Source organism: Phoenix dactylifera, chromosome 13, assembly GCF_009389715.1.
Source record: "Phoenix dactylifera cultivar Barhee BC4 chromosome 13, palm_55x_up_171113_PBpolish2nd_filt_p, whole genome shotgun sequence".
Classification (NCBI taxonomy): domain Eukaryota; kingdom Viridiplantae; phylum Streptophyta; class Magnoliopsida; order Arecales; family Arecaceae; genus Phoenix; species Phoenix dactylifera.
Window position 1 is genome coordinate 10,547,767 of NC_052404.1, and position 281,875 is coordinate 10,829,641.

Here is a 281,875-nt window from a genome sequence, read left to right on the forward strand (position 1 = left end):
CGCGTGGGCCCGGAGAGCGATCTGGAGAAAACGACGCCCTCGATCATGGTAGGGCCGGGGCCTGGGAGAATCCCGACCAACCGCATGGTGCCGGCCCTTTATTTATCCGTTAACAGGTAGTGACGGCGGGCGCTGCGAATGGCGCCACGTGGTCACTAGCCAATCTGGACTCTGGAGGATCCTCCGCGATGCGGAACGGGAACGTTAGCTTCTGGCTTTTGATTTTGCCCAGCGGGGATGGCCACGTCGGACGAGTCCCGTCCCACCTCCGCACCACCGGGCGCTGTCCACCGCCATCTGATCCACGTCACCACCCCCGGCTCGGACCGAGCCTAATTTCTCCCCCCAACCAATCCCCTCCCCCAAAGCCTGGGATATCTTCCTCAAAACTCCCAAGCCATGGCGCTCCTCTCTGTTCAGTAGGATTTGGGACTCCTACCCCCCCAAGACTCGAGGCAGTTCTTGCTCTTTTCTCCCAATCGTTTTCTTCTTCTTCTTCTCCTCTCTTCTTCTTGATCTCGGGCGGAGGTCGCAGCACCTTGGATCTCCGCCGGGTTCTTGCTCTCCTCCCCTCGCAGAAGCCTGGACTTTGATCGGGCAAGAAGGTATACGAATCTTGTTTTTCCTCTCTAGATTTGTTTCAGGAACTGGAGATTTTTTCGTTCTTGAACCGATTTCGAATTCTTTGGGTCTTTTCGTGTCTTTTTTTTTTTGGCTTAAACCCTTGTTTGTTGGGATCTCTTGTCTCCGTGATTCTTGGTTTCTGACTATTTTGTGCTTTCATTTTTCTTTTTAATCGATGGATGCATGTGGTTTGGAGGCGAACTAGGGTTGTAATCTTACATAAGTGCCCTGTTTCTTGAACAATGGGGAAGAGTGATTTCTTGGGCATCATGTGCGTCTGAAACGTTTTTTTCTTTTAACAACTTGCCTCTGTTGGTGGAATCTTTAGGTTTTGAATGTGAGTTAGAGATCTAGCTGGGTAACGGCTGCTGTGTGTCGGTTAAATCTAAGAGAGAGTGATTTCTAGGGCATTGGGTTCATCAGAGAAGGTTCTTTCTCCAATATTGTCGTGACATTAGACTCAGTTCTTTGCTTATGTGATCTAGTTCGTAGGTCGGAGTTGTTAGTCAAGAGGTGGTGTTCTTGAAGGCAACGGAATGTGTGCGTTCTCTTCTTGGACAAGGAAGCGTTTTCCACTGCTCATTCCAGCACCATTATTGGTCATTTTGAGTCTGGTTGATGGGAAGTGTTGATGAAGCAAGCCCTCATGGGGCTGAGAACCAAGGGCCGGCGGAACTAAACTATCACATCCGTGATGAGCACAAGGAAGTTAGGGATGGCCTTGTGGGGGAGGGCCAGGGGCTTTCAGAAGAAGATGAGTCAAGGATTAACGAGGTCACACAAGATTTGAACTACAACCAAGAACGTGATGTGGCTGCCCCCCTGGCACATCAGCCTGGTCCACAGAAACTGCAGCAGCAGCAGCAGCCACCAGGACCAATGATTCAATGGGAGAGGTTTCTTTCTGTTAGAACACTGAAGGTCCTGCTCGTAGAGAATGATGATTCCACCCGGCAAGTGGTCGGTGCATTGCTCCGTAACTGTAGCTACGAAGGTAAGCAGCTTAACTTTTATTTTTATTGTCCCTATATGGAAAATCTGCACAGAATTTTATATTCCTTTCAACTGATACATTTACTTGCATGCTGAACTGTTGACTTTGTTGTGAAGCATTAACTACTGTTCTGTTTTTGCTATATACATGGGACTGTAATCGAGCCGAGCTTGATCAAGATTGGTTTGAAATTAATTTTGTGCTTGAGTTCCAAGATCAAGCTTGATTTATTTACCTTTATTTCAAGCTCAATACAAGCTTAACTTCAAATCAAGCTGAACATGAGCCTGCTTGATCAGGTTGATTATCCTTAATCAAGCTGAAATCAACTTGTGTTTAGATCATGCCTGGCTTCAGCTTAAATGAAATCTTGATTCTTGATTTCAAGCTTTGGTTCAAAGTTTGGTTCGGGTCTAAATTAATATTTAATTGATCCAAAGAATAAAAGAATACATCAATTAAAACTTTAATCTAATGATGCATTATATATGAAATATACAATATAAATAATTTAAGTATATTCGAGCCTCATCAAGCTGAGTTTGATCAAGTTGTCGATTTTTTTGGCTTGGCCCGAAATTAATTTTGAGCCTGGCTTGTTAGTTCAAGCTTGGTTTGTTTAGCTTCAAACCGAGCTTGATTTGAGCTTTTCTTGCCGGAGCATAGCTCAAGCTGATCTGCTTATTTGACACCCCTATATATACATTGGGTTCTCTGTTTTAAAAGGGCTAACTGTGTTACCAAAAAAAAAGGACTAACTGCTGTTGGATGCTTTATATAATTTGCTTTCCTAGTGTAGTTGGGCATAAGACGTCATCTTTTTAATTTCATTCTGTTTCTTGGTGTTTAATTGTTAATTTCTGTTGTTTTTGCTTACACATTTACAGATTGTAAGTAGTAAGTTTTGGTGAAGGAAGATTAACTATAGTTGCATGTGACTATTGAGATATTTGGTTGTCTTATTGCTCGCCATGGTACTATTGATGATAAAATATATTATTGTTACTTGAATACATTACTATATCTGAAAAAACAAACAGGATTTTCGATATTTGAAACATCTTATTTTTATATAGAATTCGGCTTTTGTAGATGTTGAAAATACTATATCATATACATGTGTAGTTTTTACATCCTTTTTTTTTTTATTATCCTCATTTATACTACTGTATATAGGGCGTGTCAGAGGAAAGTTCACCAATCCTGTAATTAATGGGTGATAAGGAATCAAATGATACTTGATTATATATTGCACTGCCAGCAAATATCACTCCTGTAGTTATTATTCATTAATAAAAGGCTTATGTAGTAATGCCAAACCAAGAGCTGGAAATAAATGCATGGAATGAGGTCGATATAAGCTGGCTTGTTGAGTGTACTAGGGAACATTATTCTTAAGCTTCCTTGAATTCTTATATAAACTTGTTATAAGATTTGGTTCTTCTACGGAATACAGAGTCCTTATCTGAGTGCCTTCTTCCTTGTGATCTAAAGTATTCAGCCTGACATTTTCAAGGCTTTCAGTTTGTCGCCTTCCTTGGCTTTCAGTCTTATCCGAGAATTCATGAAAGTGCTGTCTTCTCTCTTATTTATTAAGAGTTATCATGTTTGTAGCAAACTTTGATTTTTCAGATGAATTTTTCTGTTTTTTTGTTGGTCCTTTTGTTGTTATAACTTCATCTCTATTTTTATCCAGCTAAGTAGTTGTCTTTTTACTAGTTGAATAGAGGCTAATATGAATTTTGTAAATTTTGTCTTCAAAGATAATTGCTGTTCCTTTTATGCAGCCTCTTTTTTATGATCAAGGGCTAGAGCTTTTCAATCGGGGCTGGAGATCGTCGATCGGGTTGTAGAGCTTGCCCGGAGTGGTTGTTGATTAGAAGTTGGAGGTTGTTGATCAGTGCTGGAGCTGTCGACGAGGTCCCCTATGGCATCATCGCTAGAAGACAAGAAGGGGATTAGGAAGGTGAGGTCGAGGACTCGAGGGGGGAGAGGGCACGAGAGAGGATGACGGCTAGGGTTTCAAAGAGGAGAGAAGAGAGAGAGATATAGAGATCAAACACAAGGGGTTGGGGTTTTGTAAAAGGGCTTGGATCAGCCTGGGTGAAGCAGATTAGAACCATCCGAAACCATGCTGAACGAGGTTAGAATGATTTGAAACAGGACAATACTAATTAATTTAGTCTGGTTTAGGCTAGTTCTAATGCTGTTTCATTTTGTGTGGCCATACCATCCTGACTAGCCGGTTCAGTTCAATATGACTTGAAATGCCTGGTTCATGAAACCTTATTAGGTGGGATGCTTAGTCGAAGTGTCAAAAGGCAAAAATAGTTGCCATATTTAATCTCTTGTTTAGCCACGGTCTAAATTAATGATGTTAGTGCTGATGTATAGCTACCATTCGTAGTATATACTTCAAGTGCTCTTGAAAATGGTTTTCTAGGGTGCATGACTACAATAATCTCTAGGTATTCCATGAGTTTTATGAATAAATGTTTCAATGTCAAGATGGTGGTGCCTAATAATTCCATGGTGGTTTTTTCTAGCATAAGATCAGACCTTTGGCTTTGAGCTCCATAAAGTGGACATCTGCATGGATCTGTTGTCAGCATACCCATGCACTTTTAGCTGCTTATGCTGTTTCAAGTCCTTTGCCTATATCTTGCCAAGGTAAGGAGCACGGTCCTAGATATTGGCAAATGGGAGTTCTTCCCATATCACAGAACTTTGGTGGATGTCCATCATCAAAATCCTATCACGAAATAATTTACCATTTGGCCTTGATGAACTTTACGTCAGTCTCATGCTTACGAAAGAAATTAACATGAAACAGTATTTGGAGATACTAGATGTTTTCTACATAGGATAATTTGTTTTTAGTCCATGGGCAGAGCTTTGTTTTAGTTGCGATATCTGCTCAAGATAAGATTCGTACTCAAAATAAGGCTTTTTTGGTGATTTGGCTTGTTTGTTTTGTTGTTCTATACATACTAATTTTAATGCTTATTCTTTTAATATGTTTTTGAGTTAATTTTTTGAGTTAATTAAAACGAGTTCTTTTCTTCTTGCAATCAAATGTTATTGCTGAATTTAATGGGAATTGCTGGCCTTTTCTCATCGAGGAGAAGAATATTATGGATCCTATTGGATTCCTCCAAATTCCCTACCTCACCACAAAAAATAAAAATAAAAACTACTCAAGCTTTGAGGCCGATTATCAAGTGATGGCCTTTGTTATTGCCATATTCAATTGGCTTCATTACCTTCTCTTGGTCATGGGGGTGTCACAAGCACTGTGCTAACAATTTCTTACATTCAACCAACCAAGCATTTCATAGACAAGATTCATGCTACCACGTGCAGTGTGTACAAGCAAACTCTTGCTGACAGATTTTTTTGCTAGTTTGAGATGGCTTTATTATTTGCACGCTATCCTTATCTATTATAGTGGAGGTTCGTATCTCAATATTATTGCTCCAGAAGTTTCAAGATTTATTTTGGGAACTCTTGTTCCTTTTCCCTTTTTAATGCAGAGACCATTGCCTGGCCAACTTCCTTGATGTAAAGGTCTTATGTCAACTCCTGTTATCATCATCACTAACCAACTCCTTTAGGTATAAACAAATGAACTGCTGAAAGGCACGATGCTGTGCTCCTGAATAGGAATCTGATATGTAGCATCTCAGATATGTAGAAGCAGTGATTTCTTCTATCAGCTCCCAGTTATTCTGCAGATGGAATCTTCATTAAGGTTTATCCCTCATATAGCAGAATCTCAAGTCATGCTACATGTGTCATCAATACACGTTCAAGTATCCTAGTATCTCACTTAAGATGTTGCACTCCCAGCATCAGAATCCATCATATATAAATTTTGTGCCCCTTTCTATCTGATTTAAACAGTAGAGGAGCCTAATAAGGATTTCTTTTAAACATTTTTCCAGTACCATGATTGTTTTTTAAGACTATTATTGTTTGTATATATGCCTGTTAGGACTACTATTGTTATTCATTTATATAGAAAGGAACCTCCCCATGGTGAGAAACAATTGCGAGATGTGACATGGCATAGTATAAGGAGATTCAATTGAATTATTATTTCTATATACTTCATATCAAGGAAAAATAATATGCATTATACCAGTAGAATGATTCAAATGTACAATATTAAAGATTCAGATGGTCCCTCAAAAACAGCCTAATATATTTTGGCTGAACTTTTTGGTATTGTTTCAAAGCTATGAAGGTACAAGATGACCCTCTTTCGTGCTAGCAAATAAAATAGTAGCATTATATAATAACAGTGTAATCAAACCAATTTAGTGCCCGATTTTGAGATCCAGTTGATGGTCACTATCGATGGCAACTTCATAAATGAATCTCCAAGTATCTAGGAAGGTTGGGAATCATACTCTTCCGCTTAAAAAAGGTAAGGTCTTCGTTTTGAGTTCTAAAAAGTGTTTCCTCTTGATCTCACCCCATGTATAGTGGGCGGTGCACCCCTGTTAATTATATAACAGGTGGTATTCCCTCGGTGGGGCTCCGGCGTATTCTCAAAAAAAAAAAAAAGTTCTAAGACATAATCATTGCATGAATGTTTCAAGAAATACATTCAAACAACTAAATAATTATCATATGTTGTATCAGTTCAATTATTACATGATCTTGAATAATATGAATTTCAAGAATTTTGGCTTGTAGAATATTTGAACTTCAATAATTACTAAAATAGAAACTATCCGATGTAGGTTTCTTGCATCATGTCTTCCATATAATTACATTCACTCCCGACTGTTCTTCATCCTTTGGCAGTAACTGCTGTTGCAAATGGCCTACAAGCGTGGAAAATCTTACAAGATCTTACAAATCATATTGACCTTGTCTTGACTGAGGTAGTCATGCCTTGTTTATCTGGCATTGGTCTTCTAAGCAAGATCATGAGCCATAGAACTTGCAAGAATATTCCTGTTATTAGTGAGTACTCGTTCTCCATCACTTGACTACATTAAATTATGTTTCTTTCAACTGAGATTATGATATCACAAACTATGCTTCTTTCACATTACTTAACTTTGGTACATTTAGCTGCTACACCTGATGAGCTTTGTGTGCAGTGATGTCATCAAATGATTCTATGGGTACAGTCTTTCAATGTTTGTCAAAAGGTGCAGTTGACTTTTTAGTGAAGCCTATTCGCAAGAATGAGCTAAAAAACCTTTGGCAACACATCTGGAGGAGATATCACAGTGTAAGTTTCTATCATGTACTGTTTAGATTCTTTTTTTATTGTCTTCTGTTCTATTGCATAGACTAAGGGGATTCATGTTTCTTAGTAGTGTCTTCAGGAAATGCCATTGGTTAAGTCATGATATGGTCATATTTTTCATCCATCAAATCTCTTTGTTATTGGTTTTCTTCTTTTTCTAATTCTCTTTTATCTTTTTGTTTTGATTATTTGTTTTTACTTTCCTCTTCTAACTGCATTACTTTATTGCTATATCTCAGTCTAGCGGTAGTGGTAGTGAAAGTGGCAACCAAACCCAAAAATCTGTTAAGTCAAAGAGTGCTGCTGACTCTGACAATTATAGTGGAAGCAATGGCGATGATGACAATGGGAGCATTGGCTTGAATGTTAGGGATGGAAGTGATAATGGCAGTGGAACTCAGGTACACTGCTTACAATTCCTTCATTTATCGGTCATGTTTCCATTTTTTTTTTTAAAGTATGACTATTATTTATGAATCGTCCAATCTAATCAAGGTGAACTTTGTTGGACTTGTCCCTTATCTCTAGCTTGAGTATATCAACAAAAGATTATTTACTAACGTTATGTTTCATAGCTTTCTCTTGATTTCTAAAATTTACCTATAGTTTTAAATCTGATCTCAATATTGTCTACTGCACATCATCTCTGAAACTACTACTTTCCTGTTGTGTTGTTTTCATACGATATATGAAGTTTCTCTCAAAGTCTACATTTTCAGCGACGCTGCTCCCTTCAAATGCTCCTTTTACATTTCTCATACATCAAATGAAGTAGGGCACCTGATAGGATCCTAACTTTTAGTATTACAACTGTAATGTAAATTAAGATGAGTTATAGACTATTTGGCTCTTGAGATGTTCACAAATTAATGGAGCAAGTCCCTTGACCATTGACTTATATATGCATGCCTATACATCTATCTCTAGTGTACTAATTTGACCTACAGTTTACTTCCAAATCACTAGAACCAAGTTTATGAGAATTGAGAATGTGATGTTTATTATTATGATAATCGACCAGGCTGCTTACATGTAAATGACAGACAGCACTAAATGACGATCATTTTGACCTAATGTAATGCAGATAGTACTATATTGACCTATATACTGCCCCAGGTCAGTTCACACATAAGAAACAGATTATGGATGTATGCTCTGTGCCTCTTTAAGGAGTAACTATGAATTTTACCTCCAAACTTTTTTGTCCATATAGTAATTGGTAATGTGATACTAGTAGATTTTTTTCCAGTTATGTTTGGTGTATATTTGTTGTTATATGTTGGAGAAACGACTTGCCCATATGATTTATCATGGCTGCGCAACATTGATGGATTCATTTCCAATATCAAGACTTGCCCATTCATTTTCATCAAATGTCGGACAGACATGGTGTAACGTTAACAAAAAGATTTGCACAAATAGAAAAGATTAGAATGTCCTATTTCAGCATGTCATACATCAAAGTATCATATGATAGGGTGTCAAAATGATAAACACCTTGCATCTCTTGAGGGACATGCATATCAACCTACATCAAGCGTCGTCAATTTGTATCAGTGTATAAAGATGATATGCTATGAATAGTAGCAATACAGTATTCAGAATTGAACTTAAAGAATAGAACCAAAAGTTCATATCATGTGTTAGAAGAGATTTCATGATCACCCTTTGGATAGGGGTGACTACCTACAAAAGGGATTCTTAAGAAGAATTGAAGACTCTATAGGAGTTAAATAGGTTTCACTATTTATGCAATAGATTGTAATTTGATTTATTAAGATAATAATATATTATCTAAAAAGAAGCAATAATAATTTTGACTTGACTAGGCATTGAGATCTTCTGAAGTTGAAAGTACAGAGCCTAGTAAGAAAAAGAGAAATTTGAGTTCCACTGGAAATATAATTCTATTTTTCATTGTATATTTTTTGTTTAAAGCTAAGTAGTGACTTTCATATAGTGCCGGGTTAAGTAGTTAAGAAAATTGTTAATTGCCAAGAGTTTATGTATTGTGTCTTAAGAGTGCTCTCCACCAAATGAATATCAGTGTGTTTGGTTCCACTTAAAAGTACTCAGATCCACATGTAGGCACCTTGGCTTGTGACATCCCATAGAAAGACCAAATGTCCATTATGATGATGCCCCAGGATCCAGCACTTCAGGATAAAGGGCCCAATCTCACTACATTCCACATTGCATTCATGCTACATTTGATTCTATAGGGGAAGCTAGAAGAAGCCCCACTCAAGGATATCTGAAAGTAAAATTCACGCTATTAGAAGTCAACCAGTGATGCAAGTTGCACCATCAAATGCTTCAAGCTTTTATAAACAGGGAACCTACTGATGGCGCATCTCCACTGTCCGATCTCTTTCAGACGACATAATAACTGCTATCAAATACCTTCTAACAACATAATAATTGTAGTTGGATACCTTCTAACAACATGATCCTTATCATCGTGAGGGCTGGAACTAGACCAGGTTGGGTTTCTTTAAGCCTGAGCTTGGTATGAAAATTTGTGGGCTCCAGGCTGGGCCCAAGCCTAAAAACTTGCTTTTCAGTGGCGATCAACCGCTTCTCGTGATTGGAAGAGGGAATCAAGCCAATCAGAGGGGTTTTTGGGATAAGGCTCGAGCCCCAACCCAAGCTTAGCATGAAGACCCACATGGCTTGACTTGAATAAGCTCGATCACCTCAAAGGATCACAATGAGGGTAGCAAAGGCGCAGCAACGAAGGTGGGGCAGTCATGGTGAGTGCCAAGGTCAAGGGAAGGGAATCAACGAGGGCCTTGGTGGGCAACCATTAAGGGCTTCAATGGCAAAGGCGATCGAGGGTAGTGCATAGGGAGAGGGGGCCGGGGGGCGAAGGGAGATGGGCCATCGGCGTGGAGGGTCTAGGCTGAGGGAGATGTAGCTAGCAGAATGGACAACCTGGCAGTGGTCGAGGGCGCTGAGGAGGGAGAGGCGGCTAGCAGAGCAGCGAATCTTCAAGGATATACGATCTTGGAGGAGGCAAGTGGCGAGCAGAAAAGGAGGACGAGGAACTTATCAGTAAGGAGTGGATGTGGTGGAGCGAGATGTTGAAGATGTCGAAGAAATGAAAAGAGAGAGAAGAGAGGCTCTGACTACCCCATCCACCTTCATTGTACTAGAGGCCAAGAGGAGAGGTTTCAGGAAAATTAGGGCATGCATCATGGATTAGAAGGATAAGGTAGGTGAGAGGTTAGTGGTTCAAGAAATTGGTCTCAAACCTAGGTCTGACTCATGGATTAAGATAAGTGGGTTTAGGCATAGCCATGTCGAGCTTATTAATTCGGGCTAGGCTTCGAGCCCAAGCCAAGTTAACCCTAGACATGAACCTGGCCAAAAATTGAGTTAGGCTTTGGATCTGTGACCAAGTCTGACCTAGAATGTTCTCAAGCAAGCTTAGAGCTCAACCCAAAGTCAGCCCAACCCAATGGGCCATGGGCCGACCTAGCCCCTCTCTAGCCCTAATCACCAAAAAGTGCTCTAGCTTAACTCTAACCTGAATTTCTTTATATTATTTTTTTTTGAATTTTTCATGATTTTTGATTATTTTTGTTAGTTTCACATTGGATACTAATGTCTGTCTGATGATCTGAATCACCTGGTTCGGGGCATACTAACCCAAAATGGTGCGGAACCGAGTTGGTTCAATATTTAGGTTCAGGAAACAATACAAACTGGCCCGGACCACTCCGAACCAAGCAAAACCGTCAAGTTCCACTCAATTTCAAGCAGTTCAACTTGGTTTGAGGGCACAATTGGCTCAAGTATCTTCTAATTCTCCACCTTAATTCTCACTTCATCTTGCTAGCTTCATGTGAGCTTCTTGCTTGCGGTCCTTCACGAGGTCAAAACTCTTGTCACTAAGGTATTTGGCTTTTCTCTATCGCCGACAACATTGTTGATGCCGAGTCGATGATAGGTACCCCTCTCCCACTCTTGTCGCTCTCCCTTCCTCTCTCACCCTCTCCTCGCTCTCTCTCCTTCCTTCTCTTTCTCTACCTCTGTTTGTCTCCCGCCCTTCTTCCTCTCTCCATGGTTCTAGTATGCCTTGAGTTAGTACAATACATATCTATACTGTACCAAACTAGTAGCTGGCCTGTACAACCCCTAGTATCGGTCTAGAGAGCCTTGTTGGATACACAAAGGCTAGGCCTTCCCCGAAGGCACTATATAGACCCCCAAGCTCTTACCGCTGATATTAATACTGGAATCTCCACAAAAACTCTTGCTAAGGAGATTGTAAGAGCATGCTCTGAGAGACTAAGGCTTCTCTACATTGAGGGAAGTCATAATTAAGTTTTTTCAACGATCTTGAAGGGTGTGGAGGACCCAATGGGTGCTCAAAAAAGGGTCTTAGCCTGGGTTTTTGCCTGTCTTAGGGAATTCTTAGGCCCTTTTTCTTTCTACTTTCTTTTTTAGTTCAATCTAGTATAACTTAGATTGATTTTATTGCATTATTCATATGGTTTAGGCACAATATGCATTAGCTTTTTTTGTTCCTGCTCTTTTTGGGCTTTTAAGGGAAGGCGGGGTTTTGCAATACCCCCCCCTTCCCCACAAAATTCCCAAGTTAGCATCATAGCAATTATTTTTTCAGTTTCTAGATTTGAAAATCCGCACCCAAATCTCTCTAATTTGTCGTTCAATTATTCTCCTATCCATGTTCAAGACTCTAGGCTATGTATACCCCTCTCTAGAGGGATAGAAACTATAACAACACATCTCTTGCAAGGCAATCAGGGTGTTTCGGCGGCCGGAAAAAGTGTCAAGTGGTGATCATGCATCTTCATGCAGCAGTTGGATCCTGCAAGATCAACATATCAAATGGCGTAGCAATCCTCCACCATTGACTAGGAAGCGACATAACCAATCCTATAAAACAGGTGACTGAAATAGGACCTCTTTGTCCCATCATGCCTAGAAGAATTTTATGATGCTTTCTTTTAGTTTTCATCATTTTAGCCTAAATTTTGGGTGCATACATCCTTAAATAGGCCTTCAAGTTTTCTACACTTGATTGCTTGGAGTGGACTGTGACTTTGAACTAACAGTATTGGATTTTTATTACGGTATTGGCATGATTTTTAGAAGAGGTACTGACAGTATTGTCCTGACCAGCAGATTTGGTGTTGATGGTATTGGTGTGACTGTTAGATCTGTACTAACAGTTGGGCATCCAAAGCTCCGATTCTATCATTGGAAGTCACCTGATTTCGAGCTTTTCTATGTTTTGTTACATCAATGTTTGACTGACAGTAGGACCATAGTAGATAGGATATACCATCAATTCTTGCAAAAAGTTTCATTTATTTTTTTGCAAACTAATTTGACACTGCAATCAGTAAGGAGCCAGGAAGAAAGAGGCTAAAGTGATCCCCCAGGATTTTGCAAGCAAAGTTGGCTCGCTCAATTCTTCTCACTTATTGCTATGCCTATTAGACATCCATGTAAGCACTTCGGCTTTTGACACCCAACAAGAAGGCAAGTGTCAGTAGCAACAATATTGCAAGCATTACCACCCCAAAATAGGGCCTTAAAAATGTTGCATCCTTGCATCACATCCATTGCTTCATATGCTTTTTAGGACTCAGGCCAGAGCCCACTCAAATTGATAGCAGGATCCGAGCCATCAAATATCGTTCTTATGGTAATTATGTTGCCATCACATCATTAAAACTTCTTGTGAGGATCCGTGCGGGCGAGAGTTTAGTCCCACATCAGTTATTCGCTGGGTAGATCTTGGGTATTTATATAAGATCAAAGAACCCAAATAATACTTTCCGGCTAACCATTTTGGGTGAGGTCCTGGGTTGCTACAAATGGTATCAGAGCGAACCCGGTCTATAACCTATGTAGACTAGGGGACACTGCAATACGGATCCATTGGGGCTGACCATGGGCCAATTGTGGTGTTTGCGATTAGATTTGAACCCTTAGCCTGACGAGGACGTCAGGGCTTGAACGGGGGGAGTATGTGAGGATCCGTGCGGGCGTGTGTTTAATCCTACATCGGTTATTCGCTGGGTAGATCTTGGGTACTTATACAAGATCAAAGAACCCAAATAATACCTTCCGGCTAGCCATTTTGGGTGAGGTCTTGGGTTGTTACACTTCTAGAACCTGGATCGTTCTTATAGTTGGCCTCTTAACCGCATCTCTTTGAATAGCACCGTTAGAATAGCTCTCGCAGTTCCATCTTTGTTGTCAAAAGAAATTCAAGCTCTACTCAAGCTCGAAGTCCTAAAAGTTTATCCTTTTACAACTTTCACACAAATTAAGTTGATTTTTCCATGATTTTAGTCCTCATATTGGATATGCACAAACTTGGCTCCTCTGGGAGGCACTGTAAATACCCCCAACCCCCTACAACCAGAACCATCAAGTATTCTCAGCAAGAAGCTCATAGTTATCTATCACAGAGTACACAAGAAGTTCATAGTTATCTAGCAGAGAGTAACACTTGCAAAGAGACTAGGTCTTGCCTGACCAAGATGGCCATAGTTAAAACTTTTTCAATGATTTTGTAGGGTGTGAAGTGCTTGACGATGCTTACAAAGGCTTGGCCAAGGGGATCAGCATATTAGGGAAGTTCTCTTTTCTTTTTTTATGCTAGCTAGTTTCTTTTTCCTATTCCTTCTACATTAGTTTCATATATCTTAGGCATAGCATAGGTTCCTAGTCTTTTCCCTTGGAGGAGTTTTAGGGGAAGGAGAGGTGATCCCACGCCCTCTTCCTTCCCCAACAAACTCCCGGATAAGTAGACTAACATTTTCTCCTTTTTAGTTCTTGGTTTCAGATTTAGTTATCATACCTGAACAGTTCTATTTATCCTAGGAACTCAAACCCCTAGGGAGGATATACCTTAGACTATGAAGGTTAGTCCACAAGCAAGCAATCTCTTCGAGCACAAGTATTGTGTCCCTGCAGCTAAAGAACATTGGGTGGCAATCACAAGGTCTTCAAGCAGCAGCAGGATTGTGCGATGGAGATTGAGATACTACATCGAGGGGCAACAACACTCCTCTTATGACTAGAGAGCGGTGCAACCCTGATCCTACAAAACAAGCTTTTCACGGTCTCAAGGGCTCTGAAAAGCCTTCATGCGATAAAACTTGGTCTATGTAGCACATGAATTGGACTCATTGATTGAAAGGTGTTAGGCCTAAAGTTGAAGAGATACGATTATGGAATTTTCCAAAGTGAACTGAAAAAATTAGGCATATCAATTGAACTTCACGAGCCATTAGTTCATACATTTGTTCTCATGTTATTTTTGTTAATAACAACCAGAACTGGAAATGCAGAAATTCAGTCATCATAAAACCAATAAGCCATGTCTGGACTGAAGGACTCATTCAATTGTGTCAGAATCAGTTCTTGCTGTCAGAAAAAGTATGATGAGGGCACCTTAAAGGGTGAAAAATGACTAAAATATGAAAATAGAATGAATAAGTTATATGCATGATCATGATGGAAGTATAAAGAAATTAGTAAAAAGATTGAATGAGAGGAAGGCTCAAAGTAAAGAAGTGCGGAGAAAGAAAGGGGAATTACTGGGAGAACAAGTTAAACTGGCCTGGTCACTTGGTCACCTTATGACAACTTTGTGCTTCGACTTAGGCCAGACCTTTTTTGGGGGTTTGGGGTGGGGGTGGTCAGGAAGGAGGAGCAATATGGTGGTAATATGCCAGACCTTATGACAACTTTGTGCTTCGACTTAGGCCAGACCTTTTTTGGGGGTTTGGGGTGGGGGTGGTCAGGAAGGGGGGGCAATATGGTGGTAATATGCCACCACTAGGGTTTCAACTTTGAACCTCTCTAAAGAGCAAGCCCTTAAGAGAGGGATGTTAACCATTGGAAAACACTGGAGCCCCAGTCCTGTTGGCTAGGGCTAGGAATTGTAGACTATTACATGTTCAATTATAAGTCAAGGGCCAGGACAAATGCACACTACAACTACAATTTGAAAATTTTATCTTTGATGTCATGTATGTTTTCTAACACACAATTAAAAGAAGGTCCGCTATACCGATCGTACCGACGTACCGGTGGGCACCGGTACCGGTTGGAACTGGTACCGAACCGGTCAATAGAGCAGCGAAGTCCGCGGATGCGAAAAAATCAAGGCGCGGATGCGTTAAATGCCATTCTTAAATGGCCCACACGGCCTGCCCCGCGTGGGCGCGCTGCCTCATGTGCGGGCGCTCTTCCCCGCGCGCGGAACCCTGCGCGGGCGCGGTTCCCAGCTCGGGGAACCGCTATCGGGGAACCGAGCGTTCCTAGCTTGCGCACGCGTGGGCACGGCGACTGGTGCGAACCGGACCAGTTCACACTGGTACGAAAGTGGAACTGCTCAGTTTCGGCTCCGAAGGGGTCGGAACTGTTTTTTAAGGCTGTACCGGACTGGTCAGGGGCGGTACCGGTTCGGTAGGGGCTGAACCGGCTGGTATGGGCTGGTTCAGCAGACAATGATCAAGACCCTTCTAGGGCCTCCCAAGTCTTTGCCTGAGCTCATACCAACTTAGGATAAATTAGTTTGATGAAAAGGTCTGTTTGGCTGCTTTTCAGATTTGGAGAGATTAACAAGTTATGAGACCTTAAAATGAGTGTCTCCCTTGCAAAACATATTTTGGACAGTATCAGATTTTATGATTATCAGTTGTGAACAAATTCATGGACAAAACCATGTAGCCCCTCAAAGTTCCCTTTCAAAACTAACTGGCTCACAAGCAGAATACCCACTCTCTTCTTTTTCACATATAATATTTCAGAGATAGTCACTTTTCACCGCAACCTCATTTTCATGTGGGTACTTAGAATACAAGCATCTAACATACACTCTATAACCATAAGAGAATAGCTGATAACAACAGAAAAAATGGAAAAAATGGCTGTCGGCAAGTCAGGTTGTTTGGGAATGCAGCCTCAATCAGGCAGTAAATTCTGTAGAAGGAACTTGGGTGAGAGATTGATGGTGAATAAGTAGCTAAGTAGACTGAAATGAAGATTATATGGTCATTATTAGTTAAGGTAATTATGTGATCATTATACTGTCAAATAATACTTTGGTCTAAATTATGTGATATTAATTCCAACTATACACATGGACATTTTTTTTAAGGTAGTTCAAGTATAAACAAGATAAATTATAATATTTATAGAAACCTCACGAGGATATCCATGCCAATGAAAATGAGACATTTGACAATATGCATCTAAAATCTAATTCATAACCGTATTGATGATTCAAATTGATCGAGGAAAAGATACATTTTGGCACCTGTTTTTTGTTATAAGTTTCCTAAAAATGCTCATACATGCCTAAAAAATATTTTGATTACTTGCAGAGTTCCTGGACAAAACGTGCGGTGGAGGTGGACAGCCCCCAACGTATGTCTCCATCAGATCAGTTAGCCAGTCTACCTGATAGTACCTGTGCACAGGTCATTCACCCAAAGCCTGATGTATTCTATCATGATTGGGCGCCCATGAATGCCAATGGAGAGTACGAAGGACAAAAGGAACCTACTGGTACGACAACTATATCTTAATATTCATCTTAACTAAGTATTCAAGATGCTAGCATTTTGGTTAATTTACGATCTGTATTACAGATGATTTCATGGGCAAAGACTTGGAGATAGGAGTACCTGGGAATCCAGATACACAACATGAATCATATCCAACTGAGCAGGTTTCCACCAAGTTAACAGGCTCAAGTATGGACAAATTGCCTGAAAGCGGCCCGAAAAATGAGGGTGCATTGGGACTTGATAGCAATAATGTGTCTGATGAACCAAGCACCCAAGTTGTTGATCTGATTGGTGCCATCGCAAATGGCAACAATGCACAACTGGTAACCGGATTTACGGAGGCACCTAATGGTTTCTCCAAGATCATGGAAGGCAAAGATATAACTGCTGATGGGTCTATGGTGTTACCATCTCTTGAGTTGAGTTTGAAGAGGCCGAGATCAACAGGAGAGGATGGAACTGCCACTCATGATGACCGCAATGTTCTAAGACGTTCAAATCTGTCAGCATTCTCGAGGTGTGAAAAAAAAAATATATGAGAACATTAATTTTTCTACTACTATTTCAGAAAGAATAGCATTCTGACAATTTTTGTTTTTGTCCAAAGGTACCATACTTCTGCTGCTTCAAATCAAGCTCTTACTGGATATGTAGGAAGCTGTTCTCTGCTTGATAACTGCTCAGAGGCAGTGAAGACGGAATCTACATACAACATGATATCACATTCAAATGCTGCTCCTCTGAAGCAGGGTTCTAATGTCAGTAGTAACAACAATGACATGGGCTCCACCACGAAGAATGTCTTTTCTAAACCAGTCAAGGAAAAAGCAGAAACCACATCAGCAGTCAAGTGTATCCAACCTGCCACTGCTTTCCGTCCTGTGCAATATCAATCCTCTGGCACTCAGCAAGTTATGCAAGAGAAAGTTGATAATGTGACAGCAGCTGGATCAATTGGACAGCTAAGAGAGATCCAGTGTCAAGTTCAAGTGCAGCATCACCATCAGCACTATCATCATCATCACGTTACTCGCAGCATACAGGAGCAGCAGCAACTGCAGACACCACCAGATCATGACTTGTCTCTCAAGAACATGGCAGCAGCTGCCCGACAATGTGGGTCATCTAATATGTTTGCTGGGCCAGTGGAAGGTAATGCTGCTAATTATAGCTTAAATGGGAGCAATTCAGGCAGCAATCATGGGAGCAATGGGCAGAATGGAAGTAGTACAGCTGTCAATGCTGTAGGAATGAATATGGAGGTTGCTAATGGTTTTGCAGACAAGAGCAGGGCTGGAGGTGGCAATTGGAGTGGAAGCAGGAGCGGTAGTGGAGTAGATCAGAGCCGTTTTGTGCAGAGAGAGGCTGCCTTGAAGAAATTTAGGCAGAAAAGGAAAGCAAGGAACTTTGGAAAGAAGGTAGACAGCTTTTTGTCGCATGTCTATATTCATTGTTTCATTTCAAGAAGCATGAACATTGCATTGTCATGAAAATAAGCATACACGTCCAATATTGCTAACTTAATTTTCCCAAGATAGACCATGGTGTTGGTCATTAACAGTAAACTAATACCATGGCCTTCCAGGCCATTTACATACAGAAGATATCAAGATCTCCCAAAATTTTACAGAACAGCAGTATAAACATTGTCTTCTAGCAGTCCCGGTTTGTACACGGTGCATCTGCCACTACATGACCAACTATTTTTAGTTCTGTAAAATTTAGGGAGACAACCTTCTGCTCGTGAAGATTATGTTTGATGTTCTAGTGTTCAATCATATTGTCTTCATTGTTCGCTTTTGTTTTCCTTTTGTTGGAAGATTTGGATGGAATTGGGCTATTTGTTTGTTTTGGTTTTTCAGGTCCGTTACCAAAGCAGGAAGAGACTTGCAGAGCAGCGGCCCCGTGTGCGTGGACAGTTTGTGCGACAGTCTGTGCAAGAACAAAGAGGCCAGGAAGCAGAGAGATGACATAGCAAGGTGGCAAGTGAAATTTCTTGGTTGAGAGCAGCTCATTGATGGGTAGCACATGGGATCCAGGTTTGTGAGAATATACTAAATAAAAGGGCTAGATGTGTGTGGTATGACTTTGATCACTGCCGTTTGGACGTTGGTCACCCTTGAAAGAAGAGTATCTATCAGCCCGTATCAATAAGGCCACATTGGCAGTACTGTGTTTATGGTCTGTGCTGTTAAAAGACTGCATGTTATTGTTATCCTGATTCAGTCCTGGTATGTGCTGTTAAAGTCTCTGCATGTTATTGTTATCCTGTTTCATCCCACCGTGCAGGCCATAACGATGATTTAATGATTCTGTTCATGTCAGACTCCAAGCCTATTTAGGGGCCTCTGCTCTGCTTCTCTACCATAAGAGAGAGAGAGAGAGAGAGAGGGAAAAAAAAAACTCCTAGCCTATAGAGCACACAACTTGTTGAAGTTTAGCATGAGCTCGATAAATGATTGTCACCAATGCTGAGTTAAGTCTGTAATACAAAAATTTGAGAGTTTGTTATCAGTTCACCCTTGTGTGTTAGGAACATATGCAATTTTTGGTAGGCAAGACATCTATCATTCAAGTACAAAGATTATACAATTTCTCCAGGCCTCCGCCTGTCACCCAATGCTTGGTTGCCCCTTAACAGTTGATTTCCGTCAGTCAGAGTTGATGTAGTGTACCGTTATGATTCTAGGACCATCCATTTCCTTTTAAACACGTTGAAGAGTTGGTCCTGTCCAATATCTGATATATTGCCTGGTCTAAGTCGTCCAACAAGCCCTTTGTGATTTGTCCGGTTAGTCCTTCCTTCGGGCGCTACAGAGAAATTATTCAACTTGGTCCCCATATTATGCTATATTCAACTTTTGAGACAAATAACGTCATAAATCTCTTATGTTTTTCAGTTCTTAGATTCTCATAATTATTTAAGCTTGAATAAAATATCAAAAGCACTATTTCTCCACTTTCTTTGACTGGCGATAGATCTGCTATTCATCACCCTCCAGGAAACTGTAGCGGTCACCCCTAAACAGGTCTCCTGTCATGATCTACATGGCTAGACAAATGTTTTTTTCCATGTGGTTCAGCTATTCTCGCTACACTAGTGTCATACATCTCTTGACAAGTAAAGGGATTCGACAAAAGAAAAAGAAAAACTATAGGTTTATAGAATTATTCCTTCTATTTGGAAGCTCAACAAAAAACCCCAAAGTCCACTAAAAATATATACCAACCACATACTGCATGACCTGCATTTCACAAAAGTTCCAAAGCCCAATTACGTCTTTCCAACAGATGAAGAAGTAGAAAACGTCATTGGTACTGAGAACAACCGCCTGAAAAGTGTATCATTATAGGTTCCTCCTGCCAAACATTGCCTAGCTTCATAGTTGCTTCTTTCAGTCAGTTAAAAGTAAAAACTGGAATTAAAATTAAAAATAAAAGAAGATCAACAGAAACACCTGGAATAAACTGTCTACTTGATGGTTCAGTACCTATAACACTATAACACAAGCATATATTCAATTACTTTGCATAATTAAAAAGATAAAACAATGAATGTGATATAGCACAATATTTCGTCAAAAACACAGGCACTTACAAACTCAATAGATCATTAATTATGAGCCACCTCAATGTTGGCTTCCTGGGTAGCAATCTTCACCACCATTTTCATTCACCTAGATGTGGAAGTTATGATATTTGCTCATTAAATGCCCGTGTTTGCTGGAAGTCCCCTTGTTTAAAATAGTCAACTATCAAAAACGTTTGCAATGTAACTAAATTCTGTCTTCCTCTAAAGTGGATTACAGGTCTTTCCAAAGTCAACCTTCCTGCCTCACATTCTGACAATTTTTAAGCTTTTACACTATGGTATCATAAAGTTACTGGTCCACATTATCATAAAAGAAACTTGTATATAAAAAAGAAAATTCAAACAAACTGCACCACAAATATTATTTGATTAAGTTGGTATGAGGATGCACAATAAAGACATGAAGCCATGTCCCAAAGAACCATGAAAAAGGAGGGTGAAACCTTGAGCTAAAATGGAGGAAAGCTGAGAAAATGGATTCTAAAAAGCTTGAAGTTGCTAAAGCCGCCTTCAGTAGGAAAGATTAATGGTAAGAATTTCCAATTATTGCTTACATATCACACTTAGGAGAAGAAAGGAATCTAGAACTTTTCACTATCAGGGGTCAACTTTTTCCGACACATAAAATATTCTAACTCCGTGTCTGGAATTGGTAGAAAGTCCGCTGTTTTCCCTCAATTTATGTTGGGTTGGTTCAGAAATGTAGTTTGTGAGTGCAGTCATTTGAAGTAAACATACTGAAGGTGGGGAAATTAGCACTGAAAATATTTAATTGCACTTGGAGGTTAAAGATGAGATGCATCAATGGGCCAAAAACCAAAATAACCAAGATCAAGTCCAAACAAAACAGCCAGGAAGTACTACAACACGTGAAAGGAAGCTAGAAAAGCAAAAGTGGGGAACATCCTTGCATGTAATATCCAAGAACTAGAAAAGATTGATAAAAGAAAAGCATCGAAATAACTTCAACGATCAGATAAAAATTGAATGTCTGTCACTAGTTGCAGACATGCTGAGGCTTTTAGATAGGCCACATGCACTTAGTAATTGTGATTCACTCAATCTCCCCAATTTTGTAGGGGAAAAATAATCTCGTAGCTCACCAACCCTTCTATATTGTGCAGCAAGATCAGTCACCACTTGCATGACATGCTACTCCCATATGCTATCAGTAACCTCCTCGATCAAGTTAAGGATGTAGTCACTGTCGTGCACACTATCTGAAGTATTAACTTGTGGAAGAATGATTTAGTCACAATATGTAAGGAAGTTAATTGCTTCACCTGGTCGAATGGGGCCATCACACATTAATGTCAATCCGTATGTGGGTCACTCGCTCTTGCAGAATGCTATCTATGCCTCCAATTCATTTCTATTCTCGTCAAGTAACTCACCTTATGTCCCTCAGACCAAGCAGATCAACACCCTGACTGGCCTTTTAGATGGCATCAATCATGTTGCAATAGTAGGCGTCGTATATGGCATTTGCTAAGATGTGGCTAAAGTTGAACCACTTTCAATAGCCCTCCACACATCCTTCTTTTTGTCCTTCAACATGTTATCAGTTCGTTGTTGCTTTCTATTTCTACTCGAGAAGGCATGTGGATCCAAATCTACAATTGTCACCCCAGATGTTGGCACACCCCTACTCTTCTTACCTTTCCTACCATTGAAGGTCCCAATCATGGATGCCATCTAGCTAGCTAGCACATGGTACTCTGACTGACTGGGTCCTCCCTTCAAACTATGGGGGTCCAAATTTAGTTATGTGCTTGTTGATCTCATCCATCCCCTATTGCTCCTCCCCACTGGCCCAGATGGCAGCCCGAATTTGGGCATTCTCCATATCATTTGGGTTGGAGACCTCATAATCTGCTGGATCTATGCAGTGACAGAACGGCGGCCCTGTTGCCCTCCTATCCAACTTGGCCTATTTACTTGTGACCTTTTCCCATTTATGAAGTCTCGAAAAGCATGTCTGAAAAGCTGACTAACCTTTGGGGACATTGCAAGCCATAACATCAGGATATCCACCAACCAAGTGTTCATTCAACATGATGATCCCATCCCTCTCCACTCAAATGAATACCACTTGCACCTCCAATGATGACAGCCACTTACTATCTTATCCATGGTACACTGTACCGGCCCGAACCGGACTGTATAGGATGTACCATACCGTACCAGTATCCGGTGCGGATGGCGTGCCTACACTCGATATGCCAAAAAAATCTCATACCGTACCGTATCGACACTGTGCTAGTGTGGCACTGGTATGGGGCTTGATATCGAGATGGCGAACATTGATCTTACCTATTGCCCCTATATATTATTTCTTACTTTTCTTTATTTTTAGCTTCATTGCAGACCATTTAATACTGAAATTTTTAAAACCATGCATTTTCAACCACAAAATATAGCATCGGTTATCACTAATTCGTATCTATGAATTATCCATGATTTTTCATGGATTAATTTTTTAATTTAACATTTCACAAAAATAGAAAAAAATCAAACATTCCTAAAAATTTGCTAGCTATCCCAAAATTTACTTCTAGATATATTTATATAACATTTTTAAATTAAATCCATAAAAAAATGTATAAATTGCATAAGTATCAAAAAATATGATACATGCTCCAAAGAACATGTATGAAATATCTTTACATGCAAGTAAAATATTATTTGAATAAAAATAATATTTAATTTAAATAAATTATCAAAAATTAAATTTTAATTATAACTAATATAGCCTTTTATAGCAGGTACCACATATATTCTCAACCTATATTAAGTATTAGTAGCCTAACTGATCTAGAAATTACTTTAAAATTGGGATTTAATCAAGAAGCAATTAATATGCAGAAAATTAATCAAATTATTGTGAAAAAGATAGCAGATAACATGCTAGACTCGAGCATGACACTAATATTTGGAATTGAAGATCTCTTTTATTTTTTACAAATTTTTATTTAATTAAAAATATATCAAAATATAAAAATTTATAGTATTGCATAGATCTACTATATATCACAAAATCATGCCAAAATGTAAAATTTTAATATGATTTTTTAGTGAACTGAGGATCTACCCTCCTTACCCCCTCTCTCTCTCTCCCCTTTCTTTTTTCTCTCTTTTTCCTCTCCTACATTGATCAGAGGTGCAACAAAGGAGAAAAAAAGTGAGGCGACCTTTTCTCCCTCAATTATAGAGGGAGAGGGCTCAATTGAGCCCGAATAGGATCTTCTTGGGCTGAACTGCCTAAGCTAGTTCAATTATAAGTGTTTCAACTTGAGGAGGATTAGTTAGCACCAGTTCAGGTTTCATTTTGTACCAAAACCATTAACCATCCTAGTTCATAGGCGGTACAGTACTACTGATCGAACTGGATGGTTTTGCTTGGTATCGTACAACACAGACATAGTAATAGAAATCAAAATGGGCTAGGCCGGGCAACACCCTTACCTGAGCCCGGCCCAAAAAAATTTTCGGGCTTCAAGCTGAGCTTAGGCTCAAAAAAATTTTCCAAACCTCAGACCATGCCCAACTCGAGCCTAAACCCAAGCTTAGTCCAAAGCCTAGATGGGCATGACCCAACCGAGCTCGACCAGGCCAAATGGCTCAACTTGACCCAAATTCCAAATCCTAATCCTCTTTTCCAATTTGACCTAGTAGTCGTTCCAGGTATAGTAGTCGCATACAAACTGGACAGTGATCCCCTAGTCCCTCTTAAGGTCCATGTAGTCCATCATGGCACCAGCCCAATCCCTCCAATAGACCTTGTGGATCTCATGAATCCTCCTAGAGGACCCTCTTGATGAGAATCATCTTCCTAGAGTTGATGTGGGCAAAGATCTCGATATTCCTTACCCTTTACATCGCCTCCTTCCATCATGCCTCCTCCTTGGCCCGTGTTGCACTCAATGTCGCTAGCCCCTGCCAATTGCCAAGAGGGGCACTATTAAGGATGAGGATGGCGAGAGGGCAGAGTAGGGAGAGGGCCTTCCTATCTGCCCAACGGAGCAACTAGGGCACAAACGAGAGAGAAAGAGAGGGACTAAGGCAAGAGAGAGAAGAAAGAGGAGAAAAGGGGAGGAGCAGATAAGGCAAAAGCGAGAGAAAGGGAAAGGCTAAGGGGTTGGGTTGGATTTGAAGATTGGGTTTGGGTTAATCAATTAGCTTAGATTTAGGGGTTTAAGTGCAGGTCGGGTCAAACTTAATAGTCTGAGCCTGGTTTAGGTCGAGTTTTAAGCTTAGCCTCAAGTTGGACCCAAGCTCCAAGCAGGGCCCGAGCAAGCCTTATTTCTAGGCCTACAACCGATCCAAACATTCTTGGGCCAATTCCAAAGCCCAACCTGAAGCCAGCTCGACCCGACAAACCTCATGTTGACCCGGGCCTATTTCCAGTCCTACATAATAAATGCACACTTCCTTGCTTCCCATTAGTAGTATGTCTATTAAAGCCTCAAGTGCGTGTTGACAAAGTGGAGAAAATCTAGAAAGAGATTATTTAGGAAGGAATCAAAAGTGTTAAGAACCGTAATTTGGTAAGTTGGAAACCACTTCAAAGATCTACAAGTGATGACAAGTCTAAGATTTGTCTAAAAGAATGATATTTTTGCCCACATCCTAGTTTCAATCTACCAAACTCTAATAGAAAACTGTATGGGTATATACTGTTTCAACCACTTGTTAGCAAAATCTAAACAAATGCAAAAGAAAGAAATTGATTTTATCCAACTAGTACAAAGCATTGCTGCAACAATGGATAATTAAGTATGACTGAAAGGGCAGTCTTAATTAAGATTCATGATTCTTGATCTTGTATGCCAGACTGCTAAATTAATTTTTTAAAAAATATCAATGCATATCAATATATCCCTGGGAATACTAATTGAAATTACCACTAGGCAAATTTTGGAATTTGGAGGAAGGACCAATGTTAACCAAACATGTATGTTTATGCGCCATTTGCAGGCAGATTTGTCAGATGGAGGACCCTTCTACAACTAAATTTAACTCTTAAAAAGCAATATGATGACCTTGAGCTCAGGGAAAAGCCTGTAAAACCCTAACACCAAATCTTTTGATATTGGCTGCTCACAAAGAGGAACCTCTTGAGGACTCTTATAAAAATATTGCAGAAACTAGGAGTGGCAGTTTCTGGCCTTAACCCACCAAAAGAATCAAAATAAATGGGTACTGGGTGAGAGTTTGCAATAAATGGATCAAGCTTGGATTGCTAAGACCAACCAAGTGATAAATGGTCAGGTTTGGGTTTGACCCCCACGCTCAATAAATCATAATGTGTTGGACAAACCCTTAAAACCTAGCCCCTAGGCCCATAGGACAACGGCCATAGTGTGATGGATCAATGGATAGTTGTAGCTTGGTTCAGGTTATCAGGAACACTGTGCAGTTAATAGATAGAAGAACACAAATATGTTAATATAAAATTGAAGCAAATAGCGCGTTTATGATTTACTATGTTTTCTTCTCCAATTAAATTTCTTCTTTCACTTTATTCTGGCACCCAACCATCAGTCTCTTCTTCTTGGCTCTATTTTGCTTTCATTTTTTTAAAGCACATAACTAATAAGTAAAGCTATAACTAGGTCCGTGAGTTGGGTATGAGTTTCTACAAATAAATGGATCGGCCATGGGTCTTTTTAACATGGCTATTAATTGGTCAGGTATGGGCTGAGGTTATTTACCAACCTAAATTTGATCCAACCTGAAATTGACCTAACCCAACTAATTGCAAGCACTAGAAAAAACAATGTCTGGATATGCATACAAGATCAAGAATCACCAATAGCTAATTTTGCAGATGTGTAATAACTAAATGAAGATGGCAATTGTACTGATCTTCTTATCGATCTCATAGAAGCCCACATTCCTACTAAGAAGAAAATATGCATGTTTGAAGATAACGTTCATTTCATCAGCTTAAACTTCACTCTTTTTTTAAGAGAGTTTATTGTTGACAGAGACCACAGTATGCTATTGCACGTGCTTGTCAGAGCCAGCCCCAGAAAGAGTGGAATTAGTTTGATGGTAAGGGAATTCTAGAATATTTTATCATGTCGCTATCATTGAAGCAGCAGCATAAGCTCCTTGAAACTTATATGTGTCATGTTGTAGAGATGGTGAATCAGTGAATCATCATATTCATTGTGTAATAACTAGGCACTTTGACCTTATTTCTCAAGCTATTGGTGATCCTGATCATCTCTGAATGACAATATGGATGTCCTCGTTTGATCATTTGGAGTTCAGATGGTTTTTACAATTCTGGTCCAAAGAATGATAAGAATTTTAAAAAGACTCCTAACATAGACAAAATAAAGTTATCACATGGTGAAAAAACAGTAGAAATTTTTTCAACAACCTGACTTCCAATGATGCCACAAATTGAAGAGAATATAAACCTATGTTATTGAGTAATCATAAACGTACTTGTCCATGCACATCAGCAACTAAACCAGTACTCAAGGGTTCTGTCTTTAGCACAATATCTGCAAGGTACTCCAGTTATGAAAGGAGCCTTGGGGCCTCCTCACTTGAATAGATATCTTCATGGTTCAGAATCATTAGAAAGCAATCCTGTTTAAAAAATGAGAAGGAACTCCATCAATGGAGTGAGAATTAACAAAAGGAGGGACAGGCTTGAAATTGTCTTTTCTAACCAGTTCGGAGGTGAGGACAATACAGTAGTATAGAAAGTCAACATACAGGCTTGAAATTGTCTTTTCTAACCAGTTCGGAGGTGAGGACAATACAGTAGTATAGAAAGTCAACATACAGTCTACAGAACCATGGGCAGCTAAAAAGGGAGAGGTCATCAATCATGATGGTGATGCAGCCTCTTCTGTATTCCTTTGCCCTGCTAGCTTCTATAACCCTCTGAAACTTACCACACGATTCAACAAAACCACCTTCAATGTCATTTCCCCAAGTCAGACCTATATTTCAAGAATCATTAGCTTAGCCGCATGATGAATTAACTTAGACATCACAGTAAAATGTCATCATTATGATGTTCACAAAGTGAAAAAACACCAGTAGAGATCAAAGGACACAACAATAAAGACTCTGTAATTGATGGTTGGCAGCAATTTTCTTTGCCTTCATACTTGCCTGGAAATTCTAGCTTAAGCATCTCAAGAAAGTGCAATTGATTGTTGTTCCTTTGTACTGATAGATTGCAACCCTGAATCAAACAGAATGTACTATACTATTACTACTGTAATAATGTTCTGAAACAATCTGTGAAGGGAAAGAGCCACCAAAAAAGCAGGCATTAACTGTGAGAGAACAAAAACCAAACATAAGAAAACACCTGAAAAAAATACATATGACAACTCACAAGGTAAAATTAAGTAACAAACTTTGATATCGGCAAATGATATACATGTATACACATGAATAATTTGATTGGCATGGGCATTATCTACTGTGTGAAAGAGAAAACAGGAAGCTATCGATGCTTGTGCAGATGTAAATCGTGTGTAATATTAAAACATGTTTATAGAGTGGAAGGCATAGAAAACAAGACAGTAGCATCATAAAGGTTTTGCAAAGGTTGAAATGACTTGTTTATCATATGAATTTCAAAATCTCCATCATGTTTCTCATTCTCAACATCCATAAGCATAAAATCCTTAACAAATATGAAATATATTCTTTAATTATCAAGTGATGATTAAAAGAGAAACGCATCTTTATGGTAGATCATCCTTTTGAAAGAAAATCAGAAGTCAGAATAATTAGGTAACTTAATCAACCTTTTATTCAGATCATAATTTCGCAAGGTGCAAAATCAATAGCTCTTGAATCATACTGAAGGCACCACATGTTTACAGTTTCTAAGTGAACCTTGTTAGATAGCAATATGTCCTTTCTGAACTTGTAAAAGAACACCAGTCAAATAGTCTTACAAGAATTGATTATCCAAGCCAGACAAGCACGAGAATAAGAAAAGGCAATAGAATGTACCTGGTTTGCTAATTTGACAAACCCTCTATAATTTTTCAATAAATATAGAAAGCTCTGAGTCCATTTTTTCCCTGTTATTCTTCCCTTCTTGATCAATCGATCCCTAGATTCATCACAACAAATATCAGCCACGTTGTTAAAACCAGTCACACGCTCGAATAATAGAATGCTGCCTCTGATACAGTTCCATATTTCAACAAAGATTTCACACCACCCAATCCAGTTCAAGAAATGCTTTCTACGAAAATAATGCCTAGTCACTTGATTTCCATTGGAAAAGAAAAAAAAAAATCCATCCCGTTGATCCTAACAACTGCATTACGTAAATCTATTCATCTTGATATCAACCGGTGGCTGAAGTCATATCTCCGTTGCTTGCATTCTCTGATAAAGAACTATTGATCTTGAGCCAGGTTAAATCTTGAACGGACCTCTCCATCAATGCGCGTGGAAAAGGTCCCCATCCCGTCGATCCCAACGACTTCAATCCTACTATTATCCGGATCATGAGCGAACGCACGAACAGTAATGTAAAGAAGCGATTAAAACAGAAAGGAAAAAGAGCAATCGATGTTTGAGAAAACGAGGAGGAGACGATCGTAGAGATTATGGTTGGGGTTCGGGATCTTTGCTTGCCAACATCCTCGGAACGCGATTGTCGTGGGAGAAGGGCTGGGCAAGGGCGAGAAAGGGCACGGCTCGCCGCCCTCGCCGGCGGAGAGGGCGCGCTTCAGGAGGTGGTGGAGAACGAACACGCCGCTCGTCCTCGACGAGGACGACCCTCACCGCGGCAAGCGGAGCGATGGCTCCTCCGTGGCCGACGCCCAGGGCCTCGTCAAGGGATCGGGGTTGTATCTTTCTCATCAGGGCGTCGTCAAGAAGATTGAAACGAGGGTTCGCCGCTCCTCTCCCTCACGCGTCACGAGCGAAACCCCGCAATACTGGAGAGGGGAGAGGCGCTTAATCGGCTATACTTATAGCTGCGCGAGCTTTGATGGCCTCCGGCTCCTGGAAAATGAAATAGGTGGGCCCACGGCCTGTTTACACCGTGTGTGGGTCCAGCCAGTGAACGGTGGGTGACGAATGGATGATCAACGGTGATTGATCATGGGAGAACATGCACTAGAGTTTAGTGCCTAATTAAGGGACCGTCTGCATGGAAAAGAAGATTGCGTGAATGCTGATTCAGGGCTCAAGTTTGTTCTTATTTCTTGGGATCCCCTATCTTTCGGCTATCTTAAAGTAAATTTTGATGGTAGTGGCACCGGAGATGGTGATAGTGCAGGCGTGAATATTGTGACCAGAAATTATGACTCACATATGATTACTGTAGGCGAACGAAGCACTGATAGGCTGACAGCTATAGAGGCAAAGCTCAGAGCAACATGAAAGAGCATCTGCTATAACGGGACGGAGGCTGGGGGCTAAGCGCTGAGCGCATCATCCTCGAAAAAAAAAGTTACAGTAACCGACTAGATATGAAAGGAGGGGTGAAAGTCCCCTACTCTACGACATTCATCAAAATATTGAGAGACTACAGCGCCATTTAGGCAGTGCATGTGTGTCGGAAGGCGAACAGGACCGCAGACTGAGTCGCTTTTTATGCTGCGCAGCATACCGAAGAGGTCCTTTGGCCACACTAGGGGCTCTTCTTTACAGTTGTGCCGGATTGCAGCCCTTGATTCTACTAACTGCACCTACACTGGAGTAGAGTAAGCAGCTGTTGTACCCACAAAAAAAATATTGTGTAAATAAGTGGAACATTTGGAGTTATTTTCAAGTCTTCTAAAAATCTTTATAAAAAAAGGGAAAGGTTTTCAAAATAAATTATTTTAAATAAATGGGAGGACCGAAGCTATTGTGGTGGATTGTTGTTGATTTATTGTAAACCTCTTCAGTAATGTACAAGTTGTATACGAAATTATCCTATACGCTCTATCTCCCAAAAATTTCAGATTTGATTTCCACGATGGTACTTTTGGAAGGTGTCCCTTAAGACTCTCTTCTCTATTGCATGTTAGCTATGAGACCTTTTGTTTGTTGACTCTAAAATAGAAAGCTCCGTCGTATAACCATTTCACCAGAAAAAGGGTGATAAAAAATCAAAAATATTCAATCAGTATAGGATCTGCTGAATGAATGATGCTTTGCCACCGCTTCAATCTAACTACTAGTCCACCGAAGATTTTCGGCATTAACAATATATTCTCAATATATTTATTGAGTTGGAATTAACCGATAACTAATACTAATATTAATATTTATTAGTGCGGAATAGAAATTTGAAATCAAGCATGACCAGACGGTAAGACAATGGGTTTTGGTTTCTACATAAAACATAAAATTGTTAACGAGAACAATCTTTTATTGCAAATCCTTAGAATGATTCTCATTTTCCATGGCTCCTGTCATAGTCTAAACTGGTTCTCCTTTCCTCAATGAATCACCATTGAATCCATGTTTCTTCTCCTAACTTTTGTTTTGCATTTTAATCTCCATCCCTGCCAAAGATGCGGAGATTTTCCTCAACATCACAATTATTCGTCAACTTACCTCCCGCTCATCATTCTAGACTTACTAATCTCAACGATCATTCTAATCGCAACCACAAGCTAAATGGCCTAAAAGTAATAAGTGCTTTTTATTAAATTATGTGGATTGAGTCATGAATCAAGAAACCTATTCCAGATTGGATTGCGACGGGTCGGACTCCGAAGTCCTCTTGGCACTCGACAGCATGACATCAAGCCCAAATCGATCCTATCACCCTAATACGCCTTCGCCCTGACGCGACTAGCTTTGACGTTACACGTAAGAGACTGGAAAACTTTGATGGAACAAAAGCATGAAGAAAGAGGACGGGATCGCCGGTCCGTCGTCCGGTTTACGACTTTGGGTCATAAAAATCAAACAAGAAATAATTAAAAATGGCCCGGCGTATTTGATATCATTAATAAATAAATAAATTAGCCCTGTTTCTAGGTGAAACCATGCTTTGATGTACGAAGAAAAATTAAATAAACAGAATACTAGAACCGCGTTTCTTTCAAAGATCCGGGCACAGGGTCTGTTGGATTCCTAAATCCAACGGTCGACATCTTTCCATCTTTCCGTTTGGTTCGGATTCCAAGAAACGACTGTTGTCTGATATACAATGTGATTAGGAATTAAGTGAAGTTTTTCTTCCCCTAATTTTATGTTATTTTTCCCGTAATTTTTCTTTTCTAAATTTGGCCTGTTTACTTGAGTCCTTCCTCCTCATTTCCTTCATCGCTCTCCGACTCTCACTTCTTAAGAGAGCTAAAGAGGGAGACCGGAAGAAGGACGCGAGAACGATCGGTGGTTGGGGGAAATGGGGTGCTTTCCGTGCGCCGGAGAGCCGAGCAAGAAGGGCAAGGAGAAGGATCAGATCTCGCCGATCTCAGGTACTTGGATTCCGTAGCAAATTTGTGCGTTTTTTTGGAATGTTTTGCTTCATTTTTTTGGGTTTTAAGTCGATCGAATCGGCTTGGTATGAGATATTCTTCCATTTTTGTCTTCTGGGATATGGATTTTGGTTCGGATGGTTCCGGATTCCGGGTGAAAGTTAGGGTTTGCCGAGGGGAATCATTCGATCTGGAGGTGTTTCTTTTTGGTCAGGATTTCCAGACTCTTTTCTCTAAAAAATTGATTTTGGGTTGGGGTTGGCGTTTGGAAGGAACCCTTTCATCTCCGTGATGGTTTTTCTGGGCTCGATTGGCGTAAAGGTGATGGCTCTGATGAGGGTTGAGTGGAGACGATCTCCCATGTTCTAATATGAGTTTGCTGTTTCTTATAGCCATTCCCTTGAAAATAAATTTCCTGTTGCTTCTATAGGATGAGATTTTCTTTTTCTGTCGGGCGATGACTTGATCGTTTAATTAGCTCTGCCGTGTTCAGTCGATCAATATCCGCATATATGTTAATCTTTGATGCATTTATTGATGCTCTTTCTGCATATATATAGTTTGGATGGATAATCAAAATGGCAACTTTTGATTCAAATTTTGGTTAAATTTCCTATTAGTCTGCATTCGATTTGAGATTTAAATGTCGGGGGTCATACTGCCTCATTACTTCCAACTGAGCTCGCTCTCCTGCTGTCGTGAATTAAGCACGCAATATTCATTTTGATCTTTTTATTCTGTGTCATAGAAATAACTGAGGCACGTAAAACAGAGAATCTTAATGTTTAGCATGTCATGGCCGCTGATATTCATTTAGGGAAGTGTAGGCAATGGAACTAGAGAGTTTTCCTTGTGGACTAAACAAATAAACATATGGGACTGTGATATTTGTCTTTTAGGTCAATAATATGAAGTTTTAGTCTTTCTTTGTTATTTGATCATTTTGTATTTATTTAGTTCTCATGTTCTCAAAGTATTTGTTTAGTCATTCATCGTTGTTTATTCTTCAGCAGATAAAAAATCCAATTCCACGTCAGATGTAAAGAAACAGAGTTCACTGGATGCAAAGGAGGAGGCCTCAAATAATGGATCTGAACATATTGCTGCTCAGACATTTACATTTCGTGAACTGGCTGCGGCAACCAAGAATTTCAGAGTTGATTGCCTTTTAGGAGAGGGAGGGTTTGGCCGAGTCTATAAGGGAAGGTTGGATAGTATTAACCAGGTCAGGCTCTGTTATCTTTGCCGTTAATCTTTGATTTTTTCCCCACTGTATTTCGATTTGCTTGCAAACTAGTTTCTCTCCCATTCTCTCTTCAGTTTTCAAAAGTGGAAGTTAACTTTTGCCTAGTTCCAAGCTTCCAAAAGTGAGTTTTCTCAGATAAGATTGACACATTTGTTGTCAAACCTATTTTATTTCCATCAATAATTCAACTGAATTTAAATATTTGTAATCTGCACTGAAATCTTGCACCCCTGTTTTTCTTTTGCTCCTTGAATTCTCAATCTAGAAACTGGTACAGTGGTTTGACATTGCTGCGCTGCATGAATAAGAGGAGTGTGAAGAATTGTTTCTTTGCTGAAAGAAAACATTATTGGTTGCTCACATGGAATTTCCTTATGTTCTGCGTAGGTTGTGGCTATAAAGCAGCTTGACCGTAATGGCTTGCAAGGTAATCGAGAATTCCTTGTTGAAGTTCTGATGTTGAGTCTACTTCACCACCCTAACCTCGTTAACCTAATCGGATACTGTGCTGATGGAGATCAAAGGCTTTTAGTTTATGAGTACATGCCATTAGGATCCTTGGAAGATCATCTTCATGGTAAGCTAATGTACAGTGCATCTTTTTGTTATAGTGGATTGGATTTGTCATGTACTTGACATGCAGTTTTTTTTTTTTTTACACTGAAGCATACCTGTTTATCTGATTACCTTGGTTGCAACAGACCCTTCTCCAGACAAGAAGCGGCTTGACTGGAACACAAGAATGAAAATAGCTGCTGGTGCAGCTAAAGGATTAGAGTATTTGCATGATAAGGCCAATCCTCCTGTTATATACCGCGATCTGAAATGCTCTAACATTTTGCTTGGAGAGGGATATCATCCCAAGTTATCTGATTTTGGCTTGGCAAAGCTTGGCCCAGTCGGCGATAAAACTCATGTTTCCACTAGGGTAATGGGTACTTATGGATATTGTGCACCTGAATATGCAATGACTGGACAACTGACACTAAAATCAGATGTCTATAGCTTTGGGGTCGTTCTTCTGGAGCTTATTACTGGAAGAAGGGCTATTGACAATTCTAGAGCTGCAGGGGAGCACAATCTCGTTGCATGGGTAAGGGGCTCCGCCTTCCTGTTCGTCTTTGTTTCTACGCACACGTGCATGCATGCATGCACGCACACAGATTTCCTATCCCAGATTTCTTATACATTCAAATACTTCTTTCCAAGAAACAGATTATTATCTCAGCCTAGTTAGCATGAATATTAATTAGTTAACTTGTGTTCTGGAAAATAACTTGATCTCAGATCTCTAGCCCTGAAGTTTAGTGAGGAAACTATGCACATGAATCTTGATGTGCCCACCAACAGAAAACAGTTTGGGAGGTCATTTTTAGTTCCTTCTTTTTCTTTATTATTATTATTATTATTATTATTTAATCTACTATAAACTTCCACGGAGCAACTTTATTGCCTCTCTGATCTCATCCAGATAAATTGAAAATTTCCTACCCTAGAGTACACATTGGATTCTAAGCTGTAAAACCTGATGTAATTGTTGACATTAAGTTTGAAATTTTGAATATGCAACTTGGATTGGTCGGGCCAGAACCTTTTTGAATCTTGACTAGGCAATGCCTGTGGCTAAATTTTCCTGCTTGGAAGTTAGTCCTTCCCTTGTCAGTTGGTTCTTTATTGTGGGGAATCATATCTGTAGACCTTCTCACTAGCTGAGGAAAGATCTTTTTGGTTCAAGGCTCTCAGATTCTTTCCCAAAGGAAAAGAAATTTCATTCTTTGCACTTTGAATGATAATTCCTTCTGTGAAAGCTTGCCCTTGCTTGGATGTTCATGCATATGGATACTTGTGAATGTGCTGTATGTTTGTTTTCAGGCACGACCCCTTTTCAAGGACAGAAGGAAATTTCCACAGATGGCTGACCCAATGCTTCAGGGCCAGTATCCTGTGAGAGGCTTATACCAGGCACTTGCTGTTGCTGCAATGTGTGTTCAGGAGCAGCCCACCATGAGGCCTTTAATAGCTGATGTGGTTACTGCTATCACTTACCTTGCTTCCCAAACTTACAACCCCGAAGCCCAATCAAATCAAAATACTTCTCGTTTGACGGCACCAGGTACCCCACCTCGAACAAGAAGGGACAGCGAAAAGAAACCAAGTGGTGGATCTGAAAGAGACCAGTTGAGAGGACTAAAATGAAATCATCCATTGCTCGTCAGAGCAAAGTGCTTCAATTCTACCTGCTTTGCTACCATCTCCTGGTGCCAGAACAGTGAAAATTTTTGCCACGCGTTTATTCTCTTTTGGCTGTCTATTTGGTGTCTGGTCATCAAATTTTGTATCATCAGAAAACAGGTGCACCCTGTTTGATTCATGCCTAAATTCTTCCAGAAAGTGGCCTTTTTCTCCTCCCCCCTTATTCTTTTTGTTGCTGTACATGTAATTTCAGGCCCCTGTATTTAAATGTATCTCTTTAGACGGCACGTGCTTTTATTGATGTTATTATTTTTTATATCTGGTTTCAGATACAACAGTATATATTCACATAAGACTAAAGGTTTATGTAGTATGCAGGCATTGCCAATTTGCCATTTTTATTAACTGCACTCGGTTCCTCCTTAGCTTTCATCCGTATAGCTACCAATAAACCTGCTCAAGTTTCAGCTATTCGGCGGAAAAAAGATGGATTATTGGCATATCTGATTTAAATTGTGGCAACCATTATATGCTTTGATGAACCCATGTATCATGGCTTTGACTAACTAGGTTTTTTTAAACTGCCATTTATGGGGGGTGGTTGTACTTGTACCATGAACATTTTCCATTTTCTCTCCCAGCTGTTATACTGAAGTTTTCCTTCTATTTCCAGGAATCAAGACATGATATATGTGGAATGTCATTTGAAAGCAAGTATTCTAAGACTGGGACTTCAGTTTGAGGCTATGATTAGAAGTGGAATCCTCACAATATTAGAAGAAAGATGGTAAAAGGCCCGATTCTAGTACTCATTTTTCCGCTGCAGTTCAGATGTTATGCGTCATGATGGTATTGATGCTCTACTTCTCGCAAAAAAGATGGTGTTGGTGCTCTAAACTTTAAACCACGACCCATTGTTCAGCATGGCGTGCCAGCGGAAAAGGGACGAGTTTAGGTTGTAGAGATGAGAATGTCAGTGTAAACGTGACCCAGGTGAACTTGCCCCTGATAAACCTGCCAGGTCTTGGCAGCCCTGCAAGTAGTGGGCTTGATAAATGGTGATATGTTTACTATCATTCGATATTCCTTCTGCGAATGATGATGTTGAGGCATGAACACTCTGTGATCTCTCTTTACTGATGTCATGTGGATTCTATGACGGAATCCCGGCCAATTGATCTGCTGAATCTACTGTCGATATTGTATGCCATGTGGGTATTCTTCATCATATGAATTGTTCAGGACTAGTGAAATATAAGCCTCCATTTTTAATTACTTATAACTTATTGAATACTTGCAGACTGAAAAGATTGGTAGCGTTACCGATAAACCTTAAGATACCAGTGTGTTAGCAGGTGAAGGTTTTCTAAATCAAATTGTGATACCTGTGAGATGACCTAATCAGATGATGAGCATGAGCATGCCATGACCATATCTTTAAACTTGACTGTCTTTTACTTATGGTGTATTATAGCTGTAACTCTGAACCATTTTGCTGGAATCTAGAACAAAATCTATGACATAAAAAAAAAAAAATTGTATCAAGTTAACCATTTCTTCATCTTTAGATATTGGCCTGCAAGCAGGAAATAATATAGAGTGCCGGTTGCCAGATCTCATGGACTCCAGAAACATTTCATCCCTGATGATATTATAACTTGACATAGCTCAACGTCTTTCTCCAGAATGAACCAAAGGATTTCAGATCTGATTGGCCATTCAGCACAACAGATTCTGTTTCAAGGAGAGCAACGTCATGCGAGCACTGGGCAGGCTGCCTTGACTGATCTCTGCACCCCCAATGAGACCTCTATCCATGGAGGGGGTGGCCGTCCAGGCATATGAGACTTGATTTGAAAGGAGAGAATGCTGTTTCGGGACAGCCTGTAAGAAATTGGGCAGATGAAGCTTAGGCCCTGTTTGGAGGAGCTGTTGGCAGTAGAGCTGTTGGAAGTAAAGCTGTTGGAAGTAGAGCTGTCTGAAGTAGAGCTGTTATAAAAAGCTGTTTGGTAACTACATTCGTAAAGTGCTGTGGTACTTTGTTTTGTGTTTGGTAAACAAACTGAGAAAGTACTTTTATATGACAAAATTACCATAAAGGACATTGCATAGTATTATACAACACAACATAATAAAACATAACATAAATTAATACATAAATATACGATATAGTATAATATTATTGTAATATAAAATAATATTATGTTAATATAGCATAATAGTAATATAATTATTAGAGTAAATTAATATTTGATAATATAACATAATATTAAATTATTTAACATAACATATTAATGTATTATGATATAATGTAATATATATTATATTTATAATATAATACAATAATAAAAGTATAAAATATTATAATTATTAGTATAAATTAATTTCTCATAATATAACATAATATTAAATTATTTAAAATAACATATTAATGTATTATAATGTAATGTAATATAATACAATATTTATAGTATAATACAATAATAAAGGTATAAAATATTATAATTAATATTATAAATTAATTTTCCATAATATAACATAATATTAAATTATTTAAAATAACATATTAATGTATTATAATGTAATGTAATATAATACAATATTTATAGTATAATACAATAATAAAGGTATAAAATATTATAATTAATATTATAAATTAATTTTCCATAATATAACATAATTTTAAATTATTTAAAATAACATATTAATGTATTATAATGTAATGTAATATAATACAATATTTATAGTATAATACAATAATAAAGGTATAAAATATTATAATTATTAGTATAAATTAATTTTCCATAATATAACATAATATTAAATTATTTAACATACCATATTAATGTATTATGATATAATATAATATGATATTATATTTATAGTATAATATAAAAATAAAGGTATAAAATATTATAATTATTAGTATAAATTAATTTTTCATAATATAACATAATATTAAATTATTTAACATAACATATTAAAGTATTATAATGTAATGTAATATAATACAATATTTATAGTATAATACAATAATAAAGGTATAAAATATTATAATTATTAGTATAAATTAATTTTTCATAATATAACATAATATTAAATTATTTAACATAACATATTAATGTATTATGATATAATATAATATGATATTATATTTATAGTATAATACAAAAATAAAGGTATAAATATTATAATTATTAGTATAAATTAATTTTTCATAATATAATATAATATTAAATTATTTAACATAACATATTAATGTATTATGATATAATATAATATGATATTATATTTATAGTATAATACAAAAATAAGGATATAAAATATTATAATTATTAGTATAAAATAATTTTCCATAATAATTTTTCATAATTTTTCATAAAATAATTTTCCGCGGTCCAGGGGCTCTTCTTCATGGTCCACGCTCGAGGAGGACCTCAGCGTGGGCCGCGAGGTTGATGATAAAAAAAAATAATTGTACTCCTAGGCCAAGAAGGTGGAGTCTAACGATTCCCGGCTCAACATGATTCCTGGGCGTGACGCCAAAAAGATTGTCGGCAGGCCAAAAGCCAATCGCCACCCTGGCTGGTCAGGTAGTAGCCCTTCTCGAGCCTTGCGACCCTGTGGTCGGGTGGCTCCGGGACACGCGGCCCGTGCCTGGTGGCCAATCTGGGGATGTGTGAAGCGATAATTGGGAGAGTCCGGCGACGCGACGGTACACAATGCTTTTATGCATCTGACCTCCAGGTGTCTAGAAATGGAGGACGAGAGAAGCATTGATTTCAGCAATGAAGAAGAAAGACGATGGTAGTCAAAAACGAATTGATATCATTCATGTTATCTGGGGTCAAGAGTATAATTTCGACGTGTCAGCTCTTGGCATACTGACACGGCAAAGTGCCGGAAAAAGAAGAAAAATCTCAAGACATAATTCAATGTTGAATGGGTGATGCAGTTGTCGGTTGCGATGACGGAAAGTTGCGCTCCCCTCTGCAAGGTGTCGTACTCGTAGAAAGCATTCGAATTTCAAAAACTCTTAAAGAGGGGGGAGTCTCACGGGTTGCAGCTCCGGTGCAGCACCGTCCGTTATCCATGAGCTTCGCATGCATACGTGTATATGGTCCGCCCAGTTGAATTCGTTGAAACGACTTCGCTGGTCAGGCTTGGTCTGTTGAAAATTATGTTCCACCAAGAGAATTGTCCCACTCTCCATCAGGTAGCATCCATGATTTCAATGAAACGTAAAACAAAAATTTCTTATCTCTTCTTGCATCCACGCCTACTAATTTACATTAATGTAACAACGGCCGACCAACTTGTAGCTGGCATTTAGAAGATTACAAGGATATTGCCAAATCTACAGACACTCGCTATGACTTGGATTTTGTACAAACGGGAAATGGAAACCGATCATATCGTATGCTTTTATAATTTAATGGATCTTCTGTAACGGTAATACAAACACAGTACATGACAGCAATACAAAAAGAGGTGCGGTAGCATGCTGATGTGCCGATTGCTTCCATGGACAATATACTTATCCAAATCTTAATCACCATTCAGATCTTTGTTCGGTGCTTTGGGGCTCTGTCCCACGCTAGAAGTTTTGCCTTCAATGGACTCTTCAGCATTGCTTGGCTTACCCTGAAACTAAATGAATTTTTAATCGGAATCAGTAGAATCAAAACGTTATAACACATCTTATGAAGCAATCATATAACCCCAGGTTTTAGGATGGGGTTTATGAGTTCTTTCTGCCCTCAATATTACCTTTTCTGTTACAGTGGGCATTATTTACATTATTAACACGTTATGCGAAGTAAAAGCAAAGGATCAGAATGAATGCATTTCCAATTATACAAATGACGCTAGGAAAGCTATGCGGAGCAATGCTTTACGTTAAATGGCGCACGTTATTTTATTCAAGCAGATCTCTCGGCAAACATGCCCCTAGAAGCATGATACTTCCTTTTGTCACTCATTTCATTTATTTGTTATAACAAACGAAAAGGGAATCAAGTGATTCTCATGAGTCAAACCATGAAACTACGGTCTATCTATCAAAAGAAATCACTTCAATATAATCATTGTAAAATATGTCAAAGAATTAACACATTCAAAATTATTACAACTGCTTAAGACTTTTCCAGAATGAGTCGAGTTTTACAGAACTTGTTTGACCATCATGTTGGTTGAGATCAAGGATCTCATAACAAGCAGTATCGTCATAAGAAGTATAACAGAATAGCTAAAAGTGAGATTGAGGATAATGAGATATTTTTGATATATGTTAATGTGTTGCATGTGCATGTCCGTGTGCATATATAAAAAATTCTATATGTTCAATCATATAAATTGTAAAGCAACGAAAACTCCTATCTAACTAAGATGCTAAGTTAAAATTTAGAAGCTTCATGGTTAAGACGAGTCTATGATGGGTCAGCACAACAGTCTTTCCTTACTTTCTAGCATGCTTTTGACCTTTTCTTAGACCCGAAGAGGTTGTGCCTATTCCACAAAGATACACGTATAAGTAATCCTTCAGAACAAACAATTTGGCACTAACAAGATGTGCAAAACCTATATTAACCACTCGACAAGCAAAACACCACTTGCCGGACAAACACATGACTGGTTTTCATAAGCATATTGCAACCAATGAAATTTTAAAGGCTGACTTTAAGAAAATTACCTTGTTCTTGTCAAGCCAGCCAAATGGTCTGGAGAGCAGTCCCATTTTCCTGGTGGGTGCATCGTGAGACATCTCTTGATTGGTCCGTGGAGTTCTGCAAAACAAATCACTCAATACAGGTTCTGATAATCATTTTGAGTAAACAGCATGCACACTATGCCTATAGAAAGTGAATTGGCCCATGTTATCACAAACTGTGCACCAAAATGCATTTATGTTTATCTACATTTTAGAGTGTTAGTGGGATAAAAGAACCATGCAATTTAATGAAACATATGAAAGCGGACAGTGTACAACTGTACATGGTAAGGAGAAGAAGATGCCCTGATAACAGTGACTCAATCCAAGAATAGAGTTCATCTTATAGCAGTTACTTGTCAATGACCACGTGCAAAATAAATAGTATCTAATAATAAAAAGATGGAGATACCTTGGAGAATGAGGTTGTTGGGCTTTAACCTGGCCAGACTGGTACTGCAATGTGGCCTCCAGCATCGTTTCTGCCATCACAGCCCTTTTCTCCATTTGTGCAAGTGCAGACATCGCTTCTTCATATTTTTCCTGCATGTGTCAGGTAGAAGCAGGTAAAAACATACAGCTCCTGAAGAATAACACAAAATAAATACATATATTTTGTTCCAGTGCATGTGAAGTTAAAAAAATTGATGGTGCAATCACTCATGATCCTCCTAGGAAGAAAAGCGTAAATAGGCCAGGAAAAGGAACCCTGTGATTACACAATTTGGGAGCAGAGATCATTTGAAGCATATTCTTAATTGAAAACAGAAGATTCACAACTCTTCTACAATTTATGTTATAAACTGCAACTTTTTCAGAAAATACTGAGTGTTCTCCATTTGCATTTGAAAAGAACTCAGAATAAAACATTATCAGTACCTTTGCAATATATACAATTCCTACAAACATAGATAAAACAGACACCATGCTCAAATATGATAAACAATGCCCAATCTCTGATCCATGGTCGGCAGAACCATCCCAAACCGCCCGATTTGGGGCGTCCCGAGCTGTGTCGGCATAGGACCGGGACGGTTCCATCATTGAAACTGAGACCCCATCGCCGGAGGGAGAGAAGCAGAGGAAAAAAGAGGAGGAGAGAAAGAGAACGGGGAGGGACAGAAAGGGAGAGGAAGGAAGAGAGAGGCCGGCCCGGCCGGCCTAGGAGATGCAGAGGCTCCCCGGCCTCTGTTGGCCGGCACCTCTCTTCCTTCCTCTCCCTTTCCCTCCCTCCCCCTCTCTCTCTTTTCCTCTCTCCCATTCTCCCTCTCCCCTGCCTCTACTGTGTCAGTACTAGGCCGGTACGACACGGCGCAGGGCCATACCGACCTGTGCCGCCGGGCAACCGGTATGGGGCCCGATATCGGCACAGCAGACGTTGCTCTGACAAATTATTTAATAAAATGACAGATTCTGACAAATTTACTCTCAAAAAAAAAAAGAAAAAAATCAACCGGAGGAGAAAATTCCTTAGATTGATCTGTCAAGAGGAACAACCTTAAAGGTATTTTGTGACAACAAAGAGCTCGACCAGCTAACAACATGGTAAAAATCAAAAGTGCAAAATAGCAAGACAAGGAGCAGATCTAGAGTTTACACATTCTCAGTCCAGTTTGAGGCCCAATGCACATCCTTTTCAATGAAAGTAGGAATTCTGAAGGACACACAAGTCACTGGTCCATACATGTTTATAGAGCCATCTCTTACTACCAGAAGTAAATTAGTAATGTCAAAGGTCAAAAGTTGTAGTGAAAACTGGAACAAATTCTCCTTGTGCGACTTCACTAAAGATGAAACGAAAAAGAAAAAATGAAGTGTGATTGTATAACATTCCTCCATAGCAGCCCCAGCTTTATAACACAATCTTAAAGTCATTATAGTCTCTTGTATATAGAAACTATGATTTTGGAGAACCTTGAAGCAATCATAACACTACAACCCTAATCCGAAGCACGAGTATATTTAATCATACGATTCAATGTGAATGAACTTTCTCCATCCTTTTCAGTGGGGAGAAATAACTTAGTTCCAAAGAAAAATGTCGAAGACCCAAAACCACTAAAATGCACAGCAAATTCAGCAGTGAGAAAGCACCTGAAGCACATGAGCCGCATATTTCTGAGCAGCAGCATCTTGCTCAGCAGAAAAGCGAGCATCTTCTGTCACCTTCTGTTCTTGTTCCATCCTCATCAAGACCTATACTATTTGTGGAAGAGCTTCAATTCATGTATAAAACAATGGTCTCGCACATGAGGGAAAGTGAGAAGGCTAGAGAAATGGATACGATGTAAGAAAAAAGCAGCACCTGAAGCATGGCACGCTCTTGTTCTTGCTTATCTGCAAGAGCCTGCCGCAATTCAGATACCTCCTCCTCCAACTGCTCAACCTGTGAGATCAATTCTTTTTGTTGAAATAGGAATACCAAGCGTGGCAGAGAAAATACAAAAAGATATTTATAAATGTAAATAAAGGTTTAGATACAGTCCAAGTATCAGCTATACCAATCCATAGGTTTCTTGGAAAATTCATGACCAACTGTTGAAAAAGAAGGAAACAAAACTACAAAAAATGGCAACAAATTTGAGGCTTTTCAACGTCAAAAACAAAATTGTGACATTACTCTCACAATTTATGGTTCAGCAATTGGCAAAAGTTGATGTAGCTTGTACTATTCCCTCATTCTTCCTTGTTTCTGAAATGGTTACAACATGGGGCCCTTGTCTTTTGATTTGCAGCTTTGAGGCACTTTTAATATAGATTCTGTGTTAATTACAGAGTGAAGGAAAAACAAGGAGTATGCTAAAGTCATGATTTCATGCTCAATTCTTCCCCTGGTGCCTATTAGAGTATGCCCCTAGAAGCATCTCTGCAGTGGATCCGGTTTTCAAGGGTGGGGGAAGGGGCAATAAGTTGTAGAGCTTTTTCAATGCAAGCAAGTATACCCATTATCAAGCTGATAAATGCAAATCAAATGGAATATTATAATAATATACAGAGGTCCGAAACTAAAAAAAATGAATATATCGAGAGGTGAATCTTTATGATATGTGCTTCTAGCTGTAAATGGAAGAAATTCATCAATGTTCTCTGGTGTGAGGAGCTCCCATCCCTCATCGTAAGATAGAGTTCAAACTTCCTCTTCTTTTTTTGTAGCATCCTGTCACAACCCAGGGCCTTATCCAAAAAGGCTAGCTAAAAGGTGTTATTTGGGTTTTTTCACTCTGTATAAGTACCCAAGATCAACCCAGTGTATAGCCGATTTGGATTAAACACAGGCTTGTACAGGTTCTTAGATACTCCTCCCATTTAAGCCATGGTAACCTCGCCAGGCTAAGTGTCCAAATCCATTCAAATCCATACGTAAATATATCAAATCTAATCACAAACATCATGATCAAAGCCCATTGTCAACCCAAATGAACCCTGTTACAGTGTCCCCTAATCTATATGGGCCATGGCCTGGGTCCGCTTTGATAACACTTGTCACAACCAAGGATCTCATTTAAAAAAACTAGCTGAAACGTGTTATTTGGGTTTCTTGGCCCTATATAAGTATCCAAGATTAATCCAGTGCATAGCAGATGATGTGGATTAAACGTGCTCGCGCGAGTCCTCATCCCTTTCATTAGTGTAGATATAATTGAAACATTGAAAAAGCTTGTGAGATCTCTCCTGGCCCAGTGTTCTTTATGTTCACTCTGTTTTTTCCCTCTCTTACACCCTCTCTTACCCTCTCGCATCCATGCTTTCTACGTACCATCCATTCTCCCACTCCTTCTACCATCCCAACCTTCCTAGATGCTCTTTTGTGTGGAAAAGTACACATGCAAGTGAGAGGAGAAACTCAAATATCTTGTACTCTTTCTCAGGCCACATAATTAGCCATACAGTCAAGTTGGTGGCACCCAAGCTTCACTTAGGTCATCACCCTATATCCACAGAAAGATCTACAAGAATGTGACAGTAATTGGAAAACACACACACAGACACAGACAGAGAGAGAGAGAGAGAGATTTGAAAAGGTTTAAGCAAAAAAATTAAGGTCTGCTGGTCAGTTATAAGTTTAGCAGAAATGACTAATACGTGTCCAAATGATGTATGCAAAGGACATAAATAAATGAAAGAACAAGAACAAAACAACTACTACATGAATTTGGGATGAAGATTAGCAAAATCTTTGCTTATGACTAAATTAGATATTCAAAGATAAAGAGGCCCATAGGCTTCTGTGGTTTCCTGAGAAAATGAAAGAAAGGAAGAATTGTTCATGCAAAGAAACTAAAATCAAAGATAAGAATTTTCTTCTTTGGTTGATACAAGAGAAAGCTGTTGAGCATGCGGTTAGGATATGGGTGTAACTCTGATGCACTTGCCTTCTGTTATTTTCTCTCAATACCCCTACTCAAATTGGAAGAAAATTTTTGAAGAATCTTAGAGAGCCTCATCCCTTAATTTTTTCCTTATATCCCTCCCTAAATTTAATTTTCTCCTTACAGTTCTCTCCCTGAATATATCTTCCATTACCAAACAATGGAAACAAATTATCACCCCCCTCCAAACAAAAGAAAAGGAGGAAAAGGAACTTTTTTGCTCACTCACATCCTCAGCAACCAAGCAGAACCTTCTTGTCATACATAAAAGACATCAAGTCCATTGTCGATTTTAATTAGAAGTTGTTGTTTCTGATACTATTTTAATCTACCAAACTACTAATAGGTTTTTTAGACAATCCATTGTAGACCTGAACTCCAATACAGCTCATGAACCCAGCATAGATGACATACATAAGCACAGAGAAGAAAACTCCTGAACCAAGCAAGAAGCATTTCCATGCAGAAAAAAAGATATATCACATGCCAACCAAAGATTGTCCACATATATGATCATGTAATTTACAAAAAGTGTGGATAGAAAATGATGATAATCACAGTAGTTGCAGAAAAGAATTCTTATTTATAGATGGCTGAAAATATGAGATTATACTGCCATTGGCAACAGAAGCTGTCCTATAAGTATCACTAGAATCTACCTTGGCACTTAAAAGGCGTCTATTATCCTGCTTGACCATCTCCATTAACGCTGTCTCCAACTCCTCGGCTCTGGCATATAATTGCAACAGCAAATAAAATTTGGATTTTACTGAAGTTAGAGATGACTTGAAATATGGCATTTGGGAAGATAGACCATTATAGTGCTGCAAAAGTGTATGTTTTAGAAATGCAAAAATAAGAGATAAGTGACTGCACAATTGGGTATCAGAACAAAACCTCAACTCACAACGTCAAAAAAGAGTAAATCATGCATGCATTGGTCAATGCGTAGCAGTTAAAAAATCAAGATAAAATTCCACATATTGCTTATTCCATGTAAGCCAAACAAGTAGCACAAAGAACCCTTCATCAAATGGAGAACATTTCCTGAAACATGACATTGCCTACATTTTTCAGTGTCATCCTTGCATATTTAAGCTGGCACATAAAACTGAGTGAACTTTGAATTCAACAAGAGCATAAATATCAACTAAGTCCTCGTGAGATTTTTTATAATCTAATATATAGGAACATAAGATATAACTTCTTTTATTCAAATCTTATGTGGTTGGCTTGATGACTTCAACTTGGGTCACTTGAGTCACTTGGAAGAACCTGAACAGAAAGATTTTCAACAATCAGAAAAATACTCCAAAATGATCCACTAAGCTTGTGGTGCCATTCGCAGTCAAGTATTTCAATGGGGTAATCAAGTTTTGAAAGTGATATTCCGGAGTCTCGTGTCCAGGATCCAACAGATTTGGATTCAGTTAAGTCAGAATTAAGTAAAAGAATTAATAAAGCAATGGCTAGGATATTGATTATAATGAAGAAGAGAACATGGCCAAAAATCATAGAAGCAGTGAAGGTGCCAGATGCGATATACCCCAAAACAAATACATGAATATGGGTGAGTTAAAGGCCTATGAGAGGGTCCCATGATCACTCACAGGCTCTGCAACATGAAAAACAGTTGGGTGGTGGCGGCCTCTCTAGCAATCACTTCTTGGATTAAGGGGGGTTGTCAAGAAACAATAACCTAGTGGTTGACACTAGGAATTTTTTGGGTCAAAGTAGTGACAAATACTTAAAAAGAGGGCTGCTAGTCACAGATTGGCTTGCTAAGTGCACCAAGCTCAGTAGGTCATTTGATAGTCAGTGCAGAATTTTCCTAGTGATCTTGTTAAACCACAAAGCTACACGTACTGTGAAGAAGTTGGTGCAATTGCAAGGAACTACAGCATATAAGGTTGGTGTATGAAAAATATAAGTTACTGCAGACTACATGAAAGAATCCACTGACAATGCAGAAGATTCAGTCATGTTAGATAAGTTGGTACATCAAGGTCATGTAAATTTCTTGTTTTCTTTTCATCATCTTTGGAGTGGCAAGTGTGGGAGCCTTCATTCATTGTGGATGCTAGGAGGTGTGAACGGTTGAAAAAGCAGACGTCAAGATTACACTGTTATTTGGCAAATTATCTAATATAATTTCATTTTCCCCTTAAAACCTTTTTCTCACCAATCCAAAAATAAAAAAACATGTAGCAGGCAGGCCCTGCCTTAAAAGCAACTTCTATGCCCCCCTCTTTGACATCTTGCATGAAGATGCCGTATTAGGGATAATACATAAATTCTACTTGACAAGAGGGATCGAAAGAATAATTATGTCAGGATCCAAGGAGCACATGCACTAATTTGGAGAAAAAATAAGGAAAGATCTAAGATTCCCTGCTTTTTAGTGATATAGTTCACAACATTAGACTCACTTGACCGACCTGAATACAGCAAGGACACCAACCTGAGAAGAGCTGATCTTTTCTCCTCCAGCAATTTGCACAACTCAACCTTCAACCATGTCACCTAAATAAAAATTGAACATCCTTCGAATTTCAACATAAGTATGATGAAAATAATGAGAAGGAGAACTGCTCAAGCATTTAGGCCTTTCAAGAATGATTAACCAATAGATGTATTGCATGTTTCCTCATAAGAACACTAATGGTTTCATAATATAAAAGGAAAGCAGATCTATCAATATTATATTTCAGCGTTGAATAAAACGGTAGAACAGTATTTCACATTGATGCTAACAATTAAACTTCCCAATAGGAAAGACATGTCATATTCTTTAGATCTGGAGAATATTGTATTAACTATAAAACAAGTTGTTCATCACTGGCTAATTTCCAAGAGAGAGATCTAAATGTCCATCTGAAAATTCATGGTCCATATTAGCAATGTCAAATAATTGGGAGAAGGTTTGCTGATTAATGTTTATGATGTACACGCTTATTGCACTGTTTGCAAGAACATGGAAGCATGAATGCTTATTTACATAACAGTGATTATCTACATTTAGTTGAAATAATCGGCATGCTCGTAAGCCCAAATATTGGACCTAGTACCTCGACCAAGAAAGTGAAGTATAGAGGCCTCCACTGTCTTCTCCTCCTCAAATATCTACGTCATTGATGCAAAAGATAAAGGAAACTTAAACAATTGTAAATAGGCAGCCTTCCATGTTCAAAAAGATGGGCATAACTCTTCCTTTGTTAGATTTCTTATAAACAATTGCACGCAAGCAGCCGTCGATGTTCCACAATACTGCATAACTCTTTTCTTCTTTGAAATCCAAGGCTGTGTTTTTCAACTACTATATCGTAGTGCTAGCAAACTTATTATCCCTGGTACCACTTCCTACCTGGTAATATCTTTTTGCTTTTTCACTTGTTTTTGGCCCCTACACCTTATTTTGGAGATCAAACACATCCTATAACTCCATCATCTATTTCTCCCCTAGTGTTTTCTTCCATTTTGCCATTAAAGAAGAGTACTTGAGTATCTGATGAGCGTTACACTATGTCAAATCATCGAAGCATTTCTTGTATTTGGAACAGAGAGGCACATGCATATCACCTTGAGGTGGTTTCTTACATAAATAGTAAGAGTAATTTTACTAATATAATGCAATAATCAATTCAAACCAGAAACAGAGTCCAAATCCTAGGTATTGATGAAAAAGAAGATAAGAATTGAAAGTACAATGTTTCTGCATCAAAGTAGGTTGAGTGCAACTAAATAGTGATAGAGTGGTAAATGTGACTAAGAATTTCCAGCTATAACTCCCATTGCTTGATTTCTGTTAGATATTCAGTTGTCTTGCTGGCATCTTCAAACCAACAAATAAGGAATGATGATCATTCCATACATTATTCATCATCAAGACACTTCAGTATACTGAATACTTAAAATTTTAAGCATGATTTCAAAAATCACAGAAGCAGGATGGTGGACAAGTACTGTACCATTCTAGCAAGAAAATCGCACTAGTACATATATCAGGATGCCGAAATAGCCATGCCAGTATGTACCAGCTGGACCCGTCTATACCGGTCCTTACCAGTGCATACCGGTGGTATAGTATCGACTGTACTAGTTGGTACCAATGCTTTTTCAATTTTTTGAAAGCTGTCGGTTTTGGTACATAATGTTGGTACTGGTATTGTACCAAATATCAAACCATCTCAATAGGAAAAAGGTACAGGATTTGGTATCGATATTAACAGCCGTGATTTTAAGTATAAATTTTCTCCTCGATTGTATCTTGCCAATTATAGTTCAGAAAAATTGGATAATTAAATTGATTTTAGCTTTGAAAATTCTCGTTTTTTATGTTTTAAGACGTTTTACCCAATTAAGTTACACCCCACCAGTGACGCATCAGGTGATTGAAGGCAGCATGTTGGGCACTGTCATAAGTAATACATCTATAGCACCAGTCATCTATATTCTTCCTCGAAAAGAACTAAGAAAGAACTCTGGTTTAACCAATAAATAATTACCTGTTCTTGAAAATCAGGTATGGAATCTGTCTCTGAATCAACTGTTAGACCATTCAAATATCCCTCTATATCTGTGGATCCGGACTTCAAGTTATGCAAATCCCCATTGGTTTGTGTGTCACCTAATGCCTCTGACAAGTTGGTTTCTGTAAGTATTGATCCTCTGTCATGTTTGAAACTATATAACTTAGATGCTAGGCCCTTAGAGTCCTTCCATTCATTAAGTCCTCTAGATCTTTCCTCCATGGCAGCTATAACTGCAGGCCTATGCTTTTTCCTCAACTCGTTCAACATTGTTTCATCTATAGCTTGATAACCCATGCAAGCTGTCAAGACAAGCTGGCTACTGTCAAAGGTAGAGCCAGCAAGGGACTGCAATAATGTAACTGCATCTCCAGCATCTTTTGTAGTCACGACCGCAGGACCTAAAATTGACATGTGATTTTTTTTAAAAAAAATATATTATATACTACCGTACTAAAGAATGAACAGAATACAAATATTAAAAGGAATATTATTGAATGAGATCATTAGCTAAAATAGGTTTATGCAGTACCATATAATTCCATCAAAGCAAGTGCTGCTCGGAATAACATTACACGATTTCCATCAAACAGAAGCACATCCCATATACGAAGAACTGAAATTATAAACACCATTGCATATCAGAGATATGGATACTATAGCATGAAATTTTGAATTGTACCAAGGAGCAAGTATTTGATGAGTTTCCAAAAGAACAAGAACATATGGCATCATATTCAGTAATTTGTAATCAATGCATTAATGGAATGGTAGTAAGACATTGATAAAACCTGACCACTTTCCCAGGGAAGCATATTCATGAAAATGGAAAGGAACCAAGGTCCTGTGACCCATGCCACCTGCACGCCCAGATAATCCAAATGATGAACTGCAAGACAGTAGAAAATAAGGAATTATTTAACAGGTTTGCCAATGCATGTGAAGTGCATGCATATGAACATACAGCAATACACATATACACAAAATGAAGTACAGACCCAATTTTGGAAATTTCTCACGCACTAGCTCCTCAAAAACAAGCTGGTCCACCTGATGCAAAACAGCATTTGAGTATAAATTAAGATGTGTAATATTAATCATCAGCAATATTATCCCTTGATTGCACCTCCTCAATTTCAGATAGACATGGAAAGGAAAAACTAAAAGTGGTTGCTAAAAAGATCCTAAAACAGAACAATTACCTGAGATTCAATCATTTCCTCAGAATAGTAGCCATCAAAGTAATCATCGATAATACCCAACAGTGTCCTGATGAATTTTGAAATAACTTAGGACAGTACAAGAAATGCAACTAGGAATAGTTACTAGAATAAATATGTTTGATCAAAAAAGTCGACTTTCATCATCAGAAATCATGTAATTTTTCTTGTGCCAGCTCAGAGTCGGAATTAATCATGCAAACCTACCACTTTCTCAAAAATAGTTATGCAAACCTACCAAAATGCATTTTCCTCGGGCATCAGCAACAGTAACAAGCCAGCAAAGAAATTCATAGCCTGCAGGGACAATATGAAGAACATAAGATGCACCTTAGTATTAGAAGGCACAATTCTATCATATAGAGAATAGGGCATATAACTGGAAATTCAATATAGAAACTAATAGTAAGGAATAAAAATTATTAACTCGAAGATAGATTAAAAAAACAGAATACTAACTGGAAAATCAATATGTGGATTCATACTGAATAAGATATATAAAGATTTACCTCTGCAGGGAATATATAATATATTGTAGGGAAAAATAAATCATCAACAATTAGCTTCTTTGGTAATATAATGTTTGCTTCATCTATTTCCCAGCATAACATTGAGTACAATCATCCCACTACATAATTCACCAGATATCTTGCAAGTAAAGTAGGATTGTCTGCATATTTTGGCAAAAAGAAAAAAAGGGGAAAAAACATACGCGTGCTTCGAATTTTATGGAAACTCATAATGATTTTGACTGGTACACCAAAACCACATAAAAATGCTAATCTAAAATAAGCCAAAGCCTCAAATTTTTAAGTAGACAGGATAAAACATGATATTGTCAAGCGCTTTCTCTAGCTCAAGGTCCTTGATGCAGCCCAGACACCAACTAACACAAAAGTCTAAGGATTCCATAAAATATGTGAAAATAAAGTAAACAGTAGCACAATAATCAAATTCTTAGAATCATCTCCTAGAATAAATCACAATACAAAGGCATGTTAACACAAATTGTCTGATAAAGAGATACTTAAAATATGACTTTATTGGACCACTTCTGCTCAAAATAAGCTTTAGACCAGCCCAAACACAAAGGCTCATATTACAGAACAACCAAGCGATGTAAAACCCAAATAAATTAATAGAGCTGGATCTCATCTTACTAGCCGGTGATCACCACCTAGTGTGCCACATGCATCAGTCCAAGCTCACCCTTGAGCTTCTGCTAAGCTTTTGTAATCAATTTCTCAGATCCACAAAGTTACACAAGTTAAAACTTTTTTAACCATTCCATGGTTATAAATAACAGGCAGTGCCATGTGGTGATTAAACAGCAGAATAAGGAAATTGATTGTCCATCTTCATCATAAAAGGAGGAAAATAAGGAAGCTAGCTTTTGGCTAGTAACATGACCAGGAAAGAAGAAAAAGGATATTCAACCCATTCTAAATGAACTTACTTCCTCAAAAATCTTCAAAATGATGGGATGATTATCTCTTCAGATAAATTGAGGGATCAAATCTCCACTCATATTGTAATTTATTAAGGGCCAGCTGCAAGCAGAGTGTTGAAAAGCGAAGCGAGCCGTGCCAGCACGTTAATGGAAAGCAAAGAAGAGGAAAGAACTTTCATCTCTTCGTGATTTACTACCATGCAGAAAGCAAACAAGGTGAAGGGGAATGATGTAACCAGAATAATATAACCAAGGAAAGAAGTTTCATATGAAAATTGTTTCGAATCTGATAATGAATTATGTGGTTCACAACCCATGGACATGATCAGCATAATGTAATCAAGTAACGAATGACCAAGCCATGCTGGCTTCCTACTCACATTTCTAACACACCTGATGTCCTGTAAATTTGCCATTCCCAAATTTGTTCTTTTAATTAGTCATATCAGCCTTTAATGTTAGTTACGGCATTTTGAACCATGATCAGAACCGGGAATAAGTGCATAAACAAGGTTGAGAGGGAGTGACGGTACCACTCAGATGGATGCCATAATTGCCGATGCGAAGCTTTATAGGTCGTAACAAATCTAGTGAAAGTTCAAGTACGCTAACTACATGCAACTTTTGTGTAGGTGCCAAACACCTGAAGAGACAATCAGAATTTGTTTGATTATGTATAGCTATACCATTAGAAGCAGAATTATAGTATAGCCACACATGGGCATTGATTCAATGTGACTCATGCAAATTGCCAGATTAGAACTATCCCTCCAAATATGCCATGACATATGGGAGTTCAAGCCACACTGAACAACACAATATGAGATGTCCATTACTCCACACCTACATTCAGGTGAGCTCATCACCCTCCTCCCCTACTCTCTCTTTCTCTTTCCTTCACCATCTACATCATCTCCTATTCTTCTTCTTCTTTGTGGGGGGCTGGGGGGCGGGGGGTGGGATGGGGTACATTATTATTCTTCTCTTTCATGTAAGATTGTTCTTCAAACATGGACCTAGCTGAACTACTGACTGTTCTTCAAACATGGACCTAGCTGAACTACTGACTGTTCTTCAAACATGTAAGATTGTTAACCTCAAAATAAGAGTTTGTTTTGTTTGGGGATCTGTAGCTTCCAGAGATCTTCTTGTATTGATCCATCATTTGGCTTATAAAGTACACACATTTGTTTGGCCATAGAATAGAAGGGCTGCTTACAAATGCCAGCTTTTTTCTTTTCCCCTGGTGTATACCTTAATATCCATTTCTATTTATATGCTTCTTCTGTTTAAGCAATTCATTCAGAGTTCCCACTTCAATACCAGGAAGTTTCTTTGCATTACAAGTTACTGATTTCAGAAGTACTGTAGCTTATGTTCATGAATACAAAACAATCGAGATGCCTTACAAACTAGTTCTTGTTTTACTCTTATAATAAAAGTCTGATATCTTTGCATACAAAGTTGTATAATAAATTATAGTTAGAATAACAGATCATATCGTTTTTGAGTACTGCAAAGCCTCAAATTTGGATCACACCTCATTATACACATAATGGTTTGTTCATGAGAATACACGCTAGTGATGAAAATTTCTAACAAATCCACACAAAGAAGTGTGAGAATTGCTTCCTCAATTTTAACATGTCCAGCTGTAGGGTAAAAGTTTTGAGGAGATATCTGCCCTTCATTATTCTCTTCGACATAAATGGAAGTTAACGCCATTAAAAAAAAGCAAGAATATTGAGTATCAGATTCCATCAAATGAAAACCTTCATATCTTTGCCCGAGAAAAAAGTCACCAAAATGCATTAAAAAAACAATAATAAGTACTATAGAGTTCAGTCCTAAGCACCTGGCAGTACCCGACTGATGGATTATGGCGAGCATATGCTGTAAGCAAACGCCTTAGTGCATTTCTCCCATCCTCATCTAACGCGGGATGACCTGGAAATGTTCGAGGCAAATCCTGAAAGAGAGCATACAAGTTATGCTGATGAGAATCATTCATTTCATAGCAGTTTCAACAACCCAAGCTTCTATGAAATAACAAAGGCTGGATATTGGACTTCATAATCCTTTAATCTAATGACCTTCTCGATCTGCGTCTTCCATTTCTCAGGTGCACATCCTCCCTGAGGTTTTTTTGGCATTCTAATGGTGTCATTTGGAAGGGAGGCATCAGATTCCTTAATATTATCAGTGTTAGCATCTAGAACTAGCAAGTCGTCATAGTATCCCTCCACCCTGCGTGCCTTCACACCCACAAAAGCTTGCCATAGCTGCGATCAGAGTGGAAGATAGATTGAGAAAAGACAAGCACCAGATTACCGAAGACTAATCATGAGTGCAATAGTACAGTACTGACTGCACCTCTCCTCTGAGAGCCATTGGCACTCCTCCACGAACCAGGAAATTCAGCTCTTCTTTCCAAGGAAAGAAAGGCTCCTGCTTTGCTGCAGAATCGGCATTCTCACCATCACCTGAAGGCGCCTCCTGCTTGACCGCGTTTGATCTGTCCGCATCATAGAACTCTTCCTCAGACTCTCCTTCTTTAGAAGGTCTTGCGACCTCTTCAATTGGTGCCAAGCAGTTCCCACTTCTCCCAGGCTCTTGCTCATCACTGGATGGGCTCTTCCTCTTCTCCACCCGCTGACTCATCAACTGCTCGATGGCAGCGAGAGATGGTCTTATCTGACTCCATGTATGGATTCTATGGAGTTTTGCTTTTTCTTTCTCAACCGGCTCCTTCTCTGCACCAACTTCCTCCGATCCATCACGTTTGTCAATTCCACTCCGGTCGCTGTCATTTCCTGAGACATTTGGTGCTTCCGCACCAAAATCCTGTGCCGATGAGCCGTTGGATGACACTTGGGCAGACTCGGCCAGCCTTTCGAGGAAGTTCTTCCATTGTTCCGATCTCTCTTCTTCTTCCTCCTGGACCATTATGAGTTCAAAAATCTAAGCAATCAGCAACCCGAACCATGATATATTAAATTAAGGAGCACAAAAGAAGAGGAATTAGATCGATTGCCTTGTATATTTTTGCATACTCCCGGTATCTCTGCAAGTGTTGAGGCCGAACCGCGAACCCATAGGCGTCCCTGTTTAGATTTCATACCATCAACCGGTTACCAGGAACGAGTCCCTTATAACTGAAGTTAAGGCTGTAACTCAAGAATCAAGAATCAAGAATCAAGAACCCTATACCTAGACTCAACGTCCATGGAAATACAAATCAATCAAAACACCATAATAGAATTCCGATTAGATCGTCCATCGCACTGGCTTTAGAAGAACGCATTTGCCATCGCAAGTAAAACCCTAGAATCCGTAAAGATCCCTACATCAGCGACAGTACAACTGAATCCCATCTCCTCAAACGTGCGCTCTACTAAAAGTCCTGAGGGTACCGAGGCTATATATGAGAAAGAAATCCAAGATCACAGGCCGCGTCGCCCGAATTACGATTTACGGAATGCCAGGAAAAAAAGAATAATATAGAGATAAGAACGCGAGGAAGGAATGGAGAGGGGAAGAAAAAAGGATTAAGATGTGAGAAAAGAAAAGAAATCCGCGGACATCTCGGCGGGAGAAGGCGTAGAGCACACGACACGTGGAGAGAAATGGGCGATCACTCACCGCTTGTGCTCCAAAGAGACGACGGGGAGGCTCTTCCTCCGCATGGCTCCGCCCCGCGCGCTCGCCGCGAAGATATCTTGAGATGGCGCTGCTCCTGCCGCTGGCCGCGGCCGCGTCTCGTTCTTAGATTTGCCTGCACTAATTCAAGAACTGTCAGCTTGATGGACAGCGACCTGAAGAGGAAGATCAGAGGGGGAGTTACGTGGAATAAAGGAGGGAGGAATTGGTTACGAGGATAATAAAATTGGGGCGACTCTTGGGAACGGATACTATCTAGACAGTTCACGTTAAAATTAGGTTGTAAGGTCCATCGACGCACACTGCCGGCCGCAAGCGCGGGCAGGCGTGATTTTAGCCCATAAATCCATGACGCTCCAAAGCAAACTGGCTTTGAATCACCGGCTTTCGTTTTTTTTAATCCTGTTCCTGGGGCCTACCAAGCAAAAGGTAATTCTGCTGGCACTAGGACTCTGAATCTGTGACTGAGCAAAGAGAAACTACAAAACTCACCCGTCATCCACGCCGGATGCAATGCTCCTTTGCTGATATAAGACGTTCTGATGGTGAGATTGCTGAGCCTCTGCAACAAAGATCGACCATGACTCATTTAGTGTACCTAGGTTATTGGAATCAATCATTTTAGCTCCTATAATTGATTTGAAAATGATTTGATAAACGTGAAAAAATCAGTAAGTGATGAAGCTTGATTGCTGGTGGCAGTCACTTGTCTTAAATAGCATGTACTTGGCTTTAATAAGTATACAAAGATACATATATAATGTCTATATGGAGAGTAGGTGATAGGATATCTCTCTATTCCGGTATGTTCTTTGCGAGACGGAATAGAGCTATTCCTTCGTTGCGATGCCTGAAAGGATCTCTTCCACTTGTGTCATAAGGAGGGAGAGGGTTGGATAGGATTATTTTGTGTTACTGCACAAAAAAGATGTTCCACCCAATAATGAATTGCCACGAGGCATTTTATTAATTCGGTATGGTTTTTCTTCCCACTCCCCCTTAGCCTACACCTCCTCCTCCTCCTATCTTTCCTTCATCTAGTCCTCTAACTCCTCCCAATCTCTATAAATCGGCTTTGATCATGACCGGCGAGCTAGTCTAGGTTGGTCCAGTGTGTATGTCTTACCTTGTAGTTGATTGCTATTCTTGGGTTGTTCGCTGTCTTGACAGGTCCCCTCATCACTAGTGTCCTTTGCTCAATTTGCCCTGGTAGCCTCCTTGTGGCCAAAAGCATCACTTTCTAGCTCTGAGCCCCACCTTCCCTGTTTCCATGCTTCCTCACAAGGTCCTCGTTGTACCCTAGTTAGGGACCTTCTTTTGTTGCCACTGGAAATTGCTCAACCTGGCTAGGCTGCTGGAGTGCTCGGACTATTGGCTGCTCAAATCATGAAGATCTGCCGAAGATCATAACTCATCTCCACGACGATGGTTAGGTGGCTGCTACACTCGAATGACTATGGTTCTGATATTAGTTACTTTCGAGGCCATATTAAATAATGAAGGCATTGTTCGAACCTTCGTTCTGATTTGGGATCCAACTTGAAATAGCAAAAATAGAAAAGTTCTTTTGCTGAAGAGTGTCCGATAGAGAATTCTCTAATGCCTAAGTCATAATATCTCCCAGAAGACAGTAGAGGTGTTACGAGAATAGTAGAGCAACAGTGTAAAGGAATAAAGGAGTTTAAGAGCATTTACCTAAAAGATCTTTCGGAAGTTGTTTATATAGACAAAGGTCGACGACACTTGTCGCCGAGAGAATTGAGCCCACGAATCAACCGTTTCTAGTAACTGATTGTACGTCTTGAAGATCGTGTGCGAGTGTTTCATTCGCGCATCTAGCTCATTCATCATGCAACTATAGAAACCGTTTGCAATCATGGCCGAGCTCTCACGAGTTAAAGAAAAAGATTGAAATTTGACAGATTCTCCGTGTGTTTCTAGAGTTAGCCGTGTGGTAGACTTTGATTAGTCGATCGAAAGCTTCATGGCAAGCTCTCACTAGTGCGTCTGCCGCATAAGCAGTGGTTGGTTTCGAGGCATATCATCTCTCAATTGTGTTGCCATTACCATCTTGTTGAAGCCAAAAATATACAATTCCTTTTTACCCAAGCTTGATAATATGAGTTTTTTTCTAAAATTAGCTGGTAGATAATCATGATTTCTCTCACAGTTTATTCCTTTTCTCGTGATGTTATGTTCTCCATCTATTGGTTTGATAATCAAATTTTTCATACCCTGCCATTTATTTATTGGCTCAATAATTTTCTCCGTGCAAATATGGACCAAGATAGGCATGCTATTATGTAATATCAAAAATCCTGCTCCAAGATAGGCTTTTTTTTTTTGTTGCCTCCTCCATCCACTTCAATCATTTACCATAGCCTTGTGAAGCGGAGCCAACCTCGATGCAAACAACTTGTAAGGTGAAATATGACTAGCTCAAAAACTCTCTCAGTAGTCTCAGTTTCTGTAACATAGCTGAGGACTGCTCGAAAAATGATTTTTTTTTTTTTTGAATCGGCAGCTCACACTATCCTAGCATAAGCACTGCTAGTTATATCAGCATCAAGCAAACAATGTAAAGTAAAAGGAAAAAAAAACTGTTGAATCCAAAAAAACTCTTTGGAGTGGTGTAAAGCGAAAGAGACGATCTAATCATCCGTCTGGTTCGCCTTCTGAAAGACATGCCCAACCTGAAGAACCCGACACTCTCGTAGCATCCGGCAAATATCACTCAGAAGCGAGTGCTCCATCTTCTAGTGCACCTGGAAAGGGTTCAACGTAGCTTTCATAACCTTCAATTGTACAAAACTTATTTGAGAGCGGGACTTGACCACTGCTATTATTACTTGGATTAATGACCGTATTATCCCACCTTGCACCAATCCTCAGCTCATTGATAAATACCACTCTATTTCCAAATTGGAGGTGTTTAAGGCTGAACATATATATACTGGGAGGCCGATGCTGCGGCTGATTGGGTGGCAAGCAGCAGGGGAATTCATCGGGATTTCCGGAATGGTTCTGAGCTTCCTTCGGATGCGGTAAGGGCTGAGCCAAACTCGTGGTAGTCTGGCATTGGATCAGAACTCACCATCACGCTGCCGCTCCCGCCTTTCTCTCTCTCTCTCTCCAGCGTAGGAGGAAAGAAAGGCCAAGGGGGACAAAGAATCCCCCAACCCCTCAAATCCCCAAATAAAGTCCCCAACCTCAAATAAAATTGCCCCCCTCTCCACTTTTTTTCTTTCCAAATCCATGCCTCCGCCCCTCCCTGCGAGCCTCCTTAAAGCCGTCGCCCCCTTCCCGGCCCCCCGCCACCATCCGCCCTCCTTAACCTATGGAAAGCGGCAGCGGAAGAGGCCCCTGCCCCTTGTCCCCCGCTCCCCAGGATTCGTGCGCCCCAACGCTGGCGCCATAATCAATAGGTCGAGCGCCACGAGGAGGAGGCTCTTCGTCGCCCTATCGGGGAGAGGGGGGATCGGTGCGGCTCCGCGATCCGCGGGGCAGGGCGGCTGGTGGTGGATGAGGTCCGGATCTGGGCGCGCGACGCTCGCCGCCGGGGAGGGCTCGCTCGGTGCGAGGAAGTGGACCGCCGGCGGTACGTACGGAGGAAACGGTGGCGAGGGCAAGGTGACCCAAGGGAACGTGATGAGTTCCCTTCATCAGCACCCAATTGATGGAAGAGAGGTGGGGAGTAATGGGGGTTATAGGCAGGAAGGGCAACAAGGTTCACCAAGATTGTTGACGCTGCCCACCGTTCTTACAATCGGTCGTGTTGCTGCCGTTCCTCTTCTCGTAAGCAGTAGGTCTACTTTGTCTTTCTCTTCTTTCCTTTTAATTTGTCTACATCTATATACGTTTCTTTCATGTTTGCTTGTTTGGTTGCTGATTCACAAGAAAAGATGATATTTTGGTGTTCACCGTGATATTTTTTTTTCCCTTGCGGAATTGATTCATAACCTTTAGCTGGCTGGCGATGCTTGTTTTTCGAATTTTCTTCTGGGATTCAAGCCATGTTTACCCGATCCCCTATTCTTTTGTTGATTCCGCAATATTTGAACATTAAAACCAGGAGATGATACAAATTTGTTAATTTGTTAACATAATATGTGATTTGAATCTGCGTTCTTCCATACAAAGGAAGGATCTGTTCTTAATTTCAAAAGATTGATATCAAAATTTGCATCCTTAGAAACAAGCATGATTGTTGGACAACTCATGCATCTATAGAATCTTGGAATAAATCTGCAATTCTCATAATTTCTCATATATTCTTCCATTATTTTTAACCATAGGTTGCTGAAGCTTTTATTCATTGAGAAGAGGCAAATATATACCACCATTGTTCGCTTGGCTTTGGAATTTAAAAAAAGAATAATTCCCAATTTTTTTTTTTGTTTTGTTTTGTTTTTTTTTTTTTGGGGGGGGGGAGGTTTGCACTACAACTGATCTCTGTAGTCCTGAGGAAAAAGAGAGAAAGTTTTTGGAATTGAGGGTTTGCTAAATGCATGTAGAAATTAGGCAAAAGTGATTTTATTTCTTACAATTTTTTTCATCTCAACCTCAGATAGGTAGGATGACCAACATAAAATTGCGATCATTCTTAGTAAAGCCATTGCCATGACATGCAGGATTGTCATTTCTAAGGGTTTATAGGATGCGTCAGAATAAAAAATTGGACTTGGATGAGGCAGCAAAAAATTGGGTTAATGGGAGCTTATCTATCTCTTTAGAAGAACAAGAGATGCGTAACTAAGATTTCAGATTTGGATATGCTGAAAATCAAGAGTGAAATCCGATTTCAAACCTGACTAACTATAGTGGAATATGAATCCTCGAATCCTAGCACCATGTGGGTTCTTTTGTCCTCGTCCAACTATTGTGATTATACACTTTGTGTAAGTAAAATCTGTTCGGAACGTGACATATTGATCTCTGGGAGTAAGGTTTATTGGTCATGGACCAGATATGGTCGAATATAAGTGTACATTCCAGATTGAAGAATGTATGTTCTGTAATTCTGTTTTCTTAGAACATATAAGTATCAGTTGTATCTATGCATGTCCCTTTTTTCCTACTGCTATGCTGCATGGGGGATTTTTTTTCCGATTTATGTATGTATTGCATTTGATGAGACTAACATCTTCATTTCCTCACTAGCCTTTTACATGAATGGTTGGTGGGCAACAACTGCAACAACATGCATATTTATTGCTGCGGCTGTCACAGACTGGCTAGATGGTTATATTGCTCGCAAGGTTTGTACCCTGTATCACTTAATGTCTCATATATAGGATGTTAACCCAGTTATACTTGTTTATGCTTTGACAGAATGTTTGCTTGCTGTAACATTTTTTCTGTTTATCAGATGCACTTAGGGACACCTTTCGGTGCATTTTTGGATCCTGTAGCCGATAAGGTTTCTCCTTTTCTTCTGTGCCTTCTTTTGCTTGCACTGTCATTATTGAATCTTGGATAGCTTGAATTTTATAGATCAATTAAGAAGATGACATTAAGTACCTTTTTATGTTTTTTCAATGACAGTTTAAGAATCCTATTAATTTATTTTGCTCATTGAGTGCAGCTTATGGTTGCTGCCACACTAGTATTATTGTGTACCAGACCTTTGGAAGTCGCTGCATTTGGAGAAGTACCATGGCTTCTGACAGTACCTTCAATTGCCATTATTGGTAGAGAGGTGATCACCAATTTATAACTTCATTTGTTGTGTTAATAAACTGCTAGCTTTCTCTGTTTTGTGTTCCAGGTCATTGGTGCCTTCATCTCTTCACCTTGGTATTGCACTGTTTGTAAATCATCCATGCTATCCTGTTAAGTTTACCATATTGTTATTTATAGTGCGATTGATATGGATACTTGGTTTTAGAATGACTGTTGTAAATGACTATACTGTATCTTTTCCTGCCAAATTACAGCTGACTTATCTGATGGCTAAAAGACATTTATTATAAAAGAATGCAGTGGTACAGTTGTGAATGTTAAGCAGTAAACTCTGAATGTGACTTCAGTTTAACCAAAACCCTAGGTCTTAAATACCATGTGTTGGGCCTGTCCTAGTTTTTTCGTGGAACGGGACACCCTAACATTGAGGATGGTGAATGTCCCGGCTTGTCCCGGTCTATTTCCCGACTCATTCTATCTTGAAACTTGGGATGACGTGTCATCCCAGCACTCGGGACAGTGGGACGCCCCGCCGTCCCATTGGCATTTAAAATCTTGATCATGATCAATTTGGGATCTGAAAGTTCCATAAAAGAGCATGTTAGATTTTTGCTAAATAGTCATCTTATATTTTATACCAAAATGAATATCTATTATAAAGTTTTTTGTAAGCCTACACTCATCTAAGTTTATTTGTATCATCCCATCCCACGCCTCATCCTAGTAAGCATACAAAATTTTAGAATTGTATTGCAGGTGATTTTGCGGGATATCCTCTAGCAAAATACTGCTTTCTGAAAATGGATCTTTCTAACATCTGGTGAATTTAGCCCTGCCAAGGTAAGTTTTTTTCTTATTGGATCAAACACAGATTATCCAACCCTGTAAAATAGAACTACTTTCTAATCCCCAATGACATTTTGTCACTATGAAGAGGAATAATAGCACCAGATCACGAATTCTATCAATATCTGCTGGAGGAGCAGGAATGAAGAATTAATATCCTTGTTTAAGTTTCATGAAATTGTTGGTTTCAAAAAGCAATAACCTTGTTGTTATTAGAGTTCCCACTGAAACCAGACAAGCAACTTGCTCTTTGAAAACTAAAATAGCATTTTATTGCTATTAGTACCTGCCATTACTCTCCCTCATGCTTATAACATTCTGTATGCACATTCAATGAATGTTCCTCTCCCAATATGCACCATAAAACCACGTGGCACTGTGCCTCCTGCCTATTGTATATTAATAGAAACTATGTCAGGTCTCCTTTGTTTTGCTTTAAATGAATTGAACAACTGCCTGAGTAGGTACAAAACCCTTCGGTGTCAGCTTTAAGCTTTTTGTGACCTTTTAAAATTTCTTTTCAACTAGCATCTTCCTGATCTTCATTGTACATTTTAACTTTAATTCACCTTTGTGGGATAACATGCATTTTAATTCTGCTTACAGACTGTTATTTCTATTACATTCTTCCTTTTATATATCACTGTACTAATATCTAGGATTTCATTGAGGAGATTACTTGACCAAATCAAACCAATACTTTCACAACTCTGCTGGTTACTAAGTTATTTCATTTAAGCTTATGGTCTTACCTTTTATCTTCCTACCTGAATATTCCTCTACCGTCAAAGCTTCCCATACTTACGGCACACGTAATTATTCATGATAATTTCATAAAGTAGACAGATTACCTCCACTTGCCAATGCATTTATGTGCAGTAAATAGCTTCTACTTTCACACAGCGTATGAGCAACAACTGAATTTCTTTCCTCTCTTCCTTCATAAGCCTATAAGGCCTTACATCGGTTTCTTAAGGTCTTTGCTGATTACTAAACCCTCTGTTGGACTGAGGGATAAAGAAATGGAAATCACGTGAATGTGCATATACAGCAACAGTAAATGAAGTTTAATCACTTTGACATCTCGTGCCTTGCTTAACATCCAGTTATTGGTAAAGTTACTGCTGGATCTCATCAGTTATTTGGTAGTGAAGAGAAGTTGATTATTTTATCTCTTACTGATCATAATAAAATTAACATATATGAAATCCAGGGACGGCCCGCTTTATTCTCTTCTCAGAATGTAGAATTTGGATCAATACCATGCCTAGGATTTCAAGGAGCGATTAACTATATTTAGATAACAACTATATTAGAGTTGACCAGTGACAAAAGAAGTTCGAGCTTATATTCTGCAACGCTTAATTAAGATGTTTTCTTTTCCTCTCTTTTGGAATATAAAAACTAAAAGTTGGATTCTTTGGTAGGGTTACCATTTTATATTACAGAATAAAATTATCCAAACTTTAACTTATACAAGGGTTCTATATAAAAAATACAAAGCAATGCTGGATTGTTATGTGCTTAGATTGTGATGTTGAGGGAGAGGATTCGGTATGTAACTGTGGCATTAGCAGAAGTATTATTATGTGCTAACTCAAGCATTTATTATCCTTTTCTGCAGATAACAATGTCAGCTGTCAGAGAGTGGGCTGCATCTCAGAATAGTAAAGTTCTTGAGGTTGTTTTCTCACTTCAACTGCCTGTCTATTTTCACTCATCATTCCAACATATGTAAACTTTTGATATTGACCTGTGTTGCCTAATAGCAGGCTGTAGCAGTAAACAATCTGGGGAAATGGAAAACAGCAACACAAATGACTGCTCTCACCATCCTCCTTGCCACCAGAGATTCCAGGTTGTCCCTCCAAATGATTAATTATGTTTTAGGATCTTTTTACTTTATTGCATTAATTGCAGAATACTTCACTAAACATAATTTCAATGACTCTGCAGTCTAACAGGGCCGGGTGTTCTGGTTGCTTCTGGTATAGTTTTGCTTTACGTATCTGCTGGGCTTGCCGTATGGTCATTAGCTGTCTACATGAGGAAGATATGGAGAGTTTTGCTTAAGTAATTGTGCAATACTTCATGATGGATACAAGCCTCAATGCTATAGGACTACATTCATAAACATTTGGGATGTCCGAGTGTCATCAACTTGTCAGTCGGCAGTAGGCTCCTAATCTAGCAGGTTTCTCCAGGCCTAATGGGACCTTTTTCTTATTGATCAAAGCAAGCTGACTGGTTGGTGGATGTGATGCGATCATTCTACAGCGTGGAGGCTGGTGCACAAACATTTCATTCATTGTATACTGCATCATTTGTTTGGTTAGCAATTTTCTCATAAGAATCAGTGGATGTTTTTACATCTTATCACAATTACTGCTGTTTTGTCAAATTTCCCTGGACAAAAACCTTGGTGGGCCATGAGAGTAGTTGGAAACATTTTATGGTTGTTTGGAAAACAAAAGATTTTGATTATAGGATGTTTGTTACATGAATCAAAGACGTCAGTGATCAGGCACAGGCTCCACATTTTTTGCAGAAAGATCTATTCCATTATAATTGAAAGCGTATCATTGCATATTGATATTTTTATCTGTTAATTAATATCGTTCAGAATGGAGTTGCCTTTTTGTTTAAAAAAAAATACCAAGCAGTCTAAAGTATAGATAGTGGAGCGCAATCTTTATGGTGCATATATCCTAGAGAAGCATGGTAGGTATGATTCCTGCAATTTGGGATTGTTCTGTTTGTTGTAATTGCTTTCAAGCTTACAGCCTGTGATTTATTTTCTGGTGGGACAGATGGTGGATCTCTGTTGAATATGAAGTCCTTTGTGTATTAACTTGGTCATTTATAAGTTTTTACTCCGACTGGTCAGGTAGGATCTGCTGTAGGGCAACTTGTAGCCAAGAGCTCCTCAGAACAATGATATTAGTGAATGGTGATCGTTGCTTTTATGGGACATTATCGCCTATATGAGTTTTTCCAATACTTCCATGTTGGGATTGGTCGCTGGTTTTAATTTGATAGAAATTCGGTGTTGGTGCAGTAGGCTTTGGGGTATGGCTTCTTCATTAAGCTGTATATTCTTGTCCTTATCTTTTGCAGATAGTGGTTTTGGTTCAGGCGAAACTTTGCAGGAGAATTCAGATACAGATCAAGCTTTCGCTTTTTCGCTTTGCATCTTCACTTTTGAGGGTTAGGGTTAAGTGCGTTTCGAACCAGCTTTCGCTTTTTCTCTCCACAATGTCGCTTGAAGGACTCGTCCAGCAGAATATAGATATCATTTTATGCACATGATAATGTTCTTTTATGCACGGTGGTACATACGGTATCTGAACATTAGGTTTCTTGATGCAGTCATCAGGATTGCTTATCAAAAAAAGAAAATTACAGTCATCAGGATTGTGTCCGGCTATGATGTCTTCCCTCTCAAAGCCTCAACTCTCACTGGGGTGCCATGTACACGTTATCTTACGTGTATCTCACGCCGTAGTATGAAACACGAAACGTTCTGCGGAAATCAATCTTTATCACCGGGCATTCCCGCCAACTCCAATCCCAGTTTGGCTTGGATGGATGAGGCTTTCCGCGCCCCTCCAACAAAACCAAGCCCTCCGACGCGCCCTGGCCGCCGTCGCTTCCTCACCCGGCCCGGACTACCGCGCCTACGGGCTCCTCATCCAGCACTGCGCCGACCACGGCCTCTTCCGCCAGGGCCGCCAGCTCCACGCCCGCCTCCTCTTCCTCTCCGTCCTCCCTGACAACTTCCTCGCCTCCAAGCTCCTCTCCCTCTACTCCCGCTCCGCCCGCCTCCCCGAGGCCCGCCGCTTATTCGATGCCGTCCCTCGCAAGAACCTCTTCTCCTGGAACGCCATGCTCCTCGCCTACGCCCTCCACGGCTGCCCCTTCGACGCCATCCGCCTCTTCGCGTCCCTCCCCTCCTCCCTCGCCCCCGACGCCTTCACCCTCTCCGCACTCCTCAAGTCCCTCTCCTCCCTCCCCACCTCCTCGCTCCCCCGCCTGGCCGGAAGGGAGGTCCACGCCTTCTCCCTCCGCGCTGGGCTCGACGCCGACCTCTTCGTCTCCAATGGACTGACAACGCTCTACGCTCGGACGGACGATTTGACCTCCGCAAGGAAGTTGTTCGACGCGATGCCCAAAAGAGATATCATCTCCTGGAACTCCATGATATCTGGGTATTCTCAGGGTGGAAACTACGACGCGTGCCTGCGACTATACCAGGAGATGGAACAGGGGCGGGACGGCGTGGTCCCTAACGGGGTCACGGTGGTTAGCGTGTTGCACGCTTGTGCTGAACTCAAGGACCTTGTTTTTGGTATCAGAGTTCACCGGATGGCAGTGGAGAATGGGATTGAAATGGATACGGCGTTGTGGAATTCGATCATCGGGTTGTATGCCAAGTGTGGGAGCTTAGATTATGCTCGGAGATTGTTCGAAGAGATGGCCGAGAAGGATGGCGTCAGCTACAGCGTGATGATAACTGGGTATATGAGCTATGGGTTTGTGGATCGGGCAATGGAGCTCTTTTGGCGAGTGGTGAATCCTGTTCTGAGTACATGGAATGCTGTGATATCCGGTCTCTTCCAAAACAACCGTCACAACGATGTCTTGGATTTATTGCGCGAGATGCAGGCTTCTGGTTTTAGGCCTAATTCAGTAACTCTTTCAAGTGTTCTTCCCTCTCTTTCCTTCTTTTCGAACCTCCTGGGAGGGAAGGAGGTCCACGGCTACTGCATCAGGAATGAATGTGATCAGAACGTCTATGTGGCAACTGCGCTCATTGACCTGTATGCCAAGGCTGGGTTCCTCGAGGGAGCTCAAAGGCTCTTCGAGGGAACCAAGGTTAGAAGTGTCATTGTTTGGACTGCAATCATATCGGCCCATGCAGCTCATGGAGGCGCTGATGCTGCACTCTCTCTGTTTGTTGGGATGCTCGATGCTGGGATTAAGCCAGACTCTGTGACTTTCACTGCAGTGCTCTCTGCTTGTGCTCATGCCGGGGTGGTAGACAAGGCTCGCCAAATTTTTGATGCTATGTTGCTGGAACATGGAATTTCTCCAGCAGTTGAGCATTATGCTTGCATGGTTGGAGTCCTTAGCCGCAAAGGGATGCTTAAAGAAGCTGTGGAGTTTATTGATAAGATGCCCTTTGAGCCAAATGCGAAGGTATGGGGTCCATTGCTCAATGGAGCAGCGATGTTTGGCGATGTCGAGCTTGGGCGGTTTGTGTTTGACCGGTTATTTGAGATCGAGCCAGAGAACACAGGGAATTACATTGTCATGGCTAATTTGTATTCGAAGGCTGGGAAATGGGAGGAAGCCGACATGGTGAGGGATAAGATGAGGGGAACTGGTCTGGCAAAGATTCCAGGTTGTAGTTGGATTGAAATGAGCGATGGGTTGCAGGTCTTTGTAGCTCGAGGTACATCAAATAGGTGCTCTGAAGAAATCTATGTTGTGCTTGAAGGACTGGTTAGATTAATGACAGAAGAGGGTTACGTTTCAAGTTGTGCATTGGATGAGGAGAGTGATTGTTGAAAGCCATTGGACTGCAGTTGAGCATCAGAGGACTCTCATCTTTTTCTCAAAGCACTGCTTATGGAATTGCTATTATCTTCATCACTTTGAAGCCCTGAACTGGCTGAACTTGTTCTGGACTGCATGCATGCTAGATTTAGCTATTTGACTAGTCTATGTCCTCGGTCTATAGGTCCTGGTAATCTTTGAAGGATCAATCTCATTGCTTCCCTAAACAATGAGAAACCCTTGGAGTCGTAATGGTAATCGAAGGATACTGGTGGCTGGCAAAAGTTAAAAAGATTAGTTTTTATGTTTTACTGGACAGTAAAACCTCTGAAAACAGAGGGTATCATATGGATGAACAAGGTTGAAGCATGAGAAATGAGAAAGTCCTTGAATTGTATATATCGATTATTTTCAGCAGCTTATAAAGGGATTTGGTAAAACTTCTATGCCTGCTCGGTAGGTCCTGTTTTCTGACTCACTGGGAGATTCTGGGGTTTATTGACCTTTCTTTGGGTGTTAGCTGGTAGATGATAGCGTGGATACAAGCATCATTGAAGCACATTAGGGGATTTCTTATATCTAAATTGAAACTAATAATGCCACTGACTGGATGCTATCTTATGTAGCCAATCATACCAGATCTATGTTATGGGATTCTACGACAAATCTTCATGGTCCGTTATTTAATATTTTATTTGCTGATTCTCATGGATGTATCTACGCTCAAATGGTTTAATTTATCTAGTTCAGCATGGATTTGGCAGCAGTGGGTGAAAATGTTGTTGGACAAATACTTGTTGCCCATGCACTAGGCCTGCAATTTTGGCCGTAATTTCTTGGCTGGTAGGGTGCAGGCTCAAGTAACTTTAAAGGAGATAGGGGGAAAAGTTGATGTTTTGATAATAATAGCTTATGCAAATATGCTGCATTTTTTTGTTAAGAAAAATTCAGCAATATGAAACTATATATGTTTTTTTCCTTCTATTTGGGTCATAGGCGGATCTATTTCTAAACATCATTCGTATCCTGAACATCAAAGATAAGCTAGCATTTACCTTGTGTCCTCTTCTATATATAAAATCCAAGTACAATATGGTAACAACTTGAGGGTTCCTTCCTCCAGTCTATTACCATTATGAAGTATGAAAATTGGAGGCCCTGTCAAATTAAAAGCTTCATATTGTCTCTAAATTTATTTATGATCACGACCGCATCATGCAAGAAATAATAAGGAGAAAATATCTCCTACTTCTATGTTTGATCTGAAATAAAGCCAAACGGGCTTCTGAAAACTGTGACGGAATTACGGTCTATGATGTTTTATATGGCTTGATACTTGGTTCCAAGTGCCACAATTTGATGAATGCATAGTATATTTGGCGAGGCTCACATGCTCCTGTCTTCCCTCAGTCCGTGAACAAAAGGGAACAACCCACGAGTTACGTGAACAAAAGGGAACAAAAGTTACGTGTCACTTCCAACCTCCATTGTCCTATCTATCCTCCCAGTCTCTCAGTTCAGGCGACTCGCATGAGCGTTGGATCAACTGATCTTATAATTCCGTGGTGAAGTCCAGAACCCACCATCAGGCTCAAAGGTCTCAGCGAGGCCCTGGGAGTGTAATGAGTGAACATTATTTACATCACTCTCTGGTTAGTGGCCAGCACGCTTAGAGTGCAAGCTAAACCAACTAACACCTCATCCAACAATTTTTTTTCAGTCATCCAGGCTAGCAGGGGAAACAGTGGCATTTAGCATGAATAGAAATTGGAACAGAAGAATGAGAGGATGAGAGTAATCATCTTTGTTCCCTAAGAATCATACTAGGTTATTTTAATTCCGCGGTGCCAATCAAACTACCTAACTTTTGTAGATCTTCCAAGAAGGGATGTCTCGGTGAACATGACACAGATGGACTCTGTGGAATCTCAAGAGAAATTTACATGAATAATTCATGATACAAACTTAGGGCAATCTCACAATCCGGTAATGATCTTAAAGTTATCCGCATTAGCAGAGAAGAGCAACATGCCTGAAATCGAGGCCCTCATTTGAGTAGAATTCTTAGTGGGCGAGGAGATTTCCTAAAGATTTTCTTTCCAAAACTCTATTTTAGTTATACTTGTTGCTTTATCATAGGCCAGATTCGAGCATAGAAAATATCAAATTTTAAATAGACCTAATTCAACATCTGACTAAAAATAAATATAGTTTAGGCCTGAGGTCCTCCAATGCTAAGAGGAGTCATATGGTTTTACCCCTCTTGATTTGATACATCTGTTGCTGGAAATTGGACCCGGGGGCAATCTTCGGTCGAGGAGAGGGGGCGACTGTTAGTCCTCACGGCGGGGCGGCGGTCTGTCGGCGGGCGGCGTCCTCCGTCCGGGACGGTCGGAGAGAAGGAACAGCAGGTCCTCGCAGCGGGGCGGCGATCCGTTGGCTGGCGGCGTCCTCCGTCCGGGTGCCTGCACACGAACCGGTGGCCGGGTTCTCCGGCGCCGGCCCTCCGACGCTCAAGTCAGGGAGGGGGCAAATAGTGGGGAGAAGGAGATAAACAGTGATTTTTGGGTGTATGAATGTTCCAATCCCCTCCTGAGAGGCCAAGGCTCCCTTTTATATGCGGGGGTCGGTTTACCTGTGATGTAACAGGGCGAGGCCGTAGTACGGCTTGGCATGTTGTTCAGGTCGGCGCTCGGTCAGGCGAATCATTGCACTGATGTCGGCGGCATGGCCGAGATCAGAGACTTATCATAGTCGACTAGACCCTGCTGGGTCGATTTGCCGTGGAGAGCTGGGGATCCGTAGATGTCAGGAGCCATGCGCATTTATTGTGGAGTAAGTCGGAGATCCGCATTTATTATGGAGTAAGCCGGAGATCCGCATTAATGGTGGAGTAAGCCGGAGATCCGCATTTATTGTTGAGTGTGCCGGAAGATTACAGCGGCCATGCGCAATAAATGCCGGAGGGGTGTTAGAGTACGGTCCTCGGACATCGGGATTTCTCTTAGGTCGGAGGTTTCGGGGTCGGTCGTCTTGTGGCCGAGCGTTCCGAGGTCGGACGCTGACTTCGACTGTACGGGGTCGGAGGTTGTACGGCTTCTTAGGGGCATTTATGTCATTTGGGGGGAAACTTTATTCCCCCCAACACTACCCCCCGACTTCCGAGTTCGAGCGGCTTGTGGGGCTCGGACGTGGGAAGTAAAGTCTGTCACTAAGGTTGGGGGGAAGGTCTCGCCCGCCCCCTTGTGCTTTCCGGAGCTTTCATGGTGAGATATGCGCCCTTTGGCGTCTCGAGGCTGCTTTATTCGGTGAGCTAATGATGGAGCTCGTATCATCATGCTTCTTGAATCGCCAGGATCATTTTACGGCGGATTAATGATGGGGGACCTCGAGCTCGTCGAGGCGGTGTCTCGATTCCGTAATCGACGTTTCTGGCTCATTAATGAGTGTGCCGTTACGGGGTTTGAAACGGACACGCGGCGCGACCCGAGGTCGGACGCTTTCGATTTCATGTTACTGGATCATAATTCCGAAGAAGTGGAGGCCTCATCGGAGCTCCACGTGTCCCAGATCTTATTAAACGAGGGGAGCGGGGGTTACGTCCGCTCGTTCCTCAAGACGATTTGATTCTGTGGACCCATGATGAGGCCCCGAGATCCGATGGGACAACGCTTCGATTTCGTATCCGATTTATTAAACCGGAGTGAATACGGTGCCTCGGCTTCCGAGGTCGACACGCGGCGCAACCCGGTCGGGGGAATGGGAACCGACCCCGTCGATCTGGGCCGTCAGGGGGGTCTATATAAACCCCACGAGTCTGCCCTAAAGGTCTTGTTTGGCTGCCTCTTATTTTCGTCGTCTTTCCCCCCTGCTTCCTCCCTCAGCTGAATCTTGCTGGTGGTGCCCGGAGCGATTTCCGGCAATGTCCAGTAGGTTTTCTTCCTGTTTTCACTAGGGTTTCCTCTTTTCTCCTCCTCGTCAACTTTCATTTTCTACTCTTAACTTTTGCTCCACTCTTCCGTGAGAATGGGTTCCGGTCCCGAAGAGGTTGGGTCGAGTCTGTCGGAAGAGGAGCTGGAGTTAATCCGCTCCCGTTTCTTCTTCCAGCCCGGGTTTCGCCTTGAAACCGCAGGACCGGAAGACAGGGTGACGCAGCCGCCCCCAGGTCGGATCGCGGTTTACCGTGAGACACTTTGGGCGGGCCTGCGTTTTCCCGCCCATGAGTTCGTGAGCAACTTGCTGGCCGAGTACCAGCTCGTCCCGGCGCAGTTGGCTCCGAACTCATGGAGGACCATAATCGGGTTTTTATCCCTGTGCCTCGGGCACGGGATCCCGATTTCGGTAGGCCTTTTTCGCCGGTGTTTTCTGTTAAAGAAAAACCCGGCGGACGTAGGGTGGTTATATTTCGCCTTTCGGGGCGCCCCTTCCTCGATTCACGAGTGGAAGAGGAAGTTTTTCTTTCTGGCGTCTGCGGCGCCTTGGGGGTTCGAGCCAAGGTGGGGACACCCTCGGCTGAAGGCCCTCAACAAACTCTCCGAGCCCACTGGGAGGGAGCTGAGGACCCTGGACTCTTTGCGAGCCCTCGGGAGGGGCAACGACCTGACCGAGCTCCTGCGGGAGGACGCCCTGGCGAGCGTGGGTCTGAGCTCGGCGCGCCCCGAGGGTAAGGGCGGTTGCATTATTCTATTTATTTATTTCTTGTTCTCCGTCTTTACGGTCACTGGTCTGACTCTTAACAAAATTCTTGATTTCAGATATTCCACGCATGCCGACCAGCAACACATCACTTTTCTCTCGCCTGAGAAGGCGAGAGGCCGAGGCCGGGGGTGCTGCGCCCCAGCCTCGGAAGAGGGCGAGGACGGACGGCGCTTCTTCGTCGGCCGGGACGAGTGGCCCCGAGGCGGGGGCCCCTGCAGCCGACCCGAGGCGGGAGCGGGTTGTTGGTGATGCGGGCCCGTCGGCCCCTCCTTGCCCTACCCCCCTTGCCCAGCGGGGGGAGCCGTCCGTGGTCCGGCCGCAGCAGCCAGGACCCGGGCTTACCCGAGGCACCGAGGCGAGCGGCTCCGGGACCTCGGGTTCGATCGTGCCGAGCTCTTCCCGGGCTTTCCGAGAAGAGTCGGTCGAGCCGAACTCTTCTATTCCCGAGGGGCGCTCGGCCTTTCAAGATGCCGAGGTCGCACGCTCCATGTTGCGGCGTGCGGTACTTCCAGCGGACCGGGCCGTGTTCCGGGGTATTTCGCTGGAGGAGGTCGTCGGCAGTGCTTACTGCAACACCGCCCGGGTAAGCTTCCTTCTTAATTTTCCCGAGTTTTTAGCGTACATATGTGCTTTTCAACTCACAATACCCTCGTTTCTTTCTTTTCAGCATATTCTCGAGCTCGACACCATGGCGTTCATCGCCCATGGGTATCGGAAAGAAGTTCAACAGCTCGGCCAGCAACTGGAGCCGGCCAAGAAAAGAGTCGCCGAGCTGGAGGCGGCGTTGGCCGCGGCCGAGGCTCGGTGGACAGCCACCGAGGCTGAGCGCCTTGCCATGGTGGGGGCGCTCGAGGAGGAGAAGGCGGCTCATGCCCTGACCAGGGCAACCATGCGCGGCACGGAGGCGCGCTTAGGGGAGGTTCAGGCCAGGGTCGCGGCCCTCGAGTATGAGGAGGGGGTCTTCTGCCTCCGACTCGGGCAACTTGAGGCCCGGGAGAGGAGGGCCCTCGAACGAGCCGAGCATGCTGTGGAACTCTTCAAAGAGTCGCAAGAGTTCCGCGACATGTTGGAGGAGGAGACGGTCGACGGTTTCCTTCGAGGCTTCGAGAACTTCCGGGAGCAGGTGCGCCGGTACTGCCCTCAGTACGACTTCTCGACGGTCCGTCCGAGGGAGCACCGGGGCTGGGGGTCCGACGTGCAAGCCCTTCCTGCCATCCTGACGTCCGAGGCGGGAATATACGAGCAGGACCCCGCCGAGCCTTCGACGGGGGTAGCCGAGGCGGACGGTGTCATGGAGGCGGCTCCGGCGGCCGAGATCGATGCTGTCCCGGAGGCGGCGCCCGAAGCTCCTGCTCCCGGCCCCGAGCCTGTTCCGGAGGAAGATCATGAGGTCATCAATGTGCCGAATGACCCCCCGGATGTGGCTCCCGCCGCTTAGGACTTAGCATATTTTTCTTTTCTTTTTCATTGTATCCGGGGTCGGCCCTTGAGTGGCCGACTTCCAATTTTGTAATTGGCCTTCCGGCCCTTTGTTAATGAAGAAATGTTTTTGTCATTCTGTGTTCATCTTTCCCTCTGTTGTCGTGGATGAGGCTAGAACCTTAGCTAACCGCCTCGACGACCTCTAACTTCGTATTTTAATCTTTGGGCTGCTTAACGAATCTGCCCTTTTCCCTGGCTATATCTTAGCCTTCTCGGATTCCAGTCGTCTCGACCAAAGGGAGCTCCGAGCTTAGGTTTCTAGAAAATTTCTCTAAGTCCTATAACTCGGATCTTAGAGTCGTGGGAGTTGCCACGTTTGGCCTTTAGAAAAATCTTAAGGCACCGAGGTCGGGCCTTAGCCCTTCAAGTGGGACCGGAATAGGTCTATTCGTGCCGCTATTCGGGGAGTTTAGTCGGGTTTCCGAACTCAACTCCGAACCTCTCATAGGGAGCGCGGGCTAATAAACAAGTTATTGCCGAAGGTTTTCATAGTTATCATTCTCGGACCCTGCCGAGATTTCGGTGAACAAGGCTGGGATTCCCAAAGATTGCCTTGGTACCTGTGCTTGGCTGGTACATTCGTGGCCGGGACCACTTTCTCAGCTGGACGTCGGAGTTTACTTAGAAGAGCCGAGTTGGGCCCTACTTTATGAAGCCTTAGTACGGATTGCGGAGACTTGACGAACAGAGCAGGCATAATGAAGTTGGGAGGTCGGTCTTAAGCCGACCCAGCGAAGAAGCCCGGCTTTGGGGCAAAATGAGACTCCAACATTGGACGAGATCCCGCTCGGCAATATGTAGATAAAATTTGACAAGGAGGGCGTCTAGTTGGGTGTACCTCTTGCATTCTCGGGGTCATGCTTCGCATGGTGGAGTAGGTCGCTTCCCTTCCTCGTCGACCTCCGGAGTCATTTTTGACTTGTAAAAGGGGCTCGGGCTTCCCATGGACCTGGCGACTCCTGCCGGAGTTGAGAGGATCTGGGGAGGCTCTGTTGATTTGTAGCCCTTTTTGAGATCGAGGGGGCTTAAGACCCTATGGTCGGACCTCGGAGCGCCTCAACCTTGGTCGAGGGATCTCACGTCAGGTCGGCGGGTTCGTGGACGCTTTGCTGACCTGTGATACCTCCCGAGGTCGAGGGAGTCTGGCTCTCTACGGTCGACCCTCGGGGCATCCCGACCTTAGTCGAGGGATCGTTCGTCAGGTCGGCTGGTCTGGGCACGCTCTACCGACCGGCGATGCTTCCCGAGATTGAGGGAGTCTGGTTCTCTACGGTCGACCCTCGGGGCATCCCGACCTTAGTCGAGGGATCGTTCGCTTCGGGGATCGGGGATCGTCGACCGCTCCCGGGGGTCCACTTTGCGGCGCCCCGGGTGGAGCCACCCTTTCCACCCCTCACGGCGCCTTTCCGAGGTCGAGGGAGTCTGGTTCTCTACGGTCGACCCTCGGGGCATCCCGACCTTAGTCGAGGGATCGTTCGTCAGGTCGGCTGGTCTGGACACACTCTACCGACCGGCGACGCTTCCCGAGGTCGAGGGAGTCTGGTTCTCTACGGTCGACCCTCGGGGCATCCCGACCTTAGTCGAGGGATCGCTCGCTTCGGAGATCGGGGATCGTCGACCGCTCCCGGGGGTCCACTTTGTGGCGCCCCGGGTGGAGCCACCCTTTCCACCCCTCACGGCGCCTTCCCGAGGTCGAGGGAGTCTGGTTCTCTATGGTCGACCCTCGGGGCATCCCGACCTTAGTCGAGGGATCGTTCGTCAGGTCGGCTGGTCTGGGCACGCTCTACCGACCGGCGACGCTTCCCGAGGTCGAGGGAGTCTGGTTCTCTACGGTCGACCCTCGGGGCATCCCGACCTTAGTCGAGGGATCGCTCGCTTCGGGGATCGGGGATCGTCGACCGCTCCCGGGGGTCCACTTTGTGGCGCCCCGGGTGGAGCCACCCTTTCCACCCCTCACGGCGCCTTCCCGAGGTCGAGAGAGTCTGGTTCTCTACGGTCGACCCTCGGGGCATCCCGACCTTAGTCGAGGAGGCGCTACGGGGGGCCGCGAAGGTACTACCCCGTTGTTGGTGTTGAGCGCCACGGGGGACTGCGAAGGTACTACCCCGTCTTCCCGAAGTGTCGAGGGGTCTGGGCACGCACTGTCGACACTCGGGGCATCTCGACCTTAGTCGAGGAATCTTGCACCAGTCGACGTTTCACCGTCCTGCGATTCTTCCCGAGGTCGAGGGAGTTTGGGACTCTACGGTCGAGCCTCGAGGCATCCCGATTTTGGCCGGGGAATCTGAGGATCACAGGCGACCCAATATTAGAAGAGGATTACAGTCATCAAAACGAGAGAAATATTTGCAGAAAAAGGAGCTGAGTCCATTATCCTGATTATCTTGAACCCCTTGGGGTTTCACTGGTAGTACATTCGTAAATTCTCGGAGTTCCAGCTTCGTGGGATCAGAGTCCCTTCCAGGGACTTCAATTTGTACGCCCCTGGCCGTTGTACCCGGGCGATTTGATACGGTCCTTCCCAGTTTGGGGCGAGCTTTCCTTGCTCGGTCGGTTGAGAAGCCTCGGCTTTCCTGAGGACGAGGTCTCCTACTTTGAAGAGCTTGGGCTTAACTCTGGAGTTGTAGTATTGGGCCGTTCGCTGTTGATATCTCGCCATGCGCACCCGGGCGACCTCTCTTGTCTCTTCGACGAGGTCCAAATTGCTCCTGAGCTGGGAGGAATTGGTATCGGGGTCGTAATGCTCCACCCTCGGAGAAGGCAAGCCGATCTCCAATGGGATGACGGCCTCAGTGCCGTATGCTAGGTTGAAGGGGGTCTCTCCCGTGGGCAGTCGGAACGTGGTCCGGTACGCCCAAAGGACATTGTACAAGTCCTCGACCCACTGTCCTTTGGACCGATCAAGCCTAGCTTTGAGTCCCTGCAAAATAGTTCGGTTAGTTACCTCAGTTTCCCCGTTTGTCTGGGGATGGGCAACCGAGGTGAAGCGATGATCAATGCCGAGCTCAGAGCAAAACTCCCTGAAATGAACATTGTCAAATTGTCGACCATTGTCAGATATAAGGATACGGGGTAGTCCGAATCGGCAGATTATAGACTTCCACACGAAGTCCCGCATCTTTTGCTCGGTGATCCGGGCAACAGGTTCGGCCTCGACCCATTTGGTGAAGTAGTCGATGGAGACGACCAGGAACTTTCTCTGTCCGGTGGCCAGGGGAAAGGGCCCCAGGATGTCGATCCCCCATTGGGCAAACGGCCAGGGGGCGATGATGGAGGTCAGCAGAGCTGAAGGTCGGCGCTGGATATTGGCGTTTCGTTGGCACCGATCGCACTTGCGGACGAAATCTGTTGCGTCCTTCTGGAGTGTGGGCCAGTAGTATCCCTGCCGCAGGATCTTATGGGCCAAGGCTCGACCCCCCAGGTGATTTCCGCAGATCCCTTCATGGACCTCTCGGAGGGCGTAGTCCGCCTCGGAGGGGCGGAGGCATCTGAGAAGGGGAGAAGTAAATGATCGTCGATAGAGTTTATTCTCGTACAAGACATACCGGGGAGTCTGGCGCTTGATTCGGCGAGCCTCCGTCTCGTCACGAGGTAGAGTTCCGTCCTGAAGATAGCAGACGAGCCCGTCGATCCAGCTTGGCTCGGAGTCGACGCACATAGTGGGCTCGGGTTCCTCCGTGCTGGGGACCCGAAGATACTCGAGCGCTTTTCCCTTGGGAAGCTCGCTCATGCGGGAGGTGGCCAGTTTGGATAGCTGGTCTGCCCTGAGGTTTTCCGCTCTGGGAATATACTGAATATTGAAAGAATTCAGGGCAGATGTGAGTTCCCGCACCTTTTGGAGATACTTTTGCATGGATGGCTCTTTAGCTTCAAAATCTCCTTGGACCTGATTCACCACCAGCTGGGAGTCGCTGAAGGCCGTCAGGTCTCCCACTTTTAGTTCTTTCGCCAGCTTGAGCCCGGCGATGAGAGCCTCATACTCGGCCTCATTGTTCGAGGCCGGAAACTCAAGGCACAGAGCTTGCTCGGCCACCACTCCATCTGGACTGGTGAGGATAAGTCCGGCCCCGCTGCCCCCGGGGTCGAAGACCCATCCGAGTGCAGGACCCATGGCTGCTTCGGAGTCTCCTCCACGGACTCAGATGGCGGCTCGGGGTCGTCCGGAAGGGTGCACTCCACGATGAAGTCGGCGAGTATCTGAGCTTTGATAGCCGGCCTGGGCCGATATTCTAGGTCGAATTCCCCGAGCTCGACCGCCCATTTGGCGATCCTCCCCGCACGATCCGACCTCTGCAATATCTGCTTCATAGGCTGGTCGGTTAATATAGCTATCATGTGGGCTTGGAAGTAAGGCCTGAGTCTCCGAGCCGAGATGATGAGAGCGAAGATGGTCTTCTCAAGTTTAGAATATCGAGTCTCAGCATCCCTGAGAACCCGGCTGGTGTAATAGACCGGCTTTTGGAGCTTGTCTTCTTCCCGAACGAGGACCGAGCTTACTGCAGCTGGGGAGACGGCCAGATATAAGTAAAGAATTTCGCCCTTCTGGGGCTTGGTGAGCAGCGGGGGAGAGGCCAGAAGGCTCCGAAGCTCTTCAAAGGCTTGCTGGCATTCTTCTGTCCACCGGAAGTCTTTCGGCCGTTTGAGGCTCTTGAAGAAGGGGAGGCAACGCTCGGCTGATCGAGAAACAAACCTTCCCAGGGCGGCTACCCGCCCCGCGAGCCGCTGCACCTCCTTAACTGTCTTTGGAGGCGACATCTCTTGCAGTGCCCGGATTTTCTCCGGGTTGGCTTCAATTCCGCGTTGGGTCACTATGAAACCCAGGAACTTGCCCGAGGTGACCCCGAACGCGCACTTCGCCGGATTGAGTTTTATTTGGTATTTTCTGAGCTTGGCGAATGTCTCGTTGAGATCGGCTATGTGGTGTTCCGCCGCTTGGCTCTTTACCAGCATGTCGTCCACATAGACTTCCATGTTCCGGCCGATCTGGTATTTAAAGATTTGGCTGACCAGTCTCTGATAGGTGGCCCCAGCGTTTTTCAGGCCAAAGGGCATCACCTTGTAGCAGTAGGTGCCCTTGTCGGTGATGAAGGCCGTCTTCTCCTCGTCTTCTGGCGCCATTCGGATTTGGTTGTATCCTGAAAAGGCGTCCATAAAAGTTAGCAGTTGGTGTCCTGAAGTGGAGTCGACGAGCTGGTCGATGCTCGGGAGAGGGAAGCTGTCTTTTGGGCAGGCCTTGTTCAGGTCGGTGTAGTCCACGCACATACGCCATTTTCCGTTGGCCTTCTTTACGAGGACTACGTTGGCGAGCCAATCCGGGTAGGAGACCTCTCGGATGAAGCCGGCTCCGAGGAGTTTGTCCACCTCCTCGGCCGCAGCTCGTTGTCGCTCAGGGGCGGAGCCTCTTTTCTTCTGCTTTACAGGCCTGCTGGTTGGCCTCACCTGGAGTCGGTGGACCATGACCTCGGGGTCAATTCCTGGCACGTCCGCGGGCGACCAGGCGAAGACGTCAGCGTTGTCCCGCAGGAAGCTGACGAGGCGATTCCTCTCATGGGCGCCGAGGCCGGAGCCAACCTGCACGGTTAGCTCGGGAAAATTTTCTTGTAGTGGAATTTGAATGAGGAGCTCATCGGGCTCTACTTGCTTCTTCCAGAGAGTGTCCCTCGCATCGAGGGTTTCTATGGGCAGTGAAGGGCCCATCGGGCGGTCTGGTGCCTCGGCTGGTTGCTTTACTGTGTGGGCCGCCATGTAGCATTGCTTAGCGACCAGTTTGTCTCCGCGGACCTCGCCCACTCCTTGGCCGGTGGGGAACCGCATGAGCAAATGGCGAGTTGAAACCACGGCTCGAAGGGCGTTTAACCCTGGGCGCCCAAGGATGGCGTTGTAGACCGAGGGCAGACGGACCACCAGGAAGTCCATCCTCACAGTGCTCTCCCGGGGGGCGAGGCCAACTGTGACAAGGAAGCTAGCCTCACCTTCAACCGGGACCGCATCTCCGGTAAACCCGACCAGCGGGGCATTGATTCTCCGGAGGTGTCCTTCTGTCAACCCCATTTTTTGGTAGGCATGGTAGTACAAAATGTTGGCTGAGCTTCCATTGTCAACTAGGATACGCTTTACATCAAACCTATTTACAATCATTGAGATGACCACAGCATCATCGTGAGGGGTCTCGACCCCTTCTAAGTCCTCGTCCGAGAACGAGATGACTTCATCAGTGCGTGGGCGCTTCGGGGGTGCTCCCTGGGCGGCTGTTCCTGCCGAGGTCCGCCCAATCATGTTGATGGTGCCGGCGATAGGCCTGTTGCCGCCAGGATTTTCGGTTGGTGCGACATTCTCCGCCGGCCTCCTTTCCTCATGTCGGTTCCTCACGAACCGGTTGAGTACTCCCCGTCTGATGAGCGCTTCTATCTCGTCCCGGAGTTGGAAGCAGTCCTCCGTGTCGTGCCCGCGATCTCGGTGGAAGCGGCAGTACTTCCTGGAATTTCGGGAAAATCCCGTGTCTCGCATAGGAGGCGGGGGTCGGAAGAAGTCCCGACCCTCAATTTCCATCAGGATCTCGGCCCGAGGAGCATTGACGGGCGTATAGTTCTCGTACCTCGCCTGGTACGTCCGGGGCCGTGGTGGAGACCTCGGACGAGGAGGTGTCTTCTGCTGAGGTCGCCCCTGCTGACGGGGCGGGCTCCTCAGTCTGGGGAGATTCTTCTCTCGGCGGGGAGACCGGCTCCTTTGTCGACCGCGCTCCTCGCGGCGCTTCTTCCGCTTCTTCGAGGTGGGCTCGATTGCCCCCCGCCTGGAGGCGACTGCCTCCTCGGCCTTGGCGTACTTCCGGGCTCGGGCCAGCATTTCGGTGAAGTCGGCCGGGAAGCTCTTCTCGATGGAGAAGAGGAATCGGTAGGAGCGGACCCCAGTCTTCAGAGCCGACATGGCTATCGACTGGTCTAGCTCGCGAACCTCCCATGTGGCGGCGGTAAAGCGGTCCAGGTACTCTTTGAGGGACTCCCCCTCCTTCTGCTTGATGTCTAGGAGGGAGTCTGATGTCCGTCGCTGGCGCCGGCTGGCAGCAAAGTTGGTGGCGAACTGCCTGCCGAGCTGCTCAAAAGAGGACACCGTGTTCGGCTTCAGACCAGAGAACCAAAGCCGAGCGGTCCCTCGGAGGGTTGCTGGGAAGGCCTTGCAGAGTATGGCCTCCGAGGACCCTTGTAGGGCCATGAGGGCCCGATAACTCTCCAAGTGGTCGAGGGGGTCGGTGATTCCGCTGTAGGGCTCCACCTGAGGCATTTTGAACCTCGCGGGAACTGGCTCGTCCTCGATCCGGCGGGAGAAGGGGGACTTGGTAGTGAACTCAAAGTCCCCTTCCTGTCTTGCCTTCTTGCTGTGGAGTGCCGCAATCTGGCGCTCCAGATGCTCGACTTTTCGGTCGAGCTCCCCCACCCGTGGGATTGTCGCTGTGGTTTGCGCCAGCTCACGGTGATCCGGGGCTGACTCCGCCTCAGAAAGTTGGGGTCTCCGGTCGAAACCTTCTCCCGGTAACTCTCTCCGGGGAGAAGCTCGTTCTCCATTGTTGGCTCTGGAGGAGCCATGCAAATTTTGGCTGGGGAGAACCGGGCCGTTGGGGAGACACTCCGGCGGGGCCTGGGCCTGCGGGGGAAGTGCCGGTAAAGCCTCCACGCGCCGCAGGCCCTGAACGGCGGCGGCCAGGGCCTGGACTTGCTGTACCAGGGCATTGAACTGTTCCGGCTGGACCTGAGGAGCTGGGTCAGCCGGAGTTGGAGAATTCTGGACGGAGTGTCCAGGACTTTGCGGGGGACGCCGGGAGACGTTAGAGGCTCCCTTACTTCTCAACTTCATGACTGCTACTCGGTCCCTTCCTCTAGCGCCAACTGTTGCTGGAAATTGGACCCGGGGGCAATCTTCGGTCGAGGAGAGGGAGCGACTGTTAGTCCTCACGGCGGGGCGGCGGTCTGTCGGCGGGCGGCGTCCTCCGTCCGGGGCGGTCGGAGAGAAGGAACAGCAGGTCCTCGCAGCGGGGCGGCGATCCGTTGGCTGGCGGCGTCCTCCGTCCGGTGCCTGCACACGAACCGGTGGCCGGGTTCTCCGGCGCCGGCCCTCCGACGCTCAAGTCAGGGAGGGGGCAAATAGTGGGGAGAAGGAGATAAACAGTGATTTTTGGGTGTATGAATGTTCCAATCCCCTCTTGAGAGGCCAAGGCTCCCTTTTATATGCGGGGGTCGGTTTACCTGTGATGTAACAGGGCGAGGCCGTAGTACGGCTTGGCATGTTGTTCAGGTCGGCGCTCGGTCAGGCGAATCATTGCACTGATGTCGGCGGCATGGCCGAGATCAGAGACTTATCATAGTCGACTAGACCCTGCTGGGTCAATTTGCCGTGGAGAGCTGGGGATCCGTAGATGTCAGGAGCCATGCGCATTTATTGTGGAGTAAGTCGGAGATCCGCATTTATTATGGAGTAAGCCGGAGATCCGCATTAATGGTGGAGTAAGCCGGAGATCCGTATTTATTGTTGAGTGTGCCGGAAGATTACAGCGGCCATGCGCAATAAATGCCGGAGGGGTGTTAGAGTACGGTCCTCGGACATCGGGGTTTCTCTTAGGTCGGAGGTTTCGGGGTCGGTCGTCTTGTGGCCGAGCGTTCCGAGGTCGGACGCTGACTTCGGCTGTCCGGGGTCGGAGGTTGTACGGCTTCTTAGGGGCATTTATGTCATTTGGGGGGAAACTTTATTCCGCCCCCCCCCCCCCCCCCCCCCCCCCCCCCCCCCACACATCCAATCAAACTAACAGGTCCTTCGATAAGCTTATGGTTCATAGATGGGTGCCCAGGTGATCCGCCAACTTTGTAAACCACGGACGGGCCGCACGTGTAACTTTGGTCCCTGCCATCCATTAATAACGCGTGCTAAAACCCACGAAGGTAAAGACACCGCACACACATTGCATGTTGAGACACCAAACAACTGCACTGTGTTCACGTGATGAGCACGCTCCACCACAAACCCTGACTTCGAATATATCGTTTGAAATTCCCGCATACCAAGATCCAGCCATCCGGTCCCATTAAGTTCCGGTGCTCCTCCGGCACAGCATATAATAACCCTTTCCCCGTCCTTTCTGCTTTTTCTAACCCACGAGCCGGGTCCGTTCATTCCCCGGTGCCGGTCCAAGCACTAGATGAGTCCAAAAGGGAAGAGGAAAAGACGCCAAAGGGCGCTAAAAGCCTCAAGGAAAACTGAAAAGGCCTCGAATTACTCTGAATTCATTGCCTGGTCTTGTTTGCTTCTGGCCTTTAGCTTCCTCTTCCCACGGTTGGAAGCAGAAGCATCGGTAGAGTCCCTGAAGTACACCACTCGAAACGTCTGAAACTGAGATGCAAACCAGGGGGGGTAAAGAAGGGTCTTGGAACTGACAACAGCCAATGCAGGTAAGCAGCTAACACCTCAGAGTTTCAGTGTTTTGTTTTGGTGGCTATTGTCATGACACCAATGAGGGTGGTGTGGTGGTATTAGAGGAGGGGACATGATGGGGAAAGGAGGGGATGATGGGCTGAGGACTGTGGATTGCTTGAGGGGGAGGCTGCTGGCAGAGAGAGTGGCCTCCAAGGCTGCCAAGGAGCGAGCAGACAGCATGGCCAAAAAGGTAGCCATCATCATTCATTCTTAACTGGAATTTTATTCATATTTCTCTTTTTATAGTTTAGGTTCCCTCCTCTTTTTTCAGTGTTTGGATTCTTTCTATTGTTTTTGGACAGTTGGAAGAGCTAGAAAGAATACTTGCTGAGGAGATCAAGCGCAGGAACATGGCTGAAAAGAGGCTCAAGCATGCTTTGAAGAAGTTGGAATCCTTGAAAATTTTGGAACTCGCAGGCCAACTGGATCTCCCCATGAGTTTGCTGAGTTCTTCGTCCTCGCATTGCTTCTCGGATCATGGGAAAACGGAAGGTTGGGGGCCCGGTTCGCCGGCGGTGGATTCGGAGCGATGCGATTCGCAGGAGGAGGTGAAAGGGGCGCCGAGTCCTTTAGGTTCGGAGGATCTTCTCAGAGATGATGTCTCTGGTAGTTCGTTGGTTGATTCGCCTCATCATTATGATGGGAGCTGGAGTTCGGTTAGGACGGCACAATCTCGTAACAAAGGAGAGTCTCATGGGGATGAGAGCAGCAAAGGTGGCAGCCCCCAACACTGGACTGCGGATGCTGCAAGGTATGTTAATGCGCATTGGAGATTCCACCGAATTTTCTGATAGTTTTGATCATTAGAACGCTTTTTTTTTTAATTAAAAAAACATGCTTCTTGGCATTGAACTACTTTACTTCAATCAGTAACACTGGATGGCGACGACGACGACTGTAATTTCAGATATTTTCTCCTAGGAACCTAAAGTACTTTCCTGCTCATTGATTCTTTAGAAGTGTTATGGTCACGGATGACATGATTCTCAAATTGGACATACTTGAGGAGCTTTGAAAAGACCACGTTAACAAATAATTGCATGATACTTGAGGCAAGTTAGCTTGTCCTTACCAAAGTTATAAAGCTTTAAGGACTGTATACTAGCTGATTGTATCGGACATGATGGGGAACAGGTGATTGTTAGATATAGAACTGAAGCAAGAGTATTCAGGGAGGGAAAAAATACGAGAGTATTCAGAATATACCTATGAGTTCAGAAAAGGTAACATAAGGCTGAGAGTCGCTTAGTAGAAGCACCGGATCAGAATTAGAAATTGCCTTAGTGCTGCATTTTTGTTTGGTGGTGGAGTATGAAGGTTAATCTCCACCTCTATTTGACTGGATTGCATTTGATGACCATCTATCTGTTTAGGATTCTGCAGCTATTTTGATTTTATCATCTAAGGTCATGGTCTCTCCATCCTCTTCGCTCGCTAAATTGTATATGTTAAGTCACCTCCTCCTGTGAAAGCAAAATGCCAAATTTCCTTGATTAAAATAACTTCAGCATTTGCTGATCTGAAAAGTGCAAGTTGCAATGATTTATGAACCTAAGAAAGGAAATGCTTTGAATAACTAGATGCTCATCCAAGATTATGATCTGCGGTTGGTGATGCTATACTACAACTTTGAGCAAGAGTTCCAGGGAGACCATTCATTGGAATAGAAGAGTATTTGTGGTTTCCCTTGATTTGTTTGTAAGTTATAGCTATACTACAACTTACTAATAAAACTATAGGTTATGAGCATCTGTTAAGCCACTAGCGCGAGTGCTATGCTATCGTTAGGCCTTTAGGACCTGGCATGTGAGTTGTTACACTGCCTGGTATGCTAACATGTGGTGGATGCAGGGAAATGAGTTTGCCTGGCACACAGGTGGGACTACCTTGACAGTTGACACCTATGTGACTGCCTGTTACAAGTGAAGCTCTGTTTCCAAAATGGATAACAATCAAATAGATGTTGATGGAAAAGAAAAAGTCAGCTAACCACAAGTATCAAAAGGATATAAGGAGGAGCGAAGAAGATCGGGAAAACCACAAGATTAAAGTGGAGCTGCCATCGAATGCAGCATTACTTGTCCAGCAAAGCATTTTTTATCTTGCTTTCTGCATAAAAACTCTTGAACTTTTCCAAAGTGCAGGAGGGCAGCTGACAGTAGCCCAATGTATACTAAGAAATATTCCTTTAGTTGTGCCTTAGTTGTTATCTGATTCCACAACTTACTCCTAGTATTCGGAAATATCCTTGAGTTGTTTCTTCTAATCATCATTTGGTCATTTCTCCTTCCACTTCTCACATATGATGAATGAAAGAATCCCTCTGTCATTACTAACTGATCTATATATAAACCATGAAGAGGCCATCCTGCAGTGGGGTCGCCCGTTTTATTCTGCATTTATAAACTGTGTGCTTTTTGAGAAATCTCGAAGCTACTAGATTGTTGTCCAGCCTTTTTCCACTTGCAACTTGGAGCGATGATATTATAGTTTTGCCATGTATTGAGTATGCAAACAATAGTCTGATGAATGTAAATATGCTAACATATCATGTATCATATGCATTTAATTGATGGTATTTGTCTTTATTCTGTAATGTCGCATTCCATATTTTATCCTTCACAACCTCAAAAAGCCTACAAGTATCATTAAGCTCACAGTTATTGGAGGAGAGAAACAGCAGAACTTTCTTCCTCACTTATTTTCCTGAGAAATATATGATTAGCTGCATGGAAAAGGGAACCAACTGAGGGGGAAAAAATTCACATCTATGTTCGTGAAAATTTTCCAAATATGGGATCGTCAAAAGAGATATGACCAACAATATAGAAAGTTTGAACTAACTGAAAATATTTAACATTCATGGAAATTAACTATTTACAAGGGGCAAATCGAAACTATTGTGTCTTTTGAAGGGTACCTAAGAAAAGTATGCTTCATAACTGAAGAATCTAAGATCAACCTGTTGGATACAGAATTTGAACAAACCATACAGAACCTCAATAGTGCGATTGCAGTTTATAAAATAAGATTGAAACTAATGTGCAATGGCAGTTTATACAGAAAAGCAGTAAAAACACTTTCATCCCAAATGTATTAGGATCTGTCATGCTACGAATACATCCAAGAACAACCTCCAGAAAACCTGTGTTTATTCCTCTCGGAAAATGTTGCTTGTCCTGTACAAGGTCTCTATTTTTTTCAATCTTCTCAGCTACAACATTCAGCATAGGGATAAGTGCTTAGATAATGTATGACTGACTTCAAAATATGATCACCTGTAACTGGCTTTCCAAGTTGCATCATATTGAACTAGACACAATTTATCATCCTTTGCTCTTGTCAAATCGATTCAGATCACATGTTAATACATAATGTAATATTGAGAAAAGCAGATATAACTGAAGACCTACTACAACAACGTCAAACAAGAATCAGATTTCAATGACATTTGTTATGAATCAACTCCAAATTGCTGCCATATGATTTCTTATTATACAGGATACATGCCAGGCCCATAACAATGTGAAGAACTTATACATATCACATATACAACGTCTTCCCATGAAACAAGTCAATTGAATCATAAACATATATGACACCCACGCACGCATGCATCATGCACGGTGCTTGTCTTGTAGGGACCAGGTCAATGAGTTGGCTTTTGAAAAATAAGTATTTATTGTGCAATAGCCAACCCAAGCTGATGACACAATCAAGTTTATCTTTTATGGGTATGTCTATATCTATATTTGATAACAACTAAAACAATATCAATATATTAATTTAAATGAAGAAACCAGTTTTCAGTGAATATAAATTAGTATTATGGGTCTGTTAAGCAAGGTAAATTTACTTTCTTGGAGAGAGTATCAACCTGGAATAAATGAAACTTGTCTAAGCAAGTTAGAATGAGTGTAGAAAACCTTTTTTGAAAAAAAGAAACTATGGCACTTCTTCTTTATACACATACAGGAATTGAGAATAATTCATGAATATTACCAAGATGCTGAATCCATAAACTTCAAACTTAAGGTTTATTACTTTCCCCATCTCTCTCTCTCTCTCTCTCTCTCTCTCTGTGATGTTGCTTATCATAAATTCAACACATTTTCATTTCTTGGACCAGGCAATCTCCTGTAGATGACAACAAGCTGGGCACTGTTGAGCATCAGGTTGAAGAGGTAGACAATGCACTGGCTCTAGTTTCAGGAAGCATGCAGCCCAACCTGGAGGGCTGCAAACCAGTGGACAGCAATAATGTTCAAAGTGTTCTTCTTGCCCTAAGACATGTCAAAGAGCAATTGCAATACTCCATGGGGAGAACTGGTGTCTTCTCTTCCCAAGAGCTGTATGGCCGGTGAGGATATTATAAGGGCCTTTTCAATTCCACCGATCTATTACATTTTCAGTAGGTATTGCGGAAAAGTAAATGGAAGGCCAGCTGAAGCAGTTTCTCGTAGGGTTTTTGTCTTGGATAGTTGATATCATATACTACTAATAATGCATCAATATTCAAGACTCATCCTCTCTGAAAGTGGTGGTTTTCCGATGCATAAAAATGGCAGAAGGTTTGATTAAAAGCATTATAATCTGCAATTGCTCAGCAGATGTCATTCGTTGTTCTCTTTTTTCCGTGTCCTTCACAATGAGCCAGTTTCACATATTGCTGCTCATTTTGGTTGAAAGGAGATGTTCGAAAATAGCTATTGAAAATCACAAAATACTAAGATTTTAACAATTATCACGATAACATATTCTCTATTATTTATATTTTTGCCGCATGTATGCATACTTATATAACACCACATTAGCCTCTTAAACTGCCATAATAGCCATTATTTCAAAGCTTGCCCTAAATAGGTTCAAATATTCTTTTATACTTGTGGAAGAAATGACCGAGTCTACCATTTAAAGAACTCTCCCTCTAGAATCTCGATAGTCTTTTATCTACAGAAGAGAATCATTTCTCCATCGACAAGGTAGATTCCCGTGGATCTAAAAGTCCGACTTTTTCCTTCTGTTGTCTAGAAGTTCCAGACCAATATCTAGAAGGATATGTGCGCCCATAGAAATTATGCTCATGGCGCACCTCTTTTATCAAGTTGATCCTCTTTCGTGGCTGCGCTAGACTTAGTGAGGCCCACATCCTGCTAATTCGAGTCAAGTCTAACTAGGCCCATATATATGTAAGGCCCCTCCAGTGTGTCAGAATAGCTGCCCCTAGCCTTGAGGGAGACAAAAAGAGAACATGGAGAGGAGAACTAGGCCCATATATAAGTAAGGCCCCTCCAGTGTGTCCGAATAGCCGCCTATTGAGGGAGACAAAAAGAGAACATGGAGAGGAGAGCAAAACTAGGACAATGCCATGGTGATCAGCTGGATCCAGAAGGCCGTGCAGTAGTGGAGGAGACATCCCCGAGATATTTGGACGATGGTGAAAGATAAAGTGGTCTTTCAAGCTAAATATATATTTAGAGTGGCTTTTTATATAGCCTGTCACTTTGAAGGATATGAGCTAATTTTATGGCGTATGAAATGCTCGTTTTAATAAAAATAATAATAATAAAACCGCAAAACTAGGCTACAAAAGTGGGCTGTTGGTTGCCCACCTCGCCACCCCCTCGGTCAAACCTCCAGCGTTCTTTTCAGACCATACCCACCACCCCACAAAACCATGACTTTTTTTTTAAAAAAATAATAAAAAAATAAAAATTAAAGGAAAGCAAAAGAAACGTAACGACAAAATGTAGTAGTTATTCCTGCACCTCCTTTTTTTTTTTTTTTTTTTTTTTGCTAAAGATTCCGGCACCTCCCTTTGCACCGAAGTTCAAACCAAAGAAACCATCTCTCAAAAATTGGAAGGGAAGAAAGAGAGGAAAAGAACAAATTAAACACCCTCGTTTCCTTCTCGAACCCATCTCTCCCTCTCATTCATTCTCTCCCGATTCCAGTAGATCTCGTCGCTCCGCTGGAGATTGGGTCGGAGACCAAGAGAAAGCTGGAAGCCAGATACGGCCTGGTGGCGGCCGATGCGATCGCCGGGTGGTTTGGATGAGGGGATGGTCAGATCCTTTACGCTGATGAAGATTGTTAGCCCTTGTTGGAAGCTGTCGCCGGAGAGCCGAGGCGACGACAGCTCCGGCCGCTTCGGCGCCGGCCGCGCCGATGGGCTCCTGTGGTACAAGGACCTCGGGCGCCACGCCGGCGGGGAGTTCTCCATGGCGGTGGTGCAGGCCAATAACTTGCTGGAGGACGGCAGTCAGATCGAGTCGGGGCCGCTGAGCTTGTACGAATCGAGCCCGCCGCACGGGACGTTCGTAGGGGTCTATGACGGGCACGGCGGACCCGAAACCTCGAAATACATCACCAACAATCTATTTTGGAACCTAAAAAGTATGCCCTTTTTGGCTATAATTCGATGAACCTCTTCCATGGCTGTCGTGTATTTTATATCGGATATTGGTTCGACAAGTTTCTTCTACGAGGATATAGAAATTGCAAAGATCTATAGTGGAATTTGCTCTTATTTACCAGAAAAATAACCAATCGGATCTTTTTTTTCATGGTCTGGCTTGTCGGATTGGTGAGAGTTTAGGTATCCGTCACAAATTCGCAGAATTCCTGTGCAAAATGTGATTTTACAGATACGTGAACTGATATTTGAATTTGTTATATTTGCGTGTATCCATGATGGCCAGACCTTTCTGTTATCTCTTATGCAATTAGCTTGTAATTATGATTTCATTCTTGCATGAGATACTGCATCGATTCTCTTAATACTTTAGATGTGGATCGCCGATCATATCCTGTCACATGATTGGTTCAACTTCAATTCTTTTTCGGATTCTTTTAATTATTTGTATTACTATGATCTGAATGCTATTCTTTTTGTAGCCAGTGCTTTTCATAACTATAGAGCGTATATGCTGTGCAGAGTATGCATTGGAACAGAAAGGCATGTCGGTAGATGTAATACGAAAAGCTTTTTCCGCTACAGAAGAAGGCTTTATCTCTCTTGTAAGAAAGCAATGGCTCACTAAGCCCCAGCTTGCGTCCGTTGGTTCCTGCTGTTTGATCGGTGTTATATGTGGTGGGGTGCTTTATGTCGCGAATCTTGGAGATTCTCGAGCAGTGTTAGGGAGATTGGAGAGTGATATTAGAGAGGTGAAAGCTGTGCAGCTGTCAACAGAGCACAATGCGAGCTTTGAATCTATCAGGGAGGAATTGCGTTCAATGCATCCAGATGATTCACAGATTGTGGTTTTAAAGCATAAGGTCTGGCGTGTGAAGGGCCTTATTCAGGTAATTCTTTTTGGCTAATTGTGCAGCTTAACACTGTACTGCAATATATTCATGCCTTTCTGTTGCTCTATCCTTGTTATTCTTATTTCTTTACCCACAAAAAAGATAGGAGGACAGATCTAGTGGACAGTATCTGGTATACTACACAGTCAGTTACACATGCTTATAATATTCTTTTATTATCTAAATAGCAAATGCTATCATGTCTAGTATTAGAAAAAAAACAAACAAAGAAACAAAGAAACAGAGAGCTGTGCAGCACAGAAAAGAGAAGAACTAAGCCTCTTACCTTATTATGTCATAAGCATTTTTCCTGATAAACAAGTGAAAATAAGGTTTTAAACCTAAATATTTACTTAAGAAAGTAGAATTATTTCCACGATGACATAGGGATGTACTTTAATTTAATATAATATCCAATGGACTGGGTGCTATGTGACTATCATTTCAGATGATTCATGAAAAATATATTGAGAATAAGAAATCAGGAATTTGCAAAAGAATGTACGCATGGGGGATGGGCTGCTCATATGGGAGACATACAAATAGAAACCAGATGCTGATATGGCTGGAATACTCTGGCTGAAATTAAATCGTAATAGTTGTTCTTTTTCTCTCTGTTATACTTAAAATACTGTAAAAACAATCTTGTTTCTCCATTATTTCCTTGCTAATATAGCTTTAGGATTTATAAGAGTGCTAGTTGGCCTTGCTCCAATTATTTTTTGTTGAAATTTATGCTATACTAGCTTTGGCATATCCCAGTACCACTCTGATACTGCCATTGGTATGGCCATTGTGGGAAGATTCTAGTTTGAACATTATCTGTGCAAAAATCAAATACAGGCCATCTAAATTGAAGATCCACATGAATAATATTGATGTACAATATTTAGAGTGCCTGAAACAGAAAATATCATATGGCAGTTGTTGTAAGCCCACTCTGACAGGGAAGTACTTGTCTCTTGGCAAGTTCTCCAAACACTTGCTGCTGCCCCACCATACATGTCTTTAGCAATTTCAGCTTAACATATATGAACATCTTCTTCCTAAATGCCTAATATAATTACCTCTCTTGGTATTTTATCATCCTAGTAGATAAAACTTATCTATAGATAGGTTCTTTCCTTTGTATCGAGATCGTTACATCAATTGCTGAATGAAGATGATGGCACCAACCATCTTGGACCTTCCTGCTGTAGAACAGAATAGCTTTCACTGGAATGATTCCCCACACCTTTTAGCGTGCCTAAAAATCTTGTATCATTGCTCTAGATCTTCTTACTACTTTTAATTAATCCTATATATTTTAAATTCAAATGTTATAATTATTGAAAATTTTACATTGGCCATGGTCGATCATCATTGTTTTATTAGGTCTGTGACATAAACTCTGACATGCAAGCACCACTCTCCAAATCTGGCACTTACATTGAGTGACTTTAGGTCCTTTGTTAGAAAATATGTGAGTATCCAGAGGATAACTACTCAGCATAATTTAACAAGTATTGCCATCAGTTGGGTTGATTGACTAATTAGGCTTGGTGGTAATCTGATAAAGGAAAGGTCTTGTAAAAGCATCCACATCTACATAATGTCCGCACAGTATCCATTTGTAAGAAATTTTCATAAATTTGGCTACCAAACATGTCATAAATTGGACTGATGGTTACATTGTTATATCTTTATTTCTTCCTGAGATTGGTGGAGTCTTATGAAATATGTTACAACACGTTCAGTGGGAACCAGGACGCCCCCCTCCCATAGGAATTAAGACCATGCTGAAATGTACATGTTGCTTGAAACTTGCACACATATTTTCAATTTTGTGACCACGTACATCTAGCATTCTAGCATTTTTTATGAATTATATGTTGTATCAACGAACCACCCTGTTCCATGTATCTGTCGCCATTTGGACTCATCATGTCACATGGTGTATGCTGAACATTAACATCTTGTAGGTCTAGCCATTTCTGTACCTTCATCAAAAAAATTTAGCAGTTTGTGGTAGAACTGCAGACCCTGGAACTCACATCCTGAATGTATTCTGTCTCTAACGTGCAACATGGTCTGCTAAAAATATTCTTCGTATAATTATTCATGGTGTCTGCAGTTTCTTCCATCTGTTACTTTATTCAACACCCCAAAAAAGATTGGTGTGTAGATAATATTAGACCGCAAATATGTTTTAATTATTTGTTTTCTTTCTAAATCATTTTCTGCAGGTTTCAAGATCTATTGGGGATGCTTATTTGAAGGATGCAGAGTTCAACCGTGAGCCTCTGCTATCAAGGTTCCGGTTGCCTGAGCCCTTTTGTAAATCAATCCTCAGTGCTGAGCCAACAATAGTGACGCATAAACTCTGTCCAAAAGATCAGTTTTTAATATTTGCATCAGATGGTTTATGGGAACACTTGAGCAATCAAGAAGCGGTTGAAATGGTTCACAACTCACCTCGTAGTGTAAGATGTCTTTTGTGTTCCCGGTTCTCTCATTTGCGTTATACCTTTATGCTTCTTGTACATAAGACGTTTCCATTTATCAAGCCATTGCTTGAAGTACTCATATAGGATGAACGGTTGTTTAAGAAATACCCTAACTACTTACATGCGTCACTGCTAGATCTTAAAACTTAAAAGGCATTATCTGCTTCTATTTTCTTTTTCTTGCCAATATGAAATTTATTTAGTTGATTGGGTAGATTTATAGATGTCGAACAGTGAGATGTGGAGGTGTTTTAATTATAAGACTGATTGTAGTCATAAGATGGATACTAGGTGCAAGGGTTTGGTTGATCCTAGTAGCATTTTTAATTCATTACAACTACAGAATTTACTTGTTAATAGTTGGCAAGCGCTAACATGTTATTCACATTCAACATTTATTGTTCGAAATTTACAAACTCCATGCTTGATATTCTGCTCTGTTCCATTATATTAATTAGTGTCTGACAGGATATCACTGAACTATCCATAACTGTGCAGGGAATCGCAAGGAAACTTATAAAAGCTGCTATGCAAGAGGCTGCAAAAAAAAGAGAATTGAGATACTCAGACCTGAAAAAGATTGATCGTGGGATCAGAAGACATTTTCATGATGATATCACTGTAATAGTTATATTTCTGGACCATACTCAGATAAGTAAGAACTTCTATCATGGCCCTGTACTTTCCCTAAGGGGAGGTGGGAATCCAGTTCCAGTTTAAGCGTATCCTGCAATCATGAGTTCTAGATGCTTCGTCTGAAATCTATCCCCATGCATGAAGCTGAATATTTGCTTATATCTACTAGCTTGGAATCAGATATTCTTTCTTCAGGCTATACCAGAGACAGCTGGTGATTAAGATGAGAATTTAAGCATTATAGGAAGAAAATTTATTACACTTAAAGTCTGCCTGAAAATTCGTATTTTTGAACTGGAAATAGATGCAGTTAGCAGTCGCACCTTATGGTGGAGGCCTGGGTTCAGTTCTTACAAACTGACTGAAAATGGTGGCCTCTTGATGCAGGTATCAAGGATTAACTGGTCAGTAAATGGATTTCCTGCTATTAACAATTGTCCTTGTACTCTAAGAGTGCAGCTGCAGGAAATCATGACTGGCAACCCATCTCTTGTTGCTCTTTGATTTTGCAGCGTGGCTGTGTTCAGCTTGCGATATCTATACTCATGGGGAATGTTAGTTTGGAGGTGAGACCAAGAATCTGGATGCAGTTGTTTTGATGAGTTTCATTTTAAAGCTTGTAACTTCCTTAGTACTCTTAAAGACTATAATGGTATCATTTACAATTTTTTTTATTATTACTCTTATTCTCTTCTGGTGCAATGTAATTTCTGCAAGAACTTTGTAAAGAAATTCCCAATTTTGAGATAAGCCGAAGAAACACCAGCTACCCGCATTTTCTTCTAAATTGTTCTGCTTGTAACCCACTTTCAGGAACAAGTAACCAAAGTAAGCTTGTTTATGTACTTATAAACTTAGCTCTTTACAGCTTAAAATTGTTTGCTTCCTTCTCTTTTCCTTTCTTTTTACTTTTCTGAGAAATATGGTCGAAATGCGGCCTTTGGATTGGAACCTGGGAGTCTTGAACCCGCCCCCGCACACGTGCCGAGCAGTGACAATCCCAATTTGAATACGGTGAAACCACACAGAGAAGTGTTGAGATATAACTAATACAGTTCAAGGCCATCCTTTTTGTGATAAGGAGGCTTTGCTCATCCATATTGGCAGCCCGGCCAAATGTGAAACTTACGAATGTCTCGAGTTTCACCATCAATGATTATCGATGCGAATCTACTTGACGTCGCCTGTCCTCAGTGTATCCAGTTGGGTTAAAATCTGCCATGGCGGGCATTAATGTCAGGGTATCTGTTATGTATCATGATATTGGGTTCAGAACTCAGAACCGGTGTCCCAACTCCATTCTATTAATAGTCACTTAGCGGCATTTCAAAGTTGCTCCAGGGAACGCAGTTTGGCTCAGCTTGGTTTCATTCACGGGCAGTTTGGTTTCGATTAAAGGTTTCAATTCCACCTGAAATATCTCATTAAAGAGAAATTTGAAGAGGATTTTCCCCAGTGGTGGTTCCACATCACTTTCAGCAATGTGGTCTTTTACGAGCTTCATGCTTCCAAGGATCCCTTGTTGATCATCTTTCAACGTAATGAGATACATTAACAGCAAACAACCTGACAAAACCTCTTTAAGACCGAAAAAAAAATAACCAAATCAACAGAATCCGAGTGTTGCTGGATCCCATTTTCAGCGGGGGTATGCAACTAATTATCTATTCCATCATGAAGCATGAGGGCACAAGGGCATCAATTGTTACACAAGCCCATTGGTTCAGAACAGAAATCCGGTAAAAACATGTCCAAAGAGCTATCATCAGAGAACCACCCACCACAAGCCAAAATAAGCTTCTAATTGTCCACCGGAACAAGACATTAATTCAATACTTCAGTGGAATAAGAAAGATGTTAAAACAACCATCTCTGAAATTAGAGTTAATTTAAGAACAACCGTGCAGCCATGTCGACCAGCAGCCCTTTATAATCCTAAGAACAATCAATACACATGCAACGGCACCAGGGGATAAAATCTCCATTTGTCATTACACTTTCTGCAATGGGTATCTCCATATGCTACACCGTGCAAAAACAGCAATTAGGAGAAGAGGAAGGCAACAAAGCGTACAAAAAACATAAAGGCCTTCCAAACATGAGATTCATATGACCAAAAAGGATGGAGTCAGAAAATAAAGGTGATATTGTAACTATGAATCGGTGTAGGTGTGGCGGGGGTGCCACATTGTCTTACCACAAAGAGTCCTTACTCCTCTGGCCTCTCATCTGGTGTTAGCTACAGAAGCCATCTTCTGGTTTAAATCACAACAGGAAAAAGGAGAAAAAGAGGGTCAGAACCCAAACAAGACTATTGTTGTATCTCCTCAATAATCCCCAATGATAAAGACCTACCAGCTCAGAGTTGGCCTTGCCATGGGCTTGAGAGGTGCCGGATGTTTGCGAAAATCTGAAAATAAAATAATGGAAAAGAATCAATGAAGTGTTAGTGCGAGAATGGCAGTTAAATTTGTCACATCATCATACAATGAGAAGATGAATGCAAAAAGACAAAATGGTCACTCACCTGATTGCTCTTGCCTGTCTTTTTTCTTCTTCTGTAGTCCCAGTTTTGGAGTCTGGAGCAAATCTTTCTAACCGAGCCTTCTTCTTTGCTTCCTCATCAACTGGGGCGTGTACTTTAAGCCCAAATCTGAGAAATAACATTAAAAAAAGAAAGCCTCAAAGCAAATCTAGAATGCTATCAAAGATCTGACAATAAGCATAAGTATGCAGTCAAAACATGCTAGATGCTGCAGTAAGAATGTGCAAGATGGTACTTCTCCACTCGGGCTTTTCTTTTCTGCTCTTCCAGTTGTCCGGCATTCTGTATTCCATGCAAGGTAGACCCAGTTCCAAACCTGCCAACAATATGGGCTCACTCAAAACAATAACAATACAAGGTTTTGAAAAAAAGGGGGGATTTAGACTTTGGCATTGAATTGGAAGTTATTTAGAGCTTGATGAACAAGCCAGAAGAACTATGAGCACCACAAAGATATCTAAAGGATGATACACTAACAAGTGCATATTTACAGCATGGTTGAAAACATAAAAAGCGAACAGAAGCACGGAAGTGTCGTCCACTAAGTGAACTTGAAAAAACTTTAAATAACTACATACTAGTTAAAAACCAGGAGTTACCTAGAAATGTTGCAGTTAACAGCGGCCCACTTCTCCCTCTTCCAAACTCATGGTGAATCAATAACGAAATCACTACAGATATTTGGTTTCTCAGTTACTAAGCAGGACAACTGACGAAACACTTGTTTTAACTAAACCTGGAGAAAGGTTTGGCTGCATCTTTAGTCATAAGATGCAGGGGCCAACCAGGGAAGCCAGCTGGCAAACTGGTATCACTATTCGTCCAGTACCTTTCTATTGATCAAACACCTGCATAATCTGCAACGAAAACTCAAGCTGAAACATTTCAAAACTAGCATGAGTCTGAAACAAAAATGTTGGAGCACTTTCTTTTAGCTATAATCTTGTGCATCCTCCAAAGGATGACACAAAGCACTATGCTCAAGAACGAATTATGAAAAATGTTCAGTGGTTACCCTTTTTCACACCTTAGTTCCAAATACTCACATGACAACCCCAATGATTCTTCATGCACATGCTGACCCCCAGTTGATTAAAACCTCGCTCCAGATAGCATAAAGCAAAGTCATTGTGCCATCACATTTGCACCTTTCCCTATAGCACCTTTCCCTTCAAGACGCACTTCCAAATACCACCATTGCTGTCTACATGCTGCTATTGACACTTAGGAGATGATTCTTCTCATGTCATTGAAGTTCATTTATAAACTCCCCTCCTTAGTTTCATATGCCACTCAATTTAGAAAGTAAAGTATTTCTGTATCAAAACTGTTTATGCATCTTTTGACTTTGCATAGAACATCAAAAGTTTGTTTGTGAAAGAGAATAAGAAAATTTGCACGACACCTCTAAATCCCCAAACTCTTCTTGTTATTCAGTTATGACACCAACATCTACAAATTTCCTTGCCATCGGTGCTGGTTAAGCTAACTAGGCATGTGAAGCAAATAATTTCTATACTGAGGCATAGGTAACCTAATAAATCCAAACCAAATCAGTTTCTTCATGTGGATAGAGGTGTAGAGCAGCACTCCTCTTTCTCCTCTCTGCTTTTCCCTCCATTTTCACACTCTCCTCTCCTATTTCAGCCAGTGGTTGATATAATACAATTGTTCTCAAAGCCTAGATGACCAAAGTATAGCTGCATGCAGGTGGTACAGTTCATCCATTATTTTCCCCCACCCATTCACCTTCTCCTTTTGTTCTTTGTCCCTTGCTTATCCCGTACCTCAATTGATCCTTATTAATACTTGAAGTCAAGCATTACAATTCCCAATTGGAGCTCATTGAATCATAGCCACAATTGAGGCAAGTCGAGCACAACCCAGGTAGCAACCTCTCTTTTCATGCATAGCAATCCAATAACTTCTTGTGGCAAGAACAGATTCTAGTGTCTAGCCATACTGTATAACTCCTCTCACTGCCTTGAACCACTGGCTTCTAATTGGCAAACATGATACACATTCCTAGAAGATCTAGCTGCCTTGCTAAACCAATAGAAATATATAAAGGTCTTTGTAGTTAGATTTCCTTGCTAGAGCATGACAGGCCTTCTCTGGACTAGCCTTACCATCATCCATCATCTTCTAGCTAATACAGTCAGCAATATTGATGTTTGATCTACATCTATCCTCTAGAAAGAGCTTTTAAAACGATTCTGTTATAATGCAATGATAGTTTCTGCCTATACTGAACTTAAGTAGCAGGAAACATTTATCTAGGGTGCTGCACCCACTTCTCAATCTCACAGAAAACTACCATGAATCCACCCACACCAGCTCTAGCTTAAGGAAACTACTGTTGAATTTAGATTTTGTCCAAACCCATCGAAGATTAATTTCAACTAAAATATCAATCAACAGAAGCAAATGCACAGATCATATAAAGATTAAGACTGCTTATTACTTACTACAACAATGATTACTGGATGGTGCCTAAACATAAACATTGTAGCACAACAATTATACAAACTAAGCAATAGTCATCAAATAGTACAAAAAATACTTATGATGACTACTGCAGTAGCTAGCCACCGTAAAAAGATATTAAAGGACAAGATAGTTCAATTACCATGAGATTACTCATCATTTATCTTCATCCATATTCAGGTACAAGTCCCTTTTCCAGCCATACAAACACCAAGTTCGCTTATTAGGTAGGAAAATAAGCAACCACATCCCTGGATCTTAATCATTTTATAAAATGCAGTATAATTGGCTTTTAGGCATATTAAAATATTTTTTCTTTTTTAGTAACATTGACTTCGTGCTCATGAAATAAAACTGTCCAAACTCAACTACATATATTAACACCGAAAGCCAAATCATTATGACCTAGCATCAAATAATTTAAAAATAACTGATTTTATGGTCTAGGGTCTTTTATGTCATGAGTGGTGATGGAAAACTTGCTTAAATTCAAAAAAAAGGGCAACCTTTAAAAGGAGAATTCAACAACCAGATTCAAACAAAGACAATCAACAATTAGAGGATGGGAAAACATATTTGACAGTCATAATTCACAGACCGCTCATTCATTTACGTCTCACATGGTCATTTATGATTTCCTTAGAAATAACCATCCCCCAGATGGCAGGTTTGCCCTCAATCTATTACTTTTAAATATTCAACAACATCCAAATATCTACCTGACGATATCACCAATACCGTCAATGATGTCCAAAAATTCTAAGCACAAAGCATAATCACCCAAAAATTTTGCTAACTTTTGCCTAAAGATGTATAGCCATAGAATTACGTATCTATATTCTCACCATTAATCAAATCTATTCTTTGGCTGAATCATCGAACCCTGACAGGTATTTCCATTATAAGATTCATCATCATGGGGCTCTTTCAACACTCCAAAACCTGTTTTCACTTTTCCCTACCAGCCAAACTGCCTGACATGCTGATACAGTTAAGATCACTTCTTAATTCAAGCAATCTCCAGGTTTCAGCTTGACAAGCATGATTATCAGGACCTTTCATCTCTTAGTAGTAAAAATCCCCTTGTTTCCTTGATATGTATCTTTCAGATGAAAAAATAATATTTTTCTTTAAATATGTGTAATCTCCACCAAGCCTACTAAAACACCACTGCTCCCATTCTCTTAGGTAGAAGGCTCACAGAAAACTTACCCCAAGACACCATTATTGATTGCTACAACTTGAGATTTGACAAATCCAATGGTCTGCAAATTGAATTTCCCAGACCAAACACATATGAGAAATGCGCACATCACCTCGAATATTTTCCTTTATGCGTTTGTATCTCCTTTCAATCCAGCTGCATTATAATCTTTAATCGAGACGACTATACCTATGCTTCTAATTCCTAATATGCTCAAGGCTGCAAACTGAGACGAATCATATCAAGCCCAAAGCCTTCTGATCCATACTTCAATTGCCAATGTCCCCCAAACCACTCATACCAGTAAATTTGATGGGTAATCGGTTCATCTTAGACCCATTGTGCTATAAAACCAAACGTTTCCTAATCTTACGGCAATAATACAGCATCAGATTCCCCCCTTTCCTTAACATACAAGACGCAGCATCCAAGCAGGACACGATGTTTCCTAGAATTCTTGATATGCACTCGATGTCCAACTATCCTGATTCCCAGAAAAAGAAGGACCCAAGAGATCAGATAAACGGCACATAACATAATACCGGAAATCATGGAATGCATTTCAAGGGGGTTTCCGTTCCATTAAAGGCGGAGGTTGAGGATGAGATTGAAGAACAGAACAAACCCTAGAATTCTCGCATATCGACGAAATACATATAAAAGATAGGGGAAAAAGAACTAAAAAAAAAATATTACGTCTTGACTTCAATTCTACTGCATCAGGAACCTACCGCTCGGCTCGAGAGTTGCGCTTCTCCTCCTCGGTCAGCAGCACGGGCATCCCGAAACGCTCCGCTCGACGGAGCTTCTTCTGGAGATCGGTGGCGGCGCCGGCCGCCGCAGCAACTGCCGTCGCCGAGGAGGGCCCCACCGAGGTGGTCCCAGAGGCCTGGATCTTGGGCCCCTTTTGCTCTACCCCTTCCCCTCCTCCCTCCTTGCGCTGCTCCCCGGCGTTCCCATGGTCGGCGGGCTGCTCCGCGAGGGAGGTCGAGGTATGGGGAGGAGTAGGGTCTTCGAGGGGCTTGTTGGAGGACGCTACCACCGCCGGAGCAGGAGGAGGCGTATCTAGGGGTTTCTTGCCCGTTTTTTTCTGGGGCTCCTTGCCCTCGGGTATCTGAGGCTCCATGGAGAGAGAGAGAGAGAGAGAGAGTAGTGAAGAGCGGCGGGTTGGTTTTCGGGGTTTCAGAAAGGAGAGCTTTCTTTTTCCCTCTCGTCAGGATCCGGTTATGGATCCAAAATTTTCCGCATGCCCTGAAAAGGCCTGGCCTCTCCCTCCTTCTGAAGTCTGAATAAGAATAATATAGTGACATATATTACACTAAGCCCAACCTCTAATTTGATGATCCTAGCCTCTCTCCCATGTATCTGAAATTGATTATAGATTGGGCCTAGGCATAAAAAATATCAATTTTAAATAGGCTTGATGCGAAGCCCTACTAAAAATTCATATAATTTAGACCCAAGGTCTGGCCCACGATCAACTCAACTTATATCCATTCATATTCATCCTCGCTTCTCTATACCATTTAATTTGTGGAGTTTTCTAGAACCCAATCTTACCCATCCATCCGATCCTTTCCTATATATAATTAGTTCTAGTCTAAACCCAAGCACAAGTTAGGAAGACAAAAGAAAACTAATTTGATGATCCTAGCCTCTCTTTCCTTCAACCAATTATATTCATTGATATTCATCCTCAATTGCTTCACTATATCTCTTGATCAATCGAGTTTTCTAGAACCCCAATCTCATCCATCCATCATAACCTTCTCTGTTTATAAATATTCCTCATCTAAACCCAAAACATAGAGAAAAATTCAAAAGATAAGAAAACCTATTGAGAAAAAAAAAGCTGAACAACCAGCCTTGCTTCTTCTTCTTTCCCTTCTTATTCTTTTCTCCTCTAATTTGGACCCTCTCAAATCTTTTTTAACTGGTTTCTTCTCTCGACTTTTAAGTTGAGAGAAATTTTTCCCACGTTCTCTTATTTTTAGTCTTTTGTCCTCGAATCTAAATTTATTGAACCCTTTGCTAGTTGGCTTTCCTTAATTAAGTTTTAAGAGGAGAAAGCTTTCCAATGGCTTAACCCAGCAATCCCCTCTCTTATTATTTGCCCCCATTTATATACTTGTTGCTGTATATTTCATAACTTTTCTTGTAGTCTTCAAATCTTAGACTAAAATTTGAAACATTTATTAATATTCTATTCAATGAAGCAAACACTAAATCTCATCATGTTTTTTTTTGTGGATAAATGCATCACAAAGACATTAGTCTCATATCTTTTTTTGGGAAAATATATCCTAAAATAGTTCCATGATATCAATTTTGCACTAGGAAAATATTTTTGCCGATTCCGCACTTGAAGACTACTGTTACTTTTTTCCTCGATCTTGACCTTCTCGCTGTTTCTCTCTAGTAACCCTGGTTGTCAGGCGGTTGATCAAGGCCCTCGTCAACTTTAGCCTAGTAATCATAGGAGCATGAGGAGAGCACAATCGCCTGCTCCATGATCTATGGTGATCTACCGGTAACCTTTATATTTGTTACCTAATCAAAATTATTTATACCAAAAATTGGCTTTGCAAGTAATGAGATCTATGATATCATCCTTATTGATGGTTGGATTTGGCTGGCCTTGTCTTGGTTCGAGATTGATCCTACTTCTTCATATGTATACAATTACATTGATTTTGAACTTCTAACTCATTACATTTCAGTACAAAAATTCAGCGTAGAACATCAACGCAAGTAAAATCTTAGCTCAAGTAGATCCAATGTTATAACGAGCCCCATTGAGAATAAGCATGGGAAGAACCAAAACATCCACACTATCTGAAGTTTAATTTAAGAATTGGTCATTGTTCTACTGATTGTACTCATACTAGAGCTATTTGAGCTACCGTTGTATTATAAAATAAATAAATATTGGTCATTAATGGCCTTAGATTTCCCTAGGTACATGCATCATAAAATTTATGCAATATAAGCAATATTTTTAAAATAAAAAAGTCGACAGTGTTGTTGCATTTGCAATCGCCTCAACGTGGGCTTTTATTGTAGTACGAGATTCAGGACTGGGCCTGAGCGACGTGGGCTACCATTTAATGGGTTCCAGATTTGGGAACAGACTTTGGAATACAGAAAAAGGAATACTCTAAATATTCCTTTTTACCCGGGTCTCTCGGGTGAGAGCCGTGTATCCTAACCAAGTAGATTACAATGCAAGCCATCTTTTATTCTATTAAGGATAGACAATTGAGAGAGCGTAGATCCACGGCAATAGAGACGAGGAGTACCTCAGCAGTAGCTCTAAAGATTGACCTCCTTAGGTGCCAGATCTGCTCATGTATGAGACTTATTTTGACTCAGACAAAACCCAATCTACTTGTATCTGTTGTTTCTTTTGAAAATCAAGTTCATAAAATGTGTTTTCCTCTTTGAAAAGGTTTCGAGTTTCCGTTTTTTCTTCCGAGTTCCAAATAAAAAAATTTCAATCATTTCGGTTTCTTTGAGGGGATAAAAAGATGGATAAAATCTATCCCTAAGTATGAATTTGAGTTATCCATGAACCTCAGTAACCAAGAATTGGCAATTGATGCGAACATCATTTAGACAAACCTCAAAAAGAAATATAAGCAAATGTGAAGAAATAGATTAGATATAAAAGAAAAAACGAAATTCTAAAATAAAAGAGAGTTAAATTTTATTTGTACTGGGTTTAAAATGCATTATGTCTATTCCAATCCTTCAATCCCTCTATATTTTTTTAAAAAAATTTCAAACTTTTTTATTTTTTATATTATAATAATTTTTTTTATTTTATAAAGTATAGAGATCGAATATAGGGAAACTGAGAAAAAGCTAAATAATTTAGTTTATATAAGAAAACCCTATGTCTACACCATATAAGATAGAATCAAAATAAAAAAAAATATATGAAACTTGTCTCTTTTATATTTATTTTACGCGATGCTCGACAATAGCTCATATAAGACAATGCAACACATGAGGACCTAGATGGTATGAGATAGGATTGACTTCAACTTTGCTAGGAATCTACATTAAATTCTCTATTAAGGTCCATATTTCTGATCTTATAGAGTAATGCAGCCAATACAGGCAGCCTACCCAACCCACAGACGCAGGAAAAAAATACAGGCAAAACGGAAGACAGGATTTGAGCAGTATCACTCTCTCTTTTATCCTTATCCACGGTGCGCCCAAGGGGACAACCATTTCCAGATGCAGTAGAAGTGAAGCTCAAGCAGCATCTCCACCTTGAGTGCGACCCAAGCCAAACTCCCCACCATATCTTCCCCCTCCAAACCTAAACCTCCACGGGTTTTCCCAGTTTCCATCGTATTCCTCTAGTGTAACAACCTAGGACTTTACCTAAAATGGCTAGTCAGAAGATATTATTTGGGTTCCTTGATCCTGTATAAGTATCCAAAATCTACTCAGCAAATAACCGATGTGAGATTAAACATACGCCCGCACGGATTCTTACATAATCCTTCCGTTCAAGCCCTGATGTCCTCGTCAGGCTAAGGGTTCAAATTTATTCAAATCTAATTACAAATACCACAACTGGCCCGTGGTCAGCCCTAATAGATCCGTACTGCAGTGTTCCCTAGTCCACATAGGTGATGGGCTAGTTTCATTCTAATACCATTTGTAATAGCCCATGACCTCATCCAAAATGGCTAGCTAGAAGATATTATTTGGGTTTCTTAATCCTGTATAAGTATCGAAAATCTATCCAGCAAATAACCGATATGAGATTAAACACATATCCGGACGGATCCTTACATCTAGTCTTCTTTCCTATATTGACGCACCTTGCTGTTTTTATGTCACAAGTGACATCGCGAGCGTGGCAGGAGGCATTCGCCCGTAGGCTCGTCATATGTGGAGACCTTTCTTGGGGGAGATCGATTGGTGATCTGGCTGACTGATTGGGCGCCAACGCAGTTTGGCACCAGTAGTACGTTCTTACATGACATTGGAATGAATGTATATGTAACATATCTAATTCATGCTTGTAGTATCTCTTTGAGTCCATCCTTCAAATTCATTAAATGTCACCTCTAGACCAACCAGTCTATAGCTCTAGTATTGAGGCAAGACACCAGTCCATGATGGAGGTGGATAGAGTTTTCACCTGTTCAAAGGCAAAAACACTTAAAATTTCAAAAAATTCACCATGGAAAGCTTCTCATAGCTGGAAAAAAAAATCTTGGACATGGGCTCCTAGCCTCATTTCACCCGTTATCAAAATGCACATAATTTATTATTTTTTGCATCAAAGCACTCAAGGCAACACTTGCAATAGTATCAAAACAACCTTCCTTGCCCTCATTAATTTAGATTGGAAACTCAGTCTTAATTGGACGGCTATATTAGGTGTTTGTTCCAGGCCTCTCATTTCTTATAATAAAAGCACAGGTCAAAAAATAAAAAAGTGGACAAAAGGAGAGCACTGGGCTCGTGATGTTGGATGGCTGTGGGACCCGGATTCGGGGCCGCTTTGGGCTCGTACAGTGATGTTTCCCCAAGAGCATGTGCTCCGGGCCCAGTCCCTTCCCTTATCCTTCCTTCACGTGAAATCACTTTGAGGCCGCGACAATCTCCCCTCCTACTTGGCCTGCCCACCTCTTGTCTGCTCCCAAAATCTCGGACACGCCACGCTCTCTCTCCTATCCATTGCACGAAAAAGTTTTAGCGGTTTTCGACGCCCCCTGTAATGTTAAAAACGCCGGCATCCCGGAGGAGTCCTGGTTTGAAATAGAAATAGAAATGAATGACTTCGTTGTAGCTGTTTGTTTAGGAAAAGTTTTATTTTCATTCTAATTTTTTTTAAAAAAGAATGCCCTAATTATTTGGAACCTAATTCGACTCTTCCTCGGTATTCAAATTCTATTCTAATTTAGATTTTAATTTCAGTCACCAACCAAATGAGTTGGGCTGTATGGCTATTCCGATTTTTCTTCCAGTCCATTCTGATTCTGATTCCAATCACGCAAATCAATTGCGCTCTTATTGTCCACCAAAAATAGAAAAAAATTGTATCTTGCAAATAATTAATTATAATAAAAAATTATTTGACATATTTATTATACCTTTGAATGTAATAATAAATTTAATTATTTCAAATATTAGGCTAGCTAATACATATATAATGTATGTATGAATGAATGCGATGAAAAGTCGTTTGAATAGATAATTTATTTGCTTTTCCAATTATTAACTAATAATATTTGCCAAATCTGATAAAAGTATATCTCCATGAATGTGTGTTCTCATTAGAAGGCTCGCAAGAAATGATGGAATCTGCAAGGAATATGATAAAAGACCTCTTTAATACCTGCTTCATAATAGGAGTGGCGAGGCAGAGCTCAAGGGTCAAGTCTAGCCACATCAACATTTGCAGGTGGGAGAAAATTTTTATTTTCCAATATATCCATTCTCAGCGAGGCCGGATAAATGAGGACCTTGAGGGAGTCTACTATTTAGAAATGACGTTGTCATTAAAAGCTTGCGTTGAAGTAGGTAAAGGCTCTTTTGTGAGTTCTTGTCTTCCAACTCAAGCGAATAAGCACCAGCCGTCTTGCTGTATTTCTTGCAAACTTTGGTCATCCATAAGCTTCTACCTTCCCATCTGGTGACAAATGCTCGCATAATCACTGGATGGGGGGTGTTATCTTCCCATGTAATGTCATAATTGATGGGGATGGAGGCCAAGGGACTTAAACTCAGGTGTTTGTCTCCCAAGTAACACTGGGCATGTTTGTAGCATAGGGTAATTTGATGCCCAGGCTCGACATGTATTCAAGCAGGCCAACGGGGTCACGGATTGGATGGCTGCTTACGTGGCTAGCCATTCGGACGGTACTCTTTAAACTCATGAAGGGAAACTGTTTAGGACTCTCCGTGATGTTTTGTTTTCAGATTTTATTGGATGTATCCGTACTCGTGTAGTATGATGCGCCTGCTTTATCAAAAAAAAAAAAAATCTAGCTCTCTTCCACATCGGCTCCCTTCCTAGCTAACCAATTTGCTGGTTAGTTATACTAAGGAATTGGGCTCGCATCCTTTTTTATCATCTTTTCATAAGCATGATGCAAAGTTTATGGGGTTTGCATGGTAATGAGTGGAAATATAACGACTTTATCTAGCCCAAACATATTTAAATACAACTTGAATTAAAGATTGTAATTGTTATTGATGAAATGGCCTTCATGCATACACTCATTATGCTTGGTCGATTGTGTGCTGGTCGCTGAATGATTTGTGCAGTGGAACTCTTAAGCAATGTTGGTGAGCTGTAGTTTAAAATTTTATTTGGCTATAAAATTTTAGGACTTGATATGGATGAGGATGGAATACTTTCTATTATACTATAAAGTTAATCATTTCCATATCGAACATTCAAAGGGACTTTAGTTGCCTTGGAACAAATAACTAGGATGGAATTGTGGAAATTTAGATTTGCAAAGTGGAATTTATCAAATCCTATCATTGGGAGAATAAGATTCTTTTGGACTCAATTTTACCCATCAATACTCATTTTGCCTTAAGTGTAATTTTGTTATTCCTTATTGGTGCAAAAATTAATCTACTTTCTATAGAGAGAGGATCTGTGCAGTAGTCCAAGTTTTTCATCTCTTCAAATAAAGTGTCTGGCGGTAGCCGGTAGGCTTCTTTTTAGACGTTTAAATGTGCTCAATTCAAAAAACATAAATTAGAATATACTAATAGCATATGACTTAAACATACCCACAGATTTTTTTTATTATTATTATTTTTATATGAGAACTGACGGCACCTTTAATTTTGCACAAATAAAGTGTCTGGTGGTAGGCTTTTTTCTGATGTTTAAGTACGTTCAATTCAAAAAATATAAATTAGGATCTACTAATAGCATATGACGTAATCATATCTACAAGAATATTTTTTTTTTTTTGGTGAGAACTGATGGCACCTTTGATTGTGCACAAAGGGAGGAGTAGAATGAGAAAACGCTTTCTACTTACTAGGATATATTTTTATTTTTTAATTTTTTGTTACCGCAGCGCCTCATACAAAATATGTATGTCAGAAATAAAAAAAAGAGAAAAAAAAAGCTTAGTTCTCCCAAAAAAACCCTCCAATATATGAGCCATAAAGATGGCAACCCATTCGGCTGTACTGTTCGCCGCCTTCTGATAAACATGGGGTGGCTCGAAACGAACCACACTCCCTTTTTAGTCTTCGTGTGTCGTACGACTACCTGCCTGCATCGCTATGCCGATCTAGAATCCACTTGATTATCGTAGCCGAATTGAATCCTCTTCAAGGTGAATGCAGACCGTACTCAAAGCATGTCTTACATAGAAGATGCCCTCCCACAGCTTTAATGACAAAAGTATCGGAGATATATCTTTATCTTCAAAATTGATATTTGGATGCAATGTAGACAAATTATAATACAAGTACATAAACTAAAAAGTATGCTAATGGATTTACATAAGGAGCGTGGCTACGTGGCGTTGGTTCCGTGCATACAAAATGTTCAGCTAGTCATATGACAAGAAGGGATTGATTTCTTTATGATTTATGAGATTTACTGTGGCATGGCTAAATTTATTATCATAAGGGCAGCATCATAGGTCCAAAAGCATTTTCATATTTAATAAGTGGATGGTTCAAATTGTTTTCTCTTATATTATTATTATTATTATTATTATTTGAAAATATAGAAAGTTTGTTGCTATTATGGAGGCATTATAAAAGTAGATTGATTAACTAGTATCAAGGAGAAAATTGAATGGCTAATGGAGTAAAGGTTGGTCTTAGCAGATCCATGTTTTTATGAATTCCTTATGATTCATTAATATTGTTTGTTCACTTGCAAGATTAAAACAGTTAGCGTTTCTCTGTTGAGATATAACACAAGGATCAAGCAGGTGGTGTTTGATACTCATTCCTCTAAATCAACATGTCTCTTAGAAATTTGAAAAAAAAAAAGAAGAAAAAGATAGAGTGTCACTACTAAGATTCAACAAGACCAATTCCCTTCTTGAAATAATAATGTCACTTTTCAGTATTCAAATCACAACCGACCCCTTTTATCCTAAACTTTTTCCTTTCAACCTCTTTCCTGAAATTAATCCTTAATTAATACAGCGAAGCTGGAAAAGAATTTGGATTTTGGCTCGGCTGTTCCACTGCTACGGTCGGATTTCCAAAAAGCTCCAACGGTCGGATACGGCTCCCTAACGCCGTCATGTTTTGAACGCCATCTCCCTCAATTCTAACGGCACGGTACTTTTTTAAGCAGCGGCGGCTCCCTTCCCTCCCCTCTGTCGTATCTCCAGCCTTTCTCCCTGCGCACACTCTCTCAAAAATATGTTTTATTTTTATTTTTTTTATTGATGAAAATGGAAAGCGCCATTAAACGAACTCTATAAAGTAACCAACAAAAGGACCTCTTGTACTAGAAGTCACCGCCGGCTCCCAAGAAGAACGGGGATTTGGATCTTTCATCGATCGCCGGGCGTCGATTCTTTCGTTACGTTCATCTTCTTGGCTCTCCCGGTCTTCGTCGCTTCCACATTCTCTTCTCCCTTCCTTTTGAGTTTTAACTGCTCTTCACCTTCTTCTATCTCTCTTCTGGGTTCTTGATTTCTTGATTCGATTTTTTTTTTTTTTGTGGGCGCGCGTGTGATCACTGTTTCTTGAAGAAAAATCTCTTTTTTTCGTTCAGATGGTTCTCCCTTTTGCGTGTCTTTTTTTGGTTGGTAGATTCGAGCTGTGATTGGGGATCTTGGTGTTTGAATTGTTCTTCGATTGCTAGATCCAAGTTGGGTTTCTTAATTGAGTGTCTCGAAGTCTAGGGTTCAAGAATTCTGGGGTTTTTTGTTTGGAGATTGGAGTGTGAATTTTGACTGTTTTGGTTTATTGGGTATTGCAGGTAGTTTTGGCTGTTTGATTGCTCTTTGAGTTCTGGGGGAATGGATAGCTCGCAGAGGAAAGTGGGTATGATCCCGATGTCTCCCTCTCAGACGCCAAGGTCGAGCGAGAAGCTTGGAAGGGATTTCCGATACATTGATGGCAATGGGAATTCCAACAGCAAGTATGATAAGGACAAGGGGGTCAATGTTCAAGTCATTCTCCGCTGCAGGTAAACAGATCATATATGAGAAAAAAAAGTGATATTTTTATGTCTTTATCTCTCAATTCTTTTGCTGAGATCTGGGTTGCATCAGACCTTTGTGTGATGAGGAGATGAGGGTTAACACGCCTGTGGTGATATCTTGCATTGAGCATCGGCGAGAAGTGACTGCTGTTCAGAATATTGCCAACAAGCAGATTGACAGAACCTTTGTCTTTGACAAGGTCTAAGATCTTTACCTTTCATTTATTTGTTCAATGCAACTTGTTTTTTTTTTATTCTTCTTGTTTGAAATGGAAATTTAGATTGAAGTGTCAGTAACTTCGATAAGTCTATGTAGGTCTTTGGCCCGACATCCAAGCAAAAGGATTTATTTGATCAAGCTGTCTCTCCCATAGTAAATGAGGTTCTTGAGGGTTATAACTGCACCATTTTTGCCTATGGTCAGACAGGCACTGGTAAAACTTACACAATGGAAGGAGGAGGAAGAAAGACTAGGGTAAGTTTTGAGGATAAATATAGATTAGCGGAAGCCAATGATTTTTCCTCTAGTTTCTGAATTAACTAGAATTTCTTTTGTAGAATGGAGAATTTCCAAGTGATGCTGGAGTTATTCCAAGGGCTGTCCGGCGAATCTTTGACATACTTGAGGCGCAGTGTGCTGAGTACAGTATGAAAGTCACATTTCTTGAATTGTATAATGAGGAAATAACAGATCTTTTGGCTCCAGATGAGTCAAAATTCTCAGATGACAAGTCCAAAAAGCCTATAGCTCTCATGGAAGATGGGAAGGGGGGTGTTTTTGTGAGAGGACTGGAAGAGGAGATAGTGTACACTGCTGGTGAAATTTACAAAATCTTGGATAAAGGGTCTGCAAAGAGGCGTACTGCAGAGACCTTACTTAACAAGCAGAGCAGCCGATCTCATTCCATATTTTCTATCACAATTCACATCAAGGAGTGTACTCCAGAGGGAGAAGAGATGATCAAATGTGGAAAGCTTAATCTAGTGGATCTTGCTGGGTCGGAAAATATTTCACGATCGGGTGCTAGAGAGGTGTGTAAATTTTTTATCCTCTGCAAATAGGAATTTTGTTTTTTAATTCATACATGCAATCAAGTATCATCTTTTGAACTAATTTATTGCATATCCCAGAAAATATAAATAGAGAGCTCAGGCTCGATAGCATAATTCCTTTGATGAAATTTTACCAATATGATAATATGGGGAATGACAATGAAGATATGTGCTATTGCAGGGAAGAGCAAGGGAAGCTGGGGAGATTAATAAAAGTTTGCTTACGCTTGGTCGTGTTATTAATGCCCTTGTTGACCACTCTGGCCATGTTCCATACAGGTAATCCTGATTGCAGTACTATGATTTCCTTTTAATGTCAGCTGAGGTTTTGTTTTTTCCTCTTCTCTTTTTTTCAGAGATAGCAAGTTGACAAGATTGCTTAGGGATTCCTTGGGAGGGAAAACAAAGACTTGCATTATTGCCACCATATCACCTTCCATCCACTGCTTGGAAGAGACACTGAGCACCTTAGACTATGCACACCGTGCGAAAAATATCAAGAATAAGCCTGAGGTCATTTACAATTTTGGCTTTGTGTGTGCTATATGCAACTTATGTCCTCAGACAACAATGATTAGCTCCAACATGCGTTCACTGTTTTCCAGGTCAATCAGAAGATGATGAAGTCTGCAATGATCAAGGATTTATACTCTGAAATTGACCGCCTTAAACAAGGTCTGCTACTAAATTTATTTTTGTATATAACTGTCTGTTAGTTATCTCCATTTCAAACTCTTATGTCCTTAGCTTGGTGAACAACTGATCTCCTTGTCAATGTTTTATTAAGCTAAAGATTTGATTCCAAATTCTGAATATCATTTAGCCAGCTAGGCCAAAATGCTGAGTGTCCCTCAGTAATTCGTAAACTACATTATTCTGGTATTGGTTTTCGCTAAGAAAAACTTGGGAAATGAGGTAGTATGGTAGCTGAGCTGCTTAGTTAGGTACATTAATCTCCAGATCACTCTTGATGCCATATGTTTAATACCAATACAGCTTGCTGATTGCACAGTTTTTTTGATAGAGGTACCAGTGCATTAAGAGCTGGTTGCATTATGTGAGCGGTCTGCAGATACCCCAGTACTTAGGTTGAAAAAATAGCTGCTTAGTAAATAGAAAAATAGAAAAAAATCAGAAGTATAGATATCAAAAGAGGAAGGGATGAATTATGGAAACATTTTCCCATTAATTTTGGGTCATATTTTAGTGCAGAATGTTCACTAGTAAATTAACAAATTTCCTCTTACAAACATGCAATAATTAAGTGAACATAAAAGGAAAAAGCGACCAATTCAAGTGAGTTAAAAGAAAAGGCCAATGATGAGTAATCAACACAAAATCAAAAGTAAATAAATAATCAAGAATCAGCGAAGCTTGTAAGTATTAACTAAGGCATCTGAGCATCAATGAGGACAATAGGGGATATATTCTGACTGTGACACGCATAGAATCCTCAGCCATCCAAAAATATAGTCTAAATACAGCTGATTTGGACTGCCTAGGCCTAGGTAAGCTGCTTTTATGCTTTATTTGTCGATCAGCTCACATAGTCCACCTAGGCAGTTAGCTCTAAGTGGTGCAGTTGAAGGACTGCCTATGGCAATGCAGCCGCATAAGTTCAGCGGCTACTTTTTTCAGAAAAATAATTTTGGGGATCATCCACTTGAGACTCTCAAGTTCCAAACCAACAAAATGTTGCTTTTACAGTTCTTTTTTTAATCATTTTACAATACTGGTCTTACTGATGGATGAAATGCCTGATTTCTTTTCTTGGACCAGAGGTATATGCTGCAAGAGAGAAGAATGGGATATACATTCCACGGGATCGCTACCTGCATGAAGAAGCTGAGAAGAAGGTTGCTCTTTGATTATTCAGTCTCCCTTATATTTCAATATGTTATATTTTAGCTGTGCAATTTCTCTTTTGAATCCTATTGTATGATTATCTTGATAAAATGGACAAGCCATTGTCACGTCTTCATTCAGGACATGACGGAGAAAATGGAGCGTCTGGAACTTGAGTTGGACTCGAAGGATAAGGTGTTTTATCTAACTTGACCTTGTGTTGCCCTAGAACTAAATTTTGGTGGTTGTTTGATTCAGTTATTATATGCTGTGGATGCAGCAATTAATTGGGCTCCAGGAGCTTTACAATTCTCAACAAATACTGAGTGCAGAATTAAGTGATAAACTTGAGAAGACCCAGGCATGGAACCTTCCAACTTACTTTTGTGACAAACACCTCTCTCTCCTGGAAATAGATCAACTGTATATATTTGTGTTTTCACAACAGAAAAAGCTGGAGGACACTGAACAAGCATTACTAGACCTGGAAGAAAGATATAGGCAGGCAAATGCCACGATAAAAGAAAAGGAATATTTGATATCTAATCTTCTCAAATCAGGTGAGGAATGTTCCATGACATTCTCTCCTGCAGCCTAAGCCACGTACATTCTCTATGCACTTTTTAACTAAAGGAGGATCCTGCCACTTTTTTTGGGCAAAAAAAAAAGTAAGAATGTCTATGCATCTTCAATGCCAACTGAGAGCTTATATGACTTAATACTTTTGCTCTCTATTCTAATAACAATCCATACACACTCTCAACTCTCTGTATTGCATGTCACACAGTGTTGTCCCTAGGCTTATCATACTTGCTATTTATAGGCATATTTCTCTTTCTGATGAACCATGTGGTTGTGGGTGTTTATTTGATGAGTCTTATGTGAGTTCCTCAATGAGTTGCATTCTTCTAAATTTAGCCATATTTCCACAACATGTCAATGCATGTCTTACCTAGTTGGAAACCATGTTGCATTGGAAGCATCTCTTATTTTTCCAGTGGAAGCACTTAGTAAGCGATGCATTTGACTGCCTTCTCTTCATACAGAGAAAGCACTTGTTGAGCACGTATATGAGCTTCGATCAGAGCTAGAGAATGCAGCTGCAGATATTTCTGGCTTGTTTTCTAAAATTGGTTGGTGCCTTTCTTCTTCTTAAAAAAAAAAACGACTTTTTCAGGAGTTCTATTTGTCCTGACTGCTTTAATTGCATAATAACAAATAAAAGTTGAAAGTTCTATTGCTAACTTTGACATCTGTACAATTGGCTTACAGAACGTAAAGATAAGATAGAGGATGCAAACAGAATTCTTGTGCAGAAATTCCAGTCTCAATTGACTCGGCAGCTTGATATCTTGCATAAAACCATCTCAACTTCTGTAATGCAACAAGAGAACCAACTAAAAGAAATGGAAGAAGATATGCAATCATTTGTCTCCACAAAGGCTGAGGTAAATACATGCTTGATAAAATCTGTTACAGCTTACCCGTTCTTTAAAATTGGCGTTGTTTACACCTGGGCTCAAAAAAATTTGATGCAAGCATATGAATGAAAGCAATATTCAGACGCGCCTCTTTTTTTTCCATTTTTTAAATCCGTAGGCCACTGAAGAACTTAGAACTCGGGTTGAAAAATTAAAACTCATGTATGGATCTCGAATTGGAGCATTAGATGATTTAGCAGGCGAACTTGACAAGAATTCTCAATCAACCTTTGGAAAATTGAACTCACAAGTACTGATGCACTCTTCTGCTCTTGAGGATGTAAGTTGTATTTTTACTTTCTAAGTGACTTTTTTTATCCCAATATAGCCTCCTGTAAGTTTTTGGTAATTTTTTTTCCTTTTATACAGTGTTTTAAGGGAATTGCTTTAGAGGCAGATCAGCTGCTTAATGAACTTCAAAGTAGTCTTTCCACACAGGAGGATAAATTAGCTGCATTTGCACAGCAGCAGCGTGAGGTTGTTATCTATCTGGGCCTGTAATATTCTACATGTTGCGCTCTGTGCTTGAAATTATATCCTTCTAATTAAATATTTTTATTTTTGACCACCAACAGGGACATCTCAGAGCTGTGGAAACTACACGTTCTATTTCAATTATCTCTTGTAATTTTTTTCACACCCTAGATGTTCATGCATCAAAATTGAGCAGGATTCTGGAAGAAACACAAACTGTACAGGATCAACAGCTTCATGAGCTTGAGAAAAAGTTTGAGGTCATTCTTTGGCTTCATGTTCAATTCTTATGTTGGTTACAACTACTAAAGTGTCTTCATATCATCTTCTCTATCTAATTCATGTTGTACCTCCAGGAATGTTCTGCTAATGAAGAGAAGCAACTACTAGAAAAGGTGGCAGAAATGCTAGCAAGTTCAAGTGCTAGGAAGAAAAGGCTGGTATGCACTCCTTTCATCTGAATACCAAAAACATGATTACTTAGTTTTCTTCTATCGCTTGATTATATATCTTGCAAAGTTGTCAACCCACTTTAAAATGGTCCATCAATCTACAGTTTCCACTAGTTTATTTCTTCCGGAATGATCCCAACCATGAAATGATAAGTCCTATTCAATGTTTTTAAAACTGGACTAGACTGGCTGGTTCAACCGGTTTGATCAGGAACTGGTCGTCTATCTAGTCCAATTCAAAATATATTTTAGGAGTGGTCAAAACTTCAATCAAATTGGGGAGAACTGGACAAACTGGTCAGACCAACTAGTCCGGTCTAGTTTGACATTTTTCTAACTCAATTTTTTTTAAGATTTGAAATTGGTCTAGTCCGGTTGGGTAGGACTTTTTTTTCTCCAGCCGAAGTTGGCTCGAGAACGAGAGGGATGTGATCACTCTCAACTACACGTCCATGAAGGGTGTGGTGTATAGCTACCGTGGTGCCTTCCTTGGCAGCCTCATTATCTTCCTCCAGGGGCAAGTGTCGGTCAAGCTGGTCTACCTATAGACCCTCCCCATGTTCCACCATGATCGGCAAGGGTCACCACATCACAGAACCGCCGTTGGATGTGGAACACCACACCACCAGCATGAGTAATGAGGTGATAAGGTAGGTCACATAGTGCCACCCTTGGGGATGACGGAGTTGACAACATCCTACTCCTTTCGGGAGTCGGAGACGACGTGGCGTATTCGGAGGCATCAGTGCAGTTGCATCTGGAGGAAGATGAGTCGAGACGGTGAGAAGGGCGGTCGGGGGCAGTATCATTGTGGTTGTTGAGGGGGCTGAAGATGACATCGGTGTAAGAGGGGGAATCGAGGAAGGAGGAGGAGGGGGAGAGAGGGGAGGGAGGGGGAGAGAAGAGGGGATTGCTGTCATGAATGGCGGTTGAGAGGGAAGAGAACATGGCGCTGCAATAGTCAAAGGGGAGCGTCGGAGCGGACAAATCTTTCCATCTTCTCCAAGGGCGGTGATCCAAACCCAGGGTGGGTCTCTGGACTTATCATCTGATTCTAAACGATTATTTGGTTGAAAAGATTTGGGGTTCTAGATTTGTCATGAATGGCGGTTGAGAGGGAAGAGAACATGGCGCTGCAATAGTCAAAGGGGAGCGTCGGAGCGGACAAATCTTTCCATCTTCTCCAAGGGCGGTGATCCAAACCCAGGGTGGGTCTCTGGACTTATCATCTGATTCTAAACGATTATTTGGTTGAAAAGATTTGGGGTTCTAGAGGGGATGGCGGTGGAGACTTAACCGATAAGGGAAGGGGTATGGTGCAATGCGCCAGCAGTGAGAATAAGAATTGAGTTGTCTATTCCATGGATCGTCAATGGTTAGACCAGTCCGACTGATCAACTCAGGAACCGGACAGCTTGCTAGTACACTGTCCGGTCTGGTTTTAAAAACATCGGTCCTATTCCCCATAATAGATGTGTATAATAGAAGTGGAGTCAACAAAACATTATGGCATAATACATGTGCACATTCAAAAGGTGAGTGCTTCACTAAAACATAGAAAACACGAAAAGATGACTTTGCATATTGCAGAAAATTAGTAATGTGCTGTTCATTGTTCACATTGAACCTCAAACTTGTTTCATTTGAGAATATTATAACAAAACTTAGTGGGATTCTCATTTTTATTGCGTCAACCTGAAAAAATATGTATACAGGTAATAGCATCTTATCAGCATTTCTTTAAATTGTGGAAATTGCAAAAGTATTGCATGTTATCAGCCCGAAGGAATTAGAACAACATGAATGGCAGTATAGAAGACAAGAAAGTTGATGACATGATCCTAAAAATTCTAGATATATGGACACACAAGCACCTGCATGTTGCCCCATGCAAGTATACTCTTTTTGATATTGGTTGTAGAAGAACCTGACTTTGTAATACTGAAAAAAAGAGGGGAAGCTGAACCAAGTTAAGATTATGTGGATCAACCCTTCTTGGTATTACCAAAAGAACCTGACTTGGTATTCCTTCCCTTGGAACATACATGACAAGGGATAACGGCAACCTACCATTAACTACTTCATTCTCATCATATTTCAACTGTTTAAAGATGTTCTTACACAGCACTGAAATTTGCTTCGTGCGCTCATTTATGATTTTCGTTGAGATTATTTCCTTCACTTGAGGGAGAGTTACGAATATTTTTATGGGATCCTTGGATCCTCATTAAGTGATTTTCCCTTGAAGCCTGCTGGATAATTTTTCCAAACAAACCCAAATAATCTTTATATGAAATTCTCCTGTTTGTTGTTGTCTCCATTTTCTGGTTGATACCTGCTCTCTAATTGGAGTGACCTTTATGTTTACCTGCTTAAGCATCACCTTTAACGGAAGACATGCTTTATTTAAAAACATAATAGCAATTTTTTTGTAGCTTCAACCTTAACCAAAAGTGGTATCCACATTTATTTTGTTTTATCAACTGTTGATGAGATTCTTTTGCATCTTTGAAAATGAGCTGCAATATTGAGGTTTTTATTTGTGGCATTTTTCCTTCATGTTTGTTATAATGCAATAAAATATCTTGGTGTCATTCTTGAGTTGGGTAAAGATTTCAGAGGGTGAATCCATCAAACTTGATCAACCATTAACAAGCAATCCCAATGTAGGAGGGTTTGGTCAGGGAGATGCAGAAATAGTGCTTCAAGATCCATTACGTGTCCAAGGCCTTTTGTTCTTCTTGGCATCTGTTATTTTGGCACTAGTTTTTTTGGTTCTTAAAAAGAAACAGTTTGAAAAGGTTCAATTGTATGAAATGAATTTCTATTCCTGAATGGACTATTTGATTTTGGCTACTCAACTGTGTAGGTGCACATTTTTCCTCCTTTCCTTTGTTTCTGTTTCAAAACAATTGCATTTCTTACGTCGCTTTTAGATGTTGTCACTAATTTCTCATGATTTCCTTTCGAGAGCACCGAATAGTATCTAGAAGCTAGACCGCCAAATTTAATTTCCACAGCAGCAAACTTTTTGCCGAAACTCCAAGAAAGACATCATCATCTAAAGTTTGACAGATGTACTTGTTTAGGTTCAAACAGCAGTTGATAATCTCCGGGCAAGTGCTGCTGATAGAACCAGTAGTCTGCAGAAGGAAATGTCAACTGCTCATGATTTCACCCTTTCAGTTAAAGAACAATGGAAAGTTTACATGGAAGAAACTGAAAAGCACTATCTTGTGGATACTGCTGCAGTTGAAAGTGGTAGAAGTTGCTTGCACGAAGGTTTTCAACAATGGTAAGGCTGACTGTACAACTGCCATCGCTGCTTGATAAACCATTAACCAATATTTTTGCACGACTTTGGAAAGCCTTATCATATTCTTATTTCTGACCATGTACCTATAAAATGTGCAGCATGGAGAAAGCAAAACTGGGTTCCCAACAGTGGAAAAATGCTCAAAATTCCCTGCTGAGCCTTGGAAAAGGAAATGTAGCATCAATAGATTCACTTGTCAGGTAATCCGAGTTGCCGATGATGCGAGCTTATCAGGACAAAACTAGTCATAAATTCAAGTAACAGAATGTTATTCATCAATATCTAAGTAAGTGCATTCCTTGATCTGTCATATAGGAGCGGATTGGAAGCCAATCAGCTTTTACGTGCCAGGTTGTCCTCTGCTGCCTCAACTACTCTTGAAGATGTTGATGTTGCAAATAAGGCTCTACTTTCCTCCATCGGCTGTAAGCTTTAATGTTTTTTTTTAATTTATGGGGGTGTTTTCTTTTATTTGATGAAATATTTATGAACTATTTAATGCAAAGAAGTTACTTATGTTTTGGATGAATAATTCATGAGAATATTCAAATTTCAGGTTCATTAAAACTCGATCACGATGCATGTGCAAACATTGATTCATTGCTCGTTCCTTGCTGTGGGGAGCTTAGGGAATTGAGAAGTAGACACTACCATAGGACGGTAGAGATAACAGAGAATGCAGGGAAGTGCCTGGAAGAAGAATATACGGTGAGCTTACTTCCATCTACCTCTTCTTTCCTTTTTTCTTTTTTTCTTTTGGCTGAGCTAGTCCATTTGCCTTTGTGAAGTGCGATATTTTAGTTCCACCTTGATGTTCATTGCTCACTATTTGTCATATTTGACTAGGTGGATGAAGCATCTTGTTCAACACCGAGGAGACGGTCAATTAACCTGCCTAGCATTGCATCCATTGAGGAGCTAAGAACTCCAGCTTTTGAAGAGCTTCTGAAGTCATTCTGGGAGGCAAGGTCTACTTCCAAGCAGGCAGATGGAGAATTAAAAAACTCATTCCGGGGCATATGAGTCTCAAGCACAGACCTTTAGAGATGCAAGAGTTCCTCTCACCGCAATAAATTTGGGGCATGCTTGTCCCACTCGATGTAATAATACTGCCCGATGCTAAAGCCATGTACAGAATTATAAATTTTCTAGTCGTTAGGTATGTAAGCATTTTTATTTCATTCATATATCCTATTTGTTGAGGGATTTGTTCTCCCGGACTGAATTGGCTTGCAAAGATCGGGAAAGAAGATCTATTGCATGATTTATATACCTGTAACAGTTTGAGTTTTTTTTTTTTTTTTTAATTCATCCGATATGCATAAAGTGTCTTGGAACCGTAAACGAAAGATAAGAGTGCCATCTGCATTTTGATAATCAGATTGGTGAGTCATGTAGGAGCATCGATTTGTCCGTGCAGAAGTAACTACGTTACATTGTCACAGATCACACGTGCGTTCCGATGTAAAATTAGCACCGCTCCAACTGGGCGAAGCTTCGAGGTAGAGTTCTGGGAGTGTTGCAATTTGGCCATCTGCCACTCTTGATTATGATGGTGACTGTATTTGTAGAGAGGGTTGAGCACCAAATATTCCCAGCAGGAGCAGCGTAAACCGGAACAAGCAGCAGAATATGGGGGAGCGCGAGCAGCAACCATCAGCGATCACTGGAGTCCGCCTCGGCTAGGCCAATGGTAACGGGTTGTGGTGGATGTAACTCAAGCTGTAACATTTGCAACAATTGGTGGATGGTCCACTCAAAAAATAAAAAATAAATAAAATAAAATAAAATAAAAGACAATTGGCGGACGGCTGGCTCTCAAACGGTACTCTTAATGATGATTTGATCTTTCCGTCGGGGCTTAAATAAGGCTGAAATGTGGACGGAGGCACTAACATCGGAGTTAACTTGGTGGGCCATAATCCAAAATGTAGAGGGTATTCGATCACTCCTAGGGCTCGTTTGGTTTATGGGAAATATTTTTCCTCCCTCCTAAGAATATGATTCTTGGGAAGCAGATTCTCAGGAAGAGAATGCCTAGAAAAGTACTTTTGGCATGTTTGGTTGACCATGGAAAGTGGCAGATTTCCAAAGTGCTTATATTTGGTTGACCATCCACTTTTCTGGAAAAGTTATGTATAATTTTTATTATACCCTTAATAAAAATTAGACCTTTAATGCTTCTTTAATGCTGAAGGATCTTTTTGTAAAAAAATAAAAATGGAGTGATTCCCGCCTCATGAAAAAGTAACTTTTCCATGTTTCTCGTGGGAAAGACTTTTCCATAAAATGTGGAAACTATATTCCTATAAAAATACAATTTTTCCATCTCTTCTTTGAAAACTTCAACCAAATAAGAGGCATTTCATTACTTTCCCGTTGATCACACTTTTCCCCCTTCTTTTCCGGCGACCCAAATGAGCCCTAGTTTTTGTTGATGACATAGGCCGTTATTTAAGCCCAAAGGAGAAATCAATTCATCATTAAGAAGGTCAGATATGACTACTGCTGCTAATTAGGTCAGACCGATACTCCTCATCCTCAATCTTTATAAGGGGAACTTTTCCAAAATAATAAAATCGCTCCATAGTAATCTGAAAATCACAGGTTAGAAACATGAAAATAGTTATTCATAGGTAAGATTGCGTAAATCTAACCCTCCTAAACCTTACTTAGGAATGCTTGCATATATCTAGCGGTTGGTACAAACAACGGCATATGCCCCTGGTGTGGATTGGCTGATGAAAGAATCGATCACCTCTTCTTCCGTCCCAACTTTCAGGAGGTATGGCAATTAGCCTGGCAATCAGGCAAATTCAATGATATACAATGCTGGACACGTGCTACAGATTTTTGGTAAAGGACGGCTAGCAGCAAACAAATGGTTCACCTCCAATCGGAACTTGAATATTTATCAAGGTGGTCGTGGAGGAACAAGAACGACGAGAATTTTAGGCAAGATGCTAACCCCCTCTTTCACCATGCAATGATCTGGCCTCTTGAATTCCGTGATGCCCACAGCCAAACCCACCCTTCTGAATCCGGCATCTGGGGTGATTGTTACTCCTTTGTATGAGTCCGCCGCTGCAACCTCGACCATTTCTGTTGTTCGGTCATCCCACAACTATGCTGTGTAAAGTATTAATTTCGCCCAGGGGCCGACTAAGATGCCGGTGCTTTATTTGTCAACCGGAATCATTAAGGAAAGTTGATGGCAGCAGATCACCTGCATATATACACCAACTCAGTTCCATTGGCAGAGTTAACAGCTGCTTGCGCGCTGACTGAAAATGGCTGCTCAACAACTAAAGGCTACGAGGATTTGGTTGGAGGGAGATTTGTCCATGATATTTGCATGGATCGATGGGTCTCAGATTCACAGCACCCCAATTTAGGTCAGATCAAGGCCACTGCTAAGGCTTCCTCCTCTTTCACTGCCTCCCACGTTTACGCCAACCTCCTTGCCCTCCGGGGGCCATGCTTCACTGACTCCTGCGCATGGTTCTCCAGCTTCCCATCTCCCTTACAGATACTTGTCAATGCTAATTCCATAGGCACTAGTTTTTGCCCCTTGTGCTCTTTCCTGGGGAAACATATGCGGTGCCCTTCCCTTTTTCTCCAAAAAAAAAAAAAGGCACAGCTCCAACATTCATGTTCCACCTTCCCACCGTTATCCAAGATCCATCTTTCCAGCAGGTGATCGAAAAGAATGTTTCCATACACTGACAGCAGCTATCTTTCGAAGCATGCTCCCATAAACACCATCCTGATGAACCCAGAAACTTGTATAACAGCTGCTATCCTGGAAATAGTAGTCCAACGATCCCCATTTTGGCAGCAACTGTTGTATGACCCTCAGGAACCACAAGTTTTGGAAACAGGAATGGTGATCGACTTTAGGCCCCTTCTCTAATTAAGCTATTGTCAAGACCTTACTCTAACACAGGATCTTTTTTTCCAGATGGAGCAAAGCATTAGCAATCAGCTTAATGTCCCTCTGCATATGATGGTTTTTTCAGTTATATGAAGAAGAGGATGCATAAAAGAAATCCAAAAACCTGCTGATCCTGCAGTACCACAAAAAAAATAGATAATGTTGAAGAGAATCAAAGCTATGGTCTTTCCAGCAGTCTGTCTGACAAGTATGACAAATCCAAGAAACAAATTGCCTCTTTTTAAGTTCACATGCACCCTTTTTCCTTGCAAGAAAAATTAATAAAGAGAAAATAATAAGGAACAATATAACAGAAGCATTTATAATCTTTAATAGCTAACACCAATCAAACGGTCATTGTGAGGCAACTCAGCAGGCAGTAAACGCTCAATTAATTTCAAACATATAAACCATGGAACGTAATACTGCTTCGTCATATACCATTTAAAAGTGGGAACTTTGACAAACATATAAGAAGAGGGGAAAAATCTGAAGATGCTTATCATTTTTCATTGAGCCGTTTTGGGTGTCGCGATGGCTTGACAAAGTTCACAACCTTTCGCAGCATTGAAGTCTATAGCATTCCTCTTCAAGTTGAAAGAATGTAGGTGTTTTCTGATGGGATAAATATTTTTTTTGAAGCATGAAGCATTTGTTGAGACATGTAGAAAACCTCCAAGCCTCAACAATTGCAGTATGTATGTTACAGTGTCGTAAAGGAATATACATGTAGAGAGCCACACCTTGAATCTCCATGTCTTGCAATGGGCCAAATAGCGAAAATTTATATTTTGTGAGCATATTAAACCCACACTTGAAACTTGAAGCAAGCCAGTAGTGCAAAGTACACTTGATGGCATTCTCACCCTGTGAAAAATAACTGATGATCCACACTGTTAAAAGTCGCGTGGAAATATGTAGAGAAGCATAAACAGGATAAACTCTACCTACGAGCAGTGAGGAAAGAAGGAGCTGAGTGCATTATCTCAGTAACATGAGAAAATGAATTAAAAGAATGAGAAAAGCAATCTTTATCATTTCCTGAAGGAGGTCAACGCGATACTAAAGAATGACAATGACACTTTTCTAAATTAAACTAGATTTTTCTTCTTTTTTTTTGTGTGTGTGTGTGTTAGAACCAGTTTTCCATGAGGCAACTTGTGAGACTTGGTAGTGAAAAAGGTGGTGAGAAATTTATTTGACTTTATGACCATGTTATTACTTTCCTATAGACAAAGCTCTCTTGTCAGTTCCTCTTCCGAGCATAATATTTGCTGAAGCGCATAAAGCAACCTGGATCTATCAAAAGTTATTAGAGCCAGCAACTGTACTTGATTATGCAACCATAACCAATGAGCTTTTGTCTCCTTATATGTCAGACTCTGAGCTGTAAAGTTTTAGTAACCATGGGGTACCATAATCATAACATACTATTCAACATAATGCGGCACATGAATATGGACATACATACTGCTCTTAGCTTAGCTACATCCCCTGAACTAACATATGCTGGGCATGTTACAGTAAAATGAGTTACAGTTGCATCGGACAACTAAGCTGAGGAATAATGGCCTGAGATCATGCACAAATTAAAGAACTTTTACCAGGGTATATGATTTCTAAGTAAATCGAATTATTAGAAATTTATCCAACAACCCCTTAGAAAACTTTCCACAACAATCTCCAAATTTCGCAGGTTAAAAATCGTATGGAAATATCTAGCTATCTTAGTCATCCTCCTCTGTACACAACTAATCTCAACTGAAACTACCAATCCCAAGTTCAAAAACCTTTACTGCAGGTCTGTTCTCCATTGTCTGATTCAGAATCCAGCCCTGCATGAGAACAGTCAATAGTGTTGTTACAACCAGGTTTCAACCAATAATTCCACATGACAGCATTTCTGAGCTCTTAGTTTATAACCAAGGTGCATGCACGGATTCATTACATAACTCATTCTGTTAATGAATGCTGGGAAGCTGGCATATGCAATGCATGTCAAAGGAGAGGATTTCAAAGCAAAACACTGAATATAGAAAACCAAAAGCATAAAGATAATTGAATATAAGCATAAAAATAAAATAATATAAAAACAAAAATGATATTAAATACACTGAGAAAAATACATAAAAACAAAAATGAGAAAATAAAAAAAAATAAAACAGAAAGGAGACAAGATGGCTCGATGTTATCCCATCAAGCAATCGTGTATTTGGAATTAATCATTACGCTTTTGTTTTTTTATTGACTTACTTTTCCACATCTTTTTCTTCTAGGGCTGAAATCAGATCGGATAAGAATCGGATACTAGTATATTCATATCCATATTTGTTTTGTTTGACGAATATAGATACGGATATGAATGTTAGTCGGATGAAAAAATTTATGTCCATATTTGTTTTAAACAGATATGGATACAAATTGGATACCGAAAGTATGGATATAAATCAAATAATTAAACTTTATGATCACAGAATCAAAGATATTACTAAGTGGATGATAAATCAAGTTAATAGCATATTAATGTGGTTATTTATTTTTCTTAAAAGTTCATGAGTACTACATAAAATTAAAAAGGGTTACAAATGAAATCGGATATTCGGATACGGACCGGATAGTTGTCTATCCATATCCATATCCATTTTTCTTTGACGAATATGGATACGGACCGGATATTAATCGGATGCTCAAATTTCGATCCATATCCTGATAGTTTCGGATACAAAAATAGATCCCGACGGATATTATCCGATCCACTTTCGCCCCTACTTTCTTAAATTAAAAAAAAAAAGAATGCATATAGAAGGCAAGGTCCGCAATCTCGGTACCGGGTATTGCATCGATACCTTATCGGTTCGTTATAGTATAGTATAGTACACCTCTATACCAAAATAACTTTCTAACCATTTTTCTCAATTTTTATCTCAGTACGCCTAGGTACGGACCGGTACGCACCTCGATACATCTCAGTACAGGTTAGTACACCTCAGTATAGGGTGGTATGCCTCGGTACGGGCAGTATGGAGCTTGTACCGACTTGAAAGTATGTTTTGTACCAATTTTCCTCCGGTACGGTATGATACACCCTGTACAGGACGGTACAGGGCAGTACAACAGACCATAAAAGAAGAAATGTACAATAAGTGGCCAGAATCCTAATTTGAATAGAACAGACACAAGGTGCCCATATTATGGTTTGATGAGATATAATTTTATTAACAGAATCTTGATTAAACATTTATATTTGGGCACCCTATATTCTGTTTTCTTCTAATTTTGAATGTCGATGAAATGAAGAGAAAGAAACTATAAGATTTTTTTTTTTTGCATGTGTGTGAGGGGTGGGGGGCTCAAGTGAATTTTAGGAGAATTGAAAAATAAATCTCGATAAAGGATTTCAAAATTTGAAAGTCTAATTTCCTATTGTAGTATACAGACACAAATATTGTGTCCATTTAACTCTTTAACTAATTATTTTTTGCCTTGGAATTTAGTCCCATATGTCAAACTGTATATACTTCCCTTTTTCTATTAGATACTTTCCAAGTTTGGGACTTTGAAGGTTGCACCATTGCACGAGCTCAAATTTTGGAAGCAGAGGTAGGTCACTTATTCTTGAAACCATGGATTGCGGAACGGTCCCGAACCGGACGGTTCCGCCGATTCCGATCCATACCAATGGCTCACCGGTACGGTTTCGGCTTTAAAACCAGCACGCTGCCAGTGTTAGAGAAGGAGAAGAGAACGGCAGCGGATGCCAGCGGAGGCCGCGGCCAAGTCCTCTATTTCTTTCGAAATAGGAAAACCGACCGCAGCTAAAAGATTTGAAAATTTTTAAGTGAAGTCGGCAAATTGTTTACTGACTTCACTTAAAATCCGAAAATTAAAAAAATTTGAGATTTTTAAAAAAAATGCCTTCACTTAAAAATCTTCAAATTTTTTAGCCGCAGCCAATTCCCCTATTTTGAAACTGCGGCCTCAGCTGCCATGGCCTCCGTTGCCCCCCGCGGCCCTCCACCGACGTCCGCCGTTGCTCCTTTTCCCTCCCTACCTCGCTCGCTCTCTCTTTCTTTTCTCCTCCATCTCCGGCAGGTGCTCTCTCTCGGTACGGGCCTGGGACGGCCCATACCAACTCGTTCTGCTGGAGAACCGGTACAGTGCCCGGTATCGGTTCCTCTGACCCTGCTTGAAACTACCCTCCTTAGTTACATGAGAGGCCTTCTCTCTCCAAACTGTATAATCTTCCCTCTTCCTATTAGATACTTTCCAAGTCTGGGACTTTAAAGGCTGCTTCCTATTTTGGAAGCAGTGGTAGGTCACTCATTCTTGAAACTACCCTCCTCAGTTACATGAGAGGCCTTCTCTCTCCAAAGTTGTCTTAGCCAAAAATTTAACATAGGGTTCACATATGTTAAGAGGTGAATGATAAAGCATTCTTAACTTCCAAGGACCATATACTCATATGTTAAGATGATGATATATGGATGCAAGGAAGCATGTTGGCTATGATTAAATTTTACCAAGAGGCACCTAATGCTAGTTAAAAGAGGGCTATGGACACCATAAAAGATATAGTTAACAGAAACTCATGGAGAGTTCATGCAGTGTTAAAAGGATATTATCCAGGCACCCTTCTGTATATTCTTGTAATATCTGTTCTAATTATGGTCTCCCCTTTCCAGACTTCTTATCTCATATTTATTGAAGATAAATTTAAGGTGACACAAAAGCAAAGGGAATGATGGACTTATAATTAGCAAGCTCTCCATGTCTCCAATGATAGCATCCACCAATCAAAATTACTCCCTGCTGTATTTTCCATCAGCTTGTAAACGGGACCAACTTGAACACCATCTCCTGTATCACTCCAACAGATATGGGAGTATTAACAATGATTTGTAGATAAGTATGAGGGTGAGTCCCCTTAATCACAAGGCAAAACAACAACATGTTCGTGATGGTTTCCTGTTTCATAGAATCATATTCTGCATATAGATGGTCACACATTAACCCAATTTTTCCTTTCTCATCATCAAACAAGAAGTTATGTCACTTGCCAACCACATATCTTGGCTTTGATTGGCTATATCAGCTAGAGACCTACATACTCTCTATAGTTATAAAAATATTGTATGATATTATTTTTCGAAGTCAGTAAGTATCAAACAACATTCCATTCTATGACATTTCCACATTTTTAACCACAATGTCTCAACTATTTCCAACAAAAAGGTAGCACAATAAGAAAGAATTAAATCTCGTGGCAATTTTCCATCCAAAGTTCATATCCACAATTCAGGATTACCTGCTAGATTGCAGAAAATACCATCACTAATGGGAACTTCCATTAACAGATCACTATCTTAATAAAATACATATGCTAGCACATAAGAATACCAGTAGGGAGTTGAAGCTGATCAAGTTAACATTGTCAGCACAATCAGCATGATATAAATTGCTAGTGAAGATAAAGAAAACATTGAAAAGAGGAGAGCAAAGAGGAGAAAATACAAGCAGAAGTAAGGGAAGAAACATACAAGCATAAATTCAAAAGTTATTGGATGCCATATGAAATTGCCAGGCACAAGTGTTGGAAGCTTCGATGAGCACATTACTCAAAAACAAAGGAATATTTGAATATAAAGTGCTTTATGTAATTGAGGTTGAAGAACTACCTGGATTTGCAGTTGCTAATCCAAAATCAACCTCATGGCCAAAGACAAAGATGAAAGAAGCTTCTCACATGAAGATTTATGTAAAAATTAACACCACAAGGTCTATCCACTTCACCATTTATGGTAGATTGAATGTTAATTCTCATACTCCTATCACAAAACTAGATTGGGTACCCCTAGGGGGGAGGGGAAGAAAAATCCTTGAGTTGAATACCACCTCATCCATTTCCAAATCCCCCAGTTCAGATTCTAAAGGTTAATCAGTTGAATGACACCAAGAGAACTACCATTTATTGTAATGGACATTTTTGAGGTCATTATTTCATTTAATATGTGTCAGACAATTGATGAAGATCGGTATACGCGAGTTAATTATGCTACCAGCCCTGGTATATGAAATTACAAAAGGACGGAACGAAAGCATGATCGCTGTTGACAAACCACAATATAATCTCGCTTGCTACATTTGGAGAAAGCAACAATACGAGGAATCCATGTAGGAAGTTCGCTTTGTTCATAGAGATGTGAAGGAAACAAAGTCAGAAGTTCAGACAGGTTAGTACCTACCTTCCTTTCCTAAACAAAAAGGTAAATAGAGAAAATGAAGCACAAAGTCCAATTATATCGGAATTCTCCTTTGTTAGACTTACAAGTCCACAACAATTCTGCAAGGGTAATAGAAGCAGATTTTGAATAGTGCTATTAGCCTAAGCAAACAAACGCATACATTTTATTATCTCGATACCTTATTTTGATTTCACAGGATAACATCCATAAAAAAGAGAAAACTCTAATGTACAAATTGCAAACATTTTGATCACTTAGACCATCTTACACAGGTCCAGATTAGCCTCTACTTGAACATTTTGACAACACTTGTGTAACGTTTTTGTCTAATTTATAACCACTAAAACTAGGACTTTCATAACCCTTGCTGTCCCAGCAGAGCCTCCCAACTCATCAAATGATATCCTCCCTCCCAACCCATCAAATGATATCATCTTTCTATAATGAACTTTATTGGAAAGTAGACTTAAAATCTGGAAGAAATCAGAATTTAAGTAGTTATTGTCATATTCTATGGATTATAAAAAAAAGTCAAAAACAAAATCAAGGAAATCTGCTCTGACATATATTCTTGCTTTTCAATATAGGTTTAAGTAGATTGGAACTTTGTAATAAGCATTAGTTTTGGATGAAATAAACCTTGGATAAATAGGCCTGCTCAAAATGCAAGGTTTCAGAATTAACATGGCATACTCCAAAAATCTAATTCATTTTCAAACCAAAAGAAACTAACACAGAATTTGAAAATGCAAAACACATTAGCAACCGAGAAAAATAAAAATATGATTTAAATAAGTATGATTAGTTATGTTTCATTATTTTTATAGGACCTAAATTTTCATATGATACTTATAATTCTTTCAAATAAGAAACAAAGTTGCTATGAGATTGGATTTAAGGAGGCAAGCGATAAAATTGTTCAATGAATTTAGCAAGGTAAGCTTTTTCCTTGATCTTGCAGGAGACTACGATGGCATGAAAAGTGAACACATACAAATTTTCAATAACAGAAGGTTTGAAACCATCCATAAAAGAGGAATGGAAGGAAAAATCAGCAATATTGCAAAAACGTTTGACAGCATTAAGTTACTAATACCTGCTTGTCCACAAACAAATTATTAATCAGAAATGCTAAAGAAACCACCACAATCATACATTCACTAATACAGAAAAATAGTACATCCTCCAACACTTACAAAAAGCTAAGACCGAAATGATAAGTGAAATGTTAAAGAAACCAACACAATCATGCAATCACTAATACAGCAAAATAGTAATGTCCTCCAACACCTACAAAAATCTAAGACCAAAATGATAAGTAAAATAAAAGTTGAAATAGGTTGAAGAAGACAAAATGTTAGGTCACATACAAGTTGGAATGGGACACAGAAGACAACAACTGTAAAATTAGGTTTTGATCTTCAGAAGCATATATGAAGAGATTGTCATTTGGAAGAAGAAAAGAACAATAATGAGATCACAGTCGTAGCATGTAGAGAAGATCCATTGTGATTGTGAAATTCTAACAGGTCAATAAAATTTGCTCGTGTCGATTGACAACTCTTTAATTTCTGTAATTAAAAAAAGAAAAGAAAAACATGGAACATTAATTTTGATGATCATGAAGTGTTGCCCCAGTTCCATTATTCTACAAGCATTTGCCATCTTAATTTACCATTAAGGCTCGCTCTTTGGGGGCATGAAACTTAACCAAGAATCAGCATTTTCTTGAATAACTATTACCCAAGCAACACTTAGACGGTAAAATAATTTATCCACGTTCTTTTATATATTGGAAAGTGGCTCCGGAATTTGTTACCCATGTTCTTTTACATTACAACTTTCCAGGTAAGTTGCTAAGATCTATTCATCTTTCCTATAGTATCTATACTTCTAGGCCCAATTTGCACAGTATTATGCAATGCCCCTTCGTGATTGAAGCCCAATTTCCTCGCACCAAAAAAAGTTTTCGGCCCATACAAAATTGGAGAGGCTAGATGGAACAAGAGCACAACAAAACAGTCAAAAATGCATTCAATTAAACACGGATAAGAAAAAGAAAGGAAAAAATTGACTGAATTCATCCCTAGCTAGCAAGGCCCCCAGACTCCAAACTATTCGAAGAACGGTACCATTGCATAAGAGGCAACAATATCAAATACATACCCAAACTGATACAGCTAAATTTTGATGACTGAAAAGTTAGAAGAAAAAATTACATTACCCAAATTAGTATGAACCACAACAACAAATCTGGAGATCAATACAAGATTTACACAGTCAAATTTGATGAAAACAAAAAAAATGAAAATTTTAGTACCCCAAGACAATGTGAAATGTAACTTGAGAAAAACAAACCGAGAACACCCATAATCGCTGGCAAGAAAAAACATAAATCTCGCCGGTTAAAAGAAAAAGAAGGAGATTTTAAGTGAGAAATATGAAAGACTCACCGGAATCTGCTGATCTTTTGGCAGAAAATTGGCTGGGAATTGCAACGGTGCTACTTGGGTTAGGGTTTGTTACAGACTAAGAGAGGAAGTGAGAGGTTAGGGTTTGTTAATGCATCAACATAAGAGGGACATTTTAAAATCAAAAAATAGGGCCACTTTACCCGACTGATGGGAAGCCAACTTACTCAGCTCCTAGTTGGGTAAGTATTTCCATCCATTTCATGGTAAATGCTGGCCATGGAAACTTAACTTAGCAACCTCACTTTTTTGACTAGAGCATGAGAACATGGGTAAGTTGGTCAATGGGATAGTTGACCAACTTTCCCAAGATATTTTAACCCTAATGAACATAGCCTTAGTAGACATAGTTATATATGTCAAAGTGAAGATGTGAGAGATTTCAGCAACTCCAAAATCACCATTGATTTGCAGGTGGTAAGACCAAAGAGTATAGATGTCAACAATAGGTTAGCAGCGGGGACAATATCTAAGGCACATTAGTGTCTCTAGTAGTTTCCTAAGCTTATCTTTAATGATACCTAAGGGGTTCATAGGCTTCTCAAAATACTAGAAAGATGCCAATGGCAGCAGATAATACAATGATTAAGGCCTATGAGCTAATATAGTTTTGTAACTTTGTCCTGCACCCAGCTGGCTTATCTACCTTTGAATCCTGAGGGGTCTGTAGTCTCCATTATACCCCTCCTAGCCATTTATCACCTTCACAAAAGGTCTTGGACGCCAGAGTTACTTTTGTCAATAGTACTAGTATGAAAGTAGATATGATATCATGGGTCGCAAGAACAGCAGGTTGACCAGGGCAGTAAGATGTATGCAAAGAAAACTTCATTAAATGCCAATTTCATCTTCGCTATGGCAGGGATCATGTTTATGGCATTTAAATGCTCTACTATTTTCTATAACGATCACAATAATTTTCACAATCTTCGAGCGTGAAAATGTTGGTCTGCGACTCTGCGCAGTGAAATGCACAAGGCAATTCCCAAAAATCAATTTGTTATGTGAAAAATACATAAAATTTTTATCTCAATTTTTTATATTATCTCATTCCCATCCACCTTTCCAACTCCATCCAATCATGGCAACCAAAAACTATTCAGTTGGAACTTAGAAGCTCTGATATGGTAAGACTGGACAGGAATTGAATAATTAAAATATTCCCTTAATGATGGCATAAGCTAAGAGTTTACGTAGTATATACAAGTTTAGTTCCTCGCAATGAAAGAACAAATGTATCAGATGTTCATATATTACTTATAAATGTCTCTGCTAAATCTACAAGAAGTTGCATATTGAGAGAAACAAAAGAAAATATTCAAGTTAGATGAGCTTTACTCCAGCATGCAAAGCATCAAGCAGGAACATGTTGTTGAGTAGCAGTATGTCTATTTAACAATAATTGCCTTGGCAATTTCTGCTGCCTTTTGCTATCTTTTTACTAAAGGTCCTATGCATCTTTTTTTTCCTAATTTCGTGAGCTTGATTTACTTTTTTTATATATTCGACACAGCAAACATCATACAAACATCACAATCTTAGCCATCACACTCTGTTGTCCAAATATGAGAAAAAAGAATTTCAAAGAGAGATTGCCAGCTGTAAATTAACTACACTAGGGCCAATACCGTCTTTCAGATGATAAAGACAGATCCATAAATACAGTAACAAGGAAGAAAACCATAGGACCACCCATTTAAATCAGTCACTACTAGTCTTTTTACAAAATTATGATTTTAAAGTTATAGCAGAATAACCAGGTGATGTAACGAACAGGGAACATGCCAGAGATGTACTAACACATGTAGGTTCAAGGACTTTACCTAGATTTATCCTGCAAGGAACATGAAAATGTTGAGTATGGAACATCCATTCTTCATAACAAGCTTGTACTCATGAGCCCAACTGGCTTTTCTCTGCTAAAAGCTTCATCATCAAAATCTTCATTCATGGAGTTCTCTTGACATACCATTTTGTTTTCCTCTAGGAGATTCAACCCAGGAGCCTCCCAACTCAGTGAATTGCTTTGGTTCCTGGTACCTGGTTTAGAATCAACAAAAGACTGGATATTCTCCACATCGGGCCTCAAATCATTATAAAGTTCAGGTTTCTCCCCTGCTTTGATGGATGATGACTTAATATTATTAAGATCAGGATCATAATGATATCTGGCAGTAGAACCACCCATAGCTGGATCTCCAGATGCATGATAGCTCCCATCATTAACTGTTCCCATGTCTGACTGATCTGTAGCATCTTTTCTTGGCCTTTTCCATTTCTTAGTGGAAGAGGTACCATCGTCCTCAAATTCTTCCTCCTCCCTGTCTCTATGCAGATAAACCCACAATTTTCTATCCCCGTCAAACTGCACACAAGGATCACGTTCATAATGCAGCCGGTCTAAAGCCCCGCTAACAACTTGGTTGACCTGTGCATCAGAGACATCTTCAACAATATATTGTGAATCCCTGATAAGAGTACAAACATCTGCTCTAGTTCCAATACTCCCAGGCAATCTGGCAGCTGCATCACGTACAAGACAAAGAATAGTAACATGAGGTGGGCGATCATGCTTAAGCATAAAATGATCCCGAGCTTTTGATGTTGGCTTGCCACCACCCCTTCTTAGTGGAGCAACAATAGATTTTTTCCCATCAGCAGCAGTGTAAGAGAAGGCCCGATCTGGAATAGAATATCTTAGAAGTTCCTCTTTACGGAAATATGCCCTCACTTCATCAGAGCTCGGGCTAATAGTATTTAGACTCTTCTGGGCTCTTAAATCTTTGAACCTCTCCTTCTCATCCAAGTTTGACAACATTGATATTGGAGGCGCTGGAAGACTTCCTATCTGCTGAAGGGTCTTCTGCCCAGATTTTAGCCAATTAGCAAATGCATCAACCAACTTCACCAGCATCTTGTGGGGAATGCCCCAAGCTTCGGCAGAGGTCTCTTCAACAGTATCATTATCAGATGAACTAGTAGTAACCGGACTAATCCACATCCAACTTTTGTTTGATTTCTCATAGAATACAAGCGCCTTCCAACCCTTTGCTCCTAGAGGTGCTGTCTTAGAGGAAAATATTTTCAGTACACCACGGACTAAATCCTGAAGTGGTTCCTGTGTTTCGAGAATGCATGGATCTCCTGGATTCGATCTAACATGATTGACAATCTCTTGAACTGTAAGAGAAGGTAACTTATTCTGACCAGCATGCTCTGAAGTATATCCGTCCATGTTTTCATGAGAATGGAGCACCTGTGTGCCATTGGCCACTTGAAGCAAATTGTTCTGCTCTTCTCTCATCAGTCTACCGACATTCTTTTCATGATGATTTCCAATAACTGTCAAATCTTCTGCATGAGGAGTAACCATTGCTTTTCGGACAGCTGAAAGAAGATGTATGATGGAAAATGAAAAACCAGTGTGAATTGTAGGTGTGATCAGGGTAAATGGTTTCTTTTGCAACTCTCCCTCTGGCTCTATGTCTGCTGTTCCTTTTTCTGGAATGACCGGCTCAGAAGTTGCCACAATCAAAGAATCAGATGCAGCATCTGCTTTTCTTTTTCCCTTCTTCTTCTTGACATTGTGGTCATCAATTTGCTGCTTTGGACTAGACTGTTGGTAAAGAGGTTCATCTGGCTCGTCAACACACATACCTTCAGCCTTCACTTTTGTTTTCTTCTTCACAGAGTTGCATTCTAACAGGGACATGTTTGGTCTTTCATAATGATTGGCCTCAATTGTAAGAGCATCAGAAGGTTGCTTTCCTTTCCCTGATTTGTAAACTCGCATCTGGTTACCCAGTAACCTGGAACTTCCATCCAAATTCTCCTTATGCTCAGCCAACATGCCCCTGCCATAATCACGCAAATAAACTGGCTTCTGTGAAGAAGTTTCCAGATCAATCATTCCCTTACGCTTCTTCTCTGTATTATACATCTTGAGTAATGATGGCTGTAACTTCTCATTGGACTTTGGAATTTGGCCCTTCTTCTTCAATTTAACATCAGACAAGTAATTGGGCTCATTCGTTTTGCCCTTGTGCTTCCCTTTTGTAGCATAAGGTTCTACTTCTTTTGTGCAAATGCTTGTGGCTCTGTCAGCAAAATGGGAATACACTTTTTGATCCATCTTCGTGAGCTTGTTGACCTTTTTAGAATCAGACAATGATTTAGCAACTCCTAAGTGATAGACCTCCAGGTCACCACTTAAATGCCCCAACTTCCTCACTGAATGATTAGTACCTCCATCTTCCTCAACCTGGTCTGATGAATCGGATTCCGTCTCCTCACTTTGGGAGTACATCGTAGAGCCCCTTGCATCGTTCATACCCATTCCCTCATACTGAGGAGACTTATTCTTGATCTTTCCTTGTAATGTTTTGGCTCTAAGATCAGAGTGGAAGTATGAATCATCCATCTGTGCTGGGGTAGTTTTATAAGACTTGATCTTGGAATAGTGTCCAACTCTACTTTTGCCAGTTTTATTCCCATCCCTAACCTTCCATTTCTTGCCTCTGTCCATGGAAATGGCTTCTTCAAGCATTTTGTTATGCTGAAAGGGGTGACTGCCAGCTGACTGGTCCACCTGACTTCCTTTCAGAGGTTGATGCTGAGGCCGCTCTCTGGCCGGATATGTCCTCTCCTCAGAATACTTCTTCAGGGTATCAAGGGATCGATGATCATAAGAAGCTATAGTGACCGCCTGATCAGAATTCCTACTCCTACCTTGATAATGAGGCAACCTATCATAACCATCAGGGCCGTCATCGCCAAATATACCTCTGCCATCTCTTTTTCGCAATTCATTCTTCTTTCCTAGTTTCAGCAAGTTAGCCCTGGTTGCCGCATTTCCACAAAGTGCATTCCAGCCTCCCTGCAAGCCCATCTCATAACCCTTCTCCTCAAAATCATCCTGATCATCACTCATCTGATGTCTAGGCCTTTGAGAATTCCCCAAATCATAGTCTGCAACTTGATCCTGCCAGGGAAGAGATAACAGCGACATGGGCATTCTAGTCTTTGCCTCCGCACTATGCTTAGCAGCAGAGGGATACTGACCTGCTGCTCCCAAGTACTCCTTTTGGGCAGAGACTTTGGGAGCGGCAACCTTCAGCACCCCCTTTGAGTTTTCTTTCCCAATCTTCATCTGCTCCATAGGCATACCACTCCCACGAGACATGATATCAAAGGAAAGCCTTGATGACTGCACTGCCCGCCGATCCATTTTAAACCTTTTATTCCAGTAACGATCACCTGAATCCCCACTCTCTGAATCCGTCTCAGACTCCATGTCTCCATCCCTCTCATAACACAAAGGCCTCTGGCTCCTCAGAATATTCAACAGCCGAAGCCTTTCTTCGATGCCATACCCTGCACAATTCTGCCAAGCATCCCTTATCCGGAAAAGGCTTCCCACCATAGCATTCTGATACTTGCACAGGTAATGGTAGTGCTGGCGCCTCTGAAAGAAGTTCACTCCCCGGCGGTAAAGAACAATCCTCGGGTCACAAAGCCCGGCTTTCAGCCGATTGAACAGCTCGACAAGCGGGCTCCCAAAGTGGACGTTTTGCGCCGAGAACAGCTCCTTCAGAGTCCGGCCAAACGTCTCCTGGTCCATATCAGGGAGGTACTCAGCCAAGGCAAACCGCTCCTCCTCAGAGAGGCAGTCGTTCCAGGTCTCCAGCGAGAGGACCGTCCCCAAGTCAGGAAGATCATAGAGCTCCAGCGGGATGCTGCAGCTCTGGTTCCCCACTTGGCATAACTCAGTCCCGGCCTCAGCAAGCTCGGAAATATCGAACTCGTCGGATCCCATCCCAGAGTCGACATCCGAGACATCGGCACCATCAGTCTCCGACGCCGAACTCCGAGTCCGGACCTCCTCTTCGTCCTCCTCACTCGACACACTGCCCCGACTCCCCGGCGAGGAATCACCGTCCAGCCTCGAAACCCTAAGGCTATTCTTCATAATCGCCATGGCACCCCAAGAAAACACCAACCGACCACAGATTCCTCAATCTTTCCCCATCAAGAAAGACCTTAAAAAGACGAAAAAACAAACACAAAACCCGAAAAAGAAGATCAAACAAAGAAACCCTAGCTTCGATCGGGAGAAAGAAGGATGGGATTGGGAGCGGCGAGACGTACCGAAAGGGCGCGAACGCGAGGGATTCCGCCGTCCAAATCGAAGAATTCCACCAGGTCTCGCCGTATTAGTGGAAACCCTAGAAAGCCAAAGCGGAGACGGGGATAAGGGCGGGGCGGGTATTTATAGAAAGGGGGTGACGGGGCGTGGGGGGCGGGCGAAGAAGACGACGAGGACGTGGGCGCCTGTGGGTCGTCGGATGGAGCGTAGGAGAAGGTTCCCAGATGGATAAATAAAACGAGGAGGAGAGAGAGAGGGGAGGATGGGGTGGGGGAGGGGGATAGGGGTGGGAAATAAATATAAAGAGAGAGAGGAAAGGGGCAAATAGAGAGGGTGAGAGAGAAGTGGGGAAGAGAGGTGGGGTGGAAGGCGTGTTCGCGGGCGAAGGGAAAGGAGGGGGGGCAGAGTGGGGGCCGTGGGACGGCGACCCAGCACCGAAACGGAGACGGACAAATAATATAACGTTTCGGATTCAGTAGCGGGTGGGGTTTGGTCTATGGCGGTTATTAGGGAAACCTAGCCGTTGGATTTGGAGATCGGGTGGTTTTAACAGCGGGAGTGATGTTAGATCACCACCGTTGGTGGTGCGGGTTCTGGCCTCCTCGCGGCTTGGGTTTGAGCTCACGCGGGAAACTCGTAACCGCCGGGAAATACGAATAGGCTTACAGTAAAATACTATTTAAGCACGTGCATCCTGCCACGTGGATGGTTCGCCGAGGAGTAATTTTTTTTTATTATTCCATGAATACGCCCCTCCTCCCATGGCTATAGTGTATATGTGAAGGCCTGGTCCGGACCAGTTGACCGGCCTAAAAAAAGAGGCTGACCATGCATCCACCCCGTGCGCTGGCTGAGGAAGACTCCCAAAAAGTCTTAATCCTCTCCTGCAGTTTCGGCCAGGATGAGGAATCTTAGAATTGCAGGAACCCTAGGCTCCTCTATAAGAGAGAGCCCCAACCTCCATAGCCTTCCACCTTAAACAACATCTCTTCTTTCTTTCTCCTTCTTCTGCTTTCTCCCTTTGAGTTCATAGTTGTCTGTCACTATCCTCACCAAAATCGAGGTTGCCAACGCCTCCGAAACTAAGGTAACCCTTTGACCTTCTTCACCTTTCCTTGTTCTTCTTTCCATGATTTGGAATCACGGCCTTTGGCCGAAAAATCGGCAAAAAATTGCTTAGAGAAAAGAATCCACTATTTTGTTATGTTCCGCCTTCTGCCCTCTTTTTCTGACCATCCGGCCCTATTGAGTATCCCTAAAAGCATTATTGATGAACCTTGTTGAACGATCTTAGCCTTGATCAAATCTCTGCCTTATAATTCATTAAAAAATTTATTTAGACCTGACTCATCCAGAACTATTGTTCGCTCGGTTAAGTCTTCTCTTATTATTTTTGATTCTACTAAAGTCATCTAATAAAAATTAATTTTGCTTTTAATATTTTTTAAATAGGTTTAGCAGATTTGCCAAATAACGTTTGATGATCTAAGGCGAATGAGATAAATAGATCTTACACTTCTTATTATTTTTCAAATTATTATATTTTTCATGCATAAAATTTGCTTGTGTAGATATTATATTTTTCTTAAACTTATAGATCAGCATATATATTATGAAAATCATGCTTTATTATAAAAAAATAGTTCTATTAATAATTTTTAATGAAGATGGTTTGTCTATGAAATATGAATATAATCATGTCATTTAGTATTTTCAATCTACTTATGTGTATGTTTTAAGAAAAAGATATAAATACTTTAAAGGCTCTCAGATAGCTATGTACGACCCTCTAGACTTGTGGAAGATCGACACTCTGAGCTAACATCCATACAAAATATAACCATATTAGCAGGATAAAGTTGGCATACAAAACATGAATCTTTGTTGATTACAAAATATAGCTCTATCACAAGTATAAAATGATCGTAGCATGAATATCTGCGAGCTATGTTTTGAACTATAATGTAGCTAAATAGCAAAAGAATGATTTATGAATTTATTTGCAATATAAACTTGAAACCATGTTTATGAATTATTTGTGGCTTATCCATCCATGAGTGACTTTATGACTTGTTTAATATATCATACTATAAAATGATTTAATTTTGCAATAGGTGTTATTTTCTTTAAATAATGCATTGACATGAAAAAACTTATACTTGATCTGATAAGATAGTGTGAGTTTTACTTATTGAGCTGTGTCGCTCACATATTTCTATTTTCTCTTTTCAGGCAAGTAGGATCTGTAGGAACGAAGGATGGTCCAATCGGAGTTCATGCTAGCAAGCTTGGCAATCTACATAATATAACTTTAAGTCTTTAGTTAATTACAAATTTGTAGATTAATAATTTTCTAAATATTGAGAATTATAGGTTTAGCTTTTATGTTTAGATTTAGATGCTTTGAACCGATGTTTACTTTGTTGTTTAATAAATGAAGAATTTGGATTTCTATTTATTATATTTTGCTTGACGTGGATTGGAAGCTAGATGAAATGGTTGGCTTCATGTTATCGTGGATTGTATTTCTCGGTAGCATGGCCGTGTTATGTCCCGGATTTAAAACGTGACAGTATACTTGCAACATTTCAGCCTTGAGTTGTAGCTCATTTGCAACTCAACTTGCAGCATATAGTTTGGGCATAGGCAACCCAATAGGTGGGCTTGACCCCGCTTGCAGGTTGACCTGCAGGCAGGTTAAACTACAGGGATCCAAACAGCCTCATAGTAGGTATCATGCCCTGAGGCATGCAGCTTAAGAGTTAAGAGATCAAGACTTTAGTATATGTAGGGTTTAGCCAGACCTATGAAATGCTACACGCACAATATTATAACTTGGCACTTCAACATTTCAACCCGGAAGAGAGTCTGGAGCTCGAGCCTATGGATCTGACGACCCACTAGCTCCCGGCCCATGATAAGCAAGGCCCATTACAAGTGCTTGGGACAGAGACAGGTAGACTAGGCAACGAAAGCAACGTAGGTAACATGAAGTCAAGGGAAAAATATAGAAAGTCCGCATGCTATGGAGAAATGAAATAAATGGTCCAAAAATTTGAAAGGTTCGTTTGAAAGTTAGGTGGCCACTGACCCGGCAATAGAACAGCTGCTCTCGCCCTTTATTAGATTCTTTCCATTGATAACTTCATCTTGAAAGAAGGCTAATTCCTATGGACTCAGCGGATTGGGTCGCGTCACTTGCTGCTTATCATTCAGAAGATTTTCTATAAACCCAATAGACTTTTCCTTCTACTTTATGCAGTCTTCTTGCTAGTGATGTAGCTGGCTATACTCATGCCAGAGCTGTGTGATTAGCCGATTTATCAAAAAAAAAAGAAGAAGGCTAATTCAACCACCACTTATGCAAAAATATTCACCATGAACAGTCTGTTCTTCTCCTCTATCAACCTTTAGCCTTTCATTCCATGCTTACCCTATCTTTGGGAGGTTTGTTTCATTTGAAATCAAGATCATGTCCATTGAACAAGGGGTGAGGGATCGGTGATATATACGTACACAAATTAGGGAAGAAAAAAAAGGAAAAGAAATGGTTGCATTTGACCGAACGACAAATGCCGATCGGAATAGCATATTCCATAGATTTGTTATTGATACCTTGGACGGATATCATTATTCTCTTCTATATCTTGATTGAAAATTTATCATCTTGCGATCTGCAATCTCTCACTCTATTTAGTTCTGGTACATGAACCCAAAGTCAGGCCAGCTGGATGTTATAATTGTTGCATGAAATTGTGCAGGTAATTTGTTGTAATGGTACAGCGACTTGAAGAAGATTCAACTTATCAAGGTGTACATTGATATATAAAACTAGTTGATTGTCGTCCAAGGCAGCTCATCTAATCTAACCTGCCATTACTTCACAAATCGATAGCTCCTCAATGAACGATGGAGCAACGCCAGCCGAGCATCATAATGCCAAATCTGACACCCAATGTAAATGCACCATGTCCTAAAACACTACTGGACTCCTAACAAGAAAAAAAAAATCAGCAGAAATGATCACAAGACGAACAGTCGCATGCAGGTCCTGCACACAGTGGTTTATTTCCTTCTCATTTCACTCATCTATATATATATATTGTGTGTATATACATGTATGTATATATGCTTGTTTTTATGACCAAAAGCTTCATCATGTGGAAGCACGTATTTGGTTCATCTCCTGGAATACATGGGCTCATGATGACTACCATCTTGGTAGTCTCAGCCGAAGTAGCATTTCATGGGCCTATAATAATAGGAATACTAATACCGATACAACTAGGGCAACTGAAGAGGATAGAGGTTTTAATAGTGTAGTTGACTAGATAGCATTTTATATGGTCAACTATATAGAGTTAGCTTTATAGAATTCTAAGATATGTCTTTCTATCTTATTAAATATTTTGTTTTCCAATTCTTTTAGGTTTAGTTATAGTCTTTTGATTTTATTTATCCATTTTACCACAAAAAAAAAAAAAATGTATCTTTCGTACAGAAAAGATTCGGCTTTCTTAGTATGACTCTACCATTAGATTACACGATGATTGCTTTAAGCGCTGTGCAGATAAATAAAGCAACAAGTTTAAGATGCTTTGAGGTCTATATTGACTATGATCCAATGGTCAACATTGTGAAAAAAACAACGATCAGTCTTAGATGCGAAAGATTCAACCTGGAATCAGCTAAAGATTGTGAACTCATCGTCATGAGGCTGAGGTAGCCTATTTTTTTTCTCTCGTATGATATAAATCTGAAATAGACATCTTATTTACCAAAAAAGAAAAAAAAAAAATGGACGTCTTGCCATGTATGACGTCTAAATTTCTTTTTTTTATTCTTGTTCTCTATATGGTATGAAGCTGTGATGCTTTTGGGAAGCAAGAGACTGGGGATTTGGCAGGCGTTTTGGATTTCTAGGATGTTATTATGATGCTCTGCCGCTGCTCTAGTCTCTTTTCATTCCTTTCTTTCTTTATATTTTGTTACACATCACTATGTATTACAGTTGAAGCCTAACTGAAGTCAAACTAAATTATGTTATTCAGTTACTCAGTTAGTTTTTGTTATTGTAATTATCCATTCATTTAGAACAGTTATAAGATCCCTATATATATATATATATATATATATATCTTATATCCTCAGCTTGTATAAGTACAGAAGTAAGAGATAAAGCTAGGTAGCCTACTCGGCTTACTCTGTTTCTTTCTTCCAAGATTATTCTCTTCTAAATACTCTTTTCATTCCCTTCTTCATATGAAAATTTACATGGTATCAGAGCATTAAGAGCTTTCTTCTATGGCTGCCTTTGCCAACAGCAATGCGGATTCTATTTCTTCACCGCTTTAGAGCATATTTGAAGATCCCATGAGTCTTTATTTTTTACATCATGGCGACAGCACAGATTCGCATCTTATATCTTTAATTTTAAATGAAGAAAACTATTCAACTTAGAGCAGATCTATGATCATGGCTCTAAGTGTTAAAAACAAGGAAAGATTCATCGATGGAAGCATTCCTCAACCCCATCGAATGATCTGTATCATATAGCCTAGATAAGGTGCAACATGGTTGTTTCAGTATGGATTTTAAACTCAATCCCTAAAGAAATGAATACTAGTGTAATCTACATGGAGACAGCAAGAGAGATTTGGCTCGATTTAAAGGAAACATTTAGCCAAAGCAACGGACCAAGAATTTACCATTTGCATAAAGCTATTTCATCCCTTTTTCAGAGTAATGGGAGTGTAATCACTTACTTTACCCGTTTGAAGGGACTTTGGGAGCAGTTGGCCAATTTCAGACCTCAGACAATAGAATTTAGTTCGACTTCAGTGAGGCTTCAACTGTAATACATGGTGATGTGTAACATATTTCTCCATTTGGTTCGCTTCTGTCTTCTTATTTGTAGTATATATATTAATATTGTATGTATTTTGTAAGGAAGGGGGAGATAGGAGCACTTGGAATGTTATCGCTAAAGACAAAGTGATGATGAGTAACTTAGCTGTGTGTGTGGTGTGTGTGTGTGTGTGAGAGAGAGAGAGAGAGAGAGAGAGAGAGGGCAGCATCTCTGAACGTTCTTTCTTCTGCGTTCACCTGAGCTCTAATCTATGTAATGGGGTGCTTTCATGCATGCAGAGCAAGACGCCGTGTGTCTCTCGACGTATGATGAAATTAAAATAAGTATCTTCCATTCAACTCCCTGATCCAAGTTGAATTTTGAAAGTTACATGCGGCAAACTTTCAAATTACATCTAAAGCCAAAAATTATTGCTAAAGAAACCTTAATGCGAATCAGGTTTGGGCAATTACTAGGGAAATAGTATCATGTTCTCAAGATGTGCATTGGCAATAGATAATTTGGCTGATGGGAGTGCACATATTTCAAAGTAAGTTGACTTGCACTCATCTCTGTGTAAGCCTATACTCTTGGAGACCAATGGAAGCACCCATAACCCAAGGATCTAGGTCAATAAAAATGCCATTATAAATTGCATGTACAGCATCTGACTTAGATGGTAGGACCAATTCTTATGTCAAACATAACCTATGGTGGCATTATTAGATTGGCATAGTGAAGAAACAGCATTTGAGATAATGCTACCTCGATTCAATTTTTCCCTGTATATTGACCTGCACTTGTAAAACGCTGGAGAGATATAACTCATGGGTGAGCTGGACAGCAATAACCACTGGAAAGCAAATCAAAGTCCATTATTAATCATGAGACATGAGAATATTTATAGTTTAGAAACCTACTTCCAAAGAAATCATTTGGAAATCCTTTACAAAGCAAAAGCTTCCTCAACTGCCCAAAAAGAAAGAAAGAAAGAAAGAAAACTAAAGCTTCTCGCACAATGGCTACCTGCCATTACTAATAACTCTTGCACTAAATGCACTAAAAGAGAAGGATAGGTGGTGTGCAGTGAAGAGCACCGAGACAGAGAAGGAAATTCATCATAAATGGCATAATTAATTCATAACCGGGCAAATTGAAGGACAAAGTTCTCCTCTTACCACCTAGCCCTACTCTTTTTGGCTTAATATATTACGTGACTAAACGATTAGATGCTCATATTGCTTGCTACCTTCAAGTCTCAGGCTTGAAGCCCTACCCCTTGCCTAGTTTATGTTAAATTCCACTTGGGTCTTCCCTATTCTTCTGTTCTTCTTGGGAGTTTGCAACCCACACGTCCCTAACATAACTATGTCTTCTTCTTCAACTTGTGCTAGTTTTCTAGACATAAACAAGGTTGGCTTGTTCATAACCATATCTTCTTCTTCAACTTGTGCTAGTTTCTAGACATAAACAAGGTTGGCTTGTAGGAAAGATTTATGAGATGATGAACAGATGGCCCATCCGTTTCAACCACACAGATTGCTCAGTCTCTATAACCTTGGTGGTGCAGCATGCATGGAACTTTTCATCTAGCCAGATAAATTTTGAACATTTATACTAGACTCATATTACCAAAGTAATACATAGTTGCATTGTAATATTACAACACCTGCCTCCCCAGGTGCCTTGAAAAGGACTTGGTCATTGGGAGCTACAATTAGTCATCAGAGATTACCGTATAGCAACAAATTCACAAATAGATAGGTTGTGTATGATTTCAAGTCAATTAATTTCTTCGTTTTCTATTAACCTTCCTTTTTTTCTAATGGAATTGCGAGCATGCCATGTGAATCTCAAGATTATTATGCTTAATTTCATGATTGCTTTTCTTTTCCGGAAGAGAGTCTATTCGATCCTAGGGTCTGATGGACGGGCACCTCATGGAGCAGGATGTAGGAGAAATTACATCTAGCTATTTCCTCAAGAATTTGAATTGTTGTTTTTTTATGCAACATGTGAAAGTTTGCCAACAAGTATTCAGTGAGGTATAAAAATTTATCATATATTCTCATAATTTGGCAAGTTCGAGTGAAAGAATAGCAAACAAAGTATAGTTTACTCATATAGTTTTCTTTGTTATTTCACTGCATCATTGGAGTGCAAAATGGGCCGGCTCGACTAGTTTGACACCAAAGGATACACTGTGCATTTAAAATATGCTAATTGATTATCACAATCAATAAATTAGCAAGTTTAAATCAACAAAACACGAAAAAAAAAAAATATGATATTGGTGGACCCAAATAACTTTAAAGTCCTGCTAATACAAATAATATTCTCTTTTTGCCCAAAGTTTCAAATTTTGTTGACAAAATTTCTTGTCTTATTTTTGAGAGAAAAAAAAGTTCATGTGTCATTAGTTCACCTGACAGCTTGTAATATAATTAAGCTTAGCATTGCTATCCTAACAGCTAAGATTCGCCATCTTGGTATTAATATAGTATCGGTATGATATGGTACAGAATTTTTTTGACGTCATCACTGAAATGATATGGTATACATGCTCCGTACCAGTGCTCGGGCTGGCTTCATCCCATTTTCACTAAGAGTGAGAGAGGGAGAGACAAGAGCGCTGGGTTGGACTGGTCCAATGATGCAGGGCGTCATCAGCATATAATTTACTTCACGCGTAAAATGGTAGACGTAAAGGCGTGTGACAACCTACGTGTCATTCGCCCTATTCAATGACACTTCCACCAACCAAAACACTCTTGAATAGATGTCATATCCCCTTAGTTCATTTTATCAGAAAAACTCCAGAATAGATGTGGTCCAACCCCGATTCTTTCTTTGTTTTTTAAAAAAAAAAAGAAAAGAAAGAAAGAAAGAGGTTATCCCTCCACTTCCCATCTCTGATCACCTCTCTCAACAAAAAAAAAATTCCGCAAAACCATTGACATGCACCCCCATTCACTGCCCTTCTCAGAACTACATCGGCATGACTGCACTTCCTTTCTCTCCAACATTTTATATACTGCCCGCTTAGCTCTCCCTCGCACATCCCTTTTGTCTCTCGTCTTCTTTTCTCTCTCCCTTCAGTTTGCCTTCCTCCCCGATGCACCCAAAAGATAGTAAGACATTCAGCAAGAGACAAAGCTAAGAGAGATCGATAAGAGCGAGAGATGCCTCAGGCTCCTTCGACAAGGTGGTGCCCAACACCAAAGCAACTGATGATTCTTGAAGAGATGTATAGGAGTGGAGTTCGGACTCCCACTGCTTCTCAGATACAGCAGATAACGGCCTACCTCTCCCATTATGGAAGGATTGAGGGAAAGAATGTGTTCTATTGGTTCCAGAACCACAAGGCCAGAGACCGGCAGAAGCTCCGGAGGAGACTCAGCAGGCACCACCACCTTCTCCACTCCTGCTCCCACCCACACTCTCTTCACTTCTCGGAGGAAACCTTCCATTCTCCACCACCACCTCCTCCTCTTCCATTCTACACCAGATCCTACCTCACTTCCTCCACCGGGTCCCCCTCACCTCTTCCTCCTCCCTCCCACTTTGTCATTGTTTCTCGGTACGTACATTTTTGTTGATACCTTTCTATGGTTATGGTTAGTTTATATGTATGACTCGTTGGATATGGGTATGGAATTAATTAGTTTGCATCTTTACCATTCCAATGTATTGTTTTTCCGTTGGAGTCTAGTATTTTCTTTATTTAGATACTAGAAGATGGTACTCTTCATGACTTGAAGTTGAAGTAAAGATAGTTTGTGGAGTTCTGATCGACAAGACAGGTTGATGGTTGTTCTTCTTGGTGCATCTTGTGGTACAGGGAGGATGCTGCCAAGAGGCAACCAGAGGACTAAATTTGCTGCCCAAATTGGAGACCGTCGGACGAGAAGAAACACCAGCGATGGCAAGCAACATGGAGTATGGGTACGAGTGGATGGTGAAGATGGATGCGGGCTCGGCCGTTCCACTGCTTTGCCGGCCTCTCAGGACTCTGGATCTCTTCCCCACCAAGAGCACCGGGCTCAAGGATGAGTGCAGCACCAGCAAGTCCTCCTCACGCTCGACGTCCACCAACTTATCTCCATAACTGATAGCCTCTCTAACTGGCTAGATCGATGTCTATCCGCCTGGGCCTATCTATTACGTATCAATGAATCCTTTTCCTCTTCTTCCCTTCCACTGGTGATGCTAAGGTACTGTTGTATGGCCACTGTAGAATAAAAGGAGCTCCTTGTGCGACTCAGTACGCCAACCTGCAGGCACTGTTCCTCTTTTGTTTTTCTTTTCCAAATTGGAGTCCATGGCAGTATTGGGTGGATTTCTCTTTCCAATTCCCGGTTTGCTTTGGATTTTCTGCTCTCATATCTGCCTCTTGTTTCTAAAAGCTGCCATGCTCCTTGGAAGACTTGTTGATATCGGCCTTTATATTGGTTTTAAGACCAGTCAATGAGACGCAAAACACTAGGCCCCCACCCCTTCTTTCCCTCCCTCTATTTCTGTAGAGAGAGCGAGAAGAGAGCGGGGTCGGAGCTGAGGCCAAATGACAAGACCGGGCGCTGGAGCAGCCCCTTTCTGTTTTGGATTTCGATCGGAACGGCAGCCTTTTTCTACTGCAAAAGGTACATAAAAAAAGAGTGGAAACGAAGGAGGAGCCCAACAGGCTAAGATGTGATCCGATGATAATTGTGTCAGAAAATTACATGCATGGGTCGCTGAGCTTATAAAATAAAAAAAAATGAGACTTAAATAAAAAATAAGGGTTTATCTTTGTCCTCTTGATCGATCCTCGACTCTTTGTTCACTTGCAAACTCTTTTGATAAATCCTAGTTTCTTCTTTATTGGTACAAAAATTTGTAGATTTTTTGAATTTCTATTTATTTCTTTTTTTTATCTTGCTTTGCATATCGAGATTACATCCATTTGAAAATAAGCAAATAGCAATGATTTTTAAATATATTTCTAAAAATATGTGAAAATTTAATGAAAATGCCACCAATATTTTTGTGGTACATGATGAGCAACTCTATGTTGTGCTTTGTCTAGCCAAGATGAGCAATAATTTGGGAGTGAATCCAGCAGAAGTAATCCTGAGCATGATGAAAATATGTGCGTAAGCCCATACGCGTGCTACTGATTCAATGGGTGTAACAATATGGTATTACTATTTTAACCGAGAAATTATATTCTACACCATATGCACCACATGGCGGTGCACCGTACTAATCATAAATGCTTGTTTTTGTGGATCAATTACTGAGATAAGTGCTTGATGAATGGGATCCACAGTAACAAGTGCTTAAGATTGGTTTGGTGCACATGGTATATGATACAATTTGTCATCTCGATCACACCTAAATGTTACTCTATTTACAGATATCTATGATCCAACTCTATAAACTAATCATCTCCCTCCTCTATTTTACCCTCCTGTCACGAGTAGGTTAACTCAGGCACAAGTGCAACCTTGGATGCTACATGTTAAGCAATTAGAATTGACTCCATTTATGGTGATCAAGAGCTGGTGCTGGAGAAAAGGCATGTTAAAATAGAGGAAGGAAAAGGCCACTAAGTGCAATGCAAGCCGAGTGAGGTAGCAGGTGATTAGAGGAACCAGCAGGCGTGCGTGTCGCATCCTTTCAGGATTCCTTTCAAGCTTCATTTTAGAGTAAAACCATGAGGCCATCTCAGGGGGTTTCGTTTTGGTGTGAGGAGCATTTACTCTTTCTCCCTATATATATTGATGAGAAGAATATTTGAATCAGGAAACATTTAACTTCATTTATTCTGAATTTATAGCAAACTGGCCCCTTAATTAACATAATTCAGTTCAATAATGATGAGCCATATGTGGGGCTTTATTTTGCTGTGTGGAATGTGGAGAATTACTCTGCATTAATGATGACAAAAAAAACTTTATGAGGGAAATTATTAAAATCCTTTAATATGATATAAAGCGACTCCTTGATTAGCATAATTAATATCTGCCGGAGTGGTCAAAGTACATAAATTCTCTTAAAATTTGATATTAATTTAGAACTTATATATAGATATGTCTCCTGCTGTCAAACAAGGCTAACCCTCTTTTTGCTGTTGAATCTGGCAGGGGACAACAAATGGAACCATGTTCATGAACACTCACCGAACTCAGTAGATTACTACTTGACTAGGCATCAAACACCCCATCCCAATGTAGATCTGGTACAGTGGGTAATAACTCAAATGATTCCCTGAATCATGCACCACGAATTATTAGAGCCATCTGGATTTTGATGGAACCGTTCCAGATAGGAATAAATGATACTATATCTATTCATATATCTTTGGCATGCAAACTTCCTCTCTCTCTCTCTCTCCCTCCCATCCTCTCCCTCACCATTCCTTCTGCTCTTTCTAAGCCCTCTTTGAGGAGTTTTTGGAGGACCAAAAAGCACCCTTGGCCCTCCAAAAGTATTTTTGGATGAAAAAAGATATTTGATAAAAATTTTGAAAAGCTATTTTAGCTTTTTCAGAAAGCTAAAAATAGTTTTTTTGGAAGAAGTTTCGTTTTGGATCTTTCCATAAAAGCTGTTTTGAGCTTTGTCGGAAAGTTATTTTTTTAACCAAAATACTTCTATTTAAAAGTCCTTTTTCTTCTCAAAATACTCCATCCCGCCGTCTCTTTCTTTCCCACCCATCCCCTCAACATAGATCTGAGTCCAATTCCTCCAAAGCATTGCTTCAGTGGAGCCTAACAAAGATTATTGGAGCAGTGATGGGAGGTAAGAGTGATGAATCTGTGGCATGGAAGATTATTGGAGCAGTGATGGGAGGTTTCATGGGGTTGGTTTCGCTGGCTTTCTTTGTGGCATTGGTGGAGAGTTACAGGCGGAGGAGGAAGGTGGAATGAATGGAAAGGGACGCCGAGGTGGGGGAGGCATTGGAGATGGCACAGGTCGGGAGTGCCTGAGCGCCGGTGGCGATTGGGATGAGGACTCGGCCAGGGGAGCTTGAGGATGAGTACGTGCCTTAATTCAGGGGTGGAGCATCCTGAATTGGGCGTCTTTTGGAAGGGATGAGCCAGACGATCCCGCAATCTTGAATCTATGCAGAGAACCATTGTAATGCCCATTACATCTTGGCATTTGATTTAATTTTGCAGTCTAATTTTTTAATTTTTATTTATCATTTGTTTCAGCTTCATTCTTTGCAAAGGTTTCAGTGCAGAATGCTATGTAGCAAGAACTGATGCAATTTTTTTTTTTTTAATATTTGGACATATGTTTTACATAGTTTCTGCTATATGAGCATTTAATTCAGTGTTTTCTGGAAAATCCTTGGGATGTATATTCACTTGCAAGTAATTACAAGTAATTTTCAGCTATCAATCTTTTAACCAAATTAGTTTCTTAAAAAGGTGGTTGTGTATTCAAAATTTCAAGGATCAAGTGCTCTGAAGTATTGAATTGAAGCAGAAGTTTGGTCCAGCTTCTTGCATTCATAGCATCTGATTCCCTCACTTTCTCTTTCCTTACCTTTATTCTTGTTGAAGGAACTTGAGAAACCTCTCTTCTGATGAAAGGACTTCTTCCGGTTGATGAATCTTCTGAACTTTTTATGCGGCATTCTGATCTGGCTGAGCTATGCTAGAATATTAGAGAACTGGAATGCTACCAGGCCAAGGCTTTAACAAAAGCATACATAAATGTGCAGCCGTACCCCATAAAGCAGACCATATCACAAATGTAAAGCCTACAGGATTTACAACACATATGTAACCACAGATCTTACTTCTAATATCTTGAACATGCTTGCTAAGTGTGGACATTTTCAGAATTTGGAAATCAGAAATAAAGCAAATTAAATCCATTCATTGTAGCCATAAACCAGTCCTTTCTCTTTTATCTTGAAAAGAAAGGTCAGTCCTCGATTAACAACATCTCGAACATCCAAACAAAGGTGCACAGATCTTGCATATATATCATATTTGGAAGGCTCCTGAAAGGCATAAGGGACAAGGACATGAAAAAAAGAAATGGTTCAAGAAACCTGAAAGCATATTGTCTCTAAGTTTCAAGAAACGTTATTTACAATAAAAATGACTGTTCTATCAGTATGTCATAACCTAAAAATTTCTAGCTATAGTTTTCAAATATCGATAGTATTTGAACACACAAAAATTAACTGCAATTTTCAACACCATACAAGCGAAATTCACACTCCAAATGACTTTGCCTTTTATGTTATATTATGAAAAATTAATTTACGCTAATAATTATAATATTTTATACCTTTATTATTGTATTATAATATAAATATAATATTATATTACATTATATCATAATATATTAATATATTATGTTAAATAATTTAATATCATGTTATATTATGAAAAATTAATTTATGCTAATAATTATAATATTTTATATCTTTATTATTGTATTATACTATAAATATAATATTATGTTATATTATATCATAATACATTGATATGTTATGTTAAATAATTTAATATTATATTACATTATAATAATATTGTACTATATCATATATTTATGTATTAATATATATTATATTTTATTATGCTTTGTTGTATAATAATATGTAATGTCCTTTATGGTCATTTTGTCATACAAAAGTACTTTCTCAGTTTGTTTACCAAACATATGTTAAAGTGCCACAGCACTTTAGAAATATAGTTACCAAACAGGAAATAGCTTTTTATAAAAGCTCTAATTCAGGAAGATCTACTTCCAACAGCTCTATTACTAGCAGCTCCCCCAAACAGGGCCTAAGCCTTATCTCACTAGGTACGTGCTTGTTGCTAGGCAAGCAGGGCCGACTTATTAACCCTTAGGCGACTAAGGCTCCAGCTCCCAAATGCATTTATTATAGTGAGTTCCAAGGTGAGTGTCCAAATACATTGAGACCCTCAATGCATTTGGAGACCTCAAATGCTACGTATCTTTGTAGCTATAAATTCACTAAGGCCCCCAAATGCATTTATGTTGGGACCTATCTCTTACCTAAAAGAATTTATCTCTTTCCTTATTCATGTATTGAGGCCCTCAAATACATTTATGTTGGGACCATTGAGTTCGCTCTAGTCAAATTGCATTATTATTTTTGGGAACCATTAGAATGAAGAGTAGAAACTAACCCTGATTTTGAAATGATTAAAATTCCACATCAAATTGGGGTCAACACAGCCAATGCTTTCAGAGGTTTGTGGATTATATTTCAAAGCAATTCATGACAAAACTAATAACATTGCATCGGTTGCATGGATCTCAAAGTCTTGTAGGGCAATCAGCTAGATGAAAGACTCATAATCTGATGCTTGCTATTGATAATTCATGAAACCTAATATCTACATTACTTTACTACAACAATTCAACTTGTTCTGCTTAATAACGCATCATAAGGCATACATTAGACGATATAGGTTATCAATCTTACACTAATTTGGATTTATGTTCGCTGCCAAATGGAGCAACCTCGGCGTCGCCCATTCCAGAGTCGGCGAGAAAGGAACCTTCAAGAGTGGAACGAGTCTGAGGACAGCTTGTTTAACCAGCTAGAAATATTAGCATTATAACCAAATCATATAATGGTCCTGATGCCAATGATATATAAAAATTTAGCATCAATGATATATATAAATTTTGTTCTAAATCGTATTCAAAATAGAAAGAAAAAATATATTTTTAGAACACCAGCAATGCCTTCATTTTACTGTTGTGAGTTATTATCTACCACAAAATTGCTAGTAAATAAATCATCTTAACAAACTGCAACAGTTTGCAAGCTAAAACCTCAATGAGTTTTCCACCATCCGCTTTTTGGGCTCTTCCCCCTGCGTATAAAATTAATATTTTCAATTATAAGGCCTGCACACGTTTGCCGACTTCAGTATTAAAATAGAAGTCGGCAAAACAGATCAACTCAATGCAAATAAATAAAGTCAGCAGTTCGAGTGCAAATAAAAATGACCAGCGACAGATTAAGAACATTTCATAATTGAAATGGGCAGTTCAGTTCATAATATCTTGGTTATGAAATAGTAAAATTGGATCTAGATCCCGGAACAGGCAGAATGACACAGAACAAAATGCCTTGCAACTAAAATAAAGTTTGCGGCCCTCATGCATGATCTGTAACCAGAAATCCATCTATACCAAATAACCATAATGGTGGACTTGATTTACTGGAGAACTCGCATTGTGATAGAATTGTTAAGACAGAAACTCCTATTCTTTATGCAGAAGGCGTTCATCGCATCATTCCGTGTTGGAAAGTGGATAAGTGCAAGCCTTATAGGATCAGGGAACCCTGGCCTGTAATATATCCAAAGAAAGTAAGAAAATGTCCGGATGAATCTAAAGCTTATAATACAAATATAGAGTAAAACTGCAAAGCACACCTGACAAAGGTTTGGAATGTAGAAGGATCATAATTACAACCATGCAGAAAACGCTCCACATCCTCCTGAAGAGCATTACGAGGAATTCCTTGCAACAAAACCTGATTAAAGGCCCCAAGACTAATGAGATAAAGAATTTAATCTCGCCTCAAAGTTAACCAAGTACATAACACATTTATGATCCATTTACAGCAACTTATGAACAACAATCACAGCCAGCTGCCAGCTGCTAATCAATCAAGTTCACAAGCATTCTATAACATTAACAATCCATGCCAGTGCAGATGATTATTCTATAAATCCAAAAATCATGTAGTTGATGCCAGCAGATATTTTCGAAGACAAAAGTAGGGATGCTCAGAGGGTGAACTTCACAACCCACCAAATACCAGCAGCATCAAGAATAACATGGACCATGATAAATCAGATGTCATGAAATTTGGAATTTATAATGACATGGATTTCAAAAAATATAAAAAACTTATGTAATCACTCGAAAACAAGGTCTCTAGCAGCATCTGTCTGAATAAATTATCATGCCAAGGTTCGTTGGGTTTTAGCTGGGTCTGTGGACAGAATAAAGCATACAAAGGGATTGCACAACATCCATTAAGTTGAAGTAAAGCAGATCAAGTCTGTACTGCATCTCAATTGTTTGGAGTCCAAAAACAATGGTTAATACTACATTTGAAACAGAAGCTAAAAAGGACGGGTAGCTAGTATGATCCCATGCTCCCTCGCAGCTCATTAGCAAGTTATCTTCCCCAAAAGGAAACTGGAAACTCTAATTCAAGTAAATTGAATATTGTAACCCGAAAAGAAATGAATACAAAAATCAGTTAAGAGAGTAGTTTACACCACATTATTAGACTATGAAAAGTCTCGAGCACTTAGAACATGCTACAATTGCATTCAAGAACTCATTTAAACTTCAATGCAAGTCAAGAACTTATGTACGAAACTTGGAATCCTTGTCCATACTCATTTAAACTTCAAATCAAGTCAACAATGGACATTCAAGTACATAAATTAAGCTTCCTTCCCTACTTCTGATTTTATTAAAATCAAATGTATTTGGAAACACAAATACTAATGCACCCTACAAATGTAAGCACAAATGAAGACTAATTGATTTGTCCCAAACAAGCTATTGCTTTCTGACTTTAATAAGTATACAAAAAAAAAAACTGCTTGAAGATTATATACAATGCAGATAGTTATCATTTATGCGTGAACATTATCTGCATATTATCCTGCTCATTTTTTTTATCATTCTAAAGTTCATGATTAGAGGCATCAATACCAACGTGAATTTACATAAATATACAAAGATTCATACTTTAGAAACCTTAAAAAGGCTACTTACAGCTTTTCCATCATATGATGTCATAAGGTCCCACTGGGAACGGTTCACCTGTAATGTAAAGGTTAACGGCATAATATAGAGTTATAGACAATGTCTGCAAAACTTATGAAAATATACCACAGAATTTTCGCAAACAGGGAAGGTAGCATTACCTTTTCCATCTTATATAAACGACCCTTTCGTATAGTTTGCCTCACTGCCATGTCAAACGAAGACCGAGAAGGGAATTGCAACAACCTATTTTTGATAAAAAAAATAATTTTAAATTTCATCATTGTCGATAAATCAATAAACATATACATAGGAAGAATTTTGTAACTAAATACAAATGAAAATATACAAATGCTTGGAAAAAAATGGGCCTAGACACAACTAAATGTCACATGTACTTTATATTGACATTAAAAAACCATTTAAATATCAAATCACAACAACTGACAAAAATACAAAGCTATCATATATTGGATGCTTTGCTCGCATCCCAACAGGGATTTAGGATTAGCCTGCAATATTGATAGCTTGAAAAGCAGAATTCGTCAAGAAGCTAGGAATATGTCATGTATTTCATAAAGGGCCAAAGGAGAGAAAGGGAAATATTCTTTTTTTAAAAAAAGGATCCTTAGGCAAAAGGTACAAATTCACATGGTGCATCATAAATGCACATTGATTTCAGACTTGGGAGAGGTAGAGTAAAAAAGCAAAAGAAGACTGAGAAGAACAAGAAAATGAAGAAGGGGAGGGGAAGAAAGAAACAAGAAAAATACCTAATTGTTACAATGCATCCAGGTTGGATAGAAAGTAGTTTCATGTCTTCATCTTCATCATCATAATTATAATCAAAGGGGTTCTGTTCTTTGTCTTTAGCTTGTTACCGACCTTAGCTTCAGCAGAAACATAAATAAAATGAATGATAAAAGCCTTCTTCAAAAAATTCTTAGATGCTCCTATCAATTAATAGGTTTTAGGCTCTCAAATTCCTTTCCAGAATCCCCTTCCCTCCTAGTACTTAGATCAGGATAAAGACAACAAAGGCCTCATTGATAGTCAGCAGTGCAATTTCTGAAGGACCACCATCAAATCATCTTTCATCTTTAACCAGGAAGGCACAGAATTTCGATAGAAGCCATCCAAACTAGCCTAAGCACCATCCATCCGAGTAAATGATGGTAGCATGAAACTTTGAACCAAGTTTCCTATGGCAAAGCACATCAAGTACTACCCTGAACTCTAGATGCACTTGCAAGGGGGAGCTCTCACCACCTAAAGCTCAATGTAGCTCAAGCTTGTCACATCCATATTTGTCTTAACCAACTACTCATTATCTTTCACCTCAGCAGGTTCACTAAGTTTCTCAACTCTTGTAATTATATTATGAGAAATTTGAAGCCAGTACCACTGCAATCTAGTTTAGCTTGATCGGTTTCTAATCCAAGCTGCAAATATTAGTACATAATGTTTCTACATTTATAGGGAACTCGGCACATTAGTGGATGCACTGGTAGATAATAAGTCTAAATATTAGCATATAATGTTTCTACATTTAAGCTAACAGTTACCTTCTATTCATTAATTCAAAACGGGTACAAGTAAAGTTCATCAATGACACTCAGTATTATCATCTTCATGGATGCAAACTCAGTGTTTACATTTTTAAGAAGAATGAAAATATACAATAGGCAATAACGAAGAGTGGAAGCAGGGGGAAACAAATTGTACAAAGAGCAGCATAACTCTGCATTTCCATTCCTAGTCATGACAATAAGTCTAAATCCATTGAGTATAAAACTAGCAATCACCTAATATGTGCAAAGTGGAAGGTTCACTTGTAGATTAATAACAAAGTAAAGGTGATCAAGCTTTTATATAATGACAGTGACATTATACCTAACTCCTAACACCAAAGTGGTTCGAGCATTTAGAAGGCTGAAAACTGTGACCTTTAACTTACGAAAGGTAAAGTAAAAAAGTTAAGTATGCATTGATCGTATCAGTCTCTATAACTCTACCAGACATTTGGTACCTAGCTAATGAGCAAGTGGAGCTTAAAATCAGTCAAAGGCATGCCAAAAATGAGAAGGATAAAGTGATCATACACCCCAACTGGATTATACGCTCTGTTGTATTCAACTTTTACATCATCGGCAGACAAATTGCATCCTTCAAAGAAATGAATGACATCAGTCTTCAGCGTATTCCTCCCAATACCAGTCACCCTTCCAAAGACCAGACCTAGTTGCAAAATGCATAGAAATATGCTAAGTCATTATGTGTGCTTGATACAAACAGCTAATGAAAAAAACAGTAATGAAAAATTTATCAAGTCAATTTAGTAGGTTAAAGTGGGAGATGGATTATTTAAGGCGACAAGAAGTTCGGGGCAGTTAAAAAAATGGGGGAACCTGATCAAAATTCCATAGTCAACAAAATGCAAACTTTTTATACTGATAGGCTAATCACTCATCTACAAGGTATAAGTCAGGCCATTTGACTTCACCAACAAATGTTTAACGAAAGCAGCCTGAATTCCCGAAAACAATCATCTCTACAGCATATAAACAAAACTAGGTTTTTAGTTACACCCTATCAACTGTCATTTTAATAGCTGAGAGATTTCAGATAATGTTTGGCATTAATAATAGAAAATAAGTACAAAAATAGATTGAAAAACATAGATTTTTATTCAATAATGCGCACCGCATGAACTCCTTCGGAAAGAATAAAGAACAGAAACGCGTCGATCTAAAGGGCCCGGATTCGGGAAACCAAATCCCTAAATAAAAACAGCATCATAGAAAACCCCAACCCTAGGCGGAGGAGAAGAAGGGGAAAAAGATGGATCGGAGAAGATACCTTCGTTGGGAGGCTGGAGAAATGAATCGTTGGAAGAATCCTGGGGTTCCCCCTCGGTGGTGGAGAGGCTCCTCCTCGGTGGAAACCTTGGGATGGGATTCAGGGTTAAAACCCTCGGCTTGAGGGCGCTTCCTAGGAGTCTCAGCTTCGACATTTTTTTTTCTCGAAGCAACTGCGAGCCGAGGGCTCCAAAGGTCCCTCCTTGCTGGTAACCTTGCGTCGGCGCTTGGTTGAGTAGTTCGGCGATGGTTTGGTTTGGCTTGGCGAGCCCTAGCGTTTGGGCTTCGGAAAGAATGTCCCGGCGGAACAGTTTAAGAATTTGGACTTCGGCACCCTAGTTGGACAGGATCTTGGCCCAGGGGCAAAAGCTCAAATCGTTCTTTTGGATTTTGCCGCATGAAATGAAATCGAGGGGTACAAATGAACGGAATCGATCCGGTTCGTTAGTCACCGGTGTTAAGTGACATTTACCGGCTTTTTGTTTGGAAATATGATTGTTGATTTTATTGGAGTGAACCTGTACATCAATCTAGTTTGCAAGTGAAAGTATATGAGATGGGTCTCTTAGAGCACGTCCCCTCAAGAGGGTATCGTCCGCTTTGGAGATGGACTCTCTTGAACTGTGTCCGCTTTTATGGGTCCACACTTCCCTCACAGCTTTATCCTTTAAAAAGACATGAAGGGAAGAGATTTTGCCCCTCCTTATAAAGTACAATCTTTTTCGCTACTCAACCGATGTGGGATTAAAGTTTTGGATCTCCATCCGCTTCCCAACACTAGTCCCCCTAGCGGAAAGAATTCGTGCGGGGAAGTTACAGCGGGGTCCTTCCTCTAGCGCCATCTATTAGAGCAGAAAAATAGATCGCATCTTCTCGAGAGGTATTGTCCGCTTTGGAGATGGACTCCCTTGGGCGGTGTCTATTCTTATGGGTCTACGCTCTCCTCACGGCTTTGTCCTTTAAAAAGGCACCGGAAGGGGTTTTGCCTCTCCTTATAAAGCACAATCATTTCCGCTACTCAACCGATGTGGGACTAAAGTTCTGATTTTCCATCCGCTCCCCAATAGGGTCTAAAGTCTCCCTTCATCGCATCACAGACAGATAAAAAGAATCAATGCAACATTGTTTGTTCGATACACTCAACTTTTTTATATTCATCCAAATAATAAGAAGCACGCTACAATATTCTTTGTTCACCCTCTGAACACTGCACCTAGCTGGATATGAGTCTTATTTTTATATTTCTTATCAGTTTTACCGTAAGCATGTATTGGTGGCCTTAGGGCCTCTGGACTTTATCTATTTAATTTTGCAACTTATATATACTGAATTTGTGGAAAAAAACTTTGAGACGTTCAAGTAGGAAGAATCTCCAATGCAGCCTAGATTTGACGCTCCCTCTGTTGGAAGGAACTCCTCGGGGCAGCATTTGATAATGAGGTAGGGCCAAAAAGTTCAATATATGCTGTATCTGTCATTGGACTTGTGGTCACATATAGATACCGGCAGAAAAGAAAGGAGCAAGATCAGTCACCATTTCTCAAACTCTTTGAAGAGGATTGAGCGATATTGCTTGAGGGTGATTCGGCTGCAATTATTGGCTGGATCCGAGAGGCGTTGCCAGTATGAATGGATGCCACCCGTTGCTTCGAGATATCTGGGCTATGATCTATAGCGAGGTGACCTTCCAGGCTAAGTACGTATACAGAGACGCCAACGGAGGCTGCAGATTGGATAGCCTCGTATGTGACCAACCATTCTAGAGATGTCCTTTGGATCGGAGAGAGGGAGCAACTTAGAACGTTTCAGAATTTATTATCTTTTCACCTTTTTGAATGTATCAATACTAGAATTGTATGAATCATCCATTTCATTAAAAAAAAAAAGAAAAGTGATGTCTTGGAGATGAATTGGGTATAGGGTAAAGTAACCTTATGGGATAACCAAACCTTCTATCTAATTCAATTGTAAAGCCTTCGTAAATATTTTCAGTGATCGAGCATCCAACATTCCAAATTGTTGGCTATACCAGAAAAGGTGCAAAATGGAATTCAATACTTCAATTCTTATGCCGTTTGTTCTGCGACTTAGTTGCCTTCTGTTTTGGAATATATATTGGGTCTGAGGTCCCTCACATACAGTAACCATGAGACGGAACCTTAAAGCTGCTCACTTTTGGTGTTTTGATACATCAGCCCTTAACTACTCCTTTTAAATCCCCATTAACTAATCATGAACAAACGCGTTGTCCTGGAGGCCTATAATAACGACTCAAATGAATATCGAAATGACCACAATATCTCAACGCCCTGCTGACTACGGCCTTCAACATGTCCACCAATTTTTTACGTACAAAGGGCTTGACATGTATATGTTTTTTTTCATATCTTATAGAAACCATGGACGTACACAAACCGCATCCTTGTTCTCCCCCATCGCTTTGGAGAACTCTCGTGCCTGTTCTAAGGCTTTGTAGTTTATTCTTTTCCACTCAACATGGAATAAGTAATCTTCAGTTGTCCACCAAAAATCTCCAATCAGTGCCGTATTTCTGAAACCACTTAACACCTACCATAACACTAACAAATAAAGTAATCCCAAAACTTCTCCATCTCGGCTGGCTCCCATGCAGAACAGGCCAGTATTGCGAATGGAAAGAAACTAAAGCATCAAAATTAGAAGTTTAGGACAAACCAATTTAAAAAAAAAAGGAATCCAGAACAAGACCCAGGCCAGCTGTAAACAACCAGTAGAAAAGAAGGAAGAACATTTATTTCTACAAACTATCAAGCGCTAAATGCATTTATAGGTAGAGAACAAAGTCGCAACCACGAGAAGACAAAAAGCATAAAGTTTGCAATAGCATCAGCAGATATTTGACTGGCACTATAAAGAAAGAAGTTCACTGGCTCAGTCAGCAATAAAACACTAGTAGCAATTACTTCCATTTCTTGAACTTTCCTCCAAACATGCCATGCTTCCCATGCTTATGCTTGCCAAACTTCCCATGCTTGAACTTCCCGTGGTGCTTGAACTTGCCATGGTGACCAGGCATATGACCATAGTAGGCCCCAGGGGTGGCACCATGATGAGAACCATGTGCAATATGGTGCACCCCATAGGCGGCCGCTGCAGCGGCTGCACCCCCAGCTAGCATCGTTCCCATGTGAGATCCATGTCCTGTGAAAAGTTTTTGACCCGGTGATTGTCGAAGAAATTAAAGATATCAAGGATCAATGTCCGTCCAAGTAACAAGGTTGGTGGGGCTCATATTATGAACTACAAAGAACCAGGAATACAAGTGGAAGGAACCCTTTGTTGTTAGATGAATGGAGATGATCCTACATGTTGTGTGTAATGATTTATACAATTAAACAAAGAACAAGAACAATCAAAAATGAAATAACAGCTTCTAATTGTACAACTGTGCTCGTTAATAATGATAAGGATGGTTAAATAATCGTGGTGCTGCTAATAAGTGAATAGCAATAATGATCTCGGTGGAGAACTTAGCCTTCATCAATTTCCTTCTCAGATCAGTAAGGATTAGATGATCTATAGTAGCAATAGAGCAGCACTGATGGTTCCATGGGTTTCTACCACTTAAAACACTATACCAACATGGAGGATGGATCATAAGAAAGGTCTCCACTCTCCAATATGCTATCTGTAGTTTTGTAGAAATGATACATACCTTGATGTGGAGCAGATGGACCAGGATAAGCTGCTGGTGGGTATCCACCGGGTGGGTACCCATGTGGAGGGTATCCCTGTGGAGGATACCCTTGAGGAGGGTATCCCCCAGGTGCTGAGGGGTAACCTTGAGGAGGGTATCCCCCAGGTGCTGAGGGGTAACCTTGGGGAGGGTATCCCCCAGGTGCTGGGGGGTAACCTTGAGGAGGGTATGCCCCAGGTGCTGGAGGGTATCCAGAGTGGTGTCCTGATGGATAAAGTCCATGTGCCATGTCTGATAAGAATCCTCTGTCACTGCTGTCTTTCCCATCATGCTTGTCCTTCCCACCTCCCATTTTCCTCACTGAAATGGATCGTGCACAAAATAATTGATAAAACCTGTCATATTAGTCAAAAGTATAACTATATACAAAATTTCTACTACAGGCTTTCACTCGATAAATATTGACCAAAATACTGCCACATCGTCCAAGACAAACAACTAGTTAATAAGCAACTACGGAGAGGAGGAAAAGCATGGTTGACTTCTTTATCGCTTATATTTGTCGATATAAGGTACTGAAAAATAGTGCCAACTATGAGGAAAGAATCAGCATCTCTTTTTTTTTGGTTAATAAATTAAGCCCAATGAAGGGCACACGAAATTTGCCAGCCAATGCTAGATATTTTCACTAAAATCGATACCTTAGGAGGTCTTACACCAAACCTTTTCATATGATTGGCCCCTCTGGAAAGTTAATGAATGGAAACACGTTGCCTTGCAATCATGTAAATTACCTTGTAAATGAACTCTTCCTGATAAAAGTATATGCATTATGAAAACCAAACAGTTAGTAAACTAACCGCAGAAAGTGGATTTTAAATTAAAAAAATTAGATATAACAACCAACATCAATAAAAGTGAAAAATTGAAGGTCGATGCCATAATCAATATATATATATGCTTCCGTCTACTTGCCTTTAATCGTCTTTATTTCCTATAAAGTTGCAGGCACAAACAACAGACATGTTATAACTCCTGTTCGACCACTATCTTGTAACTTAATCGAGGATTTCTTAGAGTCCACTCCAAGATAAACAAATCCTCATTCCTTTCTTGTGATTTTTGTTTCCATTATTTTCTATTCATGCAACATGCAAGCATTCTCTAGTAGATCAATTCTTAATTTCACCATGCATACAGCGGCATTCTCATATTGGGAAGTACAGATATGCATATATCTCATGCATACATCTCATGTGCAATTTAAGGGGTTATTGTCCTTTATAAAATTTAAATTAATTTACATTTCTTCCATGTTGCCATGCGATTGTCAAAGTTGAGTAAATCAAAAGGCAAAAACCTTGGTGGTTAAGCAGATGTTTCCAATTGAAGTACACATGCAAGGAGGCAATTAGCATTTCTAAATATGCAATTCTTTGTGTTGTATAAAAACTGAAACTCAAGTTGTTGGTATGCAAAGGTCTTCTAATTTCATTATAGTAACTTCTAAGACACCTGATAGAAACTGAAACCCTATATTCTATGACCAGTGACCTTCATCGAAACCCCTAAATCCCATAACCAAATCATTAGTGGTCACCAACAAAGTGTGTCCATGTCATACTGTGCCACATAGTTACTAGCACTTTGAAATGGGTGCTTATTGGTACTGACTTATATCAATATGTTCTGATTCATATTTGTTTGATACAGTGCACAATAATGAAATGCATGACAGAGGCCAATTTGAGTTCTCACGTTATCCAGTCCAGAGTATAGCAGCATGCCCAGAGCTACGTGAAATGAAAACATCACTAAGGCAGGTTCGGTTTCCTTTGTTTCTGCTCTTCCAAACCTCCAAAATATTATGAAAGCTTCCTTTCTTTGGTAGTATCTATTCAAAATCACACATTATTGATCCATGCAAATTTAGAGTGAGCAAGAAATACGTCCGACACATCTACTCTCCATCATCAGATACCAAAAACGGCATTGATGCAATAAAAAGAAAAAGCAGAATTGTAGCATGCAAGTGTTTCAGCCGATACATTTCAGCAATCTTGCCTATCGTTGCTTGCTGGTGTGTGTGTTATGTGGTAAATCATAAAGGTATTGATAAGTACCACATTGGCCTTTGACGAGTAGAAGCAGAATCTGGTATTTTTATCTTTGGACTTTAACAAGCAAGTGTTGAAGTAATGCTATAAGTCCCCCTACCAGTCATGACTGCTATGGTAGGTACCAATGTGGTATGGACTGGTATGGTACTGTACAGACATGGTATGCTGCTATGCCTAGGGGTGCTGGCACAGCAAAAGTAAAGTGCATACCATGTGTTAGTACGGTACCTCACCAAGGAGAATATTGATACAGATACCTTATTGGCAGAGATGGTACAGCCAATGAGCACTGGCAACAGAATCCTTCCTAACAAGTGATATCCTTCCCCTTGCACAACTAACCTTTCGTTCTCTAATGACTAAGACCACCATAGCCATTCAATGAAATTTGTTAAGAACCACAACAAGTTTCAGTATTCACAAATTTATGCATGAGATTTTAAGCATGTAACTGAGGTTGAGTGAGATTAACTATGGCAGCTTCAAATTGCATAATATTTCAGCACATTTTTTGCTGTAGATAAGAGGCATAAATTTTAGGACTATTAGCAGATATGTTTGTAACCAATCAATGCAATTGGCTACTAGGAGAAACAACAAAAACTTGAGTCAGGGCTTATATGGGACCTAAATAGGTTTCCAATTAAAAGATACAAGCCTGTTTGTTTATTGTTCGGAATAAACAGCTTACTGTGGCAGAGCTGTCAATTGCCACATATTTTTGTTGATAAACAATCAAGGATGTACCAGCTGTTCAAGTAGCCTTTTTTTATTCTTTAGTTTTTTTGGTTTCAGTTTTATCTTGTTTAGGATGCTAGGTAATAGTTTTTTGTATGGATTATCCACCGCTTTTCTTGTAAGAATTCTGAAAGACTCTATTTGCATACTTATTTGACCACCTATCTAGAAAAAGATGTCCAGTGCACAAGGCTCCTGCTACTGTACCCCTGTGTGCAGAGAGTTTATATCCATATTTCGAATCTGTGACTCCCATGTCACAATGGAGCAACCATATCGATGTGCTAAAGCCTGCACCCCCAACCTATCTCCAATAGCAACAACAACAAAAAAAAAGCTGGCAAGAGCCCAACCTAACATGGCTTTAAGACCAAGATTTGTAACTCAGGCCTTTGCCTGGCTTGGGCCAAGCAAGCGAGGCTATTTTTTGCTCAGGTCTAGATAAGTGGTCAAATAGAGGGTGAAGCTTGGCGCAACAATATGGTTATTTCATTGTAACTTTAGTGCCACAGGTTCCAAGCATAGAAACAACCTTTCAGCACATGGGAGTAGGGCTTGCATATATTTGACCATTCCCAGATCCTACAGTGATGGGAGCCTCGTGCACCAATATGCCCTTTTTCATTGGAGATAAGTTGGCTCGAACTTGACCCCATAAATTCATAGGTCTACAACTATCCTATAATTCTTATTCTCACAAAAGAGAGGCAAGTTGTTTATGTGGTCCTAGAAAGTATAACATAGCTCTCCCTGTACTCCTCTCCCTCACCCCTTCTACCTTTCTTTCTCGTCATTTTCTCTAAATGACATCCACATGAACCGCCTTCACCATAATTTTGCTTTATAGCTTATTTCTATTTATACCATTAAATTGAACATTATACCCTCCATATTGTTCCCTTGACATAAGACTTACTGCTCCTATCACATGAAATAGCTTCAAAATCCTTCTCAAAACCTTAATCCTTCAAGTACTTCACCAAAATTCTTCAGTTTTGTGTTTAATCTCCAAACTCTAGCATTCTCCATCTTAATTCTCCAAACCAACCGACATGTTGTTAACAACTATCCCGAGTCTATATTTCAAGAAAGTAGGAATCAAAACTCATAAAAGCTTCGACCCATTATATCTTAATCCTAAGCATTACTTTATACATGATCTGTATCGGATCACTGGTTTCAAGGTTCAAAAGAATATAGACCCTATAAATTAGTAAAATTCATAAACAAGTACCTTACAAATTAGCATGCATAAAACCCACCAAGACGCTAGTAGGAAATTATAAATGCTGATTTCACAGGTTTCTTAAGTACATTCATATTCATAATTCCAAAGATCTTCGTGTCATTACTTCTTCATCTTTTTTTATTTTTGACATTCTTAGAAATTTTGAAACCTGAGAAACTCGATCATCCAGCTAAAGAATTCTTCTCCACTTTCTGCTTACATGCAGAAAATATGTTCTATGACTCAATTCATATGCATAATATATCCCAACAAAAAACGCTATCGCTCTATAATTAAACAATAACCCTGCATAATAAACAAACACTTTGGATTTCCATAATTTAGGACAATGTAAGCTGTATCTTCAAATGTACATCCAATAAAAATTTGTGCCGGATACCTTCTATCTAATATAACAATCAGTTATATCTTTATGGTTTCAGTTATTTTACAAGGAATTAGCATCCATCCCCAAAATTTATGCCAATCCCTAATAAATCATTCAAACAACCACTGGCTCATGGGTTACTATTATACAGATTGACGCGACTTGTATCAAATTTCCATCTTGTCCTCAACTAGCAGTGCAAAAAGTGATCAATAGCTCTGCCTCCATTTTACCCAAACATACATAAAAAGAATGATCCGGTCCCCTGCAATCTAATAAATTCTAGAACAATCAGCAAGTGAAGAGAACAAAACAAAATTACATACCCTAGTCATACCTTAAAAAGTGACACAATACCCCTTCTATCTAATAATTCTAGTACGTATAGCAAACACTCTTATTGGATCATTGATATGACATCATGATAGATAAACTTAAATTCCTGCAGATTGGTTTTATTAACAAATTTTGTATTAATCAAACCAATCACAAAAGTAGGGTACCTAAGCGATCTTGTTTGCCTCTTGACGAATTCATGTTAATAGCATCACAAGGAGGAATCAATTGGGATTTCTAAAACACTCGAGCAAGATTTACTGTATAAATCCCACCCTTCCAAATACCAATAAGAAATCCATCAACTACTAGAACTTATCCTTTTCTGAATGAAGATTGAAGCAATCTTCCCCCCCAAAAAAAGGGGGAAATGTCGCAATATACCGATCAATATTTGACCTAGAATCTAGTCGATCAACAGAATAGGGTATCGATAATAAGAGAAACAACTAACGAAACAAAAACGAGAACAGATGAAGAACAGGAGGCTCACCAAGAACGAGAAGAGATCCGAACCACTCGGCGATCGAGGCCGAGAAGCGTCGCACCCTCCATCTTTATAGGCTCTTCCGCTACGCGTTATTGCAACGGGTTGTACCTTACGCGAGAAGGAAGGATTCGCCTTCCTTCGCCCGACTCTACCGTTGGATAGTGAGATATCCACTTCGAGATCTGTGCAGGCGGTAGAAGAAGAGTTCGAAGTGCTTTAAGAACTGTGGGGAGAGAGATCCAACGGTTGGTGTTCCGAAATAAGACCGATCGTTCTTTCGCGTGAGATACAACCCGAACCCCGCGTTATCATAGCTTCTCTTAGAAGTACCCACGTTTCCCACCTAGAAATGCGACTTCCTATTAATACCCACGAGCTGGAGCTGGCGGCTCAGCCCTTCAAAACGCGTGAGAGACGCGGTCCCGAACCGAAGGGAACCTCTATATGAATGCCGTTTTCAACCAAAAAAAAAAAAAAAAAAACCGAAGGGAACCGAGATATCCGCCACGTATTGCGTAACCCTGAGTGTAGCTGGTGGAGGACAAGCGGAAGCAGGATTCCCCATGGAGTTGCCGCGTGCGCAATTAATAATGGGCCCCGCGGACCATCCGCTTGGATTTTGAAATCGAAGGGCACGCGGACGTAAAATAAGGCATGCGGACCGTTCTTTGGATGCACTCCAGGCCAAAATAGAAGATAATAATGCAAAAATTATATAGAGAAGTTGGCTGGACGCTTACTTTGCCAATTTTTTTTTTTTTAGCACCTATCTTAAAACAAGAAATTAAAAGTCAAAAAAAAATGAGACCTGTGCTACTAAAAACAGAGTTGGTCAACTTTGTAACTTTAAAAAAAATAAATACAAAAAATTAATTACTTAGTATGTATAATCTTACCATGCAGTATATATTGATAAAAAAATGTTTTAAAAATTGTATATCGATTTATTTGATAGTATGTATTGGATCATTGCTAAGTGTATATCAGATAAGCTTTCAGTATGTATTAAAAAGTCAACGAATATGTATCATCAGCTATATAGTATGTATTGGTAAATATGATATTCTAAAACTATATATTATTTACTTTGAAGTGTGTATTGGGGTGCTAGATAACTAATTTGCTAGGTATGTATCATCTGACCGTGTATTATATACTAGTGAACATCATGTTCTAAAAATTGTATATCAATATACTTTGATGTGTCTGTTAACTTGTTAAATAACTAATTTGCTTGGTATGTATTACTTGATTATTAGTATGTACTATAATTTTTTTTTTAAATCATGGGAACTAACGAACCCGTTAGTAGAAACGATTTATGACTTTTGGATTTCTTCTTTAAGATGTATACTAAAAGAAACATAGCAAAATGGAAAACCTGGCCCACATTTTTTTTCTGGGATGCCCTGACCCATATGATTTTTGTTCGAATATAATAACCACGATTCAAATGAGGAGTGAGATTCCCATAACTGCCGCATCCATTAACGTTTGCATGACATTTATAGTACATAAATGAAAAATGTTGGATGCAAATAATTTGTGCCATCTTGATATTCCCATGACCTCTATTAAAGGGAATCAAACTTTTTCTTTTTCATCCTAGATAATGATTCCTAATGCAGATCTTATAAACTTTAAACATCCATCAAATGTATAATATGTTTATATTAACACAGGCTTGTCATTAGCCCAGCGAATCAATTCTACCAAAGGAAAAAAGAAGGCATATCATAAATTTTTTCTCTTAAAAATTCAGAAGATTTTATTGGAGGGAATCAATATCCTTTATATCTTTTCATTGTGCTTCATAGCCCACTTGCTAAAAGGGAGCTGCGGTCCCTTGTTCCTTTCCTCCTTCTTGTGGGCAATATGTGGAGATAGCAACTCGGATTGAATCGAGGTCAATTCTATTACAGGAGCAACAAAAAATAGTTTTGAGCTAAAATTTGGACTCATACCAAATCCATTTACTTCATATTTTGCATCCTTTTACTTGGCCTTGCTTTACTTAGCTCGGCATGAGATTAACTCTGCAATTAACTAAGTTCAGTCAAGTTTGGGGTTCGAAACTTGTTGTATTATGCTCATTGTCAGTTAGTATGAACAATGGATGTAAATCAAAAACATCCCAAAATCATTTTAATTTTAAGAAAGCGTACGATAATTCATGGTCTTTTTACATGCTGGTGGATCTAATGTGTAGTGTCCTGAAGGTTAATCTTCTTTTCATCACCACTACATATTAGAATCTACTGAGTTTTATCTGCTTAATCTTAATGCACGCATCTGAAAGATAGCTAGGTCAACTGTATGTACTAGGTTCACCATCACAAATTGCACGACCAACTTGCCTTCACTTAATAAGCTGGGTCTTGAGTTATACCTAATAAAATTAGGACAGAAAGTTTTGAGGTAGGATTGCATCTAGTATTTTATTAGGGCAACTGTGATATAAAGAAGTTTTTTTGAAGAAAATTTCCTGCATCCAGTTGCCATTCACAGGCTCGGTTAACATATATTCATGCCACAAAAGGCTTCTTTGGTGGCATTTAATTTTTTCTTCTCACATTTTGCCCTTGCTTTTTTTTTTTTAAAGAAATTAATTTAGCTTTGTAAAGTGTTTTCGTCCAAAATCATAAATATACTTTCATTACCTTACAGCCAATAATAAGGAGTATTTATTCCACATCTTCTTGGGACCAGTATCAGAATTTTGATCATCTTACTGATGATTGATTAAGCATTTGCCTAATAATTCAAAAGAATATATAAGCAACCTAATGAAGATAAATATAAACAGAGAAATAAATGCCAAACTACATTTTCATATCACAAAAATATACAAGCTTCAAACCAAGAAAGCAAATGAGCTCGCAGTTTAAAATACACCAAGTTTGGTAAGTTAATGGAGGGCAAAATGTGAACCTCACACACCTTCCAGTTTCCTCTAAGGAGCCAAGGCCCACCCATGAAACCAGATGCAAGCCTTGTACTAGAATAACAGCTGATAATAGAGAATGTCAGTGATAGGATCAGATACAGTGGCAACATGCCGAGCACTTCATGAACTCAAAGCCCACTACCAACAGATGGCAGGATGAAGCTACCACCTCCCCACTTAAGAAGAAATCTGTTCAAAGTAAGTCTTATAAATTATCTCATAATACACAGAAGAACAAAAACTTCTTTGAAGTCATGAAACTATCAGGGAAAGAAGGAACAACCTCTGTTCGGTCTACCTAGGAAAGCCAGGTCTAAGATCACTGTACTGTTTATGAAATCCTGGATTCATGCATGAAAATATTGATGTCCTTTTAGGTTTGGTACCAAAAAGAAAGGACCTCAATGGTATTCTAGTCCTAGTTGAAAGATTCCGGAAGTGGGGATGTTGGCTACTTTTAGATCTGGAGAGATCAAAATCCTCATGTAGCTTCGACAAAGCCTTCTCTATTTTGGCTTGAAGCCCCCTGACATGATCAAGTCCCGCCTGCAGTTCATTTGCTACCTTGCTATTCTCATGTCGCATGTTCAGCACCTCCCCTTGAAACTTTGCCGCCTGATAAGGAGTAAACTGGGCTCCTTCACATTCTGAACTTTCCTTCAGAACTTCTGTTATCTCCTCTTGTATGTCACAAAGAGACGCGAGCCTACACTGAAGCTCCCCCCTAAGCAGTGCATTCCGTTCCAACCATACTTGAAGTTCAGTCTTCAATGCTCTCAGCTTCCTGTCAATTGGCGCAGACTCAGCTCTCACAACCTGGTCAGTCACAGTACTGTTAATTCCCTCTTGCAACTTACTGTCTTTCAGCTTCTCCATTTCAGATTGTACGTCCTTCAGTGTGGTTTGGAATTCTTGTATGCGATGGAATGAGGTGCTAAACTTCAACCAGAAATCTAAGTTCTCCTCTAACAGTGTGTCAATGTCCCTTCTGAATTTTTCTTCAATGGATGAAGTTCTTTGCAGTTCATCAGTGTGCTGTAGCTTGATGTCTTCTACATGAGGATTTCCTCTGTCCGCAGATTCGGTTGATGTATCTACTTTAGCAATGGATTGCACATTTACTATTGGATTTTCAGAATTTGGCAGGTTTGAATTCCCTATCGTTAATATTGGGAGGTGTAATAAGCTTTTGAGCCTGCGGTGACCATGACATGAGTCTTCAGCTTCAGCGGAATTAGCATCAGCGGGCCCATTAGAACTCCTTTTTGAAGAGCCCAGGTGCTGTCGAAGTGATTGAATCTCCTCCTCCTTCATGGCATTGGCATTTGTCAATTCCCTTATGATTGCCATTGTCTCACAAACATATTCTTGGTTCTTTTTCTCTACTTCTGAGAGCCTCTTTTTTGCTTCTTTGTAGTTTCGGAGGATTGAAGTGTACTCGGCTAATAAAATTTTTTCTCTATCTTCGAGTCTGTTTAAAAGTAATTGTTGCAAGTCTAGAGTATCTTCCTGCTCTCCGGGTAGCGTTTGTACTTCTACTTGAATGCAAGCATCCACTTGTGATGACTCTTTCTTATCTTCCTGTTTTGAGTCATGGATCCTTTTTGAATTGTTTTCAAGCTCAGAGCCTGCCATTGATTGGTCAAGATCTTTTATGTTGTGACCAAGTTCCTGAATCCCATGAGTCTCCTCTTTAACCGAATTTTCTTTTGTGTCTTGACTTTGTGCAACTTCTTGTTCTTTGCACTCTCTCTGTGGTTCAATATTATAAAGGGGAATCTGTTCCTCTCTGAATGGATTTGTAACACTGACCTGCTCCTGGTGTTTAGGAGACAACAATTTCTCTGAGATAACATTAAGGCTATGACAGGCATCAGAAAAATTCGCAAAAAGAGTAGTTTCTTCATCTTGGACAGTTTTCTCCAGGATCTGAACTTTAAGCAACTCCTCTTCTGCTTGCTTTAATCTATCACTCAATTCATTTGAGTCATTAATTAAAACAATCTTCTCTTCTTCCAAGCTCTGCAGGTTTTTCTCAAGCTCGTTGTTTTCTGAACTTAATCTATTTATTTGTGCCGTCTGTGATGAAACTTGAAGTTCCAAGCTTACGATCTCATTTACGATCTCGTCTATTTTCTCCACAATTTCCTCCACAGATGTATCAGAATTCACTTCAAAATGTTCCTGGACTTTCTCACATATCTTCTGTAACTCAAGTCTCTCCTGTTTCAGAGAATAAACTTCATCCTCCATGTTCTCAATGCTGAAATTAATCTCTTTATTTCCGTCAGCAGTTGCTCTGGTCTCCAAATTACATCGACCATCCTCTCCCTTCTGGACCTTCAGCTTCTCTTCAGCAATCCTAATTCTTCCTGACTCTATTCTTGCCTGCTCCACAGATTTCTTTCGCTGTTCATGCAAGTTAACTATGGCATCCTCACATGATTTAAGAGCTGTTGCTGTCATCAAGGCCCGAGCCTCATTATCTTCGATGACAGCACTGGTATCAAACTCATCTTGCAAGCAACAAACTTCCTCATGCATCACTGTGATCTGCTTCTCAATTTCCCAATACTTGGCAATTCCACTCTCGTAGGAGCTTTTGATAAATTCTCTCTCAGTCTGCAGAACCAGAATTGCCTTCTGAAGCCTATTTATCTCTTCTTGTGCCTTATGTTTGTCAATCTGAGAGGTAATACTCCTACGCTGTGTTTTCTTTATGGCCGATCGGTCCTCTTTTCTTGTGGTCATCAAGCTCTCCACCGTCGGCTTGTGAATTTTACGGGCATCAATAGGGGTAATTGCTTTTGGAAAATTATCATCCTCCTCCTCTAGCATTGCATACTGGACTTGGTCAGGAAAAGCATTTGCTATGGTGTGGTTGGCCTTGTGCAGTTCTCCTGAAATGTGATCATATCTTTCGGCCAATGCTCTATATGCCCTGTAGGCCTCTTCCACAAAGCTTATAAGTTCTGGTCTACTTTTGAAGTACAACTCTGCCCTCTTACCAAAGGAATCAGCATCCCCTTCAATGAGTTTGAGCATGGATTTCACTTTATCCTCCATCTCTGTTATGAAGTCCATCGAGTTAAAATATTAGCAATGAGAGTTCACACATATGCAAAAGTCCACAAGAATCCACTTAAAGAATATGAATTGAGGAAAAAGGACAATCTTTGGAATCATACACTCTGGAAAATACAATCGTATAGAGCTCTGATCTATGATAGAACTATGTTCAGGTGCTCGCAAAAGAAAATAATTTTATAAAAAAGCTGTTAAATTAGAACAACGCATATAATCTATCAAATAAGAATAAATGTTATAATTTTGTACGCAGCCAAGCCTGGACATGTATGATTCAGAGCTAGATAAGACCAGAGGTTAAATTTGCCTCAAAATCTTTAAGGACATCATTTGACCTGTCCATGTTCTCAATACCCCTGCAGGCGTCTCATAACTCATGCTTTGCCAGAAGATCACATAGATTGCAAGCTCTTAAGTCTATTATTGCATCAATGTCTCCTGACCCCATGGCTGCAACACCAACTTGACTCATCAAGTCACAAGCAGATAAGAATGGGGTCTTTGCATTCATTACAGCTCCTTTTATTTTGCCTCTATCACTTTTTTTTTATTTGCTACTTTGTTTTTCAAACAAAATACCTTGTCATTAAAGTTACCAACTTATTGTTAAGACCAGAAGATATAGATCAATATATAGATCCTCATTTTTGTTGGGGAAAGAAAAACATTATGGGCAATGCAATTGCAGAACAATAGATTGTCGCCAATCTGCCCACAATTTGTATGTCAAACCACATACAGAAAACCAGACAGATTCAATTTCTTTGCATCCAAAATAAACAATCGAGCAATCACAATTAAAGAAAAAAATAAAAAGAGAAGAGGAATGAATAGGAGACTGGCCTTGGAGGTCGCTGTGGAGCCATTTGGACTGCTTCGTCCGGATGTGGCTCGCCCACCACCATGAATACGCGTTGCTCGCTGCTCTCTGCAACATCTCTCCTGATCTCTCTCTCTCTCCCTCTTTCTCTCTTCCCTCCCCTCTGAACTACTATCATAACATATAATAAGAGAACATCATCTCAAGAATAAATAAGAAAACAGGGAAGGAGAAGAAGAAAGAGGGAGAAAAGAGGAGGCGCAGGTTGGCCACCATAATGGAATTTAATGGCTTTATGGCTGAAAAGGAAGGGTTGCTGGTGTGATCCGAAACAAAAGGTTGGTGCGGGAATGGCTGGGGAACAAAAAAGGCTAATATCTATTCGCAGCCTCGCTGGCGCGCAGATGGAAAAGGAGAACAAAAGAGGGTGGAATCCATGGGTGCACTGCACGTCACCAAGTGTCTCCTGATATCGAGCTTTGATTCTTCTCTGGAAAAAGAGCGAGAGCTTTGAGATGCGCGTTGAGAAAAGGTTAAAACGCACGCATGCATGCACGTTCGGCCTTTGCACGTACACGCTGGACGTGGGTTCTTGAGGGCTCCGCGCACCTTTGAGTCATCAATTTTCAGAGGCAAAGCTTAGGATCATTTGGGAGGAAGTCTTTCATGCAAGACGAATTTTGGAGGCCCGAAGCATCATTTTAAAGAGAAACTCTATGAAAGTGATTAGTAGATTCTACAGATGGAGCCGAAGATGCTCGACCACCCATTTTTAGAGGGCATTCGGGGGCTACTGAAGAAATGTGATGTATTACAAGTTATGTACATGTTCCGAAAGATGAATAGAACTGCTGATTAGATCATCTCCTTTACTACTCATCATTCTGAAGATATTCTATAGACCCGTTCTATGCTTATTTCTCTACGTTTGTATAGTATTTTGTCATTTGATTCAGATGACAGGGCTTATGCGAGACTAGTGTGAGCTGCCGATGTAGCCTAAAAGAAAAAAAAGGAACTTAGGTTCTTGAGGGGCCATCTTGGACTTATGATTTGGGAGCCAGTTATAATTGAGCCAAATGGATTTGTATGGTTCCATGCTAAGGGTTTGGCTGAAAACGAGTTAGGTGCGGATCAAAATATATCCATATACTATCCACATAATAGTTCTATGTAATTTTAAATAAAAAAATAAAGGAAAAGTAACATGTTAAATAATTTGTGCAAGCAAGATAATTTGAATTACGTCAAAGCATGCAATTGTCTAGCTTCATGGCAGAACATTTTTTTTCACAATATGATCTCAAATAGCACATATATGCAAGTAGAACAAGGGGAAACGTTTTCTATGATCAAATAGGCAAAATATTTTTTTCTGCTTTTGATATCTAAGAGACAAGGAATCTAATTTTTGGGAAGTCATTATCTAGTTTTCACTTTAACAAACCAAAAAAATGCCATACGTTAGGTAATTCGTGCAATCAAGACAATTTGAAATATCTTCACTTTTATGTTCAAAGCATGCAATTATTTAGTTACACGGCAAAGCATATATATTTTTTCACAATATTAGTGTGTGTATATATATATACAAGCACACAAGTAACAACAAAAGAATCATATATACTATGATACCAATGACCTTATATAATATAACAAAAGGGAATCGTATTTAGAAATATATTCAAGATTATACCACTTTATTAAACAACCATACATAAAGTAAAAGTGATATACCTCAGAAATTTCTGCAAATAAAATCTATCAGATCAAGCATACGAAAATAAAGATAAAAATATGAGAAATTTGTGCAGTTCATTGTATATACAAAATAATATTCACAGAAATGTTGAAATAACTATGTATACAAAATAATAAGATTTTAAGTATGTATAATTTGGTTTTCAGGGTCAGGCGGTCAGACCCGATCGACATTTCCCAGAACCGTAGCCTGCCGCTCAGCCGAACTTTTTGTACGGCGCCCAGTACACGTGCCACATCATCGATCCGCACCGACCAGTCCCCGCTCACTTCATCCGTCCATCCGCCTGTAATCAACGGCAAATATCATCCCTGGATCCCCGTCACGGATCCCACCTCACCATAAATACGCCCAAACCCTCGGTTTCGCAGATCCAATCCATTTCGTCTCCGGCGCTCCAGAACTCCCAATCTTCTCGAGAGCTCAGGTGAGATCCTCAAATCCATCCATTTTCCCTTAATTAGGGTTTAGTTCTGCGAAGGCTGTCGATTTTTCTTCTTATGTTTCGCTTACGTTTGCTTGAATTCCCACAGGAAAGCTTCGCGCTATTGGATGTCGGGCCGCGGGAAGGGAGGCAAGGGATTGGGAAAGGGCGGTGCGAAGCGGCACCGTAAGGTCCTCCGGGATAACATCCAGGGGATCACGAAGCCGGCGATCCGGCGTTTGGCGAGGAGGGGAGGGGTGAAGCGGATCAGTGGCTTGATCTACGAGGAGACCAGGGGAGTTCTCAAGGTATTCTTGGAGAATGTGATCCGGGACGCCGTCACCTACACCGAGCACGCCCGTCGGAAGACCGTCACCGCCATGGACGTTGTCTATGCCCTAAAGAGGCAGGGCAGGACACTTTACGGGTTCGGTGGTTAGGGCTTCTTCTCTATGAAAAGTCTTGCTGTCAAGAAAATGGTCAAAAGTAGAGAACTTTGGTAGGTTTTTCCATCGTAGGTTTCCTCTGTTGATGGTGTCCTCTTCTGGATCCATGCGGTATATCCGCCTGTTCATTTTTGCTGGAACGAACTCCTTTTGTAAATTTTGATGTACTTTTCATCCATGATTGCAACGACCCATCATTGCCTCAATTATCTCAATTCTTACTGTTTGGATGATCATTTTAATGCGATATTTCTAATTGGATTGGATGATGGTAAGGAAGGAGAGTTAAAGCTGCTATTTTTTGAAGCAACGCTATGATATTTTACAGTGTTTGTGAGATAACAAAGGGAATTTAGTGTATAAAAGCCGGTGATGCTGCGTTTTCTGTGTTTTCTTTTCTTCTTGTTTGTAGAGTTTTACTGCGTTTTGCCCTGAATTTTTTTGTATCTTAATTCGTCTATCTATGGTAATGGTGATATTTCTCCTCTTTTTTTTATCCTTCTCTATGTATATTTCTCTTAAAACTGTTGACTTTATATCATCCCCGACATCTTTCATGAAGCGAAATATAGGATGCAGATTGATTCGTACCGCTAAATTTCCTTGAAAAGGTAATACTAATGTTTGTATCTGTCATCTGAAGTAATCTTGGGAACTTCATCTGTTTAGGAGTTGGAATAATCTCTGTTTTGCGAAGTCTGAATTAGATTCTCATTTCCTGTTTTTGAGTCTTGTTCGAGGTCTTATTGACGTCCTCCAATCCAAGAGAACCATTTGCAGGATCTATGGTAACAATTCGATTTGTAAGTGCTTGAAAATTTATGGTATTTGGCACTTGCATCACATCTTCTGCATTCTGGCCTTGTAGGGATTTTATTATTTTCAGAGCATGATGGTCGCTGCCTGGTTCTCTGAACATCTGTGGTGTTGTATTACGGTCACTGAACATGTTTTCTGTTTAGAATGGTGCACATCTTTGTGTTTTCTGGAAGTAGAGATTTTAAGTGTAGGAAGGATTGAGCAGGGATAGATTTGAGATGGTTTATGGTGATTGTATCGTCTGACATGCTATCTACGATGATGGATTAGGGAAGGACGCCGGCCATCCTCTCCAATTTTCTTTTCTACGTTTTCATTGTGTTTGTTGATTTAATTTTTTTTGCTGGTTATTATTTAAACAAGGTGTTGCCACTAAGATCTGGCCTGACCCTGTAGAACTACAGTGATTGTTGGAGAGACTGCGGTGCGTCTCCGAGGCAAGGGATGGGGATCCAACTTGAAACACCACAGATAAAGGAAGTTTACTTGTTGGAGAGTATCTGATAGAGAATTCTTCCGTAGCATATACTCAACTCTTAAAGAGCAAGTGGTGCCAGGCGTGATGTACTCACACTTGGGACTCGAGCCAGAGCCCAGAGGGGTAGCTGAGCCGAGCTTATGTGTGGGAAAGGCATGAGTAAAACCGGTCGGGGTGTCCAACATACGGCCATTTCTATCCGCATCGAATATTCTCCTGGCAGGGTGGGGCCCAGTGGGGGAAAACTTATCTAGAGGGTCTCTTGGGCGTGGTGCGCTTGTTGCTGAACAAATCGGACTTGTGCATCAGCTGTTTTTGGTAACATATCCTGCGTCTCGCTCGAAGATCATGTCCACGCATCTCGTCCATGTGGATCGCCCGCTAATCGTATGGTTCTGAAAACAGTTCGTACTCATGGCCGAGGTATCATCAGTTGGGGGGAGAGTTTGCAATTCAAAGATGGGTTCTTGTTGGTCGATCTGCTACATCGGTTATTGCCGGTTTCAAGATGTATGACCAGGAATGTAGCTTTCTTGGATTTGGATAAAAGTATGGGGCATTTTGTGGGAATAAATCTTATTATTATTATAATTATTGTTTTTATTGCAATGAACCAGCAGCTATAAAACGAATCGGGATGTAAATTTATTAAGAAGAGCTGGGGTTAAACCTTGCAAATTATATTTTAGTGGGACGTCCGTGGACCTCTCAGTTCTCTTTTTAGTCAAAAGTCATTTGATGAGGCAATACATCAAATGAGTGTCTGCGATCCAGTGAACACGTATGATGAGAAATTTTAGACTCCAATTTTGGCTGAAATCGGTTAGATGAAGAGGGTATTAATTCAAGCTAATCTTAACTCTTAAGCTCAGTATTTTATCGTTTTTACACAAAACCAACTAGTTGAAAGCGGAGATTTCTGTTTTTCCAAATTCCAATCTCGTATGAGCGATCAGACTACAAGGAGGAGCAGGGTTACATATGATGTTCAGCATGAACACCTTAAGCTGCAACCATCATTCAATTCTCAACTATCATAAATACACAAACATTTGGTTCATGTTGAAGGCGTTGATGGTTTAAGATCTGAATATTTCGCACCCTTAATTTTTTGTTTTATGATCCTGGTGTTGCAATGGGCTGCACTGCTGGGTTGTGTGGGGTGGCTGCTGGGCTCTACTCTAGCACTCCAAGCTTGGCCCAATTCCCTGGAGGCAGTTTGAAAGGCCTAGGATGTGTAAACCTGGCTTTTATTCTTTACAAACTATGAGGTAGAGAGAGTGCATACATCGTATTCACCCAAAAAAGTTGGTAGACTAGCTGGAAGGTACTATTTAGGTTTTTTGGCTTCTGAATCAGGGTAAGAGTTCAAATTCATTCAAATTTAATCACAAGCATCATGATTAACTTGTGGTCAGCTCCATAGTTCATGGACTGGATCTGCTTTGATATTATATGTCACAACTCAAGATTTTATTCAAAAAGACTAACTGGAAGGTAGTATTTGGATTCTTTGATCCTTTATAAATATCCAAGATCTATCCAATGCATAGCGCGATGTGGGATTAAACACACGCCTGCATGGATCCTTAGAAAGAGAGAGAGCGAGAGAGAATTGCTTGCAATAATTCCATTAAAGATTGAACAGCACCAACAATGTCAATTTATGCGAGATCTGTGTTATACCAAAGCACCTATCATGGTTTTGTCTCCGTTAATTCTTGCAAGCTTCTGGATATGTACAAGTCAGAGGGACGAGAAGGCTTACACCTTACAATCTCTTCAGTCCCAGTTGGTGAACGGTTCTTTAAAATTGCACGGAAAACCTCCGGCCAACCATCTTATGGTTTTCTGGAAGTTGATCGCTGAACTACCGCCAACAAATTATACATGTATACAAATTGGAAGTGTAAATCCAATGTAAGATAGACTATTTAATTAAAATATTATCAACTTCTAACATACGACTGCATTACTCAGCGTCACAACATAGCTTTATTAGTGTGCTTGGTTTAATTGAGGTGACTCAGAGAAGCTAGGTCATAACTACTCCAAACCAGCCCGCGGCCTCCCACCATTTATTTATTTAGGTTTGGTGGTTTCTTTTCACAAACCCAATCGGCTAAGTAGCTTGCATGCTTCGAGGAGATTGCCCAAAAAATGGTGAAGAGGCGACCCAATTGAACGCTCTTTCTTGAACGAGACGTAGCATAAAGTCGTCGTAAATGTTTGGTGGAGCTTTGAGATGCATTTGGACCAAAAGCATCCCATCCCATGCCTTTCGTTTCCATTCTGAAGAATAAACTTTTTATCTAGAAGATTTTATCTAGGAGGACCAGGCTCTATTCTGTCTCCATGTAGGTTTTTTGACTTTCTGACTTTTTGGTCAACATTCACACCCATTCTGTATGAGTCGCCGACGTAAAAAATAAATAAATAAATAAATTAAAGAAAGCCTAATCCTAGTTCTCCATCAATTTGATATCAAATTACATGGCACCAATTGATCCACTAATTCCACTATAGTCTCAAGAAGGATGACACACATGCCTAAGCAAGATCCAACCACCACCTTTGACTCCTCTGCTTGCTTCTATTTGTAATCGCCATTTTTTTTTTTTTTTTTTTTTTTAAACGGCAATTCATATAGCTCTAACATGAGTACGTCTTACCAAATTAAGAAAAAATAAAAAGTACAATGTTTGGGGTATGTTTTCTGCCGATGTTCATAGAAAGTTCTCAGAATGCCGGGCAACGAAACAAGCGATCCAGTTTGCTGCATTGTTCACTGCTCTGGTTTGCTACACTTAAATACAAAGATTATTTATGGCTGACTGCATGCATGGTCCAACTATTATTAGTGTAAAGATTGTGACTATATTCAATGTTATAGCTAATAAAAGCTTGATTCATGTTCCACTGTTTCTAAATATCACATTACATGGATACATTATTAAATTATATTCATATGTGTAAAGTACTAAACAAAAGGAGAGAAAAATGCGGCCTTAGATCCCATGTTGGAATTTACTTCATCATATATATTAAAAAAAAAATACAGGAAAAGAAAAAATAATGTTTGATCACTCTAAATAACTACTGTTATTCCTTCCTTTATTGTTTCTGCTTTCAATGTGTATCTACCTCCTCTTGTTTTTGCTCCCCACAAGCAGTGTGAAGTAGAAGAGCACTCTAAAGAAGAACCCCCAGGCCACGGTTACCCACAAACAGTTCCACTTGCTGATATCAGTAACCCCCTGCTGCTTCAATATATCGGGGCCCGTCGTGATGCATGTATTGCTGGTCAAGTTCGTTCCCAGGGCGCTGCTCATAGCCTTCAGCACGTTCAGTTTCGTGGCCGTCGGCAAGCTCGCCGCCGGCGTGTTGTCGAAGATCTGAACTCCTCTAACGAAGCACTTCGTCGGATCATCAAACTCATTCTGTAGCACTGCTTCATAGGGATACATCACTAAGGATAGATAGTGGAACCAAATCCAGTAGTCCGGAATCCGGTCCCGGTTTATAAAGAAGCCACTGAAGAGAAGGAAGTAGGCCAGTATGGCCACCACCACAGTGTATCCGACCATTACGTGCGATATGACGCCGGAGAGGAACGTCACGAAGCCACTCCCGGCCCAGAAGGAAGCTAAAATTATTAAGAAGAAGAAGAAGAACCCTGTTGCACCGCCTGAAAGCCCGACTGCGAAGAATGTGGTGAGTGCGAAGGCGATGGAGAGGACGACCAGTGGCGGGAAGCTGACGATGGCGTTGGAGAGGACGTAGGACGAGCGGCGATAAGCGTTATACGCCGTCTCTCGCATGAAGATGTAGCGTTCTTGGAGGAAGACGGGAAGCGCGTCGGCGCAGGTGTAGAACATGGTCGACATGGCGATGGCGAAGAAGCCGAGACGTTCTTGCACTCCCTTCGGGGAATTGTCGAGCCGCCAGAAGATGGTGGCCAAAATGAATCCGGTCATCATCACAGCGCCGAGCCTGATGCCGAATAATTCCGGCATGCGACGGGTGTTGGTGGCCGACCGCTTGGTCAGCACCGCTATCTCGATCCAGAACGGGTTGGCGAACGTCGGCACGGACGAGGCCGGGCCGGTGCCGTCGGTGGCGCCGGAGACGAGCTTGCCACGTGAGATGCTGGCGCTGATGGCATCTTTCAGGGAGAGCGACGGCTTCTCGGTGGCGGCGGCGGTCATGGAAGGCTTCGCAGCTTGCCGGGATTTATTGAACTCGACGAGGGACCTGGCGCCGGTGGGGGTGCTTTCAAGCTCGCGGATGAGGTCGAGGGCGAACTCGGTCGCGTTCCCGTTCTCCGGTATCGGGTGGCCGAAGTCGGAGAAGAAGGAGGGGAGCCCGTCGGGGGCCCCACTGTAGACGGTCTGGCCCCGGGAGAGAAAGAGCAGACGGTCGAGAAGGCCAAGGATGCGGTAGCTGGGCTGGTGGATGGACATGATGACGATGCTGCCGCCGTGGGCGATGCGTTGGAGGACCTTGACGACCATGAACGCGCTGGTGGAGTCGAGGCCCGAGGTGGGTTCGTCGAGGAAGAGGACGATAGGGTCGTGGACGATGTCTATGCCGATGGATACACGTCGGCGCTCCCCGCCGGAGACGCCGCGGTGGCCCTCGTCGCCGATGATGGTGTTGGCCGCCTGCCGGAGGCCTAGCTGGTCGATGAGCGCCTGCACCCGCGCCCGCTTCTGGGCAGAGGAGAGCGTGCGTGGCAGCCGGAACTCCGCCGAGAACATCAACGTCTCCTCCACCGTCAGCATCGGGAACAGGAGGTCGTCTTGCATCACGTAGGCCGAAATCACCTTCAAAAGCCGGCCGTCGAGGTTTTCTCCGTTGAGAGTGATAGAGCCTTTCAAGCTCTCCCTGGCGATCCTGTCTGCCAGAGCGTCGATGAGGGTAGACTTGCCGGACCCGCTCGCCCCCAGGACGGCCAAGATCTCCCCCTCTCTGGCCTCGCCGGAGATCGAGTCTAGGAGAGTCTTGGTCCGGGCGAAGGCCTCGGGTCCCTCGCCGGCAGTGACCAGGTCCGTGGCGAGGCGGTTCCCGCGGAGGAACGTCGGGAAGAAGGAGAGCTTCCTGGGGTTCTTGACGCTGTAAGTGAGGTCGGTGAAGGAGAGGATGAAGGGGAGCGGACAGGGGCTGAGGTCACCGCCGCTGGGAGGGCTTCCCCTGTCGCCAAGCTCGAGCACGCGGTGGGGAGGGGAGCGGTCGGTGCTCTCGCCGACGGGCTCGAGGAGCTCGCACAGGGGGGAGGAGGGGCGGGAGTGGCGGACGAGGAGCCCGCTGCGGGTGATGTCCTCGGCTTCTTCCATCAGTGGTGACCGCCGGTCGAAGTAGGGAAGCTTGTCTACGAACCGGGACATATATAGGGTGTTGATCGGTCCCTTTATAGTAAATGACTCGGCGTCACGGAAGGATCCGGCGGTAGAATCCAACACGAAAGCCGTGAGGAAGGATGGAAGAGTGAGAGGTCGGAAGAGGTTTCGTTTCTTTCTTCTCCTGGGAGGACAACCGTTGGCTTGGCTTCTGAGCTCTCTGGGAACGCTTTATCGGGACAAGTGTTTGATGACCGCCTCCGCGTGACAGTAGACCTGGTCCAACTAATAAATTTTTTTAATAAAATAAATGTGACGTGGCAGGAAAATACGTTATGTAGGGATAGTGTAATTAGGTGGGGATGTTTAGCTACATTAATTCTACTGTTTTTGATGTCTTTATGTATATTGGAATAGATTAAGATTATAATGGAATTAGGGAGGTTGGTTTTCTTAGGCGGTTCCAAGCTTACGGTTTTCCGTAAGAAAGGTGGTGGAGGGAGAATCTAGTGGGTGGAAATTTGGACGTGGGAAGAGCGCTGTTAGTTATGCGTAGATGAGCCAGAACTACCAAATAGCTTACAAGAGAGGGAGGATATATAGGGGAGGGTGGGGGTGTTGGTCAAACTTAATCCCCTCCCGTGTTAAGTGTTCTTTAATTAATTTAAGCTTCTCCTTCTTCTCCATGCTAATTTATAGTTTACTAGTTTACATTTGATCCTTGTGTCAAGTTGCTATCCACAAATCTTGTGTTGCCTTTCAACTTTGTATATCTTGGCAGCTTCAATTTGATTGGTAGTTATATACTCCTTAAGTACGAACCTGAAACTAATTTGATGTAAAGTTAGTCGCTTCCCTGATAGATACAACCATTGATACATATTGATGGTTGTGGTCCATGTAAATGAAGCACCTGATCCTATGTACGTCAATAAAACATTGAATGTACTTTTTTAACATTACATTGGATATAGTGAACATAAATCATATATATCACTGGTAATAAGCACATTAAGTCCATCAAGTTTTACTTCTCTTGTATTTTGAGGGACCACTTTATTTGTAATTGTGATGTGCACGTTCTGATAAGTTCTTCGAGTTCATATATACTTGGTGGAATAATAAACTGCACCTTAAAAACTTTCTTGCGACGTGCATATGTTGAAACCCATTAAATGAAGTTCCTGTAGGCCAACAAGCTAGAGTTGGTTGGTCTGGTCCACTTGGATATACAGTAACACCATCCCTCAACTCAACAATCTACAGTTAGTATGATAAATATCTTCATTTCATGCAATGAGGATCGGTGCATGGCATGGAAATGTTGAAACGGCATGGATTTCTGTAATTCTACCTTGCTAGAAGCTTCAGCGTTGTCCTGAACAAATAAGCTGAAGGAAGACTTGATTGTGCCATGAAGAATGCCAATATCGGCCTCCCTTTGCCTCCCTTCTCTCAAAGCTTTCGAATTCGCGATCTCCATCCATCCTCACCTTAATGTCTCTCTTTCCACTATAAAACCCCTAGAGCCCGTCTTCTCCTCTCCCTCGCTCCCGAGAACAATGGTACGGCTTCTTCTCGAGAGGCTTCAACTCCACATTGACCCCCTCCCCGACGAGCGGCGCCGCGCTCGAGCCCTGGCCTCCGCTAGAGCTCTGATCGCCAACCCCAACTCCTCCGACTCCACCCGTCGCGGGGAGGTTTATATGAAAAGCTGCATCTTGCTAACTGTTCTTTTTTACTCTAGCTACAGACAATTGCCTGCAAACCATTGAAGATGCTTGCAACTTTTTCTATCCAGTTGGCTGACATTAATGCTTTAAACTTATTAATGGACATGTTGAATGATGATGCAGAGGCTGTGCTGTTGCAGACTTTGCAAGCACTAGTTCATCTGGCAACATACGATCGTCTGATGGTGCAGGAAAAACACATACACATGGTATGCACTTGGCAATAAATCATCTGCGAGTTTTAGAGCCAATATTATTATATGCCAACCTTAAGCAGTCAGGGTCTCGGCATTAAGCTGCTCTTTCTTTCTTGTTAAGTCATTTTATTGTTAATTTTTGTTACTATTATTGTTATTTTTTTTTTAAATTTTGTTACTATCATAAAAAAACTGAAAAGCAGTAAGCTTTTCAGTTTTTTATAATACAGCAATTTTTGAACAACTAAAACTGCCCCAAATCTTTCTTTCTGTGTGCTTATAAATATTCCTTCACCTCTATTTCAGGAAGAAGATGCTTTCTTTGTCTTGTTTTTTATTGGTAAGAACCATGGAAATTTCTTCGCGCAAGAGGTACACCTTTATCTCTTTTATGACATAATCCGAAGCAATATGTATAATTTAAGAATAGATAAGTATTGTATATAATTTTCTTTTTGTAGCTAATGATAAAACCTTCCCATTGAGTCCTTGGACTGAGTAGACTGAGTATAGATGTTTTGTTTTGGTTGTAAATGTAGAATGGGAAAGTTGCAAGAAAGTTCCATTTGTGATGGAAAGAAGGAAGGATAACTAATGGTGGAAAACATCCTACAAAAATTTTAACTCCTCTCGACCTTGTACTTAGAAAGTTTCGCTACTTTGTTAGTAATAAACTTGAAACATGATTAAATGGTATTTTCTTTAATTAGAGGAAAGATCATCGGTTTTGCCAAGTTTGTCCATAATTGTCCAAGATATAGTTTGGAACTATCTTCTAGTATGAGATCATGGCTTAGGCAGTTAAGCTATAAACAAAGTCCATATTTAGTGCATATCGAGATTTGAAAACTTGGTCTTTTTGATTTTGGTTCGAGAGTAAAATGAAAGGTTGAAGTAGCTGTGACAGTGTGGCAGGATGCCCCCACTTTCTTTTACAGCTCGTGGCTTACTCAATAACTTAAAATTATTATTTGTGTAAGGGCAAAATATTATGTTTTAACAAAAGATCAGTCACTATTTTATAGTGCAATATGTTATTTGATGATGCTCTAACTTACGTGATGTATGAGGAATCTCTAGTCACGAACTAGTATCTTCCTATCATGCATCAAGTGACAGTGACTATAGACTTCTGAACCACTAGACAACAAATGTCAGTTACTGAGCTCATAAAGTCACACTTAATAAGTCAGAGGATCCAAAAAAACCATATCCTGTATGGTGGGTCACTATGGTATTGGTCATAGTTCTTATTGCCATTTGGTGTGGACTAAAGTCATATTTTTTATTTTTTGTTATTATGGTTGCAACTTGTCATGTCATCTTTGGGTGAATGTCTCTCTGCTCGTGCTTGTTGATTATTGATCATACAAAATGGAACTCTTCGAAGCTTTTGCAGGATCTTTGTGTAAGGCCTTGTAATTACAATTCTTACATGTGCTTTCTTGGAATATTGTTATCCAATGATCTTCCCTATATTTATTTGGCAAGGCATTTGTCAAATTTGCTAATGGTTCCCTATTTGCTTTTTGCCTTCTGCAGATATTACCATCCTGCGGAGAACTGAGGTTGATTCATCATCTATCTCACACGAGGTCACGAGCAGCTTATTTGTAGTATACCAGTGGTAATATTTTCTTATGCAATTTCATTAGTTGAAAGGATCAGTTGCTCTTTGGGAAATGCTATAAACAGAGATTCACTCTAGGCCTATTTGTGCCATCACAGTGAGATACCTTTTTCAGATACAGCACTTAAGTCTGAAGATGCTGACTGAATACGCGATTTTTGGCCATTTCACAATGCAATATTGGAAGTAAAAGTTAAGGGAAATAAGGAAAATTATGTTGAACCTGAATGAGATATCAACACTCCTTGAATGATCTCAGAAAGGCCTGTAACAGACAGATGAAGAGTTAATGCAATCCATAAAGCCTATTTTGAAAAATGGTTGCAAAAACCTGGTCTCTGATAAAGTCACATAGTGCACATGAAATGCAAAGGACATTAAGGTCTCAAACTATCTATTTTACTGCACATCTAAAAAATTAGTCTTTTTTATTAAAATAATATTTTTGAACAATATTTCTAGGATATTTATGTGTGCTTTAATTTTTGTTGCGTGTGGAAATTGCAAGGAGGAACTGGAAATGATTGCTTGGAATGTTGATGTGTCTTTCAGTGCGTTCTTGGACTTCACATCACTCTCTGTTCAAATAATCCAGCTGGTTGCTGAAACATGGGAGAAACTGCCACCAAAAAAGTCATAAAATGTTGGTAAAAGGGCTCTGGAATTCACTTGAAAATCAGTCATCACTTCAAAGAATGAGATATGGCTTTCCAGGGTCTTGTAGAGAGGTCGAATGCCATAGTATAGAGTTAACCTTGCTTGGTTTTGTATTTAGACTGTGTAAGGTTGGAGCATGCTCCATCTTTATGTTGAAGAAGCTGCATGCTGTAATTTCTCTTGCAGAATTTCTTTGTGAAGAACGATTTCTAAACTCTCCGGGTTTGCCAAAGAACTATTAAGGTTATGTGCTGAGAGGGGAACAAGCGAAACTTCTCAGCCTTTTCCTGTTGATAAGTTACTTGAGTTCTTCAACCTTGAACAGGTGCCATTGACTGGAAGTTAGATGCGTAAAAGCAGAACTGTGCGTTCTTGGTAACGATTCTGAGAATTGTTTGCCCTTTGTTTCTGGATTGCCTGTGGGTTTCACATTCCAGATAACTTTGCACAGCATTTCTAACAGTGACAGGTTGTGGCTCCGAATTGCTGTTGGTGTATCTGTCCAGTATGTCTTTCTGGACTTAATGCCAATTCATCAGCAGTCATGAAGAGAGAAACTTTGCTGCTAATACTCCATTTTATGCTACTACGCCCATTGCTGCTTTTTTTACTGAGGGCTTGCATAGTTATGGAATGACCGTCTGAAAATGTCAATGATCAGAAGAAAGATCAAACAGGGCTGAAGGATAATATATATTTTTCTAGTTTGCGAGGAAAATGGTGTTTATTTGGTTAAAATTGATTACAGATAAATATGAATACAGACGGTTTATACAACTTCTCTGAATTCACATGAGGGAATGAATGAATAACAAATTGCCTTTGGTTTTCCATCGGCTGCAGCAACTTGTCTGTGAATTGGGGCATCTAAATATGAACTTGTACAGGATGAGACCTGATTGAATGTTGAACAATAAATCAACATCTGCATGCATTATGTATTTTTGTCACAATTGTAGCACTGTTGTCACAATTGTAGCTGGCTATTCATGAGGTTTTACTTGGACTGCTGGTGATCAAGAAGAATCTTGTTAACTGAAGTTGTTGATTTTCCTGCCTGTCAAGATTAACATTGTTGGGAGTCAGCGATGAAACTACATAAAAAGAAAGACTATCAGAATGTAAATGTTCTCTGATATTGTGCTAGTTCAAATGTCCAGCTTGGCCCACTATTTTGCAGTTTTGGAGGCCGAAGCAGGTGGTTGATCTTTTTTTTTTTCCCCCTGGGCAATGTCTAAAGTTGTTGCATCTATTTCCCTTACTAAATCATGGCTTTCCTTTTTCTCCAGGCTTTGTCATTTTGGATTCTTTTAAATAGAAGGCAAATTCATCCACAATCAGTATCCATTAGCACAATGCTTTTGTGATTCAAATGTCCATGCAAGCAGCACATTGAATGGGAGTCAAAGAAGCCTTTCTAGAGATAATGAACTGAAAATTGAGTACCTTCTCCAAGGGCATACGGAGCTGTTTTTCTTGAAGCATTTTCTGTTAGCAGATAATGAGCACAAAATAAACCAAGGGAGATGGGCTGATATTTTATGTCTCGTATATGACTGCTCAAACTATTGGAAGCCCATGAATCATCTACCCTTGTCTGATTAAGTTGATTAAAATACTCGGAATCAGTTGGCTCTGGCCACAAGTACTTCAAAGCTCATCTCATTCAATCAGGATTTCACAGCTGAATTCAGTTGGCTTGGGGTGCAAGTACCTCAAAGCTTCATTCAATTTGGATTTCATAGTTGAACTAAAAATGAGCGATTTTCCAATTGGTTTTGGTTTGTCTTGAATTCCATCAAAAAAAAAAAAAAAGTTGGTTGGCCTTGAAATAAATTGACTCCATCTGGACTTTTTGGATCTTCCAACTGCCAATGTGCTCATCTACTTTCCATGTCACCTGTAATCTTCCTTTTCTGTGATAAAACATCCAAATTTTGCAATTCTTAGGTTACACAAGCAAAAAAGTTGTCCTTGCAGTTGCACAGGAGTAAAATTAGGTGGCACAAAAGAAAAGCAGTGATATAATATGATCAGACTTTGTACTTGCATACGTTTGCTATCAGAATTGATATGTAGAATATTCTGAAGCATTGACTTCTGTCAATTGATGCTCAGTGTGCTATCTTCATCATGTTCAGGTGCTTGGTTACCTTTGGTCAGTACTATCTGCTCTGGCTGGCTGGTGATCAGTTGCCAAAATGTTCTGAACCATTCTGACTGATCTTCAAGCGCCATCAGAAATTGTTGGTGAATGGTTGTAAGAATACTACCACCCTGCTTACTACTAGACGGTGGCATACCATAGACCCTTCTGCTATTATGTTTATCATAATCATTCATTGGCCATAAAGGAGTTTGTAATGATAGTGTATGATGAATGTCATGTTACTTTCAGCAAAATATTGCATCCTTTTATAATGTGAAGGTCTTCAGTTTGGATATGGTGATCCATATATAATATCTGTTCTCTAATCTTCTAAACTTGTAGTATGGACTACGGTTGTAATAAGGACCTTCACATGATGCAGTCCCATATTATGATGGCCTGGCCTGGCTGCTTCCTTCCAGGCTACGGCCTTTTGATGTTTTAAACTTACGTGAGTGATTGAACTAAGTGGACGGACTCTTCCTCTCTCTCTTTCCAACAATGGTCTTTCATTACCTCTTAATAGAAAAGGTGGAAATGCATTGGTGGCTAGAATTCACGAATCGTGTGATCTCCATTTAAAAGGAGGCTCATCGATTGCACATTCTGGAGACCAAGAGCACTGGGAGCATGCGTTGATGGCGACGGCCACCCTTCAGTGGTGACCATAATGATAATCCACGTGGATTCACTTTGGTTTTCGACTTTGGAGCCCTCTGCCTGGTGAGTCTTGAGCTGCCTTAACTGTAGTGAGTTTTTGTCAAAATTTTTACTAATCGAATGTATCATATAATGTGGGTACGAGTACGGATACAACAAAAAAAGAAGTGGAAAAACAATAGCTCTTGAAGCGCATTAGGCAACTCCCTCTCTCCCGCCCACCGAGGATCTCTGAAGTGGTTGACCACATATGGTGACACCCAAATCATACTTCGCCTGAAAGATCATTCCACCACAAACAATGGCCCGAATATATCTAAGCAGTAGATGGTAGTCACCTGTACCGCCTAGGCTCTGCTGAATTCGTCCAATAACTATTGCCGAATCGTCACAGGTGCTCCTTAGGTGGTGTTCCCTACATGAGGACCCTTGTCAACACAAAGCTGTGCACCCAATCTCCAACCCGCCCTGTTTACCAGGTTGTTCTCGTTTGGTGAATCCATTTTCCGGTGCTTCATCCACATATCCTCAGCTCGTTCAAACTACTAGTCTCTAACGTTTGTTTAGTGTGGAATTTTGCATCTTAGCAGATGGTCCCAAGGCATATACGTATTGATTTGTCTACTGCGAAAGTCACTCTACTCTGACGGCTCTCTAACCGCTTAGTGTACGTATTGATTGCCCATTGTCAATCGTCTTTCGAGACCCAACCCGTGGCTCGTAAGTCGTATCATGCTCTGCACTTGGCTTTACATGCTATCTTCCAAACACGTAACGTATCATATCGCCACCATTAATTCCCAACGACCCTTACGACTTACCACTGACCTCGTAAATGTCTCTTGCGACCATCCTTCAACTTGTGAAACGGCAATCCAGTGGAAGGTTACTGAACTCCGAATTACCGAACTCCATCATTCGACAAGCAGTTACTGATTGTAGGACGGAATGAGGAAAGAGATAGCAGGCAGCGTCACTCATGGCTAATGATGCCACATCATACATTCAGACACAAACACAAGCATTTCACAAAGGAAAAGTTGAGCCATAAAACCCACCACTGTCCATCTCCCGTGTCCACTAATTCCCTCCGGTGTTCTCCTCGATCGGCAGCCATCTCCGACTCCCCCACTTTCCCTTCTATATTTCCTTGCAACCAAAGCTCTTTTCTCATCCAATCTCGTCCCTAATCCTTCGTACTCTCTCTAAAAGATAGTTACAAAACCTCGTAATCCAGAGAGGGAGAAGGGATGAGCTCTGTGTGCACGTCGTCTGTGGGGTGCGTTGACGCGCGTGTGCCGGTGAGGGCGACCTATGTCAACCTCTACAAGTGGCCGGAATCCGACGCCGAGTTTGTGAAGTCGGTGGCCGGAAGAAGTAGAGAAGGAAGCGATCCCAGCCACAACGGCAGCGTCGATGGGAGGAGGAAGTGGGGGCCAAGTCCAAGGGTGGTGGATAGCTACTCATGCCGGCAGATGTATCTGAGGAGCTACACCTTCTCCAGGAAGGAGAGCTTCCCCGAGAAGACTCAGCGGTGCCTCGGTAAAGTTAAGGAGAAGGCCGCCGTCTGCCCTTTCCTCCACCAGAGGTCGGACAGCTTCGGTAGTATCCATTCCAGTATCAGTCACAAGGATGACGAGAAGAGGAAGAAAAACAACAACAACAACAACAACAACAACAAGAAGAAGGGGTGCGTGGCCGCGAAGAAGTTCCTCAATTTCATCTTCCGACGCCTCCTCTTCTGCACCACCAGCGTCGACGTGGCGGATCGCTCCTCGCCTTCATGAGGGTATATATCAAGCTAATATCTCATCCTATTTCTTCTTGCTTCCCTTTAATTTATACTTCTTGTGTTCTCTCCCTCCTCCAAAGCGATGCCCTTATTCGCTAGAGATGAAGTATATTTACATGCATGTCTCGGTCCGGAAGGTGCTATCTTAGTTTTGTATATGTGAAGGCGGATAAATATACTGCTCTTGTTCTCCGTTGCTGCTTCTTGGCTTGGTTACTTGATTGAGGGTGAAGGGAAGTCATCTGATAGGTGTTTATGTTCTTTTAAATTGCTTTGAAACTTACCTCGAAAAAAAAAAGGGAATTTGGAGCATCGATCGGCGTTGCTGCAGATTTTAGCATGGGAACGATCAGTTGAAGGAATCACGAGAAGTCGACGGGTGAAGGTGGATTTGGCGCGGCGTGCAAAAGGCATGCGTCCCTTTTTCTGGTTTTTCTTACCTTCTTCGTCCACCTTCCCTTCCCTTCTCGTTTCCGAGTGCCGGCGAATGAAGTCCCGAATTAGTGCGAAGGAGCTAATATAAATCGTCCCTTCTGTTTGAAAGGAGCAATCAAAAAATAGCAATGCCGCATTTTCTAAATTAATATAATTAAATTGAACCACTTATTAAGCAATAATAATTTTCATTATTTACTCAAACAATTAATAAACAAAATAATTAAGTATTCTACTAAGAGACAATACACTTTTTAACGCGGAAAACTCTTCGATATGAAGAAAGAACCATTCGACTAGTCCAGCCAAAAACTTTCACTATTAGAATAATAGAATTATAATAGATCTTCTCTAGTTCAACTAAAAGTTGCACAAATATCATCAAGATTTTAATCTTGGTTTCCAAACAAACAAGAACATTTATCATTAATAAGATGGATTTTAACAATAAACAACAAAATAGAGGATGAATCTCACCAAGTGTTAATTCTTGAAATAATCAATGGAGAAGATTTTTCAAAGATCTAAGCCATTCAATCTTTAGCTCTCAATGCTGGAAACAACATACTAAAATTTCAGCCAAATTTGGATAAAATCAATCATGCGATCTAACAAAATAGTACCTTTTTTCTTTCTTTTTTTCTGTATTTTTTAATTTTTAATTGATGTGGGTTCCACGTGAGAAGGGACCACACTAACAAATCTCTCTCTTCCGACTCATGTGAGGGGTTCCACTAAGCCCGCATTTTCTCTATAAGCAACAATTTTTTTATCGAAAACTTTTAGCCATCATATCCGACATATTATCATCAGTTTGGACTTTTCAAGATATGGTAACTTCATCTCCAAAGCATCCCGAACTCAATGATATCTCGTATCAATATACTTAGATCTTGAATTAAATATTAAATTTGTTGAGAGATGGATGACACTTTGAATGTCCCAATAAAGTATATATTTCTTTTATTCTAGGCTCAACTCATGTAGAAATTTTTTCATTCACAAAAGTTCCATGCACGCTTCTGTAACTGCAATATACTCGGCATTTGTAGTAGACAAAGCAATACATTTTGATAACTTAGATTGCCATGATATTGCTTCTCCTAAAAAAGACATCAAATATCCGGATGTAGACTTTCTAGAATCTATATCACTAGCCATGTATGTACCCATCCAACACGAGTTTACCATTACCAAAATATAAACAAACTGATGGGGACATCAGAGCCCTTCATCCAGATGATCCTGAGCCCCCGGATTGAGTCAGACCCTTTTATTTGCATTTAGGGATTTATTTGTGGTTTATTTTATTTCTGGGTTTATTTGCATTTTAGGGCTTATTTGTGGTTTATTTGTGTTATTTGTGGGCTTATTAGGATTTATTGTTGTGTAAGGGGGTTTATGCAAATTGTGTATTTGGGCCCTATATAAAAGGGACTATTCTCATGATTAGGGTTAATGAAGAATTAAGAAATTTTCTCCCCACCTATTCTCCTCCGCTCTTCTTCTCTTCTCCCTCTTCTCCTCCTCCTCCTCTTTCTCTTCTCCCTCTCCTTCGGTTCTGATTTAAAATCACACTGAAGTTTTCCTCCTGAATTGGTGCGGCATCAACTTGGTATCAGAGCTTCGGCTTTGCCACTGCTGCCAAAGCCACGATCGTTCCCTTTCTTCCCTCTCTCTCGGTTTTCACCAGGCGCTCTCTCTCTCTCGATTTTCACCAGCCCCCCCTCTGTCGGTTTTCACCAGAGAAAAAAAAAACAAAACAAAAAAAGAGAGAAGGTCCCTCCCTCCCTCTCGGTTCTCATCAGAGACAAAAAGAGGGGAAAACCCCTGTTCGACGGCCCCGTTCCGCCAGCCGCCAAGCTTGCGGCCACCACTCCCACGCTCCACTGCCGCTGCATCGCGCCACCGCCAGGCCGAGCGCCGCCTCCTCCGAAGTGTCGCCGCGCGCTCCGAGCGCTCCGCCACCATCGGGCACTCTGTTGCCGCCCGTGGAAGCCTAGGCCGGCTGCCTGCGTTGTGTCTGCAGAGGGGACCGCCGCCGTGGAGTCCCGCGGTCGGTCGCCATCGGTCGCCGCAAGCCCGCGGCCGCCGCTGTGCCCTCCGTCCGCCCGCAGCCGCCGCCACGATTATCGGCACGCCCGCCCGAAGCCATAGGGAGGTTGAAGAAAGCCCTAACGGGTAAGTACCGAGCCCGTTAACTCGTAACCCGTTAGCCCGGTTTAAAAAAAAAAAAAAATCATGTGCCTTGCACGTGAGGACTAACGGGTTATCGGAGCGGGTCACGCCCGACAACCCGAATCCGACAGGAACCAAGGTTTAAAAACAAAAAAAGAAAAAAAAAAGGAGTAAAAAAAAAAGTTACCTCTTCGTCTTCCCCGAGCCGTGGCAGTCGTCGCTCCTCCGCCGTCGCGCCACCGCCACTCTGCCACTCGGTTCCAGCCGCGCCGCCCAAGCCCGAGCCGCCTCCCGTCGCCGCCGAGGTCTCCGCCGCATCCGCCGGTGCCGCTCCGCCCTGAGTTCCCCGCCGAACCCTCCACCGCGCCCTCTTCCCCTGACTGCACGCCGCTTCCGCCTCCACCACAGTGCCGTTTCCGACGTCGGCGCTTCCATCTTCCGCCGCGGTTTGCCGCCCCATCGTCCGCCGCCAAGCCGTCCGCCTTCCGCCATCGTTCGAGACCTCCACCGCAGCGCTTCCCCGACTGCGGCCACCGCCCTCGGCCTTCACCATCAACGCCGCCGAAGCTTCCGCCCTCCCTTCGCCGCCACTACGCCATCCGCCACCGTCGCCGCTGCAACGCGCTCCTCCATCCTCCTCACCGCCCATCGCCCCTCCCTAAAACCCAAATCCCCATTCACCCCATTGGAACCCCTTTCCCCCTCCTTGACCCGCAGACAAGGCCCTCGGGACCATCAAGCCGCAGGCCCCTTCGGGCCCAACCCCCAGTCCCCTCTACCCGCGGGCCGCAACAGGCCCGCCCTGAAGTCCCTTCCAGAGGACCCAAGGTCAACCAGTCCCCACATCAAACTTCAGTAGGCTCTTTATCAACTTGTGCGCCAGTAGCATCTCCTCTCCACAACTTCAACCGCTAGCCGGTCATCTCTCCTCGGCGTCCACTTCAATCGTGCAACAGTCTAAGTTCAGCAATCAACACCACTGAGTTTCTGCGCTGCATCCAACGACGTCTCCATTGCTTGAGAAGCCACGAGCGAACGACTCTAGCCGTCTACTTTCCGACAGGTGATAGGTTTCTACTTTTTCTGGCTTGTTCATTTAATTATGTTCTGGTTCTCTTGCATGATAGCCATATTTTGAAAACTTATATTGCTGTCAAAATTCAGAACATTAAACCTTTCACTTTCGAACCCATCCTATTACCCATTAAATCTTGATATTAAATTAGCACACCCTAGCAACAGGACGTTTCTCAACATTAATTCGCTCAAATTACTTTAGGATCAGAACAACTGAACTTCTTGATTGCAATCTAATTTCTTAAATTGAATAATCTTAATCCTTAATTCTGAATAACCGAAGTAAAAATCAGCAACATTTAAATTTTAAGTTATTATTGTGAAGATTTGCTGATTTCTGAAATCATAATAGATTGCATTAGTAGGTTGTCCTGCATCAAATTTGGTCCTACATCATAGTTATTAGGGTTTCATTAGTGACATTGCATTTCACATCATCACCCAGTGTCATCATTGCATGCCAACCTGTAGTGATATGGAGTACTATCTCAGTCAACCTAAAATCCCTGTAGCTACCATGAATTCCGACATTTTGAGGTCTATCAAGGAACAGATCGTTACCATGCGGGCTGGATACAAGGAATTCACACAAGAGATCCGTGAGCTCGTGCAAAATTCTAGGACCCCTATACCGCCAACCCCTGTTGCAGCCCAACCTAAAATCGGTTTGGTTGTACCACCTGTAATCCTTCCCCATTTTCTTGGGCACCAAACCCAATGCTCAAGATGTCAACAATTCGACCATATAGCATCCCAATGTTCCATTAGGACCTACCTGATTACTGAACCAGAAGCTAGGAGCCAAGAGGTCGAATATGTCGAAGAAGTTTATGAACCAAATATAGAAGACTATGAAGAAGACTTTGAAGACGAACCTATAGAATTAGATTTTGTTCAAAATGATTCCCAAAGGGAGACTATTGATCTAAGTACAACCAAGCCACTTTACATCACTACTGTGGAAGAGGTAGTGACAGATATTGAGAGCCAGACACCTGAATTGACACTTGTAGCTAAAGATACCCATGTGGAGTCCAATCTTGAACATTCCCCTATAGTAGTTTTCCTTCTAGAGGAGTTTAATGATGTAGTCCCTGATGATCTTCCGGATGCACTTTCTCCGATACATGATATCCAACACGCAATTGATCTAGTTCCCGGAGTATTTCTGCCCAACCTTCTACATCATAGGCTCAACCCAAATGCATATGTTAGGACCTGGAATTTAATATTACCGACAGTTGAGTTTGCATATAATAGTTCGGTTCATAAGTCCATAGGCATAAATCCATTCGAAGTGGTGCATGATTACAAACCTAGGCAACCCATAGACCTATTTTTCATGTCTCATCAGTATAGAATCTTTGAATCTGCACAATCAATTGCATCACATCCACATTCATTGCATCAAGAAATCAGCAATTGTAGTCATTTTAATAACTTAAAATATAAATTTCTTGCTGATCTACACAGACGTTATAAAGAGTTTAGTGAAAAAGGTTACGTCATGATAAGAATTAAGCTTGAACGATTTTCTTCAGATGCGTTTAAGAAATTGCAAACTTGTAGTGCAGAACCGTTCAAAATCTTAAAGAAAATCAGTTCGAATGCATATGTTGTGGATCTTCCTGATGACTATGGGATTAGTGCGACATTTAATGTTGAAGATTTGGTCCCATACAAAAAGATAATATTCATGCCTTCTGACCCCTTTATTGATATACCTACCCATGTTGGACACCCTGACCTATTACCTGCTGTTGAGCCACCACTTCTCAAAGTTCATGCACGCAGAGAACAAATAGAACATATATTGGATGAGCAGGTTATTTCAACCAGGAACGGTGGTTACCAACGTTACCTTGTTCGGTGGAAAGGTCGACCAAAGTCTGATGTGACGTGGATTTTCAGAGCACAGTTGCAGCGCCTCGACCCCGATCTTCTGGAGCAGTACGACAGCCGGCCAGACCTGTACTCGACGGGGTCGAGTTTTTCTCACCCGGGAGGAGTTGATGGGGACATCAGAGCCCTTCATCCAGATGATCCTGAGCCCCCGGATTGAGTCAGACCCTTTTATTTGCATTTAGGGATTTATTTGTGGTTTATTTTATTTCTGGGTTTATTTGCATTTTAGGGCTTATTTGTGGTTTATTTGTGTTATTTGTGGGCTTATTAGGATTTATTGTTGTGTAAGGGGGTTTATGCAAATTGTGTATTTGGGCCCTATATAAAAGGGACTATTCTCATGATTAGGGTTAATGAAGAATTAAGAAATTTTCTCCCCACCTATTCTCCTCCGCTCTTCTTCTCTTCTCCCTCTTCTCCTCCTCCTCCTCTTTCTCTTCTCCCTCTCCTTCGGTTCTGATTTAAAATCACACTGAAGTTTTCCTCCTGAATTGGTGCGGCATCACAAACTCTAGAAGTGCCTCTGAAATATTTGAGAATCAATTTAACAACTGCTTAATGTTTCTTACTAGGATTAAAAGAAAACTAACTTATAATACCATCTGCATGAGAAATATCTGGTCTTGTGCAAACCATGGCGTAAATCAAACTGCCAACTATAGATGCATAAGAAATCTTCTTCATTTCTTCTTTATCTTTCTGACTTATAGGACACTGCTTGAAACTTAACTTGAAGTGATCTACAAGTGGTGAGCAAACTTGTTTGGACTTGTTTATGTTGAACTTTTCTAATGACTTTTCGATCTCTATCTCTCTCTTTTGATAAACCGGATAATTCATACTACTCTAGTATGAGTACATCCACATGAGTCAAAAGATACAATATTGCAAAAATGAAAGGGGGTAGCCTCAAGGCTATCCCATTACTAGCCACCATAGTGCTAAGCCATATAGGACGGCCCCTAATTAAGGCAGTTTTGGCCCATCGGACAACCTCATCGTGATCATCACCCATAGTCAGGCATCCAGCTCCATGACCGCATTTCCCCTCACCACCACCACCTTGCATCGTCCGGTCCCTCGATTCAGACACATCTTCTTCATCGCTAGTCACCGCTGGGAGGTTATTCCCTCCACTTGCCGATCTGGGTGCGATGGCCGTGATCTCCTCTGCTTCCAGGCATGGGCCATCACTGCCTTCTCCCTTGCACGTCGCCACCGCCTTGCCACCAAAGGGGTTGAACCGCTGGTAAGGCTGCAAATGGGTCGGGTCGACCCGTGACCCGACCCGCACTGATCCGACTTGATCCGAATTTTAGGACCCACGGGTTCGGATCGGGTCCTAAAATTGGATCCTAATCATTTTCTGGATCGGGTCTGGGTTTACCGACCGGACCTGAATGGACCCAAAGAGAGAGAGGGAGGAAAAGCAAAAGAGAGTTTTCTTTTTTTTATGTGCAGGTCGTGGTATTATTGGTCATTTTTAAGTGAATTTATGACGGGTTTTCCAGGCAGACAGGAAGGAGATATGGGTTTCCTAGGAGCTTGTTAGCTTGTTCCCATGGCCTTAAGGGATGGGAAATGCCAGCCAATGAGGAGGGAGAGCTTGGAAGGATAGCAACAAGCGTAGGTTCACAGAATTCAAGGGATCCTCGGGCCGTCGGGATTCTCTCTCGATCTACTACACTGTTGACACTTCTCGTGTCCCGGTGGCTGGCTTTTTCTTTTTTACTTCTGTTTTTTGGTTTTTGTTTCTTTAAACTTTTGAAGGGAGAAAGTGAGGGAACACTGAACTGAATGTGCGTCATGTGCCAGTTTTCTGCAATGGAATTGGATTTTGGAAGAAGGTCTGGGATTTTTTTTATCCTCGTGAGAGGGGAGCTGGGGGACACCAAGTTCCATCCAATCAGTCATATAGATAAAAAATAGTGTGACATGAAATTTGGCTTGTAGACCGACTTAGTAAGTCTTGGGTCATCTGTTCTCACTGGAGGTCGATTGCAAGTCTTTCAAGTCACGGGTCACCCAGCACCTCATAATTATGATATAACCAAATTAGGCCCATTCTGGGGGAACTAGGCCCAAACTGAGACAATCCTAGCCCTGATGTTGACTTAGGGGTCAACTTAGTCTCCTTCCTCAGCCTCGCCCGATTCTTGAAAATCCTAGGTGGCCGATTTTTCTTCTTGGCCAGCCAGGGATCTAAATATCTGCCGCTTCACCGCCTTAGGGAGCTCCTCCTCCGCCAATGGGGGAGTTTCCTTGTCGGTTTCCACCACCATCAGCACTGGATACGCCTCGCTCGGATCACCATCTCCAGCCGCCGGTGAGGGGGAGGAAAGCTGCACTCCTCGTCTTTGTGTCCGATTTGCCCGCAGCAGTAGCAAAACACTAGGATGTTTTCAAAGACGAATGGTTGCTAGAAGACCGTGGACCGCCTCCGAATGCGGATTCCCTGCATGAGCAGTTCTAGGGCATCGATTTCAACTTTCATACCAGCATACCCGAGTTTCTTCAACTAAGCTATGAAGCTATCGATCACCAACGGATGGTCGGCTGCTGCGACGATGTCCCAGATCAACTCCTTCCCCCAGTACTCCAAGGGCAAACTCGGCAACTGCATCCACACAATGGTCTTCTTGACGATGTTCCTCCTTGGGGCGAAATCGGGGACCAAAGGTTCCATGGCCAATAGCTGACTTGCCACTAGCCATGGACCTTCGTCGAGTGCCGCATCTTGGTCCACCAGCATCTTGAAATTGAACGTGAGGTGCTCCCAGCCATGGGGAAGGCCTCCACTTTATAGTTGAATTTTCCCCTAATTTTGAATTCGCGAGCAACCCAATCGGCCGGCACCCTATGCCCGAGACTCTGAACGATCAACACCTTGGATTCCCATGCCTGCCTCGAAGCCTCCATCCTCTCCTCCGGCAGATGCAACACCTTAGTGAAGGAGCATTGAAGAATTTCCAGCTCGTCCTCAGAGATTCTATGGTTGGTCCACATAGCTTGCCGATGGTGGCCTTGGACCACTCCTGCCCACGACGGATCCTCCTCTGTTTGCCTCGGGTATGTCTGATCCTCACTCCCGGTGGTCACCTTCATCGCCTTCTTGCTTCGGTCACCCATCATCACCACTCTCAATGCCGCCCTCCAATTGTTGGACGCTAGCCGTCACAGCCGCACGAGGTTTGCTTTTGATATTCAATTAGATCTCATAATTTGGAACTAAACTTTTTATGTGCATAACCCAGGAAGATACGTTATTTAGACTTACCATCAAGCTTGGATATCTCATCATTAGGAATATAAATAAATGTCTTGTAGCTAAATACTCTCAAGTGATCATACGACACATCTTTCCCAATCCACACTCTTTATGGTACATCACCTTTAAGAGAAACTGAAGGAGAAAGGTTGATCAAATCCACTGCAGTTCTTATTGCTTCACTCCAAAGGGATTTAGGCAATTTAGCATGAAAGAACATACACCGAATTCTTTTACAAATAGTATCGTTCATTCTTTCAGCAACTTCCTTATGTTGAGATTTTTAGGAACGATTTTCTCTAGCCTAATGCCATGATTTCGACAATCTTTCTCAATTGGACCTTTGTATTCATTACCATTATCTGCTTGAATACACTTAGTGGTCTTCCCATTTCTCTTTCAACACTAGCATAAAAATGTTTGAATACATCGAGTACCTGGTCTTTAAATTTTAAAGCAAAGGACCATATTTTTCTAGAATAATCATCAATAAAAGTAACAAAATATAAAGCACCACCAAGAGTTCTAGCATTTACAATGCAAACATCAGCATGAATTAGATCCAAAACATGTAATTTCTATATAGGAGAATTTATGAAATGCAACTCTATATTATTTGCCAGCTAAACAATGAGTGCAAGTCATTAGGGGCATACTTTTTATAAAAAAGAGTTTTTTTAGCCAGAATATTAAGTCTCTTCTCACTCATGTGTCCAAGCCGCTTATACCATAATTCAATAGAGGAGTCTTCAACTGCATTCACCTGCCTCTTGCAAAATTTTGTTTGTATAATGTAAAGTATGTTTGATTTCTTTCCTCTTGCTACCACTAGAGAATCTTTAGTAAGCTTTTATTTTTCTTCACCGAAGTTGTTATAATAATCTTCATCATCAAGCACTCCAATAGAGATCAAGTGGAGACGGATATCTGAAACATATCTCACATTTTTTGACAATAGTTGCATGCAATGCCGGTTTTCAAGAAAACGTCTCCCATGCCCACAATATTAGTGTACTCCATCATTTACCATCCCGACACTATCAAAATCACCACTAGTGTAGGATGTGAAGAAGTCTTGTCAAGAAGTAACATGAAAAGAGATACCTGAGTTAACAACCCAAGCACAATCCTAGCATGTAGGGTTTACACAAGCATCACCACAAATAATAACGACATCACTATCAGATACAACTACTGTTATATTTTTTCTTCCTTTGTTTTCTTCACCTCTCTTCCTTGATTGCTCTTTTTTAAATCTTCTGCAGTCTCTTTTCATGTCCTGGCTTGCGACAACAAAAATATTTGATCTCTTTTCTAAATTTGGATATTCCTCTTGACTTATCATGATTGGTAGAATTTTGTAAGACTCTAGTTTTATTCCTCCCAGCCTTTCTGTAACCAATACCTCTGATTGTCTTTTTCTGGTCTTATTAAGCATATCTTTTACCATTTCCAATATTTCTACACCATTAGGAGCTGAATTCCTAAGCGATATAGCCAGGGTTTTGCAACTATTAAGCAAGGAGTCGAGCAACAACAATATTTGCAACTTATCATCCAACATTATTTTTATAGTAGCTAACTGATTTACCATATCCTGAAATATACTCAAAGGTTTGGCCACTGAACTTCCCTCCTTATACTCCATATTCACAAGCTTTCTGATCATGAATGCCTTGTTCTGTAAGTCTTTTACTTATAAAGACTCTCTAATTTCTTTCATAAACTATGAGCATTAGTCTCCATGGCAATATGATGAAAAACACTATCATCTATCCACCGCTTGATTAATCCAACTATTTTTTCTATTAATTTTTTTTTCACTCTTGCTGAGTTTTGTCACTTGGTTTGGTACTATCTCCTTCAATGAGATCATACAAATCTTTGCAAAATAGTAAATCTTCCATTTGGGGCTTTCACATAAAAAATTTGAAGATGCGAGTTTAACTATAATGCCACATGAATGATTTTTCATTTAATCAACACAAAAAAATTTAGCCACCAGCAACATGGCTCTGATACTACTTTATTGAAAAAATACAATCAAGAAATAATGATGTCGCATTTTTTTTAATTAAATAAAATATCACTAATCAAGCATCAATAATCTCTACCATCTACTCAAGTAATCAATGAACAAAATAATCAAGTAATCCACAAACAAGAGACAACACAATTTTTAATGTAAAAAATCTTTCAATGTGAAAGAAAAAAAACACGGACCTAGTCCAGCATAAAACTTATATTATTTAGAATAATGAGATTACAATAGATTCTCTCTAGTTCAACTAGAGGCTGCACAAATATCATCAATATTTAATCTTGACTTCCACAACAAGAACATTTATCATCAATAAGTCAGATTTCAATAATAAATAATAAAATAGAGGATGGATCTCAACAATTGTTGATATTTGAAATAATCAATGGAGAAGGCGCTTTTCAGAAAGTAGCTCTAAATGTTGGAAACTGTTGGGAATATACTTTCCCACAAAATTTTAAATCTATAATACTCTACTTCAACAAATAATAGGCAGAAATAGGCTTACAGAAAATAAATAGAGAAAGTGGATAAATGAAACCCGAGATGCTGAGGCGTGGTATGTTGGTCACTTTCCTTGAAGTAGATTTCGCCGCCTTACAGTGCACTAGGCTTGGATGGCGTTCTACTCCTGAGATACAACAGCCTCTCGCACTGTTCCTTCTGCCTCAATGATTTGCACGGATCAAAGAAGCTTTCGAACCCAGAATCAGTATGCAGCAAGCCCGTTGATTGAAAGAAAAATAGCAAACAGGGAGAATAGTAGTTTTCTGCTTTCAAATTATATATATATCTCCTGTCTAATCCGAAGAGGTCTATTTATAGACTTCTTCGGGACAGACGCGACCCAAAACCGATCCAACGGTCAAAATCGGTAAGAAAGTTTGAAAAAAAAAAAAAAACACTGGGAGTATGGCCAGCGGATGCGAGGTCGGTTGCGAAGAGGTGCTATCGAGGAAGCGACGTGGCTCCTCGTGCTAAGGGTGCGAAGCACGACTCATGCGCCTCTTGGCTCATCGCACCTGTTGTCCGACCTCGGCTCCTCTGGGCTCATTGCACCTGTGGTCCGACCTCAGCCTCGGCACCTCGGACGAGCACAGGCACAAGGAACCTTGGACGAGTAGGGCCTCAGTCTCTTGGACGACCTCAGCTCTGGGTCGCACAGGTGCAAGGAACCTCGGACGAGCAGAGGCACGAGCGCAAGGAAACTCGGACGAGCAGGGCACATGCGCAAAGAACCTCTGGTCGCACAGGCACAAGGAACCTCGGACGAGCAGGGCCTGTGAGGCGCAAGTAACCTCGGACGAGCAGGGCCGAGCGAGCACAGGCTCGAGCGCAAAGACCGTCGGGTCGGACGAGCACAGGCACAGAACCGAGCCTTCACGTAAATAAATCCTCCATATGAGAGATTTAAAAAAGGAGGGAACAGAGATTCGAACCACCTACCTCAAGCACCTCAAGCGGGCACACCAACCATCCACACCACACTCCCTTCTTAACATATATACATAATATATATGTTTTAAGTATGAAAACTTTTAATTATTATTTAATAAAAATCTAACATTCCCCCACCTGATTAAAATGTTTTCAAAAACTATATAAAATAAAAAATAGTCAAACTGGGCTTGTTTATGTCACGACTTCAATAAAGGTAGCTTGCGGCTTTGAACCTTTACCTAGTGAAAGTATATTTTCATCTGAAAGGTATAGTGGTAGCTAAAAAGCTTTGAACCAAATCCTTTGGTTCAGATTTCTATATACTTCACCCATGACAAATGCAAATACTGGGTTCATTATAGGTGGTGCTTTTTCTGGCCTTATGCACCAATATCTCAGTTTCATGAGTGCTCTAGGGGTTAAACCCTTATCCCTATAGACTGCGGCCACACAGTCACACTCACATAGGTGAGTCCTCTAAGGGTGCTCGCAGCACAGCACCTTGCCATAGTCTCGGACTCATTCAGAGTTTTAAACTCTTCCGTATACCTCTGCTGTATTTAGCACTCACATCACAGGGAGAGACCAAATGACATAAAGTCATTTTATTATAGTGCTAACTAATCATTAAACAACTTGTTTTTCCCGTTGAACCTTTCGTCTTGGGATCTCCAGTCAGAAAAGGTTGGGTTGCCATTGTCAATGATTCCTTATGGGTTTCAGTCCCATCCCCTTTGATGTTTCTATGACTTTGCTTCTAGCCAGTCCTTTAGTTAAAGGATCTGCTAGGTTATCTTTAGATCCAACAAATTCCAAAGTTATGATACCATTTTTAATTAGGTATCTAATAGTCTTATGTCTCACACTAATGTGTCTTCTGTTTCTCTTGTTATACTCAGTATTTCTACAAGTATTAATTGCAGCTTCATTATCACATAACAAAGAGATAGCAGGTATAGGCTTTTCCATAATAGGTATTTCAGACATAAGATTCTTAAACCATTCTGCTTCTTGACTTGCAGAATCTAAGGCTACAATCTCAGCCTCCATAGTGGATCTTGTGATCACAGTTTGTTTGGATGATCTCCAAGCAACAGCTGCACCACCCAACATGAATATGTATCCACTAGTTCCTTTTCGATTCACTGAATCAGTGATCCAACTAGCATCACTGTATCCTTCAAGTACAGCGGGAAATCTTGAGTAATGTAAACCATAATACATGGTACCTCTCAAGTATCTAAGTACTCTATCCAGTGCTTCCCAGTGACTAAGACTAGGGCAACTATTAAACCTACTGAGCTTTCCTATAGCATAAGAAATGTCAGGTCTACTTGTATTTGCAACATACATCAGTGTCCCAATAATTTGAGCATATTTCTCTTGGGCCACTGGATCACCTTTATTGCACTTCAAGTTCAAACCATGCTCATAAGGTGTACTCACTGGTTTACAGTTATACTTATCAAATTTCTTCAATATTTTCTCAATATATTGTGATTGATCAAAGATTATACCATCAGGTATTCTGGTAATCCTGTTACCAAGAATTATCTCTGCCTGACCTAAATCTTTCATATCAAAATTATTAGACAAGAAAGTTTTGATATCAGTCACCATATTCATATCAGTACCAAAAGTTAAAATATCATCAACATATAAACACAAGATAATACATGAATCATTTTCTAACTTTGAATATAAGCACTTATCTGATTCATTTGCTTTAAAGCCATAAGAAACAATTATTTTATCAAATTTTCTATGCCATTGCTTAGGAGCTTGTTTTAAACCATAGAGAGATTTGACTAACCTACAAACTTTTCTTTCCTGTCCTTGAGCCACAAATCCCTCTGGCTGATCCATATAGATCTCTTCCTCTAAATCACCATGAAGGAAGGCAGTCTTGACATCCATTTGATGAATTATCAAATTATGGATTGAAGCCAGTGCAATTAAAGTACGAATTGTGGTTATCCTAGTTACAGGAGAATATGTATCAAAGTAGTCAATACCCTCTTTCTGAGAAAAGCCCTTAGCAACTAATCTTGCTTTATATTTTTCAATAGAACCATCAGGTCTTAATTTCTTCTTAAATATCCATTTACAACCTATAGCCTTACTACCATGTGGTAAGTCAGTTAAAAACCATGTTTTATTAGTCATAAGTGAATTCATTTCACTATTAATAGCTTCCTTCCAAAACATAGAATCTAATGAGTTCATAGCATCTTTATAAGTTTTAGGATCATCTTCAACCATAAAAGTATAGAAATCAGATCCAAAATCTTTCTTTTTCCTAATTCTTTTCCCTTTACCAAGTTCATTAATATCATTAAGTTCATTTTCATTTTCATTATTAGGAATAATTAGAGAATTAGATGGCGAACTACAAGATGCATCATTAGATCTATCTATTACATGCTTTTCTATTTTATCCTTAAATGAAAAAATGTCTTCAAAGAAAGAAGCATCTTTAGATTCAATTATAGTATTCTTTTCTATGCCATTAATATCAGAACTAATGACTAAGAACCTATAAGTAACACTATTAAGAGAATAACCAAGAAACACAGCATCAAAAGTATTAGGTCCTAATTTTCTTTTCTTGATTAAAGGAATATTAACCTTAGCCAAACAACCCCAAACTTTTACAAAGTTTAGGTTAGGTTTTCTTCCTTTCCAAAGTTCATAAGGAGATTCATTAGAACCTTTAAATGGAACCCTATTAAGCAGGAAACATGCAGTAAGCATTGCTTCCCCCCACCAAACCTCAGGTAAACTTGAGTTGGCAAGCAAAGATCTTACCATATCTTGCAGAGTCCTATTTTTCCTTTCAGCCACTCCATTAGACTGAGGTGAATAGGGAGGTGTAACTTCATGTAGAATTCCATTAACTCTACAGAATTCATTCAAGTCATTAGAGGTGTATTCTCCTCCTCTGTCTGACCTGAGAATCTTTATTTTCTTGTCAAGTTGATTTTCTACTAAAGATTTATAAGTCTTAAACATCTCAAATGCTTCATCTTTAGATTTCATTAAATAAACTTGACAATACTTAGAATAATCATCTATGAAGGTAATGAAATACCTTCTACCCCCTTTAGTCAAAGTTCCATTTAGATCACATACATCTGAATGTATTAATTCTAATAAAGTTGAATTTCTATTTACTATTTTAAATGGTTTTCTAGGTTGTTTAGATTGAACACAAATTTGGCACCTTTCCTTTTCATTTAATGAAACATTAGATAATAAACCAGAGTTAATCATTCTTTTAATAGTATTATTATTCACATGTCCTAATCTAGCATGCCAAAGAGATGAAGAACATATTGAAAGCACAATTTTATTATTATTATTAGAAGAAAAATCCAAAGATACATTATTTATTACATACAAGCCATCACACTCATAACCTTTGCCTACAAATGTTCCATTCTTTGTTATAATCACTTTCTTAGATTGAAATAACAAAGAATAACCACTTCTATTTAGAAGAGATCCACTGATCAGATTCCTCCTTCCATCGGGCACATGGTACACATTAAATAGTGTAAGCACATTCCCAGACGTAAGCCTTAGAAGTACTTTTCCAGTTCCAAGCACTCGTGCCGAGGTGGAGTTCCCCATAGTTACTGTTAGGCCGCTCCGGACCTGATAAGTAGTAAAAAGGGTATGATCAGTACACATATGAACATTCGCACCTGTATCCACTAACCAATCGGTAGAGCAAATTGCCAAATTTAATTCTGGACTTAAAGTTACATACCGATCATCAGTACTAGTAGGACCAGTACTGGATAGCACCATGTTGGTTTGTGGATTTGCAGGTTGAGAAGGCGCATGTTCATAGTTCTGATACTTCTTCTTCTTCATCCGGCATACTCGAGCCATATGACCGAGTTTCCCACAATTGTAGCAAATCGGCTTCCGATCATTCTTATTGATATGGTGTTTTGGCTTCATAGGTTTTCTTTTGTTTCTAGGTCCACCCTTTTCAAATTTGGAGTTCTTGAACTTATGGGTCTTATTTTGACTTTCTACAAAGTTCACCTTGGTTAGAAGCTCAGGATTCATGAGTTGCTCATTATCTTTCTCAAGGTGTTGTTCTTGGATCCTAATGGCAGACAATAGAGTTTTCATTGTCATATCCTCGGTTTTATGTTTCAGGGATAACCCAAAGTCTTTCCAAGAAGGTGGGAGCTTGTCAATGGTACAAGCAACTTGAAGGCTCTCAGTTATTCCCATTCCCCTTAAGCCTAACTCATGATAAATCACTGTTAACTCATGGGCTTGGTCAACTACGGGCTTGGTGTCAACCATCTTATAAGACAGGAATTGACTAGCAGCATACTTGTCCATTCCGGCATCTTGGATACCATATTTCTTATTAAGATCATCCCAAATCTCCTTGGAGGTTTTAAAAGTGCAGTAGACATCAAAAAGGGGATCAGTAAGATAGGACAGAATCCTTCCCCTACACAGGTAGTCTTTCTTCTTAAATTCCTCCAAATTACAAGTTCTAGCTGGTTCATTCTCTTCCTCATTTGGAGGAGAGTCAAAGATTATGGAAAATAACCCAAGTGTGGTTAAGAAGATTTCCATCTTCTGTCTCCAACGCTTAAAGTTATTTCCATTAAATTTTTCAGGAGGAACCGGGTCACTTGCATTGGCCATTGGGGTAACTCTAAGTACTAGCCTATTATATGTAGGAGAGAATCTACTTCAAGAATGTTGGAAATATACTTTCCCACAAAATTTTAAATCTATAATACTCTACTTCAACAAATAATAGGCAGAAATAGGCTTACAGAAAATAAATAGAGAAAGTGGATAAATGGAACCCGAGATGCTGAGGCGTGGTATGTTGGTCACTTTTCTTGAAGTAGATTTCGCCGCCTTACAGTGCACTAGGCTTGGATGGCGTTCTACTCCTGAGATACAACAGCCTCTCGCACTGTTCCTTCTGCCTCAATGATTTGCACGGATCAAAGAAGCTTTCGAACCCAGAATCAGTATGCAGCAAGCCCGTTGATTGAAAGAAAAATAGCAAACAGGGAGAATAGTAGTTTTCTGCTTTCAAATTATATATATATCTCCTGTCTAATCCGAAGAGGTCTATTTATAGACTTCTTCGGGACAGACGCGACCCAAAACCGATCCAACGGTCAAAACTGGTAAGAAAGTTTGAAAAAAAAAAAAACACTGGGAGTATGGCCAGCGGATGCGAGGTCGGTTGCGAAGAGGTGCTATCGAGGAAGCGACGTGGCTCCTCGTGCTAAGGGTGCGAAGCACGACTCATGCGCCTCTTGGCTCATCGCACCTGTTGTCCGACCTCGGCTCCTCTGGGCTCATTGCACCTGTGGTCCGACCTCAGCCTCGGCACCTCGGACGAGCACAGGCACAAGGAACCTTGGACGAGTAGGGCCTCAGTCTCTTGGACGACCTCAGCTCTGGGTCGCACAGGTGCAAGGAACCTCGGACGAGCAGAGGCACGAGCGCAAGGAAACTCGGACGAGCAGGACACATGCGCAAAGAACCTCTGGTCGCACAGGCACAAGGAACCTCGGACGAGCAGGGCCTGTGAGGCGCAAGTAACCTCGGACGAGCAGGGCCGAGCGAGCACAGGCTCGAGCGCAAAGACCGTCGGGTCGGACGAGCACAGGCACAGAACCGAGCCTTCACGTAAATAAATCCTCCATATGAGAGATTTAAAAAAGGAGGGAACAGAGATTCGAACCACCTACCTCAAGCACCTCAAGCGGGCACACCAACCATCCACACCACACTCCCTTCTTAACATATATACATAATATATATGTTTTAAGTATGAAAACTTTTAATTATTATTTAATAAAAATCTAACAGAAACAACATACTAAAATTTCAGCCAAATCTAGATAAAATCAACCATCCGATCATCCGACAAAATAGCATCTTTTTCTTTCCATTCTTCTTCTCTATTTTTTTTATTTTTAAATGATGTGGGTCTTACCTGAGAAGGGACCACACCAACCCTTTCTATTTTGGAAGTTCTTGCTTTGGTATCTCGCACGCTGAAGTTGGTATTTTAGCTCTCAAAGAAAGGAATAGAATAGAATAAAACTGGTGATTAAAAATAAGGAAATGTAACTCCAAGAACTCCAAGCTCCCTTGTTCATCTGATGGTGGACCTGTGCACGAAAGATACAACCCTATCCCGTCAATCAACTCAGAATTGTGGTCTTGGAGTTTCATTTTTTTAGCTAGACGTAGATGGAACCCAAGTCAGTGATGAAACCTAACAATCCTTGGAGTATCTTGATTCATGGAAATATATATGGGTTCTGGTCCCATGAATCCAATAATTCTGTTCCGAGAAGAGCTTATGTAAAATGGAAGGAGTTGGGTGCAGAGATGATGGTTCTTTACTTGAAGTGCTTAATGATTCTTGAATTTATTCATTACAGATTGAGGGCCGTTCTACTAGGGCCCTCTCTGTGTCTCTCTCCCTCCTTCCATAGGATGACTTCACGCTCTCACGTCTCTTTTTTCAAAGATGCCACACAACCAAAATAAAAAAGACCTCTCTCTTTCTTGACCGCAAGGCAAGCATCGAATACAACAAAGGATTTTGGTAACCGATAATGACGTCCAAGTCCAAACCCACTTAAAGACATAGAGTTTTATATATTTGGCTTAAGACTCTTTCTAACTAATATCGGCCAGCACAATATTTAGTTGACAAATAACTATTTGATTCCCATGGAATGCGCAATGACTCCAGCAAGAACTTCTAATCTTTGCAAATTGGTCCAAAATACTACTTCCTTAGTGAATGATCTCGGCCGGGTGTGGAATCTTAATCTTCATCTGAGAGTCTCTACTTCGGTGGAAAATTGTTTAGAACAGGCTTCCTTGTAAAAATCTTCTACATCAAAGTAGTATACCTATTTCACTAAATCATGACCATCAGTAAGGAGGAATCTAAAGAACACTTTTTCTTGCAATGTCCTTTAGCTTAAGAGTAAGGCTATAAATAGGTTGGGTTGACTCGTGACCCGACTCGACCCGATCCGTTTTGGTGAACTCGTGGAGCCGGGATGGGTCTTAAAATTAGATATGTTCCATTTTTCGGGTCGAATCTGAGCTAACTGAATTCAGACCCGATCCGATCCGACCCATTTAAATTTTGAATAATTTTATATTTTCAATCCTACGACTCGACCCAAAACTATAAAATTATTTGGGTCCGTGGACTGCAGCCCGCGGGGGTGCAAATACAAGTTCTAAAGCCACGGATGGGTTGATCCGAACTGGATCTGATCCGGACACGAACCAGACCCGACTTTTTTGGGTTGGGTCCGGGTTATATATGGACCCGATCTGATCCGAATAACCTGTTGGGTCAAAAATTGTAGGGGTGGACTTGATCTGACATATCAGGTCGGGTCTAGGTCCAAAATTAAGACCCGAACAAGGAATCGGGTTGGGTCGGGTTTACTTATGACCCGACCCGACCTGACCCATTTGCACCTCTACTTAAGAGGCACAGAGATCGACAAAAAAGTCTAATGCAAACTTTGCCACCAATGATACTATTGTCAATTTTCTCGAAAACCTCAAGTATAACTATAAAAGAACTAATCATTAGACGAATATGCAGGAATTTTCATGAACAATATGCAGGAGATTAGAACACAAAAAACTCTATAAAAGATAAACTAGAATAATCAAGGTATACCTTGAGAACCCTGAGTAGCCATTGATGATTGTTGTAATGAGATCTCTTTGAAGAAGATAGAACAAAAGCATGCAAATCTTTCTCTTCTCGTCTTTGATGCCTATATCCTCAATGGAATAGGTGCCCCCTAGGAACGTAGAAACTTGGATGCTTTATGGTTTATCTACAGATAGATATATATAGGAGTGAAGTAGAGATCTAGTCCAATTAGTAATGCTAATGGATTCACTCATTACAGAGCCAATTAATGAATTCAGGTATATACTAATACTCACCACACCATATGACTATGATAATAGGGTCCAAAACAACTATATGATTGTATATTAATCATGGGCTTCTTAAATATTCATTCAGACGACAATTTAACACGTATTATATAATACATTAAAATAAAATCGGTCTATAATCAATGGAAGCCCACCTTATAATAAATTTCAATAGAATAATGTTCAAGTAGTTTATTCATACAGTTTAATCCAACTTGAATAATGTTCAGCTGACTGATTGCCGCCCTATATTATGTAGGGTTTGAATGGTTTGAGAGTTCGGTTAATCTCACAAATTACTAACCCAAGCCTTGGTCTAGATTTATATTGCATGATGGAACCCAAGTCCACTCTAGTTCAAAACTATAATGAAAAGTCCAATGCCTGTAGCTTGGCAAGCCTCCATGAGGACCCAAGTTCCTGTTTTCAATGAACTAAATTAAGCAATTTCTCTTCGGGAGACTTACATGAAAATAAAATTTCCATGCGTTCACCCTCAAGATAACCTTTACCATGTAAAAACCCATTGGCTAACAGTTTTCTTTCCATAGAAGCCATTGATCAGCACTGAAGTCTACCAAGGTCCAATAAAAATAACACTCTTAGGAAAGAGAAGTGCAAGACTCTACTTTCGCTGCAAGAATTTCCCTTAAAAGATAAAAGTAGAATCCAACTAAATAAGCCCAAGAGTTCCCATCACAATCTTTCCTTGTCAAGTCTGGTTACAGGAAGCTGCATGGAAGGTGCTCACGGTGGCTGCCATTGGAGCAAAATAAAAGCCATGGAATTCCACAATGACTTCCTTATCAACGTCTTCCACAGCAGCCATTAAATTAGACCGGGATCTTCGCTGACAACGCCAACATAACAGCCCCAATAATTCATTAAAAACATTGGGCCCGCTTCACTTGTCCTCTCCTACTCCTCTAACCAAACCAGTACCCCCCAATAATACCGTTTCCAGGACCTCCGGATCCTGTACTTTTATCGGAGACCTGCGTTACGCTAACAAGTACGCCAGGGCCACGCGACGGCACCCGGAATTTGACAAAGCTACCGTTGGGTTTTGGTCGCGGACGGCATCACGCCAAGGCTCAGGTCATCTTAACTTCGGTCAAGGGCGGTCGACTTGAGAAACTACGTGGCTTCAGCCGGTCGTCCTACGCCTCATCCCCAGGAAGTTAAAAACGTGATGAGGTCCGAGGACTTTTCAAAAAGTTGTCCTCGAACGATCTTATACGGGGGTCACGTGCTTCCATTTTAATTCGGTTTGGTCCTGATAATTCAATAGGTTGGCTTTGGATCATGTGGTGTAGGATTTTTGAAGCAATTGCATTCTTTTATTGCTAGTTTATTTAGAAATATCAAGTGATATTGAATTGTGAAAATGGAGCTATGGTGGAGTTGGATGATGCAAAAGAAAAAGAACATGATTTAGGTTGTGAGATAAACCTATAAATGAATGATAAATTAAAGAGCCCTGGATTTTAACTCAATTCAGATGAAGTAAATTACGAGGTAAAATTGTTGACAACCAACAAACATATATGTACATAATAAAGAAGTCATGAATAACACTGATCGTTATGGTTATATATTGTTTGCGTTATACTTGTAACTAGCCATGTTAGCTCCACATTCTATTCACTCCATCAATAATCGAGCTGGATCTGATGTATCATAAGGGATTTGCCTCTCATGGTTCAACCCTTCCCCTTTCTTCTCGGTCCACAGAGACAAAGCTCAATAAGCAGGCAAGAAAGAGAGAGATAGCCCGACCACTTTCAAAAGCATATAGGGATTCTTAAAAAAGAGATATGCGAAGCAAAAGTGAACGAAGCCTTCCCTTCCTTATTTTGATCTAGGTCGAGCGTGCTCTTACACTCATTAGAGGGCCTTAGATTAGGTGTGCAATTTTAGCACTAGCCTTAGTTCTATGTGCACGCCTTATATCATATAAAAAGCAAAACATTTTGTCTTGCGAGTGTCCCTTCTTAGTATTAATGCCTTTTGTTTCATTACTTTCCGAGTGCTCTCTAAATAGGAAGACTAGCTAGGTCTGAGTCCGCATACAATACAAAAATCCATGAGAATGAATATGGATTTTTATTTTTATATTTTAATAATAATGATGGCATAATGGTTCAACGATCATAGATATTCAAGGTGTGAATTAAAATATAATTAAAGGATAAATAAAAAATATATTATAAATTTTCAACTTTCATACAAAATAATTTTATTGGCCACCATACACAAATATAAAAATATAAACTTATTTTTGTTTACTTATTCATTTATTCTTAATTATACTGCAAGTTAATTTCAGATCCACTGATTTAAATTAGCTGATATTATGATTTATCTTGAAGAGGTAAAATAGGTATGGGCTAGTTTCTAATCCTCCATTTTAACCGCGGAGGAACCCTTTATGTTGACCGGGACGGCACATCTTAATTTTATCGATCTAGATGTCTTGAAGCTGGAAATATAATATTCCCCCTAAACAAATTTATATACGGAAAGGAAAGCTTCGCTGTTATCGGTGTGGACGCGCGTCACGATCCCACTAGAACGGAGAGGTTCGTTTCCTGTTTAAGCAATCGCCCGGAGCGCCTCTTTTCATTGAGGCCGTTCTCCCTGCGGCGATCGGACGAGGAGGAGGAGCGGACGTAACGAAGAAACAAATTCTTCTTCCAATCCGATCAGGTAATAACACGATTTTGTCCTCTAATTTTTTCGTAGATCTTTTGGTGTCTCCTCTCGAATCTTTGCCTTGTTATTCGGCTGAGATTGACGGGAATTTCGGTTCTTTTCGGCTGGGTGAACCGGTTATTTGGGTTTCTTGATCAGGGTTTTACATCGATCGGGCATGAGATCTTGATGCTGGAGTTCGTAGATTCGAGCGTTTTGTAGGGAAGCTTGGTTTGTTGCATCTAGTTTTTGTTGGGATCTGGTCGATTGCCGTCAGGATGGGGAAAGGAGGGCAGGATCAAGGGAGGAAGGTTGGATTAGAGCGCCCAACCTCCGCCTTCCCGGCCTGGGCGAGAACCATTCAGGAGTGCGAGGCCGAATTCGGGGTCTCCGCCAGCGAGGGCCTCCGATCCGGTGAGGTCTTGAAGCGCCGCGAGATCCATGGCTGGAACGAGCTCGAGAAGCACTCCGGACCCTCGATCTGGCAGCTGGTTCTTGAACAGTTCAATGACACCCTTGTTCGGATCCTCCTCGTGGCCGCCGTGGTCTCGTTCGTCCTCGCTTGGTACGATGGGGAGGAAGGGGGTGAGTTGGAGATCACTGCCTTTGTGGAACCCTTGGTGATCTTTCTTATACTCATTGTGAATGCCATCGTTGGGGTTTGGCAAGAGAATAATGCCGAGAAGGCCCTCGAAGCCCTGAAAGAAATCCAATCCGAACATGCTATGGTTAGGAGGAACGGGGAATTGATTCATAATTTGCCTGCGAAAGAGCTTGTTCCGGGAGATATCGTGGAGCTCAGGGTTGGGGATAAGGTCCCAGCCGATATGAGGATTCTGTATCTGATAAGCTCCACTCTTAGGGTGGAGCAAGGATCTCTGACAGGAGAGAGTGCTGCGGTGAATAAAACCAATCGCCGGGTTGATTCTGAGGACACAGATATCCAAGGGAAAGAGTGCATGGTATTTGCAGGTACCACTGTGGTCAATGGGAGCTGTGTCTGCTTGGTAACCCAGACTGGCATGAACACAGAAATAGGTAAGATTCATTCCCAGATCCATGAAGCTTCCCAGGGTGAAGATGATACACCATTGAAGAAGAAGCTGAATGAATTCGGTGAGGCCCTCACAGCTATAATCGGTGTAATTTGTGTTCTGGTTTGGCTCATCAATGTCAAGTACTTTCTTACTTGGGAATATGTTGATGGCTGGCCGAGGAATTTCAAGTTCTCTTTTGAGAAGTGCACATACTACTTTGAGATTGCCGTGGCTTTGGCTGTTGCTGCGATTCCTGAGGGTTTACCGGCAGTGATTACTACTTGCCTGGCACTAGGCACACGGAAGATGGCGCAGAAGAATGCACTGGTTCGGAAGCTGCCGAGTGTCGAGACTTTAGGATGCACCACTGTCATCTGTTCTGATAAGACTGGTACACTGACAACCAATCAAATGTCAGCGGTAAGGCTTCTGGCCATGGGGCGATGGACAGATACTATTCGAAGCTTTAAAGTGGATGGTACTACATATGATCCTCATGATGGGAAGATCCATGACTGGCCAACTGGTAACATGGATGCGAATCTCCAAATGATTGCTAAAATAGCTGCTGTTTGCAATGATTCAAGTATTGCACACTCAGGAAATCACTTTGTTGCAAGTGGAATGCCAACGGAGGCGGCTTTGAAGGTAAGAATCCATGTAATTATTTTCTTCACTGTATATTTTTTCCTTATTAAGTTCCTTTTTAAGAGCATTTAAAGTGATTCTTCCAAAACAGTTCTTAATCTACACTCCAAAGCAGAAAGAATGGCCCTGAAATGCGAGATTATGTTGCTCAGCTCTTAATCAGATATAAAGATAGCCAGTGCTTCTTCTGGGCGTTCGTCATAAAAAGAATCAAAATTACATGTAAAAATAGTTGTGGGCATTACAGACAGGGTTGTGGAATCGAACACTGAAAACAATCTAACCATATCTTCCGTGCTTCTATAGATGAGCTCATGTTATATAGCATGCTTTATTTTTCTATTTTTTGGTGCTCCTTTTTCATTGAATCTATTGAAGGAGGGTCATAACAATGTTCTGACATCCATATATTTTTAAAAATTCTGCTGGAACTCTAATTTCACACATTATCTATGTGGATTCAACTTTAGTCTACAAAATGCAGTTGATCTTGCAGTGGCATTAGATTCATTGACAAGTCAAAAAGAAAAAATTAAGAAAAATTTAAAAAACAGTACAGATATGATATTTTGCCACATAAATATATGAATTATGTGAATAGGAAGGACTCATATGCTGTACAAAGTGAAATGTCACAATATTTTCTTCATACATGTCCAAGTAATGGGAAACAAAAATCTCTTTTGCATATCCTTTTGCAGTCATGAGAATGAACAAGAATGCTTATCTAGAACATGCGATCCTTTATTCAGAGGACCATGCTGTGGAGCAATAAAAAATTTGATTTACATACAATCATGAATGGGTTAATCATTCTTTATTTGCTCATCCCATCAGGTTCTGGTTGAGAAAATGGGACTTCCTGGAGGGTTTGATTCTTCATCTTTAGAGTCCACTGAGATATTAAGTATGTTAGATTCCTCATACCTGATATTTTTTCATCAATTCTAAATACTTGAATTATTCAGTTGCATGAAAAGTTATATATGACACTCTGCTTATTGCCTCAAATTTCAGAATGCTGTCAATGGTGGAATGAGGTTGCACAAAGAATTGCAACCCTTGAGTTTGACCGCACTCGAAAATCAATGAGCGTTATTGTGAAATCTAAATCAGGAAGCAATTCCTTACTGGTGAAGGTATACTATCTTCTCCTTCCTTATCAAATGTTGTCGTAGTAGTTTTTCTCTTTCTTAGCATGAAAAAATTTCGTAAAGCTTTATTATTATGGATTCTTATTATTTTTAGTTTGGTTGTGTGAAGTGGTTGGGTGGAGCTCTCATATGACGATCTTGATAGAAAGGCTTAGCTTTTTTACTTTTTCCTTTTTGTGAGTAAGGGTTTGGAGGACTAAGTTTTTCCAGTTTGCTCATATAATTAGAAAAGGGAAAGAATGAATTTTATAGAGATATAAGCTTTCCAAGATTGGAATTTTGGATGGCAGGGTTTGTTTTAATATAAGGTTAGATGAAACAAAGTTTAGAGTTTTAACTTTAAGGAGTGGTCAAATCGAGATCTGTTTTCAGATTTATGCATGACCCAGATTTGATCAAATTTATAACTCCCCTATGGACTTACTGAACCTCATATTCAAATTTACACTTCAGCCAAGTGGAGCTGTATCGTGCCTAAGATATTATAAAATCATCATCCTTTTACAAGGTCGTCAAAACCAAAGGGCGTTCTTAAGGTGACAATTCCCCTTATACTGCCCGAGGCGCTAGATGCCAAAAGGGCACTTGTCTGAAGAAAATAAGGCACTAATTTATGAAGAGTTCAATAAATGTATTAGTACTAAATATGATTTGTATCTAAAATGAACAAATATCATAAGACTAATTATTCAGGTTTCAAAATCCTGAGTCATAATCATCTATGACATTAGATATCATATTCCACATCTTTCAAAACATCGAATGAAGACACAACATTCCGTAACATGATTTTAAACCAAAGTCCGCAAAAATAAATCTTTGAACATTCTAAATTAGCTTCAAAATTCAAACGTGTGAGTCAAATATCACTTAGCAAACATGTTTGATGTTTCTAAGAAGCACACAACACAAGAAGTAAATCTTTGAACATCATAGAGCATCCCTTTATCTATAAAGTCTTCAGTGGACCAAAAAACCAGCAAAAAAAGCTGTTAGAGCTTTAAAAGAATCATCGAAAAAGGGATAGGAAGAATAATACTGGATATTGGAGAGGCAGGTGTCTGCATGTTGCGGGTGTCCTAACAGAGTTTGAGTGATTTTCAAATTACAACATGCATTTCATTTTGATATGTCAATGAAACATCACCAGGAAAATTCTTAACACAACTTATATTCTAATGGATTTGTTGACCACAGGATCCAATCAACCAGTTATAAGAATTTTGCAGTTAGAAAAAGGTTCATACTGTTCAGAAAAGAGAAATGATCCTCCAATTGTTACTTTCCTTTTGAAGTTCAAACAGAGAACTCAGCTTTTCTGGCTGCCTACTTGGCTTTAAAGTAAAACCTGCCAGAGGTTTTGTATCTCAGGTAGGCTTCAGGGGGGAAAAGATGATATATATGGAGTACCATTGCACAGATTTGCACCATCTATCTTCCTGATGTTAGGCTTTGTCATAAAATTCGGGTGGCACAGACACCCCTTTATATGCGCCAAAGATACCATAAGCCAATATAGTTTTGAAAATTTTTCAAGTATTTGAAGTACTACACACATGAATACAACTCGTTTATGTAGTCTCTTACTCCTATGTTAAGGTTCATCGTCTCGATATCGGATCCCATACTGGTACCATCATATTACAGTGTCGGTATGCTATATGGTACGGTAAGGTTTGGCGTACTGAGTATCATTATGGTACAGTACCATGCACTAGTTTGGTATTGGTACTGTATGTTTGATACAGTACGGTATCAACCTGTACGGCAAATCTTGCTATCATGGTTGGCGGAATCCTTCCAAACCGCCCAGTTCGGGGCGTCCTGAGCTGTACCGGCAGCGAACCGGGACGGTTCCGACAACAAAACCGAAACTCCGTCGCTGGAGAGGGAGAAAGAGGAGGAGAAGGAAAAAGAGGAAGAGAGAGAGCAGGGGAGGGAGGGAGAGAAAGAGGAAGGAGGAGAGAGAGGCTAGCTAGGGCCGGTCGGCGGAGGCCGGAGAGCCGCGAAGGCGGGGCTTCGTCTCCGGTTTCTTGTTTTCTTTGAAACAGGGGGCCCGAATGGGGCCTTTTTTATTTTTGCGAATTTTAAGTCAGCAAATCCTTTGCCAACTTCACTTAATTTTTTTAAGGCTTGGTCAAATTGATCAACCAGGGAAGGATACGGGAGAAGGTAAACTCCATATCATTTTTCCCCTCAGTTGTTGGAGGCGTTAAGTGGTCAGATCTTTCCTCCCGTACAAGTGCTATCCCTTGATTTATTCGCCTGTGGGATCCCCAGGCCGGTTGTTTCCAAGAGGTAGACACCACCTCCAAAAAAGAGTAGTATTCAAGCCAAAATCTCTCTTTTTTAAATGGCTGGAAGGCGGCACTTTTAAGGCCAATTTTGAGCTTTACTTTAGCTCCTCGATTCAAGAAGAGCTCGGAGATAGGAGGAGAATAAGAGGCTAACAATGGACGAACGTTTTTCAAGCGAGCCACGGGAGCCTAGGTTTTGCGAGCTAGCTTGGAAAAGAGGCAAGCATGTATAAAGGTTTAGGTCCAATCATTCTCCCCATTCTCAGTGTGTGGGTAGAGGTCGCGTGTAAGAAGATTGGGGGAAGGTTTGTAAGAAAGTCATCTAGCTTTTCCAATGAACACAAGAGCAATGAAAAGTGCCTCCAACAGTGGAGGGAATTCCCCATAAAATCAAACCTAAAACTCCTAATGAATATCCTCATCTGGAATGGAATAAAATTTTTTATATTCTCATATCGTTCATATGTTAGCTAAAGCTTCTTTTTCAGTATTCATCTATCTATGACAACCTTAAGGGGCATGATGACTTGACATTATCCTCACCTTTTTTCGGCTTATCACCGACAGTCTGTTCAGGGTTCTAAACTCAATGGTGGCAACTAAACATGAGAGTTGCACTTGTGGGATTTGACAGCGGATTTGAAAAGCCACCTACAGACGCTTTACGCCCAATCATTCCGGATAACGCTTGCATCCTCTGTCTTTCCACGACTGCTGGCATAGAGTTAGTCAATGCTTATTTCTCAGATACCGTCATTGCTTCCTCTCCGAGAAAAGAAGTTCACGATCCATGGGCCTTCTACCTCCACGCCTCCTCCTGAGCCCTTTGCTTCGTGATTAGGAAATGGATTTATGAAAAATCCCCATATTAGGATATTTATTAAAAAAATTAAGTGAAGTCGGCAATGGATTTGCCGACTTTAACTTAAAATTCGCAAAATAAAAGGGGCCCCTATTTCGAAAGAAATAGGGGACCAGAGGCGGAGCCCCGCCTCTGCCTCCTCCATGCGGAGGCTCCCTGGCCTCCGCCGGCCGGCCCCGACCAGCCTCTGTCCTCCTTCATCTCCCTTTTGCTCTCTCCCCCGCTCTCTCTCTTTTCCTCTCTCATGTTCTCTTCTTCGCATCTACTGTGTCGGTACAGGGCCGACACGGCACGATGTGGGGCCATACCAACCCGTACCGCCGGGCAACCAATATGGGGCCCGGTACCGGCACAGCAGACGTTGCTTGCTATTATCTATGAATGATGAATAGGTAATTATTTTGATATTTTGCATCAGCTTGTGAAATTTAGATGTGCCTGCAAGTTAATTTGGAAAACATTTTTCTAATGAATTGATGTTTATCCCCAGGTGTCTTATGTTGGCAATTTAATGTGTTAAATGATATCCCCCTCTTTAAGGCATAGTGGTGTAGCACCCTGAGTAGAGTCTTTGGCTAATTATTTCGGTCTTCTTTCAGCAGTAGTTTCTATCAACTATGATGGGTTTCATGATTTCATTTTCTGTGCTCTCTTACTGTTGCATTTCACAACTACTAAATGTTTTTACATCTTTGTTATGTCTTGTTATGCTTGTTTTCTGAAATCATTTCTCTGTAACTTGAAAATGAACTTCTGGATAGCTACTAATTAAACCTGTGCGTTCTGAAGGGAGCTGTGGAAAATCTGCTGGAGAGGAGTTCCTACATTCAGTTGCTTGATGGCTCGGTTGTTCTGTTGGATGAAAGTTCAAAAGGTCTTATTTTGACAGCTCTTCGTGAAATGTCAACCGATGCTTTGCGTTGTTTGGGTTTTGCGTACAAGGATGATCTATCAGAATTTGCAAACTATGATGGTCAAGACCATCCAGCTCACAAGCTTCTGCTTGACCCATCTAACTATTCTTCAATTGAAAGTGATCTCATTTTTGTTGGTCTGGTTGGGCTGAGGGTAGGACAACCATGCTCATTTCCCAGATTGATCACCCTGCACCTTTTCCCTTAAATATTCTGAAATCTGTTAGTGCATTGACTAACATGTCTCCTATCCTAATTGCAATTATTGTAGGATCCTCCACGGGAAGAGGTCCACAAAGCAATTGAGGACTGTAGAGCAGCTGGCATTCAAGTCATGGTGATTACAGGAGATAACAAAGAAACTGCAGAAGCAATTTGCCGTGACATAGGTGTCTTCAGACCTGATGAAGACATAAGTTTGAAAAGTTACACAGGGAAAGAATTTATGTCTCACCGTGATAAAAATGTCCTTCTAAAACAACATGGTGGTGTTCTCTTCTCTAGGGCCGAACCAAGGCATAAACAAGAGATTGTCAGATTGCTGAAAGAAGATGGCGAGGTGGTCGCAATGACAGGTGACGGGGTGAATGACGCCCCTGCTCTGAAATTGGCTGATATTGGTATTGCAATGGGCATTGCTGGAACTGAGGTATATGCCATTTGCTATCTTCTTTTTTTTCTTTAACTATCCCCCTTTTTTTTTTCAATGGAACACTTTAGAGCCCTTCTGGCTATATGCGATATAACATCAATAATTTCCACGATATTCTAGAAAGACAAAATTGTTAAATATGATGTCTGTTGACTTAGAAGCGCTGAATTTCCACGATATTCTAGAAAGACAAAATTGTTAAATATGATGTTTGAATACAAGCGCTGAATCCTATAATGTTATATCATGCACTATCTTTTTTTATTCCAATCAATTTTCAATTTTTAAGCATTTTTTGTGTGAGACTGCTACTATTTTCGAGTTTTTTTTAAAGTAAAATTTATATCATTTACTATCTTTTCATGTAAACACCCTTGTTTCTTGTCAGTTTATTGGATTTCAATCTGTGTAAATTTGTTGTTGGAGCTGGCATAGGGTTCAGATGGCATAGTGGGAAACTGCTTCAGTGGGTCCCATGCTCTGGTGCAGGCCATTTGGGAGAAAAGGTTCAGGAGTTTGGTCATGGGATTGGTCACAATCATGTAAAAGTAGAAAATGGAGAAACAAAGGAAAAAAATGTGGTTGTTTAGTTCTTGTATGGAGACAATTTTCTCCAAAGGTTGTGCTTGTTATCGTAAGAGGTTCATCTGTAGCACCACAATTAAGGTTTTTACTCCTAAATTTGGACTGTAGTTACCTACTCCATGGCATATCAGCTTGACAGGGCACCTGATTGGATTCCAATGAAGTTATGAATTAGACTTAGGAATCCAACTCTTTTCTATGAGACTAGCAACGAGGAATGTGCAATGCATGTTAAAAGAACCTTTAAAAAACAAGTACAGATCCATATTATATTTAAGAAAATTAAAGAAGTAAGGAAAACACAAATTGAATACACAAAATTATTATAAAAGAAAATAGAAAGAAAAAGGTAAATTATAGAAGTGAAGTGCAATGATAAGAATCCATATCCAAGTCTTCTACTTTAGATTTTATGATGTTTCATTTAAATATAATGGTGCATTAAAAATAAACATAATGGAATAAAGGGTTAAACTTGGCGGGATTTTGAGATAATATCAGAAGATCGTCTTGAGTAGGCGGAGGGGGAGGCTTCTTAGTGGATTTAGTGGGATAGACAGGGAAATTAGGGGGAGAAACAGCTTTAATTTTTTATCCAAAAATAAAAGTGTGATAGAAGCTTGAAATAAAGTGAGGGGATGAATTCTAGGAAATGAGGGGGACCATTTAGTTTTTTTCCCCAAAAAGGAGATAAGCCACCTAAAGTACCGACAGAGAATCGGTCTATCTTTTCCCAAAAAATAAGAGTAGATATGGAGGGGGAGATATATTTTTTTCTCAGTTTGTTCCCCGTCTTTCCTTTAATGTTCACATCTGAAACACATTTTAATATTGAAGTATCATGTTATCGGTATAAAGATTGGCAAACAAAATCAAGATGGAATATTCCTCTATTTCGAATCTGTCTTTGTATGATATAGAATAGATTATCACGGAAGTTTGCACTAGTAGCATGTTTGTGTAGAGGTGGAGGGGTTGCCAGGGCCTGCCTGTCTTATGATATGAGAGATGTGTTTATGTCGGCAATATTTGCTTTGTGCTTGTGACATGAGATGGCAGATAACTTGCTGGAAAGTAGCTGAGTGGCTCATTTTTCAAGACCCGTGCTATTAGATATACTGTTTTTTGTTGAAATGTAAGCTTGAAAGGACAGTTGGACTGCTTGTTGGATGATTGTGTTTGTTATTTTGTGCTTCTCATTTTGACTCATTTCTCATTCCATGTTTTTTCTGAAAATGGGCCTTTTTTCAATCAAGAAAAAGGTTCGTTCCAGTTGTCTTATTTGCTCTTTGCTCCAGGTTCTTGTAGTATCCTTTAACTGGTCATGTATTTATTCCAGGTTGCTAAGGAAGCTTCAGACATGGTGTTAGCAGATGATAATTTCAGTACAATAGTTGCTGCTATTGGTGAAGGAAGATCAATTTACGACAACATGAAGGCTTTTATAAGGTTTTGTTGTTTAATCAATTTTGTTATGTCCAGCCTTATCCTTATCCTTATTAATTATTAATCTGATCTTTAAAAATGTCTTTCTTAACCAAAATATCTGAAATGGCTTTAAACAAAGAAATGCTATAGTGCACTTTTGTGCATAGATTAGATCACACTAATGATGTAAATAAATTACATGTTGGCATATCTGTTGATGGATACATGGTTATAAATGCATATCTTATAACATGTTGGCATATTTTTGTACGTTAATACATTATACAATCAATAATATGAATTATGTAAATTTGATTTAAACAAATACATGTAATAAGAAGAAGGCATGAACCTCAATGTAGTTCTATTATAGTTTTGAGATCCATATTTGCTTGAACACATACCCACAAGAATGCTTATTGATATTTTGTCTCATGTTGCCATTAGTAAATGAGGTTGCTCTAACTGCAGACCCTTTCCAAGTCTAGGGCAATTTAGTTGGATTCCTTTTTGGTTCTGTGAGCTTAAAATGTGTCACTAGCAAGTAGGCTTTCCTACCAACTACTTTTCATTCTAAATTGTGAGGCAGGCCTCTTGTCTTGCCCTAAGCTTTCTTGGCCATAGTGTTACCATATCCATGAGGGTTGCCATCAGCTAGTCCCAAAATTGCTCAATTCTTTCGTGGAACCTTCAAGTTTTGTGTTATTGTTGATTCCATGATGACCTTTACAGTCATCTTCACATGTTTTGTCCTATATGTTAGATCGATATTTTATTTGTTATTGGATATGTTTTGATTCACATGACCTTTAGGTATACATATTATTGAATAAACAGTCATTCAATAGTTCGCTGAAATTTATTTCACCCAAATTTCTGATAATCATGAATCAGTGAAGTTATCTGATACACTTTAGTGAAGATATTGTACTTTATACGCCTTTTGCTCTCTTTACCAGGGGTATGGACTTGGGGGTCAGGTCCAGGTTTTATCCAACCTAGACTTGGACCTTATGGAGATCGGGTCTAAATAGTCATCCATATTATACCCATCAATCAATGGAGCCGGGTTTGGGTTTGGGTGTCTTGGAACTATAAGACTCATCATGTCTATGGGCCGGGTATGGTTAAGTATGGGCTGGGTCCAGGTTTGATTACCAAAACAATCCATATGACAAAAGCCAGAGACAATGATTAAAAATGAAGAGTTGATAATGAATGATTATGGAAACCTTTGGTGGAAGGCAAAATCAGAGGACAAGGGAAGGTGGCTGAAGCCTGGAAGGAAAACTTAGATGTATTAATATACTTTACGAAAAAGCTAAAGGTTAAGAATAAATATATATAAATTAATATATATATATATATATATTATATGAGGTAAATTGGGTTTGGTTTGGGTTGGGTATGCTTTTGCTGGACTTGGACCCAGACCCGAAACTTTTTATGGGTCTATCTTTGGACCATACCCAACCCAAAATCTGCTGCTCTGGATCAGGATCAGGTTCAGGTAGGATCAGGGTCTAGGGTTCTGAGTGATAGACATACTCTAACCAGATCTAGTTTGCATATTATGGATGCTAGTGGAGTCCAATGTGAGTGGTTATAACTTAGAAGTGAGGAAGTCAATAAAATATCATAATTTCAAAAAATGAAAGCTGCTCGGATATTGAAATTTTGAGAAAGTGAGAAACTTGTAGTAGTTTGTAATATGTGCCTTACCTTATGAGCTATATCTGGAGAACGGATAATGAGAACTATTAAGGGCTGCTTTTTCACTAATAGTAGAAGCATAATAGCATATATTTGATAAATAATTTAAAAACTCATTATGTTTTTTTAAGAAATAATTTGGAGGACATGTAATCTTATTTCTTGCATAGAATTTTTGTATGAGGGCATTGGATTTGCTATCTGCCTTATTCAATGCCTTATGAGGGCATTGAATCTAGATGATTGGCAGTCATTACAGAAGTGTCTTTAAGAAAATGAGGTTTTCAATACTTTACATTCCAGTAAACAAATATTAAGTTGATTCATGACATTATCATGTGGAGAGAGGTTACATGAGCGCAAAAAGTATTTTAGAATGTGTAGGAAATATAGAAATGATCTGTTAGAAATTACTTAATTGTTTGATGGATTCTTTTTTTTTTTTTGATGGATTGATTAATAATCATTATTCTGTATCATATTACTCAGCACTGGTATTCTATCTTCTACAATTGGATCTTTGTATAAACTATAAACTCTGTCCATGTTGAGGGTTGCCCTGAAGGCTTGCTCCCTAGTTGCATAAATTCTATGACCAAGGAATTTACTGTCCTTGTCAATAGTCCTAGATTTTGTTTAGGCCCTTCTAATAGCCCCCCCCCCAAAAAAAAAAACCAACCTACTTGATCTGACCCAATCTGGACTTGATCCATCTAACTCGACTAGTTGGGTGCACTGTTCTGGTACAAGCTGCTCAGGCTTGACCTGCTAGCATGTTGTGTTAGGTTCATACTCATTTTCTGACTGTTGGGTCATGACATTAGCACTCTTCATCTTAACTACTTTTTTAAGTTTGATTTTACTAAAAGATGTTATCAGTTTCTCTTTTTTTCCTTTCCAGAGTGATTACATGAAATCACAACATTCCATCATGAAATAAGGAAGGAAAGAAAGAACCTAGACCTTGCCCTAATCTGCTAATCCATCATGACCTGCCTCACCTCCTCTCCCATCTTCGCCACCGATTGTTTTCTCTCCTCTGCTTTGTGTCTCTGCCACTTCTTTCCCTCCCTCCCTTTCCCCTCCTTCCTCTTCTCTTTCCCTTCCCTTTCTTCTCTTCTCAGTCACTTCTGTTATCCCTACTCATCTTCTTCCCCTCTCCTCTCCTTATCTCTACTGGCTTGTTAACCATTGGAACCCCATGCTTTGAGTTTAGTCCCACCAATGCCATATCTTAAAATCTCTTTTCTCTCTCCTCTCTCATCTTTAATGGCCTGACAACCACTGGAACCATCATTTTACTGCTTGCATCAAGTCTACCATTGCCATCCTAATACCTACCCCTTCTCCTCTTGTTTCTCCATTTTCCTTTTCCTTCCATTTGTTAGCTAGTTTAGAGTGTAGGTAGATATCATGTTCGAGTACCTGTGGGTTTGGGTCAGCTAGCATTGGAAGACCCACTGGTGGGTTGGTTAGGGTTTGGATCTTCTAGTCGAGGTTACCCTACCTGGGCCTTCCCCATTGCCACCACTATGTTTGTCATCCATCAATACTTTAGCCAGGAAATCTACACACATTCAAGGGTTTGATGCTATGCATGTACAAAATTGGGAAACCTTCTTTATCTTGAGCAGTGGACCTTGTAAGCTGACATAGGTAGATGGTATAAAGCTCATTGGTTTAGGTATTCTACTTTAGATTCCATAATTGCTGTTGCAACTGAATATGTGCAAGTGTTGGCGCGAAAATTGAGCCCTAAGATCTGTTCCAGAGTTTTGCTTGCCTGTACCTTCTTCATGGGGATGGTGGTGGGGGAGCAAACATATAGGGAACCTCCGCCCAAAGAAAGTTACTTAGGTCAAACACTTGGGGAAGCACCTTCCAAAGTTCAGACCTGGGACATCAGAGTGGAGGGCTGCAACTTGGGCTGCGGTGCATTTTGCAGATTGCCTATCTACATACCATTCTGTCTCTGTTATTGGTCTTCATACAGTTTTTGTTTAATGCACAGTTTTTGAATAATATGTTCTTTTCTTAGCTAATCTACCAATTGGGGATTAGTGCCTAATTTGCCTTCTTGCCTCTTATTGTTGCAGATACATGATCTCCTCAAATATTGGTGAAGTTGCCTCTATATTTCTAACAGCAGCTTTAGGTATTCCTGAAGGGCTTATACCAGTTCAGCTTTTATGGGTCAATCTTGTCACAGATGGCCCTCCTGCAACAGCTTTGGGATTTAATCCACCAGATAAGGATATTATGAAGAAACCTCCTCGAAGGAGCGATGACTCATTGATCACTGCATGGATTCTATTCCGATATATGGTAAACTATCTTCTCTCTGCTGTCCTTTAGGACCAGTGATTAATCGGTGCATTCCTCCCAACTCATTTGCGCATGCACACACACCTGTCTCATATGCCATTTGATGCACTCCTTGTAGTCTTTATAGTTAAAATATTGGAAAGGTAAATTATTCTCTTTATGCTTCTCTGTAGAAGACTGATTGATCCGTCTGCTCTACAGATTCATGCATTTAACTGACAACTGTATATTCATCTTCAGCTATATGAGTGCTAGCTGTGTTATTTGCCTTACTATATATGCATTCATCCATCTCGGGATCTTTCTTCAGTTTTTATCTTATTCTTGTAAGTGAATTAACTTTCTCATAAGCATCAGAATTAAATATTTAGGCAACAGTCGTTGGTAGATTTATGATGACCCACAGTATGCTAATTGGTGACTTTTTTTTCTTCTGATGGTTCACGGCATGTAGGTACTCCATGGAAATGATATGTGAAATTTCTAGTTTTGGAACCCTCATAAGAAGCCCAAGCCATCAGGACTTAACATCATCATAGTTGGTGCATATATATAGCCAGGGGCATGCTGGAGATACACGTGCTGTGGATGAAGGGCACCTACATGTGTTGTGCTTGTGCACATTATATCCTGTGCGAACTGTGTTGAGTTCCAAATCAATCCTTTGGTGGGATCCATACAGTTCAGCAAAAAGTTTGGTACATGGCACGTGTATGTGCCACCCCCATGCACATGCCTATCAATTACTACTCTGTATAGCTCAACTCTAAGTCACCAAAGCCTAAATCCCAAAAACTAGTCAGTTGGCTACATGAATCATCTTCCTCTATTCCACTTGGTCTAGGGCCATACCTTCTGAAAGATGTTTGAGACATCAAGTCCTTCCTATGTCCTATGTGATTTTCAATCTATGTCTTCTCCTCTTTCCTTCTACTTGTATCAAATCACTCTATCGTATTGCTGATATATCCTATGAGCATGAATACTGCTCTGTATTGCTAGAGTTTTTTCTTTTTTTAATTTGTGTATGTTAACCTATGGTTTAACTACTAATCATAGGTCCTCTCAATAGACATAATTTGTGATGCATTTTTGCTAGTGTATCTTTCACTGGAAATTCTTTTACCTTGAGAGAGATATTTATTAAACTTGTGAAATGACTCTTTTTCACTCATTATGCAGGTCATCGGGCTCTATGTGGGGATTGCAACTGTTGGTGTTTTCATCATATGGTATACACATGGTTCATTCATGGGAATTGACTTGAGTGGTGATGGGCATACTCTTGTCACGTATTCTCAGCTCTCCAACTGGGGCCAGTGCTCCTCGTGGGAGGGCTTCAAGGTCACCCCATTTACCGCTGGAGCACGTCGTTTTACCTTTGATACTGACCCCTGTGACTATTTCCAGACTGGTAAAGTGAAGGCAATGACCCTCTCTCTTTCTGTCCTGGTGGCTATCGAGATGTTCAATTCACTGAATGCTCTCTCTGAAAATGGGAGCCTCCTGAGCATGCCTCCTTGGGTCAACCCATGGCTTCTTTTGGCCATGTCTGTCTCGTTTGGTCTGCACTTCATGATTTTATATGTACCATTCCTTGCTCAGGTGTTTGGAATTGTACCTCTCAGTTTCAATGAATGGCTTTTGGTGTTGGCGGTTGCTTTCCCAGTAATCCTTATTGATGAGGTTCTTAAGCTTGTTGGGCGGTGCACAAGCTCTTTGGGTGTCAAAAGATGGTCGGAGAAGCACAAGGATGAGTAACTGCTAACAATAGCTGGGAACTTGGAAGTTTCGAAGAGGAGATTCTGTTCTGCAAATGCGCATTAATTATTAGCGCGTAGCAACACTATTGTTCTAAGCCCTCGTTCTCTGCGTCCTTGAGGGATTGTTTGTGAATGGTTGACCAGGACAATACAGAAGAATCCAGATGGTGCTGGATAAATGTGAAATTTGGAGAGACTAGCTTAATTTTTGAACGCATCTCAGATTTTAGAAGGATGCTGAAATAAACAGCAGCTTTTTTTTTTTTATAGATCTCCAATGCAATGCAATTAAGATTCTAGTTCAAATTATAGGCTTAGTACACAATGATGCTATAGCTGCTAATGTATTGCATATCATATTGACTATGCGCACGTGACAGCGCAAAAAAGACCAATTTGAGTTGCTTTCGAAGAGACTCAATATTAGTTTTTGACTATTTGTGTATTTGGTGCTATTTGTTTTATTTTGTAAACTTATGACGATTTTTGCGTCTCTTGGTGGAATGGTATGGCTGCAGTCCTCCTCTCTCAACCCGGTAACTACCCTGTTCCCACGCAACACCCATTCTTGTGTTAAGAACCCCTCATCCATTATTGTGAAGCTTTATGAATTTTTGAGCAGTGGCTGCCGGTCTTTGCCTGCTGCTAGGAAAGCTTAAGTGGCTTTTACCATTGAAAATTTGGTTACTGATGCGTCTGGTGTTATGAGCCTCAACTTGTGATCCGAGGTAATTTTTTTTTTTTTTTTCCTTTGGGTTAGGAGATATGGTATAACTTTTGGGACGCTACGATTTCAGGATCTTGCTCCAACCACGAGTACATTGAGAGTACGGATCCATATTGTTTACATGTTCAGGCAGCAATGTACTGAGAAAAAGCTAATTAATGAAAAATTCACCGAGTAAAAACGAATTAATATATGAGTAAAAACCGGCAAAAAAGCAATAGAAAACGAGTTTTCTGAAGTTCGATGAGCAGACATCATAAGGAGGAGATACGATTGTTGGAAATATGAAACAATCCGATTTGAGCAGGTGCAGTCAAATTTACAGCATAATTAACAACCACCTAAGGAGGCATGTTCTGATGGTGTAGTGGCCTAGTGAGAAAAAAAGGAAAATTTATATCCTGAACCAAGCAGACCGGAAAGGTTTATGTTCTCTTGTTTTCACTCGGCCAACATAGTACTTACCTAATTACAGATAAACAAACCAGGCACAACAAACGTGTAGGTAAATTACTTGCAACAAATGATACCTGTTCTACTTTATGCCCCACTTGGGTGACCAAGCTGCTATGCATCTCAAGTGCACTTGCTTTGATTACCTAAGACCTACAATAGGCTGGGATGACAAATACATCAGCAAACTATGTTTCCCTGGCTTATTTCTGTTCTCCTTCAAGAATCAAACCCACTTTGCCGATCAGGCTGCTATGAAACACACCCTTTGGCAGCACGCTTAAAAGTCGAACCATTGCAGGAAACCCAGTTGGCAAAGGCAGCTGAAAATTTGGATTAATCAAGTGCTTTTGCTTCACACCATAGTACACCATCTGCCATCACAAAAAATCAGGTCATGGTCTCCTGGCATGTTGTGATTGCTGGTGACACATGCCAGCAGTGTATTCTTGTCTGAATTCTTCTGCAACATTCAGAATTCCAGATGATAAATACAGTGGCTGTTCAGAGTCATGTAGTTAGCAGAGTACACTTACTTTGTGACGTTGAGAAGAATTGAACGTTGAAGCTGTGAAGAATGCTATACAATTTCATCTTGCAGACTATAGGAAGTCCAGGAACCAATTCCATCAAGATCACATTCACAAAAGCACCACCATACATACCAAGTGCAAGCATATATCTATTGCAGATCCTAGATATGGATGGTTCTGCTCAGAATTCTGCTTGCCCATATTCACGCCATTACTTATCACAAAAGGTTTAGACTTTGTGTTGGTCCACCTAAACAAGCACATAGCCACACATTCAACATTCAAAGATATTTACCTTTTTTGAAGATGATGAACGATCAAAAGGAAGGTATTACAAACCTAGACCATGATTACATGGTCGGACTGTTTGCTTATGTGAGCAGATATACATAAAAGAAGAAATTAACACCCGCATATAGAGGACTAAGTGGTCACATGTGAAACGGACTAGAAAGTCCCTACCGCAAGCAGTATTTTGGCAAATTATAACCAAATTATCTCCCTTCAGCCTTGATCAACTGTGAGAAAACTCCACTCATAGAGTCATCAGAAAGATTATTGGAACTTGAGGTAGGGACTTCCCCAACAGTTGCACCATCAAGGTTCCCCATGTTCTGAATCCGTGAAGAAAGTCCAGCAATCCGATTGATGCTATTTATGCTATTAACCTCAGAGATCCCTAAATCTGCCTCTTGGAGATGCAGCACATATTCCAAATTCCACAGCACATCTCCCATTGGGGGCCTCTCCACACCATAATCTGCCAGGCATTTCTCGACTATCTCACCGAACTTCCTCAGAGAATCAGACCTAACCGTTCCTGCAATCCGAGGATCAACAATCTGCTTCAACTCTCCTCCTTTCTGCCAATTCATTGCCCACTCTGCTAAGTTCACCATATCTCTTGGAAGGGTGGGATCGATGACCGGTCTTGCACAGAGCACTTCAAGCAGAACGACTCCAAATGAATACACATCTGACTTCTCTGTCAGCTGTTGCCTGCGGAAATACTCTGGATCAAGATAACCAAAGCTTCCTTTTACTGCGGTACTCACATGGGTCTTGTCCAGATCTGGTCCAGTCTTTGAGAGCCCAAAATCTGCAACCTTAGCCATGAGATTCTCGTCAAGTAGAATATTTGCGGATTTAACATCACGGTGGATGATAGCCTTGGCAAAACCAGTGTGAAGGTAGTGAAGTCCTCTGGCTGATCCGATACAAATTTCCAGCCTCTGTTTCCAACTAAGACTAGGAAGGTCAGAGCCATAGAGATGGCTCTTGAGTGTCCCTTTCTCCATGTACTCATAAACAAGAATCATCTCATTCCACTCATCACAGTACCCAATAAGAGAAACCAGATGACGGTGGCGCAGACGTGATAGCAACTCAATTTCTGTTCGGAACTCATTGAGGCCTTGTTGGGATTTTGGATTACCCCTCTTAACTGCAACCTTGGTCTCATCTCTCAGCATCCCCTTGTAGACCTTCCCAAAACCTCCTACTCCAATCACCCAATTCTCATCAAAGTTGTTTGTTGCTTCTTGCAGCACAGCTAAGGAGAACCGGTAACCAAGGCTTGCATTTTGTCCAGATGTAGCAGCAGTGCCATTAGAAGTTCTACTCCCTGTGCTGTGTGAAGTCAGTCCATTGACAGAGAAAGGCATCCAAGTCTTCGAATGGTGCTTCCTTGCCATTTTCCTTCTCTGAAGCACCACCAAGAGAACAAAAGCAGCAATCACCACAGCGACTGCTCCAAGGACTGAGCCCAATATCACACCAAAATTTTTCTTTGAACCAGGTGGTGCAATAACAATAACGGAACTGGTGGAAATGTTCATCTTCATAATCTCAAGCCCATTCAGAATGCCATCAGGCAAAACATTAGGCAAGTTTGAAGGGCCAATACTGATACGAAGCTTACTGGATGCATCACTAGCCGCCAAAACAAAATCCATAAAAACAGGTGCAGCCAATGTTTGGATTGAAAGTTGGCTAAGATCAAGATCTTGAACCACTAACCAGCCATTAATGTAAACATCAAAGTAGAGATTTTCGAGTGCTTTGCTAACTATATCACAGAAATGAAGCCGTATAAAGTAGAAAGAATTTGCATCCACGTTGAACTGCCATGTCATGTTAAAAACTGCAGCAGAAGTATTCGATGATGCTGCCAACTCCGTTGCTGTGCTATAGACAATATTTGGGGCAGTCTCTGGGGTGGCTCCTCCTTGCAGATAATTAATCGTTCCAGAGTAATTAACCGCTCTGGCAAGATTCTTATTAAGTAGGAAGCTTTGATCATTAACCCAAGTTCTCCATAGAGTATCATTTTCCGAGGTAACCTTGGGGCCGCCCATATTGATCCTATAAACAGTCTCCAATGCCTGCCCTGACAAACCTTCATATTCCCCGAGAGGATGAACAGTCTGGGCAGTATCATTTATCAGATAATCAGGAACCGAAACAACTTCTATAGCGTTTATGAATGCAAGGGCTGGGTTCCCTGAGGGTGCGAACGAAAGAATGAGTTTGTCGCGATTTATGTTTACCAAGAATTCCCTGAACACTGGAGAAGAATTCCCCGGCGGTTGGAAATTATGGAGGAGGACGACATCATCAGTCGAGACGGTGAAGTTTGCAGCACTGAGATTGTAGCTTTGAAACACGAAAGGGAAGAAGTAGAGGCGGATGAAGTGCCTGCCATGCTTCTGGATCGAGAAAGAGTAGGAGGAGGATCTGGTAAGGATCCGTGCAGTCTGGTAGAGGGCCGAGCTGTCAAAAGATGAGACCGACTTCGATGAGGTATTGGCTAAGATGCTACCAGGAGCTGTCATGGTAGAAGAAACGAACGTATCAGCGATGAAAGTTCTCGTGCCAATGGTCGTGTTCTCTGGAGAACCACAGTCAATCAAGTAGTTGTCTTCGGGGGTAAATGCTCCAGAAGCACGAAGAATAGATAAGATCACAAAGATACAGAAGCCTAATCCAAGTTTTCCAATCCCCATCATGTCAAAAGCCAGAGTTTCTTGGAGAATTTTTGAAGCACCGCACTAGAGCAAGAGACAACAACGCAACGGAGTCAAGCTACCATTTTGAAGGATTAAAAGCAAGAAAACCCTCTGATGACGAACTCAATGCACGAAACAAGAAAAAAGGAATGCCATTTCTGAGCTTGGAACCAAAAAAACCGAATTCGAAAGCCACCCCGGATCCCCCTCAGACCCAAAGACCAAAATCATCATGATGTAAACCCTTGGAATGCGAAGAAAAAGATCGATGTTCGGGAATTGAAACAAGGGAACCCTAATTTGCAACGAAACAAACAAATCCAATCATCAAGCAACCAACTTTCCTTTACAAATCAACGAGACAATCAACTGGAACTATTGAAACGCAGTACAAGGAAGCATTAGCGAAAGGATTCAAACGGAGAGAAAGAACGGAAAAGATGGCACCTTTAAGCCTCCCAAGGCTCTTTCCCAAATCGGCAACAAAGGATCAAAAGCCAGCTAAGGATTGAATCCCCTCCTCTACATCCATACCAGTCCTCCCGAAGCTCCGAAAGAAGGCACTGCGCTTTGATTGATTCGACCGGTTCTCAAGTAAGGCTACGAGAGAGAGGGAGAGAGAAGGAGATAACGGGGAAGAGACCCAGCCGAGTCAATGAGCTGAAACCGCTACCACAGTGAAAAAAAAAACAGCTCATTAAAGAGTGCAGCGCCGGCGCGTGTCGATAGACAACGCCGACACCTGGCAACTATTACTATCGCAATTAATTCCTTTAACACGGTCACCAACCCCACTTCCTTTTTCTTATTTTTTTAATAAAATTTGCTATATATACTTTTTTTTTTTTTTTATAGAACCCAAACCGCTATGCCCCAAAACTACTCTTAAATATTTATAAATATAAATCTAACCCAACTTATAATTTTATAATTTTACTGGTTATACTAATCCGAATCTTAAACATATTTTTTAGCTCAATCATCCAAACAAAATTTATAACTTGAGCTGTAGATGATCCATTGTCCATTTAAGAGAATTACAGCTTCTAAACTAAATAAGTTTTATCTCTCTTTGATAGCTTATATCTTAGCTATATTGCGAGGGCGACCAATATTTATATGGTTTGAGTAATTGATAGCTTATATCTTCGCCATGATGGAAGTTGGCAGAAAGATTAATATAATTAAGATTTTTTAATATCTCAAGTAAGATAATATGATCAAGACATTTAGATATCATCGAATATAATAATTTTTTGATTTTTAATTTTAATAATCAAAAAAATATTGTAGATATTAAAAAAAAGCAAAATAAAATTTTAATTGATAAACGAATAATAAGTATGGATCATCTCCAATTTATGCTTTGAGTTGATGGGGTCCAATTTACATCACTTATCATGTATATAAAGTTGGATGGCGAATGATCAAGTAAGATCTTTAGTAATATCGATCTTACCTTGTTAGATTATTAGTCAATTCTGCAATACATCGACCGATGATTCAAGACCAAACCTCTCATGCTAAAAATCAACTGAAGAGGACTTGGCTTTTTATTAGTTACATAACTAAGTACTTCGTGACATATCTGGTGCACGACCCTGTAGAGAATAACTCATCATAGGGTCCACTACAGCAAACCTAATGAGGGCTTCGTCAGAGTCAATTTTGATGACCTGGACATAATGTGCAACTGGTGAAGGCTTGGTTCTTTTTATCAGATTGTCCTCCAATAAAAATGTCTGATCAACTTGTCTCCTAAAGAAGGTTCCAAGAAAACTCCTATTGACCACTCATGAAGCACGCCAATCTCCATGAATCATATCTGATTTATTTTGCTATATCAATGAGAAAAAATTAGCAGGATATGAGTGAGATTGTTTTTAATTTTCCAATTAAGTTAGGATGAGATTATTAATATGAATTCACTCATAATGCTCGCTGCTCTCAAATCATTAGACGGGCCAATTAGGTATATCACTGCTAATTGGTGCTCCCTTTGCATAGATATGATTGGGGAAAAAGATTTACAATGTTACGATGAGATAAAACCTACTCGCTTGCTTTCTGATAGAAAGGGCCATTGCTTAAAACAAAATTACCTCAGCCCTCGAACCATTAAAGGTTTGTAATGATACACATGGTGTTATAATACAAGATCATGCATGATTGGATTGTGGCTGGGTCCATCGATCTAAGCATCCCATCCTAAGAACAGAGTCTGATGGCTCATACAAGCTTAGTATGAATACATCCAATAAAATTTAAAAATAAAATATAATAAAGTTAAATTAAAATGTGAAAGGTATCTGTCCAAATCATATCTTTAAAATGATCGGTAGCAAAGAAAGGAGCAATCCAATCCACGTCATTGTTCGGTTTCAAGCATGCATCACGGAGCATTACCAGGTTGACCTCTCGTCACTCAACTTTTCGCCATACAAAATATCCAAGGAGCCAATCTCCAATGTTAATGAAATAAGTTGAGACAAAAGAGATTTCAGCAAGACAGGAATTAATAATAACAATAATAAAAAATAATGAGTTAGGACAAGAGGGGGGAAGTGGTCGAAGGCCGCGCACTAACCGGCTTAAATGCTGGGGAAATTGGTGCCGGCCATCCGCGTATAGAAAGCAAAAGAATCCGAGAAGTGCATGAGGCTGTAGGGCACTCATTTGCCTTGTGTTCTAGAAAGTCCAAGGATTAGGGGTGGGGGACCTAGTTCATGGCATTAAATCTAATGAGAAAATGGGATTGGTCAAGGCAGAGGTTGGTCTATTCCACCAAAGATGATGTGTCACAGCTAAGGGCTAAATTAAAAGATCCCATGTTTTAGGTTTGGTTGTTAGGTTGGACCCATTGTGTAGGCCTGGCTGGGAATGATTTTATAGTGAAACTCCGAAGACATCACTTTTTCCTTGCATCCCAGCTTTTATCCCATTTCCGTGCTATAGCCAGTTGCCATGCACCTTGTTATCATTTATTTCGTATTAACAATACTTATTAATAAAGATATATGACCAAGAGTGTAACAACCGAAGGCTTCATCACAGAAAAAAAGAAAAAAAATGTTGGAAGGTATTTTTTTTTTTTAAGTTTCTGAGTCTAAGTACTCAAGATCTTCCTAACAAATAACTGATGTGGGACTAAACACACGATCTGCACTGATCCTCATATATTTTTTTCGTTTAAGCCCTGATATTCTTGTCAGGCTAAAGTTCCAAATCTACTCAAATCTAATCACAAGCAGGACAGTCAGCCTATAGTCTGCCTCAATGAGCCCGTACTGCAGTGTTTCTTAGTCCACATGGGCTATAGGCCGGTCCACTTTGATATCATTTATAAAATAATTTAGGATTTGACCCAAAAAAACTAGTCAGAAGATATTTTTGGGTTTCTTAGTTCTATATAAGTATTCGATATCTTCCCAGCAAATAACCGATATGAGATTCTTCATAAAGAGCAGTCAAAAGAGAGAAAAAAGAGAGACGAATATTACATGAAATGTTAAAAACCAAACTCCCACGTAAAACTATATAGACATCATGCCATTTTCTTAGGCTCAGTGGCTCGAGGTCCTAATTTACTATACCAGGAAACGAATGAGCTTAAGAATTGAATTTGGATGCCCCATCAATTTTGAAAGTTGAATTTAGGTGCCTCCTCTACTCCACATTTAGAATACAACGAATGAAATTTAGGCCTGGTCAGCATACAAATATTACATAAAAATATATAAGCTTTGAGTCTGCATTAACTAGTTCATGGATACAACTTTGAACCTAATATGATACGGAACTCCAGCAATATGTAGGTCCATGGATTCTATCCGAGTCCAACTATGTTGCCATCCACTTTCCATCCACTGGGTAGTTGGGTTGTGACTAATTTTTTGGAAAAATTATTTTTTACACTGTATGCATCACAGAGCCGTGCACTTTACCAATCACAACCACTCAAGAAAACAAAAAAAAAAAAAAAGTGTGCCACGCCCTCACTTTTTTAAGTTATTCTGAAGTCCAACAACAGGCGTCAAGGCGTTCCCACAGAATAAATTCGCTTTTGTTAAGAAGTCAAACAACACGCGTCATGGTGTTCCCACAGACTAAATTCGCTTTTACCAACGGTAGCGTGCAGATCGTTCAAGGCTTCAAGCTGGCTACATCGGCACAGGCAGTGTCTTTCCCCATTTCCATGCCTTTCATATTTATGGAGTTGATGGTGTTCTATAATTTTTTTCTTGAGCATCATGATCGGTGCTTGACTTATGAATTAATATAAATGTTGACAAAATATTCATTTTTTTTTGGTACATCGGCTGTTCACACGGCTCTCGCATGAGCACAGCCAGCTACATCACTATCAAGAAGACTATATAAATTAAAGGGAACAGAGGACTGCTGGGTCCACAGAAAATCTCCAGAATGATAAGCAACAAATGAGGCGACCCAATCCGCAGCTTGGTTCGCCTTCTGAAAAATGTGCCTGACCTAAGCAACACGGCACTCCCACAACATGCGTCGTATGTCCCCTAGGAGTAGGTGCTCAACCTCCTCCTGCCCCTCCTCCCGTAAGCACTCAATTAACACGACTAAGTCTCCCTCTAGTATGATACAGCCGGACAAAATATTCATACCAAACACTTGGAATACATCTCTCAAGGTTCAATTGCGTAATCTCTTAATTACCAACACAAACTGCTGAGCTATGGCCAATTTGTTTGCCTCTTCATATTTTAAACTGCGTCCAAGCTACAGCCTATGTCTATCTCCCCTAGATTAATTGCATGTCAAAAATTGGTGATAAATAGGCTATGTTCCATTTGAGCTCAGGTAGGTTAGATCATCATTTGAATTCAATTTATTGTTCACCTAATAGAGTGTCAGGCCTTCATGCAATTGGTTCTATTACACAGCCTACAAGTCCCAAGATCAATGCACGGCTGATTCTGCATCGGACAATGCATGATTGATCCTATAAAGGATGATCAAATAGTCCAAACATTGTTGTGCCTACCTAACTCCTATCTTAACTCTATGAAGCACACAGTATTGCCATGCCTGTGGCAAGTGGCAACAACTTGTAAAGTTTCACCTATTCAATGCAGCCAGCCAATGCAGACTACATGGACTGATACCCTTTTATCACATGGGATGTCTGATAATTTATTTGAGCTCTCCAAACTTAAGGACCATCCTTTGGGCTCCAGAATGAGATTGGGAATGAATAACTCCTATTTCAGCCATTTGGGCGGAGGGGGAGTTCTATTCCTATTCTGATTTCAGGAGAGAATGAGAATGCCTTAATCCGCTAAAACTCAATCCCAATTTCAGTCACAAACCAAATACATCGTGACATATAGCTATTTCGATTTCCATTCTAATCTATTCCGATTCTGATTTCGATTTGTTTGCAAACCAAACACGCCATTAGTCTCCTATGCCTGAATTAATTAACTATCAGTTTATGAACATTAGCAACACCATCAACTACAACAACTTGGGAAAATTGGGTGGAAGCCAAGAGGGTTGGGTTAAGTAGAGAACATGGGAGAGCAGTATTGTTTTAGCTTTGACTCGAGTATTAAATAGGCTGCAGTTGCAGGGGTAGATGAAGCTATCTCTGCTTGGCTGGCAAATGACATATGGTATCCAAATGTCAGACAGGCTGTATTCCTAGTAAGCATCGAAGGGACGATAGTCATAGTTATCAGGGACTAAATTTCCCCTGCTACAGAATGTTTTGAGGAAATCTTCAGTGTGAAATTGATCAACTAGATAGCTGCAGAACTACTCAGCATGCTTACTATTTTATCACTTGCTCCATAGTGGATACCAAGGCTGCAAGTGGAGTAGCAGAGCTTTTAAAAAGATAAAGTATTTGGAAATTATGCTCAAGAACACATCGACTTTCTGCATAAAATGTAACAAAAGAATTACTAAAGCCTAACCTTAAATTTTTTATTGGAGCATAGATCTTGTATTAAGAGCATATATAAAGATGTTATGTCAGATAACTACGAGTGATATATGGAAAAAATTTTAAAGAAAATGCAGCCAAAAATAATCCAAATAAGAGGCATGTAACTATGAAAGTCACCTGCCTGTCTGCTTTCTTAAAAGCGTCAGTGAACGGTATGGATTTGAATTTTAATAGCTCTAATCTTGTTCGCAATCCTTTGCCTATGCAAGTAGAATCTCGAAAGATCAACTTGAGACCATGTTATGCATTACTATGTGCTGTTATATTTGTGAGTGTGAGTTACAACGAAATTTGCTGCATGACCAACTTTTTAAGAAGGAATTTAACTTCTGATTAAACCAAGTTCTTGAGAATCCAAAGAGAATGGCTTTTTTTTTTCTCCCATCTAGTGCTAGTTGGATACATGTCATATGCAAGTAGGCCAATTGGACTAACGTTGAAGCCGAGCCATGTCATGGGCCATGCAAGGCTAAAGTTTCACCAGGCATGCATGACCCAATTCACAATAGAGTCAAGCCCATGGGTCATGCAATCCCAAAGATATCACAATAGATGGCAGAACCAACCTGGCACCTTTTCGGAAGTTTTGAGTTAGCAAATCCATGCAGTAGACATTCATGGCACAAGAAATAGCGAGAACAACCATTATTTTCTATAGTCATTTTGCTGGAAAAATAAGTCCTCACATGATCCAATAACTGAAATAACAACTTCAAATGAAGCAAAAGAAAGATCCTCCTTTGCTCAAATTACTCAACAGACAGCTACTATTTTTTCTCTTTTAAAATCCTTGTTGACAAACCACCACCGTAATGAGCAATCATTTATTCTAAGATGACAAGGCATGCGAAAGAAGGAAAAAATACGCGCGCGCGCAGACAAAGAAGAGGAGGAGAACAAGTGAGGAGGGAGAGGAGAGAAAAATACCTTGGGAAGAGGGGGAGCTCGATTGGGGGTTGGGGTCGGTCGGTCGGCGTCGGAGAGGAGGAAACGAAGGCTAGGGTTAGTCAGAGCCGGAGAAGAAAAAAAGGAGTCTAGGGCAGAATGAGGACTGGATGGTCGTGTGCTTGGGTTTCGTTTGGTGGGGAGTTAGCCTCCGACGACGCTTATAAGTGTCGTTTTAGGTGTAAGCCTCCGACGATGCTTATAAGCATCGTTTTAGGCTAGGTGACACCACAACGCTTAAAAGCGTCGTCCTAGGCCCGGTTTCCCACCTCCAACAACACCTAAAAGCATCATCTTAGGTGGAGGCCTCCGACGACGCTTTCTAGCATCGTCTGCTCTTTCATGCTTATCGATGCTACTTTGAAGCACCGACAAATTTTGGCGCCGGAACTAAAATTACCGATGCCTCTACCTAGCATCGGCAGGCATAAGTTGGCTTTGTCCGGTTTTGCTGTAGTGTGATGGCCATGGAACTGGAAATAAAATGTTGAGTGGTTTAAGATATTGCCTTGGTTCCATGGTAAAACTCAACATGGAGTTGCACCCTATTCTCATGGCGATCGACCAGGCAATGTTCAAGCAAGAGAACCATCAAATAACAGGGCTGATGCACCGCAGCCAATGATCAACCACTGTGATGCGTCTGAGAAGTGAGAGAATACGAGATAAAGCATAGAAATCAGGGAAACAAGAATTGGACAGGGAGGAGCAGTGCAGTTTCTAAATTACAGAACATAACAGTAAAGATGCTTATCTTGTCAGCAGCAGATTTATTAATTTCTGGTTTATTTCCAAGCATTGTGCTATTGTTCTTGCAAACATGAGCATCAAGGTGAGACTGCAAGGTCCTGGATTCCACAGGAGGGAAACAGACTGTTTTAGGGAATTTACAGGTCTTCTTGCAGATGTGCTATTTCTTTAAGCGGATCATAGAAGAACTACGCAAATATGTACATGTTCACGGTTGCAATCAGATATATGTAATCTTCTACAGATCAAAGAAAACTCTCACTTGTAGACTTGTAGTCCAAGCTATTAAATCAGGTGTTTCATGAAAAAAACACTATAGTTTAGATATGCCCCGTTCGCCCCTCCCAGGACCTCGAATTGTCGGGACCATAACTTGACAAAGTTATTTTTCAGCCCCCCTTCTTCTCTTACAAAAACGAAGCAACAACACCAAGGACAAAGATTACAGGTACTAGAAGCATAGAAGATGGTTGACTTTTACTCATAATGAAGGGATTGAAGTGGTTGCCACTTGGAGCACCTGATTCCTGATCCAAGTTGATGGTGGTGAATACTTCCATGGCATTGATGATGGGAGGTAATATAGAACCCTCCAGTGGAGATAATGTCAAATTGGCAGGGCCTGAGAACTCATTCGTGTAGAAAGACACCACTTGGCATGAGTTGTCTTTGAGTTGTATGTTGTGGTTACTTTCCTGACCATTTATATAAATTGCGAACTTCCTGCCATTGATGGGATCTGGGAAGAGGACCAACTCCATGAAATATAGGATGATGTAAGCTGTCTCGTTGGTTGGTGGAAGCTCAATTAGCAAAACAAGGGAGTCCGAGGAATTTGATGCTGTTATAGCCGTGTTTATAACCGAGAGAGGAGGGTCATTGTCAGCAGTTGGTGCTTTTGGTGGCAAGCAAGATGCATTAGGATAATTTGGCATTCCTTTTGCTTTCCAAATTCTGTTATACTTCTCGTCCAAACCATCATGCCTGTCAACCAAATCAGCTGAGATAACTTGTTAATACGCTAAGAGTTTACACTACTCAGCTACTAGTCGGATCAAATGCATTAGGATGACGACACAGCAATAGCCATGGTATTTTTGTTTGATAAATTGGTTATTTTGTTGCAGTAAACCCAGAGCTTCATCCTTAATTACCTGATGTCTGCGATGGCTCCAAAATCTGTTCTGCTCCGTAGATAGAATGCCGTATGCATGTTCCCATCCAGCTCTTTATATACATCTGCTGGAAATGGCATGATTTCAAGGGAAGAAATGAAGGGAACCCCGCCATCATCTCCTCTCCTCACAAGGCAGACGCTGATGTTACCTTCCTTGTGCCTATAAACCACTTCATGGTAGATGGGATCCTCATCCAGAGAAGTTGCAACGGTCGCCCACTGATGGCCATCGAACTGGAGGTCAAACGAGGGGGGCTTGGAGATGCCATCGTAGTTCCCGTAGTAGAACCCGGCACGAAGGAGCACCCTGCTCTCGCCTTGGCCTGGCAGAAGGTAACAGCTCTCATCGCCCTGCGGGAAGAAGCGAAGGGTGTTCATGGCTCGGGGCTCCTTGCTTTGCGATACGAGCATTTTTTGACCGGTCGTGACGTAGCTGTCATCAGTTTCCCATCTAAGCAAGCTGCTGTCCAACGACCATGCTGATGCACCGCAGTCGATGTTCGACCACTGCGAGGTGTCTGAGGAGGAAGGAAGATGAATAAAAGAATAAAAGATCGCGAGAATTCAGCATAGAGGAAGAGTACGTGTGCATGCCTGATACTCACTTGGGAAGTCGAAAGCTTCATGCATGTCCGTAAGTGCACTTAAAACCAGCAAAAGGATTGCCCGAACTCTTTCCATCAGATCTAAAGAATGTAAAGCGCTCTCTATGGAGAGAAAAGTTCCTGACGAGCTATTTCTATGTTAGCCTTTGTATTTTGTAGTCGGATGTTCTCTCTGGTGTACTGTGAGAAGTCCGGATGCATCGTTGAAGGCTTCGCAACTTTTTGTTCCATCTGAAAGGTAGCGTTAGAATTTGTTATTTTTTTATGGCCTTGAGTAGGCGGCTGCAACCTGTTTAACAGTCCAGCTTTGTGGCTTGGCTCAACCTCAAGATTTCACGAGCTGAGCATGGTTCGTATTTGGCTCCTACGAAATTGAACCTGATTTAGCATGACATGGTTCGTATAGCTACAAATTGCAGGTTCTCTTGATGGAATATGTCATGCTTTAGAGATGCTTGATTGAAGTCAGGTGGAAGAGGAAGCACAGTTTTAATCATAGTTACAGAGCTGGACTAGATATTAAACCGGCCAAGGGGCTGGGTGGTCCGGCCACCTCTTCAACTGATTGGACTGTTGGAGGAACATGCATGCATGTATGTGTGTGTGTGTGTGCGCGCGCGCTTATGTAAATATACATACATACATACATGTGTGTGTATTAGAATAACTAAAACAGTTAAAGACAAATTTGATATTATGTAAGAAAATATGCTAGGCTAGTAGCTAGGTACGTTTTTAAACTTAAATACTAAAAGTTTGGAGTTCATCACAAAATTATTCACAGATTGTCCTAAGTCACATGTAACACAATTGTCATGCATATCCTTAGATACTGCAAATTATAAAAATTAGCAAATAATGATGATGGTGTCACACAAGATGTGTCTAATGGAGATTGACATATGCATAAGCGTGCCATGTTTACAGGATAAATAATTACAAAATAACGAGTACTAATTTATGTAATTGGTCATCCATCAACCTTACAAAATAATGGCGGAAAAAAAATTATCCGGACTAAATAAAAGAAAAATTTCAGAAAACACATATATATAATAGATACTCCCAGTATATAAGAATTATAGAGTTATTAATAAATTGAGGACATTACAAATAAGAGCTATGGTCAGTGGTGGGGGAGGAGGTGGCCAGATGGAATGGGGCTTGGTCTAGAGAGAGAGAGAGAGAGAGGAGGAGGAGGAGGAGGTTGCTGTGGCTTTATGTGGGGTGGGTGAATGGGTGTGTTAAAATCACCACTTGTCCAATAAGCTTAAGCTGATAGAATGGGATAGATTTATTTATTTATTTAGTATTTTCTTACACTCCTCGGGCCAGATTTTTTTTTTAATGGGTAAGCCCAACATGTGAAGTTTTTAATAATGGGGTTAAAGACTACGGAGATAGGGTTCGAACTCAGAACCTCTGCTCTGATACCATATTAAAATCACCACTTGTCCTATAAGCTTAAGCTTTTAGGAAAAGTGGTAATTTCAACAGGATGCTTAGGTGAGAATGGTGCTAGACTCTAGGGCCACAAGGAGGAGGGGGGAGAGGGAGATAGAGAGAGATTGGGGAGCGGAAATGGGACTGTTTCTTGATGGACTGAGTATAGGAACTAAGAAGTGGATGTCTCCTATGTTGAGCAAGCTTACAATGCATCTTCCTGTCTATACACAATTGTCTCCTATGCCTATCAAATAAATAGGCCTAAACTTTTGTCTGAAATAGCAGTCATTGAAGACCCATTCTATACACACATAACATCATCAATAGTTTTGTATGGAGCGTGCTCTTTCAAACATGAATCTCAAACTGGACAAATTGTAAATTTACCTTCTGGGTTTGTTTTCCAATCTTAATTTGTATCCGTCTGGATGATTTAGATACTGCAACTGTTTTTTTTTTTTGGCACAATTTCTACAGTTGCACTGTGTACTTACATTTATTATAACCTTGTAAACAATTAATGGGTGATCTTGAGTTGCGTTGAAGGATTTCTGGCCTCGAAGGTAATGATCCCTTGTGGTGGTGGCATGGCAAGTCCAGTTGTCTCTAGTTGTTTGGAAGACCGATCCCAATTGTCTCGAGCATGGAATACAAGCATGGTCCACCGCATGCAGAAAAGTGCGACCTGGCAACTGTAACAGCCATAAAAAAGGCTTCAACAAAAAAAAAACAGCCATTAAAAAGAGGTGGGTGTTTCATCTCTCCGGTATTACCTTTCACCGTCTTGGCTCTCTGAGCTGTACTCACATTCGTTATGTATGAGTTGCCGATGTACCAAAAAAAAAAAAAATTTAAAGACCTCTCAGAATTGATGGAAAATGCCTTCGCCTTATCCCATCGTTTCAGGAGCCTTTCTACTTGCATGGAGCTGTTTCAGATTTGGGGGGATTGGGTCTTCATTGCTCGGTCGTTTTACCCTCGACGGATTGGAGTACGCGTATGCTAACGCTTAGGCTGAAGAGTCCACAACATTTCCATTTTGATGGGGGCCGAAAAAGTTGGAGAGATTAAATGGAAAATTTACTTTTTCTAGGTAGAAAAGAATACGTGGATTCGATATGGAATTTCTCCGTGACTTTCCCGAGGGACGATAGCTTGTAATCCAAACCACACTTGGCAATCACATGATCTTGGATGAGTGGATGCGATCAAATATGCTGGTTGACAGACGAAGGTCGGCAGGTTCAAAGGCTTTTTTTTTTTTTTTTTTTTTTTTTGCTTAGGAAAAGGAAAGAGCGGGGTGAGGAGGACCTCACCCGCATAGCAACCCCTACTGGGCTCCCTTCCCGCTGGAGAATGTTCGATACGGACAAACAAGTTTTACTCATACCCTCCCCACCCGCGGTCCGTGGAGGAGCTTCACCAATGTGGCAGCCCCTTCCACGTATGAGTATGTCACACCAGCACCACCTAAGTACCGGCACACCAGATGGCGACTCCACCGAACAAACCAGGTGGGGGACATCCGGTCCCCACATTTAATCGACGCCCATGCATTTCGAATCTAGGCCACTCCGGTGGAATCTTAGCCCCGTTCAATCGTGCTACCACCTCAGTGGTGCAGGTTCGAAATTATTGTTAGAGTTTTATTTTTAAAAAATAATAATTTTAAAAAATAAATATATCAGTTTTATCTTCTAAATTTTATATGGTTTAAAAAGTTTAAAACTCGCATTAGGTTTTATCCAGATTATTACTTTATAATAAAAGATGTTGTCCCTCATGTTATACTTTAAATTAGCATGAGTTGCATATGTTCAAACGTACAGGAATTGATATTGTTTTATCGATTTTTTTTTTTGGTGAGCGGTTTCGATTTTTTTTGAATTTAAACAACTTGTTTTTTTTTCTTTATGCAGGTAGAAGAAAAAAAAGTTTTGCGATTCACTCTATAACAATTCAGGACCTTACTCAAAAAGGCTAGCCAAAAAATATTTTTTAGATTCTTTGATCTAGTATAAGTACTAAAGGTCTACCCAGTGAATAATTGATGTGGAACTAAACACACGTTCGTATGGATCCTCACATACTCCTTCCATTTAAGCCCTGATGTTCTCATCAGACTAAAAGTTTAAATCTATTTAAATCTAATCACAAGCACCACGATTGGCCCATGGTTAGCCCCAATGAATTTGTGCTGCAGTGTCCCCTATTCCACATAGGTTATGGGCTAGATCCGCTCTGATGACATGGCCATGCTACTAAGAGGTACATCCCACGATAACACGAAGCCAAGCGTTTCATTTAGTTTTCAATTCCATCTCAAATATAATAGAATAAATAGGAGTTCAATTTCATTATCCATTAAATGCAACTATCATTGGTAGCAGGCAATAGATTTGATCATGTGTAGAAAAATTAAGCTTAGGATTATGATTCGTAACGTTGGCATATGATGAGTATAGAAGAGTTGGTTTATATCAGAGTGCGCAGCGGAAGAGTGGTGGTTTGAGTTATTTTGACACTACTTATAAGTCCGGCGGCAGGCCAACATAGTGAGCCACACCTGGTGGTGGTCGGCCAAAGAAGAGAAAACAAAAATAGGAGAAACTTTGCCTGTGATCAATCCGGCGATTCGCCGGCCGAATTCAAGAAAAAGAGAGAGTGGCCCAACAACCAAAAGAAAGAGGAGAGAACGACCAACCAACAAGACTCACCTTCAGCGAGCTCTTCCGATTGGATCAATGGCGAAAACCCCGAGATCCTCTACGGCAACAGTCTCAAAAATCATCTCAAAATCGGTGGCGAACTTGAGTGATCAGCGGCGAGGTTCGAATGAGGATTGAGATCTCTTGAATAGACATGGAGGCTTGGTTTTTGTTAACTTCCGATGGAGTCGAAGAGGAGCCGGAGTTAGTCTCCTCTTCTGACTCAAACAGGGTACTCCATTCCTATTTTTTTTTCATTTCGTGGGGCTAAAAGACTGGGCCGGTCAAATGGACCGGCCCAGTTTATTGGGTCTCACACACTCATTGTATCAAGAGCCGCACATCCATGTTACTGCAAGCCTTCTCAAATTCTTTTCTATTTCAACAATCCATGTTGTCTTGTGACGTCTCCTCTCCAGCAACTTCTAAAGCATTGTGTTAGCCTTTTTACTTAGCCCTGCTCATATTACCATCTCAATTCGTTTGTATTCATTAGATTGCGCTTCCACATAAATGATCATGTTTTATTTCATCTTTGCTTTAACACATCCAACCATGCACATTGTGCGTGCTTGACTCTCATTATTGCCGACTTCAAAATCTGAGGCTCAAACTACGAAACAATCAGAAAAACAATACCCATAAAAGTACTATTAATAAATGAGTTTATTAAACTCGAAACACAGCATTTAGTGGAGGTAAAGAGAGACAAGTTCAAAAGAGAACAAAATATGGGTCATATAAATTGCGTGGGAGCCCACAAGAAGTCTCCCCATTATGCATGCATCTCTTATCCTGGATGCCTTCCAATTTCCAAATCTCTGACGACAGCCCCCTCATGGTTCTCTCTTATTTGGCTCCATTCCTACTTTAAAGCTTGCCCTCCCCCTCCTCCCTTCCCAAGGTCACCACCACCAACTCCATTCCATACCCACATCATCAAGCAAGCCCTGAAAACATCTGGAGGGAGAAAATACTGAATAGAGCTGCAATTGCTAGCCACCGCAACACTGGTAATGGCAAGGGCCCTCCCTCCCTATGACCACTTGGTAGAAGAAGACTACATAGACTTGGATATCAGCCCTGTCACCTTCTTGTGCTGCACCACATCCTCTCCTCCACATTCTCGAGAATTTGAATTCCAAGTATCTACCAACCCAAGAGATGGAGAAGCCACCACTTCTCCTGCCGATGAGCTCTTCTACAAAGGAAAGCTCCTCCCTCTACACTTCCCGCCTCGAATGGTTCAGAAGCTCCTCCAGAGCTCCACCACCCCACCTCATGGAGAGTTTCCAGAAGCCTTCGAAGAGAAGACGACCACAACTCCCACCACCACCACCACAAGCACTCCATTTGAGTCCTGCGACATCTCCCTCGACACTTCTTGCTGCGTTGCTGGAGAGATGAATTCAGAGGACTGCTGCTTCGAATGCTCTACCGGGCTCGTTCATTCAAAACCGAAGAAGAAGTCTTGGTCCAAGAGGCTCGAGTTGGTCAGGCGGTCATCTCCGGGTCTCGGGCTGAAGGCTTCGCGAGCTTACCTCAAGTCTCTCTTCACGAAATCAGGCTGCGCAGACGAGTCATGCGCAGCTCCTAAAGCCAAGGAGCGCTCAAATGGCTACGTGATGGCAGGGGAGAAGGGCCCATTTGGCGAAATTCAGAGAGAGAGATACTTAGCGGCAGACGACAGTGCTGCTGCTATCCTTACGAGCATTGACGGTGGGAAACGAAGTGAAGAAGAGAGCGGTCACAGAAAGTCCCTCTCTGGTATCATTAAGTGGAATTCGACAATGAAATCTTCATCATGCTCTTCCTCCTCCTCCTCCTCCTCCTCCTCCTCCTCCTTCACAAGTGCAAATTCGAGTGGATACCCCGACCACAGACTCTGAAGAGGAGCAGCAGTGTGAATTCGGAGGTGGAGAGCTCGATCCAGGGGGCGATAGCCTACTGCAAGAAGTCCCAGCAGCTAGTGTGCGCGAGAAAGAGTGCAAGTGATGTTGGGTATTGCTCTTCGTCTGCTCCTAGGATTGCTGCAGCTTGCGTGAATCAACAGAGGCCCGGGCTTCGCCGGGGATGATGAGGATAAGATCAGTCATTATGTATGCGAATCCTGTGAGTTTTTCTCCTACTAGTTTTTGAGGCTTTCAATCTTGCTGAGCTTTAGTTTCGCTGGAAATGGCTAAGGAATCCAAGCTTAAGTGTATGCCAAGATGAAAAAGATCAAATCCAATCTAAAATCGCACTCTTGAAATCTTGTAAGGTTGTATTTTTGATTATGTTCACTCCTTGAAATCTAGCCAATAATCATAAGCACGACATATAATAAACTGTTCCATCTGATTGCGTCCGGATCATGCTACATCTTTCACTCTTTCATCTGTCCAAAATCATTGGCCATGGTTAGAAACAACCTTGTTCACAACTTAAATCATATTTGCCCTGCCAATGCGACTCTTTTCTTATCTACAGATTCAAAAGAAAAAAGAAGAACCTCCTTTCTTGATCAAGCCTTCATGGATTTTACACAAAGGTGCCCTCTCCTTCCCTAAGCACGAGACTCAAATAGTTCCATGAGCCTCAATGCAGAGCCGCGTTGCACCAGAACCAGCTTCAATAGAGATGCTATTCCAGCAGCTCAAAATTGCCAAACAAGTTCCAATTTCCCATGACCATGCCTGTATCCAGGATTGGTCCAGTTAACGCAGGCTAACCTGGGGTAAATAAATGGCAACCAACTTCAGATGAAAAGGAACTCAAGTGGGGGGAAGACTTTTCACTTCCAAGTGAGCCAATGACATCATTTCCTCCACCAGAATAGCAGTTGAAGCAATCTGAGCAAATTTGCCTGTCAACTTGTACAGGTCTGAAAAAAGTACTAGCTGTTGCCACACTTCATCTAATCCTTTAGTTCGTATACTTGAGGACAGATGCTCCTCCTTCCCCAGGTTCGTAGCAAGTTCCCAAGCCTCAGCTGTGTCAAGGGGATTCAGTGTCTCTTCGTAAATAACAGGAGGTGGGTCTGGCGATCACAGTTAAAATACAAAGTCCTTGTGGCGAAAAGCATGCAGGAATTGCTGATGAGAACATGATGGACAATGTACGCTACGTTGCTAGTGAGAAAAATTGAACAAAAAATTTAAAATTTCCGCAGAGACATAATCTAACTCATAAAACTGCTGTTATTCTGCATGCACTCGAGGAATTTTTTAACTTGGTGTCTTCATAGGGTTGGTTTCTTTGATTAATTATGAGATGGTTTGAATGGTAAGTGTTGCTGGAAATTGGACCCGGGGGCCACCGTGAAGCCGGGGAAGGAGGAGCTCCGCTGCTGCAGGGGGCGGACGGTGGTGCGCCGGCTGGCTGCGTCCTCCGCCGGGGGGCGTGGGAGCGTCCGAAGAGGGGTGGTGCGTCCAGTCCTGTCCTGTCCTGCAAAAAAGCCGGTGGCCGGGCTCCCCGGCGCCGGCCCTCCGATGCCTAAGTCAGAGGGGGCAAGTATGTGGAGAGAGCAGGGGAGAGAGTATGTGGAGAAGACAAGAGAATCTCGTGTTCAATTGTGTCTGTGTTGTTTTCTTCCTTTTTCCCCCGGTCTAGGAGGGTTCTCTCCAGCTCCGGGTTCTTTCTCTTGTTTTTTTTTGGTCCTCCCCCCTTTTCCCTCCAGGTTTCCTTTTATAGGAGGGTTTTTGTTACCTGGGAGGTGACAGGAGGTTTGTCCTGTTTTGTAATAATTGGGCACCATGTGGCCCATTAATGGCGTAATGGAGAACGGGACCGGATCAGACCGGAATCAGGGAGTTGTCACGGTCGATCGGACCTGTTGGAGTGGTTGAACCGCCGGCTGCGGCGGGCCTGGGGTCCGTAGATGGTAAGTGCATTTATTACCGAATGAACTGGCGGTCAGGGAGAGCCATACGTTCTGATGGTTCGGTGATCCGGAGATCGTCTTGGGCCGTGTTCATTAAATGCCTGAGTGCATCGGAGACTTGAGGGAGTCTCATGCATTAATGGCAGGTCGTGCCGAACGCCTGAGGAGATCTTATGCCTTGATGGCTTGGAGATAGTGGCAGGTCGCAAGCCGTAGGAGTTGTCAAGTCCTTTGGACTTTAGGCGGAGGTTGATCATTTGGTCAAGGCATCGGCTCGGCGAGGGTGCCGAGCCGAGCTGATCGCCCAATGGGGCGCCCTGTGGCGGGGCTGTTTTTGAGTACTCCTGGTCGGCGCCCTTTAGGCGAGCACCTTCTAGCAGAGCGCCTCGGCGCTGTCTTTGGTCGGCACTTTCTAACCGAGCGGCTTATTTTGGTTGGGCACCTCTTGGCGCGCACTCTGGTCGGCGCCTTCTAGTCGAGCGCCTTCCTGGTCGGCATCCTTTGGCCGAGCAGCTTTCTGGTCGGCGCTCTTTGGCCGAGCGCCTTTCCGGTCGGCGCTCTCTAGCCGAGCACCTCCGTGGCGGTATGACTTGGGGTTTTTCCCCCAACACTACCCCCCGACTTCCGAGTTCCAGTTGGCTACCAGCTGGAGCGTGGGAAGTAGCTTTAGTTGGGGCACTACGGATTCCGAAAATTTTAATTTGTTGCGCGTTTTGAATTATCGAGCGCTTTGAGGTGCCTTTAATAGGCGGCGTCTCTCTTTTCCCGAAGAGTCTCATTATTGGGGCACTTTTTGCGAAGCGTCCTCGCGTCGTGGGCTCATGATGGGGCCGCACGATCTTCGATTGCGGACGCCTTTCCGCACGATCCGATGGGGCGCTTCGATGTTCGAAGCGCTAGCCCTAATTAAATGCGTCGTTCTGTCTTTTAGACCGACACGTGTTATCATCTAACCGGGACGCAGCGTTTTCTTCGCTGATCCGGGCCGTTGGGGAGGTCTATATAAACTCTCCTCCGGCCCCCTGTCCTCTTTCTATTGCTTTCTGCTTCCAGCTTCCTATTCTTCCAGTCTTCCTCAGACCGAAGTCCCTTTTCTCCGGCATCTTTCCAAGGTCCCCCTTCTTTTTGATTTCCCTCTCTTGTAATGGGTTCGTCGCCTAGCGAAGTAGTATCCACCATGAGTGTCCTGGAGGTCGAGATGACCGAAGAGTGGTTTTTTCCTCTTCACGGGTTCCGTTTGGAACCCGCCAGGCGAAGGGATCGGGTAACCGATCCTCCGGTAGGCTGGATCGGAGTGCACTCGGAGTCACTCTGGGCCGGCCTCCGATTTCCTCTTCACGGCTTTGTGAATGAGTTGCTGGCGGTATGCCAGTTGGTTCCGGCGCAACTCACTCCAAACGCTTGGAGAGCAGTGATGGGTTTCCTGTCACTGTGTTTACTACAGGGGATTCCTACCTCTGTCAACGTCTTCCGGCGACTTTTTATTTTCAAGTCGAACCCGGGAGACGGGGAGTGGCTCTACATTGCCCTCCGGGTGGGTCGGCCACTTTTTCATGGTGCCCCCTCATCCATTCATGGTTGGAAGGAGAAATTCTTCTTCCTGGGTTCTGAACGGTCCTGGGGGTTTGACCCCAGGTGGAGGCCGGCCCAACTTAAATCCATCAACAGGCTCCCCCAGCTTTCTCCCGCGTGAGCAGGAGATCTTCGATATCATCCGCAGCCTTGGGGATGGGATTTGGCTGAACGGCCTCATTAGCGAGGACGCCCTGGTGAACGTGGGCTTGAGCTCGGCACGTCCTCAGGGTAAGGATAGTTATAGCAACTTCTTATTTCCTTATTGTTCTAATGTTCTAATTTTGCTTATCTTTGCAGACATCGCAAAAATGGTGACCAAGAGCGAAGTCCTTTTCGCCCGCTTCCAGAAGAGGGCGGCCGAACTCTCAGGAGAACCGACCGAGCCGAGGAAGAAAGCAAAGACCTCGGCTAAGACCTCGACGAAGACCTCGACGACCACAACAGTTGAGGCGCATGCCTCTCGCTCCGTGCGCCCTGAGGCTGGTCGGGGAGAGGGCGTGGGCTCTGGTGGAGCCACGACGGCACTTCCATGTCCGGTGCCGATTTCGCAAGTCCCTGGTCGGCGGGAAGCTCCAAATTCTGACCAGGGAGGGAGGACCTCAACAGATCTGGCACTCGCACGCCCCACCTCTACCACGCAGCGGTCCGGTCAGCCGTCTACTCGACCCCAATTCCCCAGCTCTGAGCCGGGGAATAGCCAAGAAGCAACGGGGTTGGCCGCACCCAGGCCAGCTGAGGCTGGTCTGGCGGGTTCTTCGGGTCCTCAGGAGCGGGTGCCTTACGCTCCTGGATGGGCTGTTTTCGAGGGTGACTCGGCCCTCGATAATGCACAAGTGGCGCGCGAAGTTCTTCGGGTCGCGCTGCTCCCGGCCGACCAGGCCAAAATTCGGTCCATGAACTACGGCGAGTTCATGGACTCTGCTATTTGCTCTTCCATCCGAGTAAGTCAACTTTTATCTCTGTGCAAATTTGTGTTTCGGCTTAAAACTGTTTCTCACATGTCCCTCTTGCAGCGCCTCCACGAGACCGAGACGATGATTCACATCATCCAGGACTATCGGGACCGGGCCCGAAGGCATCAAAGGGGGCGCGAGGAGGCCGAAACAAAGTTCCTCGCGTCTGAGGCCGAGCAGAAAGTGCTTCAAGCGAAGCTAGGGGCGGCCGAAGACGAGGTTCGGACTCTGGTCGCCGAACTTGAAGAGGAGAAGGGCGCGCACTCTTTGACTATGTCTGAAGTGCGCGCCGCGGAGGCCCGCCGGACGGAGGCCGAATCGTCGCTCGCTATACGCGAGCAGGAGGTGGGGGAGGCTCGAATAAAGGTCCGAGACCTCGAGATCGGTCTACTTGACGTGCAATCTCTGCTCGCGGATCGCGAGAGAGAAATAAAGATTTTGGAGCGGAAGGCCGCCTACCACGAGGCTCGAGAGAAGGAGGCCCGGGAGCAGGCCCAGGACGCCGTCAAGCTCTTCCGCGAATCGGAAGAGTTTCGCGACTTGATGGAAGAGGAAGGCGTCAATGGTCTCATCCAGGGCTTCAAGGACTTCCGCAATCAGTTGCGGCGACTTCTCCCAGATTTCGACCTTAGCCTGCTTCAACCAGGCGCTGGGGTCGAAAATCCAGAAGCGGAGGCGGAGGTAGAGGTTCCAACCTCTGGCGGGACCGACCAGAAGGGTCAAGCTGAAGAAGGCGAGATCGCTCTCGAGGTCACCGAGGCAGCTCCCAAAGCCACCGTGGGGGCCTCGGCCGCAGAAGAGCCAACTATTCCTGAAGTCGCCGGGCCTGGGCCCTTGGTGTAGTTTTCCCCTTTTTCCTATCTTCTTTTTCTTTTTTGTAAGCCGGAGCGGCCTCTATACTTTGTTAAGGCCGGGTCCGAGCTCTTGTACTAGGCCTCCGGGCTTTTTGGAAATGAATATTCATTTGTGTGGAAATTCGTCTATTGTAGTTTAAACAAGTTTCTCTGCTCGGATCTGTTTTAGGTTCCGAGGATATGGGCTCTAGGGCCTGAGCTTTTTCCGCCACAGGGTTGAGTTAGAGTTTGGCTTGCCGAGCTCCATTGCTCGGTTCTTCGACTAATGGTGTAGCAACGCTTGTGCTTATACAAGGGTTTGGGCTCGGAATGTTTTTCCGAGCCTAGTCCAGAATTCGACTAAGCCCTAGGGCGGTCGTTAGGACTTGGGACTTCTTAATGCGACGAATTTCGAATCCGAGCCTCGGGTTGCCGGGGCGAACCGGATTCTTTTCTTACAAATGGACTGCATACCCGTCAGCCCGTGACGGGAATTCACCGGACTTGCAACAATGTGTCGGTGTCATGAGCATCCAATAATGGGTAATGTAAAAACATTAAATAAATGGGTACCTTGTACCGTATGCGTCCTTGCGCCGAGGCGACTGAAGACGCTTCTCTGCTCGGACTCCGTTCTTCGAGGACGTCGGCAGAGAAATCCAATAATACGTAATGTAAAAACATTAAATAAATGGGTACCTTGTACCGTATGCGTCCTTGCGCCGAGGCGACTGAAGACGCTTCTCTGCTCGGACTCCGTTCTTCGAGGACGTCGGCAGAGAAATCCAATAATACGGTAATGTAAAAACATTAAATAAATGGGTACCTTGTACCGTATGCGTCCTTGCGCCGAGGCGACTGAAGACGCTCCTCTGCTCGGACTCCGTTCTTCGAGGACGTCGGCAGAGAAATCCAATAATACGTAATGTAAAAACATTAAATAAATGGGTACCTTGTACCGTATGCGTCCTTGCGCCGAGGCGACTGAAGACGCTTCTCTGCTCGGGACTCCGTTCTCGAGGACGTCGGCAGAGAAATCCAATAATACGTAATGTAAAAACATTAAATAAATGGGTACCTTGTACCGTATGCGTCCTTGCGCCGAGGCGACTGAAGACGCTTCTCTGCTCGGACTCCGTTCTTCGAGGACGTCGGCAGAGAAATCCATCGATGAAGGGACGAGCCGAGCTCATTGGTTGAAGCTGGGTAAAGAATGAGCCGTGCTCGTGTTGGCCAATAAAGACAACATCCCAACATATCGGGGCATCCCGATGAACCGGGGCGTCTCGACGTCTCGAGGCATCCCGGCCGAGGTCGGGGTAGGAGCACGAGCCGAGCTCAACAATCGATGGAGCACGAGCCGAGCTCGTCCGGTCAGAGAGGACCACTACTCAGTAGTCGATGGAGCACGAGCCGAGCTCGTCCGGTCAGAGAGGACCGCTACTCAGTAGTCGATGGAGCACGAGCCGAGCTCGTCCGGTCCTCTCTGTAGTCGATGGAGCACGAGCCGAGCTCGTCCGGTCAGAGAGGACCGCTACTCAATAGTCGATGGAGCACGAGCCGAGCTCGTCCGGTCAGAGAGGACCGCTACTCAGTAGTCGATGGAGCACGAGCCGAGCTCGTCCGGTCAGAGAGGACCGCCTACTCACTAGTCGATGGAGCACGAGCCGAGCTCGTCGGTCAGAGAGGACCGCTACTCAATAGTCGATGGAGCAACGAGCCGAGCTCGTCCGGTCAGAGGACCGCTACTCAATAGTCGATGGAGCACGAGCCGAGCTCGTCCGGTCAGAGAGGACCGCTACTCAGTAGTCGATGGAGCACGAGCCGAGCTCGTCCGGTCAGAGAGGACCGCTACTCACTAGTCGATGGAGCACGAGCCGAGCTCGTCCGGTCAGAGAGGACCGCTACTCAATAGTCGATGGAGCACGAGCCGAGCTCGTCCGGTCAGAGGACCGCTACTCAATAGTCGATGAAGCACGAGCCGAGCTCGTCCGGTCAGAGAGGACCGCTACTCAGTAGTCGATGGAGCACGAGCCGAGGCTCGTCCGGTCAGAGAGGACCGCTACTCAGTAGTCGATGGAGCACGAGCCGAGCTCGTCCGGGGCGTCCCGACGCCTCGGGGCATCCTGACCGTGGCCAGGGTAGGAGAACGAGCCAAGCTCGCTGATGGAGAGCGCACCATAAACTCATGGACATCTTCAGGGAGTCCTCGCAGGTACTCCATCCCGACGGTATCAGGGCATCCCAAACCGTGGTTAGGGAAGAAGAATAAACCTGATGCCATGGGATAATCAAGAAAATTGGTGAGCTCGGAATAAGTCCGCAAACCATCAGTTTATCGTGAAATGAAATTCATAGAGTGAAATTCATAGAATGGAATTTAATGGTTGAATAATGAGGGACCCCTTAGGGTTCTACTGGTGGTACACGCGGAGATTTTCAGAGCTCCAGCTCCGCGGAATGGGAGTCCCATTTAGAGACTCCAATTGATAAGTTCCGGGTCGGCGAATGCGCGTGACTCGGTATGGTCCCTCCCAATTCGGGGCCAGCTTTCCTCGCTCAGTTGGTCGGGAGGTTTCAGCTCTTCTTAGGACAAGGTCCCCCGGTCTGAAAGATTTGACTTTGACCCTGGCGTTGTAGTACTGAGCTGTCTTTTGTTGGTACCTCGCCATACGCACTTGGGCGACCTCCCTTGTTTCCTCGATCAGGTCGAGGTTGCCTCAGAGCTGCGAAGAGTTGGAGCTAGCATCGTGGTGCTCGACTCTTGGAGAGGGGAGCCCAATCTCTAGTGGAATGACGGCCTCCGTCCCATATGTCAGGTTGAAGGGAGTCTCGCCGGTGGGGACGCGGAACGTAGTCCGGTAAGCCCACAGGACATTGTATAGGTCTTCGACCCATTGTCCTTTGGATTTGTCGAGCCTGTTTTTGAGACCCTGCAAAATAGTACGATTTGTTACCTCGGTTTCTCCGTTCGTCTGAGGATGCGCGACCGAGGTGAAGCGGTGGTCAATGCCAAGCTCAGAGCAGAACTCTCTGAAATGGATGTTGTCGAACTGGCGACCGTTGTCAGAGATAAGGATGCGGGGGAGCCCCAATCTGCAAATGATGGATTTCCAAACGAAATCCCGCATCTTCTGCTCGGTGATCCGGGCGAGGGGCTCAGCTTCCACCCACTTAGTGAAGTAGTCGATGGAGACGACCAGAAACTTCCTTTGCCCGGTGGCCAGAGGAAATGGCCCGAGGATGTCAATTCTCCACTGGGCAAAAGGCCAAGGGGAGCTGATAGAAGTCAAAGGAGCCGAGGGCCGGCGCTGAACATTGGCGTTCCTTTGGCACCGGTCGCATCTTTGGACGAAATCCATAGCATCCTTCTGGAGTGTCGGCCAATAATATCCTTGGCGCAGAATTTTATGGGCCAAGGCTCGTCCTCCCAGATGGTTTCCACAAATTCCTTCGTGGACTTCGCGCAGGGCATAATTAGCTTCCGTTGGGCGAAGGCATCTGAGAAGGGGAGAGGTGAAGGATTTCCGATAGAGCTTTCCCTCGTATAGTATGTATCGGGTGGCGAGGCGCTTGATTCGGCGAGCCTCTCGTACATCAGCAGGGAGGGTTTCGTCTTGCAGATAGCTGATGAGTTCATCCATCCAGCTTGGCTCGAGCTCGGTGCAGAGGGTCTGCTCGGGCTCGTCTGTGCTGGGCTTTTGGAGATATTCCAGGACTGCCTCTTTGGGAAGCTCGCTCATGCGAGAGGACGCCAGCTTTGATAGCTGGTCGGCCCTGAGATTTTCCGACCTGGCAATATGTTGAATGTGGAAAGAGTCCAAGGTCGAGGCGAGATCCCGTACCTTCTGGAGATACTTCTGCATGGTCGGGTCTCTAGCTTCGAAGTCGCCCAGAATTTGGTTGACGACGAGCTGAGAATCACTGAAGGCCTTCAAGTCCTTTACTCCTAGCTCTTTGGCTAGCTTAAGCCCGGCGACGAGCGCTTCATACTCCGCCATATTATTGGAAGCAGAAAACTCGAGGCGCAGGGCCTGCTCGGCGACCACCCCCTCCGGGCTGGTGAGAATAAATCCTGCTCCACTACCCCCCGAGTTTGAAGAGCCATCGACATGTAGAGTCCATGTCAAACTTGGGGTCTGTTCCAACGGTGGCTCAGGTTCAGGCTCGACCTCATCTGGTATGGTGCACTCGGCTATAAAGTCTGCGAGCGCTTGTGCTTTGATCGCCGGTCTGGGCCGGTACTCAATGTCGAATTCCCCAAGCTCAATGGCCCATTTAGTGATCCGACCCGCACGATCTGATCTCTGCAGGATCTGCTTGATCGGCTGGTCAGTCAGCACAGCCACTGTGTGAGCTTGGAAGTAGGGTCGGGCCTCCGAGCTGAGATGACCAAAGCGTAGGCGGTCTTCTCAAGCTTGGAGTATCGGGTCTCAGCATCCCTTAAGACCCGGCTGGTGTAGTACACCGGTTTCTGAAGTTTCCCCTCCTCTCGGACCAGGACCGAGCTTACTGCTACAGGGGAGACAGCTAAATACAAGTAGAGGAGCTCACCCTGTTGAGGCTTCGTGAGTAGGGGAGGGGAAGCCAGCAAGTGCTTGAGCTCTTCAAAAGATTGCTGGCACTCGTCCGACCACAAAAAGTTCTTCGGCTTCTTGAGGGCTGCAAAGAATGGAAGGCAGCGCTCGGCTGAGCGGGAGATAAATCTCCCGAGGGCTGCCACTCGGACCCGTGAGCCGCTGTACCTCCTTGACCGTCCTGGGAGGCGTCATCCTTTGGAGGGCTCGGATCTTCTCTGGATTGGCCTCGATTCCTCGTTGTGTAATGATGAAGCCGAGGAATTTGCCGGAGGTGACCCCGAATGCACATTTAGCTGGGTTGAGCTTCATCTGGTACTTTCGGAGTGTGGAGAATGCTTCATTGAGGTCGGCTATGTGGTCTTGCGCCGCCTTGCTTTTCACCAGCATATCATCCACGTAGACCTCCATGTTTCGGCCTATTTGGTCTTTGAAGATCCGGCTGACCAGCCTTTGATAAGTCGCCCCGGCATTTTTTAGACCGAATGGCATCACTTTGTAGTAGTAGGTTCCCCCGTCGGTGATGAAGGCTGTTTTTTCCTCGTCTTCTGGCGCCATGCGGATCTGGTTATATCCGGAAAAGGCGTCCATGAATGCCAGCAGCTCGTGACCCGAGGTGGAGTCCACGAGCTGGTCAATGCTGGGAAGTGGAAAGCTGTCCTTCGGGCAGGCTTTATTCAGGTCGGTGTAGTCCACGCACATACGCCACTTTCCGCTAGCTTTTTTGACGAGGACCACATTGGCGAGCCATTCCGGGTAGGATATCTCCCGGATGAAACCGGCTTCAAGGAGCTTGCCGACCTCCTCGGCCGCTGCTCGTTGTCGTTCAGGGGCGGCGCCTCGCTTCTTTTGCCGCACGGGCTTGCAGGTCGGCTTCACCTGAAGCCGGTGGACCATGACCTCCGGGTCTATCCCCGGCATATCTACAGGCGACCAGGCGAAGACATCCATATTGTCCCGTAGGAAGTCGACGAGGCGACTCCTCTCGTTTTCGCCAAGGCCAGAGCCGATCTGCACGGTTAGCTCGGGAAAAGTTCTCTCGTAAGGGAACTTGAATTAACAACTCACCAGGCTCTACCTGCTCTTTCTGGGGGTTGACCCGTGCCTCCATAACTTCAGTTGAGGGCTGGTCAGTTGTCGGGGCGGGCACCTCGGCTGGTCGTCTTGCCTCGTGGGTCGCTAGGTAGCATCGCCTTGCCACCATTTGGTCCCCTCGGACTTCACCGACTCCCTGGCTGGTGGAGAATCGCATCAGCAGGTGGTGAGTTGAGACCGCTGCTCAGAGGGCGTTGAGTCCTGGCCTTCCAAGGATGGCGTTGTAAACCGAGGGCAGGCGTATCACAAGGAAGCTCATACCCACGGTACTTTCACGAGGGGCGAGCCCGGCTGTGACCAGAAGGTCGATCTCGCCCTCTACTGGGACTGAATCCCCAGTGAATCCAACCAGCGGAGCATTCATCCTCCGTAGCTGTTCTTTTGTCATCCCCATTTTACAATAAGCATCAAAATACAAAACATTCGCCGAACTTCCATTATCAACCAGGATGCGTTTTACATCAAATTTATTTATGATCATGGGGATGACCATGGCATCATCATGGGGAGTTTCGACTCCCTCTAGATCGTCATCTGAGAAGGAGATGGCTTCGGAGGTGCGCGGGCGCTTCGAGGAGGCTCCTTCCCCTGAGGCTTCCCCAGCCGAGGTCCCTCCTCGGATAGTGTTGATGACGCCGGCGATGGGCCTGTTGGCATTAGAACCTTCAGGCTGTGCTGCTCCTTCGGCTGGCTTCTTTCCTTCACGCCGGCCTTGTACAAACCGATCGAGCACCCCTCGGCGAATGAGTGCTTCGATCTCATTTCGGAGCTGATAACAATCCTCGGTATCATGGCCGTGATCCCGGTGACAACGGCAATACTTTCGGAGATCACGCCGGATTCTGGTGTCTGGCATTGGAGGGGGGAGTCGGATGCAATCCCGACTCTCAATCTCCATGAGGATTTCAGCCCGAGGAGCATTGAGGGGAGTATACTCTTCATACCTCCCTTCAGGTGCACGGGCCTGTAGTGGGAACCTCGGGCGGAGTGACCTCTGCTGCGGCGGTCCTCTCAACCGGGGTGGACTTTTCGGGCGGGGCGGATTCTTAGCTCGTCGTGGAGACGGGCTTCTGGGTCGGCTGCGTTCCTCACGGCGCCTCTTCTTGGGGTTCTGCTCGGTCCCGCCCCGCCTGACGGCCACGGCTTCCTCAGCCTTGGCATACTTCCGGGCTCGAGCGAACATTTCTGTAAGGTCCGCTGGGAAATTCTTCTCAATCGAGAAGAGGAATCTGTAGGACCGGGCTCCAGTCTTCAGCGCCGACATGGCGATTGACTGGTCAAGCTCCCGGACTTCCCATGTTGCGGCGGTGAACCGGTCCAAGTATTCCTTGAAGGATTCTCCCCTCCTTTTGTTTGATATCAAGGAGGGAGTCAGATGTCCGCCGCTGGGGCTGGCTGGCGGCAAAGTTGCCAGCAAATTGTCTGCCGAGCTGCTCAAAGGAAGAGACAGTACTCGGCTTCAGCCCGGTAAACCAAAGCCGGGCTGGTCCTCGGAGTGTCGCCGGGAAAGCCTTGCACATCATGGCTTCCGAGGCTCCTTGTAGGGCCATTAAGACCCGGTAACTCTCCAGGTGGTCAAAGGGATCTGCCTTGCCGTTGTAAGGCTCCACCTGGGGCATCTTGAACCGGAGGGGAACCGGTTCATCTTCAATCTCCTGGGAGAAGGGCGACTTCGTATTGAACTCGAAGTCGCCGTTACGTCCCGATTTTCTCCCGTGGAGTGCCTGGATTTGGCGCTCCAGCTTTTCGACCTTCTTGTCGAGTTCATCATTCTGGAGGATCGCTACAGCGGTTCCTCCGGGTGCAGGTTGCCCTGGAACCGACTCAGCTTCTGAAGGCTGTGGCCAGCCTCCGTGATTTCTGACTGGGTGCTCTCTCCAGAGGGAGGCCTGGACTTGAAAGTCCTGACCTCGAAGAGGAAGCCCGCTTTGTAGGGGGCTCCGGTTGAACTGGAGCCGGGGGAGGCGGTGCTGCTGGGATGCCCCTGGGTTGCAAACTTTGGACGGCGGTAGCCAACGCCTGCACTTGCTGCACCAGGGCATCAAATTGTTCCGGTTGAACTTGAGGTGCTGGCTCAACCGGGGGTGGTGAGTTCCGAACGGAACATTCTGGGCTTGGTGGAGGACGTCGAGAGGCGTTGGAAGCCCCTTTGCTTCTTAGCTTCATGGTAGCGAACTCGGGCCCTCCTCTAGCGCCAACTGTTGCTGGAAATTGGACCCGGGGGCCACCGTGAAGCCGGGGAAGGAGGAGCTCCGCTGCTGTAGGGGGCGGACGGTGGTGCGCCGGCTGGCTGCGTCCTCCGCCGGGGGGCGTGGGAGCGTCCGAAGAGGGGTGGTGCGTCCAGTCCTGTCCTGTCCTGCAAAAAAGCCGGTGGCCGGGCCCCCCGGCGCCGGCCCTCCGATGCCTAAGTCAGAGGGGGCAAGTATGTGGAGAGAGCAGGGGAGAGAGTATGTGGAGAAGACAAAGAGAATCTCGTGTTCAATTGTGTCTGTGCTGTTTTCTTCCTTTTTCCCCCGGTCTAGGAGGGTTCTCTCCAGCTCCGGGTTTTTTTCTCTGGTTTTTTTTGGTCCTCTCCCCCTTTTCCCTCCAGGTTTCCTTTTATAGGAGGATTTTTGTTACCTGGGAGGTGACAGGAGGTTTGTCCTGTTTTGTAATAATTGAGCACCATGTGGCCCATTAATGGCGTAATGGAGAACGGGACCGGATCAGACCGGAATCAGGGAGTTGTCACGGTCGATCGGACCTGTTGGAGTGGTTGAACCGCCGGCTGCGGCGGGCCTGGGGTCCGTAGATGGTAAGTGCATTTATTACCGAATGAACCGGCGGTCAGGGAGAGCCATACGTTCTGATGGTTCAGTGATCCGGAGATCGTCTTGGGCCGTGTTCATTAAATGCCTGAGTGCATCGGAGACTTGAGGGAGTCTCATGCATTAATGGCAGGTCGTGTCGAACGCCTGAGGAGATCTTATGCCTTGATGGCTTGGAGATAGTGGCAGGTCGCAAGCCGTAGGAGTTGTCAAGTCCTTTGGACTTTAGGCGGAGGTTGATCATTTGGTCAAGGCATCGGCTCGGCGAGGGTGCCGAGCCGAGCTGATCGCCCAATGGGGCGCCCTGTGGCGGGGCTGCTTTTGAGTACTCCTGGTCGGCGCCCTTTAGGCGAGCACCTTCTAGCAGAGCGCCTCGGCGCTGTCTTTGATCGGCACTTTCTAACCGAGCAGCTTATTTTGGTTGGGCACCTCTTGGCGCGCACTCTGGTCGGCGCCTTCTAGTCGAGCGCCTTCCTGGTCGGCATCCTTTGGCCGAGCAGCTTTCTGGTCGGTGCTCTTTGGGCCGAGCGCCTTTCCGGTCGGCGCTCTCTAGCCGAGCGCCTCCGTGGCGGTATGACTTGGGGTTTTTCCCCCAACAGTAAGAATGACATCTAGAAGGTGGTACTGGCAAAAAAATCGTGTCATCTGATTAAAAACTTCATTATGGATTAGTTCGTGGGACAACTCGTCTGTGAGGCTACATCTTATCAATTGTGCATGGCTACAAACGACAAGACCATGCACAAGTTATACTACATTCAAATGAGAGTGTCACAGGCCACCTCCATGCTCCACCAACAAGCATGTCCTGAATGAAGATTTTGGCGAGTTCTCAAATGAAAAGACACTGGAGTTAAATCTGCTATAAGATGAGCTTGTCACGGCACATTAGTGATGCTTTTTGGGTGTCAGATTTAAACAAGGAACCAGTGATCGACAAGAATAACAAGGTTGGAAAAAAAAGGCCTTACAACCACCATAGTCTGAAGCTCTCTATTAATTTTAAGTAAACCAAGCAAAGGGAGTGGAACGAAGCTAAGTAAACCAGTGATAGGATTAAAGCTAAAGGAAGCAGCATGACAAACCGACAAAGTCTCTTCAGCACTTCCAGGGCTGATAGGCATGTAACAGGGACCCCCTTTCTCCACCCAACTTCTCTAGCCTCCATAGGGTGGAGGGGGAGATGCTTCATTTATATATTTGGTGGGGGTGGCTTCATGACATCTGTAGTCATGTATTGTTCATGCTCTCCGAGAAGACATGAAGATGAATGGACTTCTGTAAGCACATCTAATTTTAGACAAGTGTTTAAATGTACTACCATTCAGTATCTTATGTGTTGACTTGGATTTTTGGTGAATGAAGTCATATGCTATGTTAAATGAGAGAACCTTCGTAAGAAAATCTTATTATAGTAGTTCTTGATGAACCAGATCCCACTAAATATGAACCTTTTTAGACCAATGAAATAAAGTAGCAGTTACTCGGCATATGTACTGCTCAAAAATGATAAATTGATTTATAGCTCTTCACCTAAGCTATCATAGTACGTAAACTCTAGATTTCGGTGCAGCAACATTTCACAACTTGTGACTTTTTGTATTTAGGCCCTGTTGCTAAAAAAAAAAAAAAAAAAATTATGTGAGCATGATAATCTTATGGCATTTCATGATCTTTAAATATCTCAGAAAAAAAATACCAACTATTACTTTAATATGATGATCTAGTTTTATTTTGATAGTAGGCAATTAATTTGACAAAGCACGATCATTCTGCTATAAGCTTATTGCTTAAATAATACCTTTTTTTAAGGTAATCTTAAGTGGTGCTTCTTAATATCTCAAGCTCTAAAGGATTCTCGATCACGGATATAGTCATATTCTTCACCCTTGACCAGAGTAACATAAAGTCGTTGATGATCATAAACAAGGCTATTCACATACATCCATATCTCGAAACTTGTTCCGGAATAAGTCCAAGACAAATCAAATAAATAAGTCCTTTGTCATCATACAAGTCATTAACAAGTACAAAATTTAAAAATATTATATTAGCAAGAACACAAATGCATGATTTTTTTTCTATTTTCTAATCCTTCACTCTAAATGTAACTGAACAGTGCAATTGCTGAGAATATAATATATTTCTGAAGATTATCTGCACTTAATTCATCTTAGATATTTCTTGTCTGGGGAGCTAATGACAGATTACTCCTAAGCGTTGTTGCTGCTTCCATTATATAAACATACGCTCATCAAATTATGTTAAAAGGCTTCTTTCATAATGATTGCTGGAATATGCAGCAAATAAAGCACATTAATGACATCAAGAGTTACATAGTGGCTTTTTGTTTTTTCCCTGCGGATACTTTGAAGAGTTGCAAAACTTCTCCATTAAGCAACTTGTCTGACCATGAACTTTATTGCAATGCATGTTCCCAAGTGGCTACTGGCATGGTAGAAAAAGAACATAAGAAAAGCACACAGCCTTGCAACCTTTTCTGTATACCACTTGCTCATCTTTTTCGAGTTTTTCCTGATTAGTCTGCAGATAAAAGCTGCAACCAGGACAGGATCATACTCGGCAACATGTGATATAAGTTACAATATGCTCCATGTATTTGACCGCACCATAGTTGTCAGCAACAGCAACTTGTTATATGGATGTTTCGTATAATCTGCCTCTTTGATGAGTATAACAAGATATCAAATTCTGATGTATATTAGTAATTTCAGAAGGTCAACATTCATGCAGTCAAAGATATAAGACAAGAATATCAACTATCTGAACATTAATCATTACAGATGATATCTTGGAAGGTACTTGCAGGTGTTAGATGTCCTCTGAAACTAGAAAGTAGTATATCTTTGCTAAACCATGAATCTCATACTACACAAGAAACAGAATATTAAAAGATCAGGGTTACAAAGTTTGTGCTTGAACTGAAAGAGTCGTGCTGAAAGATTCTTTGAAATAACTGTGCACAGGATACTTTTTTCTTTGAAATAGTTGTGCACAGGATACTTTTTCCTTATTCACTAATGATGCTACTGTTGCGACACCTGCATTCCTCCAAAGTTTACTTGTTACGTGAACAGCGATATTGAAAAGAACAATTCAACATGTATGGGACTGCAGACCTGATGGCAACCTACCAGACATGTACCAAACACTCGAGGAAGCTAAAAGCTACCAGGAACAGCCACAAGCAACAAAACGGCACAAAACAGATTAAACAACAGCTGCATATCTTCCAGTAATATGACAAACCTTACATCCCTGTGGAAGCTGACTTCAATCTGATGATAATCTGCCATCAAAAGACTGACTCATGTAAGGAATTCCCTGGAAATATGTGACTTTGATTTTACAAAGTACACCTACCTTTGTATTCTCATTTTCACCTATGTAATCAGATAACCTTTTTCCCCTAACAAGTTCCTTTCCAGCCCACCATAGTTGCATACCATCATGATGGTCACTATCTAGAAAATAAATGATAGCTCGAGAATTAGAAAAAGCAAATGGACTTCTGTATGATATTATCAGACAATACAACAGCAGCAAAAAAAATATAATCTCAGATGCACATCAAGTTAACAAATAGCAGTTAGTGTTTAGACAGGAAAGTTAAGGTTATAAAGAACGATAAATGAGTACAGGTAAAAAAGAGATAAAATTTGTGAAAACAGAGATTCAGCCATAAGATTATGAAGCTATGCACAGAAAAAGAATTCTTAGTCCAAAGGAGAAGTCACAATTTAACTATATTTAAAAGGTTGTCTTCCAAAAAGATGTTACGGCAAAGCTATTGCAATAAACTAGAAATTCTGAAATGCTCAAAACTACACATGCATGTGCATGTGTGCACGCGCTTGTGCGTGCACACACCCACAGAGAGAGAGAGGATTTAAATGTGGATACAGTAACGATTAGCTGAGGGTCTGGAGCATTTCGTTTTGAATTGGCCCAAATTCTAGTAAGATATTTTGAGTTGGCCCATTAAAGTTTAGTTTCAATCAAAATTCTCATACAATTCTATTATGTAGAATCTGATAATAATTATCGATGTTCAAAGTCCTTCAAAATTGGGAGCTTACGAGTAAATTCTCAAAGTTCCGGAATTCTCATATTTATGGTTCAAACAGCTACTGGGGTTTCTACTCATGCGGCCATATGTTGGTGATAACCTCATTTTACAGGGCAATTGCCCTATATGAATGATAAGATGAGCATTGCACCCAAGCAGAAAGTTGTCATTTTTCTCTCCATGTTAACATTGTTAAAGGTAAGAGTCTAGGTGGTTCCTGGTTAACATCTCTTTAGTGGAATAAGAAAATGGGAAATATGACATGGGAATTGCAAATGTGGTTCCTGTTTTTTTTTTTTTTGGTAAAACCGGCATTCATATAGCTCTTACATGGGAATGCCAATTTTAACTTGCATATGATACCTTTACCTTAGTGATGCCTCTCAAAAGCAAGTGCATGTCATTGGAATCATCTTCGGGTGGTTGAGGTTGTGATTGACAATAAGTAGTTCAATAAAACGTAAGCTTTGATAAAATTGTAAATGTGACGTAGAAGGTGATAGAAAGCACTAAAAGAGCATGCATGTAAAAATTACCTGTCAGAGGTTTTCGGCGGCTCTAACTCATAACAAGTGGCCCTTATTAAGGAAGCTAAACATGGGAATGTGATATATATACTCATTAATAAGTTTTAAGTAGAGTTGGCCCCTAAGAAGCAGATCTGTTTTATGTTTCTCAAGAAGGACAGTTCACTTTTGATCTAAGGCATCTAGCTAGCTTCTACCTTCCTTGCATGTCCTTCATGCATTACCACACTTGAAATGACCATATAGGAATCGTATCTGAAACTATTTAATGCATACATCCAAGAACTATGGTGAAGTGGAAGGTTCTTTTGGTAGCAATGTTGGCATGAAATCTTGAGATGAGGCTCTTTCAAATAAAAATTTGGTAGAGTATGGAGCATTCCTACATAAAGAATATAATATTGGGAAGCATAGTACTCGGATTAGGTAAAGGTTGGATAGTTCATAGCATCAAGTTATAATTTATGATAGGGAGATTATCTCTTGGTTTCCAAATTCCCAATTCACTGCTCTTGCTTTGAACCCTGTGAATGATTTGTTTGGTACATTGTATAAATACTATGTTATGACATCAAATCTGGTGAGCTTTCCAAACTTCTTATTCTTGAATAGCAAATAACTTCTAAAATAATTGTTAAAATGAATTTCAATATCCTCTTGTTCACTTATCATTGTAAAGTCATGCTACTCTTTCCCTCCTCCAAAGATCACTAAGTTCAGATAATATGCATTGTTAGTCCCAGATTTTACTTCTTCTAGCTATACTTCTAGCATATACATACACGAATCAAGAAGATCTCCTCTCAAAATGTTATCATAGGGGAGGTGTGCTACTCTTTCTCTACCCCTTCACAATCCTTTCAAGGTAAGTGTTTTCTAGTTTATACAATTAAAAATAGCATAAAAGGAAGAAAACTATGTTACTAAACTAGCCTATCATATCCTCGTTAGAGGCCTAAAAAATAAAGCATCTCCTATCGTTAGTATGCAACCTTCAATTGCCAAGACTCTAAAAATATCTATTTCAGTAGACAGGGCTGGCAAAATAGCTGGTTGATTCTATTATGCTACTTCCACGGTGACTGAATTTCTTAGGACCCATCAGGGAATGCAATGTTTGAGATATTGGACAGCCTACCATTGGCTGAGAGCTTGCCAAGATATGGTTAACTGGAATTTTATTACCGAAGGTGACTTCAAAAGGATTGAATTCCTTCATGGCCCTTTGGGATTTGCAATGTACTAGGCATCTGAGCCCAATATCACACCAATTTTTTTCTTTCAACCAGGTGGTGCAATAACAATAACGGAACTGGTGGAAATGTTCATCTTCATAATCTCAAGCCCATTCAGAATGCCATCAGGCCAAACATTAGGCAAGTTTGAAGGGCCAATACTGATACGAAGCTTACTGGATGCATCACTAGCCGCCAAAAAAAATCCATAAAAACAAGTGCAGCCAATGTTTGGAATGAAAGTTGGCTAAGAACTTGCCAAGATATGGGTGTGCGGAAGTTTAACCACTGAAAATGACATGTAAAAAATTTCATACAGCTAAGGTGAAAAAGGAAATAGCACTTTAGGCTTACAAACTTGTGAAACAGGTTTATGAGATCATCTCAAGCAGCCAGACAGGTATCCAACTTTTAATGATAAATATTCATGTTGTGCAGACTAGTTAATAATGATGATTCCTATACTAGTAAAGAATACTCTGGGACGTTATACAATTAGACCTAATGTATTAGATCCTTTTTGTTACTTTTTGGGCTAATGCTAACCTAATAAAATGTGTGTTTTACTCTCTCTTAGGCATCCTCCATGATGTTCTTGCTACCATCTATCGCATATTTTTACAAATTTCAAAAATTATCCTACCTTTGAGAACAAAAATGAGTAAAAGTTTACAGGCACAGGCTGAATGCCATCAATGCAAGGTGTACAAAGTTTCTAGTTGGTAACACCTCACCGGTGACGACTTATAATTAGGTATTAATGGCATTGAAAAAAGAATCCCTCATTGAAATTTCATTTTAACCAACAAACGAATAAGAAAATGGATGATTTTTTTTTTAGTAATATATGATCATGAATAACTCAAATTAATGCATAGCACGTGGACAGCATTCTAAGCAATATATACAGAAGAAGTACCAGAAAAGAATTGTGCGAGATTTAAATCAGACAAGCTCATCAGTTGAGAATTCTTGACTTCCTTCTCAACGCTCTTAATATGTGCTCCGAGGGCATAAGGCGACAAGAATCGTTTGTACTGAACCTGGTCCTGGAACAAAATTCCAATCTTTCAATGAGTGCTCCTGAGACAGCAAAACCAAGAAATGTAAACTGACTGCTACTCTGCAAGTTTTTTGCCATCCCAAACTTTCCATGCTTTTCACTTGTATTTGGACAAAAAAAAATGAAAGAAATATACACAATAGGGATCTGCCTTATAAGAATTAGAACGATGAAGCTAGAAAGGAGGAGGAGGAGGAGAAGAAGAAGAAGATCGTTTTGAATCTGACCTTAGAAGCATAAGCCTCAGCTTCTGATAACGTTCTCTCCAGAGCAACCACGGCATCTGGATAACTTTCTGAAACAGAAGAAATAGGCATCCATCAATTTCTTCTGCTAAACAGTAAAAAGCTTGGAACTTTAAAAGCAAGGGAACCGCAAAGGTTTCACAATTTTTTTAAGATAGCTATCAGACCAATAATAAGTTGGATTGAAGAGGAGGGATTTCCTTTTCGCTCTTGAGAATTCTTCAAGAAACGAAAGAAAGCAGAAGAAACCAAGCGAAGAGAAAGAATAGCAGGTACCTCTGAAAGCGTCGTCCGTAAGGGCACGGCGTCTGAGGAGGCGGGAGAGGGTATGGATCTTGGACTGGAGAGCGGAGATGTCGCAGATGGAATCGGCGATCTCGTCGATGGTCGAAGAGCAGGGCACTCGTAAAGGAACTCTACCGACTCATCCGCCGCCTTCTTCACATTAACCACCACCATCTTCGTCTTCTTCTTCCTCCGTGCCCTCTTGGGGGCAACTTAATAAATGGGGACAGCCCAGTGACCCGCGCAATATTACATAGACCCAGGTCCAGTGTGCCAGGCCAAATCCCAAGGCGTATGTACGGTGAATAGCAGGCACCCAAATGAACAGTATAAATAAGGGGGTGATGTGGCGAGTGACCATTGGACCGGTCCACGAAGCTTGAAGAATTAGACCAATGACCCAGCCCCGACAATAAAAACAACATAACACTAGGTTCTTGGTGCCATTTGCGCATTCCATCAGTAACCTTGCAACTTCTCTTCTCGCTAAAAGTGCGAGATGGAAATCCCCATAACCATTCGATTGAACGAGTGATCTTGGAAAATCCACAGCAAATGTGCCCTGCTCGAGGACACGAACTTCCCTTACGCTTGTTCATTTGTTTCTTTCTTTCTTTATTTATTTTTGAGCCGTGCTGCTGCTTTCAGAAACTCGAGGTTATCATGTGGATGAACATGCTTGTTATTTTCAAATAGTCTTGACTTGAAGAGGGGGATCAAATCAGAGTTGCGATGGTTAATTGTCCATCATCGAAAGGCTTTCCATCATTTCGGCCACTGTCGCAGAACATGAATGGCGCGAATTCGGCGTTGATGGATGCCGACTTTTTCCTGTTTGCTGCACCAGGATCTCCACATGACAATAACCACGCTCGATCTCAAGGCTGATACTCAAGTTTCAAACTTGCAATGATGGTGGACAAGCAAGCAATTCAACTTAAGTTTATGAAATCATATTTTTAGCCGATCTGGACATCTGTTCCAACTTAAAGCCTGTTTTTAAGTTGGGACACTGGAGATTTTTATTATTATTATTATTAAATGTTCTTGGGAGAAAGGATTAATATGTCAAACCTCTTTCTGAAATTCATTCAATTCGAATTTTCTATGAAACAACTTAAGTAAAACTTCGCCCGACCAATCAGCCCAACATGTACGACTTCTTTCTTTTTAGAACTGGGACAGAAAAATGTCTGGCCAAAAATCAGGTGACGGAGGCACTAGAACCCAATACCAACCTTCAGTGACTCTACCGAGGTTTAACTAAAAAATTATTATGAAACAATCTAGCTCATCCACTTTTTGCAGTTGGTTTAACAATGGCACACAAAACTGACTATTATTTGGAGTCCAAGAAATAAAACAAGCTTCATGCATTTTCGATCAATACTACAAATGAAGGACCCAGATTCTCAGGAACCACACTTCAACCAGACTTTGGAACATAATCTTCCAGAGTCCACGGTCATCCGTGCACTCGATTATACATGGATGATCGGATTAAGTGGATCATCCAAGAACAAGTGCTCCAGTATACATATTCCAATACAGTCTCCACAATTGTGTCAAATATGTTTTTAGAGTGGTTGAAAAAATGGGTCATTGTGTCTATATAAACGTATCTGCAGTTGCTTTTGCTTCGGAAGTTCTATACCTCAGGTGCTTGTGGTACCCAATACCATCGCTTTCAGTTCTGGCATCTTACTCTCTAACAACTCTTTTTTGCTAAGAATCCTGTCAGATGTACAGTCTTCTTCCTGCATGGCAGAACAAGCAGATGTGACACATCAAAATAAGTGTCCTAAAATAAATATTTAAGTAGACCAAACCCCGAACACCCCCCAAGGGAATCAAAGTTGCTATATGATATTAGCTGCAAAAACTCTAATAGTATTATGGATAATAGAGTAGACCTTAAACTTCACCAGAGATGAAATTCAAACAGGACATTCGCCTGACATGAGAGTACATACCACATGAAAAAATACCTTCAGCAGTGATTAGATCTGCTTAGAGTAGTATTATGGGAGGAAAAAAACATGTCATGCCTAGTACAGAATACAGGTTGTTGGTAGAAAATGAAAAGACTATAACCTAAGGGGAAAAGGGTGGAACAAAATTATGCATGATCATGAAACAATTGTAGGTTTTTTGTGTCGGAAAAGAGAATAGATGGACCAATGAACAATTAATTCATGGATGGCATAGTCTGCATTCAGAAATGGAAGGCCTAACAACAGCAATACTATTCTAAGAATGTTTTCATTGTGCATGAAATAGTCTCTAACTCAACCAGACTGACAACAATCCAAAAAATATTGTTAAAAGAGTATTTAATGAATATTACATCCTTGCAGTGTATAAATTGTAGAAAATGCACACATGTTGCATTAGATTAAAAAACGAACAGATATTATAAGATAAAATTTAATATTATATGATAAATCTTGAAAAAAGAATCTAATAACACATGAAAACCAAATGTCCAACAGCAATCCACTAAGGATAGAAACCATTTTAACAAATGGATTGTTCTATTTGTTTTATACAAGGATAGACAACTCAGAAGAAGCAAAGGAAAACTCAAATGCAGAAACGAAATAAAGTAATATAGACGGTGAGCATCAAGACAATTGCATGCATTGTCTGTGCCTTTACTCACATCTTCAGTTGCGGCAGATTGTAATGCTAGAAGAGTAACTGTAGCACCATGATAATCCATCAAGTTCTTATATGTTGAATCTGGCAATTTATCCTGCATTGATTCAAACAAGTTCCTGTAAGTATAAAGAATCAATTGGATCTGCCCAACAGAGAAGTGTAAGTATACAATAAATCTCTAAATAATAAACTTGCTGGTTCAAGTACATCAAGCATTAATTGTAATTTAAATTGGCAAGCATCATATATTATCTAAACCACCGAGATTGAGCAAAAACAGAGAAATTTCATGGCATGCAGCAAGTTTAGGTCTCAAATAGGGCTGGACTCAATTTGGTGAATAACTTATTTTGGAAATAATCAAAACTGGCTTGTGTGCCTCCTACATGACAAGTAACTTGAGGTTGAGTTGTGTGAATTCATGAGCCTCCCTGTGTAACAGACCTTGTTTCATAAAGCCTCAGAGCCTTTCCTTAAGGTGTGAGGCATCAAAGATCTTTTTTGTCTAATGAAATTGGAAGCGTCTCTTGGAATACATACCTTCAATCGAGTAACAGCAGCAGAAATGGCCCTTCCAGGTGCTTGAAGAGCCTTGTTATATACCTAGAAAGATATTTTGCATAAAAGGTATTCCACCTAAATTGCACAAGAATGAGGAATGGAAAGACAAAAGCATTTATACCCAACTGACCTGCAAATATAGTAGAGCAACAACCTTTGGCAAAAGTTTGATAGGATCAGTTTCTGAAGAAACTTGTGATGTCAAGTCCTAAAGTCACACCACCATGATAAGCATCCATTTCAGAAGCATTACAGACCACCAATACCAAAAAGCATGTCGCCAAATGAAAATAAACAGATACAGGATGCAGACAAGGGTCCTCTCAGAAGCATCAGAATTATATATACGAATAAAAGCATGGCACCACATGAAACATTGATTGAAACGAGATGTAGCCATATACAATGATCAAAATGCAAATAAATCTGTAGGTCATGAACAAATAGCAACTGCTAAAATAATTTACATAGAAAATGTCAGCAGACACTAGAATTATGACCACACTACTAGAGAGAAAATATCTACCAAGTCTAGCAGAAGAGCAGCAAATTCAATGGCAGATGGTGGAAGGGAAAGGAAAAATCTAGCCAACAACATGACTAACAAGTTATAGACAGAGGATTCAACATCTACATGCATGTTCAATTTTGGTTGTCTGCCAGTTATCCCATGATTATCCATGCAAGATGCAACCATCTCTGTTGTAAAGGAAAAGCTAGATACTGAGTTTCAGAAAGCATAACTAACAGATAACCCATCCAACCATCAAAACATGACTAACAAGTTCCAGACAGAGGATTCAACATCTATATGCATGTCCAATTTTGGGTGTCTTCCAGTCATCCCATGATTATCCACGCAAGATGCAACCATCTCTTAGTTGTAAAAGAAAAGCTAGATACTGAGTTTCAGAAAGCATAATTGTGTTATCAGCACTAATAGAGCCCGTGCTTAGGTTGTCTTATAACAAGTCAAGACAAATCCAAAATCATCATAACCACTTTGAGATGTCTGTGAATACAACATGTATATTTGTAACAATAGGTACTACTTTTTGACAGTTACTGCCGAGAAACAAATTATCCATCAAATATGTGACTCCCCAAGAACATATTTAGGAAATGGATGCAATTTGGTTTTCCAAAACTGGGGTGGTGCAAGAGAGAGGCCAAGGAAACTGCTAAAAATTTATAGGAAAACAAACCAACAAATGTGCTTTTACATGTGAGAAAATCAAGGAGACTACTGTCAACATCTTTCTTGCATCCCACCAGATGGTGATTCTCCATGTGTTTCGTTTGCATTTTCACATGTTTTCTTGCACTGTTTGCCATGTAACAAGGAAAAACTTCTACCATTCAATTCTCACTACTGTATCAAGTATTTTTTTTTCCTCCATATACTTCCCTATATAAAAATTTGAAAGCTAGTAACTACAATAGTTTATGCATGCATATAAAACATACCACACGAAACTTACAAAATAGTAAGTATATATGTTCACATTCAAACACATGCGCAACGCACAGAGCACATACGAATCAGTAGATGAGTAGGACTACTTAATAAGGCTGTTTGCAAGATAGTAAATAAAAACAGACCATTTGCTAGATCTGAACAGGTACACAAGCATACCTTACGATAAGAATGCAACATTGTCCTTTCTAATTTTTTATCAAGCTTCTTCAATAGCAATCCGCTGCATAATGACACAAGAGTACTTAAGATCAAAGGTGATAATAGATGCTCAGTATCTTTCACAAACTACATTGAATTGCTATTACCTTTCCTCTGCTAGAGCTCTGAATGCAGTCATGAATGCATCCACTCGCTGCCATAATCAAAGCAAACAGAACATTAAAACAGATGTCTGGAAGTTACTAAAATAAAAATGTTGTGAAGGTGCATGTGTAATATTGTCATATTCAAAACAAGCTTTAGTGATAAAAGCACAAGGATGAAATTGTTGCATAGAAATCTTAATTATGAATAGCACAGCCCCACCCCCCCAAGTAATCAATCCTTAACTGTTGATATCACAAATGTTGCATCATTATAACAAAACCTTTAATGAACCAAAGTCCAAGAAACAAATGGTCAGTATTCTTTACGAACACAAGCACTTTACACTAAGGCTGCTCGCTCTCACCTTTCTCTTTACATTGATGAGGGAAAGCTTTGTAGATACTTAAGGACAAGAAATCATTAATAGCATATACAATGTCCACTTCCTCTTACAATATGCAACAACCTTTTCTTCAATGTCTAAGGAAGCTGTATATAGATCTCTGAGCCTTTAATCTTTCTCATTCAGATATATGCCATGTTTATTTCTCCGATAAGGGAATGATATAATATATTTTTGTGATGCAGCAGAACCTTGTTCTTTTGGTTGGCACACCCCTCTCCTCAGAGCATGCAGCGGGGGATGTTTTGGGTTCAAATCTAGGTGGCATTTGTACAGTATCTCTTACACACATATGTACACACATACACATGCAGATAAAGATATAAATGTCTAAAAATTTATACGTATGTCTATGTGTGTACATACACATTGTATAAATATATGAACTATATGCGTTTATGTACAGAAGTGTGAGCATGTACACTCACATATACCTATACACACATATGTGCATGTATATACACATGCATGCGTATACATGCAAACAGATACATATGCATATGTGTAACCGTACATATATATACATACATCAATATACACATACACAAGTGCTCTATGTGTATGTGTGTCTATATAGACAAATACATCTCTCTCTCTCTCTCGCTCACACACATTCTTTGTACATATGCATGGATGGATGGATGTATGTACACATACATAAAATATATGCCTGTGTACCTACATAAACACACACACATCCATACATTTGTTATGATTGATCATATCGTCCAGAGACTTCTAAACAAACCTTTGCGATGCTTTGGGAAAATGTCTTGCACTAGGGTGGATGATTCAGGGAGCAATGAGTGACATACTATGAAATGAAAAATTCCAACTCCAAATCGTGTTTCTCCTACATGTTGTGAGCCACATAGGCAACCCACGTCATATGACTACTTGGATGAAGGAGAGGAAATAACCAGCACCACGAAGATGCCAGCAAAGGTAAATATGCCAGAGATATTTTGATATCTGCTCTGAAGGTTAACTAGGCCAGAGTTGACCCACTTGTTTGACGATGATATTTTTAACTTGTGAGGCATTTCTATCATGTCATGCTAAAAAAGTAAGAACAAGGAGAACCAGAGTCGCTCTGATGTACGTAAGGGGGCAAAATTAAGGTATGTAGTCCAGAAGGAAATAGACACCAGAGGAAAAATAATAAAATAAAAGGCCAAAAAATAGCTATGTGAAACTTATGACGCTTCATAGATGAGTGGAATCATCAAATATGAGATTTACCCATATCCATTGGTGATCAAAAATAGGATAGTATTTAAGTCAAATATGAACTAATTTTTAAGGTAAAACAAGCAGGAAGCATACAATTTTGCCAATAAATGATAACATGATGGGGAAAAAAAACATAAGAGATGGTATGACCAAGTGAAGTGAAGATTGGGAAAGTCTAAGTAATAGTGAAGGGCAGCACTTTGGAAAGGAAATGAGAAGTACAGCAGAGACCTTTTGAATTATGGGTAAAGAGTATGGACTATGGGGACTCCAGAACTAAGCCTTTCTATTAGATGATGGTGTCACAATATGCAGAAATTTGTCCAAAATGAAAGTTTCAATAGCATGTCCAATCATCTTATAACCCAAATCTTTATTTCATAAAGCAAAATAAATATAAACATGGTTGCTAGAACATTAGAAATGCAGTTGCTGCCCAAGGTGCATAAACTGCATTGGTGAAAAAGAACTGTAATTTACATAAAAATAATATTGCATCTTGATTGCATTCATCATCATTTATAGTGGATGATTCATGTGTACAAGAACCACATGCCTACACCAGAAGTTATTAAATGCAGGATTTGCATAGAGAACTGAGTTGATACATAAATTAATCTTGTTAGTTTCAGAAGCGTAATAGCGTCTCCAGATTGATGGTAAATAACAGCAATTTTCTTAAATTTCCATTAAGCAAAAACATTATTGTTCCAAACAATGAAACTTTCCTCATTCAAAATTATTTGTTTGTGCAAACTCAAGCTCTAAATTCCAAACAATAGTAATCTGAAATCTGACAAGATCAAAACTTCTCTGAACATTAGTCAAGAACTAACCTTTCCCTCCAATGCTTCAACCGCTGCCTGAGCCTTAATTGACAGAGAATCAGGCAAACCTTTTGCCTATTTAAAAGGGGGAAAAACACTTCAACAACAGTTTGCAACCAAGGTGGAGAAACAAAACAATTTGAACAGTTAAAACACATGCAGGTACACCCAACATGACAACTAGAAACTGATAGAACTTCAAAATGCTGGAAAACTCCAAAAATGTGAAATGCTGAAATTAATAATGTTAAGAGGGAAATTGTCTCAGACCAGAGATGTACGGTCTATAGAACTCAGTGGCAAAGATTCCAGGTTTTGACGATCTTCAATTTCTATTCCATTCTTCAATTTGTTATCCATGTCCTGAAAAATTTACCAGTTAGGCATCAAAATAACCCAAAAAATCTAAATATAAGAAATAAACCAGCGAGATCTTGTCGCTTTTGCAGAACTGATGAAATAATACTACTCTTGGTCATATAACTAAGATTCAGGTGAAGGCCCTTAAACCAAAAACTTCAATGCATGACTAAAAATTTTCATATTCATGGTCTCAGAACATTCCAAGAGTTCAACAAGATAGAAATCAGAGAGTAATGGGTTCAATTCCAGGATGGTGCATTGGTCACCCCCCGCTGCATGGGTTGGCGCATCCACAAAAATCTGGACCTGGGTGTTCATAGTATGGGTGGGTCTCCATCCCTTTTCCTCGAAAAACCATCTTGATAAGATTTTAAAAATTTATAATGTATACTGAACAAAAAAAATTGACAGAAAATGTAAAAGAAATGAAATAAGATATCAAACAGGATAACTGACACTCTTGATTTGCTTCATTCAATAGCTAAGAGTAAGTCCTTGGATTTGAGCACAAGCTAACAAATGCAGACACAGGTTTTAGATCACATTAAGTCCAAAATAGATATTTGCTTTCTGGATCAAGGCAAATAATAGCAGTTGCAAGACAATACAGTGTTTTCAGGTGACCACCCAAGAACTTTACCAGGGTTAACAGAAGCCTGTCAACAATGGAAGCAGCCATTGTTTTGAGCAGATGCTTGTGTAAAATAACCTGGGAATACATAATATTAATTAATTGTATCATCAAGGATGAGTATGACCACAACATGAACAACTGATGGAACTTACGGAGGTTGAAGGATCATCCTCAAAAAGATCAAGTGCTTTCTCATGCAGCTGCATATCCAAGAACGCCTGTAAACCACATAAATGCCAGCAAAATAAAAATTAGCATAAAGGAAAACTGCATCTGTAATATGATTGTTCCAGAAGTTGGACGCAATAACAAAATTTATTGTAACAGAACAAGAAAAAAATGAGAAGCAAACCTCATCTAGCTGCTTCTGCAGATTATCAAGCAACTGCCTCCTCCTTGCAGCATTCTCCAATAGCAATGTGTTTCTTCTTTTTGTCCACGACTCAAGCAGCATAGGCCTCAAATAAGAGGACAAATGTCTCACCAATGCATCAGGATCCTCAGGATCTAATAAACCAATTTTATCAGTAAAAACAGATATGAAGTAGATGCTCATACATTCATGAGTAGATGACAAAGCAGACAGCAATAGCAATGAGTTGTTCAAACCTCCCAATTCTCCCAGATCTGGGGCAAGTGTCAATATCCTCTGCACTATCCATTCTTCAGATATAATATTCAAATTATCCTCTTTCACCTTATCTGAACCTTTCTTAATGCCAGATTTTGCACCAGAAGTATCCAAAGAACTTGCATCCTTGTGTTTCCGCTGGTTTTTCTTAACTTTAGTAGGAAGACTTTCCTGGTTATCAAGTTCATTTTCAAATGTTCCCGCCTTTGCAGGACCTGAGTGTCTTCCTCGTTTCTTCTTTGATCCTTTTTCAGAAACACTTTTACTGCTGCCTAAATTGTCACCAATTTCTTCTGACTCAGAGTACTGACGAGAACTGAGACCTACCTTGGGTTCATTGGCTGAACGCAAATCATTGGATAACCCTCGACCAGCAGGACTTGTGTAACTAAGTGTATCCAACTCTTTCTCCATTTGATGAAACATATCCTACTCAATAAATGGGTATGGCAAGCATAAGAGTCGCAATTTAATAACAAATCTAGAAAGATTCTTCAGAAAGTAAAAGGCATTAATATTTTTAATTGTCATCGATATATCTGAAATATCAGTTGCAGTTTGAATATCAATATGCCTCCATAAGCTTATATTAGAGAAAATGGAATTGACTCTCTCAGAAGTGAGCATTTGTAGAGAGTAAAATGGTGTTTCTTTT

General features: G+C 41.3%; 24 protein-coding genes, 1 long non-coding RNA gene and 1 pseudogene across 54 annotated transcripts in view; 12 read left to right on the forward strand and 14 right to left on the reverse strand.

Moving 5' to 3' along the window:
• Positions 1-344: 344 nt before the first annotated feature.
• Positions 345-18,701, forward strand: LOC103706639 (two-component response regulator-like PRR37). Of its 5 annotated transcripts, none has more exons than XM_008790800.4 (9): positions 345-605; positions 1,110-1,618; positions 6,431-6,592; positions 6,733-6,866; positions 7,124-7,285; positions 16,265-16,448; positions 16,532-16,967; positions 17,058-17,868; positions 18,313-18,701. In XM_008790800.4, the coding sequence occupies exons 2-9, from the start codon at positions 1,243-1,245 to the stop codon at positions 18,418-18,420; spliced, it is 2,373 nt and encodes a 790-aa protein (XP_008789022.2). In that variant the 5' UTR covers positions 345-605; positions 1,110-1,242; the 3' UTR covers positions 18,421-18,701. The 5 variants fall into 5 exon arrangements, with proteins under 5 accessions (XP_008789022.2, XP_038988978.1, XP_017698171.2 ...); XM_017842682.3 differs by having other exon boundaries at positions 360-605; positions 1,117-1,618; XM_039133049.1 differs by having other exon boundaries at positions 402-605; positions 953-1,618.
• A 688-nt stretch (positions 18,702-19,389) lies between these two features.
• On the reverse strand, positions 19,390-22,266 carry LOC120112907. Its single transcript, XR_005514580.1, has 2 exons — positions 20,049-22,266; positions 19,390-19,949 (listed from the first exon to the last, which is right to left on the reverse strand). It is a non-coding gene; the product is annotated as an uncharacterized LOC120112907 (long non-coding RNA).
• A 4,011-nt stretch (positions 22,267-26,277) lies between these two features.
• LOC103706731 (elongator complex protein 6-like) lies at positions 26,278-28,504 on the reverse strand. The gene is made up of 5 exons (XM_039133167.1): positions 28,472-28,504; positions 28,041-28,346; positions 27,183-27,255; positions 26,802-27,007; positions 26,278-26,648 (listed from the first exon to the last, which is right to left on the reverse strand). The coding sequence occupies exons 1-5, from the start codon at positions 28,502-28,504 to the stop codon at positions 26,577-26,579; spliced, it is 690 nt and encodes a 229-aa protein (XP_038989095.1). The 3' UTR covers positions 26,278-26,576.
• Positions 28,505-31,244: 2,740 nt separating this feature from the next.
• LOC103706636 (probable serine/threonine-protein kinase PBL7) lies at positions 31,245-36,174 on the forward strand. Of its 3 annotated transcripts, XR_603996.4 has the most exons (6): positions 31,246-31,465; positions 32,476-32,690; positions 33,099-33,288; positions 33,413-33,804; positions 34,584-35,063; positions 35,578-36,174. XR_603996.4 is itself a non-coding variant. In XM_008790798.4 (5 exons), the coding sequence occupies exons 1-5, from the start codon at positions 31,393-31,395 to the stop codon at positions 34,905-34,907; spliced, it is 1,194 nt and encodes a 397-aa protein (XP_008789020.1). In that variant the 5' UTR covers positions 31,245-31,392; the 3' UTR covers positions 34,908-35,309. The 3 variants fall into 3 exon arrangements, 2 of the variants coding, with proteins under 2 accessions (XP_008789020.1, XP_008789021.1); XM_008790798.4 differs by lacking the exon at positions 35,578-36,174 and having other exon boundaries at positions 31,245-31,465; positions 34,584-35,309; XM_008790799.4 differs by lacking the exon at positions 35,578-36,174 and having other exon boundaries at positions 31,247-31,465; positions 32,479-32,690; positions 34,584-35,309.
• A 2,959-nt stretch (positions 36,175-39,133) lies between these two features.
• LOC103706635 (TBC1 domain family member 8B-like) lies at positions 39,134-56,046 on the reverse strand. 3 transcript variants are annotated; one of them, XM_008790795.3, is made up of 18 exons: positions 55,826-56,046; positions 55,218-55,287; positions 54,557-55,120; positions 54,277-54,465; positions 54,039-54,152; positions 50,972-51,030; positions 50,716-50,782; positions 50,512-50,563; positions 50,310-50,402; positions 50,046-50,129; positions 49,490-49,914; positions 47,446-47,507; positions 45,644-45,713; positions 42,920-43,000; positions 42,709-42,810; positions 41,027-41,157; positions 40,597-40,690; positions 39,134-39,554 (listed from the first exon to the last, which is right to left on the reverse strand). In XM_008790795.3, exons 1-18 carry the CDS (start codon positions 55,867-55,869, stop codon positions 39,453-39,455), a joined length of 2,403 nt encoding a protein of 800 aa, XP_008789017.1. In that variant the 5' UTR covers positions 55,870-56,046; the 3' UTR covers positions 39,134-39,452. The 3 variants fall into 3 exon arrangements, with proteins under 3 accessions (XP_008789017.1, XP_008789018.1, XP_026660295.1); XM_008790796.3 differs by having other exon boundaries at positions 39,328-39,548; XM_026804494.2 differs by lacking the exons at positions 39,134-39,554; positions 40,597-40,690; positions 41,027-41,157 and having other exon boundaries at positions 42,709-42,815.
• Positions 56,047-58,803: 2,757 nt separating this feature from the next.
• Positions 58,804-64,939, forward strand: LOC103706634 (CDP-diacylglycerol--glycerol-3-phosphate 3-phosphatidyltransferase 2-like). 2 transcript variants are annotated; one of them, XM_039133051.1, is made up of 7 exons: positions 58,804-59,645; positions 61,004-61,101; positions 61,212-61,262; positions 61,428-61,541; positions 63,996-64,052; positions 64,141-64,229; positions 64,328-64,939. In XM_039133051.1, exons 1-7 carry the CDS (start codon positions 59,099-59,101, stop codon positions 64,446-64,448), a joined length of 1,077 nt encoding a protein of 358 aa, XP_038988979.1. In that variant the 5' UTR covers positions 58,804-59,098; the 3' UTR covers positions 64,449-64,939. The 2 variants fall into 2 exon arrangements, with proteins under 2 accessions (XP_038988979.1, XP_038988980.1); XM_039133052.1 differs by having other exon boundaries at positions 58,806-59,645; positions 64,144-64,229.
• Positions 64,940-65,643: 704 nt separating this feature from the next.
• LOC120112908 (pentatricopeptide repeat-containing protein At2g37310) lies at positions 65,644-68,327 on the forward strand. The gene has a single exon (XM_039133053.1). The coding sequence runs from the start codon at positions 65,960-65,962 to the stop codon at positions 67,940-67,942; it is 1,983 nt and encodes a 660-aa protein (XP_038988981.1). The 5' UTR covers positions 65,644-65,959; the 3' UTR covers positions 67,943-68,327.
• A 15,036-nt stretch (positions 68,328-83,363) lies between these two features.
• On the forward strand, positions 83,364-88,163 carry LOC103706633. Its single transcript, XM_039133054.1, has 4 exons — positions 83,364-83,544; positions 83,630-83,759; positions 83,872-84,320; positions 87,699-88,163. Exons 2-4 carry the CDS (start codon positions 83,640-83,642, stop codon positions 87,931-87,933), a joined length of 804 nt encoding a protein of 267 aa, XP_038988982.1. The 5' UTR covers positions 83,364-83,544; positions 83,630-83,639; the 3' UTR covers positions 87,934-88,163.
• Positions 88,164-89,366: 1,203 nt separating this feature from the next.
• LOC103706632 (probable protein phosphatase 2C 38) lies at positions 89,367-94,852 on the forward strand. 2 transcript variants are annotated; one of them, XR_001879420.3, is made up of 5 exons: positions 89,367-89,965; positions 90,507-90,874; positions 93,103-93,339; positions 93,862-94,403; positions 94,512-94,852. XR_001879420.3 is itself a non-coding variant. In XM_017842656.3 (4 exons), exons 1-4 carry the CDS (start codon positions 89,602-89,604, stop codon positions 94,081-94,083), a joined length of 1,191 nt encoding a protein of 396 aa, XP_017698145.1. In that variant the 5' UTR covers positions 89,367-89,601; the 3' UTR covers positions 94,084-94,852. The 2 variants fall into 2 exon arrangements, 1 of the variants encoding a protein (XP_017698145.1); XM_017842656.3 differs by having other exon boundaries at positions 93,862-94,852.
• A 789-nt stretch (positions 94,853-95,641) lies between these two features.
• Positions 95,642-101,510, reverse strand: LOC103706631 (protein MODIFIER OF SNC1 11-like). 2 transcript variants are annotated; one of them, XM_008790789.4, is made up of 6 exons: positions 100,967-101,510; positions 96,780-96,860; positions 96,527-96,652; positions 96,355-96,409; positions 96,197-96,251; positions 95,642-96,021 (listed from the first exon to the last, which is right to left on the reverse strand). In XM_008790789.4, exons 1-5 carry the CDS (start codon positions 101,359-101,361, stop codon positions 96,225-96,227), a joined length of 684 nt encoding a protein of 227 aa, XP_008789011.1. In that variant the 5' UTR covers positions 101,362-101,510; the 3' UTR covers positions 95,642-96,021; positions 96,197-96,224. The 2 variants fall into 2 exon arrangements, with proteins under 2 accessions (XP_008789011.1, XP_008789010.1); XM_008790788.4 differs by having other exon boundaries at positions 95,649-96,021; positions 96,197-96,254; positions 100,967-101,509.
• An 8,310-nt stretch (positions 101,511-109,820) lies between these two features.
• LOC103706630 (kinesin-like protein KIN-5A) lies at positions 109,821-120,308 on the forward strand. Its single transcript, XM_039133055.1, is given in 24 exon segments — positions 109,821-110,079; positions 110,191-110,400; positions 110,486-110,615; positions 110,732-110,890; positions 110,974-111,447; positions 111,650-111,747; positions 111,825-111,981; positions 112,074-112,143; positions 113,248-113,324; positions 113,455-113,508; positions 113,594-113,674; positions 113,762-113,873; positions 114,360-114,446; positions 114,586-114,761; positions 114,913-115,074; positions 115,164-115,271; positions 115,370-115,528; positions 115,625-115,708; positions 118,810-119,015; positions 119,135-119,236; positions 119,352-119,461; positions 119,593-119,744; positions 119,883-120,038; positions 120,040-120,308. Coding segments are annotated over 23 exon segments (3,204 nt in total). The 5' UTR covers positions 109,821-110,079; positions 110,191-110,230; the 3' UTR covers positions 120,160-120,308.
• A 1,273-nt stretch (positions 120,309-121,581) lies between these two features.
• Positions 121,582-138,196, reverse strand: LOC103721910. 7 transcript variants are annotated; one of them, XR_003388486.2, is made up of 4 exons: positions 137,831-138,196; positions 133,507-137,721; positions 123,714-123,850; positions 121,582-123,103 (listed from the first exon to the last, which is right to left on the reverse strand). XR_003388486.2 is itself a non-coding variant. In XM_008812298.3 (2 exons), the coding sequence occupies exon 2, from the start codon at positions 137,658-137,660 to the stop codon at positions 133,560-133,562; it is 4,101 nt and encodes a 1,366-aa protein (XP_008810520.2). In that variant the 5' UTR covers positions 137,661-137,721; positions 137,831-138,196; the 3' UTR covers positions 133,295-133,559. The 7 variants fall into 7 exon arrangements, 1 of the variants encoding a protein (XP_008810520.2); XR_606377.4 differs by lacking the exon at positions 123,714-123,850; XR_606375.3 differs by lacking the exon at positions 121,582-123,103 and having other exon boundaries at positions 123,386-123,837.
• Positions 138,197-146,754: 8,558 nt separating this feature from the next.
• LOC103721917 (putative WUSCHEL-related homeobox 2) lies at positions 146,755-148,349 on the forward strand. Its single transcript, XM_008812305.2, has 2 exons — positions 146,755-147,256; positions 147,518-148,349. Exons 1-2 carry the CDS (start codon positions 146,859-146,861, stop codon positions 147,549-147,551), a joined length of 432 nt encoding a protein of 143 aa, XP_008810527.2. The 5' UTR covers positions 146,755-146,858; the 3' UTR covers positions 147,552-148,349.
• A 5,302-nt stretch (positions 148,350-153,651) lies between these two features.
• Positions 153,652-158,564, reverse strand: LOC103721909. Its single transcript, XM_008812297.3, has 6 exons — positions 158,314-158,564; positions 157,557-157,692; positions 155,616-155,700; positions 155,464-155,511; positions 154,098-154,198; positions 153,652-154,011 (listed from the first exon to the last, which is right to left on the reverse strand). The coding sequence occupies exons 1-6, from the start codon at positions 158,465-158,467 to the stop codon at positions 153,879-153,881; spliced, it is 657 nt and encodes a 218-aa protein (XP_008810519.1). The 5' UTR covers positions 158,468-158,564; the 3' UTR covers positions 153,652-153,878.
• A 2,498-nt stretch (positions 158,565-161,062) lies between these two features.
• LOC103721908 (glycine-rich protein A3-like) lies at positions 161,063-167,389 on the reverse strand. Of its 8 annotated transcripts, none has more exons than XM_039133056.1 (4): positions 167,292-167,368; positions 162,783-162,800; positions 162,007-162,383; positions 161,063-161,492 (listed from the first exon to the last, which is right to left on the reverse strand). In XM_039133056.1, exons 1-4 carry the CDS (start codon positions 167,351-167,353, stop codon positions 161,251-161,253), a joined length of 699 nt encoding a protein of 232 aa, XP_038988984.1. In that variant the 5' UTR covers positions 167,354-167,368; the 3' UTR covers positions 161,063-161,250. The 8 variants fall into 8 exon arrangements, with proteins under 8 accessions (XP_038988984.1, XP_008810514.2, XP_008810512.2 ...); XM_008812292.4 differs by having other exon boundaries at positions 162,007-162,348; positions 167,292-167,331; XM_008812290.4 differs by lacking the exon at positions 162,783-162,800 and having other exon boundaries at positions 162,007-162,348; positions 167,292-167,389.
• Positions 167,390-170,085: 2,696 nt separating this feature from the next.
• Positions 170,086-174,458, reverse strand: LOC103721907 (protein NETWORKED 2A). Of its 2 annotated transcripts, XM_017846364.3 has the most exons (3): positions 174,166-174,458; positions 170,519-173,303; positions 170,086-170,424 (listed from the first exon to the last, which is right to left on the reverse strand). In XM_017846364.3, the coding sequence occupies exons 1-2, from the start codon at positions 174,257-174,259 to the stop codon at positions 170,530-170,532; spliced, it is 2,868 nt and encodes a 955-aa protein (XP_017701853.3). In that variant the 5' UTR covers positions 174,260-174,458; the 3' UTR covers positions 170,086-170,424; positions 170,519-170,529. The 2 variants fall into 2 exon arrangements, with proteins under 2 accessions (XP_017701853.3, XP_038988988.1); XM_039133060.1 differs by having other exon boundaries at positions 170,100-173,303.
• A 1,778-nt stretch (positions 174,459-176,236) lies between these two features.
• Positions 176,237-176,989, forward strand: LOC103721906 (histone H4). The gene is made up of 2 exons (XM_008812288.3): positions 176,237-176,331; positions 176,438-176,989. The coding sequence occupies exon 2, from the start codon at positions 176,457-176,459 to the stop codon at positions 176,766-176,768; it is 312 nt and encodes a 103-aa protein (XP_008810510.1). The 5' UTR covers positions 176,237-176,331; positions 176,438-176,456; the 3' UTR covers positions 176,769-176,989.
• A 4,217-nt stretch (positions 176,990-181,206) lies between these two features.
• On the reverse strand, positions 181,207-183,629 carry LOC103721916 (ABC transporter G family member 6-like). The gene has a single exon (XM_008812303.4). It carries the CDS (start codon positions 183,456-183,458, stop codon positions 181,212-181,214), a length of 2,247 nt encoding a protein of 748 aa, XP_008810525.2. The 5' UTR covers positions 183,459-183,629; the 3' UTR covers positions 181,207-181,211.
• A 7,878-nt stretch (positions 183,630-191,507) lies between these two features.
• On the forward strand, positions 191,508-192,421 carry LOC103721905. Its single transcript, XM_008812287.4, has one exon. It carries the CDS (start codon positions 191,687-191,689, stop codon positions 192,221-192,223), a length of 537 nt encoding a protein of 178 aa, XP_008810509.2. The 5' UTR covers positions 191,508-191,686; the 3' UTR covers positions 192,224-192,421.
• A 15,573-nt stretch (positions 192,422-207,994) lies between these two features.
• Positions 207,995-209,400, reverse strand: LOC120112909. The gene is made up of 2 exons (XM_039133062.1): positions 208,345-209,400; positions 207,995-208,229 (listed from the first exon to the last, which is right to left on the reverse strand). The coding sequence occupies exons 1-2, from the start codon at positions 209,250-209,252 to the stop codon at positions 208,214-208,216; spliced, it is 924 nt and encodes a 307-aa protein (XP_038988990.1). The 5' UTR covers positions 209,253-209,400; the 3' UTR covers positions 207,995-208,213.
• Positions 209,401-215,095: 5,695 nt separating this feature from the next.
• LOC103721904 (calcium-transporting ATPase 1, endoplasmic reticulum-type-like) lies at positions 215,096-231,122 on the forward strand. The gene is made up of 9 exons (XM_039133063.1): positions 215,096-215,276; positions 215,421-216,946; positions 217,784-217,853; positions 217,964-218,085; positions 222,049-222,327; positions 222,445-222,822; positions 224,750-224,859; positions 228,648-228,876; positions 230,059-231,122. Exons 2-9 carry the CDS (start codon positions 215,540-215,542, stop codon positions 230,635-230,637), a joined length of 3,174 nt encoding a protein of 1,057 aa, XP_038988991.1. The 5' UTR covers positions 215,096-215,276; positions 215,421-215,539; the 3' UTR covers positions 230,638-231,122.
• A 620-nt stretch (positions 231,123-231,742) lies between these two features.
• LOC103721903 (receptor-like protein kinase HERK 1) lies at positions 231,743-236,030 on the reverse strand. 4 transcript variants are annotated; one of them, XR_003388490.2, is made up of 3 exons: positions 235,808-236,030; positions 232,692-235,402; positions 231,743-232,602 (listed from the first exon to the last, which is right to left on the reverse strand). XR_003388490.2 is itself a non-coding variant. In XM_008812284.4 (2 exons), exon 2 carries the CDS (start codon positions 235,358-235,360, stop codon positions 232,847-232,849), a length of 2,514 nt encoding a protein of 837 aa, XP_008810506.2. In that variant the 5' UTR covers positions 235,361-235,402; positions 235,808-236,030; the 3' UTR covers positions 231,743-232,846. The 4 variants fall into 4 exon arrangements, 1 of the variants encoding a protein (XP_008810506.2); XR_003388489.2 differs by having other exon boundaries at positions 231,743-232,193; positions 232,356-235,402; XR_003388488.2 differs by having other exon boundaries at positions 231,743-232,282; positions 232,356-235,402.
• Positions 236,031-243,445: 7,415 nt separating this feature from the next.
• Positions 243,446-244,845, reverse strand: LOC103721915 (uncharacterized protein At1g24485-like). Its single transcript, XM_008812302.2, has 3 exons — positions 244,821-244,845; positions 244,193-244,733; positions 243,446-244,022 (listed from the first exon to the last, which is right to left on the reverse strand). The coding sequence occupies exons 1-3, from the start codon at positions 244,843-244,845 to the stop codon at positions 243,446-243,448; spliced, it is 1,143 nt and encodes a 380-aa protein (XP_008810524.2).
• A 4,309-nt stretch (positions 244,846-249,154) lies between these two features.
• LOC103721914 lies at positions 249,155-251,243 on the forward strand (annotated as a pseudogene).
• Positions 251,244-266,911: 15,668 nt separating this feature from the next.
• On the reverse strand, positions 266,912-273,090 carry LOC103721901 (cilia- and flagella-associated protein 298-like). The gene is given in 7 exon segments (XM_008812283.4): positions 266,912-267,353; positions 267,947-267,986; positions 268,061-268,161; positions 271,448-271,577; positions 271,819-271,886; positions 272,113-272,235; positions 272,238-273,090. Coding segments are annotated over 6 exon segments (519 nt in total). The 5' UTR covers positions 272,296-273,090; the 3' UTR covers positions 266,912-267,353; position 267,947.
• Positions 273,091-273,441: 351 nt separating this feature from the next.
• The window catches only part of LOC103721900 (E3 UFM1-protein ligase 1 homolog), a 19,484-nt gene continuing 11,050 nt past the window's right edge, over positions 273,442-281,875 (reverse strand). For both annotated transcript variants that reach the window (XM_008812278.4, XM_039133064.1), the window contains exons 9-20: positions 281,199-281,649; positions 280,942-281,096; positions 280,742-280,807; positions 280,596-280,664; positions 279,863-279,955; positions 279,602-279,667; positions 277,129-277,175; positions 276,980-277,043; positions 275,474-275,551; positions 275,323-275,385; positions 274,784-274,876; positions 273,442-273,878 (exon numbers count right to left, since the gene is read on the reverse strand). In XM_008812278.4, coding sequence (XP_008810500.2) covers positions 273,777-273,878; positions 274,784-274,876; positions 275,323-275,385; positions 275,474-275,551; positions 276,980-277,043; positions 277,129-277,175; positions 279,602-279,667; positions 279,863-279,955; positions 280,596-280,664; positions 280,742-280,807; positions 280,942-281,096; positions 281,199-281,649 — 1,347 coding nt within the window. In that variant the 3' untranslated portion in view covers positions 273,442-273,776. The remainder of the gene's footprint in view (positions 273,879-274,783; positions 274,877-275,322; positions 275,386-275,473; positions 275,552-276,979; positions 277,044-277,128; positions 277,176-279,601; positions 279,668-279,862; positions 279,956-280,595; positions 280,665-280,741; positions 280,808-280,941; positions 281,097-281,198; positions 281,650-281,875) is intronic.

What these genes read in the sequence shown, in the direction of transcription:
- LOC103706639 (XM_008790800.4), top strand. Translation starts at nt 1,243, where the DNA reads ATGGGAAGTGTTGATGAAGCAAGCCCTCATGGGGCTGAGAACCAAGGG. An exon ending in CAAGAATATTCCTGTTATTA is followed by an intron (nt 6,593 to 6,732) that starts GTGAGTACTCGT and finishes CTTTGTGTGCAG; the next exon opens with TGATGTCATCAAATGATTCT. An exon ending in TCTGGAGGAGATATCACAGT is followed by an intron (nt 6,867 to 7,123) that starts GTAAGTTTCTAT and finishes GCTATATCTCAG; the next exon opens with TCTAGCGGTAGTGGTAGTGA.
- LOC103706731 (XM_039133167.1), bottom strand. Translation starts at nt 28,504, where the DNA reads ATGGGGACCTTTTCCACGCGCATTGATGGAGAG. An exon ending in GCTTAAGCTAGAATTTCCAG is followed by an intron (nt 27,008 to 27,182) that starts GCAAGTATGAAG and finishes CTTGAAATATAG; the next exon opens with GTCTGACTTGGGGAAATGAC. An exon ending in TTGTCCTCACCTCCGAACTG is followed by an intron (nt 26,649 to 26,801) that starts GTTAGAAAAGAC and finishes TTTTTTAAACAG; the next exon opens with GATTGCTTTCTAATGATTCT.
- LOC103706636 (XM_008790798.4), top strand. Translation starts at nt 31,393, where the DNA reads ATGGGGTGCTTTCCGTGCGCCGGAGAGCCGAGCAAGAAGGGCAAGGAG. An exon ending in TCAGATCTCGCCGATCTCAG is followed by an intron (nt 31,466 to 32,475) that starts GTACTTGGATTC and finishes TTTATTCTTCAG; the next exon opens with CAGATAAAAAATCCAATTCC. An exon ending in CTTGGAAGATCATCTTCATG is followed by an intron (nt 33,289 to 33,412) that starts GTAAGCTAATGT and finishes TGGTTGCAACAG; the next exon opens with ACCCTTCTCCAGACAAGAAG.
- LOC103706635 (XM_008790795.3), bottom strand. Translation starts at nt 55,869, where the DNA reads ATGCGGAGGAAGAGCCTCCCCGTCGTCTCTTTGGAGCACAAGCG. An exon ending in TGCTTTGATGGAATTATATG is followed by an intron (nt 49,915 to 50,045) that starts GTACTGCATAAA and finishes TGTCAATTTTAG; the next exon opens with GTCCTGCGGTCGTGACTACA. An exon ending in CAACAACCTCATTCTCCAAG is followed by an intron (nt 40,691 to 41,026) that starts GTATCTCCATCT and finishes TTTGTTTTGCAG; the next exon opens with AACTCCACGGACCAATCAAG.
- LOC103706634 (XM_039133051.1), top strand. Translation starts at nt 59,099, where the DNA reads ATGCCTCCGCCCCTCCCTGCGAGCCTCCTTAAAGCCGTCGCCCCCTTC. An exon ending in CGTTCCTCTTCTCGTAAGCA is followed by an intron (nt 59,646 to 61,003) that starts GTAGGTCTACTT and finishes TTTCCTCACTAG; the next exon opens with CCTTTTACATGAATGGTTGG. An exon ending in CTTGCCACCAGAGATTCCAG is followed by an intron (nt 64,230 to 64,327) that starts GTTGTCCCTCCA and finishes ATGACTCTGCAG; the next exon opens with TCTAACAGGGCCGGGTGTTC.
- LOC120112908 (XM_039133053.1), top strand. Translation starts at nt 65,960, where the DNA reads ATGAGGCTTTCCGCGCCCCTCCAACAAAACCAAGCCCTCCGACGCGCC.
- LOC103706633 (XM_039133054.1), top strand. Translation starts at nt 83,640, where the DNA reads ATGATGGGGAAAGGAGGGGATGATGGGCTGAGGACTGTGGATTGCTTG. An exon ending in CAGACAGCATGGCCAAAAAG is followed by an intron (nt 83,760 to 83,871) that starts GTAGCCATCATC and finishes GTTTTTGGACAG; the next exon opens with TTGGAAGAGCTAGAAAGAAT. An exon ending in TGGACTGCGGATGCTGCAAG is followed by an intron (nt 84,321 to 87,698) that starts GTATGTTAATGC and finishes TTCTTGGACCAG; the next exon opens with GCAATCTCCTGTAGATGACA.
- LOC103706632 (XM_017842656.3), top strand. Translation starts at nt 89,602, where the DNA reads ATGCGATCGCCGGGTGGTTTGGATGAGGGGATGGTCAGATCCTTTACG. An exon ending in GTGTGAAGGGCCTTATTCAG is followed by an intron (nt 90,875 to 93,102) that starts GTAATTCTTTTT and finishes CATTTTCTGCAG; the next exon opens with GTTTCAAGATCTATTGGGGA. An exon ending in TTCACAACTCACCTCGTAGT is followed by an intron (nt 93,340 to 93,861) that starts GTAAGATGTCTT and finishes ATAACTGTGCAG; the next exon opens with GGAATCGCAAGGAAACTTAT.
- LOC103706631 (XM_008790788.4), bottom strand. Translation starts at nt 101,361, where the DNA reads ATGGAGCCTCAGATACCCGAGGGCAAGGAGCCCCAGAAAAAAACGGGC. An exon ending in AGACAGGCAAGAGCAATCAG is followed by an intron (nt 96,410 to 96,526) that starts GTGAGTGACCAT and finishes TTTTATTTTCAG; the next exon opens with ATTTTCGCAAACATCCGGCA. An exon ending in GCAAGGCCAACTCTGAGCTG is followed by an intron (nt 96,255 to 96,354) that starts GTAGGTCTTTAT and finishes GATTTAAACCAG; the next exon opens with AAGATGGCTTCTGTAGCTAA.
- LOC103721910 (XM_008812298.3), bottom strand. Translation starts at nt 137,660, where the DNA reads ATGGCGATTATGAAGAATAGCCTTAGGGTTTCGAGGCTGGACGGTGAT.
- LOC103721917 (XM_008812305.2), top strand. Translation starts at nt 146,859, where the DNA reads ATGCCTCAGGCTCCTTCGACAAGGTGGTGCCCAACACCAAAGCAACTG. An exon ending in CACTTTGTCATTGTTTCTCG is followed by an intron (nt 147,257 to 147,517) that starts GTACGTACATTT and finishes CTTGTGGTACAG; the next exon opens with GGAGGATGCTGCCAAGAGGC.
- LOC103721909 (XM_008812297.3), bottom strand. Translation starts at nt 158,467, where the DNA reads ATGTCGAAGCTGAGACTCCTAGGAAGCGCCCTCAAGCCGAGGGTTTTA. An exon ending in GTTTATATAAGATGGAAAAG is followed by an intron (nt 155,512 to 155,615) that starts GTAATGCTACCT and finishes TTTACATTACAG; the next exon opens with GTGAACCGTTCCCAGTGGGA. An exon ending in ACATTCCAAACCTTTGTCAG is followed by an intron (nt 154,012 to 154,097) that starts GTGTGCTTTGCA and finishes GATATATTACAG; the next exon opens with GCCAGGGTTCCCTGATCCTA.
- LOC103721908 (XM_039133056.1), bottom strand. Translation starts at nt 167,353, where the DNA reads ATGGAGGGTGCGACGCTTCTCGGCCTCGATCGCCGAGTGGTTCGGATC. An exon ending in TCCATCTGCTCCACATCAAG is followed by an intron (nt 161,493 to 162,006) that starts GTATGTATCATT and finishes AACTTTTCACAG; the next exon opens with GACATGGATCTCACATGGGA.
- LOC103721907 (XM_017846364.3), bottom strand. Translation starts at nt 174,259, where the DNA reads ATGTTGCAGAGAGCAGCGAGCAACGCGTATTCATGGTGGTGGGCGAGC. An exon ending in GCTCCACAGCGACCTCCAAG is followed by an intron (nt 173,304 to 174,165) that starts GCCAGTCTCCTA and finishes ACTTCATAACAG; the next exon opens with AGATGGAGGATAAAGTGAAA.
- LOC103721906 (XM_008812288.3), top strand. Translation starts at nt 176,457, where the DNA reads ATGTCGGGCCGCGGGAAGGGAGGCAAGGGATTGGGAAAGGGCGGTGCG.
- LOC103721916 (XM_008812303.4), bottom strand. Translation starts at nt 183,458, where the DNA reads ATGTCCCGGTTCGTAGACAAGCTTCCCTACTTCGACCGGCGGTCACCA.
- LOC103721905 (XM_008812287.4), top strand. Translation starts at nt 191,687, where the DNA reads ATGAGCTCTGTGTGCACGTCGTCTGTGGGGTGCGTTGACGCGCGTGTG.
- LOC120112909 (XM_039133062.1), bottom strand. Translation starts at nt 209,252, where the DNA reads ATGGCCAATGCAAGTGACCCGGTTCCTCCTGAAAAATTTAATGGAAAT.
- LOC103721904 (XM_039133063.1), top strand. Translation starts at nt 215,540, where the DNA reads ATGGGGAAAGGAGGGCAGGATCAAGGGAGGAAGGTTGGATTAGAGCGC. An exon ending in CAACGGAGGCGGCTTTGAAG is followed by an intron (nt 216,947 to 217,783) that starts GTAAGAATCCAT and finishes TCATCCCATCAG; the next exon opens with GTTCTGGTTGAGAAAATGGG. An exon ending in AGAGTCCACTGAGATATTAA is followed by an intron (nt 217,854 to 217,963) that starts GTATGTTAGATT and finishes CTCAAATTTCAG; the next exon opens with AATGCTGTCAATGGTGGAAT.
- LOC103721903 (XM_008812284.4), bottom strand. Translation starts at nt 235,360, where the DNA reads ATGATGGGGATTGGAAAACTTGGATTAGGCTTCTGTATCTTTGTGATC.
- LOC103721915 (XM_008812302.2), bottom strand. Translation starts at nt 244,845, where the DNA reads ATGCATGAAGCTTTCGACTTCCCAA. An exon ending in TGAAGCTTTCGACTTCCCAA is followed by an intron (nt 244,734 to 244,820) that starts GTGAGTATCAGG and finishes CTTCCTCCTCAG; the next exon opens with ACACCTCGCAGTGGTCGAAC. An exon ending in GGAGCCATCGCAGACATCAG is followed by an intron (nt 244,023 to 244,192) that starts GTAATTAAGGAT and finishes TTTGGTTGACAG; the next exon opens with GCATGATGGTTTGGACGAGA.